Source organism: Myotis daubentonii, chromosome 15 (genome assembly GCF_963259705.1).
Source record: "Myotis daubentonii chromosome 15, mMyoDau2.1, whole genome shotgun sequence".
Taxonomy (NCBI): Eukaryota; Metazoa; Chordata; class Mammalia; order Chiroptera; family Vespertilionidae; genus Myotis; species Myotis daubentonii.
In genome coordinates, this window is record NC_081854.1 from 56,508,452 (window position 1) to 56,751,607 (window position 243,156).

Consider the following 243,156-nt stretch of genomic DNA (forward strand, 5'->3'; position numbering starts at 1 on the left):
AACCTAAAACGGCTCGGGGGGAAAAAAATAAAGTCTTTTTAAAAAGTTAAACTTTAAATGGGGAGATATCGTCTATAGATGCATTTATTCTTGTAAATAGTGGCAGCGAACACTGTTATGTGCTCCCAAGGGCCAGCCACAGTGTTAGCGCAGTGAATTCTCACCACAACTCTGTGGGGTGAGTCTTTTCTGATCCCCTTCCCTAAAGGGGAAACGGGGGCTCGAGAGGCACAGAATCCCGCGTGGAGCAGTCAGAGAGGGTTTGAGTCCAGGCGGCCTGGCCCCCGAGTCTGTACTCCCGGCCACCAGGCCACGTGGGCGGCCCTGGAAGGTGCCCGGAAGGGAGTCAGAGAGGCCGAAAGCAGGTCCTTTTCACGACACAGCTTTTTGGATCCTTTGGTCTTTTATCTGTACGCGCCACTATTTCTCAAAGTGATTTTTAAATAAGTCCCAGTGACCAAGAAATAGACGCCTGACAGCCGTGGGGCTGGGGCGGGCACCGTGGGACCTCCTCACAGAGGCTGAAGAGCCGCCCCACGGCCACCAGGCCACAGAGATGCTCCCTGCGCGGACCATTGTTCGTTGCCACGGTTGCAGCAATTCTGGGCCGGGCACCAGGAGCTCCTGTCTGCTCAGCATCCTTCCCCTCCTTCCTGGCACAGGCCCCGCCCCCTTGCCACAGGTTGGCCATGTGACCCCAGTGGGCTACGCTGATTGGTCCAGGGTTGGTACAGGCTCTGGGCCCAGCCAATCAGAATATTCTCCTGGGATTCGCCTGGTGCAGTGGTCGGCAAACTCATTAGTCAACAGAGCCAAATATCAACAGGACAACGATTGAAATTTCTTTTGAGAGCCAAATCTTTTAAACTTAAACTATATAGGTAGGTACATTGTTATTAGCTTAATTAGGGGACTCCTAAGGCTTAGGAAGAGCCACACTCAAGGGGCCAAAGAGCCGCATGTGGCTCGCAAGCCGCAGTTTGCCGACCACGGGCCTAGTGTAAGATCCTTTCCCACTTGGTTGGAGGTCCAGAGAGCTGGCAGCACCCACACCGTGACAAAGCACCTTGGGGGGGGGGGGGACTCCCTCCTCCCTCCCCCCTCCCCCCTGCCTTCCCTGCTTTGGTTACATTCCCATCAGTTTGTGTTGGACACTGACTGTCAGAGGCCCAGACGCAGTGGTTCAGGGACGGCGGGGAAGACTAGAAGTCCAGCTCTGCCACCTGCTGTGTGATCTCAGGTGAGTTACTCAACCTCTCTGAGCTCCAGCTCCCCGAGCTGCCACTGGCTGCCTCCGAGGGTTGTCCTGAGGATGAACTGTATTAATCCATTCCCAGGCGCACCGGCACTAACCCAATCATTTGGTGACAACCAAGCCCAGTATTTTCAAAAAGAACCCCTTTCCGACCACATTGAATCCAAACCAGAGGCTCTGGGAAAGGGGGTGGCAGCTGGGAGACCAAGCAGCAGACAGGCGGGCAGCTGGGCTCACTCTCCACTCTCTTCTCTGCCCGGGAAGGACACCTGCCCACCTGCAGGGGGACCCCCATTAGCAGCTCCCCCGCCCTCCAGCTCCCCATGGCTTCAGCACAACAGGACGCAGGGCGGGCAGGAGAGGGAGGCCGGGATGCCAGGTCCCTGCAGGGTCCCCACAGGCTGGCGGCATCGCTCACCTTCTCCACCCCCTGCAGGCCTGGGAGTGACACCCCAGAGCTGGCCTGGATCCTGCACTCCTGCTGGCTTTGCCCGCACGGTGTGGCTCTCTCCTTTATTAAACTCTCCTCAACCAGCGCCACGTGAGTGTCCCGACGGGTGGAGAGCGGTCCTTTTCCGGCCCCTCCAGGCCCCCATCAGACAAAAGCTTGCTCCTGGGGCCAGCTCTGGCCACTGTCCCCGCCACACACACACCCCAGCTCCTGGGCCCCAGCAGGCCTGTCCAAACCTGTCAGACCCTGAACCACAGAAGAGACCCCCAAGGACAGATGAGCGGCTGTTCGCATCCGATGGACCCGTGGCCCCAGCAGGAGGCACGCAGGGCCACGTCTGGGCTCAGAGGGGTCTAGGGAAGTGAAGCAGGGACTCGGGCACACGGGGAAGGTACCTGAGAGTGTATATTTATAGAAAGATACATCGACATGGACAGGTGGCGTCTAGCTATAGATACAGAGCCGCCGGGGAACCGCGTCGGGCCGCGTGGATTTTTGCCGAGGGTCGAACTCGAGGTTCCCGCATCGTCCCCCGCTGCCCGGCCTGGGGAAGCCATGATGGCTGATGTGGCCCGTTCCCTCTCGGAGGTTTCCAGAACGAGGAGTCTGGTTTCGGGGCAGTCTTTAACTGTGTGCGTATCTTTCTAAAGAAGCGAGGAGGAGGAGGGAGCGGAGACGCGTGTCTTCGGGCTGTGCGGGCAGAGAAGACGGCCGCGTTCCGGGCGGGCGAGGCGTGACCGCACTGGGAGCGATCCCGCGGGAAGGACAGCGAAGGCTCTGGGCGGGGACACACACACAACAGCCGGAGGCAGCCCGGCGGCCCGCTGTCCGCGGAGAACCTCGGGCGCGTTACCATCAGTCCAGGGCAGAAGGAAACGGGAATAATACTAAGAGGTAGCAGCTGTGTATCTTCTCGGAGAGATTTCGAGGGTCTCTGGGAGCCGGCGGAAAGGGTGCCCTCCTGGGAGCCATGGGGGCGCGGCAGGGCTCCGGGGGAGGGGCAGGGGGCTGGGAAGGGCGTGGGCCTGCGAGAAACCACAGCTGGGAACCCGAGGGAGCCTGGAGCCCCGTCTCGGGTGAGTGACGCAGTCCCCACGGCATATAAATAAGGTTTAGTCCTGTGTGTCCATACATCTTCTACACGGAGGCTAGCTGAATATTAGTGGAGTAACAATAATTATTAATAACAATAGTCATCATAACAATAATTAATAGAATAAGAAGGCCGGGGGGGGGGTCTTGGCGTGGCAGCAGCCGGGGCCTATGTCTGGTAGAAGTGGTGGTAATGGTGGTGGTGCTCGTGGTGGTGGTGGTGCTCGTGTCTCTGGACCGCCTGGCCGGCCTGGCCGTCGTGCGCCACCGCGGCCGGCGCGGGCAGCTCCCGCAGGTGGTCCCGGCCCGGGCCCGAGCCGCCCGCCAGCGGGGCGTGCAGGGCCCGGCACCCGTGCTGGCCCTCCCTGGCTCGGTGCCTGTGCTTCCTGTGCCCGAGGGGTGCCAGGGTGGGGGGGAGGCCCGGGCTGGCGGCCAGGTGGGCGGACGGGGACACCGCGGGGACGGCGGGTCCCACGGGGGGTTTGCTTCTTGCCCCTCTGGCCGCGTGGCCCACGCCCACGTTCCTGCCCTGGGCCTTGGGGGACCTCACAAAGTGCTTGCTCCCGTCCTGGGCGCCCCGGAGCCGCTGCTGGGCCTCCGGGACCTTGGCGAACGGGGTGTCAAGGCCGTGGGAGGAGCCTGGGTCTGCGCCTGGGGGCTTTCGGTGGGGCGCGTGGACGGCTTCGGGCTCGTGGGAGCGAGACCGCGTGGGGTTGGAGGTGCGGGGGGGCAGTTCTGACTTCTGGGCCGCGGACGGGGAGCCTAGGAAGCAATGCAACAGGTATTTCATGAGCACCTACTGTGCGCGGCGCTGCACTGCCCCCCACAAATCACCTCAAGCCCGGTTCGCCCAGACTGAGGAAGGCCGGCTGTTCTTTATCAGAGTCCCGTCCTCCCCGCCTCCTCCTGGCCTCGGGGACAGCGCTCTGCAGTGGAGCCCTGCCATCTGCTCAGTGGGAAGAACTGTGTCTGTGTGGGGTCTTTAAACGGAATTCCCCTCTCTAGGGAGAGCTGCGAACGAGAGGGAGGCAGAGAGGGTGCCCATCTGGGGTCGTGGGGCGTGAAGGAGACCTGCAGGCCTGTTCCTCAACTTCCAAGGTAACCCCAGAAAACCAGCATGGAGGGGGCGGGGTGAAGTTACCTGAGCTCCGTTCTCATTGGTCTCAGCGAGAGCTGGGACGAGAGCTGATACAGACAGAGCTAGGGAAGTGGGGTCCTCCCTGGGCGGAGAGGGGCACAGGGCAGGAGGGCAGGGTGGGTGTGGGACGACTGGTCTTCACTGTGTTATAAGCCCTCAGCTACTCTCTGATTTGGTTCGCTTTGTGCACGTGTTAATTATTTTTTTAAATATATTTTTATTGATTTTTAGAGAGAGAGGAAGGGAGAGGGAGAGAGAGATAGAAACATCGAGAGAGAACCATGGACCGGCTGCCTCCTGCACAATCGGGGATCAAACCCACAACCTGGGCATGTGCCCTGGCCGGGAATGGAACCAGCGACCCCTTGGTTCATGAGTCAATGCTCAGCCACCGAGCCACGCCAGCTAGGCACTCCTTTACTTTGTTTTAAGGTTTTTAATGCCACTGCCTCCAATAACATCTGGAACTTGTCCCATCCAAGCCATACCTTCCCCCAGTGCAGGGGGGATGGTGACCACGACCTGCCTGACGCACCTGCCGGCCTGGCCACGCCCCCCTCAGCCCGCCTTACCAGGCCCGAACTGGGACGTGTAGTTCTCTATCCCAGCGAGGTCTAAATAGTGGTTTCTCCTCTCAATGTTCTCATCCACGCAATGGTGGTAGCAGCCCGGCTGCTCCAGACGGCTGTCCCCCTGGAACCTGTCACAGGAAGGCAAGTGAGTGATGGGTGCTGGCCCGGGGCGCTGGGGTGGGGGCGGGCAGGGGGGGGGGACAGCCCCACAGCCTCCTGGGAAGGCACGGGACAAATCCTCCTGGACCCTTTGCTGATTTCCCTCTGGTCCTGGGGAGGGTGTGAGGGAGGGAGTGGTCCATGGAGACAGCCCCGGCCTGGCCTCCCTGGGCTTTCTTGGAGGAACAGGCCCAAAGCAGGGGTCAGGGGTTACTGGTCGACACGTAAGGATGCCCCAAAGCCAGACTTCAAGCCCCGTGTGCCTGCCGCACACCCCAGACAGGTGGCCTAGCTCCCGCCTGCTCCCCAGGGGGTGTGGGCGGCAGAAGCCCCCCAGCCGGGGGACTTGAGGCTGGCACCTGCCCCAGAGCCCAGGGCCCCGAGCGGGCCTTCCCTGTGTGTGCATGGAAGGGCGGGGCGAGAGGCGCCGCCGGAGGCCACCTTCCTCCCACAGGGCCTCGGTGATCTGCACGTCCCCCCTCCCGGCCCCCTCTCTCCAGCAGAGCCCCCCACCTGCAGCCAGCCCAGGTACCTGTGATCGTCAGCCCCTGCCCACACACGCTGAGCCCCCTGCGTCCCCCTTCTCTCTGTTCCCTGTGCTGCTGCTTCTCAAAGTCCAGAACTTTCCTTCCATGTTCACTTAGGAATCAGCATACCTCCTGTCTCAGACAGCCCTGCGCTTCACTGCCCTGTGCTCCATGCTTCCTAAACAGCCCCTTTCCCCTCCCACCTCTCCTCCTTCCCTCCTGGCAGTTAAAGAACCAGCACCGGGGAAAGGGAATGCAGCCTGTTAGGGCCTCGTGCGTAGTCCCGAAGCCCCAGTGCCTGAAAGCAAGGGCTTCTCCTAACCCCCGGGCAGCCACGCCGGCCCTAAGCGAGGAGAGGGCAGCCATGGTCTTTATGCCACCTGGTGTGGGTACTCATACGTCTGCCCGCAGAAACACCAACGTGCAAAACCCCAAGGTGCCGCTCAGACCCCAAAATCACACTTAAGGAATACACTGTGAGCGCCTGTGCAAACCAGCAAACGCCAAATGCCAAACGTCTCTGGCCTAAAGCGTTTGGAGAAAGCAATGTAGACCTATACTCAGTTATTTTTTAATTAAAAAAAATCTTTTTATTGATTTCAGAGAGGAAGGGAGAGAGAGAGAGAGAGAAACATCAGTGATGAGAGAGAATCATGGATCAGCTGCCTCCTGCATGCACCCCACTGGGGATGGAGCTCACAACCCGGGCCTGTGCCCTGACGGGGAATCAACTTCGACCTCCTGGTTCGGAGGTTGACACTCAACCACTGAGCCCCGCCGGTCTGGCAATACTCAGTTATTTTTAAAAATCAAACTTTGTGAGCCTGTCGCCTGAAATCACTGCCCCTGAAGAGAGTGCAGAGGGAAGCCTCCTGCTTGGGATCCCTCAGACGCAGTACACAGCTGGTGCTTAACCGTGCTCAGGTGCCCTGGGCTGCCTGGCCCGCCCCTGCCCGCCCGCCGTACCTGAGGGGGGCTCGCTGCTTCTTGTCCCAGCTTCGCAGCTCCTCCGCCGGCTTGGTCTCCGCCCGGGGCCTGGTGCTCTGCAGGTCTGAGTCCCGCCCAAGACACAGCCCGGTGAGCAGCTCCATCCTGTCCCCGCCGGCCTCCAGGTCCTGCCCAGGTTTTCCAAGCTGCTGGCCCCAGCAGCTGCCCAATGGCTCCGTGGCCAGGCTTCTCAGAGCCAGGGCCAGACTGAGGGGTCTCACAGCCACCCGTCCTGCTCAGCTCCTCCCCACACTGCAGGGCTGGGCTCCACAGCCGGCCCACCCATCACAACACAACACAACACAACACAACACAACACAACACAACACAACACAACACAGCCTCTGCGCTGGCTGCCGGCCGCACACCTGCCCAGCCGCGCTGTGCTCCCTCGGGGCTGTGCTCCCTCGGGCCTTCCACCTGGAATCCTCTCTCCACCCAAACCCCACCCCCTCAGGACCTGCCACAACCCCACCTGCCCGCAGGCTAGCTCCCAGCGCCCGCCCCTCACCGGGGTGGTTGAGAAGGATGCTCTTCTTGCCCTGGCTGCCGTCGGGGGCCACGGTGAGCTTCACCCGCAGCGTCTTGCTGGACGTGGGGGAGTGGTTGACGGAGGAGTCCACCACCTCGTAGATGGTGTGCAGCAGGCTGGTGATGTCCTGGCGGCGGGAGGGAGGCAGAAACCGCTCGGCCTTAGCCCCAGCGCGTCTGCAGCGGGGATGTGCGCTCTCCGGGCCACGGCCTCGGGTGGGCAATGCCCTGCCCAGCGACCCTGCCCGGACACAGACAGACTGGGCCGTCCCGTCACCCCCACCCGCAAGCACTGCCCTGGCCAGGCAGGTGTGTGAGGGCCACGCAGGCTGAGAGCATCTCCAAGGAGCCAGGTCCAGCCTCCTGTTAAATCTCCAGAACCTCTGATACTGGCAACTCATTTTTCTTCTCAATTCCCCACCCCCCTCTCCCCCCTGCCCCTGGCAACCTGCATTCTACATTGTCTATGTGTCTGACTCCTGTGGGCAACTCTTATGAGCAGAATCACACGGCATCTGTCCGTCAGTGGCTGGCTCATTGCACTTGGCATGATGTCCTCGAGGATCAGCCAGCCGGTCCAGGATCCCCTCCCTTTTTCAAGGCTGAGTAATACTCCACGGCAGGTGCAGCCCACCGTGGGTTGATCCTGATCGGCCGACGGGCACTTGGCTTGCGTCCACCCTGGGGCTGTTGTGGCTGATGCGGCTATGAACGTGGATGTCCAGGCATCTATCTCTTCAGGACCACTCTTTTCAATGTCGGGGGACACGTACTGAGAAGTGGGGGGCTGGGTCCCATGGGGGTTCTGTGTGTCATGTTTTGAGGACCCTCGTGCTGCTTCTCTCAGCAGCTGCGCCATTTCACACCCAGCAACAGTGCCCAGGGTTCCAAGTTTGCCACCTGCCCGGCAACACTTACTTTATTTTCTCTCTTAATAAAATATATATATATATATATATATATATATAATTATTGATTTCAGAGAGGAAGGGAAAGGGAGAGAGAAACATCCACGATGAGAGAGAATCATGGATCGGCTGCCTCCTGCACGCCCCCCAATGCGGATGGAGTCTGCAACCCGGGCACAGGCCCTGACTGGGAATCGAACCGTGATCTCCTGGTTCCTAGGCTGACGCTCAACCACGGAGCCACGCCAGCCGGGCAACACTTGCTGTTTTCTGTTTGTCAGTAGAGCAGCCATCCTCGAGGTGTGAGGTGGGGTCTCGTGGTGGTTTCGACGTGCATTTCCCTGATGATCGGTGACGCTGAGCAGCTTTTCATGTGCGGATTGGCCATTGGTACATATTCTCTGGAGAAAAGTCTATGCAGGTCCTTTGCCCATTTTTGATAGAATTACTTCATTTCCTATGTGACATTTTAGGGTTCTCCATACACAGTATTCTGGCTGTTATCCCCGTCTCAGACAGAGGATCTGCAAATGTTTCCTGCACCCCGCAGGCCCTGTCCTCGGGGCACCGCGTTTACATTCTGATGGACTCCCCTTGATCCACTTCCACTTTTCCTGCCTGCGCTCATCTAACTCTTACCCAAGCCCTCTGGGGGCTGGGCCGGAACATCCGGGGCTGGACCAGCACTGTGGGAGCTGCCTGCTGGAGACAAGCCGCTTCCCAGCAGGCCTCGGGGCTCAGCACCTGCCTAGCCTCCTTCCCACCACACCCGCTCCCTGCACCCTCCTGCTTCAGTTCACCTGCAGGGACAGGCCCTGCCTTCGCAGGGGGGACGGGCAGTCACCTGGCACAGAACTGGCACCCCTGTGCCCCAGGGCACGGCCCATGGCCAGTGGTCGGGCGGGCACACTCACCTCGCGGGTGACCTTCCCGTTGTTGTCAAAGTCATACAGGGTGAAGGTCCACTCCTGCCGGCTGTCCTCCTCCACGGACACGTCGCACTGCAGCTCCTGGACAGACGGACAGACAGCACACGGCGCGCTGTCACCCCGCGGCTGGAACACCTGGAGGCCAGGTCACGGGGCTGCCCCTCCCGCTGCAGAGTAATGACCCAGATGTGACCGGCCCGGCAGAGCAGCCAGGCTGGGCAGGAAGGCTTGGCCTGAGGAGAGATGCCCGCAGGGGTGCCAGACAGGCTCTGGGTCCTCACAGGCTAAGGGACACCGGGGGAGGGTCTGAGAGAGGGCTCTGTGGCCTTGGGAAGACTGAGCTTGGACCCAGGGCTAGAAGCTACCCTGCCCACATGCCTACACACACACATGCATACACACACACATACATGTCTGCATGTGCTCACACCTGCACACGTGCATGCGCCTACACTCATGCACACCTATGCACATGTGCAGCCCTTGCACACCTGTACCTGCTTGCACGCACATGCACACGCGCGCACACGGCACAGTAACTTGGGAAGCCGTGTTGCGGCTCCCAGGGTGGCCACCTGACTGGAAGGCAGGAGAAGGGTGGGCACAAAGAACTAAAGGCCCAGCCAACTTCAGGTGGCAGCCCGCGTGGCCCTCCACAGCTGTGTGCCCTCCGCCTGGGCACGGCTTCCCTGCCTCAGTTTCCCTGTGTAAGTTACGGAAGCGACGGTGTCGCCCTCATAGCCTTGTCGGGAGGAGTCACTGGCCTGCCCCTCCGCCCTCGGTGCTCATCATAGCTGTGGGAGACAGGTCCCGACCGCCCACCTCCAGCCCCTGGCTTCTGTGTCGAGGACAGCCGGAAGGAAAAGCCAGGGACGGCGTGCCCAGGGTGGGGGGCGAGTGGTGGATGGTACCCCAGCCTCCACGCCCCTCCAGAGGACAAATCTGAGGGCACCTGCGGGACTGAGCCTCACCTGCCCTTAACCTTCGTCGGCTCCCCTCCTTCCTGCTCCCGGGGATCACCCCCGGACCCTTGTCTCGGGGTCTGCTTTGGGGGAGCTGGAAACAAGTGTGGAAACTGGTTGGCACACAGCAAAGCCCGATGAATGCTAGTAGCTGCTCCTCTTTGTAATGATTCCTAATACAGTGACGTCGTGTTATCTCTCCCACCCGAGGTGTTTCAGCACGGGGACCCTGAGCTGGCGTGGGAGCTCTGCCGCTGGGGGAAGCGTGCGGGGCCGGCTGACCACCAGGGCGTTCTAGGAAGGACGCTGACTGGGAGAGGGAGTCCGGAAAGGGCCTTTCCTATCCACGAGGTTCTCTGAAAAGAACCAGAGAGGCCCAGACCACCCTGTTCCTCGTCCTGCCCCGGCTGGCGGGGCGTGCGGACAGGCTCAGCCCCACGCGGGTGGCACTGGCCCCCCAGCCGCTGGAAGAAAGCGTGGCCAGGCGCCGCGCCCTGCCCCCAGCCTCTGCCGCGCACAGCCAGCTCCTCCCGCCGCTCTGGCAGCCACGCTGAGCTCAAAGCCGCTCTTCCCTCAGTTGTGACATGTCCGTCTGATACCTGCCAAGTGCCCGCTCTGCTCTGAGGAACTGCTTCAGGCGGCACAGCCCTCACCCCGCACACACGCACTCACACATGCACACCTAGACAGGCATGCACACACCTGCACACACATACATGCATGCCCACACAAATGCACACCTGCACACATGTGCACACATGCACACACACAAACACATGCGCACACACCTGCATATACACATGCACGTGCTCACATATACACACCTGCACATGTGTGCACACACACACATGCCCACGCACTCATGCATGCACACATAGAGTTTAACTGACTCCCCCTCCCTGGTCCCTCTGATTAGCTCCACAGGAAGCCCGGGTTTGAAGTTCAGAGACAGGTTGAGCAGCTATTGCCACCCCCCACCTCCAGGTGAGCCCTCTCCAGGGACCACAAACAGTCCGGGCAGGCAGCTGCCCCTCCAGAAACAGGCCCCCTCGGGCTCCCAAGGATGCGGGACGTCCAGGCCTGGGCCTTCCCTCTCCTGTCCACGCAGGAGGTGAGCGGCCTCCACATCGGGCCAGGCCTCAGCTTCCTCCTCAAAAAGCACCACCGAGCCTAGCCAGTGTGGCTCAGCAGATAGAGCGCCGGCCTGCGGCCTGAATGGTCCCAGGTTCAATTCCAGTCAAGAGCACATGCCCAGGTTGCAGGCTTGATCCCCAGTGTGGGGCGTGCAGGAGGCAGCCGATCCATGATTCTCTCTCATCATGGATGTTTCTATCTCTCTCTCCCTCTCCCTTCCTCTCTGAAATCAATAGAAATATATTTTAAGGAAGAAGAAGACGAAGACGAAGAAGAGGAAGAGGAGGAGGAGGAGGAGGAGGAGGAACACCGAGGAGAGAAAACCCTTCTCTCCAGGCCCAGCGCCAGGAAGGAAACTTACTTCCAGTTTCAGCTGCTTCTTGGAGCCCGGGCAGGACTCGCTCAGCCTCTCCATCCTCTTCTCATCTCCACTGGCCAGCCCGTCGGTCTTCTCGGGGGGCAGGGCCACTGTGGGGGAGGCAGGGGAGGACGCGTGAGGCTTCGGGCTGGGGCCCCTCCCTCCCCCCTGCCCACCTGCTGGAGTCAATGCTGCTTTGCCCTCTAGGGCTGTCCAGCTGCTCCAGGGGGCCCCTTCCAGGGCACACCCACGCTCTGCCCACGGGGGACACGCTATCATGACCTGCAACATCCTTTATTCACCCCCCCCTCCCCCGACACACACACACACACCGCTCCAGAGGGCGGGGTGGGGGCTGCAGAGAAGAAAAAGGAAAGGAAGAAAGAGAAACAGAGGCCAGCTCCATCTTCAAAGCCGCTGCCTCCTGCGCGGAGGTCCTGGCTGGAGATGTAAGCCGGCCAGGCTTATCGGAACCAAACTTCAAGTTCAAAGGGAAGTTATCAGAAAACCACCTTCAGGTTCAATGTTGCCTTTCAAGTTCCACTTGATAAAACCCAAAGAAAAGAAACCTCTGTCCCGCTCTCTCCTCTGGAGCCCCCTCCTCCCCTCCGAGCAGAAACAGCCTGTCCTCCGTCAGGTCCTCCCCTGCCGCTCCTCCTTCCCCTCTCCCGGGCGGGCGACGTCCCTCCCACCCCTCCCCCACTGCGCGTCTTCTCTGCAGATCAGGGTGGCCTGGCTTGTCCTCCCTTCACCAGCAGGGCCTCATCCCATCCTGGCTCAGAAAACCACCCAGACACCCCTGGAGGGGGTCCTTCCCAGCAGGGCCGGGCACACAGGGTAGGAGGACTGGGAGCCATCCTGCCCTGGGCCCTGGGGGCCAGGAACAGGACAGTCAGCGCCCCCTTGCCCCACCAAAGATGGCCGCTCACCCTCTCACTGCCCCCTACCCAATGGCTAGAGGAGGCGGGTGTCACAGAACCCACCGATCAAAGCCTTGCAGACCCCAAGGCCAGGGTCAGGGGCAGGACTCAGGGGTCATGCTTCTACTTCCACATGGACCCTCTGGAACCAAACGAGGCCAAACCAGCACCCACCCCAACCATCCCTGTGCAGAACAAATCGCCCTCCACCCACCTACCCATCTATCCATCCATCCATCCTTCCTTCATCTATATCCATCCATCCACTCATCCATCCATCCATCCACCCACCATCCATCATCCATTCTTCATCTATATCTAGCCATCCATACACTCATCTACCATCCATCTATCCACCATCCATTCTTCATCTATATCTAGCCATCCATCCACTCATCCATCCATCTATCCATCCACCCACCATCCATCTACCATCCATCCATCCTTCCATCCATCCATCCACCATCCATCTACCCATCCATCCATCCTTCCATCCATCCATCCACCATCCATCTACCATCCATCCACCATCTATCTGCCATCCATGCATCCACCACCCATCATTTGGCTCACGGGTGGCCTGGAGAAGGGAGAATGGTGCCTACCACAGGCTGCCAGGGTCCAACCTCAGTGAACAAAACTAGCCTGGAGATAGGCTTTGGCACCAGGCTCTGAGCCCATTCTCTGCCTCTTGCTCCTTGTGCAGCTCAGGGACATGTTTTCCCAGAGATGATCTCTTGGGGGGCATCACTTCAGGGGGGGTCTGATCACGCTTCAATTGCAAGGCACAGCCGCAACAGGAGATACTGCTCATGTGAAAGAGGAGGAAGTAGGAGGGAAAGGAAGGAAAGGGACAGAGCAGGAGAAAAGCAAAGCCTGTCTTGCCTCTGGATTCCCCTGGGTGACGGAGCGCAGGACTGGCAAACCACGCCCCCATGAGCCAAAACCTGCCGCCTCCTGTCGGCATAAATGAAGTTTTATTGGGACACAGTCGCTCGGACACACACTGTGTATGGCTGCTTCCCTCCACAATGGCAGAGTCCAGTAGTTGCCACAGAGACGGTCTGGTCCACGGAGCCAAAAATGCGTACTCTCCCGGCCCTTTCCAGAGAAGTCTGCGACCCGCGCTGCAGGCGAACGCAGCTTTCACCCGCACCGGGTACCCGGATCCACCTGCTGCTCACCTGCTCCGCCGGGAACCCTGGTGCACGCACCGCCTGCCCAGCCATGCATGGCAGCCACGGACAGAAATGTCTGCGCTGCCTCCTTCAAACCCGCCCTCGCTCAGAGGAGTCTGGTGCGGTGGGTGAGGCTCCTTTTCTTTTTCTAAATATTTTAAATATATTTTTATTGACTTCAGAGAGAGGAAGGGAGAGGGGGAGAGAGAGAGAAACATCTATGAGAGAGAAGCATCATAGATCGGCTGCCTCCTGCACGCCCCCTACACTGGGGATCGAGCCCGAAACCCGGGCCTGTGCCCTGACCGGGAATCGAACCGTGACCTCCTGGTTCCTAGGTCGACGCTCAGCCACTGAGCCACGCCGCCCTTTTCTTCCGAAACGGCTCCCCGTCCCTCCTCATTCGGTCCCTCCTCACTCCCGGCCGCGAGGAGCGGAGCCGGAGCCGAGCGGCTGTGTTTACCAGATGATGCTTCCCCACACTCCCTCCTGCAGCCTGGCATCGCTCCACCCCCAGCAACTGCCAGATTAAATGCGTTACTTGACCATCCTCACCCGCTCCCTTTGATGTTCCCTTCTCAGGCTTCAGAATACCTTTTGGAGGGAGATCAGACAGCATTAAACAGAATTACTAATTAATTAAGCAAAGTTAAATTTTAAACACTGTTTGTTGTGTTAGCCAAAAGCCTGAACAGAACAGACTTTTTTCCTCCACGGAGATCAAAGACAGCCTCTTCCCTCTCCCCTCCCCCCATTTAAAAAAGGGAGGGGCTGGGGAGGCAGAGCGAGAGAGGGGTGCTGGGGACACTGGGGACAGAGAGGACGGTGGCTACTCTGACCCGGTTTAAAGGTTTAAACACCCATCGGGCACCCCACCCGTGGGCCCCAGGAAAGGAGGCCCGGGCTCATTGGGGAAGGCGGGCTGGGGGAGCCACGGCCACTTTCCGGGGACTGTTTACCCTGGCAAACAGCGGCGGCCCGGGGAGCAGGATGGTGCGGAGTGGCACGGCCGACCCAGCACCAGGTGCTGACAGCTGGCGCCACCCCATAGCATGGGAAGAGGGAGGCTGTGAAGTGAGAGAGACCGGCCGCACCCCACCCTCCTCTGCAGGACGAGCACCTCTGGGCTCTTCCTCCCTCGCCTCGCTCGGGGGCAGTCTTCTGGGGGCATCGGGAGCCTGGCTGTGCCAAGCAGGCCGTGCACGGTACCGCTCTAGGAGCGCATGCCCGTGCTGGGCGGCGTACATCTGTGGGTGGCGAGGACATTTTTGGAACAGATGGCGAAGGTGTCGTGAGGAGGGTGAGGAGGGGCCCCTGCTCCTGATTTGCATGAACGCTATTTGTCCCTAGCAGGATACTGTCCAAACGCATCCCGTCTAGCCGGGCTGGCGTGGCTCAGTGGGTGAGCGTCGACCTATGAACCAGGAGGTCACAGTTGGATTCCCGGTCAGGGCACATGCCTGGGTTGCGGGCTCCATCCCCAGGAGAGAGCGTGCAGGAGGCAGTTGATCAATGATTCTCTCTCATCATTGATGTTTCTATCTCCTTCTCCCTTCCTCTCTGAAATCAATAAAAAAATATATATATATATATACTAGTATATATATTTAAATCTAGACCCTGAATGGTACAGCAAAGGCCGGCTTACTGTAACAATCCAGAAAGGCCTGGTTGACATTAAACTTTGCAAGAAGATGACTACATCAGCCCCAGCGAAGACCAGAAATGCCCGGGTCACTGCGAGGCGTGGCGGGCACCTCTCGGGGCCCAGTCGCCTGGCGTGCGCTCAGCACGATGTCAGATTTAACACAGGCACGGCCTCCTCGCTGGACTCCGCACCCTCGCCCGAGCGCACCCACCGCCCCTTCTTAATGGTCCTCGCAAAGATTACCGGCCACAAATATTTCCATCTCGGGGTGGATTGCCGGGATGTTTCTGACTCCCCAGCCCCCCGACAGCAGCTGTTGGAGGGGAGGCAGATGAGCTTTAATATTAGCCGATGCCAAATATAATTAGGCAGCTAATCTGCTGCGTGTAAAAAGAGAAAGGGATCGTGTGTGCATTCCGGGCCAAATGGTTTCTTGCGTTCTGGGCAGGAGGCTCTCCCCGGGGAGCGAGGGTCCCCGAGACGCAGGGATCTGCCCGGCCGAGGGCTGTACCCGGGCCCCGGTGAAGTGAGTGGGAACACACACTATTCCCCCGGCTCCCCTCACTAACGCCATGCAGGATGTGTCGCTGCTCACGTTTCACAAAGGGAGAGACTGAGCTTAAAGAGCAAACTCGAGCCCGGCCGGTGTGGCTCAGTGGTTGAGCGCTGACCTATGACCCAGGAGGTCAGGGTTTGATTCCCGGTGGGGGCACATGCCCTAGTTGCGGGCTCCATCCCCGGGGGGGGGGGGGGGCGTGCAGGAGGCAGCCGATCCATGATTCTCTCTCATCATGGATGTTTCTCTCTCCCTCTCCCTTCCTCTCTCTCTGAAATCAATAAAAACATCTTTTAAAAGCAACTTGGCCAAGCCATTTCCCTTCTAAAAAGGAACGCCTGCCCATGACTGCCTCTCAGCGCATCCCTCCCTGGAACTGCTCTGCATCTCCTGACCCTGCCCCACCCTCACACTGTGACCCCTGCCCCGAACACTCTCTCTGTCTCTCCGATTCCTGCTCATCCTTCGGGTCCTTGGCTTGGGCCTCCCCACGCCTCCATGCCCCCCGGAACGAGGTTAGGGTTCCTGCCCAGGGAGCCCGTATCACACCGTGGTAGCCGTTACTCAGCTAACTGGCCCCTCCTTCAGGGGTGGGTGCCCCGATGTATAGCACAGAGCCTGTGGCACTATCCAGCGCTCGTCATCATCACCAACGGGAAACGAGAGCAGCAGGCCAGCGTGGCCCAGTGACTGAGCACCAACCCATGACCCAGGAGGCTGCTGGTTCGAGTCCCGGGTTGCGGGTTTGATCCCCAGTAGGGGGGCGCGCAGAAGGCAGCCGATCAATGATTCTCCAGTCATTGATGTTGCTGAATCTCTCTCCCTCGCCCTTCCTCTCTGAAATCAATAAAAATATAAATTTAAGAGGAAAAAGCGGGGGGGAAACCCTCCCAACCAAAGCTCTCTGGCCTTTTTCTCTCCTTGCAGCATCAGGTGCATGGCCTCTGGCCGTGACGTTCAAATCGGACTGAGAAGGGACATCTGTTCAGGGAGGGAGGGGGCCACGCCGGGGCAGGGACAGAGAGAGAGGGGGGGGGGGAGCCTTCTTTGGGCTAAAAATATCATGTCCCTTTCCCGCTCCCCCACCCCCACCCAAGTTGGAACCGGTGATGAAATTCAGCATTTCAAACCTGACCCCAGGCCACCTGAAACTAGGGACGCCTCCCGGGATGTGACGGCGGCAGTCTCTGTGGTGCAGGCGGGGCTGCAGGAAGAGGGGACCTGAGGGGAGCTGCCGTGGGGCCGAACCCGGGCCTCCCGGGCCTGCGGGGTGCAGGGGGCGATGGCTCTGAGCTGCGGGAGAGGAGCCAGCGCCCGGCCCACCTGCCCCCTCCGTCGGGGGACAGTGGGAGTCCCTGCTGCTCTCCAGTGAGTGCCTCCCTGTCTCAGACTCCAGGGCCCCCACCCGCCTCAGGTGCTCAGTTGGTACCGGAATGAAGACGCCGCGGCTGGAGCTCAGTCCTCGGTCGGCTGTGTGGCCCTGACAGGTTCCACCCCTCTCCATCCTCAGCTTTCCAGCTCCACGTGAGGGGACCAGAGGCCTGCCCAGGGCTGTGCAGCGCGATGGATGGCTGAGCCCTCCCCTCTGGGCATCTGGGTGGACTGGCCCGGGGCCGGAGGGGAACATACACCCCGCCTGGTGGCTGAAGGAGAGGATCACCTGACTGGCAGAGGCTTTGAAAAGAGGCTTTGCCTGAACTGGACAGGAAATGACCAAACCGCCGTGGGTCCGTCATCAAGAAAGGTGGACCTGAGCTGGCCGGTGGGCTCAGTGGTTAGAGAATCACCCCCCTGCGCCCCATTTGAGCCGTGTGCCGCCCCTGCCACACCGCACCGGCTGGGGCTTGGGTTCGATGTGGACTTTGTTCTCCCCACAGTTCAAAAGGAACTCCGCAGCCTGGCCCTCGCACCGGCCCGGCCTTAATCTCCCACCCCATGTGCGTGCTCCCAGCTGGCCGGTTAAGGCGGCTAAGACGCTGGATTAGGGCCGGCTTTACATAACAACGCGGGAGCGAAAGCCAGCCTCTCCCGGGATGGCTAAAGGCTTCTTTTCATCTTCCTGCCTCAGATGGCCTTTTCTTCCTCCCGTGCGCAGCCCTCCAGCCCGCCAAGAGGCAGTGAACTTGGCCAACAGGAAGACAAAGGAGAGATTCAGGATTCCGTGAGCTCTCCCTGGCCGGCGCACAGAGGGACACCCACAGCCTCCCACCCCCACCCGCTCCGGGCCAGGTGGGTGCGTCCCCGCGGCCAGAAACCACAGCACCTGCCTGCTGTGCGGTGGCCTGCAGGTCACAGCCGGTCCCCTGCCCTGGGGCGGGCGCCTGAGGGCCACAGCCTCAGTCTCCCTCGGGCAGCAGCCAGAGCAGCCACTCTCCCGGCTTTACGTACTTCTGTGTCCCCCGTTTAACGCTGTCTTTCGCCCTTCGTTTCCCAAGGAATCTGGGGCGGCATTCTCGTAAAAGTTAACGCGCGGGTCACAGCTAACGCCACGGTCCCCTGCACCCCTCTCTCCCACGTGAGGGTCCTCCTCCCGCGCCCGGGAGCGGCTGCTCTGGTCTGTCTAGGCCTCTAGCCACACGGCAGCACACACATGAGCATCCACACGTGTGCACAGGGATGTACAGAGCGGTGCCCGGCCGGCGGCCTTGCTCCGTCAAGGTTAACGTGCTTTCTCGACGTGACGGGTGTCTGCGCCCGCTCTCGCCGCTTTTCGGCCCGGGCTCCTGTGTGAGCCTTCGTTCGAAGGAAGGGGCCGAACAACTTGACCACCGACAGCCCCGTCCGACCCCTCCTCTAGGTCCTAGTTCTTCCTTCAACGCAGCGCTTCCCCTTGAGGAAAGGAGGCGTGACAGCGGAGAGGCGGGAGGGGAGGGGAGGCAGGAGGGGGTGCCCACACGCGTGTGCTCCAGGTGAGTGGACGAGCGGAGAAGGGGGACCAGCACAGCTCCGGGAGGGAGCGCTCACTGCAGCCTGACGCTGTGGGTGGGGCCCGTGAGGAGCCACTGCGCTCACTCCCTCCAGGGCAGCTGCGGTCGAACAGCCCATCCGAGGCCCCACAGCGGCCACACGGCAGGGCTGGACGGGGACCCACGTGGCCCGGCTCCACTCTGGGCCTGGACTGTGGGAGCCACACTTCCCCCTTGCTCCTCAGCCCTCCCCCCCAGAGTCCTGCCCTCCGCCTGGACCACAGGTTTCTGGAGGGTGTGCCGGGCATGTGGTAGACCAGACGGCCCATCCCCTCCGCCCTGCCCGCTGGGAAGAAAGCAATGCAGTCCAGTACCTTCCAGTCGAAAGTCTTCCTCCTCCTCCTCGCTGAGCGTTTCTCTGAAAACCTCGCCCACCAGCTCCTAGAGGAAGGGAAGGCAGGGAGATGAAGGATGCCCCGGGGTCAGGTGGCACCTGGCATCGGGGCGGAAGGCGTGGCGCCGTGAGCATGTGGCTGCCTGGTCGCAAGGAAGCTGGGGCCCTGCTCTGATTGTCCGATGGGAATGTGGGCCAATGAGGCAGGTCCCATCCCACCTGAAAAGCTGGTCATCGGCCCGGCCAGTGTGGCTCAGTGGTTGAGCGTCAACCTATGAACCAGGAGGTCACAATTCAATTCCCAGTCAGGGCACATGCCCGGGCTGTGGGCTCCATCCCCAGTGGTGGCGGGGGGGGGGGGGGGCATGCAGGAGGCAGCCGATCCATGATTCTCTCTCATCATTGATGTTTCTCTCTCTCTCTCTCTCTCTCTCTCCTTCCTCTCTGACATCAATAAACGTATATGTATTTTTAAAAAGTTGATGGTCACACTGCGATGTAGGTGTTAAGTTTTCTCAGCCTGCAGACACCACAAAACACAACATGGGACCACACTTCTCCCTCAGAAAGAGAGTCCCCCCCACCTCAGCAAAAGGCAAAGAGAGGATCATAAAATGCCCCATCTCCCCCGAAGGGGGACAGCAAGAAGAGACCTCAGACTGGACCCTCCTCCCACAGCGGGTCCCGGAGGTTTGTAGCGGGGGGTGTGGTCTGGGGGGGCTCCGACCGCCCTTCCCGTAAACCAGACGCTTCAGCACATGTTGGACCTCCCTGCTCTGGCTTCCATACGCCTCCCTCAGCTCCCCAACACACACACCAGCCGGTCACCAGCCGATCCCTGCACGCGCCTTGCCTGGTCCCCTCCCGTGGGGTAAAGATGTCTGGTAGCCCGCCCTGGCAGGTGTGCTCAATGGTTAGAACGTCAGCCCATGAACCGAAGGGTCTCGGGTTCAATTCCTGGTCAAGGGCACGTACCTGGGTTGCAGGTTCAAGCCCTGGCCCTGGTCAGGGCACATGTGGGAGGCAACCAATCGATGTGCCTCTCTCACATCAATGTGTTTTTTTTTCTCTCTCTAAAAATCAATGGGAAAGAATTTCCTCAGGTGAGGATTAACAAAAAAACAACGATGCCTGGTAGCTCATCCCCGAGGGCAGAGGCTGGTAGCTCATCCCCGAGGGCAGAGGCTGGTAGCTCATCCTCGAGGGCAGAGCGGTCGCCTCAGCCGGTTGCGAGGGGCTGTGGGGTTGGCGGGGATGTGGGGGGGGCCTGGTCAGTCCTCAGGCCGGGACATTTCTGGGATATCCACAGAGGTCCCACCTCTCTGCCCCCTGCCCAGCAGGATGACTCCAGACGAAAGGCTAAGACGAGTTGTCAAACTGTCTTCTGTATTCATTGGTTTTCTGCCAAGAAGAGTTCTGGGATCAAAAAAGATTATTTTAAACGAAGTTAAACAACGTCCCTTCCTGCAGGACTTACTATGGCAACGGACACCGTGAGTCACCGTATAACATGGTCCTCACGTGGCATCCCTCGAACCCCATCAGACCACGGAGTTTGATTTCTCAGAAACACGCCGTGGGATCTGTGTTCCAAGGAACCCACTTTGAGAAACGCTCCTCTTTGCCGGGAGAGAAGAGTTTGGGGGAACCACAGTGCCTGAGCTCTCCCGGGGCCCACAGTGACACGGCGGCAGCGCCTCTGCGACCACAAAATGACAAGCGATAACAAGGGCCCACACTCAGCAGCTGTCCCCGCTTCCCTTTTCGAGAAAAATGAAAAGGAACAGGAAAGCACCCTCTCCCAGAAAAGTCCGGGGGAAGTCCTGCCTCTCAGATGCTCGACAGGAAAGCCAGTGCTCCTCCCGATGAACAAAAACATTAACTAAACGTTTAAAACTGCTTTGTGGGGTCCATCCAGCTTGTGCACTGGACTCAGCCGGGGGCCACTCTCCGTTTTCTGTGCTGTTGGGAGGATACACAGCTAGCGTTTTAGGGTCGGGCTTGGCCTTCTGTTCCCTTCCTTCAAACCCTCCGGGGGCACTGCCTTCTCTTCCTTAGAGGTGGCCACAAGCTGGCCATTCAGACTCGGTGCCCCTGACCCAGCACCAGGCCCCCTCCCCCCTGGCCATCCTGAGCCATGACCGAAACCCAGAACATCTCCTGGGCTGGTAGACTGGCTGCTTGTGTTCACAGAGCCGGAGCTGACAGGGGAGCTGGGAGATGTGACAGGAAAGGGACACACTCAGGTGGCATCATTAGGCAGCAGGGAGGCCCCAGCAGCCAATTAGGGCCGATCTTTCATGCCAGGGGAAGGCGATGGGCTGGCAGGCGGCACTTTCTCGCAGGAGCCGGGGACTGTCCTCAAGGGCACCGCGGACCCCTGCGAGCTGAGGTTCGTCTCCCGGAGCGCGGGTCTCTGTGCTGACCCAGCCACCACCACCCCGGACGCTCCCGGCCCGGCCGATGGCGTCTGCGAGACAAAGGCCCCGGAGTCCGCGTGTCTACAGGCACTCGGAGTTGAAAGACTCCAGATGTCACCACCAACAAAGCGTCTGTCCGGGGCCGTAAGGATGCCTCGCGGGCGCGTCACGCACCCACAGCCTCCTCTGACGGCGGCTTCGGGGCTCTCCGAGAAGAACTGTCTGCTGGGAGGACCTCGCTCTCTGATGAATGAAAGCAGAGTTCTGGCAAGTCCTGGGGCCGGCCTCTTCCGGCTAAGCCCTGCTCAGCTCTGCAGGACGCTTCGAAAGCCCCTCAGCGCCACGGTCCGCTGACAGATACTCAACCATGGGGCCCGTTCATCTCAGCCACGGAGCCCGGCGCCCAGGGCCGGGCAGCGCCGTGTCCCGGTCCTCAGGCTCTGATCGCTAGGCCAGAGGCAACATGGGATAGCTCCCGGCTCCATCACCTCCCTCGCACCTGGACCTGGAGCCACTGCCTTCTCGGAACCTCGGTCTGCCTACCCCTTAAATGGGCACAGTGAGAAACCACAGCAACACCAACACGGCAGCTGACACTTCCGGTGCATTTCTTACGTGCCGGACGCCGTGCCAGGCACCTTATATAAAGAGTGAGTCCTTTAAGCGACACGACGGCCCTGCTCTTTCCATCCCTCGAGGGATAAATGCCCATAAAAACGATTTGCAAATTGCAAAGCGACAGGTATGATTGTTATTAGGTTTCTTGCCTACAAAGAAAATGCCCTCAACCCCCAGGGGCCATGTGAGACGGGAAAATAATGCCAAGACAGCCACTCACATCCCGTACCAAGTGCTCATGGTCCCCCGAGCAGAGCCACCATAGAAAGGGGGTCCCACTAGCCCGTGTTTAAATGAGGAGGAGGCTCCAAGAGCCCAGGTGCCTGGTGCTGGAGCACCAGCCGATGAGGGGCAGGGCCCCGATTCCAGTCAGCTCCTTCGATGCCCGCCTGAGCTTGGACAGTGGCATCAGGGCTCCTGTGGGCACAGGGGCAGAGGTGGCCCAGGGACTTGGCACTGGCCAGGGACCAAGGATCACGCTTAAGGAAGTACAAGACAACCAGCCTGGCCAGCAGCTCTTGTGGGTCAGTGGCCCAGCAGGCCCAGCTGTGGTCTCAAAGGTGCCCACAGCCCTGACCCACGAAGCGTGGGACTTGGCAGAGCCCCGGGCGGGAGCCCTGCAGGCAAGGTCCCGGGCCCGGTCCTCGGGGCCACCACGCAGGAGGCACTCGGGCCTCTAGACAGCCAGGAGCCCCACTGGGAGCCCCGGTGCAGGGGTGCAGGGGTGCGGGGCATGGAGTTGGTGAGACCGCAGTTCAGATCCCAGCTCTGCCTCACACAAGCGGGGTCACCCGGGGAAGGAACTTCATCCCCAGTGTGTGCACAGGGCGGGGGGCCCTCACGCTGTCTCGGGTGCGTGTGAGGATCAAGTAAACCACTGGATAGCAAGTGCTTAGCATTCTGCCTGAGACCACGCCTGGAGCCCAAGAGATCAGTGGCTAGTATTCCTTCTACTCTTTTTTTTTTTTTTTTAATCCTCACCCGAGGATATTTTCCCATTGATTTTTTTAGAGCAGCGGTTCTCAACTTGTGGGTCGCGACCCCTTTGGGGGTCGAACGACCCTTTCACAGGGGTCGCCTAAGACCATCGGTAAACACATATATAATTACATACTGTTTTTGTGATGAATGACTATGCTTTCATGATGTTCAATTTGTCACAATGAAAATACACCCTGCATATCAGATATTTACGTGACGACTCATAACAGGAGCAACATTACAGTGATGAAGTAGCAACGAAAATAATTTTATGGTTGGGGGTCACCACACCATGAGGAACTGTGTTAAAGGGTCGCGGCGTTAGGAAGGTTGAGAACCACTGTTTTAGAGAGAGTGGAGGGGAGGGAGAGGGACACAGAGAGAGAAGCATCGATGTAAGAGAGGCCCACGGATTGGCTGCCTCCCACACTCGCCCCAACGGAGGCCAGGGATTGAGCCTGCAACCGAAATACATGCCCTTGAACAGGAATCGAACCCGAGACCCTTCAGTCCACGGGCCGACGCTCTAACTACTGAATCAAACTGGCCAGGGCATTACTTCTACTCTCGTTGTCAGATGGCCACAGATCACTCCTGGGGGAGGTGGGAAGGCTCCCACAGACATCTAGACACACGCCCCCAGCCTGGCACGCCCTTCCTCCTGCTCTGCATTCAGTCTTCACCGCAATCCTTGGAGTGGTACCGTTCCTGCCCCCACTTTACAGATGAGAAAACTGAGGCACAGACATGAACGACTTGTCCAAGGTCACTCAGCTCGTGGCAGAGCCAGGCCTGAAGGCAGGCGGTGTGGTTCCAGCGCCCATGCCCTTCACCCCCGCCCTGTGAGAAGCCATCCCCTGCCATCCCCCCACCGCTCCTGCCAGGCCCGCTCTCCTCTGGCCTCCAGCACGGAGCGTCAGCCTCTGCTCCAAGTTCTCATCAGACGCCTCCTCCGGGATCCCCAGGCCCCCGAGCCCCTCCCCAGACTCTCTGCCCCCCCCTCACCCCCCACCCTGATGCCAGGCTGCCTCCTGCCCAGTGGCTGGGCTTGGGGGCCTCTCCGGCCACAGGGCCCGGACCTGCCTCCCTCCCACATCCCAGCAGTGCCCTCCTCTGCCCCACACGGGCCCCAGGAAGAGGCCAGCTCCTCGGGCGCTGGGTGTGCAGCCAGCTCCAGCCTGAGCCCAGAAGCGCAGGCTCGATGCCTTATAAGGCCTCGGGGGACGGGAACCACATCAAAGCGGGGCCTTGGGGAGCGGACTGGAGTTCAGCTGGGCTTTTTCCTCTTTGTCTCCGGACTGACTCCGTGCTCCTGAGCGGAATCTCTCCCCCCGCCGCCTTCCCCCAGTGCTTTGTCAACCTTCCTGTGCGCTAAGAGCTAACAGATGTCGGTGCCCCGGGTTTCAAAAAAAACTCCTGGTACCCACAGAACCCAGACGGCTCAGAGGTCCCAGGAATGCGCGGGGCTGGGCCGGGCCAGTGGGAGGCGGAGGCTGGAGGCAGGGCCTGGCCACCCTGAAACCCTTCCCTCCGAGCAGTCTGCCCTGGAGCCGCCCCAGGACATTCCTGGCCAGCTCTCCCCTCCCGGCTGGGCAGCCGGCTGAGTCCTGGGGAGCCCGCGCCTCAGCGGCTGCCTCGCTGAGCTGCTCCCCGCACCCTGGGGGTCCAGCCCCACTTGTTCTCTGGACTCCAGGGTCTGCCTGTCAGGAGGGTGGACCTGGGTGGGTGGTGGGACGGCAGAGCTTGGCAGGAAGGCTTCCACCCTAAGGCCACAGGCAGCCCGGCCACCAAAGTCTACTTCCTGGGCGTCCCCCCAAGCGGTCGGCATCCACACACCTCCCCCCAACTCCCCCAGAACCGGGTCCCATCTGGGCTGCCACAGTTGTCTGTACATCGGTTCTCTCTCTCTCTCTCTCTCTCCCCTCCCCTCTCTAAAATCTACTCTTGCCATAAGCAATAAGATCAGGGAAATCATAGGTGTGTGAGGTCCTAGTGGTTTTTTTTTAAATAACGCATAGCCTGACCAGCATGGACGGAGCATCGGCCTGTGCACTGAAGGGTCCCAGGTTTGATTCCTGGTCAAGGACACGTATCTGGGTTTCAGGTTCGATCCCAGCCCAGGTCGGGGTGCGTGCAGGAGCAACCAATGGATGTATCTCTCTCACATCGATGTTTCTCTCTCCTCCTCCTCCTCCTCCTTCCTCCCCTCCACTCTCTAAAAAAAACAATCAGCGGAAACATCCTTAGGTGAGAATTACAGATACACACCCTGTCCACCATTCCCCCACGCCAGTGTCCTGTGGAATGTGGGTCATGCTTTGGGAACCAGACACTTTAAAGAGTCCTGCACGGCCCTAGCCAGTTTGGCTCAGTGGATAGAGCGTCGGCCTGTGGACTGAAGGGTCCCAGGTTCGATTCCGGCCAAGGGCACATGCCCGGGTTGTGGGCTGGGTCCCTTGTGGGGGGCGTGCAGGAGGCAGCCAATCAATGACTCTCATCATTGATGTTTCCATCTCTCTCTCCCTCTCCCTTCCTCTCTGAAAGCAATAAAAATATATTAAAAAAAAAAAAAAGTCCAGCAGGGAGGTCCCCTTCCCCCACCCCTACCCCGAGCCACCGGGCTGGTTCCAACAGGAGGGAAGGGGTGGGGGAGGGGGCACCAAGGGGGGCAGCACCTGGTGACGATGGGGCAATGGCTCTCGCAGCCCAGCGGACGCTCCCCGCACCCGACCGCAGGCCCTCCTGGGAGGCTCCGGTTCTAGAATGTGATTGCTGGGCCTGGAGAAAACTGGCTAATGCCAAAGGGAAACGGCCAGGTTGGGCATTACCCAGAATCCTCCAGCCTGTGGGGTTTCTGAGCTGGGATGACCCACCGCCAGGCAGACTGTGCAGGACCGGAGGCCCTGTCACCGGGGCTGCCCTCCCGGTGCTCGGAGGAGCTGCTCCGGTGGAAAGCGGGGTCCGACGGGCTTGTGGCAGTGACTGAGTCATGAACACAAACCACCCAGAGACAAGAACCACCTGCATTTCTTCAGCGAGGGCCTGGCCCATGCCCAGAGCTCTGCTCAGCCGGGAGGTCGTGGCTGACCTCTCCGACGACCCTGGGAGCCGGTGCTCCACCCCGAGGAAACCGAGGCCTCGAGAAGGGAGGTGACTGGCTCTCGGGTCTGATGTTCAGCCCTGGCTCCTGCCCTAGTCCCCGACCCACCCAGCACCCACCCTGCCCAGACCCTGCCCGCCACACAGCCAGCCGCCACCCGCGGACCTCCACCGCCGCCTCCCGCTCCGCACCGCCGCGCTGACACCGGGAGGGACCGCAGGGCTGTGACGGGCTCCGATCTCCGAGCAGCTGGCACTGCCCCGGCCAGCGCTCCTGGCCCGGGCACAGGCCTGGCGCTGCTGCCAGGGTCCAGCGCGTGTGCCCTGCTGAGCAGAGTGGCCGTGAGCCAGGCTGCTAGGACAGACAGCGCTGTCATCCGCCCCCAAAGGACGGGGTCCCCACAGACAGAGCCACCTGCGGGGGGAGGGTGTGCACCCCTGCCGGGCACAGGGCCGGGCATCCTGCGCCTCCTTATTGCACAGGGGATGGGGTCCTCTCCTCTCCACGCCCCAGGAGCCCTCACTTTCAGGAGAGGACGCAGAACAACGCCTGGGCCGGACGCTGTGCGCCTCCTGCTGGGCGCACACACACAGCACACATCACACACAGGTACACACACTCTCACACTCACACAAACTCACACACACTCTCACTGTCACGCACACCTCACACAACACACACCTGCCACACACCTCAGTCAGGAATAACAGCAGAGTGCGCTGGAGAAGACACCCGAGCGAAGGGAAAGCGGCCGTCGGCGGGAAGGGACGCATCCTGGCGGTGAGCTTGGCAGCTGGCCAGTAAAACAGGCGATCTTCTGATCCCAGCTGGGCAGGATGGGGGTGGGGGGGGGCAACGGCTCCTCTGTCCCCAGGCCCCACCCCCCACTCCCACAGTCACGCCACACACGGACCAAGACGAGACCACGGCCTCTCCCCGCTCCCGGCTGTCTGTGCACGCGTGGGACGCTGGGGGCTGGCAACCCCTCTCTGTGGCCATGCGATGCAGGCAGGCCTTGATCTCAGAAACAGCATGAGGCCAGCTGAGCATGTCCAACAGGCTGTCCCTGGGGGCAGAGTGGGGGGCAGCTCTCTCCTCCCCACACCCCCCCCACGGCGGCGCACCAACTCCAACTGTTCCCACTCTCAGGCAAGCAAAGATCTAAAACCAGATTTTATTATTATTTTTTAATCCTCATCCGAGGGTATTTTCCCATTGATTTTTAGAGAGTGGAAGAGGGAGGGAAGGACAGAAACATCGATGTGAGAGAAACACATCGATTGGTTGCCTCCTGCACGCACCCTGACCAGGGCCCAGGCTGAGGAGGAGCCTGCAACCGAGGTACATGCCCTTGACCGGCACCGAACCCGGGACCCTTCAGTCCTCAGGCGGACACTCCATCCACTGAGCCAAACCGGCGAGGGATAAAAACACACTTTTTTAAAGGGACTCTGTCACCACCGAGTGGTCCCCTGGGAAGTCATGGAGGTCATGGTACGACCTTGACCTTCCTTGGAGAGCCACCGGCCTGAAACATGCTAGACCTCACAAATAAACACGCAGGACACGCGATCGCATTTGCATCTTAGACTCAATCATGTCTAGTAGACATACGTCCCACGCAGTATTGGGGATATGAATATTGTTACTTACCTGAAGTTCCTGTATTTTATCTGAGAACCCCGCCCCTCGGCACTTTCATCCGTGAGGTGTGGACAGGGCTGATCTCTCCCCCTAACCACAGGGTGGATGCATGTCCCAGGCCTGACCCCTGGGGACTCTGCACATCCCTGGCCACGAGGCTGGGCACGAGGCCCAGGCCAGGTCAGAGAGATGCAACTCCAAGACAACTGCTCTCTTCTGCTGACATGAACGAGATGAGATCTGGCACTGAGGGGAACATCTTACCTCCTTACCTCTTTGTCTAAAAAAAAAGAGCCAACACAGAGAGAAAAGCAGATCCAAAAGAGGAAGCGATAGAAAATGGGTCCTGACCACACTGTCCGAGCACCTGGATCCAACCATACCTGACGCTCGTATTCCCCTGGGCCTTTCAAGGAAATGAACCGCTCCCTCGCCCCCTTTGCTTGAACCATGAACTTCTTTTCTGTTACGAACCGAATCGCTGAAGGCGTCCTGCCCAACCCCGCCTCCTCTCACCCACCCCCCCCGGGCACCACGCTGGGCACAGAGTCCGTGTCCGGAGAACAGTTACATTGCCTCTACCCATAATTTTACAATGCACTGTGGACCGCAGCGAGGGACTATGGCAAAGGCTGGGCTGTGAGGTCAGACAGGCTCCATTCCCACCCCAGCTCCGCCCCACCCTCCCCTCATTCCAGTGTCCTACACAACGAACTCGAGTCTCTGTGAGCCTCAGTGTCCTCGTGGGTAAAACAAAGACACTAGCCCCTGGGTCTGGGTGTCCATATAATTTTACTGCCCAAACTGGGACCCTTTGGAGAGTGAAAGGGACGCTATAACCAGGCGTGGCTCAGTGGTGAGGGTCGACCTCTGAATCAGGAGGTCACGGTTCAATTCCCGGTTGGGGCACATGCCTGGGTTGCAGGCTCGATCCTCAGTGTGGGATATGTAGGAGGCAGCCCATCAATGATTCTCTCTCATCATGTTTTTATCTCTCTCTCTCTCTCTCTCCCTTCCTCTCTGAAATCAATAAAAATATATATTTTAAAAAATAACCAGGCCAGGACAACAGGAGTGACTGGGACTGTCATGGGTCAATGGGCCCCCGGTAGCCCTGCCTACAACCTGCCCAACCCCACTTTCCCCACGGTCAACTCCTTCCATCCTGTCTCCCCTCCCCTCTCCCCACCCCTGCCCTCTGTCCAAGATGCTCCCCATTCTCTCCTATCTACTTCCTCATTCCTACTCCAGTCTCAGCTGTGATGTCCCCCCTGGGCCCCCAGACTCAGTATGGCCCCCCGACCGCCTGTGATGGTCACGGTCACCCCAGCGCTCTGCCTCATTGTCACTTGTGGATCGCCAGTCTCCCCGACGTGGGTAGAGAAACTCACCGAGAACAGGGGCCAGACAGCCTCCCTCATCACGGAAGGCCCTGCTGGGCTGCCACAGTGTCTAACACAGACGCAGCCAAACCCAAACCACCCCCCCTTCCCTCCTCCCGCAGGTCCTGTGTTCTCTCTGTGGATGAAAACACCCGGGGTGAGCTGTCCAGCAGGGGCCTGACCGGAGTGGGGACGGTGGGCAGGGGGCTGAGTCGGGTAGGACCGGCCCTGGGAGACCAGGACATGCTGATAACGTTCTCCGAGCTGCTGACTCTGGGGACAGCAACCCCGCGAGGCCCCGCCCAGCTCGGCAGCCGTGCGCTGGCCCTGTGATGGCTTCCACTGATCTGGGGCCAACACGACTGGCCCCGGGCCGGTCATCTGTTCCAGAATCCAGCCCTGGCTCCGGCTCAAAACACAGGCCCGGCGACCTCACCAGCTCTGCCCGCGGCCGCGGCCGAGTCACTGCCCAGAAAGCAGACTGGACAGGTGCAGAGGCCTCTCCAACCCGAGGCCCCGGCCGGGATGTGCCACACGCAGACCAGGCTGCTGCGCCCCTGAGCAGATGGCGGCCTCTCGGGTCCCTGGGCCCCGTCCCACGCAGCTCCCTGGCCTCCCAGGGCAGCCTCCCGCCTGATTTCTTGGTTCAGCCAGGCCCGCGGCCTGAGGTTGGCTACCTGAGGAACGCTTTGCCACCCCGGCCCCTCGGCTCACGCCCATCCCACTCCTTTATTTTCACAGGGTCCCTCCCTGCTCTGCAGCCCTCACTGGCTCCCTATTTCCAACCAACTCAATCCCCTCTGTGGTCTTGCCCTACCTTCCCAGGCCGGCTCATGGGAGTCGAGTGGTGATGGTGAGGGAAAAGGCCAGCCCAGGAGCCTCGCGCTGTGCCTCAGTTCCCCCATTGGGCAAAAGGGAGGAGGCAAGGCAAGGAGGTGTCTCCCAAGGCTTTTCTGCTCCGACAGTCCATGATTCCAGGGGCTCGTGATGGGGCCAATCAGCCAGGCCCTGACCTCCGTCTTCTGCTGTCTCAGGCCACCCAGAGCGAGGGCCCCCGCCCATGCACAGGACCAGGGCCAGGCTCCCGGACCGCCGGCCTCAGGAGCGGAAGTGCTGTGGGGAGCAGGGAGGTCATCTGTGGATCTGAATGTGTCCCCCAACCAGACTGGATCAGCCCTGCACCTGGCTCTCGGGCGCCCGCGCCCAGCCCCAGGGCGCTGCCGTGACCACACAGAGACGCGCAGCTCCAACTCAGGAACTGCAAAGCTACACCTGCGTGGAGTGAAGGGCGGACACACAGCTGCATGAAGCACCCAGGAAGGACCCCACGGCCTTAACCGCACAGTAGGTTGAGTGCTAACGGCCCTGAGCGCACAGTGGGGCCACAGGGAGCCAGCAGCATCGCCAAGGGGCATGGGGCCCATCGTCTGCCCCTGGCTGCCTGGGGTTTGGGTCTTGGCTCTATCACCGACCAGCTGTGTGATGCTGGGCAAGGTGTTCCCCTCCGCCCTGCCTCAGTTTCCTCCCCTGCAAAATAGACCAACAATATCCACCTCATGGAGCTAGCAGGATGGTGACCTAGGTGACATCTGCACCGCACTCAGGACAGGGCCTGGCTCGTCGGAAGCGCTCTGGAAATGTGTGCGCGATAAATGAAAACAAAGGTTCGCGTAAAGTACATGGAGATTAACAGAAAAGGAGGATGACCCCCCCACACCCCAAAGGGGATGACCGCTCGTGAACGCCTTCAGCGTGTGCAGGTCTGGCATGCAGGAGGCATGAACGTGTGGGCGTTCCTGCTTCTCCCCTGGGGCGCCTGCCCAGCCTGCCCGAGGGGCGCTGTGTCCTGGAGCCTGACCGTGAGCGGCGATCGCAGCTCCGCGCGTGAACTGACCCCTGGCGTGAGGACAGCGACCGCCCCCCAGAGCCAGGCACACAGCGGGCACCGCATCCGGTAAACGCACAGTGGGCAAAGGCGCCCTCACCACACAGAGGAGCGGAGAGCCTCCTGGGCATGCGCGTTAAGCAGCCGAAGACGCAAGGAAACCTGAACGTCACGGCTCCGCTCGTCTGGGGCGCAGGGGTAAACGGCCGCCGTTACTGCTGCTCTGGCTGCTCTTGTTTTTACTCTTATAGGTTCTCATTGGAGAGAAGAGAGAGAAATCGAGGCAGATGATTTCCCGATGCAGCCCTCGGGGAGGAGAGGAGGGAGGCTGAGGCACAGAGAGAGGGATGAGGGATGGGCGCCTGCAGTGGGGGGAGAGGGGGGCGCTGGGAGGAGGGAGGCCTGGCCTGAGCAGGCGCTTGGCGGCGGGTCTTGGAGGCAGGAGGCCTCTGGAGAGCCAGCCCGGCCTCAGAAGTCAGGCCAGCCTGCAGTTCCCGGCATCCCGGCCCCAAGTCCCCACTCGGCCGGCTGCCCAGGGTGCTCAGGCCCTTCCAGGGCCCGGGATGTGCGTCCAACGCAGCTTCATCTCAGACTCGGGCCCAGAATTCCTTGGCCGCGGGGACCACGTCTCCAAGAGGCTGATAGAGGCAGCTGCTGGGCGCCTTCTCCCGCTCTCCCGCCCCGGGCCCCGGCCAGCCTCAGCCGGCTCCCGAGCAGAGGAGCCTGAAACTGCCGGTGTCCCAGCCCCGGTCCCAGGCGCCGATTCGGTACAAATGCCAGCGAGGGCCTTGGCCCCTCGGCGTCCGAATGGTGGCAGGCACCACGTGGTCCAAATCTGAATCGAATGACAGGTCTGCCCACCCTGGAACGAAATCTCCGGAAAGGCCACGTTTTGAAGGATAAGGAACAACAACGACAAAAAGAAAACGAACCCTCTCTGTTCCCCAGAGCAGCACCTCCTGAAGGTCACAGCATGCCTGACCCTTCAGGGGAGCCAGGGAAGAGGCCCCCCAATCTGGAAGGCGTGAGGCCGCCACGCTCTTTGCAAAGACGTGGGTCTGGAAATGGCCACCTGTAAGATCTGGCCTCCCTCGGGCCCGGGAGGGAGCAGGGCTCTCCCAGCACAGAGAAGAGCCTCATCTTGGCGGGAGCTCCAGGCAGAGGCCCAAGGGGCTGCTGCAGGGAGAGCAGCGCTGGGAGGGCCCTTAATCGTTTAACGGAAATCACATTCAGGCCTAATTAGCAGACAGCTCCACATTGGCGATCTGAGGCCCATCGGCGCTCACGGACTAATTAGCTGAGACATCGTAGGGGGGGGGGGGGGGGATGCACGCTGGCCTCCTCAGAAGCATCCCAGGGAGCCCCGCAGATCAAGGCTGGCATCTGGTCCAGACACGGCCTCACTCTGGCCGGGCAAAGAGGCAGAAGCATTGCTGGGCAGGAAACGCACCTTCCCACACGCTCAGCTCAGGGCGACCGAGCTGGCAACCTCCCTCTGCACGCACGATCCCACCCCCGCCCCCCAGACCCCACTCCTCGAGCCCTGGAGGCTCACAGCCACTGAGGGGTGTTGCAAAATAGACCAACAGCATCCCGGATCAGAAAAACAAGCCACCGGCTCTGTGGGAGCCCACAAGTACCCGGAGCCACAAACAGACCACAGAGAGTGGGCACTGGCTGCGCCGCCAGCTCTCCCAACCCAGTTGCTTCTGAGCAAGTGGGCGGGGGGTGTGGGGGGGGGGGGCGGCCTCACACAGCAAGGAGGACTCGAAATCTCCGCGAGGAGTTCGCAGAAGACAAAACCTTTGCAAAGGCAGAGGGTGCATCTTTGAGAGGCCCTCAGGCATCTGGCAGGAGCAGGTGCACGCATCAGTGTGGTTCCCGTGCGGAGTGAGCGCACCAAACCCAGGACTCACCTTAGGGCTGGGGCAGTGTCAGATATCTGCGCCAAACACTCTCCCCCTTCCACGTGTGGGTTGTCAGGGGAGGTGGCTGCCCAGGTGGGACTACATTTCCCAGCACCCCTTGCATCATGGGGCCATGTGATTACGTGCTATGCGCCACTTCGCACCCAGGGATCACATGAAGTGGGTAGTTTTTCCATTCTCTCATTCCCCTTTCATCAGCTGGAAGCAGAGAACTCAGAAGCCCTGGCAGATGAATGAGCCAAAAGATGGAAGGAGCCTGGGCCACTAAATCAGTACCTGGGTGACAGTCACCTTCCAACCAAGATACCTGTTTCAGACAGGTATGTGATGATAAATATAATTCTAGTGTATTAAGCCACTGTATTATCAAGATTTATTTGCTCCTAGAGGCCCGATGCACAAAATTCGTGCAAGAGTAGGCCTTCCTTCCCCGGCTGCCGGCACCCCCCTGGCACCCGGGACCCGGGCTTCCCTCACAGCCCCGGCTTTGTCTGGAAGGATGTCTGGCCTAATTAGCATATTATGCTTTTATTAATTTAGGTAACAATGAGGGTTACCCAATCCAAATCAGGAGAAGAAAGGAAAAAAAATGCCATGAGTCCAGAAACCAAATCCTCACCAGGTGGGCAGCTCAAGGCAAAAGCAATGCAGGAAAAACTCACCTTGCTACGCCAGACCAGCCACTGCCTCCTACATGCAGCCCACCAGAGAGTCTCCAAGTACAGGTCAACTTTACGACCCCTGGGTGCTCAGTTATGCCTACTACCTTGATCAGGAATAAGTTACAAAAACTTATTTTGGAAAAAACAGTTATTCACCAAATGTATTCTGCCCACCCACCCAACGAGGGGGGGGTGGGGAGAATTGGTCTCAACCTTGAACAAAAGGCAGGAATAAGCCAGGGACCTATCAACCAATCTTGGGAACTCAGAATCTTCCAGAAGCCAGGAGTGGGTTTGGAAAGCTCTGAAGCCAAGGGGAACCCACCTACCTTGGCACTATTGCTGTCGTCCTAACCAAGACTGTCTCCCGCGTGCCGGTGCCCCTGCTCCCATGGAGCAGCCCTGCTCTTCAGGGCGCCCCCTAGTGGCCATGCCCACATATAGGCCCGGTGTTTCCAGATCTCCCATCCTCTCATATCTGGACTTTTCTGTAAAATGTCCGATTTTTAAATGCTGGCAACTAATGGATGAAAAATAATTGTTTTATCCTGTAAGAGCCAAAACCACAGTGCAGGTCACCAGCTGAGCCTCTGCTACATCCAGGGGGGAAACGAGACAGGGCAGGGCCCCCTCCCCGGCACGGGAGCCCCTGAGCACCCTGAAGGCTGAACTCGGCCCCACAGGCCTGGGAAGGAGCCCGCAGACCTGAGACACACACCAAGGCAGAGACGATGAGGAATCCGAGTTAGTTCTGGGGGGAAACTGAGCACTCGGGCTGACCGACCCAACGTCCCCACCCCCATCAGCCTCGGCTCCCCCAAATCCAAGCACCTCCCCGCTGCAGTGCCCAAGGCCCCAGCCCAGAGGCTCTGGTCTACGAAGCAAATGCTCCTGAGCCCAGACTCTGGGCGCCACGGAATCTTTTATTTTTAATTTATTTTATTAATTTTTAAAAAATATTTTTTCATTGATTTCAGAGAGGAAGGGAGAGAAACATCAATGATGAGAGAGAATCATGGACCAGCTGCCTCCGGTACGCCCCCCCACTGGGGATGGAGCCCGCAACCCGGGCCTGTGCCCTTGACTGGGAATGGAACCGTGACCTCCTGGTTCCTAGGTGGATGCTCAGCCACGGAGCCACGCCGGCCACGCCACCGCTGCATCTTTCAGAGCTGATGTTCGCCCAGGACTGGTGCCCCTGTCTCCGAGCCCCTACTTAAAGGACTTGTTCTGAGCCAGCTCCCTTCACTTCCAGCGAAAACTGGGTTACTAGGGGGAGGGCAGTGGAGGACCTAATAAATCTTAGACTATACTTCTTGGCTACAGGGGGAAAAAACACACCCTACTTACCGGTGTCATGAAAGGACTCTCCGCGACTCTGTGAAGAGCGCGGGTTCAGAAGTTACTATTGTATTCAAGCTGTATTAAATCAAGCTGTGAGCAGCGCCGGGTTATGCTTTTAAAGAATGCCCTGAGCCAATTCTGCCGTTTAAAGGGAAAGGGGAAAGTTTCCAAGCCTTCCATAAATTCCGACAAGAGGAAGTTTCAGACCTGGGTGTTCGGTGCGGGGCCCCCGCGTGGAAACAGCTTGGTTTCATGTATTTGCTTTTACTGTTCAAACTTGAGGGTCTTTTAACTTTTTATTTTTACAGGGCTCAGAAGAAAGGGGAGAGAGAGCCATTTGCTCACCGGGTGCCAAAGAAAACCCCCGGGCCTCCGTCAGAGGGCCCCTGCCTGGGCGGCGGGGAGGGGCCCCCCGGCTGCGGCACCCCCCAGTGCGGGCCCTCCCCCGCCCCCCACACCAGGCCTGTGCACCCGGCTGCTGATGAACTGGGCCGGATCGATTCAGGCCGAGCGTGTGCGTGGAGCCCAGGCAGGACAGTCCCCTGGCCGGGCCTGAGCTCCGGCTGCGGCAGCGGGAGGAACAGAATGGAGTCTTTCCAGAAACAGGCCACCAGCCGAGGAATATCCTAAATATAGCCCCCGGGGGAGGCTGTGTCAGCTCAGCCCGGCACCAGAGAGGCCCAGCATCGCGCGGAAATGTCAACCAAAGCAAGCAGGCCCTCCCAGGACACCTCAGCCCCAAGCCCTGCCTTCAGGGAGTCACCCCAGTTTCCAATGCCCGGCTCCACTTGCCAAGCGCTGTCCGCCCAGGAGGTGGTCCAGGCCAGTGCCATGTACCCATCTGACAGGCAGGAAAACTGAGTCCCAGGAGAGGACGTAGGAAGCGGAGGGAGCACAGGCGGTCCTGAGTGAGGATCCAATATCAAGATCCAGCGCTCGAGCCCGGGCAGGGTGGCTCAGTGGTTGAGTGTCAATCTCTGAACCGGAAGGTAGCAGTTCAGTTCCCAGTCAGGGCACATGCCCAGGTTGTGGGCTTGATCCCCAGTAGGGGGCGTGCAGGAGGCAGCCGATCCACGATTCTCTCTCATCATTGATGTTTCCAACTCTCTTTCTCCCTCTCCCTTCCTTTCTGAAATCAATAAAAATAGATGTAAAAGAAAAACAAAGATCCAGCACTTGACACCCATGACCTGGAAGAAGGGACCTTGTCCCTCAGGGCCTCACTTTTACCTTCTGTAAAATGGGAGTGAGGGTGTTTACTTCAAAAAGCTGGGATAAGATAAGGCACAAATAAAATTTAGAAATGTATAGGTATGAATACACACGCAACACTCACATATACATGTGTAAACATACATGTGTACATATGTACTCATATATGTATGTGTGTGTGTTAAAAGGAGACTCCTGGGCCGCACCCCAGATATAGATAGTTAACAGCTGTCGCTGGTGCAGCTGGGCACCCCGCCCCCATCTGTGGCATCACACCCTGATCCTCCTCAGGCCGCCACCCCCCCCCGCCACCCCCCGTCCCCGTGGCTGAGGCGGGCCTGACCCATTTCCGTAAGGGACACAGGCACTACTGAGTCAGAGTCGCCCCGGGTGGAGAAGCCCCCACGTCACTCCGCTGCCAGAGGCGGTGTGGGCACAGCCGCCAGCTGTCTCAGGAGGGCTCAGCTGCGCTCAGAGAGGGTCAATCCCAGTCTCAGATCCCAAAGGGCTGCAGGGCAGACCCTCTCCCAGCCCCGACCAGGAGGACAGCCCACGCGGGAGGTCCATGCGGAGGGTTCTGCTCTGGCCCAGGGAAGCACTGGCTGGCTCCCAGGGCAGCTCGAGGGGGGATGGGGGCCCAGACTCCAAACGGAGCCTCCCGTGTCCCCTTAGCCCTTGACCGTAGCCCCTGGGGGTGGGAGGGGAGGGTGGTACCAGGACATCCACCCACCCACAGGCAAATGCAGCGTAAGGAAGTCTCCATAGCAACCCTCCACCTGGAGAAACTAAGGAGTTACCTGATGACCACACGGGTGCAGGAGGACAGTGGAGGGACGGGGAGAGGGTGGGCTGAAGGCAGGGGGGTTCCAGAAGGAAGGAAACCACAGAGACCTTTCCACAGCGGCGAAGGGAAGGGGGGTGGGGGGGGGAAGATTCCAGAAAGACTTCTATCTCGTTCCCCCTCACAAGAACAGTATCATTAATTGTAACAGAGCAGCCGTACTGAGCACCTCGCTACACCAGGGGGGCTCATGGGCGGGTCTACTGGCCTCACACTCCAGCCCCAAGAGGGAGGGTCAACTCTAGTCCCATCTTACAGATGGGGAGACTGAGGCCTCAGAGGTTAGGAAAGCTGCTTAAGGTCACGTGAGTGGGAGGTGGCAGCATCCAAACTCTCCCAGCCCAGAACCCAGTGTCCCCCTCTCCTGCCCGAGGTCCGCACCCTCTGCCTCTGCAGCCCTACCCAGGTCAGCCTGACGCAGGCTCACTCGAGCCCCAGCGCCATGCTGCGCCCACGCTGGTGGATAAGAGGGACCTTCGGGGTGCTGAGCACCCACATTTAGGGAAGGACCAGTGGGTGCACAGAGGATTTCGTTTTTTCTAATAAATATTTTTATTGATTTCAGAGAGTAAGGGGGGGAGGGGGAGAGAGAGAGATATCAATGATGAGAGAGAATCATGGACCGGCTGCCTCCTGCCCACCCCACAGTGGGGATCAAGCCCACAACCCGGGCCTGTGCCCTGACCGGGAATCAAAGCCTGACCTCCTGGTTCCTGGGTAGATGCTCACCCTCTGAGCCACAGCAGCCAGGCCCCAGAAGATTTCTAATTCCCGGGGCCCCACAGCAGACCCCCAACCCTGCCCAGCCAGAACACAAAGGGAGCGGGTGGGCACGTGACCCTGCAACACCCAACCTTCCAAGTAACCCATGGGCCCAAGACCAAGCCCAGGGTAATTCCCAGAAAAGTCCAAGATGGGAGCAACTGGGAAGTGCCTGGGTCCTGCCACCCCCCATCCACACACAGCATGGTTGCAGCCAAGAGAGCGGAGGGGCCTCGTCCACAGTGTACAGCAGAGCAACTTCCTTCTGCACGAATTCCTGGGCACGTGCCCCCCAGCGTGCCAGGCCCCAGGGCTCTGGGGTAACCGGCCCACCCCACAGGGCGGATGCACCTGCGGGCAGTGAGCTGTCACCAGTCACCACATGAATAAATCACTGATGAGCGCTGGTGAGAAGGACGAGGACCAGGACAAGGACGATGTGGCAGGAGCAGAGCAATGGCGAGGAAGGAAACTGGTTCTGAGCAGGGCCTCCGGGAAGCCTGCTCAGAGGTGGGGATGTGGAAGTTGAGTCCTGACGGGTGAGCAGGGGAGAACCGGGCCAAGAGTCCCGGGAAGAGCATCTCAAGCAGAAGGAACAGCATGTGCAAAGGCCCTGGGGTGGGGGTGTGCCCAAAAAGGAACCCGAATGGTGAGGAGGAGGCTGCAGGGATGAGAGGTGGGAAGGTCTCGTAGACTGTGGGAAGGCCCCTCACCACCCCTGAAGGTCGCGGGAGGTCACTGTAGGGATTTACGTAGGAATACGACGCTGTAAAATCCTATTTGCGCTGTAGGGCAGCCTGGCTGAAACACAGCAGATCAACCCGAGGCTGTTGGAATCCTCCAAGTGGGTTCGGATGGGGGCTCAGACCGGGTTGGGGGCAGCCGCGAGCAGGGGACAAACTTGCGACTCACTGAGTCACAGAATTGGCTCTTCAGCAGAAGGAGGGGAGATGGCCCCCTCCAGGCCCCGAGCTGAGCAACACGTACAGGGAGGGGCGGTCACTGAGCCTGGACCGCGATGCTGGCGGTTCCACAGGGAGATGCAGAGGGAGGTACAGGCCGGTTATGTTGGGAGCCTGTGAGTGACACCAACAGGGTATCAAGCAGAAGGGACAGGCTCCAGGCGCCTGAAACTCCCAGGACGCCCAGCCAACCGCCAAGGCCGCCACTCGCACCAACCCTGGCGCTCCGGGCAGTCCACCAGCTACGCTGCCCACCGGCCTCACCATCGTCATCGCCTCCTCCCCCAGGAAGACCGTGGGAGTGTCTCACACTGTGATCTCTGCAGAGGGAATTTGGTTTTGTACTGGAAGGCGGCTGTGTGCAGTTCCCATGCCCCCGACAATTTCCAAGTCCTTGAAGGTCTCCTTTAATCCAATTGTCTGACAGCTGGACGCCCGCATGGCCGGGAGGGTCTGCCATGACCCAGCGAAGGCCACCAGGACCCGCTCTCGGTGCAGAAACCCCCAGAACCGGCCCGGGGCCTCCAGCCACATCCACGCTCAGCACACAGCGCTGCGCAGGTCTTACATCCATCCCAGCAACCCATTGTCCAGATGGAAAAACTGAGGCTCTCAGACACTCCGGTCACTCTGTAAATTCCGGGGGAGAAGCCCTGCCCTGTTTGGCTTCCAGATGCTGGACATCAATTACATTCACATTAACTGCTTCGGGGGCGGGGGTGGTGAATGAAGGTTGGGGGCTGCAGGAGAAGGAAGAAAAGGGGCCCCGAGGATAATGGGGGGCAGGTGTATTTGCAGGGAGTGAGGCAGTCCTATGCCTGGATTCTCAGGGGCGGGGGCCCTGACGAGGCGGGAATCCTGGGCGTTGTATGAGCAGAGTCCAAGTTCAGCCATCTAGTCCCGGAAAAGCGCCCACCGCCCAGCCCGTGGGCCCTGAAGCCGGCGGAATCCAACTTCCCAAAATATTTACCCGAAGGCTCCGGGCACCAGGCTCCGTTCTGTAAACTTGGACGCCGTTCCCAAGCCGGAACGACAGATCTCCCGCGGAACAAGATAAACTCTGCCTCGCATTCGATAGAGCGCAGGGCGGCGAGGAAGGGGACGGGATAAGTCCAGCCTCCCGGCGGCCCCACTTGAAAGGGACCGTGGTCAGAGGCAAGAAGCGGGCAAGGATGGGCCTCCTTATCAGGCTCAGGGCTGCTCCAGACACAAACAGAAGCCCTGGCAGGCATCCTTCCTCTGCCACGAGGGGGCGGGGGGAAGGGAGGGGGCAAAACCTTCATCCGCAAAGGTCAACCCCCTCCCCGAGCACCATGGAGCCAGCACGTCTTCCCCCAACTTCCCGGGGAGAACGGTCCACGGAGGGAAGTCAGACAGAAGTCTTCGCTCGGGACTCAGGAGACAGCGCCCTGCAGCCGAGGGCTCCAGCCCAGGCAGCCGCAGGACAGGCCGGAGCTGGGATGAGGATGGAGGGAGGCCCGTCGGCCGCCTCCCACCGTCACCAGCACGCGTGGCGTCAACAGCACCGTAAGCGCATGACACGGACGGTCTCGTTTAACACCGACGACACGCGACGGGATGGAGAGCTGTTATCCCGGATGCACACATGGGAAACTGAGGCTCGGAGGGGTGGGGACCCAGTCACACTGGCAAATGGCAGAGCCCTGCTGTCTCCCCAGTGGGGGGCCTCACACACTGGGGGACCCCCTCCTCTTCTCCCGTTTCTCCCCCTCTCCACCCTGCATGCCCAGCTCACAGCCCAGCTCTGACCTCTTCATTCACTGCCCTGCACCCGAAGGCTTCTCTACCTGCGCCAGTTCCCCGGGGAGGGTTCGGAGAAAGGGCTGCACCCTCGGGGTCCCCGGGGCCCCCGCACCATCTCACGTCCCCCGCTCCCCACTCCAGAAAGGCGGCCGGGCCCGGCCTCTCCAACAGCCGGTCCCAGAAGCGGGCCCCCCAGCATAATACTTTCCCCCCACGGAACGCGGGAAGAAAGGGCTCTTTGCTTGTCTCCTGAAATAACTGGCCTTCGCCGTAAAGCAATCTCCTGCCCAGGAAAAATATTGCTGTAACGCTGGGTAACTCTATCTGTGGCTCCTTTTCTGAAAGTCAGAAATCTTGGAGAGCGGAACATGGCAGGGCCGACTGCAGGGCAGCCCATGAGGTCATGTCTGCCCACAGTCCCTCCTCAGCGCTCTGATTAACTGGCCGCGAACCACAGGGACTTTGTGTCTTAATACTCTCAGAGCAAAGTACCGGTTCGGATTTCTACAGAACAATACCCCACCCTGGGTTTGGGGTCCCGCCAGGCGGGCCGGGGACCCACTGGCTGGGGCTCAGGGGCCGGAAGGAGGAGCCCCATCGGGCAGCCATCAGCCACAGGTGAGCTGTCACCTGTGGCCGGTCCTTGTCCAGGCAGGAGGCCCCGATGAGAAGTGAGGGGCGCCCTCCAACCAGAGCGTAAAGCCACTCACAACTAACCCCTGGGTAAGTCGCTGAGAGCTCCCCGGCCTCAGTTTCCCCATCTGGAAGCGAAAGAGATCCATCACATGGCAACTCCTGAGCGAAGAGGTGGTCTCTCTTCACCCGGCGCGTAGCACCCGAGCGTGGCCAGGGGCCGAGCTGGACCCGGACAGAGTGCGTTTACCGGGAACCGTGCAGACATCCCGGCAGCTCCGGCAGCTGCTGGGGGCGCTACGGCCGCCACAAACCGCTCTGCGCACCCTTTCATTTAACCCTTGAAATGACTCCAGGAGGTGGGTAGTCTTCCCCCATTTCACAGATGGGGAAACTGAGGCCCCACACCAACACGAAGAAACCAGACCTGAAGCCCAGGTTCAAAGCTCTGTGCCCCTGGCACTGGGAGGAGACCCACATGAGGGAGAAAGTTAATAAAATCAGGTTTGAAAAACTAGCCATATCAACTAAGACAGGCGTTGTTAACCTTGGGGCTGTGGCTGCCCTGAAATTGGAGTGAAAGGTGCAGGAGCATTCATTTGAGGGGGACGCCGTGAGATTTAGCGGGCTCCCCAAAGGGTTGGTTTCCCACCCGCTGAGGGTTGAGAATCTCTGATCCTCAAGGAGCTTCAAAGTAAGGCTGTGATCCATGTGGGCTGCATGGAGGAGGTGGCAAGCCACTTGGGCTCTTCCAAGATCCGCTGTCAAGTAGCGGATTCCGCTGTCAAGGAGCGGTTCTCCCGGGATGGTCAGCTGCCTTGTTCCCACCCTGCTGGCCAGCTGCTGACCGGAGCTGCGGGCAGCGAGCCCCGCGCCTGGGGCCAGGCTGTGCAGATAGATGTTCATTCCATCCACCCAGCGGGCACTCCACAGCCTTCTCCTCACCGGTGGTTTTTCTTTGGAACCACCCACCCTCTACCTCCCTTGTCCTTGAGGTTTGAGGGCGCTAATCCCAGCCCCCACTCCATGAGGCCATGTGCCCCAGGACCGTCAGAGGCACGGAGATCGGTTATGGAACAGGCATGTGGCCCATCTAAACAATGAAGGCCCGGCTTCATTGGGCTTCAGCTGGGACCCTCTCTTCCAGCCGGAGGTGGGAGCCCACGCTGGTGGGGGCACACTACCACCGCCCGGGACTCTGTCTGAGAATGGAGCCGACCCAAAAGAACCAGAGCTGAAGGCACAGACCAGGGCCCTGGGACAGAGCCAGGGCCTGAGGATCCAGCGGTACCTGAATCCAATCCCCCGTGAACTTCCCCGTCACACGAGCCAATAACGTGCCTTCGTGTAAAACAGTTGAGAAAGACCACGCTCAACCGCAAATTCCTCCACAGCCGCTTCCCTCCCGGGTTTTGAAGACAAAACCTGGGGGAGAGTGGGCTTTGCCGGGAAGGTAGTAAAGCCACCCACGGTGATGACATCACGGTGTGCGGTGTGTGAGTGGCGGGGGGTGGGAGGGTGGAGTGGGGAGGGAGTGGGGTGCAGAAGCACAGCCACAGAAACCCACACCATGGATCTAACGCGGCCCACTGACCGGGGCCCGTGTCATGAAGCGCGGTCCAGCCTCACATGGGAGGCCTGAGAGTACAGGGCAGTGAGATTATATGCGCGGATGTGGGAGGATTTCCAAGAGACTCTGTGAAGTTAAAAGAGCCAGGTGCAGAACCAGATGATAGCATGCAGCGTGCGTTAAAATGCGTAAGGCCTCAATCGCTTTTTTACGGTTCTTCATCTTCAGTGAGCTTTTCAGTAAACCTACCAACACCAACCCTTCCCCGTCTTGCGGGCTGCGAGGGCTCCCGCGGTCAGTGCCGGGCACGGCGAGCAAAACTCAGACCATGGGCACCTGGGAGGGGGCACTGGGAGGCCGGTGGACCCGGTGGACGGAGGGGCTTCCTCTTCTTGCATCCCCTTTAGGGTTGATTTGAACTTGCTTCCCTGTTGCTTTTTGCCAGGACATGACTTCCTTTATTTCCCGCAAGAGAAGAGCTCAGGGGAGAAGCAAGCAGGGTGCTCTCCCACGGCCCAGAGCAGCAGGAATCTGAGAGAAGCATCAGGGATGTGGGGGGCCAGGCCCCAAGTCCCTGCCCCCTCTGAGGCTCTGAGCCCCCCCAACCAAGCTGCCAGGCCCCTCTGAGACCCACTCATTCACCTGCCAAACGTCCTCTGAGCCTGTGCCCCGGGCCTCACAGTGCAAAAAGCCTGAGGATACGGCAGGAGCCACACACAACCTGCCCCATGGACCTCGGACCTCAGACCTCGCAGCCTGCGTTTCCCCAGGGACTGACAAGAGATCCGGTTTCTGCAAATAGCGACTGCCCGACAAGCCACCGTGAGGAAGACTCCGCCAACCACAAAGCTCCGCGTGCACTCCAGCTCCCGCCCCTGGAGAAAGCAGGCCCTGTCCGGCGCTGTTCCCGCCCCAGCCGGGGGCTTTGCCGGCAGCACCCAGACCACAGCCAAGGGGAGAGCCCTCACCCAGCACCCAGCACCCAGCGCCCAGAGGCAGGTGCCAGGCAGCACCTCCAAGGTCAGGAGGCCCCGACTGATGACACCGGGAGAAGGTGCTCCAACCCGCCCCCCGGAAGGAGCCCCACGACCCTTCCCATCATTGACATGTTGGTGACCAGCCAGGGCTGCCTCCTTCCACGCGGGAGCAGAGCCATGGCTCCCAGGGGCTGGGAAGCACCCAAGAGGTTTCACCAGGGCTTCTGGGGGCGGAGCTTTCTTCCCACCACCACCTGCTGCAAGCAACTCCTTGGATGGCCACAGGACGGGGGTTCGCTGCGCTGTGGTTACAGTTAGGGTGTGGGTTGGGTTAGGATTAGGGTTAGGGTTACAGTAGGATCAGGGTTAGCCAGCTGCATTGCGGTGCCAAGGTCTTCTCCATCGATCCAGAGCTGTGCTATTTAAATTGACAGTTAAACTGATCCAAATAAAATATATTTACATTCAGCTCCTGGCCGCAGTAGCCGCATCCCAAGCGCTCAGAGCCTCGGGTGGCTAACAGCTCCCAGCCAGGGCGGAGCAGACGGGGAATTCCCACCATCACAGGAAGTTCTGGGGGCGCGCGCAGTGCAGAGGGCCTGTCACAGCCCCTTCCTCCCTGGGAGAGGGGCCGGGGGGCCATGACTGTCAGGAACGCGCTGAGGCTACTTGTAGGTTTAAGGAGCCACAGCCATGGGGAAGGGCATAGGAGGAGACGGACGTGGACTGAGAGCTTGGCACAGCCAGGAACTGTGCCAGCTTCTCCACAGGGCCACGCGCTGGATCCGCAGTCTACACGTGGGGAGTGCCATCCCCGCCCGAGCCCTGCCCACAGCCTGTACCCCCGCCCCCCAGCTTTCCTACGGGATCCCCAGCAGCTGGTACAGAGAGGCTCTAACTCAGAGGGCTTCAGGGACAGGGCTCAGTGGTTGAGCGTTGACCTATGAACCAGGAGGTCTCGATTCGATTCCCGGTCAGGGCACATGCTTGGCATGTGGGCTCAAGCCCCAGTAGGGGGCGTGCAGGAGGCAGGCTGTTTGGTGGTCTGCCACATGCTGCCAAGGCCCTGGTCTTGAGTACAGAGCTGGGACCTGGAGAGAACAGACGGAGCGGAAAGGGCCCCATTGAGCAGGATGGGCCCGTCTACCCTCAGGCCGCAGGGGAGGGCGGGGAAGACCACAGCCCCGACGACGATGTTTTTCTAACTCCAGAAAGCCATGTGGGCTGGCCCCTTGCACAGAAGCGATGGCTCAAGGCGGCTCCATGGAGCGGGCTTAGGGGAGCTGGTTAGGGGTGCCCCTCCATGTCTGGCTTCCAGAGGGAGCCTGGTCTGGGGTGGTTTGACCTTGACCCTGTTGCTTTCCCCTCCTTAGAGGTCAAGAGCAAAAAGGAAACTACTACAAACCAGGGGCAGAGCTCCAATCAGCCTCTCAGATGTCCAGCTGCCTTCCCCATGCGCCGCCAGTCCACCCAGCAGACACTCAGCGTGCTCTTCCACGTCCCCGCCCCTGGCCTTGCTCACCACCGCTCTGCCCCCGTTCACCTTTGGACTTGAATCCCAGCTCCTTCGAGACCACCTCTGACCCTAGACCAGTGGCCACTTGCTGCCATGGACCCTCAGTGTCCCCAGAGCACCCTCTGGTCGTCCCTTAACATGGCCTTCACTGCTCCATATCCATCTTTCCAAACTATGAGCCAAACAATCTAACATGAGTTTCCATACAAAACTCCTACATAACATATAAGCGGATCAAACAGAGAAACACTGTAAAACAGCAATCGATCGTGACGAGGACTTAGGAGTGCAGACAGCTGCGCGCTAGGAAATCTAGCGATGCCCATCACGCACACAGATCATACGTTCGGGAAGAATGGCGACCTCCATCAACGCCCCAGCAGCAGTTCAATAATCATTCCCGCTTTTACAAAAACTCTTAGCAAGCCATGTGTTGAAGAAAGCTCTCTTAGGTGGATCAGCAGTGAGCATCATTAACGGTTACTAAGCAGTGCAGGAGATGGTAACCAACGCAATAAGATAAGAAAAATCAATGCGAGGCAAAGACGAACGTTTAGTCCCTCTGAACGCTAAGTTCTCTGAGGCAGGAACTATGTCCTGTTCCTCATAGTTTCCACAACACCCTGAGCACCCTCAGAGATCTGGGGAGTGAACAGCCACCCAATTAGGTCTGGTCCCCATTACATGTTCTCAACGCACCCAGCTCTCCTCCTCTGAGGCACATATATCCCAACTTAGACTGTGAAATTTGTTTTTAAAAATACTTCCCACTGGAGTGTAAGCTCCAGGAGAACGAGGACCACCCTCGACTGAGAGAGCGAATGTGTACCTGGCCGAAAGCGGGTCCCCGGTGTCCTGCACCGACGCGCAGATGACTCGAATAGAGTGCATTCAATAGGTAGTTGCTGGACTAGACTAAGTGCCTTCTCCTGCTCCTCAGCTGGAAAACCCAAACCAAAGAAGGGAGGGCCCCTCCAGCGGATGCCACCCCACTGGGAAGCCCACCCGCTCCCGGGGGTCCTCTGAAAGGCGTCGGCCACACACACACACACACAAGGCCACACACACGGGCCGCAGCCCACGTGGCTCGCCGAGTAAGGAAAGCAAAGCCCGGACCAACTGCACGGTGCCCTCTAAGCAAACACACGCCGGGGCCAGCCCTGGCGAGAGCCCGCGGTGCCACCTTTCTGGGGCCGAGGATGACTTCAGCGGCGGCACCTGAGGCTTCGCTGCGAGCCCCGGGCAGGGGCCCAGGCGGATAAACAGCCCCCTCCGCGTTCCCGGGAAGTTATCAAAGAATCACTTATGTCTCTGGGCACGCTTGTTTGGAAAAGGCCCTCCACCCCACCTGGGCTTGGCAGGAGCGGCGGCCTCGCTGGGCCTGGCCTAGGGGACTGAGCCGGCTTTCCCTCCGCCCTGAAGGAGCCCGCCGGCCGCTCGTCGCGGGGAGAGGCTGCAGCCAGCCATAAAGGAGCAGGCAGCGTCCCAGCATAAACGGAGCACGGCGACATCAAAGGGCGCCTTCCAGATGAAACAACCGAGGCCTTCAGCTCGCGCTGGCGCGTCTTCCCGGGGACGCTGGGCTCCTGCCTCAGTTCTCCCGCACATGGAATGGCAGATAGTTTGTTTGTGCGAGTCTGAAGTTTTTCCTTCCTCGGGGAGAGCGGAGGGGGGGTGGCCGGGAGGGGGAGAGTGAGAGCGAGAGGAAGAGAAAGAATGTCTGTGAGAGACAAGAGCCACAAAAAGAACATGTGTGAGTGAAAAAAAAAGAGAGAGAGGGAAGCCGGGGAGGCAGCCAGAAGTGCCTGCTTTGGAATCCAACAAGTGGCCTAAAAATTCCAAAAGTTCCTAAACCAAAGCACATTGGGAACCCACAGCCGGAGAGCGAGGCTGCAAGAAGCCCCGGACTAGGAGGCTGTGGGGTCCTGACACCAGAGCCAGCAGCTCGCAGATGGCGGCGCTGCCCACGGGCCTGCGGGTCGCCCTGAGCTCCCCTTCCTGGGACACATCTGGTAAACCGAGGCAAGGCCGCCCTTCCCTTGGGCTCCCGGCAGTGCCAGCAGGGTGAGCTCGCTCTGGGGTTGTCTTGTCACTCCTCTAGGCTCCTGGCCCTCGGCCAGCCAATCCCAGCCCCTCAGGCCCCCCACCTCCCCCTCCCGCTTCGACTCCCCCTCTCCCACCCACAGGGCAGCGGGGGTCACCGGTCCATCTGAACAGCTGGAGGAATGTCCCCACGCACGTGACACTCCCCAGTAACCAGCTCCGAGGCGCCTGCTGGTGGCTGGGGCGGCGCGCTGACTGGCCACCTGCTCGATCCCGCACACCTGTCCCGGGGAACAGCGCAACCTGCCGAGAGCCACGAAGGCACAGGGCTTTCCAGAAAGACCGCGCACCAGGAGAGAGGTCCAGTCCCCGCAGGCTCGGAGACAGGTGGCACCCACTTCCCCTCTGGATGCCCAGCCCGACCGCCACCCGTTCCCACGGAGGAGAGCGCCAGGGCCCCTCCCTGCACACGTGCCACCCTCTGCCCACCCCTGCCGCCACGGCTTTCAGGTCTGGGCTGAAACGCCGCCTCACAGCGTCTCATGCGTGGTGGCCGGTCAACGTGCCGCTTTCTTGCCTCTTTTTTTAGACCGGAAGCCGCAGGAGGCCAGGGGCCACGCCTCTCCTACTCGATACCGTATCTCAATGCTCGGCCGGGCGAGGGAATTCACAGTGAATGACAGTTCATTGTGGCTAGTGATTAAGAGCTGAGTGCCTGAAGGAGAAGGCCTAACCCACTGACTCCTCCATCCACTGCCATCGGGCAGGGGAAGGGGCTGGGGGAGGAGGAGGCAGGGATGGTGACCTAATCTCTCCTCCGTCCGTTCGTTCGTTCATTCATTCATTCCCTCGTTCATTCAGCAAGCAGTGTGTGAGTGCCCACTATGTGCCCTGGGGCTCCCACAGGGCAGACGTGTTACCCAGAAAGCCACTCTGTCCTCGCTGACGGTTCGGCCTTGCTTTTTTAAGCTCACAAGCGGACAGCTCAGTCCCTGAGCGTGGAGCCTGAGCCTCCCGGTACAGAGGAACACCTTCTGTCCATCCGTCACCCACCTTCTCCCCTCACTGTCGTCCCCACTGGGAGAGGAGCTCGCCCAACACGCAGCAGTTGTCTCGGGTTCAGCTTGTCCCCGGTTTATCACAGTTTGTACAGAACGCAAATGCATGCCCTGCCCGGATGGCTCCGTGGTTGAGCGTCTGCCTAGGCACCAGGAGGTCAGGGTTCGAGTCCCGGTCAGGGCACAGCCCCGGGTGGTGGGCTCGATCCCCAGTGTGGGGCGTGCAGGAGGCAGCCGATCCATGACTCTCTCTCATCATGGATGTTTCTCTCTCTCTCCCTCCCTCTCCGTTTCCCTCTGAAACCAATAAAAACATATTTTTTTAAAAAATGCAAAAGCAGGGGACTGTTCCCGAGTCCAGGAGACTGAAATACGCACAGGGCGGGTCTCAGGGAGCAGGCCTCCTTCTCAAAGGAGAGTTTCCAGGGGAGGACGGGACACCCCTCCAGGCCTAACGCTCTCCGAGGGGGACGGCGCCACACGCAGCATCCTGAGGGGCGCAGGCTGCTGGAAACCAGAAGCCACCCTGGCACGGTGCCCAGCCCGGGCTGCCCGGCCCTCCTCCCGACTCCCTGGGGGCAGGGGGGAAGAAAGCTCCCGGGCGGGGCTGCGACGCTGGCCTGGGTGCCATGGCCAGGGGAGACCCTCGGGGAGCACTCGAGATGCCAGCGAGCGGAGGCCCACATGCCTCCGCCAGCCTCAAAGCAAATCATCTTTTAATTCCAAAACACCAAATATTTAATTTATGCTTTACCTCAAATGTCAAGTCCACCTCCCGGCACATAGCTTTGAAACCACGTAAGGAGGCCTAACACTTTCCATATGCTGAAGACATGGGGCCTTTTAATTGTGCCAACTGGTATCATTCAAGGGTAATTCCCCGGGAATCCATCGCTCCGGCGGCAGCTGGGCCCGCCTCCAACCTCAGCGCCCAGCCCCACGGGGACCTGCGGGCCGCAACCCGGCCTGTGCCCTCCGATCTCCCCCAAAAAGCAAAACGCACTGGGTGTCCCCTCATCACAGCCCCGCACGGCCTGGCAGCACCTCTGCTCCAGGCAGCCCCGCCGGCACCGGACTCGGCTTCCTGCACAGAAGAACAGAAGGGCCACACGGGGTGGGGGGCGGCCCACTTCAATCCGTGCGCACACGCGAGCACACGTGCGCACACGGGAGCGTGCACACAGGCGCACCCGCCCTGCTACTCAGGGCTGTCCCAGCGACGTCGCCACGTTGCTAAGCTCTCTTCTTTCACCCATTACGGCTTCCAGACCCCAAAGGTGCACTGGTTTTCCTCCGCAGCCGCCTGTGGCTGCCTCCTGCCTCCAGGACCATCCTGTCACCCCTTCCTGTGCTTATTTCAGTTCTCGTCGCTGAGCACACTGCTGGGGGGCACACAACTGCTCGCCTTATGGCTATTCTCTCGTCGGACTTGTGCACCTCCCCTTCATTATTTCTCTCCCCTGAGCTCATGTTCCCTGGGAGTTGACCTTGAACCCACGGAGAGGAGAGAAGCCACAGCCTTAGCTGGTGTCCCTCCAAGTGAGTCTACAGTGTTAGGGGCGGGGTGGGGGGGGACTCTGCTCTCATAATCTGGGCCCCCCCATCTCCACCGCTCCCCGTGTCTCAGTGACCCTCCGGTTTTGAAGCGTCATCTGCCGTAACCCAACCAGGGATGAGGATGTTCTTATACCCATTTTGCAGATGAGCCCATTGAGGTGTAGGACGGTGACATGGCTCGTCCAAGGTGAGCAGCTCTTGTGGCAGAGCCTGGCCTCGTCCACTTTTGCATTCGGGAAGATGGGTTTGGGCTGGGGCCAGCAGGGCTCCCCTCCGGCACCCCAGGGCCTTGCCTGTGACTCGGACCTACCCTGAACACTTACTAAGCTACTCAGGCCCCGTCAGGGAGGACGAGGGCAAGCAGGGGCCCCTCCTGCTTCTGTGTACCCCAAAACGTGCCTCACCCCAAAGCACTCGCAGCGGGCAGGCTGCCACCTCTCTGGGAGGCAGCAAGTGCAGCGCCCTCTGGGCAGATGCTCGGCTCAGGGCTCGGCCACACGTGGCTCCCCACGTCCTAGAAAGCGCTCCAGAAAGGGGCAGAGTCCCCACCAGCTGGCTGCCACCCCCACAGGTTATGGGGAGGATGAAGAGAATGTAGGCCAAGTGCCTGACACATACAGACACTTAATAAGTAGTAGTTATCATTGCCATACGAAGAATTGATGAGCCACCAACGTGTCCTCAGCAACTTTGGTGAAAGGCCCGTGAAGGGGGTGAGACAGAGGCCAACCCCAAGGCAGGCCTGGGGCGGGTGGGGGCACCCCTGCCAGCCCTCGGAGCCGCAGACATTGGAGCCCACACCTGCCACGTCCTGATGACATAACGGGAGAGCCTGCCGCCCCCTCCCCCTGCCTCTGGGAGTCACGGAGAGAAACTAGACTGAGGGCTGCCCACCCCCCCCCCCCCACATCCCGTTCCTGTCTCCCAGACTTTGGGCATTCCGTTCCCACAGTCGCCATTTTGACCCCTGGCACTTCATTCCTTTTCTGGGAGTCACCTTTAGACTCTCCCTTTCAGCTTCATCCTAAGCAAGGATGTCCGTGACACCACGGTTTGATGTCCTAGTTCTTTTGCTTGGGATAAAAGGAAAGCGGACTGTCAGGATGAAACATATCCCTCCAGGTACCACCTGAAATCACCGTGCAGGCCCCCACCTCGGGCTCACGTGACCTCTCCCCGGGTGCACGCGCCACGCCCCCTCTGCAGGCTCAGCAGCTGGGCCTGGGCCGGTGCGAAGCCAGGTGTCTGGATCCCAGTCACAAAGCACAACTCTAAGGAGCAGAGGTCCCCTCCCCTTAATATCTTGAGGGCAGAGCCCACCCCCCACCCCCACCCCCCACCCCCCACCCTCCACCCACCACCCAACATATGTCACGCTCATGGTTCGATGTCTCACATCTTCAAAAGTGCTTTGAACAAACAGTAATGACCCCTCAGTGTTTCTCTGAGACGAGGGGGGGAGGGAGGAGAAGGGGGGCGTTGCGGAAGGGAGGGGCAGGCCGTCCCGTGCTGTCCTCAGCTGGGGGAAGAAACCAGGCAGCACAATTCCGTGACTTCACCAAAGCCACCGACTTAAGCCGGGGCCCCTCCCGCCCTCCCTCACTTCCCCCCATGGCAACTTTTACTGGCTCGCATTCCTTTTGCTGGGAACACCACTATTTAATTAAAAACGACAGACTTTTGTTTTTCTCTCCTTCCTTCCTCCTCCCTCCCATCCTCCAGGACTGGATGCCAAGGAGACCCACCAAAAACATGCGGGGAACATTTGTTACGGCTTTGAAGATAAAAGTCGGTTGAAGTAAGCCCGCGATGTATTTCAAGTTTCCCCTAAAGCATGGAGCAAGCTGCCTGGCAGTTTAGGAAAAGGGGGGAATGGGAGGGGGGGAGGGGAGGGCCTACCCAAAAAAAATGTCATTCTGCAGGAATACTTTGTAAAAATAAACAGGCGGAAGAAACCCCTAACTTGATTAATGGAAATCCACTCAGTCGGCCTCTGTCTTGGGCCACAAATGGGTTTGTTCATGTGGCTCGATCGGATCGTTTTCATGGGGCTTTAAAACAAAGATGTAGATCATAAACTAGCGACGCTGGGGGGAGGCGGGGAAGCTTGCAGGTCTGCTTTTAAAGGGCCCTAGCGACAGAGCCCCACCCACCACGTTCTGACCTGGACCAGGGGACAGACAGCAGCTCTAGTCCCAGCCCAGCCTCGGGATGCAGAGACAGGCGGACGAGAAAGGCCCAGCTCAGGAAGCGGAGGTGGCGGAGGGGCAGATGGGAGCTTCTCCCAGAATCACAGGTGATTCCAGACGTGGCCTCACTTCCCAACACTGGTCCCTGCCACCGAGCGGCACCCAGCCCAGGTCCGGCCGCTCAAACACACACACACACACACACACACACACACACACACACACACACACGCATCTGAGAACTCCACTGGCCCCTCCCCAGCCGGTGGACAAGACCAACCAGACCAGAGACTCAGCCTGTTCCCCTCAAAGTTAAAAAAAAAAATTAAATGTCACATCAAAAAGTGGATCCATGCTTTGATCTGGGCTCGCCGGAGTTCCACGCAGACCATCTGAGAGCCCGTGCAGCGCTCGGAGCTCCGAGGGCCTCTGTGAACGCCAGTCCCAGGCCGGGCGCTGCGCTGGACTCACTCCCTGTCACATCTACCGCTTCCCAGGGACTATCCCACCGCGGGGACCTCAAGAGGGGGCCCCGGCTGGAGCCGAATGAGGCGCACTCTCTCTCTCCTCCTCCTGGGCCAAGCTGGGGGGTCCACCGGCTCTCAGTGGCCCCCAAGCTCTGCCACCCAGATGGCAGCCTGACCTACAGGCTCCCGGGCAGATGGGACTGATGGATGCAGACACACGGAACATATTTGGAAGCCAGCACCGTCCCCGACACCCCTCCATACCTGCTCTCTCCCCAGCCCCACCACTCAGTCCACCTTTGAATGCTGGCCACAGAGGGAGTCAGAGCAGGGCCCCAAGTCTCCCAGCTCAGCTGGACCTGCACCACCTCCTCACCTAGGACCCGTCCCCAACCAGACAGGACTGCCACCCCTGTCACCGCTAAAGTTCCTGCAGGCCTGGGGCAAGGGGGCATGTTGGGGGCCAGGGGCAGCTGAGAAGGGATTCTGGGCTTAGCTGTGCCAACAGGGTGCTAAACGTTGGGGTGGGTGGGTATGGAGACCCATCTCCGAGGTTGAAAAAGGGGTGTGTGGGGATCGTACCCGGGTTCCTCTGCCGACAGTGCCCGCCGCCCGCAGCTGTCGGGGTCCGGAGCCGCCCGGGCAGCGCTGCCTCCCGATCCACTCCTCAATGCCCTTCCGGGCCCAGGCAGCGCTCACGGCGAAGCTGTCACCTGGGCGGGAGGACACAAGCCCCTGAGTCCGGCCTCTGGGCCCAAAGTTACCGGAGAGAGGGGGGACTGGTGGGCGCTGCCGAGCAGGGGAGTGGGAGGGGGCTGAGAGACCCACCCAGGCAATCAGGAGAAGGGGGAGCAGTACCCTCCCAAGGAGGAAGGGTGTGGGGAACAGAAGAGCGAGCCCCCCGGAGGACAGGACCACTGAGGAGAGGGGGGAGGGTCTGAAGGCGGTGCATGAACATGGGACCAGGCGAACTGAGGGTCAGGGGAAGGAGCGCAGGGGGCGCAGGAGCCACGACCTCGGGAGAGGGGGCTGGGGGCCTGGAAGAGAGGGGACAGGGGCTTGGAGGTCTGAAGAGAGGGCGCAGGGAGCGTGGAGGGCGGGGACCGCGAGAGGAGGGGTTGAGGCTCCGAAGAGGGAGCGCAGGACCGCGGGGAGGGGTGGGTGGGACAGAGACGGGGCGCGAAGGCTGCTCCAGGAGCGGGTTTGCGGGGCTGGTGGCCAGAGCTGGGGTGGGGGTGGCCCTGGTAATGAGATCCCGCGGGCTGGGCCATTCCATCCATTCCCCCGTCCGTGCCCCGAGCGCCCCTACCTTCCGGGCTCTCCCTGCGCTTGCACACGGCGGCTGCAGGCACATCGCGCGCGGCGGCGGCGGCGGGAGCCGGAAAGAAAGGAGAGGCAGAGAGTTAGCGGTCGCGGAGGCGAGGGCGGCGGGGGCCCGGGGGCGGCGCGCGGCGGGGGCACTGACCCGGCTTGGAGTGAAGTTTCCCCATGCTGGGCGCGCGGCGGGCGGGGGCGTCCTAAGCCATGCGCCCGGCCCGCGGGCCCCGCGGCTCGCCGCCCCTCGCCTGGCTCTCCTCCTCCTCCGGGAGCAGCGCCCGAGCCGAGCGGAGCCCGAGGCGGCGCCGGGACCAGCTCCTGCCGCCGTCGCCGCGGCCCGACTGACGCCCGGGCGCGCCGAGCCCCCAGCCCGCCGCCGCGGCCCGCGCCTCCCCGCGCGCCCATTGGCCAGGCGCGGCGCATCAAAGGCGAGGCGGGCCGCCGAGGGGGCGGGACGTGGGCGTGGTCAGCAGCGGTGGGGGCGTGGTCAGCGGGCTGGGGGCGGGGCGCGGCCAGACGCTGCGAGCCTGCCACAGCGCCCCCTCCAGGCGGCGGTGCAGGTCCCCCAGCCGGGTGCCGGGGGCTAGGGACGCGGGCTGGGACCTGGGTGGAGGCTCCGGCCAGCAGGCTCCTGGGGACACACGCCCTCGCCCTCCGAGGTCCTGCGCTCCTGTCGCTCCCAGTCCAGTGCCTCCCTCCGCTCTGCTCCCTGGAAGCGGCTGGGCGAGACTCGGAGGCTCCGGTTTGCAGGTGATGAGACTGAGATGGGCGCCGGCGCCTGCTGCACGCCGCTGGCTGCAATGCCCCTTCCCAGTCTAACCACGACCTGCCTGCGCGCGCTTCCTACTCGCGCACGCCCCGGTGTCACCTCTAGGTCTTGATGTGAGAGTCCAGGCGAAGCTCCCACCGCGCCCACAGCCAGTTGTGCACCCAGCCCACTCCTGGCAGCGACAAGTGTCCGGGAGACGAGCGTTGCTGCCGATCGCTCGGATCCCGCAGCCGGGAGGCCTGTGGGTGCCCGCCTGGGGTCAGGGCGCGCCGCCAGCTGCGCGGCCCGGAAGGGGGTAACCGCCGGGTCTTTGATCTTCCTTGGTTTCCGCTCCCTGCTGCAGTTCGCCAGAACCAGGGGCTTGTTTGTTTTGTCTGGGGAGGTCTCCGCGAGGGGAGGGCGACATCCAGGGGTTCCACCCCACCTTTGTGGCTCCCTGAGAGAATGCCCGCTCTGCTGGGGGGACATCGGAGGCCTGTGGTTAGGCTCGTCCTGGAACAGGGCAGCCTGGGTGTGGGGGAAAGAAACCCACTCTGCCCTGGGACTGCATTCTCTGTGAGAGCCTCAGTTTCAGCATCTGTGAAATGGAGACTCCGTCTTCCCTTTCTGCCCACGCCTTAGAGTGGCCCTGTCCATTTTTTAAATTTTTTTTTAGTTAAAAGAGTCCGGCCGGTTTGGCTCAGTGGTTGAGCTTGGACCCATGAACCAAGAGGTCACTGGTTCCATTCCCTGCCAGGGCCCAGTTGCAGGCTGGATCCCCAGTAGGAGGCGTGCAGGAGGCCGCTGATCCATGATGTTTCTCTCTCATGGATGTTTCTCTCTCTCCCTCTCCCTTTCTCTCTCTAAAAATCAATTTTAAAAAATAAAAATTTTAATGTGGTGGCCAATGGATGTGTCTCTCTCATTGATGTTTCTGTCTCTCTATTGCTCCACCTTCCTCTCTGTCTCAAATCAATTTAAAAAATATTAAAAAGAAATTAACCAGCCAGTGTTGTTCAGTGGCTGAGCCAGCAGGTCACGGTTCAATTCCCTGTCAGGGAGGAATATTAAAAAGTTAAAAGAAACAGAGGAAATTAATTGTAATACTATATTTTACTTAGTCTACTATAGTCTACTATGTTGCAGTTTCAACATATAATGAGAGATTTTACATTCTTTGTTTTGTGCTACGTGTTGGCAATCCGGTGTGTGTCCTACACTTAGAATACATCGTAACCCAGGCTAACCACATTGCAAGCGACCGACGGCCACACGTGGCTGGTGGCCACGGTATTGAACAGCTCAGCTCTGGAGCATCTGCGTGTCCCTGAAGGGCGTTGGGAGCTGCATGGCCGTCCGGAGTCATAAGTAACCTTCACCCGACAGTGGCTCAGTGCCATCCCCCACACTTCCTTTTTTTTACACACCCTTTTTTGGTGGAAATGAAGGCCAATCTGATGAGCAGGCACATCGTTGTCCATTTTATATTGCAATTCTTCATCCAGTACCTGCCACATGCCAGCCATTGTCTAAGTCGGCGATTTTCGACGGGTGTGCCACAAGAATCTTTAAAACCTGCAATACCTGACTAGTCAGGGCACTGACCTCTTTTCCCTTAGATTGTCAAATTAAAAAATGATATCACAATAGCCATCTGGTGTGAATGAATCAAAATGATACCTTTTTTTGGCAATTGGCAAAAGATATATTTTTTGGTGTGCCGCAGAATTTTAGTGATTCGTTTATGTGTGCCGTGAGATGAAAAGGGTTGGAAATCATTGGTCTAAGTCATGTGTAGCCCTCACAACTAACCACTCTCTGATGCAGGCTTGTCTTTGGTCTCCAAAGGAGGGAACCTACTAGGCTCAGAGAGGTGAAGTCACTTGTCCAACGTCACACAGCAGCCGGCGACCAGGTCAGGAAAGAACCCCGAGCCTCTGGATCCCACTGCCGTGCTGTTCTCCTACCTCAGGCCGCCTAACACAGGCCGAACTTCACTTTCCGCCCTTGGAGAGAGTCCCCGGTCTAGGAACAAAGCCGGATTTGGTGCCCGCTACGCGACAAGCACTGCTTTAGGCACTTACGGTACATCCGTGAACAAACTAGACAATCCCCACTCTCAGGCCACCCTCTGCTGGGAGGAAGGCAGACAAGAGACAGCCAATGTCCAGTGTCCCATGATCTCACTCATAAGCGGAATCTAAGTAACAGAATAAACGGACGCACAGAGCGGATCCAGGTCACAGAAGCGTGGAACAGAGAGCGGAATCTCGGAGGGAAGGCGGGGAGGGTGGGTGGGTGGGAAGTAATCAACCAGAACCTCGTGTGCATCGATGCACGGCCCATGGCCACAGACGATGGGGCCGTGAGGGCCTGAGGCGGAGGCGGGCTGGAGGGGGCCCATGGGAGGGGGACATAGGTAATACTTTCAACAGTGAATTATTTTTTAAAAAAGAAACAGTCAATGTGATGCACAGGCAATAGAGTGGTACGTTAGAAGGCAACACCAGCTATAGCCACGGTTCTCAACCACGGACAATCTGCACACACACACACACACACATACATGCACACACACATGCATGCACGCACAGGCGTACATGGGGACATTGGGCGATGTCTGAAGGCATCTGGCAAGAAGCAGCCAAGGCTGCTGCTAAGCACCCCACAGTGCATAAGACGGCGCCCCGAAAGAAGGCAGCACCCAGCCCCAAGTGTCCGCAGTGCCCGCATGAGCAGCCCTGGGCTCTCGCAAGAGGCCAGAGCAGGATGGCAGGTGCGGGGCGGGGGGAGGGGGGCCCGAGTGTCTGGATCAGACCCCCCTTCGGTGGGAACGGCCTTCGGGGGGGGTTGCCGTCTGTCTCTCTCGCCCCCACCCCACCCGCCACCCCCCACCGGTGCCGGGGCGCGTGGAAATCAAAGGCCAACCCGGCGTGTTCTTTCTCACAGCGCTCAGAGTCGGCTACTTCCTTAAACCGGCCGCGGCTTTCTTCTTTCCTGAGGAAAAGTAGGCCCCCTGCCCCGGGGAGTCTCTTTCTGCAGTTCAAACAGAGATAAAGGCGACAGCTAAAACTCGCAGTTACCCGTCTGAGTCTTGGGGCAGTAAATCCCCAATGTCCAGCCCAGACACAAAGGCCCCTCCACCCTCAGCCCGGCCCTCCCCAGCCCGCAGGCGCCCGGGGCCCGGCTGTCTTGGAACCGGGACCCCCGCCTGGCCCGGGGCAGGGAACACGCGGAAACCTTAGCCTGGTTAGGGCTCTGAGGAGGGGCTCCCCACCGCCACCAGCCCACCACCCACCTGGGGCGGCTCTGTGGTCTCGGCCGGCTTCCCGAGCCACGACTCACAGTCCTTTTATGTTTTAATAATTTATCTGGCCCACTTCTTGGGCTGTATACTTACAGTGACACATCTTTTTCTTTGAAGATTTCCCATCCTTGGGGGGAGGAGAATGGGGAAGGAAGGCAAAGGAGAGATAAGAGAGACAGATTATAGCAGAAACGGTTTCACGGGGCTTGAGATTTGGCAAGGCTGGGTGAGGTGAAGTGTGTCAGACGCGGAGCTGGAGGCTGGGGGGGGGGCGGGGACACCACCCCCACACTTGTCCCCGGGTTCAACCATCTGATCTGGCCCCCTTCAGACCCTCCTCCCATAGGAAGCCCTCCTGGACCTAGGAGCTCCGACCACTCTGAATAGACTAGGTCCCTTCTCCTCTTTCTCCACTTGCTGCTCCTTCTGGGGTCTTGCCTGACCTGCATCTCTCGATGCAGTACCCAGCCCTGCCCATAGGGGGTGCTCTATGTAGAACAAGAGAAACCCACCCAACCTACCTCTGTCCTTGGGTGTGTAGCAATCAAGAGAGTGGGACGGACGGCTGCCAAGAATATGATCTGGGGGTCTGGCTGGTGTGGCTCAGCGGTTGAGCATTGACCCAGGAACCAAGAGGTCACTGGTTCGATTCCCAGTCGGTAAGGGCGCATGCCCGGGTTGCGGGCTCGATCCCCAGTAGGGTGCATGCAGGAGCAGCCATGATGTTCCTCTCATCCATGTTTCTATCTCTCCCTTCCTCTCTCTCTAAAAATCAATAAAATCATATTGGAGGAGGAGGAGGAGGAGGAGGAGGAGGAGGAGGAGGAGGAGGAGGAGGAGGAGAAGGAGAAGATGACGGCCTGGAATATACTAATGAAAAATGTACTCTCCAAGCATGCTGGGCCCTTCCGGTCCCTGGAGCGCTTCTCCCCACAGCCCCCAGCGACTGTAGGCGCGGCTCAGTGGCCTGGTTGGGGTGAGGGGCGAGTGAAACTGCCCTGCATGCGAAGGGCACGGGGATTCTGGAGATGGCGACCAGGAAAGGGCAATAGAGTGTGAGAAGAGAGAAAGAGAAACGGGCAATCAAATACCTCCTACACGGGAGGGCCCTATGGGTCGGGCACTTCTTAAAGCCACAGCTCGAGGCGTGAGGAAGAGCAGCCACGGGAGCGACGCTAGCAGTCCATGTGCCTGCCTCGCCTGCCTTCCTTAGGAGCTTACCTTCCTCTCCCCCTCCCCCCACCTTACAGAGCACAGCCGCAGGGTGGCCTGGCTACCTTGCTGGGACCACAGGACCCCTTTACTCCTTGGCCACCGCTGATGGGACGCCGGACCCAGAAGCCTGACCAATCAGCATCTCTCTGCAGAATTGGAATAGAGAGGCCCAGGGCCTGGGTCCACCCCTGGGGGTCAGGGCAGCTGACGGGCTCCCAGTCCCAGCGCTGGAGCAGCCGACGGAGTCCACGTGGGCTGACGAACCAACAGAGCAGAAGCAGGAGCGGAGAGCAGGAGCGCTAGGAAACCAGGAGGAGAGAGGCCGACGCACAGGCAAGCTTGGCCCCTGTCACAGCCGATTCCCAGGTCCAAACCTTGTGAGGCCTGCCTGTATGTTCTGGCTCTGGGTTCCTGGGGGACCCTTGTCCCCCTTTCTTGCCTGGGGTCAAACGGCCTAGATTAGGGCTGCTTGGGATTTAGTGCGGCTCCCCTGCTGAAGGCGGTCCGGGAGGGACCTGGGAACCAGCATTCCTAGCAAGCTCCTGGTGAGACTGTGCTGCTGGTCTGCAGATCGCACTCAGAGGCTCTAGAACAGCGGTTCTCAACCTGTGGGTCGCGACCCCTTTGGGGGTCAAACGACCCTTTCACAGGGGTCGCCTAAGACCATCGGAAAACACATATCTAATTACATATTGTTTTTGTGATTCATCACTATGCTTTAATTATGTTCAATTTGTAACAGTGAAATTGGGGGTCACCACAACATGAGGAACTGTATTAAAGGGTCGCGGCATTAGGAAGGTTGAGAACCGCTGCTCTAGAAAGTTCGGGTTTCTCCGCAGCGGCCAGGGTGACATAACGAGCCTCTTCATTGGGTAGGTCATGGTTCTGGGGAGAAGGGGCAGAGTCAGGGAGGAGGGCCCCAAGAAATAGAGGCCTTTCGCTTTCAGGAGTGAAGTCACTCGGCAAAGACCTGTTGGGGGCCTAATGTATATCCAGCTCTTATGTTATCTTTGTCTCTTAGACAGAAGCAAATCAGTGAGGTGTAGGGTGTGTCCATGGGGGGGAAAAATCAAGTCGGAAAGAGGGAGAAGAAGTGCCAGGGGAGGGGTCGCCATTTTCGGTGGAGGGTCAGCGTGAGGGCTTGCAAATGAGGAAGACACCAGGGGAACGCGGGTCCAGGCAGAGAGAACAGCAAGTGCCAAGGTCCTGGGGTGGGCACATGTGTGACTATCTGGGGAACAAGGAGGCCAGCGGCTCCGAAGCCGAGGGGGGAGAGGGGCTTTCAAGGAGGAGGAAGAGGTGAGGTTGGAAGGTGGCAAGGTTCAGTCGTGACAGCCTCAAAGGCCTCAGCGAGGGCTGCAGCTTTCCCGGAGGGAGACGATTGGGCCGCCGTGTTGGGAGCTGAGTGTGAATTAGAGAGTGGTGGCCGGAGACCAGGCAGAAGCAAGGAGACGGGCGGAGAGGTGACTGTGACCGTGGCTCAGGCCTGGGTGACAGCCTGGAGGAGGTGAGAAGGCCGATGCCGAATGTATTCGGAACTTAGAGCGAATACATTGGAAGGTGGAGTGGGAGAGGAAGAGGGAGCTAAGGAAGATACCCAGGTTGCTGGCCTGAGCGCCCGGAAGGAGGGAGCGGCCATTCACGGAGCCGAGGCTACCTGCGGTGGGGCTGGTCTGCGGGGCAGGCTAGCGCCTCCGGTTTGCACACGTCAGAGAGGCCTGTTGAATATCGGAGCAGCGAGACCAGTGGGCGGTGGGATCTATGAGCCTGGAGTTCAGGAGCGAGTGTGGGTGGAGAGATGTGCCCGGGACTCATGGCACATAGAGGGCACTTCAAGGCTGACATTGGATGGGACCCCCGGGAAGTGAGTGTGGACAGTTTCATGGACAGAGGCGGAGGGGTCAGCAAGAGTCTGCCCACCTGCTCCAAGTCCACAATGACCTCTTGACCTCCATTCAGTCCTCAGGGGTTCCCTCTTAGGGAACCCCCTTCTCAGTAAATCCTTCTCATACCTGCTCACCACCCCACCCCCCTCCCCCCCAAGCAGGCAGGATTCCTGGCACAGCAGCTAAACTCTCAAAGCACTTCTTTGTTCAAAGCAGCCCTGGAGATACACGAGACAATGTGTGTGAGACGCTTCGGGCGTCCGGTCCAGCCGCAGGCCCCGGGGTGCCGCTGGCCCCAGAGGGGCTGGCACAGCAGAGCACCCTGCCCGCTCCGACCCCGAGTTGGGCGTGCTTGTACCCACCTCGCACCACTCGGTGCCTGGCACACAGGAGGGACTTTAGAAACGTTAGCTGTCGGCAGGCATGGCTGAGCAAAGGGGCCACCTGACCAGAGGCGACGCTGTCCCCCACGACGTGTGCGGCCTTCCCCGGGCCCATGCCATGTTTGTTTCCTCCGCCTCTGTGCCCACGGGCAGGTCCCTGCCACCCTAGGACTCCACACAGCTCTTGCCCATATCACACGCACCCAGGGCAGAGGAGGCCGCTGCGGGGAACCCAGCACCGCTGTCCCTTCCGCCGACGCCACACACAGGGCCTGTGTCTCTTGAGAATCTGACGGGCAACTTCCAGCAGCGAGTGGGGGGCGTCCTCCACCTGGCGCCGCTTTTACATCATCGTCTGCAGGCCTCTCTGGGGGACAAGTATCTTCGTACGGCGCCCCCCTCCCGGCCCCTCCTCTCTGCCCGGGTCCCACCTCCTCGCAGGCTTCCGTCTGCACAAAGGAACCATTGAGAGGCGGCCGTGGGGCGCAGCCTTTGATCTGGGGTTCCAATAACGTGTGTATGTTTGCGTCCCAAAACAATGCCCAGCCTGGCAGGAGGCAGGGGAGGAAGAGAAGGTGGGCAGGAGGGTGCCATGGAGGCCCGGCCCTGAGCACCGCCGTGGGTTCCCTCTGGTGAGAACACGCCCCCCACACACCAAAGCCCTGACTTGCCAAATTGAGACCTGAACGGTCACCAGGACTGCCCATGGGCTCCTCCATGAAATCAGGAGCTACCACCTCGCCAGGTGGGGGAGCAAGAAAGAGAGAGGGGGGCTGGGACCAGATAGATCTGGGGGCGCACACCCAGCCAAAAGGGACAGTGACAGCTCAGTGACCGCCGGAGGGCTCGGAGCTGCTGGATCCTTTGATTTTTCAAGAGTAGCTGGAAATAGAGGTTTCCAGGTGAAACCGCCAAATTTTACTATTGGCCACCAGTTTAAAAAAATTTTAAGTCATGGTGTGGGCCAGATAAAATGTGCTCCCTGCTGGAACCCAGCCTGTGGCCACCAGTTCCACCCTCCGCGTCCCAAGTGAAATGTACCCTGGAGGCAGGGAAAGGGTGTGAGGGCACAATCGGACTGGGCTCCCGCCCACAGGGAAAAAGACCGCCCTGGCTGGTGTGCTTAATGGTTAGAGCATCAGCCTAGGGCATTAGGGTTAAGGCTTCAATTCCCGGTCAAGGGCACGTACCCGGGTTGTGGGTTCACTCCCCGTCCCTGGTAGGGGTGTGAGCAGGAAGCAATCAATTGATGTGTCTCTCTCACATCGATGTCTCTCTCTCTCCCTCTCTCTCTCTCTCTCTCTCTCTCTCTCTCTCTCTCTCTCTCTCTTCCTCAATCTCTCTCTCTCTCCTCCCCCCCTTCTACTCTCTGAATAAGCAATGGAAAAAATATTCTCATGTGAGGCTCAACAAAAATAGTGATGGAACAGCCACACAGCCAGGCACCCCCCTTTTCCAGGCTCCCTTGCAGCTACGTGTGGCCGTGTGTGGACGGGAGGTGAGCAGAGACCTGTGCTGGCCCTTCGCCTCGTCCTTCCTCCTTTGCACGGTGCAGAGGTCCAGGTTCAACTGTGGGGACGGGCAGAGAATGAGCTGGAAGTCGCCTGGGCCCTGAGCCACTTCCTCGGCCCAATCGCACCCCACTCCCAGACTACCTCTTAACTTGGAGTCTTACACAAGAGAAAAAACTTCTATGTCATTTAAGTTGCTGTGCTTAGAGGAACTGTTAGCAGTTCACCCTGTGCCCTAGCTATCCCTCCTCCCCCAGCTTCTGCTGAATTCTCAGAGCTTGCCAGCCAGGACGCTGCAGCTAATCCCCACCGAGAAGAGGGGAGAGATGGGGGGAGATGGGGAGAGATGGGGAGGGGAGGGGTGGACAGCGCTGATCGGACGCTCACTCTGGCCCAGGCATGCATCGCCACTGTTCTGAAAGCTTGAATGCTATCATCGGCCGTAAATAGCCTCCATTCTTTTCCTCGCGGTGCCAGGCACACTTCAGGCCTTTTCAAGAAAATGTCTGTCGAGTCCGAATAACCATCCTTTCTCTCCAAGTACAAATGTGTTCAGCGCGCGAGTCAGACAATGGCGCAGGCACTTTCCCTGAGATAACGGTTGTATCTCGGCGTGCCGGAGACATGCTGCATGCATGGCACTGGTCACACACAACGCGAAGACAGCTGTATGCAAGGACGGAGAAATTAGCAAATCAATCCATGTTCCCGCTTTCAGGACATTCTTTTTTTTTTTTAATCCTCACCTGAGGATATTTTTTCCTTTTTTTTTTTTTTTTAGAGAGAGGGGAGGGGAGGGAAGAAGGAGAGAGAGAGAGAGAGAGATTGATGTGAGAGAGACACATCAATTGGTTGCCTCTCATTCGCACTCCGACCGGAGCTGAGGATCAAGCCTGCAACCAAGGTATGGGCCCTTGACTGGGAATCAAACCCATGACCCTTTGGTCCATAGGCCGGTGTTCTAACCACTGAGCAACACCGGCCAGGGCCATGGCATTCTTAAGTGATGCCATCTCTTTTTCTGGTTTTCAACCAGCACATGCATGACAACCTCGCCTGTATGTGCCAGCTCCTGCACACCCAGCTCCTGCACCCCCGGTTCCTGCACCCCCACCTCCTGTACCCCTGGCTCCTGCACCCCCAGCTTTTGCACCCCCACCTCCTGCGCCCCCACCTCCTGCACCTCCGGCTCCTGCACCGCTGGCTCCTGCACCCCCACCTCCTGCACCTCCGGCTCCTGCACTGCCGGCTCCTGCACCACCAGCTCCTGCACCCCCGGCTCCTGCACCCCCACCTCCTGCACCCCCGGCTCCTGCACCATCAGGGCAAATGTCCACACAGCAAAACGGACACAGGACGTCTCAGTGTCATTAGGAAACTCGCTCTGACCTTGCCAACCCCCTGAAAGGGTCTGGGGGACCCAGGCCTTCTCAGACCACACTAAGCTTCTCTTCAGCATTTCCTTCCATAAGTATACGAACATGCACACACACACACGCACACACACACATGCACACGCTCTCACGCACACGCACACGCACACACGGCCTCTAGCATTTGAATTTGTTAAAGGCATTTGAATACCAAACAGAAGGATGTCACGGCAGCAGAAAGGCCGGCCCGCTGAACCGCGGGCACTGAGGCTCGCGAACAAGTGGTGGCATTGTCTCTCCTCCCGGGTCTCGCCAAGGCCAGGGGGCAGCGGTGGGCACGGGAGACGGTGTTCGGAGGCCGCCCCCAGCCTGCCACAGCCCTTCCTGCACAGATGGCAGAAGTCCTCACCCGATGGGCCGCGCACGAGCAGGGCACACAGCTCGAGGCGGTCAGCAGAGCTGGGCCCTGGGGTTGCCTGGCGCCAAGGGGCAGGGGGACCCTGGGCAAGCTCTTACCCCGCCCCCACCCACCCAGGAGAGCTGGGGCAGAACAGCCACCGCAGTCCCCCACCCCGCCCCGGTGTGCATGGACTCGCTTATGTCTGGAGGGGGTGGGCCTCTCGCTCCCCTAGGAGGGCCCCAGAGAAGCGTGTTTGTTTAAAAATATATTTTTATTGATTTCAGAGATAAAGGGAGAGAGAGGGAGATAGAAACATCAATGATGAGAGAGAATCATCGATCGGCTGCCTCCTGCATGCCCCACACTGGGGATTGAGCCCGCAACCCAGACCTGTGCCCTGACCAGGAATCGAACTGTAACCTCCTGGTTCATAGGTCGATGCTCAACCACTGAGCCACACCGGCCGGGCGAGAAGCAGTTTTTTTCTTTACCACCTCTGCTTGGCCCCTGCCCAACTCCCATACCCCCACCCCCCATTCAGCATCCCCTGCCTGGGGTCATCCTGTAGGAGCCACACATGCCCACTCATGTGCACAGCACGCACACATCTATCACACGCACACATACTCCCCCTCCCATCACGTAACCTGCATGCGGACTCCCCATCACGCTCGCAGCCCCCTCCTCACTCTGCTCCTGGGGACACAGGACGCCCAGGGCCCGAGGGCGGGGCAGCCACTTCAGACAAGTCCCTCTCCTCTCCCGGCCTCAGCTTCCCAGCTGTAGGGGGCGGGGGCTGGAGAGGGCGCCTGTCTCTAGAGACCCCGCCAGCCCAGCACCCTGGGCATCTGAGACAAAGGGAGAGCATTTGAGGGCCATCCCAGCAGCCACTGCGGGATGGACAGAGAGTGGGCGCTGGGAGGCAGGAGGGGACAGGGCGTCCACCCTGAGGTGCAGGCAGCTGGGACCACCCAGGACTGGGCCGGAGGTGGGGGGGTGAAGGGGGAATTTGGAGGCAGTGGATGTGACGTGTGGGTGAGCACAACTCACAGGTGTGTTGGGTGCAATGAGGGGTGGTTATTGGCAAGGATGGGGTACAGTCAGTTCATCCCGGGAAAGTGCTACCGTGGCCCCCAGAGCGACAGGTGGCTTTCTGTGTGCACAGAGCGTTCCCCGGCAAGGCCAAGCCCATGGCCTAGGACACAGCCCTTCTCCCCTTCACGGACATGGCTTCCGGGGCAGGTGGTGATGGTGAACTTACGGGTCAACCGGACTCGGCCACGGGGGTGCCAGCCACTGGCTCATGCATCATCTTGGGTGTGATGGGGGGGGGGGCGCCTCAGGATGAGAGTGGACATTTGAACCTGTCCACTGGGTGAAGCAGAGACCTCCCTAGGCTGGGGGGCGAGCCCACTGAAATTCACCGACAAAGAAGCCGTCGGCACCCAGCACGCCGGGAAGGCAGGGGCCCTCTGCACTGCACTCCGGGCCCCTGTTGGGCTTACACACAGCAACGTGGGTGGCCTGTTAGTGGACAGAGGTAGGGCTTCAGGAACCTAACTTGAAAGTTGGATGGATTTCAAACATCTGCGACCAGTGAGAAGGAAAAAAAAAAACCACAGGTGTCTCTACAGCCGCCTCCAGGGTGGCCTCCTGGATTTCCCCGTCCGGGCACTGGCTCAACCTCCCAGGCTCAGGGATCGGCCACTGTTCCAAGAGCTAAATCAGAGTCGCCTCTCCGGAACCCCGTTTCTGGGACCCTCCCCCTCTTCCACCACCAGAGGATGGGAGACTGCCGCCTCCTCAGAGTCACCCTGTCTTCTTACAGGCGCTTCTCCTGTCACTGGGGAGACAGCAACAAGACTTATACCCCCATTACAGCGACTCGCTGGTAACTCAGAAGCAAGGGATGTCAAGTCATACAAATTAGCTGACGCTCATGGTTAGAAAAAAGAGAAGAAAAGCTGAAGGAATTCCACGTCAAGGGAAGGACTGCCCCCCTAGTCACACGTAACAGATAAACCCAGACGGAACTCGGTTTCCCGGGAGCAGGACCCCATGCAGGGAGAGAGGGGGTGGAATTTCTCTTGCCCCCTCCACACGGAGCCCCGAGAGCTGGCTGGGTGACTTGGGTCCCCATTACCCCAGGAAGTGTCTGCTCAGAGGTCCCTGCCTGCCAGGAAGTGACAAAGATCGTCTGGGACAGAACGCACCTGGGCTTTCTCAGGGGAAGGAATCACCAGCTAAAAGGGGGGAAGCCCTGGCAGGTGGGGCTCAGTGGCTGAGCATCGACCTAGGAACCAGGAGGTCACGGCTCCATTCCCGGTCAGGGCACAGGCCCGGGTTGCAGGCGGGATCCCCAGTAGGGGGTGTGCAGGAGGCAGCGGATGGATGATTCTCTCTCATCCTCTCCCTTCCTCTCTGAATCAATAAAAATATATTTTTTAATGGATTTATGGAAGGAGTCACACCCTAAGCCAGTGATGGCGAGCCTATGACACGCGTGTCAGAGGTGACACGTGAACTCATTTTTTTGGTTGATTTTTCTTTGTTAAATGGCATTTAAATATATAAAACAAATATCAAAAATATAAGTCTTTGTTTTACTATGGTTGCCAAGATCAAAAGATTTCTATATGTGACACGGCACCAGAGTTAAGTTAGGGTTTTTCAAAATGCTGACACACCGAGCTCAAAAGGTTCGCCATCACTGCCGTAGGCCGTCGTGGCGCCACGGGGTGCGGTGCACTTTCGGAGCAGCGTGCGCGGCAGCCCCGGTGACGGACATAACGCAGTTGGCACGTTGGAGATGCCAGGCTGTCCCTCCTTCCGCAGAAGCTGACACATCACCCATGGACCTGGCTCAGCCTCTCCCCGGCCCCTTCCTCCACGCCGAGTGCGTGTGGGCGCTGGGGAGACCTGCCATCCAGGGCACGAGGGTCCCGGCCTCCAAGGAAGCAGGGTTTCCGCAGGAGGGAGCCCAGGCTCTGCTGTGAAGCGAGAGCGGGCACCCCCAGCAGGGTGATGGGGACGGGCAGGGGCAGTAGGGGCGACTCCCACGGGAGGGCACGGGGAAGGTGCATCGAGTGAGGGACAGCGGTCACTCCTGGAGGAAGGGGCGCTGTCCGCTAAGGTGAGCAGGGGCCTGCTTCAGGGAACGGGCACCCAGGCTGAGGGTGGCGGCCCCTCGGTTAATCCACTTCAATGGGCCAGCTCCCACTTCAATGGGAGGGACCTCGTTTTTCTGTTCCCCTTCGTTACCGCCACTTAGAGCTTTTATTTTATTACAAACATTCTTTGGCCCAGTCCCGGGCCGGTCTCCTAATGGGAGCTGCTGCCCCCACCCCCGCCCGGATCAAAGCCGCCCTGTTTGTTTGTGGAGGACAGAGGATGAACCGTCTTGCTGGCCTTTGAACATGAAGGCCCCTTTGTCTTCCCGCTGAAGTCATCCCTGGCACCAGGCGGGAGGCACGGGGTGGGGGAGGGCTCTGCAGCCTGGAGGAGGCTGGACCGGAGCCAGAGGGGGGGGGGGCGGCTCTCAGAGGAAGACCCCAAACCTCCCCGCCAGCCCCAGGGGGGGCGTGTCTCAAACGGGCGGGCCCTCGGTAGGTCTTATTTGACCCCTGTGATGATGTTTTACTTAAATACTAATGCAAATATTAAAAGACTTAAAAATATATCAGGTCTTGCCCCGGCTGGTTTGGCTCAGTGAATAGGGCATCGGCCTTTGGACTGAAGGGTCCCAGGTTCGATGCTGGTCAAGGGCTCATGCCCAGGTTGCAGGCTCAATCCCCAGTAGGGGGCATGCAGGAGGCAGCCGGTCAATAATTCTCTCTCATCATTGATGTTTCTATCTCTCTCTCCCTTCCTCTGAAATCAATAAAAATATATTTTATATATATATATATATATATATATATATATATATATATATATATATATAATCAGCTCTTAAATATTTCATAAAGAAATAGAATATTTTATTTCTAATTTCTCTTTAAATATCTGGCAATCCTGGGCCTCAGTGGAGGGAATGAAGTAACCAGTTTTCTGAACTTTTTTTTTTTTTTCATGATCTTCAGGGCATTTGAGTTTTCAGTCTATTCAGTACCTTTGTTTCTTTTTAACAAAGCCTGTAAACGGCTGTTTTTCTTGAAGTTCCTGATTTTCTATCCCCGGGCCCAGCAGAACCTCACCTCTGCACTGGAAGAGGTAGTGGTTAGTGGGGAGACGATTGTGCCCATGTTACAGATGGAAAAACTGAGGCCCTGTGGCATTTAAATAACCAGCCCAAGGTCACAAAGAGGTTAATGGTAGACTCAAGAAATAAGACTTAGAAGACAAAGGGAGTTAACATGGATTTACCGCTTTCATTTTAATATTATGGTCCCTGTGGCTATTTGTAAAAAAAAGAAGGAACCCAGGGGAAGATGGGGGGGAAAATAGTGCAAAATCTGAACTCAGCCCTAGGGGGCGCTGTCAGTGTGCACAGCACATCACATCACGGGTGGACCAGGGAAGAAGGCGTGATTCAGAGGGTCTCCAACTCACATGCCTACGAGGCTGGCCTGTCAGAGGCCGAGGCGGGAGGACGCCGTCACTGCTGCCACGCGGGCTGCTGGGCTCACCCTGCCAGACTTTCCATAAAAAACTTTAACCCAGAAATCCAACTTTTCTTTGAAATCTCTTTAAATATTATAAACAGATTCTAATTAAACACACACACACACACACACGAAACACTTTGCATTGTATCCAGGAGATATAAATTACTTTCAAAGCCTAATTAAAAACAAACTACATTAAAACCACAGGCAGATAACACTCGGCTCCGATGAGAATGGCTACATTGTTTAAAATTTGACAGTATCAAGTGCTGACAAGCACAGAGAGACTGGAACTCCCTTACATTGCTGGGGGCCCCGGGAAGCGGAATGGAGGAAGGGGGAGGAGAGAGGAGGTTGGGAAGGGCCTAGCATAGGGGTGGGGAAGCTTTGCTATCTCCCAAGGCCCATTTGGATATCTGTGGGCCTTGGCGTCATTCGTGGTCCGTACAAAATTACCAACTTAAAAAGCAGCCTGCTCGAGGCGGTCAAACATGTCATTCACTCGCCCCTCATGCCTTGGCAGGGCCGGACCAAATGATCTCGTGGGCCTTACACGGCCCCCGGGCCAGACATCCCCCACCCCTGCTGTAGGGGATTCAAGGCCTAAGGGATGGGCTACTGTGCTGAGCCAAGCTGGAAGGCATGCGTTCTCGCCTCTCTCTGGGCCTCAGTTTCCCCATTTGCCTAGTATTCTTCTTGCTCCAAGATTTTGAGTCCCCTTCGCCTCTTTTTCGGTGACAGACAGCTTTGTCCCGATGGTCACCTTCCCACATCCCAGACCTAGCTGGTTGTTCAAAACTGTCTCCGCCGGGATAGACGGACAGAGTGACAACCTGGGAGGAGGGGCCGAGAGGATGCCACAGAGGAGGCCGAGCTAGAAAGGGAGGTGAAAATCGAGGGCCAGGCCGGACCTCTGGGGGAGGTCTCTGTGGTCTAGAAAAGGCCGAGGTGTAGAAGGGGCAGTGAGAACAGACGCAGCGGCGCAGTCGTTTTCCGGGTGGTGTTTGGTCCGTCAGCCAGTCAGCGGGGTAATTCACAGGAGGCCCGCTCGGACCCTCCAGCTCGCCCTGCCCCCCAGCACCCCACTTCTCCGGGATTCCATGGGCCACGCTCTACAGCCCCCACCTGAGTCCTGTCCTCCTGGGGCTGAGGGCTCTATAGGAGCCCATGACGGGGAGCAGAGAAGACTCCAGCACCCCCTAGTCCCTCCAGCACCCGCAGGCCTACCCACGCCCCCACCCCCCGCCCAGGCTCTCCCCGCCTGATTCACACAATTACGGGGAGCGATCGGTGGCGGATGTCGGGGCTCAGGCGGGTTTGGATCGCCTCGTTCAGCCATTCCTCGCCGCACAGAGGGGAAACTGAGGCTGGCGGCGTGAGGCCATCCTGTGTCAACGAGTTAGCGGCTGAGCTGAATCAATAACCATCATTCGATCAAGAATGATAATGAGAATAATTAACGTTTGTGGAGTTCCGTCTCCTCTCCCTCACCCCAGGATTGAAGCCCGGGGAGGGGGTGTCGGAGCTGAGGGGATCTCAGAAGCTCGCCCTGAGGAGCCTCCGGGGCCTCGCGGGTCATCCACGGGGGCACCGGCGTCTCCTAGCGAAGCCTGCGGCTGCGGGCGGCCTGAGTGGGTCCCAACGTGGACATTTTTAAGTGGATTTCTCTCCTCACCCCCACCCCGCCCCTCCCGGCAAATGGGTCACAGGAAACAGCCCGGCTCCTTCACTGTCTTTCATCTTCCCCTCCCGGGCAAACTGCGAAATCAAACGCTAACTGTCCGGGCGATCTCATTATTATCAACAAAAGCCAAGCCTTGAAGTCCGAGTCCTCTGAAACGCTGACACATTAAACACAAGAGGAAACGGCGCACATGTCATTCCATAAATAAATACGGGGGGGGGGGGGGGGCGCTGGGCAGCCGGCACAGGGAGGGCAGGGAGGGACCGGCCGTCAGAGACGCGGGAGGACAAAGCGACTGAGCAGGCGACTGGGGGCCGCACCTTCGGAAAAGCCTGGGTCCAGGGGGCTGACGGCCGTCCTTCCTGTTTGTATCAGCGCGGGTCGGGCAGGAAACAGATGGCATCTTCCAGGGGGTGGCTGAGGGGAGTTTATGATGACGGGGCGTTTATAGGGGAAGGGAACCAGAGGGGGTGGGCACCATGGGGAGCCTGGGAGGAGCAGGTACCTGGACCAGGGAGGGTGGTGTCTGGCGGCCACCAGCTGGGAGAGAGAGGGGAGCCAGCAGCCTGACTGCTCTCTCCCGCGCCTTCCGATCCCCCATTGGCCAAACCCCAGCCAAAGCTGGAGGCCACGGGGTGTGGGAGACGCAGAAGGAGAGATCAAGCTCCCCGAGTGCGGGGCAAGACCTGGAGGGGCCTCCGGTCCACCTGGGACACCCTGCAGCCTCTGCACCCGCCCAGCTCAGCCTGCGCTCGCCCAGGGACAGGACACACACCCTCCTCCACCTGCGAGCCGCCTGCCCACGGCTGAATGCTCCAAACCTCAGTTCCTGGCAAAACCAAGCTCAGGGCCCGGCTGGTGTGGCTCAGTGGCTGAGCGTCGACGTATGAACCAGGAGGTCACAGTTCGAGTCCCGGTCAGGGCACAGGCCCGGGTGGCAGGCTCGATCCCCAGTGTGGGGCGTGCAGGAGGCGGCCGGTCCATGATTCTCTCTCATCGTGGATGTTCCTATCGCTCTCTTCCTCTCCCTTCCTCTCCGAAGTCAATAAAATATAATTTAAAAAATAAAACAAGTTCTGGGTTTGGGGAGCAGGTCCCGTGCATAGGGAGGAGCAGGCTGTGGTTCCCTGTTGGGAGGGCTGGCTGGGAGGCCAGCTGCCCGGGGCCGGTGAACACAGAAAACCAGGTGTCCCCGCCGCGTGCCCCTGCCTCTTGATCCCTCTGACAGCGCTGAGAGCTCTCACAGGCGCCATGACCACCCACTGTTGATCCCCGATGGGAAATGGGGCTGCGAGGTGTGGCCGGGATGTCACCGCCGGGCTCTGTGCCCACAGACTTCCCTTTCTCTCCGCGCCCGAGACGGCTGTGCGGGCGGTCGATGCGGGACAGGGCCTCAGGGCACCGACGTGTCGCCTGCCTCGGCCACTTCCTGTTGCGTGGCCCTGAGCAATCGCTCTGGGCCTCAGTTTCCCCATCTGACAAGGAGAGGAGACTTGGACCCTGATCTTAGGCAGCCCAAGGCCCTAACACGGAGAGCATTCCCCTCTTCACTCTGCAGACCCCCTCCCCAAGCCCCTTCCATTCAAAAGAGGCCAGTGGCTGCTTCGACACCGACAAGTTACAAAATTCAAGTTTTTTCATTGCAAGAGACTCCCGTGAGCACCTGGATGTCTGCCAAGAGCCTGTCCGGGGTGTTGGTTCGTTTGGTACGTTGCCGACAACGCCCTCTGTTCTGCCTGCTCAGCCATAATGTGAGCAGAAGGAATGAGGGAGGCCCGGGCATCCCTGACCCTCTCCTCAGGCCAACACCCACCTACCCCTCCCCGGCCCCACCCTCCTTACGCCTTGGCTACGTGGCTTCGGCAGGAGAGTTCAGGGCTCTGAGCCGCGGTCTCCTCACCGGTAAGATCAGGGTGCTAATCACCACGCGAGTGACAGCACACAGGGCATTTGGCGCGTGGTGGGTCCTCCTTCCCATCCACAAAGAACCGCTGAAGGGCCAGCCCCACCTCCTGGCCTCCCTGGGGGCGGGTGCAGGTCCCTCTGCAGAGTCAGATGGCTCTGGCACCCGCCTGTCCAGCCACCAGGCCGGTCCCCAGCAGTTTATTCCTGTCCTCCCTCTGTTCCCACGCCAGGGGCAGCATCTTCCCCAGGAGACGATGGAAACGAGGTCGAGGAAGCCTCTACAGGATGCAAAGGACCGCCTGCCCCGAGGGATTAAGAAAATACGTCTATCTTTCCACCTCTATGTGCCTTGTCGACAATAAAGGCAGAAGTAATGTTTATTGAACACAGTGGGAGACATGACAAGGGCTCCCCAATACCTGGCCCCCTTTTCCTTCCTGGACATAGAGAAAGCTATACATCCCAACACCCCGGCTGCTAGATGGAGCCACGTGAGCATTCTGGCCAAAAATGGAGAGCAAGAGTGTCCTGCCCAATTCTTTAGCTGATCTCTTCCTCCGCCGCCGTGAATAAGGAGGCCTCTTGTTGACATGGCAGAACCAGATGAGGATCTTCTGGATCACGTGTCCCATGCGGGCGAAACACAACCCTGAGCTGTGCACCAGACCTACGGCCAAGTCTGTAAGAGCGTAAAAGAAAACTTCTGTGGCGGTACACCACTGAGCTCGTGGGGATGTTTGTTACTGCAGCATAGCCTCACCTGGACTGACAGATACAAACACTAGAACGTGCAAGGATTCCCACCTGCGCCATTATCTCGCCTGGTTCTCACCACGACTCTGGAGGTGGGTGTGAATGTTACCTCCACTGTCCAGGTGAGGAAACACACTCCAGTGTGTTAGGTAAGTGGCCCAGAGTCCATAAGAGAGAGACCTCAAGAGAGAGGCAGGTCCACCTCCCTCCTCAGCTCCGAATCGTAACAAGTAGGTGGGTGCCACCACCCAGGAAGGGAGGTTTGGGAGCCGGGCATGGAAATGCCGAAATGCCCTGAGCCGGTTTGGGATCTTTGTGGAGTAAACCTTCGTCCTTCCAATGTGGCCTTCGAGCGTCTGGGAGGAATGTTCCCAGCTAAAAGTAGCTACAGCCGAGGGTCCCAGCCAAGGTCCAGCTCCAGGCTGGCAGGCTGCGCGGACGGCCTGGAATTCCTGCTGGCCGGGGCTCCACTGGCATGGCCGTGTTTACGCTCGCCTCGAATGAGTTCTCCCACGCCTTCCCCAGCCCCGGCCCATATTTGGGATGGAAAAGGGCCCACGATTCCCCGTGGGGGTTCGAAAGCATCAGGAAAATGCTGCAGGGGCTGCAGCCTCTCTCCACGTGGGCCGGGGCTCTGAGCAGTCCCATCCTCGGTCCCTGGCACCTGGACCCTGTGCCCAGCAGGGCAGCCAGGCCAGAGGACCCGAACCCCCTGGCGCACTAATTCAGAAGGAAGGCGTTTCTAGAAGGATTCCAGGAGGTCCGGTGCATCTCCGTGGCCAAATGAAACCCCAAAATGAGAAAGACAAAAGGACCCCACTTTGTTTCTTCTCTGTGGAAAATGGGCTTCGGTTTCTCCCCCAAGAAATTAGGGGACTCAGTGATGGCGAACCTATGACACATATGTCAGAGGTGACACACGAACTCATTTTTTTTGGTTGATTTTTCCTTGTTAAATGGCATTTAAACATATAAAATAAATATCAAAAATACAAGTCTTTGTTTTACTATGGTTGCAAATATCAAAAAATTTCTATATGTGACACAGCACCAGAGTTAAGTTAGGGTTTTTCAAAATGCTGACACGTCGAGCTCACAAGGTTCGCCATCAGTGCATTAGGTGATTAGGTTGCCTTCAGCCGTGCGGAGCAGAAACCCCAAATCACAGCGTCTTCCCGGGAAGGAAAACTCCCAGGAGACCATGCAGCGTGCGCCCTTTTCACAGGCAGGACTGCAGACACACAGCCGCGCTTCATCAGAAGATTCCTTAAAGTCAAAAGGCTTGAAAGCTCCCATTTTGCAGTCCTGACCATTGATCCCCGTGGCGGCTCGATGGCAATTCATCCAGGAGCTTTGTGGGCTCCTGCCTCTCTCGTCAGTCCTCTTCTGACTTCCGGCTTCTTTCCAGCCCAAGCCCTCCGAGACTGCCTACCTTCAGGGCCTGTCTCAGAGCATCCCTCCGACCTCTGGGTAGAACGGCCCAAACTTGGCAAAGGTACCACCACGCCCCCTCCAGTGCCCGTGGTAGGCATCACTAATCGATCAGGAGTCTGTTCCCTACTGAGCGAGATAAAGGCCTCAGATCGTATCCGTCAACCATCCACTCATTCGGCACCGGCCCCCGAGGTAGCATCCACCTGCCTCCTGTCATCCGTACCAATCTACAGTCACATCCTTGGTCCCTCACACCTGGACGCTGGCATCTTGGGAAGATCACTTCTCCCGTGGCCTCATCTTCTTCGCATAGAGCATGGAGCGATTTTTATGTCCCCACCGGCTCTGTGACCCAATGAATTCTATGATAGTGGACTGAACCGTTCTACGCTGTGGGCAGTAGAGGGAAATTCTATGGTGTTTTTAATCTATTGTTGGCAGTGGATCTGCCCTCCCTGATTTATTTCCATCACGGGGACATGGAGCCAGGCATCGGGCGCTGAGTGTCCTCCCGGCCGGCCATGTCACCGGGCCATCTGGAGGCCGTTGCCCCCTTCCTGGAAGGCCCCGGAGCCCAGAGCGGCCTCACATTTTCCTTCCAACTGGGATACTGCCACCCCACCCACCCCCTCCCAGGCGAGCGAGCCAAGATTAACATGACTACCCCTCACGCGGACCCCGCCTGTCCAGTGCCCTGTCCTGGGAGGGCAGCTGTGCCTGTCCCTCCACTGGGGCCTAGCCAGCCTCTCTCACCCGCCTGCCCGCCCGCCAGGCTGCCCTCTCCACCGGCCCTCCCTCCGCCAGCCAGATGGGAGGCATCAGAGGGAGGGGAGAGGACCGGGCCGCCCCCTGGCCACCGCGCACTATAAAAGAGAGAGCATTAAATCTTGGCCCCCACAGGGAGCTGCCTTAATTAGGGTGGCGCCGAGCAGGACGCCATAATTAACTGCGTGTCTGTGTTTCCATCCCAAACACGCATTTCCAGAGTTTTGTGATCCAGCTTTCTACGAGGAGCCCAGCCAGGAGCTCAGCACGGGCAGCCCGGAGGGGAAGGGAGGGACGGCCGGGTTTCTCCCGCTCCTTCCTCCCAAAGGCCCACTCGGGGTGAGTCTCTGCAGGTGGGTGCTGTGGGCTGTTCCTCTGGGGGTGTTACTTACGGGCTCGGTGCTACTGGCTCTGCCTGGTCCCCAAAGCCAGGGAACCCCAAAGGCATGGTGTCAGGGCGCCTCTTCGTTTTCCTTGGACAACACCCATTATTCCGGTAACTCTCATTTCCTTTGCGGAAACAGCCGCCGCCACCTGTAGCTGCAGGGCCAGCCAATCAGAGGGCTCCGCTCCTGGCCACCGGGATTGGGTTCAGCGGGGGTCATGTGATGGGTGGTGGGCCAATGAGAGTCCGGGTGGCAGACTGGGACGTGGGTACTGGCTTTCCACTGGCTGGGATGCTAAGCTGGTAGGATGTCAGCCCAGAGCTGTGGAGACCACTTTTGCCACCTCTTGGGGGGAGTCTGCCGAAGAATGAGGCTAAATTGAAGAAAGCATTAAAAAAAGGTGGCTCAGTGGTTGAGCATCGACCTATGAACCAGGAGGTCACGGTTCGATTCCCCGGTCAGGGCACATGCCAGGCTGGCAGGCTCCATCCCCAGTGTGGGGCGAGCAGGGGGCAGGCGATCCATGATTCTCTCTCATCATTGATGTTTCCATCTCTCTCTCCCTCTCCCTGCCTCTCTGAAATCAATAAAAATATATATATTTTTAAAGTGGCAGGTGCCAGAGAGAGAGAGACCTGTAAGCGAATGAATGCAGCCAGACCTGAAGCGAGGTGCCCCCAGTGGCTCTGCTTATAGGAGAGGCGTGCATTCCCGTGTGTGAGTGTGTGTGTGTGTGTGTGTGTGTGTGTTGATGTGAACTGTGTGCGCTGTCATGGCAACGTGGGGATGGAGGGTCCATGGAGACAGGCCACCTGGCTGTCACTCGCCAGGTGGTTCAGCCCCAGCCCGATGTGAGCCCAGCCGAGCCCCATGAGCCCCAGACCCTGGTGCCTTAGTGCCTGCCACAGCCCGCCCACCCCGGGCCTGCCCCTTCCTCCCGGGACGATGTCATATCAGAGGCCTCCCGCAGCCTCCCGGGCACCAGTCTTGCTTGGAGGCCACCCCTGTCCACTTTGACAAGTTTTAGTAACTTTGAATGTCAGGAAGGTGGTCCTCCCAGGAAATACCAGAGTGTTTTACAAAATTTCCCATGCTTTTCACATTAGCCTTCAAGTTCTGCATGGTCTCTCGCTGAAATACTGTAAAGTTCTCCTCACTAGCCACACACACACACATACACACACATATATACATACACACATGCACACACATATACATACATACACACACACACACAGGTTAGGCATGACTCAGATTCTGGACTGTTGCTTTGCACCTATCTGCTGTGCAACCTTGAGCATGTAGCTTAGCCACTCTATGCTTTTGTTTTCTTTCTTTCTTTTTATTGATTGATTTGAGAGAGATAAATAGGGGGGAGAGAGAGAGAGAGAGGTGTTCCCACTTGTTTATGCATTCATTGGCTGATTCTTGTGCATGCCCTGGCAGGGGCTGAACCAGCAACCTTGTCATCTGGGGCTGACATGCCAACCACCTGAGCTACCTGGCCAGGGAGCTTCCTTATTTCTAAGAGGAGAGCATGATGCCTCTGTGTGGGCACCGACGAGGATTAAATGAGATGATGCGTATAAAGCCCTTCATCGTCAAGACTCAGAAACCGTCGCCTGTCCCGTGACCGCCGCGTCTCAGCTTCCACGCGGTGTTTCATTTTTACCACCGGAGGTCCGCGCCGCCCGGGAAGGCAGCAGCAACGGAGGGCCAAAGAGGCCAGGGAATTGGCCCAGGTTACAGGGGCAACGCATGGCAGTTCTGGTGGATGGGCGCCCGGTCCCAAGCTCAGGGCCCCTCCAGGGTCCTGCTCCTCCCAACCTTCACCCGTGCGAGCCAGATACCCAGCTACCCTCTGGGCTGAGCCCTTGTCCTCATGGGGCCGGGGGAGCAGGGTGGCTGCAAACACCCAGGAGAAGGGAGGGGTATTTCCAGGTCAGGGCCCATGAAACGACAGCAACTTCTTAAAGGACCCCCAGGGAGGAGAGACCTTCTAAAGTGCAAACCCAGAATACAGAGTCTAAAAAGACAGACGCACTTGACCACACAAAAACGTTACTCTCTGGCCAGGTAAGAGACACCATAAGCAAAGTTAACAGACAAACAATAAACTCGGAAAAGATGTTTGTGAGGCCGAAGGCAGAGGATTAGCATCTCTAATATACAAAGGGCTCTTACAAATTGAAGAGAAAAGGGCAAACAACCCCAAAGAAATGATGGCAAAGGACATGAATAGGCAATTCACAAAAGAACGAAAGGCAAATGGCCACAAACAAATGAAAAGATGCTCGCACTCATTAGTGGTCCGGGAAAATGCAAATTAAACTGACAATGAGATATCACAGAGGAAAATGTAAAAGAACAATCACGCCATTGCGGGCAGGGACTTAGGGAAAGGCTACATTCATGTGCGGTTGCCGAGAATGTAAATTATTACAATCTTTTTGAGACGAAGTCTGGCAGCACCAATTAAAACTTCAGGAGTGACATGAAAACTCTGCATTTAAAAACATGGATAGAGTTTCTTTGACCCAGCAATCCTAACCCTCAAAATCTGATAGAAAGTAAACTACCCTAGCCTAAGGACAAATGACCAAAAAAAAAAAAGCTATTGAGTTATTATTCACTAGAGGCCCGGTGCACGAATTCGTGCATGGGTGGGGTCCAGCCAGCCCGCCCCAATTGGGGAGTTGGACGGCCAGCCCCGCCCCCTGGTCTAACTCCTATTTGAGGGGACAATTTGCATATTAGGCTTTTATTATATAGGATAATGGGGGGGGGGAAAACAAGGCGTGGCAGAGACTGCCTGATAGGGAAGAGACCACGTGACTGGGTTCTGGCTAATGGGCTGGGGAAGAAGGGATGTGCGGTCATGAATCCCACTGCGTGGCCCTCTTCCTGTCTTTCCCTTGAAGGAGCTGGCAGGACCCCGCTCCCCGAGCCCCTGTTGGGAGAATCATCACCGAGGCTGCCTGGCCACACGGCACTGGGCAGGAACAAGAGGTAAACGCTTGTGTGAACATGGTCCAATTTCAGGTCATCCTCGGGGCACAGCACAGCCTAGCTCACACCCGAGTGCTCACAGCATTGCACACCTAGTTGGCACTCGGCCTGTACAAGGACTTAGAGACTGAGCAAGAGCTTCCACGGCATCAGAGGAGAGGAGTGAAATGCAGAGAAACATCCACCATGTCTCACTTGGGTAATATACTCCATGGCCTCAAGACTCTGGCAGTACACGTGTTCTGTGTCTAGGCGTGTGTGCATCTATGGTTGTGTGGGAAAGAATGGGGACGTAAAGGATCTACCAGCTTGCAAGCATGCCTGGGGAGGGGGGAGGGGGGAGGAGAAAGAAGAGAAGGTAGGGAGCACCACACAATACAGTGGAAAAAGCACAGCGACACACATTGTTGACCTGAGCACATTTTTGCACTTGTGAGTGTGCAGGTGTCAACATAAAGCAGTTCACTACTAGAGGGTAAAGCCTTTCTTCTTTAGCGCACGAGGCAAAGGCACCCACACAGCCTGTGCATGCAAGAGGGAGGGGCGGCAGGGGCGGTCGGATCCCATCAAGCCTTTCTGTCTGGCTGAGTCTGGTCAGGACGTCTCCCCAGTTGAGATGTGGGTACAACACAGGGAAAGGAAGGGAACCAGGCTCATGACCATACTGGTTTGGGGGCTGGAGCCAGCAGGTGGGACTGCTTCCCAGTCTCCTGAGAAAATGGGGAGCCTTCAGCCAACAGCTCAGGAGCTACGCTAGCAGGTTGGGGAGACTCTACCAAGACAGAAGGGCCCTTAGGAGTCACCAGGGTCAAAGGCCACAAACCGGGAGCCGAGAGGCCAAATCCAATCCTTGCACAGTGATGTCTCAAAAAATTCAAATTGGTTGCCAATGTATTCAAATTGGCAGATTTCATAAACACATACACACACACTCTCTCCAAATTTAATGTCTCCAGCTTATAGTGAAACCACTGAACTGTGCATTTTAAAATGGTGAAAATGGCAAATTTTAAGTTATGTATATCTTACCACAATTTTTTTAAAAAAAGATTTGAAAACAAGAGGAAAAAATATTCCCATCACAATAATAACAACACAGAAGGCACCTTGGAATAAGCCCAACCAGAAGTCCACAGGACTCTGGAGAAAAGAGTAAAACTTTACAAGGAGATGTAAGCAATGTGAATAAGAGAAGATATACCATGTTCATAGAGAGAAGATATACCATGTTCATGGAGGGAAAGAACCAATGCTGTCAAGAGGGCAAATCCTCCCAGATTCATCTATACTAATAAAAGGGTAATAGGCTAATTAGACCAGACATCTTCCAGAAATCCTTCTGGACAAAGCCACGGTAGCAGGGGCGAGGCAGAGGCAGTTAGGGGCGATCAGACCAGCGGGGGAAAGCAGTTAGGAGCGATCAGGCTGGCAGGCAGAGTGGTTAGGGGCAATCAGGCAGGCAGGCAGGCAAACAGTTAGGAGCCAGCAGTCCTGGATTGCGAGCAGGATGTCTGACTGTGGGATCGGGCCTAAACAGGCAGTCGGACATCCCCCGAGGGGTCCAGGATTGGAGAGGGTGCAGGCCGGGCTGAGCGACCCCCCTCCCATGCACGAATTTCATGCACCGGGCCTTTAGTCTATAATACAATGCAATTCTAAGCCAGACCTCAACAGTATTTTTCATTGAACTCAATAGGCTAAAAATCCTTGAAGAACCATAATACAAAATTAGCAATATGCTCAGAAAAAATACACAAATTAGCAGTGCACAGCTCAATGAAGTTTTACGCAGTGACCATACCCAGAAGCCCTCTGTAACCCCTGCAGTCACCACCACCTTTGGGGGTAACCACCCTCCTGGTCTCTATCTTGATCAACCAGCTTTGCCTGTTTTTGAACTTTCTGTACATGGAATCGAACCACCGGTCCTCTTTTGTCCTCTGGCTTCTTTCCCTCAACATCATAGCTGCGCAGGGCATCCACATTGTTGCCTGGGTTGTCGATGGCGTATTCTCGTGTCTTTATTCTCAATAACCCAGCGTAGGAGCGTCTCGGCATAGATTCATCCCTTCTACCATGCACAGGCATCTGGGTGTTTTCCAGCTTGGAGACGTTACAGATAGCTTTCTGGTCCTGGTCCTTTGATCCGCATTTATGCACAAATTTGTCGTGCATGTTCCTAAGAGTGCAACTACTGGGTCATCAAAAAACAATTTTTTTTTTTTTAAAGAACAGAGGATGTTTGTGTGGTGGGTGGGAATGGGGCAGGCTTGCCTGACTGCAGATCAAAATGAATGATAAAGCTGTCGTAATTAAAAGGCACGTATATTAGCACATCCCCAAATCTACACACACATCCACACGAGCATACACGGACATGCACATGGTCCTTGTGCACACACACATCCACACACAGGCGTGTCCTCCCGCCCCATGCACTCCACCAGGCAGCACAGGCAACTCCCGGCCGGACTTCCCAGACCCGACAGATAACTGAGAGTCGCGGTCCCTTTCAAGTGGTATCAGAGCGCAGGCTTGCGAGTATCCAGGAGACGGCTGGTGGAGAGGGGGAAGGCGAGAGAGAGCCCCCCCACACCCGCCCACTGGCTTTAAAGGGAGAACAAAGTGAGCGGGATCAGAGGGTGCGAGGTGACGGCAGCAATGCCGAAGCCATTTATCACGGCTCCGTGGGTGAGGATCCAGGCTGCAGGGCATGCTGGGAGTGCCACAGGGGCACCTGGCCCCCAGACACAGAGAGAAATAACCTGGCCAGTGGGCAAGGGACCGAGGCAGGGCTGCAGGGCCCTCGTCTTGACAAAATGACAATGTGCTCTCTTTTCTGTCCAGCACAGAAGGGGCGGGGGGGCGTGCCGAGGCAGCAACAGCGTAATGAAGGGCTGTCAGTCAAAGCTCTAAAAATACCCTCCCGCCACCAGCGGGCTCACTCCGGTGCCCGCCCTCGGGCTTACTGCCGCCTGAATGGTCCCTTGGTGACACACAAGGACAAATGTTTGCCCAGAGGGGCCTGGTGTCAGGCAGGACACACGGCCCCACTATGGCATCTGCCCTCACCCCCGCCCCAGACCCCCAGTCCGTGCCCTGCCAGGACCCTCTCACTGGCACACCCTGGGCCAGGAAGCAGGTCAGAGGGCCCCCGAGTGAGGGCCCCTTGCACCCTGGGATTCTCCATGCTCCGGGGGAACAGACACCAGACATCTCTCCTCGCAGGGGGCGCCTGGCCCCAGAGAGCCAAGTGCCCATCAGAGGAGGCAGGCATCACACCCTGAAGGCAAACCTGGGGCCCAGAGCTATCTCTGCTTCCCTAAGTGCCTGGTTCAGCGGGGAGGACCAATGCCTGGGCTTGGGACACATCCCAGTCTGCGGGGGCAGCACAGTCCCCGGCCACGGCTCAGCTCTCGCCTTGAGCAGCTCCCGGTCTGATGAGGGCGGGACAGCTCCAAAGGCAGGTTCCCGCACAGCGCCCACAGCAGGCCGGGAGCCGAAAGGCCCTACGGCCCAGTGCTCCCCACACCGTAAGGCACCGGGAGCTTTTAAAACACAGATTTCGTCCTGCAGGCCCGGCGGTTCCGCACCTGGAGCCATATCCCCTGGGACGCCCCCCCCCCCACCCCCCATCCTGGTACCTGGTGGCAGAGGAGACGGATGGAGGGCAGACAACCAAGCTCTGTTGGCCACTGAACTGATGCAAAGCGCCCGGCCGGGGGACAGCGCTTCGGAGGAAGTGGAGCAGGACCTGACAGGCAGAGAGAGGACCCTGTCGCACACCTGGCACAGTGGGGGGGCTCGCGGGGGGGGGGGGGCGCCAGCTACTGCTTCTATAATAAACGACAACCACAGCTGGGCCCGCTTTAGGCCCAGCCCCAGACCGAGGCGGAAGGCGGCTGCCCCTTAAGGCAGCGATGTAGGGAGGCCTGGAGGTACTGGGCAAGGCCTTGCCCTTTCTGAGCCTCAGTTTGCTCACCTGTGAAATGGGGGTGGGGCGTAGCAGTGCCTGCCTCTGGAGCTACAGCGAGAGGTCAGGAGATCATGCAACAGCTGCGGAGCGCACCGTCTGGCACACAGAGGCACTCGGGGTGGGGGCTGGGGGACTGCGGTGCAAGGGGGAAGGGACCCCACGGCCTGGGGACCCGGCTGAGTGCAGGAAGCCAGCACGCCCACCCCGCCCCCCAGCCACCCCGAGGCCAGGCCGAGGCCTCCTTTGAGCCTGCGCTGCGCTTTGAAGTCCCAGATGGGCCCGGAGGAAAGAGGATCCCCGCGCCCAGCCCCCAGCCCGCACCTGGATAAACACGCGCCGCCAGCCGGGCCGCCAGCCCCGGACCGACGCGCTGGCGGCAGGGACGGCCGGCCGCCTGGCCGGAGAGGCTGGGCAGCGGCTCACTTCAAAGCGCCCGCGGCTGCCGGCGGGAGGGGCCCTAATCAGGCCCGGCTGCCGCCGCCCCGCCATCTGCTCCGCGTTAGCGCACCGTGGGGGCGGGGCGGCGGGATGGAGGGGCACCGTCACCTCCCCTGCCCCTCCAGGACATCACCCCTTCATTCCTTCGCCCCTGCATGCCTGCTCGGTGCCAAGCCCTATGCCCGGCGGAGGAACACCCTTCATTCTTCCGCTCCTTTGCTTAACAAATATTTATTGAGCTCCCACCGCTATAAGGGGAAGACCCTGGGATACAAGTCATTCATTCATTCATCCAATAAACATGTTTTTTTAAATGTATTTGTATTGATTTCAGAGAGAGAGAGAGAGAGAGAGAGAGAGAGAGAGACATCAAAGATAACAGAGGATCATGGATCTCCAGGCTGCCTCCTGCACGCCCCCTACTGGAGACCCGGGCATGTGCCCTGACTGGGAACCAAACCATGACCGCCTGGTTCATAGGCCGGTGCTCAACCACTGAGCCACACTGGCCAGGCTTGATGTCCACTTTGATCACAGTATATGAAGATACAGATTCCTCAGGAAGACCCTTCATAGTTACTGAGCCATCCTGCCGGGGGCACCCCATACAGGGGCACAGGTTGCACCCTGCACAGCTCCAGCGGGCGCCAGGACCAAACCAGAGTCTGCCTGGCACCTCCTGGGCCCGGGCTCCACCTGCCCATGGCCTGGCACAGCCCTGAGCCCCAAGGGCGGGCCCCTGACGCAGGCCGTGCTGATGCCGACCTCCACCTCCAGGATGCCGCAGTATCTGTACACACACACACACACACACACACACACGCACGCACACACACACGTACACGCACACGCACACGCACACAGGAACCGCACTAGTCATAGTGAAGCATTTCGAAGGGAACCGCACAGGCAAGACAGCAACCGAGGGGTCAATGGGGGAGATGGGGACATCTGTAAGACTTTCAACAGTAAAGATACATTAAAAAATAAAAATCAAAAAGGGAAAGAAAGCACGTAGCCCGTCCCTGGCACGCACCGCACTCGCCAAGCAGTGCTGTCCATTTGGTTTTGCCTCCAGCATGTCTCTGCCCAAGCACCAGTGCTAGAGTGGATTTCAGCTCTGAGAGTCCCAGCTCCAGCTTCGGGGGGGCCCCTAGGAGACCCCCAGTCCCCACCTGGCCCCCAGCTCCCACCCGCCTCGCCCCTGTGCCGCGCCCCCAGCCTGCTGCCCGGAAACCCTGGGGCGAGAAAGGGTTGTTTCGCGGTGTCCCTTCTCCGCTCAGGTTCAAAGCTACCGCCAGCCCCCACGTGTCCGACTCGATTTGTTTCTTATTTTTAAATTTCTTCTTTTGATGGAGCGGATCCCCTCCGGTTACTTTCCCCGCAGCATCTTACAGCATCTTTGGAGCGGACGACAAAAGCATTCTTTTTGGAGCGGCGGGGGGCCAGGGCACAACCACTTCAAAGGGAATGCGAACGGCTGCGGTGTCCCTGCCATTGTCCTCCCTGCGTGCCTGTCCCCCATCGTCCCCAGGCTGCCCTGAATAGGCCGCACAAAGGCCGCCGTTCAAAGCGGCACCACGCGTCCCTCAGAAGGCCGGCCTCTGCCTCTGCTCAGTCCCCTTCATCCTCGCGCACGTGGGTTCCCGCCTGCGGGGGGAGCTGGCCTTGAAGTGGGCTCTCCCTCTCTCTTTCTCTCTCGCCCTCTCTCTCCGGCCTCCTGAACCACACTTATGGTTTTATTGTCAAGCAGCCTCTGGCTGGCCACCCTTCCCTCTTTCTTTTTTGTTTTTTAATATGTTTTTATTGGTTTCAGAGAGGAAGGGACAGGGAGGGAGGGAGAGAGAAACATCAATGATGAGAGAGAATCATTGATCGGCTGCCTCCTGCACGCCCCCTACTGGGGATCGAGCCCGCAACCCGGGCATGTGCCCTGACCGGGCATCGAACCCGGGACGCTTTAGTCTGCAGGCCGATGCTCTATCCACTGAGCCACACTGGCTAGGGCTGCAGAAAGAAACGGGGACTTGCGATGGGCTTCCGGGGCCTTCGCTCGTGGGCAGTGCCACCTCGGTGTTGAGGCACACAGCTCTGCCTCAGCTCGTTCCCAAGACACAGCAGCCCAGGGACACCGCCTCTTTCTAGAAAGACATCGCCGCGAAGAGGAAGGGCTGAGCGTGAGCACAGTTGTAGCTGCGCCTGTTTAGACACCATTGACTTTCAAATCAGCTTGCTCTGCAGCCTGCGTGGCAGAGAGAGAGTCCGCATGCAAATGCGGCCTAAACGGCTCTATAATAAATGCTCATTCAACATTTATTCTTCCTCAAATCATCTCTTAAAGCCCTTTCATGCTAATGTGTAGAAGATGTGACATTAGGAAAATTGCTTTGACATGCTAAGGGGCTCCAAGATTAACAAAACAAAAAAAAACAAAAAAAGAAAGGACAAGATAAAGCTCGGAAGACCGATTTCAGAGGAATGATTCCTGCCTTTGAAAGCGTTCCAAGGTTGCTGTGCATTTCGGCTTGTTGGCATACATGCAAATGAAGTGCGACCCAAGTCCTCGGCTCCGTGCCACGCCGATGAGAGCTCCCAGGCGCTCGGGGGCCGGGAGGGAGGCCAGACTTGGGGATGAGCCCTGAGCGGGGCTGGCCGGGGGCTTTCTCGTCCTGAAGGCGGACGGGGCAGGCTCCAGCCCGAGCCAGGGACGCCAAGGTCAGGGTCCAGCATGGTTAGTGGGCCACGTCGAAGAAGCAACGTCTGCATCTTTTTTAAAATATATATATTTTTTAATTGATTTCAGAAAGAAGGGGGAGGGAGAGAGAGAGAAACGTCAATGATGAGAAAGAATCATGGACTGGCTGCCTCCTGCACGCCCCACACTGGGGACTGAGCCTGCAACCCGGGCCTGTGCCCTGACTGGGAATGGAACTGTGAACTCCTGGTTCCTAGGTCGACGCTCACTGAGCCACGCCGGCTGGGCCAGGCTGCATCTTTTATCAAACACATCATCTGACCCACCCCCTCCGCTGGCCTGACTTTGCATCCTGGTCTTCGCCTTGAGTGTGAGCTGAGTGAGGATTCTGACCTCCCTGGGCCTTCCCAGTGGAGATAACAAGAGAGCCCACTCAGAGAGGAGTCGGTGACAGTGATGGGGACACCGCTGGTGGAGAGAGGGCTTGGCAAAGTGTCTGACACTTAGCTAGTGCTTGAGAAGTGGCTTGTGCTGGGACGTGGTCTCTTCAAGGCCAAGGTCAGAGGCAGGAGAGAGAAGGAGAGAGACGGGGATGTCCCGGTAACGTCACCAAGACCAGAGCATCTCCGTGAAGACCGTCCCAGGGTCCCCCAGCTACAGCCACCAACGGGGTCATGACCGAGTCCACTGTGTGGCCCATCTCGCTACCCATCCCCCACACCCAGCTTGGGCTCGGCCTTCCCGAGTGGCTCTCACACTCGTCACATTTCATCTCGTGGGGTCCTGTGCTGTCTGCGGCAGGAGAACCTAAGGAAGTGACCGGACCAAACCCGTTGGTCCCCAGGCAGGCTGGCTGGGTATAAACATCCTCCCCTCCTGACTTAGGGTCCCCCACCTCGTCCGCTCTCCCCTCGGCTACTCCTCCAGCAGTTCCGCTCTGGCCCCAAACTTGCACCTCTAGTTGTACCCCCAAACCCTAAAGTTAATAGAGCTGTCCACCTTCAGAGGCAACTTGGGGACCACCCTTGTTACTCAGGTGTGCTTCCAAGGGGCTCACCTCCGACCCCACGTGGCTTACCAAGGAATTTCTTCTGGCCACACCCAGGACTGCCCTGATGGTGAGGAACAGCACATACAACTTCCTCTGTCTGTTTCGTTTCCAGTGATCACCCCACCCACCCTCCCATCTCTTCCTCAGCCCTTTAGAATCACCTCGTCTCCGTTTTGTAGCAGCAGAATCAAAGACTCAGAGAGGTGAAGTGACTTGTCTAAGGCCACACAGCAGGCTCGAGGCAGGGCCAGGCCTCGCCTCTCCACCCAGTACTCCTACCAGAGAACCCACAGGATCCCCTCCGCTGGCTGGGACGGCAGTGCCCCCCGGGCCCAAGAGCCAGCTGTCCGGAGCTCGGGCGGAGGAGACCGAGGCTGGGTGCTGATTCCGAGGCCGGGACTCCCACGGCCGTCCCGAGCAGTCTGGCCCACCCGCCTCCAACCCCCTGATACATATTTTATGGGGCCCTTCTCCCTTCCTCGCAGACGGTGTCATTAATCTGCTCCCTGGCTGTGCGGAATGACATCCCTGAAGAACGGGCTGCTTTCTGAATATTTCATCATTCCTCCTCCCCAGACCGCTATACATTTCCGCAGCCTCCCTCCTGCAGGACAGCTCTATGGTCTCTCTCAGCGCCCGAGAGCTTAGACACGGAATCGCGCAGAAGTAAAAAAACACAAACACAAACACATGCCTTGCGATTGATGTTGAAAGCGAGGACCAATCACTTACCAAGCTGTGAGGACGCCAAGAGGAAGATGTGCATATGGTGGGGACGGGGTGGGGGTGGGGTGGGGGCGGGGGAAGAAGAAGAAAATGAAGGAAAACCAGAGTCCTGCCCAGGAGAGGAGGCGGCAGATAGCACCGGCCTCTCTCTAAAGGGAACCTCCGTCCCTACCATCCCTGCCCCACTCGGCAAGTCTCTGCATTGGGCAGAGCAAAGGGCTGTTTTGTCTGCAAAGTCAGAAACTCCTGCGCAGAGACCCGGGGCGAAAAGCCACCGTGCCGCCCAAGTCTGACGGCGCCTTCTCGTCACCGGGGCGATGCATTACAGGGAGGATTCGCACCTGTGCGTGGCCCTTAGTTTCCTGTGCTGATGCCATTGTTTTCATCTCCCCCCCCCCCTCAAAAAAATAACAAGCTTGTGAGGTGGAAAGGCAGAGAGGGTGACCCCATTTACAAATGAGGGGAGACTGATCCAGGGAGGGCAATGCCCATGCTGGGCACGCAGGCAAAGGGGTGAAAAGAAAGACACATACAGCCCAGCTGGTGTGGCTCAGGGGTTGAGCATCAGCCTAGGAACCAGAAGGTCACAGTTCGATCCCCTGTCAGGCCACATGCCTGGGTTACGGGCTCGATCCCTAGTCAGCCCTTGTCAGTCTGTGATTTGAACAACAGTCGTCGCTGCTTGCCAGGGTACCTGTCAATGTCCCGTCTCCCCCAGAGCACTGACCACTTGGGTCTCAATCCCTCAACCCAGCAGGGGCCTCAGCGACACAGCAAGTGCAAGCCTTGTGCCTCGGGGTCTGTGGGGAACCCTGCACAGCCCCGGTGTTCTCCTGATTAACCAGGCCCCCCAAACCCTCGCCACGGTGCCCTTGTTAGGCATTCTTTCTGCACCAGGCTGTAGGCACCCCCAGCTCACCCTCACGGCGAGAATTCAGTGAACGAGGCAGGTACCATCCTTGTCCCCACCTTATGAATAAAGAGGCTCAGAGAGGTCGACCAGTTGCCCAAAGTCACAGAGCCGGGCAGAACCCCCCTGCCTGCCTGCTGCTCTCTCTGAGTTATAAACGCTCCCTGGCTGTTCTCCCGCAAGAGCCCAGTGGACGTGGGTTGGGCTCAACTGGCCTGAAGCCTTGTCCTTCTGCTAGGGACGGTCTCGGTCACCTCTCCAGGCAAATCCATGCCAGAGGGGTCCCGGCGAAGGGCAGACAGGAGGACCAAGGAGGGAGCAGGTCCCAGCAGTCTGGACTGGCTTCCTTCTTGCACCGATGAGGTCAGCAAGAAGAGGCTGATGCAAGGAGGAGGGGGAGGGGGAGGGGGAGGAGGAGGGGGAGGAGGAGGAGGAGAGGGAGGAAGATGACAAAGAGGAGGAGGAAGAGGAGGAAGGGGAGGAGGGGGAGGAAGAGGAGGAGGAAAATAGAGAAGGAAAAAAGGGAGGAGGAGGAGGAAGAAAGAGAAAGAAAAGAAGAAGGAGGAAGAGAGAAGGAAAAGGAGGAGGAGGAGGAGGAGGAAGCCTGCAGATCCTGTGGGGCGTGGCTACCACCCCAGACGGCCTGTGTGTCCCAGGGTGTGGGGGCGTCCTTCACACGCCGTCTGAGTTACCCGGGAGCTCTGTGATGTCGGGGCGCTGGCCCCTAGGTGGACCGAAAGAGAAAAGCATTTCGTTCCGCCTGCTCATCTCCTAACCTTATAAACTCGGGATTAGCAGATCAAAGGGGGATTTGGCACAGCTGAGGGGCGACGGTGGCTTCAGAGAACAGCGTGGACTCTGTCCTTCATGATCAAATGAGCTGAAGTCATCGATAAGTAAATGGCGTGTTGAATTCCTCTAATTGGGCATGTGGGTCACGCCTGAGCCCCCCAGCCGGCCATCCATCCGGGCAGAGTTAATGAGCTAAAGAGCGAGCGTCAAGTGGGGATCCGAGCACTGACCACGAGAAGGGCGCCAGGGAGCGCCCCGGACCGGGGACGGGCCCCAGGATGCCCTCCGCAGCAGGCCCGGGAGTTAAGGCAGGGTGGGCTCAAACCCCCAGCACAGCCCCCAACAGGTTAAGTGACCCAGGTGGCCCTGTCACCTGTCTGTGTCTCCATTTCCTTAGCGGTGACCTTGAGGGGTCAAGGCCACAAGGTCAGAGCACGAGGTCAGGGTCAAAGCCCGGTCTCCCAGTCCCTGGGCGGAGACACTTCCTTCTCTGTGCCTCAGCCTCCTTCTAGGTCAGCGGTTCTCAACCTGTGGGTCGCGACCCCTTTGGCGGTCGAACGACCCTTTCACAGGGGTCGCCTGAGACCATCCTGCACATCAGATATTTACATGACGATTCATCACAGTAGCAACATGACAGTGATGACGTAGCCACGAAAATAATTTTATGGTCGGGTCACAACATGAGGAGCTGTATTTAAAGGGCCAGAAGGTGGAGAACCACTGCTCTAGGTAAAAGTGTCCGCCTGGGTGAGAAGGAGTTCCCGCCAGCACCTGACCAGCCTCAGTGCTGGGTCCCTTGTGCCAGTCACTGCCCGGTGATCCCAGGTCCCATCCTTGCCTTCCTCCTGCTCGGCTCCATGTCACAGGAACTACATTTCCCAGACTCCTTTGCCACCTGGCTTCTGGGTTGGTCTGACCAATAGGAGGCACTGCAGAGAAACAGGTGTGAAAAGCCAAGGTAGTCTCCCCTCACCCTCCTCTCTGTGTTCCCTGTGGTGTCTCCAACAGAGGCTGTGCCTAGTCTCTGGTCCCCGGCCACCCCCTCGCCCCCAGAAGGCATCCCCCTCCCCGATTCTAGCTCCTGCCCCAGCTCCCAGGCTCTGGTAACTCCTTCTCCACTGTGTGCCCGGCCCTGGGGGTGGTAGCAGCTTCCCGCTGTTGCTAGGCGCCCGCTGTCCCTTCCTCTGCTTGGCTGCTCAGCTCTTACTTCTCTTATGTCATCAATGCCCTCTATTGAATTCTCTGGCGGAAAGTCCTGGAGAGATTTCTGAGTGGCCGCACCGGGGTCACCTGGGTGGCATTTCCCGTTTGGTGGCCATTCGGCATCCGCTCTTAGCAGGCGCGGAGCAACAGAGACGTTGGCAATGGAGGCCCTGGCGCTCAGGCCGATGCCTCCTCCAGGGGTGACCAGCTGGTCTGGGACCAACCTGCTCACTTGGGCTGAGGCAACGGGCAATCGGCCCATCTGTCCACCAAGCACTTTCCCGTGGCCACAGCTTGGGGGCCGGGCGTATGGCTGGACAGAGAGGCAGACCGGGACCCAGGGAGTGAGGCGACAGGAAATCTCAGGCTGGAGCAGAGCCCTGGAACAGGACCGGCACCCAGGGGCCTGCCCCTGGGGCACCACAGGACCTCTCTCTGGGCCTCAGTTTCTCCATCTGAGAAATGAACAGCCGGGAAGAGGTGGCCTCCATGGTTCCGTCTATTTTCACATGTTATAGCTTCTCAATATTCACCCGAAGGAGGGAACGTAGAAAGAACCCCTCTGAGCTGTTTGGCTCTTAACCTAACGTTGCCAGGTCCGCCCGGGGGGTGTGCAGAGAGCACCCCTGTGGGTCAGGCGGGCTTGGGTCTGCGTCCCTGCTCTGCCCAAACTCCCCATGTGGCCTCAAGCACTCTCCTCTCCGAGCCTCAGTTTCCCATAAGACAAAGGAGGCACCGAGCAGTGCCTGCCCCTATAGGGTTGTGAGGATTTAGAAAAGAAAGTATGTGAAAAACCGCTAAGCGCAGAGTAGGTGCTCAATAAATGCTGGTGCACACAGTAGGTGCTCAATAAATGCTAGCCACACTGCCACTGGCACTTAGTTAGAAGCAAGGCAGGAGGACCAGGGGAGGGAGGAGCATGGAAATTTGACAGAAAAAGATGCTAACTACCTCGGGTTTGCCGACAATCTACCCTGAAATGGACACGACCTGCTGGGGACATGGACCAGGAGGAAGCCAGGAGTGAGGATTAGGGTTTGCAGCAGCAGAGGCGTTTCAAAGGGCTGACAAAGGTGACACCCTCTCACACGGAGTCTCTCAAACTCGTCCCCCTCCCCTAGGGTTAGCCTTGCCCAGAGCCAGCACCTGCGGAGGGAGGGAGGGGGCTCCCGCGGGAGGTGGCCACACAGGTGTCAGTGGTGGCCAGCTGCTGTAGTTGGCGGCACAACAGACAGCCTGGATAGATGAGACCCCTCGCCCCCAGCGGAGGCCTGGCTCGGGCCAGCACCCCCCGTGCTGGGCACAGATTGTGCTAACAGTGCTGATGGCCACCCAGCCGGGGAGGGGGGTCCTTGGGTGAGGGGTGGCTTCTTTCAAGCCCCCAGCTCACTCGCAGGCTCTGGCTAAAAATAATCCCTCCATGGGAGACCTGCCGCTCCTGGCACGGCTGGGCATGCATTAAACATGGGCGGTCGGGTTTCCTCCTCTGAATGGCTTCATTCAGAGGACGCAGGGGTGAAAGGGTTGTGGGAGGGATCACTTGGCTTCCTGGGGGGGACGGGGAGGACTGCTCAGCCCCGGCCTCTGCCAGGGCCCCCAGTCTCCGCGCTCTGAGCCACAGAGGGCTCCCGGGCAGGGGCTGGCTGGGAGCAGCTCCCACCCCCTTCTCAAGGCCTTTATCTGGGCCTCCTTAGGGGAGAGAGAAGAACTACCCCTGCAGAAGGCAGACAGCACCAGGTTTGACCCTGCTTCTCCCACAGTCCTCACCTCGCAGGTAAGGAAATGGGCTCAGAGAGGGTGAGGAAGTTGCACAAAGACACACAGCCAGCTGTCTGGTTCATTCACTGCTGCCCTTCAGTCACGGTCCACGGGCAGAGTGGTTTAGGGAATGGATCACAGAGGAACGCAATATTCAAGAGAAGCTCATCTGAACCAGGATTCCTGGTTAGTAGCAACTGGCAGGACCTGGACCCAAACCTGGGTTGTCTGCCTCCAAAACCAGGTCTACAACCACAGCCCTGCCCAGCCAGCATGGCTCAGTTGGTTGTGTGTTGACCTATGAACCAGGAGGTCACGGTTGGATTCCCGGTCAGGGCACAGGCCCGGGTGGCGGGCTCCATCCCCAGTGTGGGGCGTGCAGGAGGCAGCCGGTCCATGATTCTCTCTCATCATTGATGTTTCTCTCTCTCTCTCCCTCTCCCTGCCTCTCTGAAATTAAGGAAAATATATATTTAAAAAAATATTTAAGAACCACTGCCCCGAACCACTGAGGACAGGGTGAGCCCTGAGCGGGGAGAAGAGAGGGACCCAGTGCCCAGGAGGGACCAGCCATGGGCCCATCCTGGGGAGACGATCTGATGCGCCCTCAGCATCCCGAGAGGCCGTGGGGGCCGGGGAAGGACTGTGTCCAGCTCAGAGCTCTGTGGGCTTTTGAGGAGAAAGAGTCAGGGCAGGTGACAACCTCCTGTCATAGACCCGGCTCCAATGTCACATTTGCTCACATCACCATCACCCCACTGCACCCCTCGCCCCCTGGGCTGGGAGCCCCACAGGGCGGGGAGGACAGCTGCCCTACTCATCCACGTGCCCCCGGCAGGGGCTGGAGGCCCCCCTAAGAGACGGGCTAGTCAATGTCTGACTTTCAGGGAACATCTACCGGGTAGAACTCTAGCACCCGGGGTGCACCGGCTTTGGCCTCCCTATGACATCATCCCCATGTAGTTCCGTTGTAACATTGTAACATTGGTGAGCTGCCCTGGGACTTCACTCTTGCTTGTATCCATTAGCCAATGGTTGCAATGTTTCATCATGTGACTGATTAGCCAATGGTTACAATGTTTCATCATGCGACCAATTAGCCGATGGTTACAATGTTTCATTATGCAACCGATTAGGTGATGGTTACAATGTTTCATCATGTCACTGATTGGCCAATGGTTACAATGTTTCATTATGCGACCGATTAGGCGATGGTTACAATGTTTCATCATGTCACTGATTGGCCAATGGTTACAATGTTTCATTATGCGACCAATTAGCCGATGGTTACAATGTTTCATTATGCAACCATTCACCATTCGCCATTCACCGCTCTCCATTCACGCGGTCCAAGAACCTACGGCCACACGAAGGGCCCACTGTTCATCCGCCGCATCGTCCCAGGTGAAGCATTATCATCGCCATCCCCGCTGAGGCACACCGAGGTTGTCACCAGCCCCAAGGTCACACGCTACGTGTGCCGAGGGGAGGGACAGCAGCGGAATCGGGGAGATGTGGCTTCAGAGCCCTGCCCCAGCCACCGGCTCGGTGGTCGCCCACACAGAAGGCGGACGTCAGCTCAGGGGTCCATGCCAGTGACTGGCAACCCCAGTGCCACACAGCTCCAGCCGGCCAGTGACCGGAGTCAGGTGACCGGTGGTTCTGAGGACGTGACTGTGGGGCCGGGGGAGGTGGGGAGGGGGAGCTGCGACCCCCCAGGAAAGGCCCACACAGGGGCCCAGCCCTTGTTTGCTTTGTATCTGGTTCCCGCCGGGCAGCGCCGGCCAGGGTGTGCTTTTTCCACCGAATGGTTAAAATTCTTAGAAGCGTTATTCTCTGCTTTGCTTGGCAGCGCGGAGCATACCTCTGATGCAGCAGGTAACTGGATAGGGTCTCGGGCGCAGCAATTTGCTGAACACGGGGTTTTGTGCACAGAAACACATGACGGACTCGGGCTGTCACTCAGGTACACCGGGGCCAGCCGGGGTCGGGTGGTGTGTATCGGAGCGGAGGGATCGGGGTGGGGGGCCCAGAAGAGGGAGGCTTGCCTGGGGGGGTGGGAGCCCTGAAGTGCACACAGCAAAGGGGACCCCAGGCCTCACCCCAACAGTCACACTCAGCCTGGGCCCGAGGGTGAGAACACAAGCTTGATGTCAGATGGGCCGGGGGTTAGGTCCAACCTCGCTGTCCTGGCTGTGTGACCTCATGACAGACCATGAGCCTCTCTGAGCCTCAGTTTCTAAAATGAATGAAATCAGAGGACTCACCTCCTGCGGCTTCTGCAAAATCCATGGGGGGTGAGCATTGTGCCTGGTCCTCCTGTAGCCTCCAGGCCTACTGTGTGGCACGCAGTAGGGACTCGGTAGATGTTCGTAGCGTAGACTTGTCCGAGGCCATCCCTCCAGTATGCAAAGCGTGCAGTAGGTGCTAAAGCAGCGGTTCTCAACCTGTGGGCCGCGGCCCCTTTGGCAGCCGAACGGCCCTTTCACAGGGGCCGCCTAGGACCATCCTGCAGATCAGATATTTACAGGACGGTTCATCACAGTAGCGACATCACCGTTAGGAAGTAGCAACGAAAATAATGTTATGGTTGGGTCACAACATGAGGAACTGTATTTAAAGGTTGAGAACCACTGTGCTAAAGGCCTATTTGTTGAATCGGCTTAATTGTTCACAGCTGCGCCCCAACGTGGAGCCAGCACGTGGCATGGAGTCCGCACTCAAAGCGTGATCTTTGAGCAAATGTAAGGCGTTTGGCGCAGGACACGGGGTTCGGAGCCTCATTTATGTTGGCGACTGTGCTCTGTTCCTTCAACAGGACTCCGTCCAGGGGGCCTTTCTCTGACTCCAACGGGGTGTCCAAGCATTCAGTTCCATCCGGACCCTCACCACCTGGAGTGCGATCAGACCCCCCGGCTTAGGGCTCCGGCCCACCAGACGGCCATCGCTGCGGATGCCAGCCGCAAATGGGGTCCCCGGGTGGCCCATGCGTCTGCCCCAGCAGCTCCAAGTTCAGGGGCTCCCGCAACACCCTCCGGAGGCGCCATCGCTCGCGGGAACGACCCACAGAGCGCGAGAGACGCTCTTATGAAGACCGGCTTGTTCTAAAGGAGACAGCACGGGAGGGGGCGGGGGGGAGGCCCCGGGCGAGGAGGGAGGACCGGGGAGAGCTGTGTGCCAGGCGCCCTGGGAAGGGCAGTGGGAGAGGCACCTGAGAGTGGTCGGCAGCGTGGAGACTTCTGTTGCTCATGTCATCTCCCATTAGAGAGCGTCTGCCATAGAACAATCTAGCAGACAGAGCAAGCCCCCCATGTCAGCCAGTCCCAGTTGCTGGCCACCCAATGCTGGTAAAATGCGTTCATGAGCCCGGCCAGTGTGGCTCAGTGGTTGAGCGCTGACCTATGAACCAGGAGGTCATGGGTCGATTCCCGGTCAGGGCACAGGCCTGGGTTGCGGGCTCCATCCCCGGCAGGGGGCGTGCAGGAGGCAGCCGGTCCATGGTTCTTGCTCATCTTGGATGTTTCTGTCTCCCTCTTCCCCCTTCCTTTCCCTCTAAAAGAGTCAATGAAAACATATTTAAAAATGGAATGGGTTCATGGAGGAGGAGCCACAGGGACAGGGGCGGAGGCGGTGCGTGAGCCAGGAGCCCAGGAGCCGCACTCACAGGCGGACCGCGCTGCTGCCTCCGCAGGGCGTCCCACGGGCAGCAACGGGGACCCACGCCGAGCCCTCGGCACCACACGCCACGCGAAAAGGCCAACCAGCCACTTGGTGGCAAGTTGCCTGGGCCGGACCCCTTCCATCCCGAACCTGAGCCTCGGTCTCCTCGTCTGTGAACTGCGGAGACAATAGGCCTGCCTGCGGGGTGGCGGGGAGAGGCAGGTGGGGGGGGTGGTTCTGGCATCGTGTTCAGCACGTGCCTGGCACGGAGTAAGCCCTCCCACCTCCCAGTCACCTGCCCCCCCCCCCCCCGCCAGGGCCTCCTGCCAGGCGCCTTCCCAAGAAAAAGTCGCTGCTCCCTGGGAACGAGTGAGAAAGGGGCCCTTTCGCGAGAAGTCCCAGCCTCCTCACTCCTCCCTGGAGGGGATGAGGGCTCCTTAACTGGCAGCTCGAAGGCTCCTGCGCAGGGAGGGAAACAGCTTCTAAATTAAAGGCAGACCCTCCGCAGGGCGGCCAGCTGGTCTGGAGTCGGGGCCCAGCTGCCAGCCTCACTCCAGGAGGCAGGTCAGGGCGGAGGGAGCCATGTCTGGGAGAAGGTGACCGCACCCCGTGTCCCTGTTGGTCATCTGATGGGCACCTCCTCTGGGCGGTGCCGGCGGCGCTCAGCCGTATCTGCAGCCGCAGCTCGGCCCGGCTGGTCCATTGTGACGGGGCCCAGCGGGCAAGACAGGCTCCAGGAGGCCCCCCCACACACACACCCCTGGCAGCGGGCAGAGCTCTGCCGCCGGACGTTCGGATGGTGCCGTTTCTTCGGGCCCCGGTGGAGAAAGCAGAACTGGGGGGTCCGCCTGTCCCCACCCCGACCCGGGAGTCAGTCTCGCACAACCGACAGGAGGGCAGCCAGAAACCCCGCGGGACACCCTCTGAAGCCCTCAGCATCTCCCAGACGCTCCAGCCAAAGAGGGCCCATCGAACGGCAGATTGACTTCCAGGTCACGGCCCGTAAAGGGGACAGAGGGACAAGCTAAACGGTGGCAAGAGGAAGCCACCACGCTGGTCCAGGCAGCGGCCCAGGCTCCTCAACCAGCCGCGGTGCCGGGCGCTGTGCTAGCGGGAAGGCAGCCGGGGGACTGAGCCCACAGGCACGGCCAGGTGCTGGCCAACCAGCTGAGGATAGACACCGCTTCCCTCGCTGAATACGGCCCGGGTGTCAGATGATGTTTACAAGTGAGTATTTCTTCTGTGAAGTGGGATCATGCTGTTTTAGCTTGACCAGAAATGCTTTTTTTTAAATCCTCACCCGAGGACATTTTTTTCATTGATTTTTAGAGAGGATGGAAGGGAGAGGGAGAGAGAGAAACATGGATGTGAGAGAGACACAGTGATTGGTTGCCTCCCACACGCCCCCGACCAGGGCCGGGAGTCTGCAACCAAGGGACCTGCCCTTGACAGGAATAGAACCCGGGACCCTTCAGTCTGCAGGCTGATGCTCTCTATTCGCTGAGCCAAACCCGCTAGGGCTCTTTTTTTATTTTTATTTTTTTAAGATACACACTTGAATAAGGAAACTCCAGAATGTTGCTTGCAGTCGACAGAATTCCAAGGTGGCTCCAGACTCCCAGCCGCTGGTGTCCGTGCCCCGAGTGTGGACGTGACAGGATAGCACTCTTGTGAAGTGGCAAAGGTGCAGGGACTCTGGCTGTCCCTAATCAGCTGACTTCAAATTAACCAAGGGGAGCTATCCAGCGGGTCTGACCTGACCGGGTGAGCCCTATACAAGAGGGCCTGGAGGTCGGAGATGGGAGAAGCCGGAGAGATTGGAAGCAGCGGCAGATGTGCTCTTGCTGGCCTTGCAGAAGCAAACTGCCGTGTGGAGGAGAGCCGCGTGGCAGGGAACAGAAGGTCAGCTCTGAGAGCGAGGGCTTCAGTCCTACAGCCACAAGGAACCGACCTTCACCAACAATTCCACACACTTCGTCCTGGACCCGAGAGTCCAGATGCGAGGAAAGCCCTGAGCAACACCTTGATTTCAGCCTGGCGCGACCCCTCGAAGGGCTACCCGGACACGTACCCCACGGAAACTGGGAAATGACACAATTGCGTTGTTTTAAGCCACTAAGTTTATGGCCATTTGAAACAGCCACTGAAAACGAATACACTTCTTCATTCATAAGAGCCAAAAGCCAGACACAACCCAAGTGTCCAACCCACGTAACCAGAGAACGGATGAACCAAGGTGGTACCTCCGCCCAGCGGAACCATCCTCAGCAATACAGCGAACGGACGCCTGGTACGTGTTACAACTTGGACGAACCTCGGAAACAGTAGCTGAGCAAAAGAAGCCGGACACAGGAGTCCCGTCTGTGTTCCTCTCCCGTCGTTTCACTCACGGGCGTTCAGAGCAGGCAGAAGCCACCCGTGGCGACAGACAGCAGGACCAGGTTGCCTGTGTGTGGGAGGAGGAGGATTCGCTGGGAGCAGCAGGAACGGATGGGTTGCATGCCTTCTACTCATTTGTAAAAACGCATCAAAATCATATCGTTAGGATCGGTGCATTTCCCTGCCTACAGCCGATCCCTCAATGTGAACATAAAGATTCTACCCTAGGCTCGGAGGTCGGCAGAAGGTTCTCTCCGTGTTTGGGGGCCAAGACACAATGGCTGGAGGGGACGATTCTTCAGTGCACTCACGTTCGCACACACACATGCGCGCGCACACACATGCACACACACAGATGGCGGCATTTCAGGCCAAGTGCGCCTCCCCTTTGGCCTTCGCCTCGTTTAATGTGGAGAAGGCAGCTGCCTCCCAGCTCCCAGGTCACGGCTCTGTGTCCGCCTGTCAAGATAAGAAGGCAGAGGCAGATGCTGCTAATTACCTGGCCTTTCAAGTGGTCCCCAGCCTCACATCTGGCTCCCTCTCCAACCTCCAGCTTGAGCCAATAAAAGCCAAATAAAATCACAAAGAGCTAATTTGGTGGTCGGGGCCCTGACAGGCGGCACATGAGGAGGTGTGGGGGCAGGACAAAGACGGGACTGGGAGCAGGGGCCGGAGGGAGGGCCGCTGGCCACCGGCCCCGTGCCAGCCTAACAGAGGCGGCGAGAACGCCGCCCCCGCCTCCGGGGACACGGCGTCGGCTCTGGCCAAGCCCCGAGCAGGTCCTGGATGGACCTTGGCAGCTTGGACTTCTTTTACCCACGGAGGGAGCACCCCTCCCATGGCGGCTGGAGCCGGAGCCATCTGGGCATTTCCTGCTGGACCTGCAGGTGCGGAAAAGCCCAACGTGAGCCCCAGGGTTCTGGTGGTCCAGGTTCTCAGGGGGCCCTGCTTGTGGGAGAAGGGGGGCCGCTCGCGAATACTGCTGGGGAGACCGACCCGGAAACGCCGGGGGCTGGGCAGAGCGGACCGTCACCTGGCACTTGGAGGGCCTCCGAGAGGGCCTCGCCCGCACCGTCCCTTTGCCTGAAAGCTCACCCCTGCAGAGCAGCACATCTTCGCGTTGTGAAGGCTTCTGGGTCTGCCACACACACGCCAGTCCTGCCCGGCCGGCGGGGCTCCGAGCTTGAGTGTCAACCTATGAACCAGGGGGTCACGGTTCCATTATCAGTCAAGGTACAGGCACGGGTTGTGGGCTCGATCCCCAGTGTGGGGCGTGCAGGAGGCAGCCGATCCATGATTCTCTCTCATCATGGATGTTTCTGTCTCACTCTCCCTTCCTCTATTAAAAAATAAATAAGCAAGTGCTGGGGGAACGTCACATCCTGAGAGTGTCACTCTTAAGTCTTACATCTCGGAGGAGAGAGGCAGTCGACGAGACCTCCGGGTGATGGGCCTCAGTTTCCCCACCTGCAAAGTGGTGCCATGGACGGGACGGCCTCTCCGGTGAGAGGGCAGAGGTGAGGGCCCGCCCACTCCTTATCTCTGCCCCTGGCTCGGAGACCGGCGGCGACGTTCCGCCAGCAGACATGTTTGCTTTGGCCTGTGGAGTGTTTGAATAGAATCGGGCCAACACCGAAACGCGGACAGATTTCGCATTGTACAAACGCCAAGTGCTGCTCCTTTAGAAGAGTGGGAAGCTCCAAGGACACGGGGCCCCCATTCCCGCACGGCAGCAGCTGTCCCTCGCCCAGGCCGGCAGCCCCAGGGAGAGGGGCATGCAGTGCCCGCTTTGCCTCAGTCCCCACCGCTCCTTACTGTCCCCCAACCCTGGCTCACTTGGCCCATTTCCTGTATCTGCCTGACCCGTGCAGGCCTCTGAGTCAGAGAGCTCATTCTGGATGGTGCTCGCTGGCAGCCCTTCACAGCACTGAGGGCCAGAGACCCCGGACCCCTCACCCCCGCCCTGGGGCTCCCAGGCACTTTCAGCTCCTCCTTGGAAACCCGGGATGGAACCCAGGGGCCATGATGCCGTGAGATGGTTTTGCTAAACATAAAAACCCAAAGGCCTCGGGACCACGGATGTGTTTTTGCAAATGCCAGCAAATTAAAAAAATGTGTGCGTGCGCAGAATGCAATCGGGGGCCAGGGCCTGGCTTTCGTGAAAGAATAAACTCTTGGCCAAGACCAAGCAGCAGATTAGCGTTTACAGCATATGTTTCTTCTGGGCTGCGGCTCCCACGGCAGGGCAGGCTCCTTGTGCCGGTGAGCGGACACAGCCTTTCTCGGCAGCCGAGGGAGTCGGGGAGCCACGGGGCCAGCGCAAGCCTGTGGTGGGACTTTAAATGGCTCCGCAGCAAATGTCAGGCTGTTTGATCTGCTTTTAGAAAGTCACCTTTCAGGGCTCCGGGAGACACTCGACACTCGGCAAAGAGATTAGACACTTTCCGGCTGACGTGGAAGAAGAGTCTGGGCAGGCATGATTCCCATGGGCGTGGACGCAGGAGAGGACCCCAGCGGTGCCCAGGTCAGCCAGCCCAACGCCAGCGGTTTTGCTTCAAAGGGCAGGGCCACCACTGAGCCACACTGGCCAGGCGTTTTCGCGGCTCTGACGCCTCCCTGTCACCTGCTCAGCAAAAATCCCGGCATGCCAACGCCCACCGTCTTTCCCTGACGGTAGTGACGATGCCGTGTGGCTACTAGACCTGTGTCGAGTGGTCGATATGGTTTAACCAACTTACCACAACCTCTTCCTTATTGGCCTCATTTTACAGCTGAGAAAATCGAGGCCTGAGGAGACGAACGGGCTTACCTTCAGTCACAGAGCTAGGAGGCGGGACTCAGAAGTGAGCCTCCCTGACCCGAGGCCACGCACAGAACCATCAGACCGGACGCATGCTCTCTCTTCTATAAAACGATGCCAGGAAGGCCCCGTCTCCCCAAACTGGCAAAGGTCGGCGACATCTCTGCAGCGGGCTGCACCCCCACACTCTGAGCAGACGATCTCCGCACTGAATGCATCTGCACGATGCCAGGAAGTGATGCTTTTCAAATGCAGGCCAATCGTAGGATTTCGGGCCCGGGAACAGTGAGTGGGCTGACAGAGAGCTGCTCCGGGACAAAGGATCCTTCTGGCCACATCAGGAGCCCCGCGCAAGGTCGGCCTCCTTCGGAAAGCTGCCCGCGCTGTCAGAAGCCAGTGAGAAGGACTCGAGGGCCAGAGTTAGGGAGGCGAGTTCCATCCCTGTTTCTAAAGCTAAATTAGCTGTAAGACATTGGGAAGCTCCTGGGGCTCCATTTCCCTGTGTGTAGAATGGAATTACATGACGAACCATTTGTCAGTATCCTGCTTTCCTAGTCAGGATCGGCGAGGTGATGCTGCAGTAACAAAGACGCCTGAAATCTGCCACAGTAAGGGTGTACGTCTCGTACACGTTACATGTGCAACGGAGGTCAGCAGAGAACTGTGCTCTATCGTCGTAGTCATTCCTCAGGGACTCAGGGCGACAAAAGCTTCCCAATTCATACCCTACGAGGACAGCATGACTCCGATGCCAAAGCCAGACAGCGAGACAGAAGAAAACGACAGGCCAGTATCTTCTAAAAATGTCGATTCAAAATCCTAAACCAAATACTAAGGAAATGGAATTCAGCAGCACATTCAAAGATCTACCCATCAAAAAAAGGTGGGTTCAACATAAGGAAATCTATCAGGGTGATACAGCACATTAATAGAGCGAGGGGAGGGGGACATATTATCCTCTCAACTGAGGCCGGAAAAGCATTTATAAAATTCAATAACCTTTCATGATAAAAGCATTCAATGAAGTGGGAATAGGGCAGAACTTCCCTGACATGATCAAGGCTGGCCCACGAGAAACCCACAGTTAGCACCGATTCCGTAGTGAAAACCTGGAAGCTTCCTTCTAAGATCAGGAACAAGAGGAATGCTTGCTTTGATCACTTTTGTTCCACATAAGGCTGCAAGTTCTAGCCAGAGCAGTTGGGACAGAAAAGAAATGAAAAGGCGCCGGATTTGGAGGGGAAGAAATAAGATGATCCCTGTTCACATATGGCATGATCGTCTATGTAGAATCCACACCCCAAAAACAACAACAACAAAACAATTGTCGGAGCTAGTGAATTCAGCAAAGTTGCAGGATATAAGATCAACACACACACATCAGTTGTGCTCTAGCTGGTTTGGCTCAGTGGATAGGGCATTCACCTGTGGACTGAAGGGTCCTGGGTTCGATTCCAGTCAAGGGTGCAAACCTCAATGCAGACTCAGTCTCTGGCCCTGGTCGGGGTGTGTGCATGAGGCAACCAATCGATGTGTCTCTCTCACATCGATGTTTCTCTTTCTGTCTCTCCCCCTTCCTTCCACTCTCTCTAAGCATCAATGGAAAAATATCCTTGGGTAATGATTAACACACACACACACACACACACACACACACACACACCAGTTGTATTTCTATACACTAGCAACGAACAATCCCAAAAGGAAATTAATAAAACAATTCCATTTACAACAGCAGCTGAAAAATAAAATACTTGGGGATACATTTACCCAAGGAAGTGAGAGATGTCTACACCAGAAACTACAAAACACTGTCGAGAGAATAAAGATGACATAATGGAACAAAAGCCATCCTGTGTTCACAGGTGGGAAGGCTGAAGATTGTAAAGATGACAATATTTACAGTCCATGCCATCCCTATGAAAACCCCAATAGTGTTTTTTGAAGAAACAGAAGAACCTATCCTAAAATTCAGAGCAATTTCAAGGCACACCAGTCAAAACAACCTTGAAGAAGAACAAAGTTAGAGGGCTCACTCTTGCCAATTCCAAAACTTGCTATAGCGACAGTAATCAAAACAGTGGTAGGGCTAGACCTAGATCAATGGAACCGAATGAAGAGCCCAGAAGTAAATCCTCTCCTATGTGGTCAACTGCCTTATGACAAGGGTGCCGCGCCGATTCATGGGGGGAAGGACAATCTTTTCAACAAACGGTGCTGGGGAAACTGGATAGCCACAAGCCGAAGGATGAAGCGGGACCAGTACCTTAAACATATGCAAAAATGGACCAAAGGCCTACATTTAAGAGCTAAAACGATAAAACTGTTTGACGTAAAATCTTCATGACCTTGAATTTTACAATGGTCTCTTAAGCAGGACACTAAAAGTGGCCACAAAAGGAAAAAAAAATTAATAAAATGGATTTCATCAAAATTAAAACTTATGCGCCTCAAAAGACACTATCCAGAGAGTAAAAAGAACCCACACCTCAACAGCAAGAAAGCAAATAACCAAGTTCAAAGATGGGCAAAGGACCTGCCAATTCTCCAAAGACGACGGGCAAGTGACCACTACGCACGTGGTAAGATGCTCAACGTGCTGGCCGTCGGGGAAATGCACCCAAAGCCATTGCACACACGCCGGATGGCTGTGTTCCAAACCAGAACGTCAGTGAGGACGTGGAGAAACGGGGGCCCTCACGCTTAGCAGGTGGGGATGTAAACGGGTTCGGCCGCTGTGGAAAACGGTACGGCAGCGCTTCACAAAGCTGACCACCGTGACCCATTTCACTCCTAGATACATACGCAAAAGGATCGAAAACAGGACGCACACAAGTACCTGTACGTGCGTGACCATCGCAACGTCATTCACAACAGCCGAAGGGCGGAAACAACCAAATGTCTGCGGACGGACGAAAGGATAAGCAAACCGTGGTGCATCCATACAATAGTCCTCAGCCACGAATTCAGCCACGAACAGGAATGACACGGGCCACAACGTGGGCGAACCTTGACAACATGATGTCAAAGCGACAGAAGCCAGACATAAAGGTCACATATTGAATCATTCCGTTGATTTGAAATATCCCCAGTAGGTACCTTCATAGAGACAAAAAGGTGATGGGTGGTTTCCAGGGACTGGGGAGTGGGGGAATGGCGAGATTTTATGTAAGGAATATGGAATTTCCATTCAGAAAGCTCTGCAGTATAACATTGTGAATGTTCTAAATACTGCTGAGCCCTAGCCAGTTAGCTCAGTGGCTAGAGCGTCGGCCTGCAGACTGAAGGGTACCAGGTTCGATTCCGGTCAAGGGATCCCTTCCTCTCTGAAATCAATAAAAATATTTTTTTAAAAAATACATACTGCTGTATGTATATTAAAAAATAAATACATCCTTTGTAATGGTTAGTTTGTTTTGTGTATTACACACACACATACCTGAGAAACAGATGTTATCATTCTCTATTTACTGATGAGAAACTGAAACTTGTTCAAGGTCACCCAGGGCTTTCTTAGCAGCCAAGGTCAAGCGTCCCAGCTCCGGAATCGAAGGGAAAGCTACGATCGGCCTCAGCCTCAGGGGAGGTGACAGCAAATCAGGAGGATGGGGGAGAGGTGAGACACGCATTGTAGATTCCACACGGAATTTAGAGGCCTGGTAGGTTGTTTGGTTTAAAAAAAATTTGTTTTTTTTCCCGAGGGCACACTCACCTTTTGAGGGCATGCATGTACTTCTTGTGCAGGTGCCACAGGCCTGAATGGATTCCGTAAGCCCGACCATAAACCCGGCAATGGCCCCCGCGGGAGCTGGCGGCCACCAGCACGGGGGTCTCACACGCTGCGGTAGTCACCACCGGCCACACCCAGAGCCCACCACCCACCGCTCCCGCAGGTAACTGTAGCGCGGGGACCGTAAAGGCAGCAGTTCATAGCAGTCCCACTGCTTTTTCTACCTCAGTCACGCCCCTCTATTTTTGCCGTGTGTGACCAGATTCTGAAGAGATTGAGAGGTTTTCCCAGGCACTGGAATAGCTTTCAGTTTTTTTACAGACATAGTTGACGTATACTAAGAAATAGGCGAGAAAAATGAAAATCGAGATTTGACATTTATTTCATCTATATATGCATTTAATTTTTTTAACTTTTGCTAAACCGTTTGTAAATGAACCTCAGGACAGGAATGCTCCAGCATGCATTTGTCAAAAAACTAGCATGGGTACTTTTCCATAATACCATTATCTTCTCTAACAAAATCAACACTCATCTCCCAATAGCATCGAATAATTAGTTCGCATTTAAATCCTCTGAAAATGTTCTAAACATCTTTTAATTAAGTTTTAAAGAGAGAGGAAGGGAGAGGGAAAGGGAGAGAGAAACATCCACTGGCTGCCTCCTGCTCGCTCCCTACCAGGGATCAAGCCCGCAATCCCAGCGTGTGCCCCAACCCAGAATCAAACCAGAGACCGCTCGGTGCACAAGATGACGCCCAACCCACTGGGCCAACTGGTCGGGGTTAAAATCTCTTTCAAAGAAGCTTAAACCAGGGCCCAGTAACGGACCACACCTTGCATTTGGCTGTTCTGCCCCCTGTCTCCCTTTTAGCAGAGAACAAGCCCCTCGATCTTGTCTTACTTTTTATTTTATTTTTTAAAATATTTTTTATTGATTTCAGAAAGGAAGGGAGAAGGAGAGAGAGAGATAGAAACATCAATGATGAGAGAAAATTATCGATCGCTGCCTCCCGCACGCCCCACACTGGGGATCCAACTCGAAATCCAGGCATGTGCCCTGACCAGGAATCAAACGAACCTTGACTTCCTGGTTCACCAGTCGATGCTCAACCCCTGAGCCACACTGGCCAAGCTTGTCTTACGTTTTACACTTCAGATCCTTTCCAGGCCATTTTGGCTGCCCAATGACTTTACCATGCTGCCATAAGTTTTTAAATTTGTCTCTGATGCTAAGTGAAATGCCCCAAACGAATTTAGTCCAAATGAACATTTTCATCGCTAACTCTGGTTGCACCCTGTGGGGATTTTTTTTATTTTTTTTACAACGTTCTAAAACAGGGGTGGGCAAACTTTTTGACTCGAGGGCCACAATGGGTTCTTAAACTGGACCGGAGGGCCGGAACAAAAGCATGGATGGAGTGTTTGTGTGAACTAATATAAATTCAAAGTAAACATCATTACATAAAAGGGTACGGTCTTTTTTTTTTTTTTTTAGTTTTATTCATTTCAAACGGGCCGGATCCGGCCCGCGGGCCGTAGTTTGCCCACGGCTGGTCTAAAACATACTTCAAGGACTCCTGTCGGCAATCTAGTTCTGCATTTCAAACTCTCAATGCCCTTCCAGCCAGCACTGCTTGCGTTCTATCTTCAGCGACGCCTCTCACGCTGTTACTGCATTCTGACTTTGGACGTAAGTCGTTTTCATAAAGAAAAACAGCACTTCCAAGGGTGGCAGGGTCACGCACGATTTCTTTTACTGACTATTCCTGAAAACCACGTTGAGATTTTACATGTTATCTTAAGATCGGAATGTGAAATAAAAGAGGTGAGACGTCATTACCCAAATCATTTCTGGAGCCGGCGTTTCAGGCGTCAGGGCGTGGCCGTGGTCCCCCGTGGGTGATCCTCTGTGGGACGGTGCCGTGACTTCAGTTGGACAAATCGTGGTCGGGAGAGTGCCGAGCCCTTCGTCATGTGGCCAGTCTCTGTTTCAGGCAGCAACGTCACTATCATGAAAAAAATAACTGGCCCTCGCTGGTCTGGCCCAGTGGATAGAGCGCCGGCCTGCGGACTGAAGGGTCCCAGGTTCGATTCCGGTCAAGGGCACGTACCTCGGTTGCAGGCTCCTCCCCAGTCTGGGCGAGTATGGGAGGCAACCAGTCGATGCGTGTGTCTCTCTCATGTCGATGTTTCTCTCTCTGTGTCTCTCCCCCTCCCATTCTCTCTAAACATCAATGGAAAAACAGCCTCGGGTGAGGATTAAAAAAATAAAAATCACGCAAGGAGTGAACTTACTAAGAGGACCTGGCGGAGGGGAGGGCAGGTCCTACAGCAGCTTCCGGGCCCTCATTCACACACCCACTTCCTGCGGGGGATGGGGGCAGCCCCACCCAAGGGAGGCCAGGAGTGTGGCCCAGACCTGCACCAGTGGCCTGGGGACCATGACACACAGAGGGCAGCGGCCTGAGAGGACCGTGAGGGCGTGGCTTCCTGGGGGGCCCAGGCGAGGCGAAGTGGTGGCCCAGAGACGGAGCACAGGACTGGGCCAGCAGACAGTTAGATAAGGAGTAAGGAAGAGGCGCTGAGCCGGCCGGCGTAGCCAAGTGGTTGAGCGTGGATCTATAAACCATGGTGCGATGCCCAGTCAGGGCACATGCCCCGGGTTGTGGGTTTGATCCCGGTGTGGGGCGTGCAGGAGGCAGCCGATCCGTGATTCTCTCTCATCATTGATGTTTCTCTCTCTCTCTCCTTGCTCTTCCTCTCTGACATCAATAAAAATATTTTAAAAATGAAAAAGAGACGCTGAAGCCAGACTCCATGGGGTTTGGTATCAGCGCTGCCACTTACCAGCTGCGTCTCCCTGGACAAGTCACGTGCCCTCTCTGTGCCTCAGTTTCCTCCTCTGGAAAACGGGATGGTGTTAAGTGCACCTACATCAAAGGGCTGTTGTGGGGATTGTTGCTACCGTGTAGACGGCAACATTAGGTATTTAACCCAACACGCGGGCACATTGGAAGGGGCCTCCGTGCTGGTGGAAGGGGGGAGGGATGAGCTGGGGGGAGACGGAAAACAGACAAAGAGAGTCGCCTGTACGAGCCGAGCGGGCGGATACACTCCACCCCGGGCACCTAAGATCCATAATTTCTTCAGCTTTTCCATTTTTAAAGAGAATTCTAGCTGTTCAAGTCCCACACGGCTCCAGTCAGAGGCTGCAGCCGGCGCTGGCTGGTCCCACCTCCTCGCCCTCTCCCCGGCCCAGCGGCTCCGGCATGCAGGCTTGAGGGGCTGGCACAGTGGGCAGGACGGGCCACCGCAGGCCGCTGCCTAATCGCGCCGGGCAGAACGAACAGCGTGGGGCCTGACACGGGCCCGCCCCATGGCCACCGCGGGGCGGCCGGCTTTTTTCCTGACCATCTTTGAGCCTGAGATCAGACACAGGGAAAGATTAAAACAAATATGAATTTAATCAAGGGATTCTGCTGTCCTGGGGTGAAACAGGAGCCCGCTGACACACAGAGGCCGGAGCACTGGGGAGCCAGAGTCGAATCAAAGCCGCCTGCTTCCCACTAACCGCTCGGATGATCCTATCATCACAACAAGAAAGGAAAACAATTATTTATTCTTTTTGATGTTGCAGCTCAGCAGCGACTTGCTTTCTGAAGAGCAAGGTCAAAACCAAGTTATTGTTTCTGCCTGAAACTTTGACGGGGACGCGGAGTTCTTCCCTGTGACCTACTTCCGTGCGAGGTGCGGGCAGTGGGAGAGGCTGCTGGCTCCTGGGCCGCGGGCGGTACTTTCTCCCGCCTCCGCCTCTCATCCCTCTTCCCCGCTCCTCCCATGAAAGACCCGAGTGCGAAGTCGTGGGGAACAGAGGCTGCGAGCAGTGTGTCTGTCCCGGGGGAGAGCCAGGAGCCCAGTTCTCTGGACTGACACCCCCACAGGCCCCAGGCATGAGGCTCAAGGCCCAGCATACACCCACGAACACCTCAGCAGACCTACTATTTTCACGCGCGTGGGCCCAACTTGCAATGTCCAGCCCCTGTGTATCTTCCTCTGCTACCCAGAGCCCTGACCAGAAGGCCAGTGAGTTCCCTCCCCCTCCCGCCCCCCGGCCCTGGGGGGCAGCCTGAGCCGATGATGGTTGGGGCGTTGGTGGGCAGGTGCCCGGGCCCTCTGCCTCGAAGGGGTGACTCAGGGGCATCTGTTCCACACACTCCCAGCCGTGCCCAGCGGCGTTGGGCTCTGGCGGCTCACGGTGACACTGGCTTGATTTTGCACGTTTTGCCAGCGCCTTCCTTCTCTGCGCAGCTTGCAGCCCCACGGCTCACACCAGCTCACGGGAGCCCGGCCCGCACATCTCTGTCCAGCTCTTCACCCAGCTGTGGCATGCCGGGAGCTGGAAGTCAACCACGTGCGAGCATTTACACCAGGGCAATTGGCAGACGCTACCACCCAGGGATTATTTATTTACTTATTTATTTCAGAAAACCAGTTCACCTTCACATCACTGCTCATTGTCCGGCTCCCTCCTCGGTGTGTCTTGGCATCACTTCCCAAAGGAACTTGCACACATGCCCTTCCTCAGGGTTGGCTCCTGGGGAAACAAAAATTCACACAGCTCCCCTGAGTCTGGAGACCAAGAACGGTCAGCTCGCTCATGGGAGACGGGAGGCCCTGTTCCAGGCTTGTCCTCTGCTGCCGGCCCTCCGTCCTACCGCCCCCCCCCACTCCCCCCACACACACACACATGCACACCCTGCACAGCCCGTCTGTCCCCGACCCTCCCCACACCCTCTGGGGACACCCACGGCTTACACTCACCAGCACCCTCTCTGCTCCCGCTGGCGGTGCCACCTGGCCTCTTCAGGGAGGTGCGAAGGGGTCTGAGTGGTCCCCCTGCTCCCCCTCCTGCACACCTAACCCTTCACCACGGGGAGCGAGTTTTTCTCACTGAAGACGCAAAGCTGAGGACGGTGGCCCTTGGATCTGGTCCGAGCCCTGTGACCTGCTGTGAGCGGGCAACGAGGCTGAAGTGACGGGGCGCCCAGTCTGGGCCCGGCCTGGCAAGGGCGTCACTGTTTCTTATCTGTGACGTTGACCCAGGCGCTGTGCTGGGGGGAGGGGGGTCAGGTCCCCGTGTACCTTCCTCGGGCAACCAGAGCCCTGACCAGTGGGCGCCACAGGACGAGCTGTAGGCTCCGCACCCCTCTGACTCCCCCAGCATAGGGCTGATCTCTGAAAACAAGAGCATGTGCGGGGGGTGTAGGGGGTACAGGGGGGTGGAATGGCCGGTCGGTAAACCCCTCCCCAGCTCCCAAGAGACAGACCTTCGAACCTTAAAGGAGGCGAGTGGGACGGGAAGGGGACCCAGGGCGCAGCCGCCTCCTTCGCGGGGATGGCAGGCGTGGGCAGCCGCCTGGGGCCTTCACGTGAGGAGGCCACGCACGGCACCACGTGGCCACGACCCGCACCTAAGGTCAGCCGGGCGTGGCGCAGCGCCCCTCCCAACCCCCCCGAAAGGCCCAGGCGCCCTTGCCCTTCCCGAGGGGAAGGAGGGGGGCGCCTCGGCATTAATAGCGCTGGCGGCAAGGTAAGGCCGCCCGCCCGCCCACTCCTCGCCCTCGCCCGCAATTATGCCAGCGAGGCTTTCATCCCCACGCGCGCTCGCGGGCAGGTGATTGTTGTGTGCCGGCCTTTTCCAGTCTCCTCTGCCTTTCATGCCGGGACCGTGCCGCGGGGTCAACGCGCCTCCCCCGGCCCCTCTCCCGGCTCCGGTCCCTTTAGAAAAACACCCAAAGCCATAATTTGTCTTAGAATTTCTTTTGAAACAGCTACAAGAAAGACTAACGACTGCTCTTTTCCCTCTGTTTCTGATCCCAGCCACCCCTTTATCTGGCTTTCATTAGAGCCTCGGCCGCGCCTCTTTTGTGGGGGAGACTTGAGAGCGCGAGGCAGTTTCCCAGCCGCTGTGATGTTGCTAAAGATTAAAAAGGAGCTTTGAAGCCGCACCAGTTCCATGCGCGCCCCCTCGGTCCCGGACCTCAGCAAGACCCACGCCATCTGGCAAACCTGCCATGAAGACAAAATAAAGTGATTGAAACAGTCTCTTCAAAGCCATGGCGGCAGATTTGTTGATTCGAGCGTTATCTCTCCTGCGAGGCCCTCAGAAGTCACCAGAACACCTCGGCAATCTCAGGCAGGCCTCGGTGGAGCGGTGGCTGGGCCTGGCCAGAGGGGCTGGGCCTGGCGGGGCCGAGGGATGGGCTGCAGGCCGCTGGCTCGCGGGACGCTGGACGCGGGCCCGGGACACGCAACAGTTGGAGGCAGCGCCGGCCCTAATGACGGCTGGCAGAGAGGCCTCCCCCGGCTCCCGCCTGGGGTCCCCCCGCAGCGGGGGCGCCTGACACCCACCAGACGGACAGGACGGGAAGCCGCCTGCTGCGGGGCTGCCGAGCAGAAGGGGGCGGCGGGGAGATGAAAGCCTGCTGCCCTAATTGCAACCGACAGCCCATTAGTAACGCCCTGGCAGCTTCCATATCAGGCTCTGCTTCTCACGGCTCCCGGCTGGGCAAGGCCTGGGCAGATGGCTGTCTGCGGGGCCCATGGGAGGGTCTCCTGTGGCGGGCTGAGCCCGGGACGAGCGAAGATCCCGAAGGGGCAGAACCAAAGCCCGTCCTCCATTAACGCCGCCCAACACCGCGTGACCCCGAGCCCAGCCCTCTCTGGCCTCAGACTGCGCTCCTGCAAAAGCGGCAGAGCCCGGCCGGCGTGGCTCAGTGGTTGAGCGTCGACCTATGAACCAGGAGGTCAGGGTTTGATTCCTGGGCAGGGCACAGGCCCGGGTTGGGGGCTCCATCCCCAGTAGGGGGCGTGCGGGAGGCAGCCGATCAGTGATTCTCTCTCATCATTGATGCTTTTATCTCTCTCCCTCTCCCTTCCTCTCTGAAATCAATAAAAATATTTTTTAAAGGGCAGAGTCTACCCCCGTGGGCAGAGTTCCTCTCGTCCTGTTGGGTAGCACTGCCCCGAGGCCAGAGCCTGGGTCATGGGCGCGCTGCTGGCCCGGATGGAGAACCTGGAGGAGACACCATCAGAGCCAGGACCGCAGCTGAGCAGAGGCCCCCGACACATGGAGCTGCAGCCCAGGAGTTGGGAGGGCACCGCCCCCCACACCCCTGCAGACATGAGGACGCACAGTCATGCTCCTCTCAGTCACTCGGCGGTCCTCGCGCTACAAGTTGGGAGTCGGGGTGCACTATTCAGGCGCTGGGGAAAATTGGGGCCCGTGAACAGTCCTGAGAGGGCCAAGGCGAGGTCAAGAGGGAGTGGGTGGTCCTCTGGGTCCCCCTCCTCCCTCCGGCGAGCTTCTCGGCTTGTATCTGTGACACACCGTGGGCTTCGGGTAAAACCTCCGGCTTGTTTGAAGGTTCTGCCGATTTCAACACAAATACGATGTGACCGCTGCAGGTCTACCAGCCCCTGCTCCTTCCTTCTAGCACCCCAGGTTCCAGGAGGTCGGTCAGACCCCGCTGAGCACAACTAAGAGCTCAACCCCGTTCTACCCAGTTTCAGCGAAACGATGGACTTACAGAGTCTGACCCGGATCAGCCGGGATCTACCGAAGGCCGACTCCGCACTCCCCCTGGGAGAATGTAACCCCTGCCGCTCCCCCCAGGAAAGCTACCTGTGGATGTCCACACCGGCAGAGGATGGGATAAATCGCATTCTGCTCCTAAACCAGCAGGAGGACCACTGGTCACAGACTGGGGGGACCACTCACCCATCCCTCTCCCTTCGCCCCCTCCCGCTGGCCCTGGCAGGACCAGGCAGGGTTCCAGCTCCTCCTTCGCTGCCCTGAACCTTTCGGGGGCCCAGAGAGGGAGCTCCTCGTCACAGCTGGCCCCACCACCCTGCCTTCCTCCTAGAAGCACAGCTGGCCCAGGGTGGGAGGCCCACCGCGGAGACCTCCTGGCATCTCGGCAGGGATGTGCCAGCATGAGGTTAGGCCTCCCGCTGTGCATCCTCCCTGCGGGGGGGGGCAGGAAGTCCGGCTCCCAGAGAGGCAGGGCCACAGAGCAGCACATGGGAGCTGCAGCTGCTCACCAACCGTCCTTTTCTAACCATTTTCTCTGCCTGGTGAACTCCTACTCATCCTGCAAAACCCATCTCCAAGTCACCCCTTTAAAACATTTCTAACTTCCCTTCTCCCTCGGTTCGCATGCCACATCAGACACACCTGCCTTGGGTAGGTCTGAAATTAAATGACAATAATTTTTCCAGGAAGAGTAAACATCTGGAAATCAAAGGACCTCAGTGCAAATCCCTGCTCCCTTATTCACCAGCTGTGAGACCTTGGACATGTCATTTTGTTCTCTCTGAGCCCCCAGTTCCCCATCAATAAACTTGGGGGGGGGGAGAAACTTATAAGGTAATATACATCAGGAGCCTACCGAATTTCACTCCTTCCCTAACAGAATGTGAGCTTCTCAAGGGCAGGAACCAGCTTTTCATTCATTCATTCATTCATTCATTCAGCCATCATCACTGAGCTACTGTTCAGGAGCTACGCCTGAGTCAGAAGCCGGGTTCTACAGCAGGTCCAGGTGCCCCTAAATCTCTGGTTGCTCTTCCTCGCCCGTGGACCTCCAGCACCTGCTGTGGCTGACACTGTCCACACCCGTGCCAGGCAGGTGAGCCAAGGGCAGGTCTGCAAAGTTCAAGTGCAAGTGGCCTGACCCCAGGAACTCCAAGTCTGAGAGCAGAGGGCAGAGCTGCATTCCCCCCCCCCCCCCGCCCCCCATACTGTTGACTCTTAGTCTGATGGGAAAGACACATGTACCGCTGGCCGTAGAATTCCCTGTCTGATGGGGGAGACACGTGGCTCCTGCGCGTGGCCCAGCCTGTCACTGATGGGGTGAGATTGTTCCTGTCACAGGAGGGCACCGCCTCTGACGGGCGAGGCCGTCTGTGCCCACAGATAGCTCGCGCGTCAGATAAAACAACACGGATGGAAAAAAGAGATCAATCCCGGGGCCCTTTGAAAACCTCGCCGCGCAGTGTCTGTCTGCAGACGCGGAAGCGATATCCCTGGCTCTGCAGACGCACCGCAGGGCTGGACACAAATGACACAGCATCCGAGCATCCGAGCCTCCGAGCCTCCGGCCCGGCCCCCTCGCCAGAGGATCCAAGCCAGCGCTGGCCCGAGGCCCCCCGTCCCTGGCATCGCCTGCCAGCCTTGCCAGGGGAGGGAGGCTTTCTCATGATCAGGGACATCTGGGCTGGCCGAGATCCCAGAGGCCACCGACATGAAAAGCGAGGGGCCCGGCGGAAACACCATCTGCACATCATAACGCAGCTCGGTTCCCGGAGGCCGCCTGCAGCTGCGGCCGGGCTGCCCGGGGACACGCAGAGGAAGAGACCAAGCGGCCGGGAGGGGGACAGAGGGCAGAGCCAGACTGGAGTCGTTCCCACTGACATTCCACGCACTTTGGAGATGAAAGCCACTGGGTTTGTCTCCCTGTCGCTGCTGGGTCCACAGGCTGCACCAGCCCCGAAGCTGACTGGGGGGCACGAACAGTACACAGCTGTGCTCATGGGCTCAGATTCTAGAGCTGCGCTGCCTGGGTTCGAATCCCGGTCCCCTCCTTCGAGGAGCGGGTGGACTTCGCTGAGCCGGTTTTCAGACCTGAGCATTGGACACGGTAAGAATCCTATCCCCTACCATGGGGTTGCTGTGAGAATTCAAAGAAGTAATACACGCCTTGAGGCCTACACTTAAGACTTTTGCACGTGTTATATACGTCGCTAACATTTCATTATAAAAGAGGGCGCCCTAGCCGGTTTGGCTCAGTGGATAGAGCATCAGCCTGCGGACTGAAGGGTCCCAGGTTCGATTCCAGTCAAGGGCACATGCCTGGATTGTGGGCTCGATCCCCAGTAGGGGGCGTGCAGGAGGCAGCCAATCAATGATTCGCTCTCATCATTGATGTTTCTCTCTCTCTCTCCCTCTCCCTTCCTCTCTGAAATCAATAAAAATATATATATTTTTTAAAAAGCCCTAACCGGTTTGGCTCAGTGGATAGAGAGTCGGCCTGCAGACTGAAAGGTCCCAGGTTCAATTCCAGTCAAGGGCATGTACCTTGGTTGTGGGCACATCCCCAGTAGGGGGTGTGCAGGAGGCAGCTGGTCGATGTTTCTCTCTCATCGATGTTTCTAACTCTCTATCCCTCTCCCTTCCACCCTGTAAAAATCAATAAAAAAATATATGAAAAAGAAAAAGAGGGCATGTGTGTCCCCCACCTGATTTAAAGAGGTGCTCAGTCACTGTTGGCTCTTATCATCTTTGTTATCTCCCCTCCTAGACGTCATCCTTCCTGAGGCTCTAGGAGCTGGCACCTGCAGCGGGTAGAGCTATTGGGGATATTTCATGGGCCATCCTCTGCAAGGCCCCGCCCCCTGTACCAAGGCCACAGCTGATTGGACAAGGCGTAGGACATGTATGGCCAAAGCAAGCTCATGTATGGCGGTTGAGTAGACTGTGGACTATGGATTGGTGATCACATTGAGCCATGTAGAGCAAAGGAAGGAGGAGGAGGAGGAAAAAGAGACGGGCAGAGAGGAAAAAGACACAGGGTTCCCAAGACAGAGAGAGAGGGGGTAGGGGAGAGGGAGAGAGAGATGAGGGAGGGAGCGGAGACCTCCGATCCCAGGCTTTTTCTTTCCTAGTAGACGAGGCTGAACGGTATCTCCTGACCTTGGAGCCTATGAGATGAGTCCTGCCAAGAAGCAGGACACGCATGCACATGTGCACACATACCACACAGCACATCACCTGCATCCTACCAACATCCACGCGCTCACTCCTTTTCACTTTCTCTTTACAATTCCTCTCCCACATCTGAACACCTGTGCCTAGCACAGTGCCTGGCACAAGATAGGCACTCAACAAAACGGATGGAGGACAAAGCTGATGGAGGGAGGCAGGGAGGGAGGCAGGGAGGGAGGGAGGGAGGCAGTCCTTGTGCTTCCCTTTGCCCATCGGATCGAGGACTACAGGTTTATCTTTATCTCGGCAGAATCTGAGTCCCAGCGACTTCTGAGGGTGTCAGCAGTGGGCACTGTGCTGGACTCGCTGCCCTCCAGCAAGCAGCGCCGAGGCCAGGAGGGCAGAGGCAGCCCAGACCCACACATGGACAGCGGCCATCTGCTGCCTTTTGCTCACGCAGAGGCAGGCGGCTGGGGCAGCTCCCCCTGCGACCAACCGTGAGCAACCCTGGAAGCTGCCTTGTCAACAGGCTGTCACAGCGAATCGCCTCGGGCCGCTGCATCCCCAGAGCTGCCCAGGGAGCCAGCCTCGGCCCCCAGCACACACACACGCTGGCGCCAGGTTGGCCGGTCCATGCTGCCAGACTGGGGCACCTGTTACAGCTACCAGGGCCTGGGCTCTGGAAATGCCACCTCTCCCCCCCTCCCGCCCCGCCCCGCCCCCCGGGGACACAGGGCAGGCACCCCAGAGTACCCTCTCCCACCCCCTCCTGCTCCTTCACACTCCACTCCTCCCTTCCCTGGCCCTCGCACCGACCACACAGGCCGCGCAGGGCTGGTTGTGCCCATTCCCCAGAGGGGAAAACTGAGGTTCAGACAAAGACAAGAAGAAAGTCTCCCAAGAAAAACTCGCCTTGGGGGTGCCTTGCCCAGTGGGGCTCTGAGGAGCCCAGAAGGGCAGAGGTGAGCGTCTCGGGCCCCTGATGTTCACGGCCTTTAGTCTGCCTGGGTCACGGGGTCAGGAAGTCTCTTCCCTCTGTCAGCCATGAGGGGATAGCTGTGAGGGGTCCCCGCCGGGCTCCCCCAGAACTGCCCCGTCGGCCAGGTGCCCAGCACATCAGCGGTGCTGCGAGCTCCTCCATTGGGGCGCTGAGGTCCGCAGGCGCAGCGGTGCTGGGAGCTTGGCTCAGGGTCAGGAGTCTGGCCGGCCCCTGCCTCGGCCCGGGCCTCTCCTGAGAGGCCTGGGCCTGAGAGAGCGGCCAGAGGCCATTTCCTGGGAGCGCCACACACCCCAGGGTGGTGGGGGGGAGCCTTCCCCAGCGGCTCTCTCTTCCACCTCCTCCTCCTCCTCTGACTCTTCAGGAGGCCACCTGTCACTTCCTGTCTCCGTCCTCAACCAAAAAGACCCTCAGGAGAGAAGGAATCCTTAACAAAACAGTAGCAATTATTCATTCCTTCACCCAACACGTACTTCCAAGCGACTGCTGAGGCCAGCGTGGCTGGAGGCTGCCCAGTTCCGTGCGAACTGCACCACCGCAGCCGCAAGCCAAGAGGGCGACAGAGGTGGCTAGCAAGACAGAAGTCGCACTCTCGGGTAACCGAACCCCAAAAGTGACAGCTCCTCACCTTTGCCATGTTCTGTTGGTAGGAGCAGGTCTCTAGCACATAAACCCCAGGAGGCAGGAACCCGGGGGGTCCTTGTAGTCGGACCCACACGGCGGGGTCCGGTTCAGTTGGCACGCTGCGTGCCTGTGATGTGCCGGGCACGGTCCTGGAGCTGGGAATAGAACGTGAGACGAGGTAGGGTTTCTATCTCCCAGGAACTTTTTCTGCGAAGTGTTTTCCACTTCCTGCTCTTACTCAGTTTCCTGGGCTGTGAGCCCTGGGGGGGGGGGGGGGGCCCTATACAGGACCGGGGGAGGGGGAGGGAATTACTCCCTCTGCGGTGTGACTGTGTTAACCAGACCCTCTTCCTCCATCCCAGGGTCATGGGAGGGAAGAAAAGGCACAGAGAGTAAGCTAGCGCCAGGGGCACAGCGCCAGGGGCACATCCACTGTGTGGGCTGTGGATGCCAAGGGAGCAAGACCAGACCCTGCCCTGGGGAACAGACAGGTACCCTCACGGGTTTGGCCTGGAGCAAGGCGTGTCACCGCGGAGGCCAGACCCACGGGGGGTAGCGGGTCTCCTTAGAGCAGCCGTTCTCAACCTGTGGGTCGCGACCCCTTTGGCGGTCGAACGACCCTTTCACAGGGGTCGCCTGAGACCATCCTGCATCTCAGATATTTACATGACGATTCATCACAGTAGCAACATGACAGTGATGACATAGCAACGAAAATAATTTTATGGTCGGGTCACAACATGAGGAGCTGTATTTAAAGGGCCGGAAGGTTGAGAACCACTGCCTTAGAGCAAAAAGGGTTAAAGCCAATGGTGGAAACCAAGCTTCACCCCATACTTGGAGGCCTTTCCATATCAGCACCTGCGATTTTTACTATTAGAATTGCTAGGTCGCCCAAGGAGGGACGCACGAGGCCAGAGTGGTGAGGGATTACGAATTTATTCGATCATCCGCACACCAGGTGGCTGAGCCTGGATGGCTCCAGCACCCGGTGAGGGGAGTCAGCGGCTTTTAAAGGACGTTTGGCGGGATTTTTTTCTGGGCGGAGACTCCTTCATGCAGACCTGGAGGGGAGAGAACGGAATGTAGTCACCACAAGTGAAAAGTGGTCTCAGCAAAGGAATGTCCATAGTGAAACGACCTGAGAAGCCAGTTCTCCGGGGAAGGCTATCAACTCAATTGCTCCATCAAACTTAACAAGAGTCCCTCGGTTACCAGTGAGCTGGCTGTGCTGGGTCTGGCATCAGTACAGGGCTCCATAAACATTGTTCAATGGGGACAGAAATAAGGGGAAGTGGGATGGGAGGGAAGAAGGGCGATGAAAAGAAAAGGCTGAGGAAGGAAAAGGGGAGGGAGGGAGGAAAGAGAAAGGGGAAGGAAGGGAAGAGACAGGAGGCAAAAGAGAGAGAAAGGAAGGAAAATATGCAGCGAGGGAAAGAAAAAGACTGAGAAACAGAGATTTGGAGGGAGGGAGAGAAAGAGACAAGAGAGGGACAGAGAACGGAGAGAGGGGAGAGAGGAGAGAGGAGGGAGAGCGACTCAAGAAAGGGAAGATTCATTCGGGGCAGTGGCCCCGCCCCCAGCCCGGGCTCCGCCCCCCGGCCCGCAGGCTGCAGCGCCCCCTCCGGCCGCCAGGGGCCGCCACGCGCCGCCGGCCGCTCCCCGCGTGCGCCGCGGGCCCTCTCTCCCGCCTCCGCGCTGGCCGCTCGCCGACCCGCCGCCGCTCTCGCGCCGCGGCCGCGTCTCGTTCGCCGCGTCTCCGTGAGGGGCCTCGCGCCGCCGGCGCCCGCCGTCCCCCTGCCTCGCGGCGCTGGGTCTCGCGGGCCCCGCTCCCGCCCTCCGCTCGCCTGGCCCGGACCGGAAGCGGCGGCGCACGGCCTGGGCCTGGCGCGGGGGGCGGGCACCGGGGCCCGGGCGGACATGGGCAAGAAGCACAAGAAGCACAAGTCGGACAAACACCTCTACGAGGGTGAGGAGAGGGCCGCGGGGCGGGGGCCGGCGGGCCGCGGCCGCTCCGGCGGCTCTTCGCGCCTTCGACTCCCCGTCCCTCGAGCGCCCGAGGCGGCCGGGCCGCGCCTCTCCCCGGGCAGGCCCGGACCCGCGACGGGGGCGCGGCGCAGACCCGACGGGCGGGGGCGGGGCGGCCACGGGACCCCTGGCCCCGGCGGGGCGCGGAGGGCGGCGTTCGGGCACCCACGGGGCGAGCGCCCGTCATTCAACAGGTGCTTCGGGGGCGCCCCCTGCGGGCCCGGCGCCGCCCGCCCCTCGCCCCGCGGCCCCTGCACGGTGGGCCCTCCGTGAACCGGCCTCTCCCTCCCCGCCCCCCCAGAGTATGTGGAGAAGCCGCTGAAGCTGGTCCTCAAGGTGGGCGGCAGCGAGGTCACCGAGCTCTCCACCGGCAGCTCGGGGCACGACTCCAGCCTCTTCGAAGACAAGAGCGAGCACGACAAGCACCGCGACCGGAAGCGGAAGAAGCGGAAGAAGGGCGAGAAGCAGGGGCCCGGCGAGGAGAAGGGCCGGAAGCGCCGGCGCGTGAAGGTGAGTGCGGCCGCGCCCGCACCGGCCGTGCCCCCGCCGCCGCCTCCCGCCCCCGCCCCCGGGGGACCCGGCCTCTCCGCGCCCTGCGCCTCTTTTAAGGCCGCCCCGTGGCGAGGCGGCGCGGGGCCGAGTGGGAACACCGGCCGCCGCTCCGGGGATGGGTTAGGCTCCAGCTGCGCTCGCACCGGGTGAGGGAGCCGCCGGCCCACCTGCCGGGCCCGGGACCAGGCGGGCGGGACTCCGTTCGGCAGCGAATGGGATCCGCCCAGGTCCGCCCCTGTGGTTCCGAAATAAAAGTCCTCCCGAGGCCACGCGCGCTGAACGGGCGGCTCCCGCCCTTTGAAACAGCGTTTGCGTCTGTCGGAGAGAAAACTGGATCGAGATCTTTCGGGGACAGGACACCAGGAGTAGAAATAAGCATTTTCTTCACCGTTGGCGGTTAGTGGATGGAGAGGAAGCCCCTGCCACCTTGGGGTGCACGCTGAGCGAAATGGTGATCACGCCCCGTCCCTCCGGGACGCTCACCTGCCCGTCTCTTCCGCGTCTTCATCTCGCCTGCCGCGTCAATAAGCCGGAACGCAGTGGTCCGTCTCCCTGGAGCGGGCCTTGGGCTGTTTCTAATTTTCTTACTGTTTCGGCCAGAGCTGCAGTAAATATTCTTGTGGACATTGGCCCTTGAACAACACGGGTTAGGGGCGCTGACTCCCCCTCCCCCCCGTGCAGTCGAAAACCTGCATGCAGCCTGACTCCCCAGAAACTTGAGTTGTCCCCCAGTGTCCAGGAGGGATTGGTTCCAGGACGCCCAGGATACCGGCTTCCAAAGGCGCTCACATCCCCTGTGTAAAATGGCGTAGATCAGTGCATCCACTCAGCCCTCCCCACCCGGCTCCCGGCAGGAGGTGGGAAGCAGGAGGCATTTACGGAAGAAAGTCCACATAGGAGCGGCCCACTCCTGTGCTGTCAGGGCCGAGTGTACACTGTGAAGAGAAGTGTCTCCGGGGTGTGCGCCCCGGGCTGGGAGTTGGCTGAAGGCCTTCCCGTCCTCGGTCCTGTTCCCGGTTCAGCTGATGGCTGTACCCCTGTGCTCACCCATCCGCAAGGCATGAGCCCCATTTCTCTTCATGTTCATCAACACCTGCCATGTACAGACATCTTAGCTTTTGCTGAGGAGAGAGGTGGAATCCTTCTAGTTTTTACATGTGTCATTCCTAGAGGTCTAGGGAGCTTCGCTCATTTCCTGACACTTCGGGTTTCTTCTGGGAATTAGCTACGATGCTCTCCACCCATTTTCCGTTGGGTTTTTTGCCTTTTGTAGATGTTCTTCATGTAATCTGTGCTAAGACTTGGAGGTGTGTGTGTTGCAGGTACTTATCTCTGTCGGTGGCTGGCCTTTCAGCTTGTTTATGGGGAAGAAAAGTTTTTTCTACTCTTGAGTCATAAAGATTCTTTTCTCTGAAGTTTTAAAGGTTGGCTTTGTACATTTCAGTCTGCTATCCAGGGGTTTACTGTGGTGTCTGGTATGAGGTAGAGACTATATTCATTTTTCTTTTCCGTGCAGATGACTGGTTGTCCCAGCACTAACTCCCCGTAGTCTTTGTTCCCAGTGATGCCACCTCTGTGACACCCAGACTCGCTGTGCGCGTGGGTCTGTTTCTGGGCTCCGCAGTCTGTTCTCTTGGTCGGTTTGTCTGTCCCTATGTCAGACCACGTTGTCTTCATTACTGTCACTCTATACAGGTGCTGCGTACCTGGTCAGACTCTCTCATGGTCACCTTTTTCAGAACTGTTGTGACGGCTCTTGATTTTGACCTACAAGATAAGTTATACGCTTGGCTTGTCAGATTCCATGAAAAATCCCATCTTCCAGTTTGGATTGGCATTACATTTCATTTATAGATAACTGTGGAGAGAATTGATTGTCACGAACATGGTATATTTCCTTTATTCGGGTCTTCCACGTTGTCCTTTCAGTAATATTTCATACTTTTTCCCAAAATGTATTAGGTGTTTTTATTAGATTTATTCCTGGGTATGTTATCTTGCTTTTAGGACAGTGTTGTTTTCTAAGTGGTTATTTCTGGCCTATACTGTCAAATCATTTTCTTCCCTTTGTGAACATGTTATTTTCTCCTTTTCCAGTAGATGGCAGCAAAATACATGAAGATTTTTTAAAAGAATTTTCAGTGGCGTCTTATTTTTTTCCACTGAAATTAAGATGATTTAGTTTAAAGGTATTCTGAGATATTTCTGCATTACCTGCCTTTGTTCCGTTTAGGAGGAAAGAAAGAGGCGCGACCGGGACCGTGTGGAGAATGAGGCAGAAAAAGACCTCCAGTGCCAGGCGCCTGCGAGACTGGACCTGCCCCCTGAGAAGCCTCTCTCGAGCTCTGTAGCCAAACAGGAAGGTCAGAGTAACGGGGAACTGTCCTGAGTGACGAGGCTGACACAGCCAGGGGAACGCACTGGGTTTCTAGCTTTCAAGTTAAAGTTTGGAAGCCTTTTAATGGAATTTTTAAGTTTTCTTACCTCTCTGATGCATACGACCTTTAAACTAGCTGCAGTTTTGAATTCATACTTACTTATAAGGGAAATGGAGTTTCTGTGTGAGGTGTTTAATGATGGGTATGAATAAGTCATATAGAAAGGAAATAAGCTAAACAGTACTCCGTAGAATCTTCCTTTTTAAAGTGCTCTTTTCCTTTCTTCTTTGCTTTAGAAGTAGAACAGACGCCCCTTCAAGAAGCTTTGAATCAACTGATGAGACAGTTGCAGAGGTAAATGGGTTTTCCAGTCCTTTTGTAACGTGGACATTGAAAGGAAAAGATAGTATCCAAAACACTTTTCTATTTTTGATTATTTAAAGCCACATTGTGTGGCCTGCATCCAAACGTACTTGATTTTAAAGTGGATGATAAATATTTTGCCTGGCAGTGAAGCCCTCCGAGAGGCTGGCTTTTAGATGTTCTCTTTAGTTTGTTTGAACTGGCAGCTGGAAGAGTGTTACGTAATATTCTTAATGGCAGATTTCTTTTTAATCTGAAGTAACTTCTAATGTTCAAGCTTTAGACCAGGAATAAACAATACAGATATTTCCACTTGGTTTATAGATAAAAATACCTTCTGTGTATTTGTGCAGTGCTTATCATACTGTGAAAGTTCAGCGATTACTAAGCCTGGGGCAGAGGGCAGAATACTATAAATAGGATTAGTGCCACTTTTAAATGCAGGAATTGGTCCTGAAAATTTCAGTATCTAGATTAAGCCAATGTTAAGTCTGTAAAAGGGGAAAGAATAAGTCAGTCTTTATTAAAATGTCCTGATACTTCTCTATACTCAGAATTTCAGTTTTCAGCTGAAAGACATGTCCCTGGCAGAGGGTTCGCAGGTGCAGGGCATGCATTCTAAGAACACAGTTGACCAGTGTGGGAACACCACTTCTGTCGTGGCTCTGTATCAATGGCTGCTCTCGGGGTGGAGATGATGTTCTCTGAGAGGCCTCACAGACGGCGAATGTCGCTCACAGTAACCGCTGTGGGCAGCACCGTCCGCACGGGGAAGGTCCCGGCAGGGGTTTCTCCTTATTCTCGGGTGTTGGTCTGCTTGCTTGGGCATCGTGCTGGGAAGAGCAAAGGCAGAGTCACGCAGACCTGGTTCAGATGTTAACTCTCTGGTCAGACTCATGGCCTAGAACAAATGACTTGAGCCCTGAGTCTCTGTCCTCGTTCTAAGTGAGGGCACCGCTTCCTGATGGCTTTGTGAGGGTAGCTGTAAGGTACATCAATCTACCACCAGGCCGGTGACGTGGTCCATACATTTTAAAAGTCACTGCTGCTGTTAGTTCTTAAGCCGTTTTTTATTGTCATGATGATTTAGAATCAGAAAATTTTAGTATGCCAGATTTCCAGAGGAAAACCACTCTGATGACCTAAGTATATAAAACAATGGTTCTCAACCCTGTCAGTCCTGGAAATACCAATGCCAAATGCTTCAGTGCCGGTACCAGGACTCAACCTTAGAAACACCAGTGCCGACCCACCCTCCTTCCTCACGCAATTTTTTATTTTTAAATATATGTCTTTATTGATTTCAGAGAGGAAGGAAGAGGGAGAGAGAGATAAAAACATCAATGATGAGCGAGAATCATTGATCGGCTGCCTCTTACATGCCCCCCACTGGTAATTGAGCCCGCAACCCAGGCATGTGCCCTTGGCCGGAATCGAACCCAGGACCACTCAGTCCGCAGGCTGACGCTCTATCCACTGAGCCAAACAGGCTAGGGCCTCACGCGACTCTTAATGCCCTGGGTCTGAGGTAAGCCTCCCCTAGCCTGCTGGAGTTTTTATAAAGTTCCTCCAGTGAGAGTTGAGAGCCTGTGATAGAAAACACTGTCTCAAGTTTAGGGTATTACGAGGCCTTTTTAATGTCATTTTTTTAACACACCCCCACCTACACACACATACACAACACAACACACACAACACACGATAGCAGTCAAAATACATATTTTAAAAGACTCTCTACAAGAGTACAATTATTACGTACAACATCTTCACCTTGTTATTAAATAGCTATTAGTCTTTACAGTTATTCCTGTAGTGTTCGGTGGAAAACATGTTAGCATACTACTGATTCTTTCTACATCTGAACGGTTTCCTCTGACTCCTGCTCTTAGACCAGTAGATATGTTTGTAGTAGAAGTAAAATTGCCTATTTTATATTTTCACAGAAAAGACCCAAGTGCTTTCTTTTCATTTCCTGTGACTGATTTTATTGCTCCTGGCTACTCCATGATCATTAAACACCCAATGGATTTCAGTACCATGAAAGAAAAGATCAAGAACAACGACTACCAGTCCATAGAGGAACTGAAGGTAACGAGCTGTTTGTGTTGTGATGGGACAAATAACAGCTCTCATACAAAGTAACACATCTTCATTCATTCGGGAGGCAAGCTCTTGGATCCTGTAGATATACAATCCTGGTAGAAACCTTCATGGCTGGTATTTAGAATCGTTCTCATTGAGTTTTTATTTTGCAAAGAATTAAGTTTACTTTAAAATCCAAAAATCTTTGTGTATTTCTGTCTTTGAAAACATTTTTGAGCTTGGAGGTACAAAAGCAGATGAAATAAGCCATCTGCTATCTTTTGTTATTTGGGGGATTTTCATAAAATTTTGAATTTCATAATATTCCACAGTATATTTTCTCAACTGTTAAAATGAGAGGATATTGATTTTCAATTTCAGATCAGTACAGGTGAAGTTGATACTTTAATGAAATTGAATTTGAGTCGTTTCTTTTCCTAGACATCTAAGGTGTGCATGTCTTCTCACATAAAGAATAACTTGGCTGGTCCAGAAATACTAGTTTAATGAAAGTCACTTGCTCTCTCAGACCACTTTGGCCGTATTTGTTGATCATGTTTCCTTCAACTCTAAGAGGAAGGAAATTAAAAACTTGCAAGTAAAGAACCTACAAGCCACTAAAATGATGTACATGCCTAATGTTATAGTTGAAGTCTTTTCCATCTTTACATAGTCTTGGTATATGTTGATTTGAGAGGTGATACTTTTCTTTTTAATCTTCATCCGAAAAGGAACCATGTGTGTTTTAAATTAGCTTTGTACCAAACCACCACAGACTACACTGGTTTGGATATATATTTTGCCTTTATTTTTTCTGCATAAGCATCGTAGTGTGCATCTGACCTAATCAGCTATAAAAGGAAAATCCGGCAGTAAACTATATCTTTATTTTATTTTATTATTTTTTTTTATCCACATGTCAGTCAGCTGAGAGTTATGAATAACACCAGCATTGAATTCTGTCTTCCTACCATTTTGAATGGATAGATAATAAATACCCCCAGTACTCTGGAAAACTGGAATTGCATTCTTGTGTCTTTAGAGAAATGGAAACTTTCCCCAACTTTTCATCTGGTGAAAATTAGGCTAGAACTGTTTATTTCAGCATATTTCCGACTTGATTATTGCTTAATGGAAAAAATCTTAACAGTTCTGGTTTTTTTTCTTATAGTAAACAGTTTTCCTCTGATCTTTGTCTTGTGATGACAGGGAGAGCAGTGCCCCTAGGTGTTTTTGAGCAGATGCTTCAGGCTTATCATAATTAAAATGAACAAGTATTTTGAACTCTTTAGAGTTTTCTATATTACTACCTTTTTTCCCCCCAGCAACCCAAAGTACTATTTATTAGCTTATCCAGCTCATTAGGCTGTTCAGGATTTTTTTAATTATGTGAAAAGTATGCAGAAGGGTCACTCAGGTCTCAGATGACCCAGTGCCATGACACAGAGGTCCAGGAAAGCCCAGCACGTGGCAGTGCTGAAGGCCCATGGGACCCACAGGCCGCCTGTGCTCAGGAGGAGAACCCAGTGCCCTCGGGCCAGGGACCAGCCCAGTGTCATTTTGTGTGAATAATGGCCATGGTGTGTCTCCCCTCACCGGCTCTCCTTCCCCCAACTGAACACTTAATAGTTCTTAATGGAATGGAAGCTTTCCCGAATAGCTGTCCAAGGGTGCTTCACTTAGGGTCCCCTGGGTAGCCTTGGGGGGGACCGGGAACCCCCTAAAATTACATGAGAAGGTCTGCTCCGGTGTGCGCATGCACACGCACAGGCTGCAGGAACGAGTGGGCCCGTGGCTTTCATCACATTCCTGGAGGTGCAGGGTCCAGCAAAGGCCTGGCTGCTTAGAGACTGGGCCAGGGGCCGAGTCCACATGGACTTCGTCCACTTTGAATTTAATGCCATTTTATTATGACCCTAGGATCAGTCTCCTCATAACTGGTAAACAGTGCTCAGGACCTCTGTTTGTTCCATTTGACCGTTCTCAGCTGTCATCACTTTATTAAGTAGTGGCGTTCGAATGTTTTTTTGATTTGGAGGCCTTTGTTAGGGGGCATCAGATTCTTTTCTGTTGGATTTTTATCATTTTAGTTGAGTAAGGGCTTGACATAATTGCTCACATTTATGTGATGTAAAAAGTACCCGTGAGTTGCTTCTCTGGCATATCCGTGTGCTTCGAAATTTCAATCAGAAATGTAATTTGGGGTCATTTGGCTCCTCCATTTACATGTTTCAGCTGTTTGAGGTTGTATGGTTTATTTCGCATTGTCATGATTTTGCAACATTCTGCAAATTACGTTTAGCTTCTAATAGCATCCAAATAGGTAAAAGAAAATGTGTAAGCGTTGGAACATTTTTGCTCAGTTTGGATTTAGTAGGAAATAGCCCTGGTCCCTGTTTTCAGTCAAGATCTGAAATAAAATTTAATACATATATAGAAACTTAAGATTTTTTTAAACTAAGAATAACATTTCTAATTAGATTAACTACTCAGTTAAAATTATTAAATATGTGATAGAAGTATTTTCTTCAATTTCTTTTTTTCCCGTAAGATTAAAATTTTCATCTAGATATATAAAGTTTATATAGTTGTGAAATGTTTCAAAAATTTGGAAAAGAATGTAGGATATTTGAATTAGCAGTATTTGTGAGTTTTAAAATGTAATAAATTGCTATTAATGTTCTTCAGTAAACATGAAAGAAGAGGGCAGGATGTTGTTTTGTTTTCATGTTTCGAAGGCCTGTCTGATTTCAAATCAAGAAAGAAGCGCACTTCGTTTTGTTTGAATGCGTTTTCCCCCTTAACATTCTCTCTGCAGGATCACTTCAAGCTCATGTGCACTAACGCTATGATTTACAACAAACCAGAGACCATTTATTACAAAGCTGCCAAGAAGCTATTACACTCGGGAATGAAAATCCTTAGCCAGGTAAAGAAACTTCTTTGTCATAAATAAGAATTTTTATAAAGGTTGTATTCCTTTGTTTTTTGTCATAGTAATACAGGTCCGGTTCAGTACTGGTTTTATTGTTTAGGCAGATCATATGTAAGTTGAAATATTCAATACAACTTTTGAATAATATAGAGAAGAAAATGAAAGCAGGAAGATTCTCGTTTGGAATTGATACATATAAGTATTGGTGCTTACTTGTAATTACTTATACGAGGCTCTTGAATGGATACTCACCAGGTGGACTTGTACTTACAGTTTGAGAAACACCAGCCCAAGTTCCAGGGTGAGGCTGGTTAGGTGAGGGAGGAGCCGGGGGAGGAAGTGCTCCTCCCTTTGTCAGGACGGGATCTGAAGTGGCAGCACAGGAACTCCTGGGACAAGAAAGAGACACACATGAGCACTGAGGGCAACTGTCTCAAAGCCACCTGACGGGAGCTGTCCCCCCGTTTGGGACAGGCCTTCGAGGTGGCAGAAATGTGGGCAGGGGCCCAGGCACATCCTCAGCTGTGTGACCGAGACAGCGTAACCACACGGCCTGCAGAGCGGTGCTGCAGACAGCGGCAGGAAACCGTGGGTGTCGTCTGGGAGCCAGGGCTGATGACAGACCGTGAAGGGCGAATTGAGGCGATCACTGTGGGAGAGAAGGGGAGCTCCCAGGATGAGCCACCTCTCGGAGGTTTTACTCACGGCTCCGAGTGGGATGGGAAATGGGCGCCTCGCCACAGCAGGAGTGGGGGCGGGTCTGGTGGGAGCTCTTGCCGCGGACTCCTGGGCCCCAGGCAGGACCCGAGCCCCTGGGCGTCCGTGTCCTCATCTCCAGAGGGGGTTTGACCTGTGCCCTTCGAGACCATCGCCCGCAGCGAATGCGAGAGGAGGCCTGGCGTGGGGCGGGGACTGACCAAGAGCAGGAGAGGAGAGGGCTTTTTGCAAAGAAGAAATGTGTGGGTATAAGATAGCAAGGAGGAAAGCTGCAGCTCAGGCCCGGAGGAGTTAGGGACTGTAGGAGTGAGTCATGGCCGCACGTGTTTTCTCAGCTTTGATGGCGCATCTGTGTCAGTTCCACGTTGCAGAGCCGCCGTGGTGTGCACATGGCTGAGTGTCTGCTGGGCTCTGAAAGGTTCTTGGACCCACTTCACAAGGGAAAGAGAAACATTTGGGTTGACAATTAATCCTTGCACTCCTAATATTTAGACATCAGTCCCATCCTCTCCTAAAGACAGGAAACTGTGATGTCAGCCAGTTACCCATCTTTGGCAAAATTTGCAGAGGGAAGAGAATGTAAAGTGTTTATCCCAGTCTTGGCAGAAAGACTCAGAGGACAGAACTGAGCCATGTCCCAGGTTTAAAAACCCACGATGCTTATTGTTAACCCCATTTGAAGGAAAAGTGCTTCTGTCAGTTGCAGCCTTTACTGCAAACGAGGCACATGGATTTCTAGGAGAAAGTGTAACTCACAGGGCTAGCATATCCAAGGCGAGTGTATTCGTGTTGACTCACCACTGTGACCACCATTTAGTGTCGGTAAATGATGGAGTTAACATAACATGCGAAAGAGTCCAGTATCCCCTGGAGTTGACTGGGGTGAGTTGGTTGGAGCACAGAAAATAAAGTTTCTTCTCCCTTTCCCTTTTCTGTTACCTTCCTTTTTCTCAGACCTCTTCCTGTTGAGGAGCCCTGCCCATCCTGTGTGATAGCTTCCTGTTGACTTCTCTCCACCCCAGACGGGAGGGACCCTTACAACAGTGATTTTACATGATTAAATTTAGACCTGAGCAAACTCCTCACATAGCCGTGTTCCCAGGAGAGCCCAGCACACCCTCCCATGCATGGTGTCTTAAAAGATAATTGCTTAAATGTTCGGTGGAAAAAGATTGCAGAGCAGCCTTTCATTATTTTTTCAGTTACAAATGCGATTAGAAGGCGTTATTTTTATAAAGAATGGGCATACATAGAATAACTCTTGATCACCTAAATAAATATGAGGTGCTGCATACAGTACAAACAGTACTATTTGCAGCACAATAGAATCGGACTAATCAGGGCCTGTCCTGGCTCTGTGGCCTGCCCCTCTAAATCAGGGGTCCTCAAACTACGGCCCGCGGGCCACATGCAAATACAAATATTGTATTTGTTCCCGTTTTGTTTTTTTGCTTCAAAATAAGATATGTGCAGTGTGCATAGGAATTTGTTCCCAGTTTTTTTTTAAACTATAGTCCGGCCCTCCAACCGTCTGAGGGACAGTGAACTGGCCCCCTGTTTAAAAAGTTTGAGGACCCCTGCTCTAGATAATACATTAACGAGGCTTTTATTTTCTCTATTCACGTCTGTGTCTGCAGTACAATCTATTAGGTGAGTAGTTTTAAGATTACTTTAAAATGAAGTTGAGAAATGCAACAGGTCTGCTTTCCTGAGGCTTTTCCAGGCGGCACCTCTGGTACAGGCATGGGCAGCAGGAGGTCCGGTCTCGTCACTGGTTCTGTGCCCTTAGATGAGTCACTTCGTGTTTCTGGACTTCATTGTTCTTATTTGAATGACCTCGGTCCTTTCTAGTTCCTATTCTGTAAAGCCTTCCCTGCCGTGGCTCTGCGTCCCCCAGGAGGCGGCCCTCCACATTTCATCCAGTGACAGGCTCAGCGTTCAGAGGCAGAGGCACCACTAGGAACAGAGCTTCCAGAAACCTCAGGCCCCGAACCACAGCACAGACTTCACAGCGTGTCCGTGCAGTGGGAAAGTAAGCACGTTTAACGCAGGAGAAGCAGGATGTCTCACGTGAGAGGAACGTGACGCGCGCCGTGAAGGCAGCTGTGCTGTTTGCCAGGCCGCTGGGGACCGTCCTGACGCCACAGCACTCGGAGACGGCCTGTGCTCACGGCTGTCGGTCTTAAATACCTGAGCATTCGTAAACTGCAAGCCATAAGCCATTCTGCTCAATATAACATTTTAACATGCTGTTAAATTCCGCTTTTTAAATTCGATATGGCAAAGAAGTCTTACTCTTCTGTCCTTTCTGTGAACTATTTGGTGCTGCAGTAAAGTTACAGAGCATTCTCTTAGGTTGGAAGTGAAGTCTGAATGGAAGGATAGGCTGTTGTCCTGGGCCCTGAGTCTAATACTCGGTGCAGTTACATGGACTGTTCTTCTCCCAGGTTACTCGCGAGAGAAATGCAAGCTCTTGTGAGAAACCGCGCGTGGCTTTAACAGGGACTGACAGACGCGCACTGAGAATGCTCTTGCATGTCTTTAGGAGCGGATCCAGAGCCTGAAGCAGAGCATAGACTTCATGGCCGACTTGCAGAGGAGTCGGAAGCAGAAGGACAGGGCGGACCCTGCGCAGGGCGGGGAGGACAGCGGCCACTGGCCGGCGGAGAGGGAGGACACGGGCGAGACCGAAGCACAAGCCTTCAAGAGTCCCCACAAGGAAAACAAGAAGTAAGGAGCCTTAGCAGGTCACAATAAGCGGATGAGGGGGTGCTGCTGCGGCACCTGCCGGCGGGCGACTGGTGTGGGCATGCACGTCCATCTCGGGGTATGATACCTCCGTCCCCACCAGGCACCATGTGGACTTGCCCGCACAGTTCAGAAAACAGCTCTGAGTGCGTCTTCTTACGAGACTGGTTTTAAAGCCCACAAGTTCCCCTCAGGGGCTCGCTGTCAGTGCGTTTATTTAAGTAGGACTGTTTGTGGCGGGAAATGTCTTCGTGACTGTTCCAGAAAGGAGCTGAGACAGTGGGTAAGCCTCAGCACAGCTTAGCTGAAGCTGCTTCCTGAAGGGGGGCTGTCGTGTGGACCCGGGAGCAGTGACTCCCCAGGGCCGCGGCGGCAGGCCTGCCCCGCCCAGCCCCTCACTGCACCCCGGAAGAGGGTTTTCATTAGTAATTGGGGATTTCTGCTGTCACAAAATAAACTTATGACAAGTTTTAGTTCTGTTTCTATGATTTATAATTTTAAATGTTCATTATAAAAAAATCAATCTTTAAAAAAATATTTTCTCTCCCTTCAAAATATATTCTTGGTAGATTTCAGTTTTTGTGCATGTGCTGAGAAAAACGTTTAAGGCAAATAACACTGGGCCCAAACGAGGGAGCTCGCCCGGGTCTGGGGTTTGCCTTTCCTGCACACACAGGCCTCCCCGTCATTAATTAGGGGACAGCACGTCTCCACCTCAGCTGTCTTCATATTTGAAATTCCCTTTAATGCTTTCACCTTACCTTCTTTTTACTTACGTTCATGTGTTCTCAGGAAAGACAGAGATACGCTGGATGATAAAGTGAAGAGCCACAATTTAGAGAGAGAGCAGGAGCAGATCGACCGCATCGTGCGGGAGTCCGGGGGCAAGCTGACCCGGCGGCTGGTGAACAGTCAGGTGACGAGCTGGCCCCTCCTTGAAGTCGCTGACCCGGTGGTCTGCGCGTGCGTTTAAGTCCTGTGTGCTTTCAGTCCACACCTGCCTCAGGCCCAGCACCACTCAGAGCAGAGCAGTCCGTGGGTGTTTGTCAGTTACGGGATTAACCTTGCCCTTTGACTGGGTTTTTAACGTCTTCTAACATCAGGAAATAAGCCACTACTTTTATGTTTATGAAAACGTTTATACTGTGGTCTTTCGGAATCGTATTGTTTGGCGCATTGGTTTTAAACCAGATGGATTCGTATATGACTTTGGGAGGTCACCCCCCTCCTGGTCTTCAGTTCCTCTTATTTAATACGTGTCCTGCGCTCTACCGCCAGTCAACGTAAAACGTATAAGTAAAACGTGTAAGTACGTTTCCCGCATACAACGTGTTAAGCAGCAGAGGCAGAACCAGGTGGCCGTAAGGACCCTTTCACATAGCCTTTCAGTCTGTGTTTCCCCAACCATCCTTAGTCCAGCCTCAGCTCCTGTGCAGAGGAGACAGGTGTGCACGTCGGGGTCTGCGTGCTCCGTGATAGCTACCGGTACTGTGCGATACAGCAAGGCTTTCTGGTGTGGTACGTGTATGATACACACAGAACCGCTTATGCCGTGTGAACACTTTGGGTCATTACAGTGTGAATTTGAAAGAAGAAAGCCAGACGGAACGACGACGCTGGGACTGCTGCACCCTGTGGACCCCATTGTAGGAGGTGGGTTCACAGAATAGACCCGCAGAGCTTGCTGTGGGCAGAGAGCAGAACCTGGTGCCCTTATCCAGCCCCAGGCCTGAATGTTGACCCATCTAGCGTATCACTGTCTACAAAGAACTGGCTCCACATCTTGTTTTTCCTGTTAACAGCTGGCCCCTTTCCTTCATCCTAGAATATTATACAGATCGAGTTTTCTTTAAACCACTAAGCCCTAGGATATCAGACCCACCTTTAACACAGGCAGAATGTGAGGCAGTCACTGCTAGCCCTGCTTGGTAGAGCGGTCGGTGGCTCAGTGACTTCTCCAGGCTTCTCAGAACCCTCCGATTCTGACATCATAGCTCTGCTGTTGCAGTGAACAGAGGGAGTGCGGCCGTTGGCGGCTTTCCCTGGGCCGGTGGGAAGTTATAAAGGTCGAGAACCCGTTTTATAACCTCAGTCCTGTTTTATTTTATCAGATGATATTTTACTGGAAATCGTATAGGGAGTATTTTGAAATTTGATGAAAAAATATTTTGCCATTCATCTGAGGGGAAGTACGTGCTGTAATACGCAGTTGTGAGGATGTTAGTTTATTTGATAAATACCCGTTTTTACACTGCCACTGTGAGAGGTCATTGGGGTTCCCAAAATGAATACAACGGAACTCCTGTACTTCGGGAGGTGTCGCTGCTGCTCACTGTCCACCGTGGGCAGCACTGTCGTGGGAGCTGGGGTGGCCGGTGGGTAGTGGGGACAGAGGGGACCAGGCTCTCCCCTCCGCTCTGTGGGCGCGGAGGCGGCAGCTCGTCCCCGCGCTGTGCCGGCTCAGAGCAGGGGCGGCCTCCCCAGGGTCTCGGGTCAGAGGGCTTCCTTCGCCGGGTGATGTTCAGGTGGGTCCCAAGGGGGTGAGGGGGGAAGCACGGGAGACCCCTTCAGGCAGGGAGGGGAGAGGCACTTGCAGTCAGGGCGCGCCCGTCTCCATGGCGTGCTTTCTGCTGCGGAAGCTTCCCGTAGCCCTTCCCTCAGAGGGAGGACCCGGTGCTGCGTTTTCGAAGCAAAACTCATCTCCTTTCAGGTGAACGTTTGATGGTGGGAATTTATATGGTCTTGGTCCAGAGGCTCTTCTGAGGGTAGCTGTGGTGAAGCTGCCCCAGGAGGTGCAATTAGCGATGGAGGCGACACCGTGAGATCTGCCCCTTCCCTTCCCTGTAGCCAGGGGTCTGGTCTCCCCGTCAGGTCCCCCCGGTTTCCAGCCCCGTCGATATCTGCCAACTGGCCAGAGCTGGCGGCCCCTCCTGCTCACAGTGCCCCCGGGCCACTCCCTGGTTAGAGAGAAGATGCCCCTTCACTTCCCCTTTCATCTCCCTGTGGGGGGGCCGCACCCGGGGGGCACCGACGCAGGGCTGCCTCCTGAGGAGGAGAGGAGATGTGCTGTAGGCAGACGGGCTGCGCAGGACCTGCTACTGCAGGGCCGTCTCCGTACAAAGTCCAGGCGAGAGCGCCGGCCCCTGGGTGCGGCCTTCCCCAGCACCACCCTGCTCAGCCCTCTGCTCAGTCAGGTCCCGGAGTCCTGGCCTGGCTCCGGCATAACGGGCCGCGTCTGTGCAGGCTCGTCCCCGCTGTCTGTCTTCCTTCTGGGTTGCTTGCTTCCATCATAATCTTAAGGCCCAACTTCTCCATCTTTCTTTCCAGCATCACGCACCACGACTAAGAATTCCAGGAAGCTGTCGGGTGTGCTAGGAGGACCGGGTGTGGGTCCTGGCCGCCTGCCTGCCTTTCTAAGCTCAGGTTTTATGTTAAAATCGGAGGTAGTGAGGGCTCCCCATCTCTCCCAGTCACGCAGATGCACAGAGTGCCACTTGCCTGCCGCCACAGCCCCGCCTTACTGTGCCCGTCTTCTGTTTCAGAGCCCGGCTACTGCCCGGTGAGGCTGGGCATGACCACTGGGCGGCTTCAGTCTGGAGTGAATACTCTGCAGGGGTTCAAGGAGGATAAAAGGAACAAAGTAGCTCCGGGTAAGGCGCCCGCTCGGGACAGTCACCATTGCTGCCTTGGTCACACGCTCTTCGCTGGTATTTTTGCAACTTTAACTCGTTACTAACTTCAGAAGAGACTGAAAAATGGTGTATTAGTCTTCAGAGTGAGTTTTATTTATTTCCTCTCCCCTTTGTGGGAAAACACTCACTTGTGTTGCTACTTCCTAAGCGTCTGTTTGGGGGGAATGTCTGCCTTAGGTTTGGGTGCCAGTCGATGAAGTAGTAAAGTTAGAAGGGAGGGGTGCTGCTAAAGCAAGCACACGGCCCGCCATCCACGCCCCAGGGGAGCTGACGTCTCCTCCACCCGCAGTGCTCTACCTGAACTACGGGCCTTACAGCTCGTACGCCCCGCACTATGACTCCACGTTTGCCAACATCAGCAAGGACGACTCTGATCTCATCTACTCAGCCTACGGGGAAGACGACTGTGACATTCCCAGCGATTTCAGGCGAGTCTCCGGCTCGGGGTTCTGAAGGCCGCGTTCTCCTAAAGCTGATCTGAGGCGTGGGTCTGAAGGGTGGGGTCCGGCTTGAGGTGTGACTGAGGCTCACATGTGTGGAAGGCATGAGGGAGGCATTCACCCTTCACCCTGGTGAGCTAGGAGAGGGGCACGGAGCGCGCCGCTGAGCGAGGGCGTCCATCACTGAGCTGGGTTTGCATTTCATTTCACTGTGTTAGCGAGCGTTTCATTCTGTCGCGATGATGAATGGTCGTGGGTGAGTATGTAAACAGCGTTGACGAGGTGGTGAGTCTGGCACGTGGTGTGTCAGTGGGGCACCTGTGGGAACGGTTGGCTGTGACAGGAAGACTGAGCCCGTGGAGACGATTCTGTGGCAGTGACTCCCAGCATGCTCTCTTTCAGCATCCACGAGTTTTTGGCCACGTGCCAAGATTACCCATACGTCATGGCAGATAGTTTACTGGATGTTCTGACTAAAGGAGGGCATTCGAGAAGCCTGCAGGAGTCGGAGACGGTAAGAATACACCCAGAGAACGGTGATTTCTCATTGGTCCGGCATTAGTCATCGGTGTTATGAAACCATGGGCTTAACCAGTGTGACAGCGGAGAAAACGGCCCGGCCCGGGTGGGGACCACGGGCGGAGGACAATGAAGGGAAACGGTGATGCGGGCACCGGGATCCGAGGCAGAGGGTGGCATCTGGTCCTGCGCCTGCAGGATGAGGAGGGTTCACAGCAGAGCGGTCGCCGGTGCCGACACCTGACAAGGGAAGCCCTGCTCGCTGCTGGGAACCGCTGACTGAAATGGGAGGGCATGCCCTTCGCCACCTCCTCAGGGATAGAGCTGGTGGAGCCTCCAGCAACGAAGGAAGCCACGTCCTGGTCGCCCTCTCTCACTAACACTGTGAACTCCCAGGTCGGCTGGACAGAGTTCATGAGCTGGGACAACCTAGGGCTTGGCTCCGAGATGAGGACCAGCAAGCGTTCCTTCTGGGCCGAGTGAGCTGGTCTGCCGATGCCCTTTCTGTCGGCAAACAGCCTTGAGCTAAAATCGAATGGCCAAGGTGGCAGAGTTCTGATTTACAGTTTCTCTGCTCTTTGAGCCAACCGTTAGTATTCTCAGAATTTATTCTAGAAAGTAAGGGAAAGGCTATATATAAGGCACATTGTTCATAATCTTTTAAAATTGGTAATTAAATCACAACCTTTCAGGAAGATGACATCGTTACTGGTTTGAGTCCTGAGGCGTTTGTCTGTCTCTGTGGTTCTGAGAAGCAGGCTGTGCAGCTGACAGTCTCCAGCATGTATTCACAGCAGCTTCTGCTGAGAATCGCCTGCTACATAGGACAGCCCTGGCGCTCCTCCTAGTTTCTCACCAGGCTGACCTCCACTTAGACGCTGATGCTGTTCGCCACATCCCGTGGGCACGTGCCAGCTTTTGGATCAGGCCCAGAATTACCCGTCGCAAAGTCACTAGTGGGGGGTGCTCTTGACTCACAAATTCTCTCAAAATGCCAGTAACTATAGCTCATTCATTTTATTCCCCAAATCCACCTCCTTCCGTTTTCCTGTTGTGATACTTGCCTTTGCCTGCACCTTGGAATAGACAGTTGTTTGTCTCTGTCCTACAGTCATCACCTGAAGATGAAGGCCAGAGCAGGACCCTCGACGCAGCCAAGGAAACAGAGGTGATTCTGTTCTTTATGAAAAATGTTTAAATGGAGACTAAGCTGAGAGACCTAAGTGATAAAGCTTTGTTTGTAAAGAGTGTAAGTAAGCCCTTTCGCTGTGGGCAGACACCTGCAGGTGGAGATCGAGTAGAGGCAGAGGCAGGTGCGGGTGGTGTGCACACGTGTCCTTCCCGGGGAGGAGCCCAGCGAGGCCGTGTGTCAGAAGGACGTCCGGAATGGGAAGCAGTAAGGAGACTGATGGGCGTGAGGGCCACACCCGCAGCCCGTGTGCTGGTGGAGAAAGCAGGTGCTCAGGGGTTGAGCTTGGAGTGCGACACCACCATCTAACTGGAACCGTCGCCTCGGGTCACGTGTATCTGGTGACCTGTTCCTAATAGCAGCACCGAGGTTATAGAAACTGAGGCTTGTGAGTCCAGGATTAAACTCCACTCTTTCTGGGGTTTGTTTCTCCCATGCCATGCTGGCCCCTGGCTGTGGGGCCTGGAGGAGACCAGGAAGTACCTTATGTACAAGAGCTCCTGCAGGAGCATAGGTGGCCGGACCCGGGCTGGCGTGGCTCTGTCTTCACCACCTCGCAGTCCCAGGCAGTTGTCACTTTTATGCTTTGAGCGCTGGCGTGTGAAACAAATGATGCAGATTGCACACACACTCCGTTACCCTACCGAGCAGCGTGGGTGTGCGGACACTCTGTGCCAGGCTTGGGGAACGACATCAGATGACAGCTGCAGCGTGAGCAGGTGGAATAACTGGGCTGCAGATGGGCCATCTTCCTGGTTTCTCATTCCAGCACGGTGGGGCCTAGAAGCCCGTGTGATTCCTCCCTCTTTCTTCACAGCAGGCCTCAGAAGTGGAGCCAGCGGGGCGGGTGGGCTCCGGCAGCCAGGACAGGCTTGCGGCCCTGGAAGCGGTGGCGAACTTGGGCGCTCCCGTTGAAGTTTTTGACTCTGAAGGTGAGTGTCTGGGGTTGGGGGAGTTGATGGGAGCGCTGCCTGGCCCGGCAGTCAAGACTGGCGGTCCCCAGGGTACCACTAACGACCATCCACCACTGGGCAGGCCTCAGGGCAGCACTTCGTGGTGGGGGTCTTGTTTAAGGAGATTAATCAGTACTCCCCCCCCCCCCCCCCCCGAGCCTCAGAGCACGCGGCTCCGATTCCCGCTCAGGTGGAAGCCGGGGCGGCCTCTGCAGTGTGCGCTGTCCCCACAGAGGCCGAGGTGTTCCAGAGGAAGCTGGACGAGACCACCCGGCTGCTCCGGGAGCTGCAGGAAGCCCAGAACGAGCGCCTGAGCACCAGGCCCCCGCCCAACACCATCTGCCTCCTGGGCCCCTCGTACAGGGAGTTGCACCTCGGTAGGCCCCCTGGCGGGTGGGAGCTCCGGGGTGTCAGTTTTTGCGTTGATACACTTGTTCTTTAAAGAAACCACATTTCAGGACCTAGAACAGTTCTCGTTTTGTTTCGTTTTTTCTAGCTGAACAGGTGACCAATAACCTTAAAGAACTTGCACAGCAAGTAACTCCCGGCGACGTCGTCAGCACGTACGGGGTTCGGAAAGCGATGGGCATCTCCGTGCCCCGCCCTGGTGCGGGGAGCAGCCTGGTGGATCTAACAGGAGGTGCGTGCCCACGTCAGGGGGGCGTGGCCTTTGACAGGTGCTCCCTCTGGGAGTCGCTAGTGTGTGAAAGTACTTCGTTCTCTCCGTTTTACAAGTTGAAGGCTTGACACATTTGCAGAAGGAGCTGCAGTGATGGCCTAGTAACGCCCCGTCTCTACCCGGTGCCGTGGGAAGGCTTGCCAGCACCTCTGGCCGCTGCCTTTCCGTCACGTTCCTTTTTGCATCAAAAAAGGAAAATATGCTAAGTTAAGTGGCATTTTTTTCTTTCAGATTTTGAAGAAGCTAAAAAGACGGGTGTTGCCGAGTGTGGCCCTGATGGGAGTCAAAGCTGACCGGTATTTGATTATATATTATGTACATATTTTTTGATTCTTAATTTGGAAATGCTTTTCAGAAGATATTAAATATTTGTAAATTGTGTTTTTAATTAAACTTTGAAACAATTAATTTAATGTTCCAGAGACTGGCCTTCTGTTGGGTAAGAGCTGACCCCTGGGACTATGAACTGGACGGTGCATGTCAGCTCAGTGATCCCTGACCTTTCTGATAACGTGAGGGAGAAAACAGCCTCTTTCGTGACCATCCGTTAGGGGAAGCAAGCCCTCCAAATCCTTACAGCCCCTCAGTTCCCCGGTCCCTGTTAGAAACGAGAACCACATCCTTCCTACCTGATCAGGTGGCACCTGGCCATTTAAAGGGGCCTGTGAGGAAGGCACATGGCTCTGGCAACAGTCCTCGGGAGACCAGAGTCGGCTGGTCCTGCCCCGGTGCCGCGGGCAGCCGTCAGCCTGACCTGGGGCCCTGCCTTCACTAAGATCCGTTCCTGAGGCCAAGAAAGCGTCTGCAGTCAGGACATGCAGGCTCTCCGGACTGGTCATTTAATACACGAAAGGCTGAACAAGTAGCGACACGGGTACTTTATGAACATGAACATGACATTCTGAACAAACACTGCAGACCTGTACATACGCAGTGCACAGAACCCTCCCCTTGTTGCGTATTTCCACACGTTGACACACACCCATGCAGTGGGTGAGGGTGTTCCTCCCGTTGGGAAGTTTCTCACATTAACCTCGGGGGTGGGGGTTCCCTAGTCAGTGTTAGAAGAGGGACTGTCCCGTCTCAAACAGTGACATGTGTGAAGCAGTGATGTAATGAGAAAACCTTTATAAAACAATTGCAAGTGACTTTCCTGGTCAGTTATACCCTCCTGTCTGAACACCGAAAGCTCATCTCATCCGGGCACAGTGCTTTAATTGTAAACACAGACGTACATTCATGGTAACCAGGTATTTCTTAAGCTCCTGTAGCCGAATGTTTACGCTGCTCTAAGAGGATGGGCTGCAGCACAGGACTTACCTGAAACCAGCCCTTCACATGAAGAACTGGTGTGTAAAAGGGCCAGGTAAGGCTTATTCCCTTCCAGCATCGCTGCCACACAGCTCCTGGAGCCGACTCAGACCATTCCAGTTACATGCAACACAGCGCACCCACCAGCACCCTGTGCAAGTGGCCCTGCCTGCGACCCTGTCTCCTCTTCCTGAAGTCTCTGCAGTTCCCTAATCCCAGGGGTCTGTGGGTGACTAACCGATAGCCCTGCGGTAGTGACGTCACCTGCATTAGATGCAGGGGTCCCTGTGATAGTGAGTCGCCTGCATTAGATCCCGTGGTCCATGTGATAGTGACGTCACCTGCATTAGATCCGGGGGTCCATCTGATAGTGACGTCACCTGCGTTAGATCCGGGGGTCCCTGTGGTATTGAGTCGCCTGCATTAGATCCGGGGGTCCATGTGATAGTGACGTCACCTGCATTAGATCCGGGGGTCCATCTGATAGTGACGTCACCTGCATTAGATCCGGGGGTCCATCTGATAGTGACGTCACCCACATTAGATCCGGGGGTCCCTGCGGTCGTAAGTCGCCTGCGTTAGATCGGCAGCTCTGCCCAGGCGGCGGGCAGTGCAGAACGAGGAGCGGCGGGCTGGTTCTTGCCCCGTGGGGCCTGGCGGGACTTGGGGTTCTGTGAGTCGAAGCTCATAGATGCTTTGGCACTGGCCGTGGTTTATTCGGTCAGAACATCTCCGCAACCAGGTCAGGGACCTCTCCATGTGCCCCCGCTGGCTTGAAGCTCCTCAGCGTCAGTATGCGGACGAGAGGACAGGAGAGGGTCCCAGAGGTGCTGGGCGCCCCAGCCCCTCTCCTTCCTGCCGAAGCTTGCAGGGGACGGTGCCAACGTGCAGTAGGCGGCTGAGGTGGCTGGGCCTAACTTTGCAGGCTTTCTGCTGACTGAACCTAACCTCGAAAGGCTGGAGTCAAAGTGGGGGCCACCTTCCACAGAGCTGCGTCCCCACAGCCGGGGCGGCCCCGGAGCTGACCCTGGACGGGGGTCCTGCTGGCGTGCCGGTGGTTAAAAGGCAGAGACTACCCTGGAGGGAAGAGGCTTGTCTCGGATCTAAAGTCATTAAAAAGGACAAAACCTTCATTGATAACGCAGCCATTTAACACGTTAAGTGCCATGTCAGTCACTTAGTCCTCTCATGCAGGCTGGGGTCCAGCCCCCCAGTACCCCAAGCTGCTCTTCTATACTCAGCTCAGAGCCCTCTGACCCTGTGTCCAGCTGCTGCACCAACAGTTCCAGGGCCTGGCCAGACCTGAGGCCTGACAGCAAGCTCATGTCCCCGTCTGCACCAAGTACAAGGGAGGGTGACACTGCTTTCCGTCCGGACCGGTCAGTCACTGGTGCCGCCAGCATATCGGTGAAATCGGGTATTGCGGGCTAAACGGAAAGGAAGACAAAACAGGCCTGGCGCATAACATGTTAAAGAAACGTGCCAGAGACAGCAAGTAACCCACGTCCACTGGGGTTTTCTCCCCGCTGTTTGAAACCATCTATACATTTGAAACGCCCTTTCCAGCTCCATTCACCAGAACACCTGGGTGAGAAATATGGAAGCCGTAGCTGGTCGCTGGGGCGAAAGGCGTCCAGCCCATGCCAACTACTTGTCTCCGTCCTCCTGTGCCTGGAAAACAGGTAGCTGGGCAGCTCCCGGCCATGAGGGGGGTCGGTCAAGACCACAGCAGGCCAGCAGCAGAGGAACCTGAACAAGGAGCTGAAACTCCGGAGCCTTTTCCTGGGGCGGGGGTGCGTTCCCCACACCAGCACACGGGTTCCGACTGCCCAGCGTGGGGAGGTGAAGCTGGGGCTGGCACCGTGCCCCAGAAGTCCGCTCATGCAGGCTCCTGAGGCCCACACAAGCACCTGTCAGGAGCCGATGGCGGCCAGCCCTCGGACGGCCTTGGTGACTGTGGCTGCATCTTCCACGGGTTTGGCTGGCATCGGGGAGGTCCTGCCCCTCCCAGCAGCCCTCAGTTCAGCCCGGGCCCCTGGCACTTGGCCGTGTCTGTGCAGACAAAGTAGGTCCTCAGCTCCCCTTTGCCCTTGACGTTGATCAGGCCCCGGCATTCGCAGGAGTATCCGAGGCCCTGGAGGATGCTGCTCGTCTCCTCGGTCACCTGGGAGGGGAAGGAGCGAGCTGCAGAAGCAGGCGGGACGCCTGGGGGACTGCGGGCAGACCGGCCAGCAGCAGCGCGCCTGTTTCCCGAGGCCTCAGCGGCTGGGCTGGGCCCCAGTGAGCGGCCAGGTGCCCTCACCCGGGAGCGCTTTCCTCCTTGGTCCCTGGGGTCTGTACCTGGATCTTCCCCAGCTCTCCAGTGCTCTCCATTCTGCTGGCAACGTTGACCGTGTTTCCCCAGATGTCATACTGAGGCTTCCGCGCCCCGATCACTCCAGCGATCACAGGCCCGTGGTTTATGCCTGGAGAGGACGTTGGCAGTTGCAGGTCACTGAGGCTAGAGAACCCCCACCAACCACAGACAACCCCTCAGAACAGCCGAACAAGGCCTGAGCCAGAGGCCTGGATCGGTGCTTCCCAGGCACCCGCAGCGCCCGAGTGGGGCACTCCTGCACCTCTAACTCTTCCTAGCGGCTCTGAGCACCGCCTGTGGCTCACAGTGACATCAGGCCAGGAACCTGGTTCTCAGCGGCTGTCACAGCTGTTTACAGTGTGACCTGGGTTCCCCGCTGTCTGTAGGGATGTGTCATTTAAAAGGGAGTCATGTCTGTGGTATGCCAGCTGCTGGGGTCGGAAAGTCAGGGCCCTCCAGAACCCTTCCCAGGAGGCGGGCGAGGACGGGGCCTGCGGGGCCTCACCGACGCGGAGGCGGAAGGCGTTGAAGGAGTGCCGGTTGATGCCGTCCAGCTTGCTCATCAGGGCCATGCTGAACTCCACCATGATGCCGATGTGGGCGTGCTGTCGCTCCAGGTCCTGGGGACAGCGCCGTCAGGCCCGGCCACACCCCGTCTTCCCGCCTCGACGGGTAGATGGATGCGCCAGCCGCCCTGATCTGCACTGTGTGGGCATGAGGCCCACGGGAGGGGCCGTCGGCGGGCAGAGATGGGGCAGGGGCTTCAGCAGAGGGCCCTGGAGTTCCCCCTCACCACCCTCCCTCCTGGGTCAGGGCGTGGAGGTGCCCCCTTTAGGTGGCAGGTCTGGGCCTGGAATTTCATCTCGTGGGGCTGGGCCAGAGGCCACCAGACGCTGCATACCTGGTTCTCATGCCCAGAGGGCACGCTGAGCCCCGCAGCTGCCATGTAGGTGCTGCCAATGGTCTTGATCTTCTCCACGCTGCTGAACTTGGGCTTCAGCAGCAGCTGCGGACAGAGGGCAGGGCTGGGGCGGCTTTGGCGGCCTGTCCCAGATCTCAGGGCGGCTCCCACCCAACCCTGGCCCTTCTGACGGAGCCCTTTCTCACCCTGGGCTCGCCCGCCTGCTCGCCCGCCCCTATGGACCAGGGCGTTCTCTCCCTGCTCCTGTCTGTGCTTGTCTGGCCTCTGGTCTTGCTAAGGAGCCAGCTCTGCCACAGGGATGCTGGTTCTGTCCCCAGCTCCCAGGCAGGCCCGACCGACCCAGGCCAACCGCGGGGGCTGGCAGGGATTCCTCCACAGGGCCTGCTGCTAACCGGAGCCAGCTGCCGGCCAGAGAGGACCCAAACCCTTGAGTGCAGCGAGGAAAGGGCTGTGATGTGTCGTGTGCCCTCTCCAAGTGGTGGTACATTGTAGGTGGGCATGTGCCCCTGACGCCCGCCCTGGCGGGGCCCACCTCATCGAAGTCCGCGATGATCTCGTTGAGCAGGCGCAGGCACTCCAGCCCCTCCTTGTTGACGTCGCACTCCGTGTAGAACACTTTGAACTCGGGCACCGAGGCGAACATGACGCAGACGCAGTCGTAGGACTGATGGTACCAGTCCTGGGGGGAGAAGCGGGCCTGTGGCCACCTCCCGGCCCTTGGAGCCGGAGGAGCTGGACGCTGGCCTGATCCACAGTAGGGGGCTCTCCCTCCCCCTACCCCTCTCTCTAAAATCAGTACACAGATTTTTAAAAAATAAAAATGGGAGTTTCTGTCAGGTGGTCGGAAAGAGGCTCGGGCTGATTTTTGCTCTTAAATGCCCTGGGTCTGCAGAGCGGGGTCCCGAGCCCCCTGAGTAGCGGTCTCAGTCAGGAGACGCTCCATCTCTGACCGGGCGGCACGGACTGGTGGCACCGCGCTCATCACTGTCGGTTACACGCCACATCCTGCCTGGCAGGCTCCGTGGGCCACAGCCCGGGAGGGAGGCGCCCAGGTCGGCGCCCACGCCCCTGTCCCTGCGCGAGCAGCTCCCACCGTCCGCAGGCCCCACCGTGAGGCCAGGACCACAGGAAGCACGTGGTGGCTCTCAGCCCTCCCTCCGGGAGCGACGGCCGCCCGCCTCGGCCGCACCTCGTTCAGCTTGTCCCCGATGAAGTGGGCGGCCACGTGGGCCGGCAGCACGTTCTCCAGCAGCAGGCGGTTCACGCTCTCCATGGTCTCAAACTCCTCGCGCTCCTTCTTGAACTTCTTCTTCCACAGACAGTCCAGGCGGCAGTAATAGTCGATCTGCGGACGGGACGGAGTCCTGGCCCCGTGAGCGGGGACCTGCCACCCTGCAGCAGGGCCCACCCTGTGACCGTGGTGAACGCCTCACTCGTCCCCCCCAGGACCATCTGCCCCCAGTCTGAGGCGGCCCAGCCCGCCCGGCACTTCCCAAGGAGGGCAGGTCGGCGGCTGAGCTGGGAGGCAGCAGCGGCCGCCTGCTCACCTGTCGGGAGAGCAAGATGAGGGTGGCGTAGAACAGAACCAGGTAGAAGCTGATCATGGTCTTCAGATCCGACCAGGAGCAGGCGGAGGAGCTGAGGGAGTGAAGGGAGAGGCAGGGTCCCTTCCAGCTCTCACCCCCAAACATGGGCATGGGGCCCAGACTCCCCCAGTGCCACCCGGGAAGAGCCACCGAGACCGGTCGCCTGGCGCAGACCGTGGACAAAGGAGAAAAGGGGTGCAGGTCAGAGGTCGGCCTCCTGAGGGGGCATCTGAGCTCAGGCCCGGATGACAAGGAATGGCCACATTCGGTCTGAACAGGATGCCCGGGCGCAAGGGGGCAGGAGGCGCCAGCCCCGGAGGCCCGGTGGGGCGGACGTGGGCCCTGGCAGGTGTACAGGTGCCAGGCAACCCGCAGGGGCAGCCTGTCCTGGGCCCCCGGTCCCAGCCTCTAGCCCAAGGGGAGTCAGGCCCTCTTTCAATCCAATTAGGCCAGAGCCCCAGAACCACGCACACACCTGCCCCCTGGGCCACAGGTCACCACCTGTCAGGACCACGCACACACCTGCCCCCTGGGCCACAGGTCACCACCTGTCAGGACCACGCACACACCTGCCCCCTGGGCCACAGGTCACCACCTGTCAGGACCACGCACACACCTGCCCCCTGGGCCACAGGTCACCACCTGTCCGGACCACGCACACACCTGCCCCCTGGGCCATAGGTGCCACCCACCATCTGGGAGTAGGGCAGACACAGCGCTCTTTCTAGAACTCCAGCTGAAGCCTCTTCCCCACCCCAGACTAGCCTGCACACAGGACCTCCCAGGTGGCCCATGAGACCAGGGACGCTCCCCAGAGAACCGGCCAGCCAGTCACTCAGCTCGGAGCGCGCAGACCTGGAGCCCATGACTCCCTTCCTGTGAAGGAAACCACGCCGACCCCCGCAGGTGCCCACCCGACGGGCTCAGTGAAATGCCATGGAAACAATGGGCCACCGTCACCACGGGCAGTGGGCCGGGCCCCACCTGAGGGTGGCGTTGGTCTCGGTGCGGTTGCGCAGGCCAGGGCCGCAGCAGTCCCACTGCGCGCACAGGGAGAGGTGGAAGAGCAGCAGGTAGGCCACCAAGGCCGCCGTCAGCAGCACCACCTTCAGCTCCAGGCTCATCCTCAGGAAGACGGAGCAGGCCACCAAGGCCAGGATGCAGCTGCAGGTGTGATGCTGGGGGGACGGGGTGCTGGTCACCCACCGTCTCCGGTCCCTGAGAGACACCTGGCCCAGCCCTCACCCAGGGAGGGGCGTCTGGGGCCCCGTGGAGAGCCGCATGTCTCAGCACCGCCCTCGGCCGCCTGACTCCCTAACGAGGGGCAGGCCGAGGAGTCTACCTCCCTGTGCTGTCTTTACCGACCTTCACTTCCCCTGAGGGCAAGTGGGCTCAGGGAAACAACGCCATGGGAATGCTGCTGGTGTGGAGATGTGACGCGGGGCGGGGCGGGGCAGGGGGAAGGACAGGGCTGGGGCAGGGGTGGGGCAGGGGCGGGGGCGGGGCGCACACATGCCTGAACAGCCTCCCTGCCTTGAGTTTGGCCGTGAGCTTGTCCTTCCCAGTGCGTCTCTGCACCTCTCTCTCCTGCTCTAGGGCATGCTGTGGTTCCCCACTGCCCCCAGAACAAAGACCAAACCCTTCTCCCTGCAGTCAAGCCCCACCCTGAGCTGGATCAAACCCACCCACACTCTGGACCAAGTGCGCCCACACCCAGACTCCTGTGGTCTCCAGCTCCGCCCCCCGCGGCCCTCCCCACCTCTCCTTGGAGAGGCTGGGCTCCACTCGGCCGCACTCTGGGGACTCGGGGTGGCGAGGGCCGGTGCACTCACCGGGAGGAGTTCGCAGGGGGTCCAGGGGGTCCTCTCCCGGCTGCTCAAGCTGGTCTGGTTCCCAGCAGGCAGCCCCAAGGCTGGGGAGGGCAGCAAGGGCTGCAGAGAAGACGGCACCCGTGACAGGTGGTCAGGGCCTGGGACTCCAGGACCTGCCAGGCCGAGCAGGGCTGGGCCCAAGGCCTCCGGCAGCATCACAGGCACCTCCCGCCAGGCCCAGCTCTGTGTCAGAGTCTAGTGGGTCAGGGGCACGGAGGTGGGGACAGGGGCATGGAGTGGGGACGGGCATGGAGGTGGGGACAGGGGCATGGAGTGGGGACAGGCACGGAGGTGGGGACAGGGGCGTGGAGTGGGGACGGGCACAGAGGTGGGGACAGGGGCGTGGAGTGGGGATGGGCACGGAGGTGGGGACAGGGGCGTGGAGTGGGGAAGACCTGACTAGGTGTGACATGGATGTGGACACGGAGCCTGGCCCAAGAGGCAGGGGCCCCATGTCCTCCCAGCTTGAGCCCAGGACGGCCCCCAGTCTCCCCGAGGGTGAGACGGGCCTCCTCGGGGGGCCGGGAAGAAAGAACGGGGTGTCTGGGACACCGTGCTTCAGGACACCTCCTGTGGGGCTGGCCGCGCGAGCTCCCTGGGGCCCCAAACAGGAAAATGGGGGAGGAGCTCTCACCGCCACAGAACCCCCAGGAGGCCCAGCCACGGGGCTGTGCGGAGGGTTCCGCCACGGGTGGCTTTTAGGCAACAAAACTCTCGGGGCCCAGAATTGGGAGGTTCCCGGGCTCAGGCATGGCTCCCGCCACCGGGAGGCGGGCATAGGGTCCTCGCCAAGGCCCCGCCCCACCCGGCACCAGAACCCACCATGTTGACGATGGCGATGGTGAGCAGGCTGCCCACGGTGAGCACGGCCAGGGCCACGCGCAGCAGCGGGTGCGTCTCCACCCTCCCGGAGACGGCCCGGAGCCCCGTCCAGGCCGGGCAGCACCGCTGGAAACACAGGCTCACGTCACCCGCTCCCGCCCCGGGCAGGACAGCGGGGACCCTGCCTGAGGCTTTGTGGGGGACGGGGGCAGGGTGGGGTTCAGGGAGGGTAGCCCCAGGGCCCCGCAGCTGTGAGAGCCCGCGATCTCGCTCAGCTGGGGAGCATGGGCAGGTGCTGTGTCCGGAGCTCAGACACGTGCGGAGCCCAGACAGAGGGACGTGCCCCCCTCGGGGCTGTGGACAGCTACGGCTGCTTGGGGGCGCCTCTGGGGGAAGCGCCGGGGGGACGCGGTGACTGCCCTTGAGGCAGGAGGGTCAGGGGGCGGGCTCACACCTCCTCAGCCCCGACACCCGTGGGCCCCCACGGTGCTGGGTCAGGGCCTCCTCACTCACCAGCAACTCGTCGGCAAAGCACAGGCCCAGCACCAGCCCCAGCACGCAGGCCACCAGCCCGAAGGACACCCCCAGAGCCACCGTCCTGCAGAGGGACAGGCCTAAGTTCTGGGGGAGCGTCTGCTCAGGGCTAAGCCTCCGACACGCTCCCCCGTCTCCCAGCACCCCAGTCCTCAGGCGCACAGCAGCCTCCTGGCTGCACCGCCCCCCCCACCTCCAAGCTGCTCTTCTCTACTCAGCTCAGAGCCCTCTGACCCGTGTCCAGCTGCTGCGCCGACAGCTCCAGGGCCTGGCCAGACCTGAGGCCCGACGGCAAGCTCACGTCCCCGTCTGCACCAAGTACAAGGGAGGGAGGGAACGCAGGCGTAGCCCGTGGCTGAGCGTCAACCTGTGAGCCAGGAGGTCACGGCTGGACTCCTGGTCACGACACAGGCCCGGGTTGTGGGCTCGATCCCCAATAGGGGGCGTGCAGGAGGCAGCTCATCCATGATTCTCTCTCATCATTGATGCTTCTCTCTCTCTCCCTCTCCCTCTCCCTTCCTCTCTGAAATCAATACAAATATATTTTAAAAATGAGTGACTTGGCAGCGGGAGCCTCGGGCCTGGTCCAGAAGCTCCCTGTCTTGTCTCAGTGAGACAACACTGCGGCCTAACCGCCCTCCAACCAGCAAGGGGCTGACCTTCCTCCCTCCATGGCCTCACCCCCACCCGGCCCCGCACAGGGCGCTGGGGGCAGACGCAGCCTCTCGGCGGTGGGCACCGGAGAATGCATGACCCACGCCTCTGGGCCTCTGTGTCCCACAGCAGCAGCGGCTCTCAACCTTCCGGCCCTTTCAATACAGCTCCTCACGCTGTGACCCAACCATAACATTATTTTATTTTCGTGGCTACGTCATCACTGTCATGTTGCTACTGTTCTGAATCGTCATGTAACTATCTGATATGCAGGATGGTCTTAGGCGACCCCTGTGAAAGGGCCGTTCGACCGCCAAAGGGGTTGCGACCCACAGGCTGAGAACCGCTGGCTAAGAGGGAGGGAGGGAGGGCGCCAGGCAGGAGGCCCACCGGGAGATGCCCCCCACGTGCGGACGGCAGGCTTCCAGGGTGAGAGGCGTGTGGGAGCTGGGAGGCCTGTGGCTCAGGCTCCAGGGAGCAGCCGTTCAATGAAAGCAAAAGCTAAGGGCGGGAACTCCAGGGGTGGGGACGCCACGGAGGCCTCGTGGGCTCGTGACATCCGGCCCCCCGCGGGCCGCCGACCCCCGCCTGACCCCGGTGGGCTGACCGTCCTGCCCACCCCGACTGACCTGGGCATGAGCAGGACGTGGACCAGCAGGAGGCAGACGAAGACGAGGCCGGCGCAGGAGAAGTAGTGGCGGACCCGGGGGATGGGCGCCAGGCGGTACTGGGGGCAGGAGAGCGTGAGGGGCGGCCCGACCGCAGAGGCCCCCGCAGGGCCACGTGCCCTGACCCCTTCGGCCGACTCAAGCTAATCACCTTAAAGCACCTCACCCTCCTTGACAACCAACTCTCATTTGTCTCCATCTGGTGTCTAGAGGGGACCCTTGCCCTCCCCACCCCCCAGCTCCCCCGCTTTATCTCCACGTCCCTGAACGGCCAGGGCCCGAGGCCCCTCCCGGACGGCCAGGCGCTCACCTCTCGCTCGAAGCCCTTCTCCAGGAAGATGGGCCCGAAGGTGTAAAAGTCATCAGACTTGGAGCAGCAGGGCCTGGGGGCAGAAGGGCAGTGAGATGTGGGGAGTGGGAGGGCCCCCCGGGGAAAGGGATGGCCAGGGGGCAGGGCCCCCCTCTCAGGAGGCAGCACCAGGGAGGGGAAGGAGCTCCCAGGACATGACTGGAACTGGGCCACCTGGGGGCCCATTCGAGGGGGCAGGGCACACAGAGATCTAGGGCCCCTCACCTCGTGGAGCTGAGCCCCTCAATGGCTGACAGCATCTCGTCGTCATAGGCGTCGTCCTCCGACCGCCCCTTGGGGGACGCACTTCTGGAATTAGACACGCACCCAGCATCACCCCAGGGACCCGCGCAGCAGTCAGGGCAGCCTGCCTGGAGGAGGTGACTGGGACAGGGCTGGCGGGAAAGGCAGGCCATTGGGACGGGGAGGGGACAGCACACCTACCTGTCGGGGGTGCGGTGGCGCCGCAGCGGGATGGCCTGGAAGGAGGGGGAGAGACTGTGAGCCTCCAGAACGCGGGCGGAAGCCCATCCCGGTCTCGGCCTGTTGCCTCGGACACACGGGCAGGTGTGGGGGTGTGGGACCACCCCTGGACCAAACTGGACTTTGAGGGGCATCCGGGTCCCCAGCTCCCCGGGAGCACGGGTCCTACCTTCGGCCGCCGGCAGTTGGGGACAGGGGTCTCGCTGCTGCTCACGCTCTCGCGGTGGTTGAGGTGGGCGAAGGGCCGCTGGGCGCCCCAGGACTCGAGGTAGCGGGTCATGCGCAGGGAGGCCCGCATCTTCAGGGCCGCGTCCCCCTTGGGCTTGGGGAGGTGCTGGCTGGGTGGGGGCGGCTGCTGGCTCTGGGGGGACACAGAACCGCTCGCTTCCACTCTCACTGAGCACCTCGTGGCCCCTGCGCACCAGCAGGCTGCGGGGCGGGGGGCGGGGGGGCCGTACAGGGGAGCTGGAGAGGCTGGAGAGGCTCTCGGCAGTCGGGCCAGCCCGGAGGACGGCCAAGGCCAGGGTGAGGGAGCGCGAAGAGCCTGCGTGGCCGACATTCCTGAACGCGCCCCAAGGATGAGTCACCGGCAGCCGGGGGACAAGCTGGCCTCCCGGGCGGGGAGAACGGCCCGTGCGGGGGCGCGGGGCCGGCTGGGAGCGGCCCGAGGGCCCCCACCTCGGGGTCCTGATGAAAGTGGAGGCGTCGCTGACCAGGCCGGCTCCGCGGGGCAGAGTCCAGACACGGACACAGACACGTGGAGGCCGGCCCCGCCGCCCCCGGCTCCGCAGCCCCCGGCCATTCCCCGCTTTCCTGAGCCTCATCCAAAGCGCGGCTTTCAAACGTGCCTTTCGGAAATCCGGGCGATTAGCGCCGGCCGCAGGGAAAGCAAACGCCTAGTGACTGATTTCCCGGGTGCTCACCGTGCGCCCGGGGCTCTCCTCGGGGAAGGGATGTGGGGGGCCCTTGTTATCCCCATTTCATGGAGAAGGACGCTGAGGCCCAGGGAAGGCGTTACTTGGGGCCTGGACCACACCCAGTGATGGGGGGCTCCCTCCCACCCCAGCAGGCCTCTCGCCGCTCTCCCTCCAGGCACCTTCCCCGGGTGTGGGTGTCCCCCTGCCCCCCCCTGCATCGGAGCCGCGTACCCGGGGGTCGATGACTAGGTAGGTTTGGATGTTCATCTCCTTCAGGTAGGGGTCCCGCTGCTGCCCGTGCCCATCCTCCACCTCGTACGCCTTGTCCAGGTGGTTCAGGGTCGCCTCTGTGATATGCACCCGCCTGGGGAAGACCCAAGTCAGGGGGAGCAGCAGGGCCCAGAGAGGGCCGGCACCACCCAAGGGTGCTCAGCAGCCAGAGCCGGCAGCCCGGAGCCCAGCCGGCTCCCCCCCCGCCCCCCGCAAGCTCACTGATCCGTCCTGCCCCCCGCCTCAGCCCCCGTCCAGTGTCAGGAGCTCAGAGCTTCCTGGGGGCCTCACCCGGGGACTCCAGCCGCCTCCATCCTGTTGGCCAGGGACACGTCGTGCGACCACACGTCGTACTGCCACTTGCGCAGCCCGATGACACCGCACAGCACGTTCCCCGAGTGTATGCCCACACGCATGCTGATGTCCACGCCCGTGGCCTCCCGCACCTGCCTGGGGCAGAGCAGGAGGGTCACCTCACCTCACCCGAGGGCAGGCTCGGGGTCCCAGTTGGGGGTGTGGCCTGGGGGAGGGTGTAGGAACAGGGGAGGCGGGGCCCTGAGCGCCTCCTGCTGCCGAGCCTGCCCTCGGGGGAAGGGAGCCCAGCTGCCCACCCTCACGCCCCAGCTCTGAGCTCCCGACGCTCGGAGGCCCAGTGGGGGGACCCAAAACAGGCGGCTGAGGGATCGAGGCTCGCCACCTGCCCCCGAAACTCAGTTTCCTCATCTGAAAAATGGGGACGATGCCTGCCCCACCGTGCTCCGGGAGGCAGGGGGAGACCATCACAGGGACCGGCCCCGGGCCCCGGGTACCTACTTAATGGCCTCACACATGTCCAGCCCCATCTTCACACAGTTGCGGGCGTGGGTGGGCAGGGACACGGGCAGGCCCGACACGCAGTAGTAGCAGTCCCCCAGGATCTTGATGCGCATGCACTCGTTGGCCTGCGGGGCCAGGGGGAGGCGGGTCGGCGGGGGGCCCGGGTCGCACAGGCCGCAGGCCGTCGCCTCGCCCACACCCTCCGGACCCCCGTGGCCGAGGGGCGGCAGCGCCGGCTGGCGGGCTGACCTTGGCGATCTGGTCGAACTTCCCGAACAGCTCGTTCAGCATCACCACCAGCTCTTTGGGGGAGCAGTCGCTGGCCAGCCGCGTGAAGCCCACGATGTCGGCGTAGAGGATGCTGGGGGGCGGGGGCAGCGGAGGGTCAGAGGCAGCCGTGCCGGACAGGGCTGCAGGGACACGGGCCCTCCGGAGCCCCGCACCCCTGCACCCCGCAGTCCCCATAGGGATGGGAGAGATGCTCTGAGGCTTCACTTTAAAGCGAACCCCAAGTGTGCAGGGCCTCCCGACCCCCCCAGCCCAGCCCAGCCCAGCCTCCTGCAGTGAGCGATGGTGCTCCCGGCCGGTGCTCCGGCACTGGGCATGGCCTTCTCCTCGCCTACACCTGGCTTCCCGCCTTTGCAGACTTCAGAACCACAGGCCCCATTCGCTCCGCCTCACCCTACCCTCGCAGGATCCCATCCCCCAGATGAGCACACTGAGGCTCGGGGAGACAGAGACCGCCTGGGAGCCAGAGCCGCACGTGCACCAGACCTCCCAGCGGCAGTCTGAGCTCTGGGCCGCCCACAGCCCCGACGGGAGGCGGGAGGCAGGGAGCCTCCCCAGGAGACGCCACGCGCACAGGCCCGGCCGCTGCCCACCTGACGTTCTGGTGCCGCTTGACGTAGAGGCTGTGGAAGTTGTTGTCGGGCATGTAGCGGCGGTCCCCGCACTCCTTGAGCCGCTCGATGATGGTCAGCTTCATGCCCATGGAGATGTGGGCCGGGAGCACCGACAGCAGCAGGTTCTCCTGGACACGGGGGGCCGGGGGGATGGAGGGGGATGGGGGGTGGGACAGGCGGGAAGACGTCGGACCCAGGCTTTACCTACACGTCTCTCCTTTCTGCTCTGCCCATCACCCCTCCACCTCTGCTGGCCTGTGTCCTGCCACCAACCCAGCCGGGCACACATCCCCGCGTGTCCCCAGCAGCCCCTGGGGTGAGCCTGCAGGGGTGTCCGGCCACGCGGCCCCTGCACACACGGCTCTGGGAGCGCCTGCTGCCCACAGAGAAGGACGCTGGGCCTGGGGCCTGGGAGTCGGCCAGGCTGGGGCTTGGGCAGGAGGGGGGGCGGGCGCACCCACCTGCTGGCGCTTCTCGATGCGCAGCTTGCGGCGGATCTGGATGCACTTGACCGTGTAGGTGAAGAGCTCGAGGGCGGCGCCCTGCATGTGGTGCTTGTGGAAGGCGCCCGTGAGGTTCCCGCACAGGAAGACGATCGCGTTGGCCAGCAGCTGAGGTGGGCGCACACATGGCTCAGGTGTGGCCTGGCCCCTGCCCCCGGGGGACTGTGCCCCTTGCCGAGCTGGCGATGGCACCCCGCCCATTCCCTGACCACTGCACCCTTCCTGGGCAGACAGGGAAACTGAGGCCCAGGCAGGGGCTGGTCTCCTAGGGAGTCGCTATAACCACGGGGCCAGGGCTCAGGCCGGCTCGGCATCCGCCAGCCCCTCCCTGGTCCAGAAGGGCCGGACCCCGGAGACCGGGGGAGCCAGTTAGTTCTGGGAAATAGGACGGCCCGTCCCAGGGCCCAGGGCTCAGAGCCCGAGGGAAGCACCGGGGACTGTCCCCAAAGGCACAGCGCCCCCCCCGCCCCCCCCCAGCCGCCCAGAGCCCCCTCCACCACCCCTGGAGCCGGCACCAGGCCCAGCCAGGAGGAAACCACATGTCACAGCAGCCCCAAGTGTGACCAAGTTCACTCACTCAACACAGACACAGGACAGAAGCCCAGGGACGCCCCGGCCCTGCGGGCAACACCCCAGGAACAGGCCTCCCCAGGGCAGTGCCCGCACCCAGAACAGGGCCAGGACTTGGTGAGGAGCTGAGCCTCTGGGTACCACGGGCCAGGTGCCAGCCCAGGCGTCCGGCTTCCAGGGAGAGCCTGCCCTGAGGCCAGCGGGCTGCCAGTAGGGCTCCAGGCTTCAGGACCAACTCACCCCACGGGCCTGGCTGCCCTCAGCCCAAACCACAGCCCCACCCAGACCCCCGGAGCCCCTCACCTGCACCCCACCCAGACCCCCAGAGCCCCTCACCTACCCCACCCAGACCCCCAGAACTCCTACCTCCACCCCACCCAGACCCCCAGAACTCCTATCTCCACCCCACCCAGACCCCGAGAGCCCCTCACCTGCACCCCACCCAGACCCCCAGAGCCCCTCACCTGCACCCCACCCAGACCCCCAGAGCCCCTCACCTGCAGCCACCCAGACCCCCAGAGCCCCTCACCTGCAGCCACCCAGACCCCCAGAGCCCCTCACCTGCACCCCACCCAGACCCCCAGAGCCCCTCACCTGCACCCCACCCAGACCCCCAGAGCCCCTCACCTGCACCCCACCCAGACCCTCAGAGCCCCTCACCTGCACCCCACCCAGACCCCCAGAGCCCCTCACCTGCACCCCACCCAGACCCCCAGAGCCCCTCACCTGCACCCCACCCAGACCCCCAGAGCCCCTCACCTGCACCCCACCCAGACCCCCAGAGCCCCTCACCTGCAGCCACACCCAGACCCCCAGAGCCCCTCACCTGCACCCCACCCAGACCCTCAGAGCCCCTCACCTGCACCCCACCCAGACCCCCAGAGCCCCTCACCTGCACCCCACCCAGACCCCCAGAGCCCCTCACCTGCACCCCACCCAGACCCTCAGAGCCCCTCACCTGCACCCCACCCAGACCCCCAGAGCCCCTCACCTGCAGCCACACCCAGACCCCCAGAGCCCCTCACCTGCACCCCACCCAGACCCCCAGAGCCCCTCACCTGCAGCCACACCCAGACCCCCAGAGCCCCTCACCTGCACCCCACCCAGACCCCCAGAGCCCCTCACCTGCACCCCACCCAGACCCTCAGAGCCCCTTACCTGCACCCCACCCAGACCCCCAGAGCCCCTCACCTGCAGCCACACCCAGACCCCCAGAGCCCCTCACCTGCAGCCACCCAGACCCCCAGAGCCCCTCACCTGCAGCCACACCCAGACGCTGGGTGACGAGGAGACCCCCATCAGCGTACCAAGCACCAGGAGGTGGGACACACTGGAGACGACCCCGAGCGCGACGGCGCCCCGCATGGTGAAGGGCAGCAGCGTGTACACCACGAAGACGATGAACAGGAAGAAGGGCACCTGGCACAGGACACGGTGAGTGCAGGGCCGGCCGCCGCCCACCAGGACACAGCCCAGACCCCGCTGGTGGCCATCTCGGCCCGACCCGGGCACGGCCTGCCCGGGGGTGAAGGACACAGCGGAAGCAGAGCCCAGAGGAGTCGGGTATGGCCCCCTGCTGGGGCCCCGGGACCGACCCCTCAGCCTTTCCTGACACATGAGCCCGTCCGTGCCTTTTGCTTTTCTGAGCTGGACATGGGTTACCTACAACCCAGAAGAGCCCAGCCAGCCAGGCGGACGTGCCTCCCGCCTCCATCCGCCCCGTCGGGGTAGAGACTGAGGCCAAGGTCAGCCCAGGGCCCAAGTCACAGAAGCACAGCCCGGGAGCGGGAAGGGCCGGGGCCAACCCCCCACTGCTGGTCCATGCAGCCTCCACAGGGGCCTGGTGCCCAGAGACGGCACAGCGAGGAACGGCATCCAGCCCCCAGGGGCGCCGGGGCCCTGCCTCGTACCTGCTCCCACGCACAGGCCGCCTTCGTCCACGCGTTGAACACCAGCACGTAGCCCAGCGTCACCAGGCAGGCCCAGATGAGCAGCGCCGAGGTCCGGAGCCACCGTTGGACCAGGCACTCGACGTATACCAGCACGTACAGCACCACGAACACGGCGAGCGCCAGGAACGCCGTCGCCAGCACGGCCTGCCGTCCGGAGAGGTCCTGGGCGTGGAAAACACACCCGGACGTGTCACGGCTTCCCCAGTGGGCGCCGCCTCCTCCAGGAAGCCCGCCAGGCTAGCCAGTCCACCTGCCTCGCTCACCCCGTAGCTGAAAGTGATGACGATGAGGGCGATGCAAGCCACGATGACCACCAGCAGGAGCGTGAGCAGCAGCGGCCCGTGCTGGCTGGTGAGGCGGTACTTCTCGTACAGGGCATCGTGGTCCGGGCCCTCCTCGCCCTCATTGAGGAAGTAGCGCCCCTTGGCTGGCATGCTCTGCCCCTGGCACACCTGCTCGGGAAGCCCACTCAGGAGAGCCCAGGGCCTGGAGGGCATCTGTGTGCCGACACCCTCCCTGCGGGCCTAGGCCTCTGGCCGCTCCGAGCCCGGCAGGGGGGGTTGGGGAGGGGGCCCCTCGGCCTGCAGGTCCATGGGCACCGCGGTGCCTGCCGGCTCCACCCCAGGCCTCGGTCACTGCGCTTCTGGCATCTTCCTTGGCATCCAGGCCAGGCTGACCAGACTCACGGCTCCTCAGCTCTGCAGACACACAAAGCGACCCGATGTGAGCTGGGCGGCCGCGTCCGGGAGGGCTGGCATCGGGGCGGCAGGGCCAGGCCTCAGCCTGCGTCTGATCTCTCAGCCTCAACCTGTAAGTCCTGCTTGGGCTGTGCACACCCCAAGTCACAGAGCTTGTCCCCTGGGCTCCCTGGAACCGCGCTGTGGGGTGCAGCAGTCACCAGTCACACACGGCTCGAAAAATTGAAGTTGATTAAAATGAAATTAAATACTCAGCCCCGGCCTGGCCGGGGTGGTTCCGTGGTTGAGCAGAGAGCCGGAAGCTTCCCGCCGAGCTCTCCCCGGCAGCGGCAGCCCCAGACTGAACCGGCTGCCAGCTACACAGCGCCGCCCGCCCCTCGGGGATGCCAGGCTGAGCAACCCCAACCCCAACCCCAACCCCGACCCCGAGAAACGCTAACTCCCATGGCGGCTCCATCCCAGCAAACCACACACACTCACAGACACAGACACACACAGACACTCACACACAGACACAGACACAGACACTCACAGACACACACACACACACACACACACACACATACTGACACTCACACATACACAGACACACACTCACACATACACACACACACAGACACACAGAGACACACTCACAGACACACACTCAGACACACAGACACACATACACAGACACACACACACACACTCACAGACACTCACACACAGAGACACACACACAGAGACACACACACATACACTCAGACACAAACACAAACACACACACACACACTCAGACTCAAAACACAGACACACACACAGACACACAAACACACACACTCACAGACACAGAGATAGACACACACAAACACCATAGGCACACAGACACACAGAGACACAAATGCATGCACACATGCACACAGAGACAGAAGCGCACACATGCATGCACACAGACACACAAACACAGGCACATACTCAGACACTCACACATACACAGACACACACACACTCACACATACAGACATACACACACACACTCAGACACACATTCACACACAGACACAGATAGACACACAGACACACACACACTCATAAACACACAGAGACAGACACACACAAACACCATAGGCACACAGACACACAGAGACACACATGCATGCATGCACACAGACACACAAACACAGGCACAGACACACATGCACACACAGACGCGCAGGCACAAGGCCCCAGGCTGCCTTTCCCTCTCGGCCGCCGGCCGGCCCCTCCAGGCACAGGAAGCCCTCTGAGCCGGCCACGCAGCCAGGGGACCAGCTGCGAGGTGCGTGGGAACCGCCGGGGACACACTCCCCTCGGGGGCCTAAGTAGCCGCTTCCCGGGCAACGGCGGGGGGCCAGGCGGCACACGCTGCCCGCTGGCACAGCCCTCGGCCCGTCCAGGGGCCCGTCCAGCCCCCGAGCAGAGCGGAGCACCCTCACTCCTGAGAGAAGGCCCGGGACCCCATCACACCCCCAGGCCAGCTCCTCCCTGGGAGCCACCCCTAAACCAGACGCAGGGCCCCTTCCCTGGGCAAGGCCTCAGGCCCCGTCTAGTCGCAGGCCCGTCCCTTTGCTTTAGTAGGAAGTCCTCACGGCCCTTTGATGGGTCCAGAGTCGGGGGGGGCGGGGGTCCACTCAGGTCAGGGTGACGGGAACCTGCAGCTGCAACAGGTCCTCAGGGGCCCCTGGAAGGGGCTGAGCTGGGAAGGGAACCCTCTCACACCCACACCTGTCACTGTGTCCCAGACGCCACCGCCCCGGCCAGGCCGCGGGAGGCTGGGGGGCAGGGGGGTTTCCCGCTTTCTCTCTAGTGACCTCCTCCCAGGGAGGAATGAGGGGGCTCAGTGCACCCTCAGGTAGAAACGGGAGCCAGGAGCATCACCCCCCATGCGAGCCTGGCAGGAGGACTCCCTGCACCCCAGGCCTGAGAGGGGTGGAGGATCCACATCCAAAAGCCACTGAGCGCCCACTGTGTGCCCAACCCTCTCGCCCGCCCTGTAGGCAAGTAGGACTCCCGCTTCCATTGCGTGGGTGTGGGACTGAGGTCCGGCCATTTCCCTGAGGTCACAGAGCTGGTGAGAGAGCCGGGATTTGAACACAGGCCATCAGGGTCCACTCTCGTCCTGCCCGTCGCCCCCATGGTGCCTCCACCCACGGCGCCCATCACATCTCAAATGTCACCCCCTCCTGCCCCTCCCTGTGGAGGCCCAGGGCAAGGTCAGGCAGCCTCCTCAGCCAGCTGGGTCCAGGGCGGCCTCCTTTTCCAGGAAGCCCTCCGAGCTACGCCACACCCCATCGCTTCCCGTCCCACAAACGAGACGGGCCGCCCGGGCTCTCCTGGCCGGATGCCGCCCAGTGGGGTCCAGGTTCCGCAGCTGCTGGAAGCTGGGGGCCCGGGCCTCACATTACCACCCAGGACGGGGCCTCCAGGGCAGCTCGGGAAATCAGTCCCCTGTGCAGCTGGAGGACCCGGCAGCCACAGCCTACCACGCCCTGGGGACTTCGAGCCCACCCCCTCTACCCCCACCCCCTACCCCCCGCTTGCAGATGCGGGCCCCCACTTCCTCACCCAGGCCGAGCCGGCAGGAACCCCGGCCTCCAGGGCCTGGGCTGGTGGCCTCCGAAAGAGGAAGTGGGGGCGACAGGCCTGAGGAGAGGAGCCCGCTCAGTCTCCTCGCCACCCCTGCGCCCGCACCCCAAACCCACAGCGCCGGCTCGCCCCCTAGGCCGGCTGAGAGCTCGGGGGCTGGGTGCCGGGGCGGGGGGGGGGGGGCCTTTGCTGAGGGAGCTGTGGGGGAGCCCAGCGGCCGCTCTGCCCAGCACAGGCCTGGCACTTAGGGGAACCTCATGGGACCAAGGGATGCCCGCCGTTCAGGCACGCCAGCCCACCCACACTCCGGCCTCACTCTGCTCGTCTGTCGGCACACCCCCAAGTCGGGGGAGTGAGGCGCAGGCCACAGGGGCCGACTGGCCAGGTTCGCAGGACAACTGGCCAATGAGCCCAGAGAGAAGGCCCAGTCCCAGAGCCGGGAGGCCCATCCCTGGGGCAGAGGCACCCAGAGGCTGGGTCCCCAGGGCCCCTCCCTCCGGGGACAGCCCGCAAAGCCACCAGGCAGGGTGAAAGCTGAAGCAGGGACGTGAGCAGCCCCGCCCCTCTCTCTGCTCCCCCAAAACCCCTAGGCTGATGACCCCAGCCCCGGGGGCCACAGGCTGCCGTCCAGCCTTGGGGACCCGAGGCCTGAGCTCCAGCTCCGCCTCCAACCTGCTCCCCGGCCCTGGGCAGGTCTGTGCCCGACCTGGGCCCCGAGGTCCCCGCTTGCGAAGGGGTGACGTCAGACCGCCGAGGCCAGCTGTGGCTGCGTGCGGAGGACTGAGAGAAGCGGGCAGGAGACCCCTGGAGGCTGCCCCTGGCCCCCGGGCGGTTCTGGAGGAGGCGGGCATAGGTAGGGAATTATTCTTTGCACCCCAAATCCTCATTTCGGCTTTTCCGCTGTCCTCTTTAAAATGCAAATACCCCATGCATCCCTCACCCGCAAGGCACCAGCTGCCCAGGATCATCCATCCAGTCTGCCACCTCCTGTGCCACTTCTAATGACAGTTCATCCATTCATTCACCTTGAGAGAGAAGCATGCATTCATTCATTCATTCTCCAGATACGCACTAGAACCTTCCGGGTGCCAGGCCCCAGGTGAGGCGCCAAGAGGCAGGCACTCCAGGCACACGCTCCCAGAAGGCACAGACCTCATGCCCAGCCCCCGGGTGTCTGCAAGGGCGCTGCACACAGTGGGTGCTCAGGCAACCGCGTCTATTGGAAGAGCAGTGCCCCCCACGCCGCTTGCCTGAAATTTCACCCCTGGTGACTCACTCCTTTACGCACGGAGCTCCTCTTAGGAGGGAAACACCTTTCCGCCCGTGTTTAACACACTCCCATCCCTTCCTCTCGATAAGGAAAAAGGCAGAAAGGGGAGTGCAGCGGCCTTGGGGAGCCTCACACCGTGCGAGTCCCCCCCCCCCCCGCCCCGAACCACGGGACAGCGGGCTCCCACGGCCACCCGGACAGCAAGGCACGAGAGGGCCCAGCGGTGGGAGAGGAGATGTATCCACTAACCCGCAGACAGGAACCAGGGGAACCACTGCATGGGGGGGAGAGGTGGGGAGGAGGGTGTAAGTTCAAGGCTGGCTGCCAGTTTAAAGACGCAGCAGAGGCCAGAGGAGACAGCCAGGAGGGTTCATGTTCACACCGGACGGTGGCCAAGGGGAGCCAGAACCCACAAAAGAATTCTCTGTGATGCTATAGCGAACACATCCTAACGTCACACAAAAACCTACCAAAAGCAAAACCCACAGAGGAGCCATTAGGAAAACATTTGCAAGTCTTACCGCGAGGCATGAACCTCCCTCCCTATGTAAAGAGTTCCTACAAAAAAACAAAAAATAAATGAAAAGGCCATTAACCCAACAGAAACATGGGGGAAGGTATGGACAGGAAGTTCACAGGAAGGCAATGCAAATGGCTCTTAAACATTTGGAAAGAAGCTGACCACACACACACACACACACACACACACACACACGCACACACAGAGACACACACGCGTAATAAGAGAAATGCAGCCCTGACCGGTTTGACTCAGTGGATAGAGCATCGGCCTGCGGACTAAAGGGTCCCAGGTTCGATTCCGGTCAAGGGCATGTACCTTGGTTGCGGGCACATCCCCAGTGGGGAGTGTGCAGGAGGCAGCTGGTCGATGTTTCTCTCTCATCGATGTTTCTAACTCTCTATCCCTCTCCCTTCCTTTCTATAAAAAAAAAAAATATGTTAAAAAAAAGAGAGAAATGCAGATTAAATCTCCGAAGGAAAGCCATTTTTATTTATCCGACCGGCAAAGGTCAAAGCGCTTCACAGACCTGTGTTGGCCGGGCCGGGTAGAAGCAGGCACTCCCACTCACTCACACTCGCACTCGCTCACCCTGGCAGGAGTGAGGCTCAGCGCCACCCGGGAAAGGCAGTTAAGTCATATCTAACCAAGTCGCTAAGGTACACAGACCTTTGACCTAGCAAATCTACTTCAAGGAATTGGTCCTGCTCACACGGTCAGGTGTGTGAGGTGACATGTCCAAAGTATTCACTGCAACATTGTGTGTAACAGCCAAGACTGGGAACAGCGTGTCTGCCAGCCAGACGCTGGTGAAATAAATCTGGGCACATCCCCACGACGGAACACTATGCAGCTGTCAAAAAGGGGGCAGCAGCCGGAACAGTCGTGTCCCAGGGGATCCGCAAAAAATCCCCATGGCAACAGCAACGCCTGGGAGAGGGATGGAGCCAGGACACGAAAAACCAAAACTGCTGGTTGGACAGAGCGAACAAATCGTCCTTCCCTGCATCTGCGGTTTCTACTTCTACTGTCATAACGTAGCTCGTGCAGTCTTCTAAAAAGTCTTTAATAGGAAAACCTGGATCTACTGTATGCATCGTGTCCATAGTTAACAATGCTGCGCTGTAGACTTGAAAGTTTCTTCTAAGAGGGTAGGTGTTACGTGCTATCAGAAAAACAATAATAGACAGAGTAAAAGAAAACTTTCGGAGGTGACGAACGGTTGATGGCATAGATGCCGGTGATGGTTTCACGTGTGTACACTTATCTCCAAACTTATGAAGTTGTCTATGTTAAAAATGTACGGCCCGGCCGGTGTGGCTCAGTGGTTGATCGTCGACCCATGCACCAAGAGGTCACGGGTTCGAGACCCAGTCAGGGCAGTTTAAAAAAAAGGACAGCTTTGGGTATGTCAATCACATCGCAATAAAGTGGTTTTTGAAATAAATAAAGTAGATAACGACACTAGTAGAAAAATTCAAAGGACAATGTAAGGCGGTTGATGACTAAAGTGACTGTGGGTTTAGTATGTTGACTTGGAAAGATGTGCCCCTAGCACGTTAGTTGGTGTGTGGGGGCACATATACGCATGTGTGTGTGTAAACATAAAAATCCATTAGGTTATTTTAAAAAGGAAGCAAATCTTAGGCGCGTGGTGTCTAAGTGCGTGGCCCTGAGGAAGTTGCGGACCCCTCTGTGCCTCAGTTTCCCACTTGAAAACGGGAGAACGGCATTCTGACCACACAGGGCTTTGAGGGGGTGCGATGGGGCGATGTGGGCAGAGCCCCGGGCTGCACGTGGCACCCAGGACCCGGGTCAGAGGACAAGGATCATCAGGTTGGCAGAGAGCCCAGAACCTGCGCCTCCCGCCCCACCCGGGGCCTGCCTGAGCCACAGCACGGGGGTCCGGCAGCCCAGGCCCCCGCTCCACCCTGAGTGATCTGGCCTCTGGGGTGGAGACAGCTGTGGTCAGCACCTCGGGGTGCTGCCTGGGGCCATGAGGAGCAACACGGCTGACGCCCCCAGGTGGTGCCCGGTTAGGCCTCCAGGGAGCGGCTATCCACTGGGGCAGGGGTTTGTGGGGACATTGGTCCGAGGCAGCGAGAACTCCCAGGGGCATCTGGCCCCCACCCCAAGCCCTCGAGGTCTGCTGACAGGGGAGAAAGCATAACACCCAACCCTCCTGACCACCTCTGAGCCCACCCAGAAGCACAGGCAGAAAACCAGGCAGGCTGGGGTCCCCCACAGTCAGCCCTCGAGCACCTCCCGCCAAGTGAGCAGGGCTGGGAGCGGCCTGGGCAAGGTCCCGCCACCCTGACCCCCGGCCAGGGGAAGGCTCGAGGATCCTCACCTGCTCGGCCAAAGTCCCCAGCTGGGAAGCAGCAGGGCTGAGCCTCAAACCCAGACCTGCCCACTCCGAGGCCCAGGCTCTCTCTTCAGCCGCCGCCTCTGCGTTTCCCGAGACGGGCTCTGCCCAGGGCCGGGCGCGACAAGCGATGCACACATGGCCCCCTCACCGTTCCTGTCACAGGCAGCGCAGGTCCCCTCCTCCTCCCACGATCCCCGAGCACATCAGCAGAGCAAAGGCTCTGACAAGGCCTGCAGGAAAGGAACTTGTTGGATGAAAGGCAGCTGCACATTTCCGTCTCCCTGGCTCAAGGGGCTCTCTCTGCATGAAGTCCCGCAGGACTGGGAAATGCTGACTTCGGAGCCTCTGAGAGTCAGCTCGGAGCCCCCCCACAAGCAGACTTCCTGGGCAACCGTGGCCAGACAGGCCGCTCCCCTCCCCTCCCCTCCCCTCCTCTCCCCTCCCCTTCTCGGACAGTCTGGGAGCCCCACTCCCCCACACCCACCCGGCCCTGGGGTGGGCAGGATGGGCACACAGTGGGGGGGGCGGCCCTGAGCTTGGCCTCCGGGGTGGGGGTGAGAGAAGAAGACACAGGAGACGCCAGGGAGACACCCCTGCCCTCGGGGAGTTTTTAGTCGGGGAGACACCTGCCCCTGAGAAGAGGAGAAACGAGCTCTAAACACCAGCCAGGAAGAGGCCTCCTGTCCCACCTGCTGCCTCTCCCACGCAAGGCAGCGAGGGGGCCCTGCCCCCGCACCCCCACCTGCCACAGAGCCCCAGGCCGACCGCCAGGGGACCCTCTCAGCTCTGCCCCTCTCGCCCCCGGGCCTGATCCCTCCAGCGTCTCCTCAGACCAGCAATGGAGCGGACCACAGGGAGGGCAGGGGCCAGGGCACCCCGCCTGGAACCCGCAGGCCACGTTCGGGGCCTTGGCGGCCCCTGGCCATTCCCAGGGCCCAGGGAGGCATCACTGCGCCTGCAGCCGCTGCCGGGCCCCAAGGTCCCAGTCTGGCTCCTGCAGCGCCAGCCGCCATCCCAGGGGGACCCCATTCCCCCGCTTCCTGAGCACCTGGGCCGGGCCAGCACAGCCCGGAAGTGCCCTTCTGGAGGCAAGCAGCCCGGCCGACCACCCCAAACCACAGCCCGGCTTCCGGAGGGCACCCACATGGGGGCACCCACATGGAGCTCGGGGGCCCTCCATCGCCGGCCCTGGAGCCAGCCCCCCCATCCGGGCCACTCACTCCTCCCACAAACCTGTTCTCCGGAGCCAGGCTCGGCTGGGCACACAGTGCCTCAATGGAGTCTCAGGCCACAGCTTCCCCACCCCCGCCCCCCACAAACCCGAGCCTCCCTGGGGTAGTCCACCAGGCTCCCCGCACCTGCCCAGGACCCCAAAAACACCCAGCCCCGTCCTGCTCACCCCCCGGCCAGGAACCTCCAGCTGGGCTCCCCGAGGCCTCCTTCGGGGCTGCATGATTTGACTGATTTCGGTTCCCCAAACAAGCCCCGCCCTCCAGCCTCCTGCAGCCTGAAAGCACTGCCTCCTCCCCACCCCTGGCGCCCTCTGCCTGGCAGACTCCTGCCCGCCCTTCCATGCCCGTTCAGCTGCCACCTCCTCCAGGAGGGCCGCCGCGCCCACTTGATTTGGATGCACAGCCTGCCCTGCCCCGTCCAGCACAGGGCGCCTGGCCTGCCACTGCCCGGGAGGGACCCCTCTCCCCAGACAGGCCTGGCCACGCACTTCCAGCTCCCAGGGTGCAACCCCGCCAACACGCAGGCGACACTCAGACCCCAAACTCCACGGCCCCGGCCGAATACAGCCGCACCCACCCCTGCACCGGGTCCCGTGTGCTTGAGCTCTGGCGGGTCATGTCCCCCAGGACGCGGTTTCTCCCCCGAGCCACGGGGATGAAAACGCCCCCACGCCAGCCTGTTCCGGCGTGAAGTGACCTCGGGGCTATGAAAACCTCCTAAACGCGGGAGAAGGTCACCCAAGAGGAGCTGAGCCCACTCCGGCCAAGGCTCACCACCCGCCGCCACCACCGAGATGGGCGCGGGGACAGGGGCGTGGGCCCGGAAGCGGCTCCGCACCAGGTGTCGCCAGGGCTGGGCAAGGCCACGCCGTGACGCGGGCAGCTGAGAAATCCGTGGGCAGCGGTGGGTGGAGCCGGATGCCGATGGCTATCGGTGGGCACGCTGCCACCTCCTTGGGGGATGGGGATGGCAGGAGCCACAGGTGGGCCACTGGGCCCCACGGGCCGGCAGGAGGCCTCCGGCCACGGCCAGGGAAGCCATGGGGCCGGGCCTGCGGGTCTCAGATGCCTGGGACGTGCTTTTCATGCCTGTCACTCTCCCCGAAACCTGCCCGGGCACTGCCACTCCGCAGGGGAGGAAACTGAGGAATGAGGATCAGCCCAGGGCCCGAGGCCGGCCGGGCAGATGGAGCCGCACCCCAGCAGGACAGCCACGCAGCCGCCTCCCTGCTCAGCGGCTCCCGCCCAGGCCCAGCGCGGCACCTCCTCCCAGCACCGACCTGCGGGACCCACAGCACCCATTGCCCAGGTGCGAGCCGCCCAGCCCTGCTCCTCTCATGCGGCCGCTGCCCGGAGGGGGCCAGGGGGCCGGAGCCGCGGCTGCCACCAGTGTCACTGGCTCTGCCTGGAGGGGGCTGCACCCGGGACCCCCACACGACCCCGCTCCTCTGGCTGCTCAGATGCGGCATCTCATTCGCTCCCCTGACCCAGGCCACAGGAACTCCCAGCGCTCAGCTACGTACCTACGTCTCATTTTTTTATTTAAAATGTTTATTTTTTTATTGATTTCAGAGAGAGGAAGGGAGAGGGAAAGAGAGAGGAACATCCATGATGAGAGAGAATCATGGACTGGCTGCCTCCTGCACACCCCCCACTGGGGATCGAGCCTGCAACCCAGGCCTGTGCCCTGACCGGGAATCGAACCGAACCATGACCTCCTGGTTCTAAGTCGACGCTCAACCACTGAGCCACACCGGCCAGGCTACGTGGGACTTTTTAAGCAGAGTAAACGCTTCAAAGATCCTCCATCAGCACCTCCTCCCCCCCGAGACCCAACCCCCCCAAAGCCCCAACAGGGCTGTGACCACGCTGCCTGCTCCCAGAGGCCCTGAACTTCCCATTGTCGTCCAACTGGGCCAAGCTGCCACCACTCAGTGAGAGGGCCCCGCCCCTCCCTCCGGGACAGGAGGGGGAGGTGAGGGATGGGGGCGGCCACCAGACACCTCACCCTGACCCTGGGGTGGGGGATGAAAAGTCATGGAAAGTCCTGCCCGGCCGGCGAGGCTCAGTGGGTGAGCGTCGACCCGTGAACCAGGAGGTCACGGTTCCATTCCCGATCAAGGGCACACGCCCGGGTTGCGGGCTCCATCCCCAGTGTGGAGCGTGCAGGAGGCAGCTGATGGATGATTCTCATCATTGATGTGTCTACTCACTATCCCTCTCTCTTCTTCAATAAAAATCAATAAAAACATATTTTAAAAAATAAAAGTTACGGAAAATTCAAAGGGCCGGTCACCTACCTCCCAGCGGAGGCCGGACTTGCGACTCGCACGCAGGGCCCTGAGTCGGCCCCAGCCTCCTGGCACCCGGGGGGTTGGGGGGGACAGACCAGGGCCCAGCTCAAGCCCCCCACACCCCCCTGCACCGGCCTCACCACGGACAGGCACAGGGTCCTGCATGCAAACGTGACAGCTCCCGGGAGAGGTGGGGGGTGGGGGTGGACACCCCTGAAGCCCACTCACGGGGTGACCAGGACAGGACAGTGCCCCACTGGGCCTCGGTCTTCTCCCCTGTAAAGTGGGGACAGACGTCACCTACCACACTACAGGGCAGGGGGAGGCAGGGCTGGGTTAAAGCGATAGTTCCAGACTGTAAAGAGGGGCCCGCATCCCCAAAGCGACATCACGCCGGACCTCTGTCTCCTCTTAAAAGCACCCCCCAAGCCTGTGTGGAGGCCCCACTCCTGCCCCATCCCACAGCTCGCTGCCCCGGGGTCCTTCGAGCCCACCCCGCACCCGACACCCGGAAATGCCACTTCTCTCCCACAGAAAACCACTGCAGACCCCCTGCCCCCGCCCCGGCGTCCACACCTTCCCGCTCGGGCCGAGAATCCGGAACAATCGCGAGCCTCCCCTCCTCCACACCCGGGGCCACAGGAAAACCCCAGAAAGCCCAGGGCCCGGCGGGAGGCGGGCGGACCTGCAGCCCCCCCAGATGGCACCCCCAGACCCCGCACTTCCTGCTGGATCCCCTGGGCCCCCCACACTTCCTCTCTAGCCTCCTCGCGTGGCATCTCAGTATCTTCCTTAGCCTCGTCCAGGCAAAAGCACATCAGCGAAGTCACAGGATGGCTTCTTCCGAAACATACTCAATAGCTGACGACTGAACACGCTCATCCGCGGAGAGGCCGGGACCACCGAGGCCACAGCAGGTGCCCCCGAGAGAGGCCGGTCTGAGTCGCCCCTCACATCGCCCGGCTGTGCTCAGTGGCCGAGAGCCAGTGACAGCCCACGGTCACATGCCGTCCCAGGCGGAGCGGCCCGGACTCCGGCCGCCTGTCCAGGCCGTGGGCCAGGGGCCTGCGGCTCAGAGCCCAGCTGGCCCCCCGCCAGGGCTGGCCACAGAGGGAGCCCCCGGTGCCCGCTGTTCCCACCTCCCCGTGGCGACAGGGCAGAGGCGCTGCTCCCTGTGCGTGTCCATGTGCCCGTGTGCGGAGCGCGTGGGCGGAGAGTCCGGAAGGACCCATCGCCATGGTGCGCGCTGGCCCCGGGCCGGGCCGGGAGGCCGGACAGAGGGAGCTGGCCCGCTCTGCAGGCCTCCGCCGTCTCAGCACGCATCCCTCCCAGGCTGGGCGTTTGTTTATTTTCTCAGCCTAATAAAATAATCCCGTGTTCCTTCCTCGCACGTGTGCGGTCATTGAGCAAAGCAGGGTGTACGCGTCCGTGGAAAGTGACAGCCTGAGCGGAAGGCGGGCGAGTCTGTGGTTCACAGACTTCTCGGGGCGACGGGCCAGATGAACGACACCGCGGTGATACGGCACCGTCCCGTCGAGGCGAAGAGCCGGTGACAGGTTGTCTCTGGTCCTCTGTCGGGGGCCAGGCCACCCGGCTGTCTGCCCAGGAGGCCCGAGAGGCGCCTCCTCCCCCAGCCCAGACCCTGTCCATCCCCTGCCCGGCAGGCCCGCCTGCTGGGGCTGGTGTCTGGCGGTCCCCGTGGGCCCGGCCGTAGGACAGATGGCGCCCCGTCCCCACACCCCACGTTACCTGGCTCTCCTCCGGGGGCCCTGGGCAGCTGGGCCGGGGGCTGAGCCGGCTCGCGGGTGGCCGGGCCCTCGCCTGCCCCTGGCCGGCCGGCATCCAGGCTCCCACATGTGCAGGCTGCTTCCCCGACTACCTAATGCGGGTGAGTCACATCTGGGACCCACAACTTCCTGCTCGGCGGGGCCGCGGGGGCAGCGCAGCCTCAGCTCAGCGCCCCAGGGGTGCGTGGGGGCCCCCTCCCTCCCGCCGCCGAGCCCTCCGCAGGAGTGGGGGGAGCTGTCAGGCCCGGCTCCCGGCTCCAATGACTTCATGGAAATTGGAAGCTTTAAGCTGGAACAATTTTCAACAAGTGAAAATAAAACACGCACCAAAAACCTCCATTAGGAGCCCCGAGACCGCGGTCGGAGGCAGGGAGCAAATGGATCCTTAACGAGCAATTAGAGGCGCGCGCAGCCTGGCACGCAGCCTCGCCCTGGCCCCGCCGCTCACACCCTGGCCCTGGCCTCAGTTTCTCCACCCCCATCGTGGCGGGCCTCGTCCATCTCTGAGACTCCAAAGTCTCCAGCCCAGCCGGCTGCCTCTCCAATCCCAGCTGCTCCCCCGCCGCCCCCCCCAAGTGGGGCCAGGCCAGGGCCCATGCCTGGAGTCCCCACTCCAAACTGCCAGAGCCTCAGAGAGCCCCGGGCAGCCCTGGGCCCCCGGAGGCCAGGAGTCAAACCTCACTCCCCTTCTGCGTTGCCAGGCCTCAGTTTCCCCACTGGGCTCCTGGGGGACTCAGTGGTGAGGCAGCAGAGTAGGAGGGGCTGGGAAGCAGCGAGCAGAGGCCTCCTGAGAGAGGGAAGCCCTTCTGAGCATGTGCCTGGGTGCTAGGGTCGCTGTCCACCTTTTATCCTCAAGGAAACCCTTCTGCTTGGTCACCAAGTGGGGAACGGAGCCCGGTGTTCACAGCTGACACCTCCTGCCCTCGCCAGGCCCCCCTTCCGGCTCTTTGCCCAGAGGAGACAGTGGTCAGACTCTTTGCTGCCAACTGTGTGCACCCCCACCCCCCGCCCGGCCGCACCCCCCGCCCGGCCAGGCCTGGTACCAACTGGGCACAGGCTAACTGGTTCTGCGGTCAGCACGTAGGCACGGCCTCGTGTAACTCCCGTCGGCCCCACGGAGCGGGTCCTGCTCCCACCTTCCTTCTAGAGAAGAGGAGGCTGAGGGTCAGAGAGGACACAGCACCCAGGACAGGCAGAGCCAGGATCCCAACTCAGGTCTGTCTGACTCTCTGTCTGACACAGGCCACGACCCTCCTGGGAGCAAGGAAGGGCCTCCCTGGGGACCAGCTGCCTGGCATCCCACTCCGCCCTCGTCACAGGGAGTCCTGGGCCACTCTGTGCTCCCACACCTTCCGGACCAGCTTCCCCAAAGGAGGGGCGGCCTGAGGCTCTCCGAGCCCCGGACCGGGAAGACTGGTTTGGGCTCGCTCACGGTGCCAGGGCACAAAGCACAGGCCCGACCCTTCCCTGTCCCACTCGGCAGCACCCAGCCTCCTCCCTGTGGGCGGGACCCCCCGGGGTGCTGGGGACCGAAACGCGACTGGGACACGGCCCCTGAGATCCAAGCTCCCAGGTTGAGCCGTGGACCGATGGCACCGCACAGAGATCCGGCGAGGCCCCGTGAAGGCCAGACACAGCCCGGAGCTCAGGGGACAGACCCCCCACCCCCAGAGGAGGGGACCCAAGACGGGGTGTCCCAGGCCGAGAAGGGGGCCCGGACACTCCCTGGCTGGTGCATGGGAGCCGAGGCGGCAGAGAGTGCACAGTGGGCGGGAAGGACGAGAGCGCCAGCAGGAACAAGGCAGACAGGGTTGGCCGAGGGGCACCGCTGAGCAGGGAGCCAACAGCCTGGCCCCCTCGAGTGTCCGCCGAGTAATGGGGGTGTGACTCAGCCGTGAGGGAGACGCAACCCTGGAGCTTCTGTTTCAACTACGTGGGGAGATGCTCTCGGTCATCAGGCTGGGGCGACGGGGCTGGGGGCAGGCACTGTGGTGCTCAGGCTCCAGGCGGCCCCCGGTGGCCTGGCCTCCTGCTGCTCACGCTCCTGCACAGTCACACAATCTCACACACACACAACATAGTGCAGACACACTGTGGGGTTTCTGAGGTCACGCGAGACGTCGCGCCTCCCCTCGCTACCTCCTGGACCAGCCGGTGGGGGAAGCCGGCCTCCACGCGGCCTCCCGCCAAAGCCAGCACCAGCTCGCCACCCACGAAGGCGGGACCCCCGGCCCCGGTGCAGACTGGGCTGCCTCATTCTCACCGGCGTTGCCAGCTCAGAAGTGAGTGGGGGTCGCCTCTCCCCAAGACGCCCCCACGACATTCCTGCCAAACTGATCCGCACCCAGATTCTCACAGTGGAAACAGCCCACTCTGTGCGGCCAGCGGCCTGCGTCCCTGCGCTCAGCCCGCCCCGGGTGTGTGTGTGGGGGCGGGGGACCTCGCTGAGGCAGGCTCAGCCTTGGGGTCCCAGACCGATGTTTCACAGAGGGGGTGGGAGGTGATTCCCACACATCACCTCACCGCGGCCTTCAGGGCTGCGGGATGTGCTGGGCCCCTGTGGAGGTGCTCAGGGCCCCCCCTTCTCTCACAGGCAGGAAGCGGGGTGTCCAGAGCGGAGCAGCTAGACCCGGGGCCTCCGGGCTCCTCCCTGGGGGGGCTCAGGGTGGTGGGTTGAGCCGCAAAGCCACTGCGCATACGGGGTGCTAAGAAGTCAGCGCCGTGGCCTACGACCCCGCGCCCGGCGCCACGGCCCCTCCTGTTAGAAAGAGACCTACGTGAAGCTGCCTGTCCCGGTCCCAGGGCCGGGGAGGAGAGAGGAGAGAGGACAGCCCTACGGCGTGTTGGTGCAGCCGGCCGGGGGCAGGGGCCGGCTCCCAGGGCCCCCGGGGCCCCGCTCGGCCAAGCCCGGCGACGGGGCTGCGGCCAGGGAAGGGCAGCCCGGGTCAGGCCGTGTTGAGTCACAGCAGAGGCTCCTAGAGGAGCAGATGTGAAAGCAACTGCTCTGCCAGCCCCGGCCTTGTTTCCTTTGAAAACTTGGCAGCTGGGCGACACCCGCGGACGCCTGTCCGTCCCCCGCGATGGGAGCCCGGGGAGCGGAGGAAGGCCCGCCCGCCCGCCCGCCCTGCGGATTCTGGGACGGAAGGGCCGGGCCTGCGAACAGCAGCGGAGGGAAGGGCCCTCTCGCTTTCCTTCAACGTCACAGGCGTGTGTCTGAGTGTGTGTGTGTGTGTGTGAGAGTGTGTGTGAGTGTGTGTGTGTGTGCGCGTGTGTATGTGTATGCGTCTGTGAGAGTGTGTGCATGTGTGTGTGTGTGTGTGTGAGAGTGTGTGTGTGTGTGAGTGTGCGTGTCCACATGTATATTTGCATGCAAAAAACATCTGGAAGCTGGGCCAGTGTGGCTCAGTGGCTGAGTGTCGACCCATGAACCAAGGTCACGGGTTCAATTCCCCATCAGGGCACAGGCCCAGCTGTGGACTGGATCCCCAGTAGGGGGCAGTCTATCGATGATTCTCTCATCATTGACATTTATCTCTCCCTCTCCCTTCCTCGCTCTGAAATCAATAAAAACATATTTTTTAAAAAACACACACGGAGGGAGATGTTTAAACCATTGGCCATTTGGACACGGAAAGGACAGTTAGGAGGTAAGAGCAGTGTTTCAGGAGCCACGTCAGCAGGCTGGCGGGAGCCGGCGACCGCGGCGGCTGAGGGGGTGGGGTCACGCTCCCTGTCCCCCTGCGTGTGTGACTCCTCCACAGGCAGCGCTGAAGCCTGGTCGCCGAGAGACGCGGCACCTGTCGTCTCATCTGAGACGCCGCCCGCCCGCCCGGGGCCTTGCAGCCCCTTCCTCCGGGAGGACTGTGCGGCCCTGCAGGGAGGCGACGCCCCAGGTGTCACAGCTGGTAACACCGCCACAGGGTCAGCCTGCTCCCCAAGGGAATGGCGGGGGGAGCTTCCCATGCCCCATCCTCACCTGAACACCCATCACACTTGGCAGAGACAACCTCAGGCCCTGCCATCAACCTCCCAGCATGGAGCAGAGGCCTCCTCCTCCCCCTCTTTCCCTTCTTCCTCCTCCTCCTCTCTCTCTTCCTCCTCCCCCACTTCTCCTTCCCCTCCTCTCCTTCCTCCTCTTCCCCCTCCTCCCCTCTCCTCCCACCACCTACACAGGAGCTTAATGGCTCCCAGCACCCGCCAGGCAGGCAGGCTTCTCACCCGCTCTCCTGGGAGCCTCCCTGTCTCTCTCATCCTCTGACCACAAAGCAGTTCACCGAAGGGGGCGGGGAGTGGGGCGCGCTTGGTGCCTGGGACCTCCACGCCCCCAGACGCGGCCTGACCACAAACCCGCGTCCAGCCTGCGGGCCCAGGAAGTGGAGAGAAGGACCCGCCGTAGGCCCAGACCGAGCGGCCGGCTCCAGGCGCAGTGCTCCGCCGGCACAGATACGGAGACGCCCGAGCCACCAGCACAGGGGACAGGGCCCAGCCAGCGACCCAGGCACCACAACCCCCGCGGCTCCACTCACAGAGCACGGGCCGGCTTCCCTAGACGGCAGCGAGGAACACGGGTGCCCACGACGCTTCCTGATCACGTGTCTTAAAGAGCCAGCTGGAAAGGTGCGTCGTTACGGTAACGGCCGCTTCACAGAGACTCCGGGGTCCCCCGACGGCTTAGGCTTCCTGGCTTTTCAATACGGAACGGGAGCCATTTCTGTAACGAAGTGAAAGGCATTTCGAGAGAAGAAACCAGCTGTCTTTCTCCTCCTCCCCAGGAATGCCGCTCAGAGCCATGGCCCAGGAGGCAGGAGCTGCCTGGCTGTGGGGCCCCCGAGCTCACACTGCCTCCCGGAGCCTCAGTTCCCCCGATCTGTCAGACACCACACTCGCCACGCTGAGCTGCTCCCGCCGCCCTCGCGGTGAGGCCGGGACTAGCAGCCATGCCCACCAGGTCAGGTGAGGAGGCCTGGCCAGCCCGGCCCCGCCCCCACCACCTGTGCCCATCGGCTCAGTCCGTGTCCCCCTGGGCACCCACTGGCCCTGCGCCCAGGCTGGTGCGGAACTACGAGCACCCTGTCCTCCTCGCAGCCACGTGCAGAGCGCCCCCTGCTCAAGGCGGCCAGGCCACGCCGTCCTCCCTCCCACCACCCGGAGCACGGAGGTGTGTCCCCGTTCTACAAGGGAAGGAGCCCCCCCACCCACATACACCAAACCCAGGCGGAGACTGCGGCCTGGGCCCCTCCGTGGGCCCCTCCTCCCCAGCCGTCAGCACACCACCCAGCACCCCTTCCGAAGGGCCAGCTGCCCCGCTGAGGGCTGCGGGCGGGGTCCCGGGAGGACGGGGTGCATCCATCCTGAGATGTAAACAGTTATCAAGTCAGTTAATATTGACACAACACTCCGGCCGACAGTCCCCACCCAATGATGTCCTTCACCCCGAGTCCCACACTGCCTTCGGCCTCCTCGCATCTGGACCTGTTCCTTGGCCTCTGGCATAAGCATCCTCAGCGTCTCCGTTTCATACATGAGAAACGGAAGCTCAGAGAGGTTGACGCACTTGCCCGAAGTCACACAGCCAGGGAGCGCCCGGGGGTTCCCTCGGGAGCCCGAGTTCCGGTCCTCCAGACAGGAGGCCTCGCGAGTAATCGCCCCGTTAATGATTGCAGACAGCGCGCCCTCTGCAAACAGCTGGCCGCCAGGTGCTCACTAACCGCGGGAGTGCCTCCCGCACACGCCAGCTGGGCGGCCAGCTCCTGCACGGCCCGCGCCCACCCCCACCCACAGGGCCCCCACGAGCCCCTCTATACAGCCGGGGACAGGAGAGGACCCTGCAGGGCTGGGGCCAGCATCTCCTGCCTTTCTTTGTCCCCCTCTTCAAGTGACCATCCGGGCCCAAGTGCCCATGTCCGAAAGCAGAGAAAGGCACCTGCCCCAGAGCCATGTCCCTGACCACGGACCCCCGCGCTGAAGGGGACCCCTGAGGTCAGCTGCCCCAGGGTGGCTGAGCGTCCGGAGGCTCACTGCACCCCCCAGCGGAGGGAAGGGTTTACAGGAGGCAAGGCCTGGAGGGGGGAGGGGAGGGAGCACTCACCCGGAGACACAAAGGACTCGGGACTCTGGGGGTCCCACAGCTTACTGCAGAGAGGAGGAGAAGCCCGTCAGCTGATCCCCCAAACTCCACAGCGAGGGGGTCGGCCACTCCTCTCGGGACCCAGGCCAGGCACGCCAGCTTGGGAAGCCACCCTCTTTGTGGTTCCCAAATGGGGGTGCAGCAGAGCCTGGAGGCTCCCGCCAGCCTTGCCGCCATCACCCCCAGCCTGGCCCCCTCTGGAGAGGGGCCGCTATCACTCTGGCCCCCATCAACTCGCTCCCCGACGGCGGCCTCACGGCCAGATGCCAGCAGGCGCACAGGGAGAGAAGGTGGCCCGAGGTCCAGCCGCCTGCTCGGGTTGGAGGCTAATTGGTACCGAAATGCCTCAGAACCCTGGCCTCCCCCCCGGGCCACGTTAAAATCAGAAGTTCGCACAGCCTCCCGAGCCCCGGGCAAACCCAATGCCAAGTTTCTAACCAGCAGAGCTGCTCTTGAAACTTCTCCAGAACCAACAAAAGAGGAATAAAGTTTTGCTTTGCTTCCCGATCGCAGACAATTTTGAAAATACAGAAAGTGTAAACAAAGGAGTGATGTATCAACAAAGTCCACAAGGATATTTCCGCAGGGACGCCTGCAGCGCCCAGCACCCTGGGGGCCTCCCTCTACAGGTGTTTGGGGTCAGAGTGCAGCGCTCTGTGTCTCCCATTGGCCAGTGGGCGCAGGAGGCATGACTCGCCTCCCCAGTCCCGCCTCCCCCCAGGCCCAGGCCCCCGCCTGGGCCCACCACTCAGGCTCCCTTGCTGGACTCCACATAAGCCACTGTCACCCATCAGCAATCCCTTTGTGCCCAGCTACACAGAAAGGGGGCCTGAGAGGGGGGTCAGCCTCAAAGCCCAGAGCACCCCGGGTTGGGGCAGGACCAGGAGGAGCGGGGAGGTGGGCAGGGAGGTGGGCAGGCTGTGTGTTTTGCTCTTGTAGGATTTAACTTGAGACTCTGCCTGCCAAGGTAGGGTCAGCTCCCAATGGCTACTTAAACGGACCCCACCACCACCACCACCACCAGAACCCCGGGAGGCCAGGAGGCCGGGCTCTGGTCCCAGCTCCAGGCCTGACCTTTGACAACCTCAGCCTTCCCACCTGTTAACTGGGGCTCATCACTCCGGCCCTGACTCACAGGACCCCAGCATTCAAGGGGTGTCATGCCGTGGCTGTGTAAGCCACCTGCCTCGTACACTGGAGGGCGCCCCCTGCCCCCTCCCCCATAAGAGGCCAAGAGCACCCACTCTCAAAGCCGGAGGATCTGAGGAGAGAGGACCCCACGTCCAGGCTCCGTCACCACCTCTGCCCGTTTCCTTCATGCGAAAGGTTAGGTTTGGGGTCCCCCCAGTGAGGATCCAAGTCAGGGGCCAGAGCCTGCCCACTGCCCCATCTGCCCGCTCCCCCTCGCTGGTGAGAGGCCTGCCCACTGCCCCATCTGCCCCCTCCCCCTCACTGGCGAGGGGCCTGCCCACTGCTGGCTCTGGGTGGATGGCTTCCCACCCCAAGCCCGGGCTTGCCCTCCCGGAGGCTTCTCCTAGGGGCTGTTTTCACTTTAAACAGACACAGTGGACCCTTAAACAAGGGGGAGGGTGCTAGGGCTCCACCCCCACCCGGTGCGAACCCCACGGGTACCTCTGGCTCCCCCAGAACTTGACGACAGTTCCTGATCTCTGGCATCCGTGGGACGTTGGTTCCAGCCCCCCCCGCCCCCAATACCCAACCCCAGGTGCCCAGGTCCCTCCTATGAAGTGGCCTTGAGGGCCGTGGGAGCCGGAACAAAGCAGGCAGGCGGCTCCGCATGGGGATTCCCAGCCACAGGGTCGGAAGGACGCTCCCGTCTGCGCGGCAAAACCTGGGGAGGCCCTGGACTGCCCGTGTCTTCATTGAAAAAAAACCCGGACGTGAGTGGACCCTGTTGTCCAAGGGCCAGCCATATGCCGACACTGTCCGTCCATCTGTCCGTGTCTGGGACACGCACAAAGCTGCCCTCTGCCACCGTGAGCACAGGCCTCCCCACAGGAGGGAGCGGGTGCGGGCCTGGGGGGCAGCGGGGTGCCCCTCTCCCTGGTCTGCCCTGTGGTGGGGGCAGTGGCACTGGGCCCCTATTCCTGCCAGCCGGGCCCCTATCTGGGCACATTCTCCCTCCCCTTACCCCCCACCCCCACCCCACCCCCACAAGGGCCCTGGGTGGGGGACCGAGGGAGGGGACAGGGGGAGACCATCCCCAGGCCCCAGCAGACAGAGGCGTGGAGGGGAAGGGGGTTGGGGCTGGGGTCCCAGTGGGCTGGCATCCTCCCCCGCTGCCCCCCTCTCAGGCCTGGGAAGGCAGCCGGGGGAGGGGCCGGCTCAGCCCTCCACCCAGAGGAGCCCGCAGGCGCCCCGCACCCCACAGGCACCCCTATGGCGCAGGCTCGAGGGCCGGCGGGAGCATCCCGGCCCTTCCCCCACCCCGGGGCGCGCGCTCCAGCGCCGGCGGCACCCCCCCCCCGCGGCCCCCCGCGCTCACCTGCCCCGTGCACCTGCCCGCGCTCCTGCCCCGGCGCCGCCTGGTCCCCCGCCGCCCGAGCGTCAGCGCCCCGGCCGCGGGTGGACCAGCAGCGCGGGCTGGGACGGCGATGTGGCCGCAGGCGCCCCCCGCTGGCGATCGGGGTCCCGCCCGGCCCAGCCCAGCCGCAGGCGGCGAAGGGGGGCGCCCCGCTCGCTCCGCTCCGGCCCCCATTCCGCCGCGCCCGCCGGGTCAGCGTGGGGGGGCCCGGGCGCCCTGGAACCCGGGCAGGAAACGAGCCCTTTCGAACCTGCTCTCAGGGGCGCGCACGTGTCTGGATCGGGGCGCCGGGCGCTGTGGCCCCACCGGCAACACTTTCTAGCAAACTCCTCCCGGGCGCCCAGACCCGCCCCGCACCCCAGGAACGCCCCGTTTCTGGAAGGATCCCTCCTCCGCGGACTCGTGCCCTCCCGCCAGGGGAGGAAGCTGGGGTGGCCACCGGCGGCCTCGCTCGGGCCTTGAACTCCGAGGGGGTCCCGTGGTGGGATCGAAGCCCCCGCCCCGCCCCTGCACACAGTAGGTCCACCTTTATCCACCTGTCTGTGCCGGCACCAGGAAGCCAAAGCCCGCCTGAGAGAGCAGGTGCCCTCGCCCTGGCCGGTGTGCCTCAGTGGATAGAGTGTCAGCCTGCGGACTGAAGGGTCCTGGGTTCCATTCCCCGTCAGGGCACAGGCCTGGGTTGCTGGCTCCATCCCCAGCAGGGGGCGTGCAGGAGGCAGCTGATCCATGATTCTCTCTCATCATTGATGTTTCTCTCTCCCTTTCTCTCTGGAATAAATTTATATATATATATGGAAAGTAGGTGTCCTCACCCTGCCCGCGTGGCTGGAGGTTGCTGGTTGATTCCCAGTCAGGGCACACACCTGGTGGCAGGTTGGCGAGGCATCTGCAAGGGCAGCCGGTGGGTATTGCTCTGTTTCTCTGCCCCACCTTCGCTCTCTAAGGGTGTCCTCGGGGGAGGACTTAAAACAACAATAAATTAAAAAATAAAGTAGGTGTCACAACTCACCCCACTCGCTGCTTCCCACAAGCCAGGGCGGGCCCAGAGCGGGCGGCAAAAAAAAATCTGTCCCGTTCCCGCGGCACCCGGATGGGTGAGCAAGAGCCGCTCCGCTCCCCTGAGTCACGGCTGGGAGGGCCAGGACGGGGCTGAAGGGGCCTGCAGGGCCAGCGGGCGGGTAGGACACAGGCCTGCGGAGTGTCTCCCTTCCGCTGCCCCGAGCGCCCTGACGCCAGTGAGAACCCGGGTTCCCACTGTGCTGAGAGGGTCGCGGGCGCAGCTATTACGCCCATTTCTCAGGTCCAACCTCAGAGGCCCCGGCAGGAGCTCCCCGGGCAGATTCTGGGGGATCTACGGTTTAACAGGCACCCGGTGGTCCTATGACCGCAGGTTGATAAAACCCCGGTCCACTGGGAACCCCGTGGAGGAATCCGGAGCCAGGGCCCAGCTTACCTTAGCTTAGAGGGAACAGCCCCGCCGGGGCCCGGCTGAGGAACTGGGGTGGGGTGCTGGCAGGGGAAGATCTGCTTCCACTCCAGACGGCGGGACACGGGGTCCCAGAGCCTCCGGACGGGGGCGCGGGGCCCTCTGGGCTGGAGCCGCGCCACTTTCCTGGCAAGGTCACCGCTGCGTCTGAGGGCTCCCCCGGGAGATGTGAGCCGCGGGGACGCCGGGTTCCAGAACTGGGCGCGATGGGAGGCACACCTGATGCTCATCACAGCCACAGCCCACGCCCGCACGGGGCCTCGCCCACCCTCCTCCGAACCACCTGTGGCTCCTGCTGGTGTCCTGCGGCCCAGGCGCCCCTGGAGAGGAGGGGGCCCCGGCGGGGTGGGCCCTCTGGCCCCTCCAGAGTCCAGGAGCCCTCCCTCCCCCCTGCAGGGAGCAATGCTGCGGCTTCCACCCACGTGTCACCTTTCCCCAGAGCTCTGACCAGCTCTCCCAACAGCAGACGGGAAACAGCGGGGGGCGGGGGGGGTGCGTCCAACACGCCTCCGCTCACCCTCCACTGCCGGGCAGCCCACCTGCGGGGGCACCTCAGGGCGCGGCCTGGTGGCAGGCTCCGTCCTCAGTGACTGCGAAGGGCCGATGTCGGAATCGCCCAGAGGCCTCATGAAGAAAAACGCACAACAAACACACAGGCCGCGGGCCCCACCCTGCTTCTGGCTGAGCAGGTCTGGCGTGGCTCCCAAGAATTGTACCTCGTCCCAGCTCCCAGCCGGCACGGATGCTGCTGGTCCCCAGGCAGCTGGGCTCTGAGACTCTGCTGTCCAGGCAGGGTGGGGGTCCCGGTCCCAGAGGGCCTGGCCCCCAGGTCTGCGAGTTCTCGGGAAGGCCTCATCCAACACCCAGGTGAGCCCGGCCACGTGGCTCCGTGGCTGAGCCTGGACCTCTGAACCAGGAGGTCAGGGTTCCATTCCCAGTCCCGGGCACGTGCCCCGGGTGTGGGCTCCATCCCCAGTGTGGGGCGAGCAGGAGGCAGCCGATGGATGATTCTCTCCCATGAATGTTTCTATCTCTCTCTCCCTCTCTCTTCGTCTCTGAAATCAATTTTAAAAAACCCAGGTGAGCTCCGTTAGTGACCGGATGGGCCGGATGGGCCTTCCGGGGAGGGAGGAGTGGCTGCCCCAGGTGGTGCTGGGTGAATCGGCCGCCATTGGAGGAAAAGCTTTTGGATACCAGCTCCCACCGGACCACCACCACCACCACCACCACCAGCACCACCACCAGCCAACAGAGGAAAGAGCCTCTTGTTTGAAAAGAAAACTTACACAGGAAGGTGTTGTAGTGGTTCTGCTGGGAGAAGGCGGCAGAGGAGATCCAATCCACGCTGCAGGGCTGCCTGCCATTAAACGTGGACTGTCCCTCCCCAGGGGGAGGGGGCGTCTCCCAATGCCACAACCAGTGTGTTTGTCGCTCTCTTTTAAAAAATATCCTTGTTTTATTGATTTCAGAGAGGAAGGGAGAGAAATAGAAACATCAATGATGGGAGAGAATAGTTGATCGGCTGCCTCCCGCACGCCTCCTACAGGGGATGGAGCCCACAACCCAGGCATGTGGCCTTGACTGGAATCGAACCCGGGACCCTTCAGTCCGCAGGCCGACGCTCTATCCACTGAGCCACACCGGCCAGGGCCTGTTTGTTGCTTTCATTACCCACCGTGGTGACGGCCCCAGAGAACATGTGCCCATTCGCCCTCCCAGGGGCCGCACCCACCAGGAGGGCCAGCGCCCGCTCCCAGAGAGCAGTCAGCGTTTGCTGCCTGCCTGTGGCTCTCACACCCCACACCCTTCTCCCGGCAACCCAACCTGACGCAGGGCACACTGGCCGGAAGAGATGCTGGATGAACCCGCCATCTACTCCTGCTGCCTCCTCACACAGACTGTCAAAAAGAAAAGTCACGCCCTGGCTGGTGTGGCTCAGTGGATAGAGCATCTGCCTGCGGACTGAAGGGTCCCGGGTTCAATTCCAGTCAGGGCACAGGCCCAGGTTGTGGGCTCCATCCCCAGTGTGGGGCGTGCAGGAGGCAGCCGGTCCATGATTCTCTCTCATCATTGATGTTTCTCTCTCTCTCCTTCCCCCTTCCTCTCTGAAATCAATACAAATATTAAAAAGAACAGTCAGGATAGCTACCGGGCAGCTCAAGCACAGGCGTTCAGCGGGTGGGAAGGGAACACAGCTTCTAGCCCCTACAGATCAAGATGTTAGCAGACGCGTGTGACTCAGAGACATGGAGGTAAGTGAATGACACCCCCACACCCCCAAACCACCCACAGTTGGAAGTGGCGGCCTCGGGGGAGGGAGAAAGTGGGGAGCGGGTGGGAGACCAACTTTTGGAGCCATTTGGCTTTAAACGATGACAAACCTGCTCCTCGGCCCGTCCCCCTGCTCCTCCCTGTCTTGGCAGGGCCTCCCCCCTCCCTCCCCGACCCCACCCCACCCCTGGGCCTTCACGTTTCTATTTCCACAGGGGGTTGCCTTGTCCCCTCCCCTGCAGTCCTCCGGGGCGCCGCCTTGCCTGCCGTGTGAGAGCTGTTTTCCCGAAGTGGATTCTAGGAAAGTCCAGCGGAGTGATGGCACCACTTCCAACTGCCTTGAGTGCTTGTGCCAAAAAGTCACGCTGGGGACGCCGCCTGCTGAGCATCGAAGGACAGAAACTCGGTTTGCAGCCGGAAGGGGGCAGGAGCGCGTCTGAGAATGGACACACCAACAGGCCACTGGGCACCTTCAACAGCCCCTCCTTCCCTGTCCCCTGGATGTTGGCATTAAACATCGGCGTTTTAAAATCTCCAAGGGATCTCTCGTCGACAGCGTTTTAATCCCCTGTTTTCAAACAGGAGCTAGTTACTTGCTTTAGAAACATACACATCTATTCACAAACTAACGCTCTTTCCAGACGGATCCTGTGAGATCAGTCTGTTTGCGGTTTTAAAGGGGGGGGGGGGTGCGTGCATGCGTGTGTGTGTGTGTGTGTGTGTGTGTGTGTGTGTGTTGACAAGCAAGAAGTACAAAGCATTTTACTTACAAGGGGATAAATGGCCCCAATTTAAGTCAACGCCGTCGCACTCCTGAGCTCAGTGGGTAACACACAGGGCATCTCCTCACAGACTTCACTGGCCAAGCACAGAGGAAAGTCTACAACCATGTAGTGAGCGCCTCACGTAGTGATTTCAAAGAAAATATCTCCCCCCGCCCCCCAAAAATGGCTGCTAAGGCGTAGGGGGCTCGCTGTGTGAACTCTCCCCCGGCTGCCCCGCAGCCCTTTTCCAACAAAACTCTCCGGTGGATTTTTCCCAACAAAATCCCGGCAGCCCTGCGTTCTCGGACCCGGAGCTGCACCCAACTTCTCACCAGCTTCCTCTTTGCTCACCAGGCGGCCCCTCCTACTTTCAGACGGAGAATTATTTTTATTTTTTTGGGGGGGGGGGGACGATAACTTATTTTTAGAGAGAGTTTTAGATTTAGTTGCTGCCATTACTGAAGGGTCTTTAAGGGATCGAGTTTGAGGTTGCAGGTGGTGGGGAGCTATCCGTATAACTGGATTTTTTTCCATCTGTTTTGTCCAGGGCAGCGTTTTCTAAACACTGGAAATCGGGGAGAAGGGACCGGGTGGGTGGTTTCAGATGGCCACGGGGCCTTTATGATCCTTCGATCCTCGCACGTACCTCGCAAGATGAGGCTTCTCAAGCAGCTCCTGAAAATGCACCTAAAACAAGATAAACTGGAGCCGTTTCTGTTTAGATCACTGGGGTTGGAAGAAAAGGGCCACCACATGGCAATACTGTGTAACAGCCCCGCTCGGGGGGAGCTGGGCCGCACCGGGCAGCCACGAAGGGGCATCTGACGTGTTCGTGCAGCAAAGCTACTCGCAAGCCAAAGTGTGCACCACAGAATGCATGGTGGGGAGCAGCAGAATCCGGCAGGGACGCCTCCATGTAAAAGCAAAGACCCCCGCAAAGTACATATGTGCAGACATGTTTATGTCTGCCAACGCATTTTGTTATTTATTGATTTAAAAGAGAGAGAGAGAAATTTGTTCCATGTATTTACACATTCATTGGTTGATTCTTGCATGTGCCCTGACTGGGACTTGAACCCACAACCTTGGTGTATCGGAATGACACTCTAACCAACGGAGCTGCCCAGCCAGGGCTGTAAATGCGTTTTTTAAATCTGGGCTACGTCCCAAATCACCAAAGCGGCCGGCGTGCGGGAGCTCCGGGGGCCCAGGGGGCAGGGCAGCACACCCCTGACCCAGGTGCCCCCATGTTGCCTGTGATCCTTCCCCGTGGAACTCACACTCAGTTGCTGGGAAATGGAGGACATCCACTCTGGGGAGGTGGATCGCTCACGTGCCAACTCCCCACGGGAAAACGTATCTACCAGGATTATACTTTCTGCTTGTTTGTTCAGAGAGAATTGCCAGGGAATGTGTAAGAAGCGAGAACATACTTTCAACCATAAAGATGTTAAAAAATAATAATGAATGTGGGAGAAGCGAGCGGGCTGGAGCGGGCGGTTGTCTAGACTCCTGTTCACGCTAACTCAGCCCGGGACTCCGTGCGCTTCCCCTCCCGGGCGGTCCAGGCAGCCCCAGGGGCCCAGCCACGGCCACCAACTCCTCTGAGAGACGGTTTGGTGGCACGTGGCTACGGATCCTGCTTCCTCCGCTCTTGGGAGGAGCAAACCTTTTCGTGACTCTAACGGCCGTGCGGTGGCGCATCCCCGCGTCGCTCAGGACCCCTTGCATTAAAGCAAAGGAGAAAGCCGGGTGGGCCCGTGTGAACGGGAGGCCGCTGCCAGCCTGGCGGTGGCCGGGGCCAGGCCAACGCCTGCCTTCGCCCAGGACCTGAGTGGGCAGGAGGGCACAGCAGCGCCTGAAGGCACCCCACGCCACTCCCGGGGGCACGAGGATGAACGCCCGCAAACGGGCCCTCGCTGTCGATGAAAAGCTCTCCTGCCCACGCGGGGGCTGTCTTGGGAATGACAAGATGGATGAGGGAACAGCAGCCGTTCAGGCGTCACAGAAAGGCTCGGACCAGAGGCTGTGAAGGTGAAGGAGAGCAGAGCCTTTATTGAAGTGGGGTGATGAGGCGTGAGCCGGGGCGAGCCCTGGGGGGCAGCGGGGCGTAGAAATGCGATTTATAAAATTTTCAAGGCAAACGATGGGCATCTTTGAAGACATCGTCGTTAGCTTAAAAAAAAAAAAAAAAAAAAAAAAGCTCCCGGGATGCGATTCGCTCATAGTTTTGATCACCGGTGCCCGCGGTGACGGGACCTCGGGACGTGTGGAGATTTCGTAAATCGTTTGTATCAAATCTCTCTCTTTTTTTTTCTGGTAAACTCCTTCGCGCTTCGGCAGCGGTAACTAGACAAGACTGGGGAGCTCTCGAGATGACTCAAACCTCCAGCACCTCCCAGGAGTCGGCGCTTCTGAGCACAGAAGGCAACGCTGATCGGAGGAAATAAACAAGAAGGTTATTACACACAGACACGGGCTCGCCACGCCTCTAACGCAACGCATCTACGTCCAGAGTCCGCTAGGAAGCCTACCGCGCCTTCCGTCCGGGACCCTGGCCGCCCCCTCCCGCCCCGCCAGCAGGTGCGTGCGAGAGCCCGTGCTCTTACAGGGACCACGGAGGCCTGGGGCGGGCCTTTGGGTCCCTTGGGGCGACAGGGCTTGCAAAAGACTCAATGTTAACAAAGGACCCCTGGAGGCCCTCTGTGGAAATCAGAGAGGGGGTCTTGAACCTCGGGGCTCAGTGGAGGGACGAAGAGACGCCGCAGGCGAGCGTAACCAGAGGCACTACTCACGGGCCGTGGGAAAGCGTGTGGGTGGCACGGAACCCGGCCTGGACAGGGAAGGCAGCTACACGCAGGGAAGGCGCCGACCACCAAGCATCTCTCTCTCATCTCACAGGTGCCCCTGCCTCGTCCACGGGAGACAGGACTGAACAGCCTTCCCCAGGCCTCCCCGACCCGCACCCACCATCCAGGTAACGGCCAGTTTTACTCCACAGCCGCGCTTTACATCAGCACCGTTAGGATAAACCAAGACTCCAGCCCGGCCGGCGTGCCTCAGTGGTTGAGCATCGACCTATGAACCAGGAGGTCAGGGTTCAATTCCTGGTCAGGGCACAGGCCCAGGTTGTGGGCTCAATCCCCAGTGTGGGGCGTGCAGGAGGCAGCAGATCCATGATTCTCTCATCATTGATGTATCTCTCCCTCTCCCTTCCTCTCTGAAATCAATACAATTAAAAAAAAAAAAAAAGATAAACCAACACGCCTAATGAATTCACCAGACTGCCTGCCTGGCGGAGAACTTGCTGGCATCCGGCTGCTGTGGGAGAGGGAGCCATGGCCACAGGGAACTCACGGGCTTAAGTTAAACGAAAGAGGATGTGCAAATACCCAGCAACACTCGGCGAAACGCGCAGGTGGCGGCCACCTGACTCCCTTGCTGTCTATCATCTGCTCCTGCAACATCCCGGCATTTCTCCCATCAAACCAGGAGGCACCCACAGTCCATAACCAACACAGGGGTGCACCACCTCCACCCCCTGGGCACCCTCTCTCCGCAGCGCCATCTCCTTCCGCTGGTGGGCGATGGGCCAGGTTCAACCTGACAGCACAGACTTCAGCCACAAATGCAAAGGCCGAGAGCTTAAGAGAGAAAAAATCGTGCCAGGAAAGAGCAAGCCAAACACGAGCAACTTATCAACTCAGAACCGCGCTGGAGTAAATATTTGACTCTGGATAGCAAACAGGCCTGTTTCTAGGCAATTCTTCTGGTTAATAATTCTGTCAACATCCAAATCATTGAGCTCATTATCTCTGATGAAGAGAAGGGGCCTCAGGTGCAAAGTCAACACGCCTCACGAGGACACGGCCCATGAGGACACGCCTCACGAGGACACGGCCCATGAGGACACGCCTCACGAGGACACGGCCCATGAGGACACGCCTCATGAAGACACGGCCTATGAGGACACGCCTCATGAAGACACGGCCCACGAGGACACGCCTCATGAAGACATGGCTCATGAGGACACACCTCATGAAGACACGGCCCACGAGGACACGCCTCACGAGGACACGGCCCACGAGGACACGCCTCATGAAGACACGGCCCACGAGGACACGCCTCACGAGGACACGGCCGAGTTTCCACGCCACGTGAGTGATGTCGCAGTAGGACCTGGCTTGTCGTGCTGAGCACCAAGCAGCATGCTAACGTGTTCATAAATGTGAACATGGATTCTGCCCGCCATGTCCTGACAGAACACAGGGCCTTCGCCGTGCAGTGTCGAGGCCGGGAAGGCACCTGCGGGCACGCTCAGGCCTGTGGGTCTCCGCTGAACGCGGCTCCATTCTCTAAGCGTCTCCCCGTGAACCGCGCACGAGGGGGATCGGGAGGAAGTGTAGCTGTGACACGTAACGTTCCTCCTCGGGTAAGTGTCATCGAGCCGTTCAGCGGGCGCTTTGCTCACAAGGCGCCTCGGGGATAGGCTGCCCTCGGCCCCGGCGGACAGGTCAGTGGGCGCGGGAGCCGGCGGGAGGATCAGCTCTCCCGGCCGTCATCGTGGGCCGTCGGTGTCGTTTTCATACCCAGCATCTACCTTCTGAAAAGTTAACTGAGAGGCCATGCATTTCCCACCAACATTCCTGATAAGTGACTAACACACTGAGAAACCAACAGCGTGCCCTGCCGGTGTGGCTCGGTGGATACAGCTTCAGCCTGTGGACTGAAGGGTCCTGGGTTCGATTCCAGTCAAGGGCACATGCCCGGGTTGCGGGCTTGATCCCCAGTGTGGGGTGTGCAGGAGGCAGCTGATCAATGGTTCTCTCTGACCACAGATGGTTCTCTCTCTCTCCTTCTCCTTTCCTCTCTGAAATCATTAAAAAATATATTGAAAGAAACAGCTCTACCACTTAAAAAACCCCCAAAAAACAGCATGCTAGGATGGAAGGGACAAAACTCCAGATTACTATCAAAACTGACATGATGTCCTCATCACTGACAAAAATACTAGCAAAGCTCTAGCGAGTTTTACAGTGACCTTGACAGCCACACCCCCTCACGGGGGAGGTCATGGCCGTGAGCACGTCACAGCCATACGGCGTCCTGCCCGGCCAGTGTGGCTCAGCGGCTGAGCGTCAACCCATGAACCAGGTCACCAGTTTGATTCCCGGTCAGGGCACATGCCCAGGTTGCGGGCTCAACCCCGTGTGGGGCGTGCAGTAGGCGGCCGATCCATGATTCTCTCTCATCACTGATGTTTCTCTCTCACTCTCCCTCTCCCTTCCTCTCTGAAATCAATAAAAATGTTTTTTAACATTGGGTCCTGCCGCTCACAGCGGTCATACTCTCCTAACCTGCCCACAGTCTGGAAACCCCAAAGCCTTGTCCACAGGGCACGGCAAACACAGCTCACACGCAGCACTGCGTGGGGGAGGGGACGGGAAGAACACACGTGGGGATCGGAGGCGTCAAAGGGGGACTGTTAACACTTTCCCTGCCGCCCACGCTCTGTCTGAGCCCAAGCACAGAACCTAAATGTTAATGGAGGTTCCAGATGCGGGAACAGTAAGACACACTTGCGACAGGACGGACAGACAGCGGGATCCTTAATCCTGAAGACCGGACCGCACGGCGGCTACGTGTGACGCCAGCCGGTCCCTGGTCCAAGCGAGAGCTGGAAGCCACGGGCCACCTCTCCGAGCGAGACACACGCTGAGCCCAGCGCCTGCACGGACACCTCCAGCCGGGAGGGAGAACGCCCAACCTTTCTCATCAACACAGAACCGCCGGGTCTGGGCCGACGCCTCTGACCACGGCACCTCCAACAACCAGCATGTACATGTTTCTGATGATGCTTTAAGGAGCATCGACATGGACCGGGCACACACACATGCACACACATGGCCGCTGGCGGAATGGCCGGCAAAGGCAGGCCGTGGCTCGTGGATGCGGGCGGCTGTCTCCCTGAGGGATACGCACCTGGTGGGTCTGCCAAGTCTTTAGTATCAAGACTCGGAGGAGGGAAAAGGCGAGAGTCGCACGCACGGACGGGAGGCCGCAGAATAAATGAGCAGGCGAAGTGAGCGTCTTCAAAGTCTTTTACTTAGATTGAACAAGGAACAGCGCCGACGCCGTTCGCTGCAAGGTACACAGTATTCACGAGAACAGTGCTGGTCGTTGGAGGAAATGCACACGCCTCAGGTTCTCCTTCATGCTTTCTCTCTCTTTTAGAAAGACACTGTTTACCAAAAAGAAACATCAGCAGTCCAGGAAAAACGATTTTCCCAATAAATGTACGAAAACCTAAGATTCCCAATGGAATCAAGATTATCTTCCCGCGATCACCACCTTGCAAACAATCACATGCTTGTGGGGCGCGCCTGTCCGCACCCCAAGAGGACGTTCACGGTCGACAACGAGGGCGATTCTGTGAGAGAAACCAGTGCGGCCGACGGCACACGGGTCTCCGCAGGTACTGAGGGTCCGCAGTGGGCAGCTAACACTGAATTCCATTTATTGTATAAATAATTGTTCCCTTAGCGGTAAACCGGAGTCTACACATTCGCAACAGTCCTAGGAAATAAATACTGTGATTATGCACACGACAGGTCATGACAAAACTAGTTTCAAAGAACAAACAGCAGCTCGACACCCTTGTTAAAAAACCCTGATCGGAATCAAATGGGCACCTTCAAATTTAAAACATTGTCAAGGTAACATCACATCGAAAGTCACATGGTTCGCACGACGTTGGAGTCTCCAGTTCTGGAACACGTTTTTCGGTTGTGAATTAAAATAACGAACACGTTGGAAATGGTTGATTTCAGGGATGACATCGGTTCTGGTCTGACTTTCGCATTATTTTCTTTATAAAAAGTTGCACTCAGTGTCCATTCATGGTCTGATTGGTCTTCGGTATTTCATTAGTGCGAATAAAAGAAACTCCTAAAAACCGACAGTACTTCATACGTGTGCATATATGTATACATAAAACAATCTCATCTCAGACATGGCTGTCATGGACAGAGCCACACACACTGATTCTAGACATGAGCGCTTCCACCTACAGACAGCGATTTCAAAAATTCACTTACATTCATTTGATCACAGTAAATATTCCCAAACTCAACGTGTGACGCGTGACAGAATATACATCTTGTCTGCACCCGAAGCTGACCACCACCGACAGGTACAGTGTGATTGAAACAAGCCAATGTTTAAAAACGTTTTAATTCAAGATAACAATCCCATGGGAGGAGGCGGAAGACTGGGAGGACAAGAAGTATTTGGTCTTCGTGAGGCAATACAAAACAGACCATTATCAAAGACCATTTCGTTTGGAAAGATCGACAATACCAAAAGCATCAAGTGGATATAAGAAAATAGCTTTTGTCCGTGTGATTTACTTAAAGCTTTCAGGTAGGTGTTCCCTCCCATGGGAGCATGAGCTTTAAAAAAGAGATGAGAGACAGGCAGGCGCAGAGCCCGAGCGGGAGGCGCCGCGTGCAGAGTCCGCAGCCGGGGCTCGGGCGGCAGGTGGGGGACGGACATGTGGCCTCTCACCCGATCACAAGTTAAAAAAAAAACCGCAGAGGAAACAAACATGGAATCTCATACCTGCCCACTGCCCAGCCGACAGCACGATAGGGCGCGGGTGCCAGTTCACGTTCGGAGATGAGCGAGCTGTTCAGTGTTGACACGAAAGTACATAGTACGGATATATATTTGTTTGTACAAAATAAAATCAATGTCATTTGCCACCATAAGAACCTTTACTCGAGGGAGGAGACGTGCTCGCGGCGGCCGGTCCTGGGGGCCCCACTAGGTCATTCAACACAGAGAGTCGAGTGCGAGAGCGAGTCACGTCCCTACGCGTGGGTGTTAGGATGACAATTCAGATTATTTTGCAAACTAATCCTGAGAAAAATCTGTTTACAATTTAAACAGTAATGTTATGTAAAAAGTCTTAACAAATCCACTATTACAAATATCGATTTCCTATGTGGTCATCTATATATACACACAATAAAATGGTAAATATATGCAAAAATATTTAAAAAACACATGCACAGACCACTTCCCCCTGGGAATCTGGGCTTCCTATGAGGCCTGTTCTCCTCCCCCGCCCCCCGCCTGCTCCCTGGCTCTGCATGAAGCCGGAGAAACAGACCTACTTTACATTCAGGCTTGGGACCCGAAACGACCCTGTTGCAGCAAATGACTGATCGAACGAGCAGCCGCCCCGTTGGCGTGCGTTTGGCTTTTGCCGCCGTCAGTCTTCATGATCCGTCCGTGACGAGCCGGGAAAACACAGTCGCTCAATCAACACGTGGCCGGCGCCAGGCTCCTGAACGGTCCCGGGAGGCCCCGGGCCGCTGTCCGGGCGTGAGGTCACTGCACACACAGGCGTCCGTGGCCCCGCCGACTACCTACAGAGGTCGGCGAGGGGGGCGTCCCTCTTGTGCTTCCTCCGCTTGCCGTGGAAGCACTGGTTAGTGGGTTTGCCTGGATGCGGCTTGTTTGCCACCAGGACACCATGGCTGGTGGGAGCTGTACCTGGGAAGCCTTTGCTGGAAGAACGGAAGAGCCGGGCGGGTCCGTGCTGCGGGAAGGAAGCGGGCAGAGACGTCAGTACCATGAGGCGCCCGCACGGCTCACCCCACCCCCGGGAGCTCTCAAACCAGGGCTCCCCCCGAGCTCCGGAACCGGCGCTCTGTCCCTGGGGTGCCGAGCGCCAACCCTGCCCTCCCCCCAGAGCAGGTGGGCGCACTCCTCCCAGGAGCCTGCCAGCCCGGACGCCACAGAAGTGGCCCCGGGGCCCCGACACCAGGTGCGCGGGGCTGGCCGCCCTCCTGCCGTCACCTGCCACGTTCACTGCCCCTCGGGGTGATCCGATCGGGCCGGGGCCTGAGGCCAGGCCGGTGAAGGACCTGCAGGTCAGCGGGGACATGCGTAACAGGCACGCCCAGCGCGGGGAGAGGTGGGATGGCCTCAGGCCGGGCCGGGAGCAAATGGCTTCTCCCCCATCAGGTGCAGTGCCCGTGATGATACAACTTCAGGCAACAAAACAGCTTAAAATAGAGGCGCTCTGAGGCCTTTGTAAGTGAAAGCTGATGCCAAACACTGACCATCTCAGCCCAGGCACCGGCATCGGCCATGAACACATCCCAGGGCCTGCTATTCCCAGGTGTGCGCACGCGGCCACCAGTCACACAAGCTGCCCCTGCAGAGACTTAGGTGCAAGGAGACCCTTTACAGCCGCTGAGGCCTCTCTGCTGAGTCTGGGATGAGGGCGGTGGGCCCGGCATCGCACCAGGACCAGGACGGGACGCCCGGAGGTCTGTGTCCCGGGCCCTGTCACTAGAAGCCCGTCGTGCAGTGCAACCTCTTAGAACCAAGCAGGTTTGCTCTTTAACCTGAGTCACCTGCAAACCCACGCCGTACACATGTAACTGGCATGTAAGAAGCTGGACATGTGCTGCACTGAATGCTCAGTGATGCACATGTGTAACTGACATGTAAGGAATGACAATGATGCACACGTGTAACGGACATGTAAGGGACAACATACTCTGCACTGCCTGCTCACAGTGACACACACACATGTAACTGGCATGTAAGAAGCTGGACCTGTGCTGCACTAAATGCTCAGTGATGCACATGTGTAACTGACATGTGAGGAATGACAATGACGCAAACGTGTAACTGACAGGTAAGGGACATGCTCCGCACTGGCTGCTCAGTGAGAAGCGTGCTCACGCACCTGTGACTTGCTGGCGCTGCTGGGTGTGGCGGGGGCCGGGGCGCTCTGCACCTTCCCCCCCGCCGGCGAGGCCTCCACGGCCACCTCCTGCGACCCCACTCGGCTCCCGGCGGACGGACGACAGAGCAGCTGCTTCGGGGTTTTGCACGGCGTGGCGTCGGAGTCCTGACACAGGTTACAACGTGGCATGTGAATAACTTAGTCAACGTTCAAAAGGAAAACCATTTCTGCTAAGTGCTCCCGGGACCAATTTAAACATCTGGGAACTGAAGGACGCGCACAGAGGACTTTACGAAGAGCGGTGGTTAAGTTTTCGTCCGAACACTGGCTCATTTCCCCAGAGGGTGTCTGTTCGTTCCTCCCTCCCGGGCACGTCTGCCTACGCCCCTGCGTCTGAGTCGCCTCGCTCGGCGTGGTCCTCCCAGCACCCAGGTCAGCTCTGCCCGTGAGGCCTTAGCCGCCCCCCCGACGCCGTGCAGGCGCTGTTCACAGGGAAACGGCGTCCTTCCCGCATTCAAGCCCTCTGCCTCCCGCCTCCCCAGGCCAACATGCAGCACTGGGGGGCCGTCTCGGGTCTCAGTGCCGTAAACTCCATCAACCCGAGGGGAAGGGGAGCTGTGGGAGTGATCCCCCAAGTCCCCCAGAGAAAGGCGGAGAGCAGAGCAGGCTGCTGGGGGTGGGAGGGGACGCCAGGGCCGCTGACAGGTCTGCGTGGGTGATGGGACTGTGTCGGGATCAGCTGGTGACGGGATCCAGCACTGTGAGTGCACTGGAAGGAATCAGGCGTTCTCAATGTGAACCTGACGTTACAGCCCAGCCGGTTAACATCCCACCAGGAGGCTCCGAAGCGTCTGAGGGAGGGGCCTCGCAGGGCGACACACGCGCTCCACCTGCGGATGCCGACAGCGGCGGCCACTGCCTTAGACACCCCCGGGTGGGGTGGGGGTGGGACTGGCTGACGGCATCCCAGGGGACGCTCCCTCTCCCCCCTCTCGTGAGGGCTGGGTTCTCATGTGTACGCATTTGTAAAAACTCCGTGACTACGAGATTCCTTATGTGTCCATCTCATGTCAGAAGCAACACTGGGACCACCCTGTGCTCTGGCTAACGGGGGGCATGCAGCACCCGGGGCGCCCACTGACCTCCCCCGGGAGCCTGTCAGGGAAGCAGCAGGAATGGAGCCCCCCTTCGTACCCACTGCGTGCTGGAGGGGCAAGCGCCATGTGCGCGGTGGAGCCCGGGCAGGGTCGCTGACGTGCGTGCTCGTGTGCGGGGAGCTTGTCGATTGTAACGCGACAGCGAGAAGCGGCGTGAACGTCCGAGATTCCCCAGTAACAACGCAGTGAGCGAGCCCCCCGCCCGCGCCCCGTACTCACGACGTCGCTGGAGCTGGACTGCGTGGCGGACGACGAGGACACGGGGCCCGACGAGGAGTTGGAAGAGTGTTTGCTGAGCGGCTCCGAGGTCTTGCCCCTGCATTTCCCGAGGGCGTCGCTCTCGCCCGAGAGGCCCCTGTGACATTTCTCCAGCTGCGGGGGCTCCACCATCAGGGTGACACCGTTTCCTGAGAGGGGGCGGAGAGTGGGAAACGTGTCTTCCCGCGAGTCACGCCCCGTGGGGACAGCGGGTGGCGATGGCGCGGGACTCACCGTTGCATGAGGGCTCGGGCCTGCTCGGCAAGCCCCACTGCTTGGAGATCCAGTCCCGGTAGGTGGCCACCTCGTCCGTCACCCTGATGATCCTGCCCAGGATGCTGCGGGCGAGAGGAGAGGGGGTGAGCCTGAGGCTGGAACCGTCCGCTCGGGCGCCCGCCGAGGGGGGCGTTACCTCTCCGTCTCGTTGTTGGGGTAGTGCTTGGCGATGGGCGACACGGCGTGGCTCAGCACCACGTAGGCGTAGTCGAAGGCCTGCTTCACCTGCATGGCTCCGTACGAGCTCCTCCCGACGTCATTGCCTGGGGAGAGGGGCAGGTCAGAGGGGCCACCACCGCCCCTCGGGGCTCTGCCTGCCACGCGGGCGATCGGGGCCCCGCAGAGCTGCCCTGGGGCCCGGCGTGGACGTCCCGACTGAGCAGTTAGAGTGGGCGCTTGGGCCTCCACGTGCCCGGCCTGCCAGGCACCACCCCACAGGCTTCCTGCAAACAGGACCCGCCGGTTTCTCCTGCGAGAGCCCGGGCGACACGCTCCTGCCCTCCCAGCCTGTGAGCACCGCCCACGGGGTCAGGGGCCCCGCACAGCAAGGCCGTGGAGCCGACAGTCTTCCTGCAGAGCAGGTCCCATACACGGCTCCTCAAGGAGGAAACACACGGGACTGTTCAGTCACGAGACGCCCAGGCAGCCGGCAAAGGCCGAGGCCACAACTTCCCTCCCGTCCTCCCGCCTGTCAGAGCTCACGCCACGGCACAGGCGAGCGCCACGCCCGAGGTGACAGCGCAGGAGGGCGGAGCTTCAGCCACACCGGGAGGCCCCGCTGCCCAGGGACCCCGGAGACGACGAGCACGCGGCCCCGGGAGCACGGGGGGACCACCCTTCTTCCCTCCCCCCGCTCGACGATGGGGCGGCGCGCAGGCCACGCAGGACGGACGAGAGAGGGAGCTCAAGGAAGACCAGCCGCCTCTCTGAACCCCTCGCTCGCTCCGCTCGGAGTCTGTTACTGGGCCACCGCCCCGCGGACCCGAGGCCTTGCGCTGAAGCCCGGGGAGGGGGAGGCCGGAGCGGGTGAAGGGTGATCGGTGATGGAGGAGACGGCACCGGGGTGAACAGCGCCACGTGCAGTGACGGCCTGCAGAACTGTGCCCCCGAAACCCATGTAGCTGCTAACCATGTCACCGTCCATTAAACTAAAACATAGAAGCCCTGGTTGGCAACAGCCGGGAATTGGGTGATGAGGACACGAGACAGGAGACAGGTGGCTGTCAGAATGGAGAAACCCCCCCAGCCACACCCACTCCCACCCACACCACCCCCTCGCCCAGGGTCTGCAGCGTGTTTTCTGGGGTGTGTGTGTGTGTTCTTGTGTTTCCGCGGGTGTGTGCTGACTTCCATGTATCGGCACATGAGGTTTTCTGATGAACAGAGAATGTCCACGTTAGAAGCCGATCCTGAATGTTCTGTGGGAACAGTGCCAACCGCCACGCGGTGACCACGCCGCGCCCCTCCCCCGCCGGCCACGGATTCGCTGACTCAGTACCTGGCTGCAAAGGGTCCTCGATGTAGAGCATCGACGGCCTGTAGCCATCCAGCATGTTCTTCTGGACTTCATCTTTGGCCACATATGAGCCCCCATCCTTTATCCGGATGCCAGTCTTTAAATAATTGAAGTGCCGTCCATATAATTCAAAAAACTCTATTAAGAGAACACCATAGTTTGTGTTGGGGATGCAAGCATCTTCCCTGGGATGTAACTACAACCAGAAGGAGAAGAAAAGAAGTTACGTTGCACGTCCTCTGACTTCCCGGGGGGTGACACATGACATCTGACTTCTACCCCCAGCACTGCCCGCTTCTGGTCTCGCGGCTGCTACACAACACCCCGCCTCCCGGGCAGAGCGCGGGGCCACTGGGAGGCGGGGCGGACGGCGCCCCCAGGCTGGGCAGGGCTGGCCGACACGACGCCACGCCGAGCCCCGAGCAGGCCAGGCCGCTGGCAGCACTGGGCCCCATAAGCCCGCTCAGGGCAGCGGGACTTCCCCTCCCCTCGCCCCGCGGCAGGCCCAGCCCAGCGGGACTCAAGATGGGCGCTTGGAGGACATGGCTGTGCGGGGAGTTTCTACTGCTAGTCACCGTTACGGAAGCCACACCCCACCTTTAAAATGTGCAGTGAGAAATCTCAAAACAACAGAACACGCGGGATTGAAAACAAAGCCATGTTCTTTCCCAGGGACTTTGAAATACTTGCTAAATTGCAAAAAGGTGACAAGTGTGAGGGGAAGGTCGTCAGTGATCCGGGCGGCGGGCAGCGTCCCCCCGGGCCTCCCCGTGGTGTCCCCGTCGCGCACACGGGCCAGCGAGCCGGGCTCACCTGCAGGAAGCTGACGGCCATGAGGAAGAGGCTGTAGGAGCCGATGCCGCCCGTGAACACCTCGTTCAGGTCCCTCTGCAGCAGGAACTGCTTCAGCACCAGGACCAGGTACGGCAGCACCGGGTACTTCTGCAGGGGAGCGAGGCGTCAGCACGCGTCTGAGGCACGAACGGTCCCCCCCCACCCCCCACCGCTCCCAACGGGCCGGCACCCTTCCCGCCCCGTCTGAAGGGCGATTGTAAAAGCAGCCTCAGCCACGGGGGAGCACGAGACGCGCCCACGGCACACGGCACCAGAGCCCGCGCTGCGCCCATGGCACACGGCACCAGAGCCCGCGCTGCGCCCACGGCACACGGCACCAGAGCCCGCGCTGCGCCCACGGCACACGGCACCAGAGCCCGCGCTGCGCCCATGGCACACGGCACCAGAGCCCGCGCTGCGCCCACGGCACACGGCACCAGAGCCCGCGCTGCGCCCACGGCACACGGCACCAGAGCCCGCGCTGCGCCCACGGCCGGCAACACCAAGCGCGTCTGATGACGGTCACTCCGGCCGCCACCGAGAGATGCTCAGTGGCAAACAGGTAAGAGCAGCAGCGCAGGGCAGTCCCAGCGCCTCCAGCACCAAGTCAGCGGACGTCAGAGGGGCATTTCTCACGGGCAGCACCCCCAGGCAGACCAGGGGCCCCCAGGCCAGAGCGGCCGGCCTGCGGCTCCCGGGGCAGGCGAGCCTTCCCCACGCAGAGGACGAGACCTGAGCCGGCGCCAGGGCACTGCAGCCCGCGCCCCTCGGGCACAGCCTCACTCAGCGCTCCCAGGAGCCAGGCCCCAGCTGTTCTCAGGCCCCTGCGGGGGTGGGTCGCCAGGGATACCCAGTTCCTCCCTGGCGCTAAGAACTCGACGCTTCCGTGAGAAAGAAAGAAGTGTGGACTCCTGCAAGTCATGTCCGAGCAAGCAAGCAGGAGAAGGAACAAGTACAGAAAGCAGCACTGTTCAGCGAGACGGAGGAAGTCAGAAATAGTCTCTTTAAATGAAGGAAGCCTGTCTGTGTGGGTAGGAAAAAACCTCCAAAAATATTAAGTTAAAAAAAGATAAGGGCCGAAACCAGTTTGGCTCAGTGGATAGAGCGTCGGCCTGCGGACTGAAGGGTCCCAGGTTCGATTCCGGTCAAGAGCATGTACCTGGGTTGCGGGCACTTCCCCAGTGGGGGATGTGCAGGAGGCAGCTGATCGATGTTTCTCTCTCATCGATGTTTCTGGCTCTCTGTCTCTCTCCCTTCCTCTCTGTAAAAAATCAATAAAATATATTAAAAAAAAAAAAAAAAAAAAAAAAGATAAGGGTGGCTCAGTTGGTTAGAGCGTCGTCCCAACAGGCAAAGGTTGCAGGTTCAATCCCCGGGCAGGGCCATACAAGAACCAACCAATGAATGCAATTTAAATGGAACAACAAATCAATCTCTCTCTCTAAAAATCCATACAAAATTTTTTAAAATTGTGTTTTTTTTAAAGTATAAGATAATGAGCGTACAGGGTGCCATTCCTTTTGTTAAAAATCTAACAGGAGAATAAACAAGAAAAAAAAGTTGATGATATAAAGCCACTCTAAGCCTGTGGGGTGTAAGGTATCCTTTCACACCAGTAAATTTTTATTATTCCTATTAACTCAATTGGAAACATTTCTGGGAGAAGAAAATTTACGCACAGCCGGCACCTCCCACAGTGTGGGACTGGGGCTGGAATTCCTCTCTCTCTCTCTCCTATACTCCGAACGTGTACACAAGAATAAAGAAGTTAGCGTGCTGCTTATAAAACAGGGAAAGGCGAACCCGTAGAGCTGCTAAAAAAACTGTCAACGTCAGAAGAGATGTGGGCGTAACCACGGCAGCCTGACGCTTCTGCTCGGGGCGTCCTGAGGGCGAGCCCGCAAACTCTCCGGGAGAAAAATCTCCCCCAACAGAGGGAGGAGCCCGAGGGGCCACCTTCAGGCGCCGGGACGGAAACCCAGAGCAGTCGCCTGGGAGGGCCCCAGGCTGAACTCTTACGATCGGAGCCCGGCCCGGCGTGGCTCAGTGGTTGAGCGATGACCTACGACCCAGGTCACGGTTTGATTCCCGGTCGGGGCACAGGCCTGGGTTGTGGGCTCCATCCCCAGTAGGGGGCGTGCAGGAGGCAGCCGGTCCATGATTCTCTCCCATCACCCATGTTTCTCTCTCCCTCTCCCTCCCCCTTCCTCTCTGAAACCAGTAAAAATATATATTTAAAAGACGGACAGCTTCTGCCCCCAGCGTGGTTCCCGCCCTCCTCTCCCACAAGCAGAGCAGCTTTCTCAAGTGCGGCTCTCACTCGAGGCCACGTTGTAAGTGACTGATTCTTGGGGGGCTCCAGAGAGAAGCGCTCCCCGGCGATCGCATGCACCTCTCTCAGCGCCAGGATGGGCCCTCCCGCCACTCCCAGCGTGGCCGCCGCCCGGCGAGCGTGCGCCCTGACCTTGGTGAAGTCTTTGATCAGGTCCGCCGCCCGCACGCCGTTCTGCACGTTAAAGCTGATGTCCACCTTCACCTCCGTGAAGGAATCTGTTAACTTGATGATAGGCACCTGCGCGGGGAGAAAGGACGCGTTAAAACGCTCTACCCGAACCGGGGGCAAGATCGGGCGCAGGGTGAACGGCGTGAGGCCCCACCCCTCTCGGGACCCGAAACAGGAGGTCCTGAGGCCTGCGCGCCCCCCCCCCCGCCCCGCCTTCCAGAAACTTCCCTCTGCGCAGCTGGCGCTTCCCCTCACCCCGCATATCCTGTCGCCCCTATGGCTGAGTTTTGACACCCAGTGACAGAGCCCTTCCTGACGCCGCGTCTGGGGAAACAGCTTCCTATTCGCTGACCGCCAAGCAGCCAGAGGGGCCGCGAGGCTGAGTCACACACAGGCCCCTGCATCACGGTCAGTGTGGCCAGGAGCCCGAACAACCCAGCAGGAGGAGTGAAACGCAAGAATCATCCCCAAATGGAAAATGACAATTTTTACGAGACGTGTGGGATTCTTCATAAGAACAAGAAAAGCTCCGTGTGCACCACATGCGAGAAAACGCGGGCGGCACCCCGCAGTCCCAGCCGCCCGCCGCCAGGCTTCCCCGGGCTGCCCAGGCCGCTGTGCCAGGACATCGCGTGCAGACGCCCGCGGCAGCTCCCCGACGGCCAGGCCAGGCTGGTGAACACGGGGCCTGACTGATAGAGCGTGTTACGGCCCGTGTCCCAGACACAGACTCGGACGGAGCAGAGCAGCCCCGGCTGGGCCGCTGGGAACGCCCGACAGAGCCTGGGCTCGCTCTGCTCTCCATGAACAAATCCCTGCAGGCCCGCGGGCTGACCGGTGCCTCTGAAGGGAAGGTGTGACCGCAGGAGGCCATCTGTGTCACACACGCCGTGTGCCCGGCACGGTGCCCACCAACGGAGAGAAGGCGCCGAGGGCCAGGCCCTCCCGACCGACCCCACCCGGGCAGGCTGGGGCGTGAGGGCGGGGGGCGAGGGGGACTCACGGTGGCTTTGTCCAGGACTTTCACCGAATCCTCGTCGGCGACCTTGTGCTTCCGGAGAGCTTCCTCCAGGGTCCAGAGCGGGAGGTTCTCCCACTTCCCGAACACCACGAGGTCGATGTCACTGGGCAGAGCGAGAGGGGCCGTTCCCCTGAGCGCGAGGCCCGCCAGCCTGAGACCCTCACACCGCCCGCTCCCCCGGGCCCCGAGGAGGGCGCTGTGACTTTAACAGCCGCCTCCTGAGTCATTTCATTCAGGCCAGGCCCCGGGAGACAGGCGACTGTGAAAGCAGAACCTCAAAAAGACCCGCAATGGCTCCTGTTCGTCCAGACTCTGGGGCTAGAATCTGAGGACTCTGGCTGTGCTGAGAGCTGTGCGTCAGTGAGAGCAAGACAAGGTGCCGCCACCGTGTAAACAAGGAGACACCCGCACGCGCGCCCTCTCCCACGCTCGGCCCGACCGCCGTCCGGAAGGAGACGCCAGGACTGCCCAGCGCCCTCCCGGGACAGAGGCCGTCCAGCCCTTCCCTGGGGTTATGTCTGTGCCCTTTCAGCTCGGAATGAGGCGAAGGCACCAACCACTCACGAGTGCAATGACACTGTCAGAAGAGTGACTCGGGGTTCTGTGGGGCCCAGCCCCGAGACAGGGACGAGTGTTAGTGAACCCGAGTGGACGCTTACGGCCTTGGCTGGGGGGGAGGGGGGGGATGGAAATCGTCAGGACCCACCCACTGGGTCAGGTGCTGAACGCGGGGTCACGGTGCAGCTCCTAGTGAAACGGCCCCCAGCATACGCAGGTGCTTCGCCCAAAGGCCCCCCTGGCGTGTGAGTGGTTAGGGGGCGGGCTGAGGCCTGCGGGGCCAGCGATAGCCCCATTGCTGTGCGGCCAGAACCTTCCCCACCGCACAGAGGGCCTGAGCTGCGCCCGGACGGGCGCCCCGTCCACCCACCACGACAATGCAGGCAGGACCTGTGTGCCTGCTGACAGCGGTCGGAGACATCCACCCCGGGGAACCCACATGGCATGCAGGAATGTGAGTGTCTGCTTCATCATCCGCTTTGTTTCTACGCTTACAATCCAACAGGCAAAACATGCACCCAGGGACAGGCCCAGCCCCGAAGGCGCCGTGCACTCACCTGGTGGGTAAGTACAGGCCCGTTTTGAAGCTCCCAAATATCTGGACCTGAAACAGAAATGACAGTCGGTTCCACGCCATCAGCTGAGAGCCACCAGCCACGGAGAAAGGCCGGTGTCTGCTGCCCTCTGCTGGCGCCTCTGAGCATTGCAGCGGGTTCTCCCCCCCACGCTCCAGGGAGCACAGGCGGTCCCTGCCCCCCAGACACTGGAGGAAGCGTGGCCACAGGAGGAAGGCATGGAGCTCAGGTTGGGGTCGCGACCTCAGCATCCTGACGTGTGGAGGTCACTCTCAATAGGGGGGGCTGTCCTGGGCACTGTGGGGTGTGAGCAGCACCCCTGGTCTGCGCCCACCATCTGCCAGGAGCACTCACCAGTCATGAGAATGAAAACTGTGTCCCACCCACAATGCCAAATGCCTCCCGGGGGGCACATGTCCCCCGCCCCCCGCCCCCCCCCCCACGGAGAGCCACTGACTCAGGCCGACAGGAGAAGCCATGGGGCGGCAGCAGCTGCTCAGTGAAGTCTGCGTCCCCTCCCCTCCCCTCCCCTCCCCTCCCCTCTCCTCTCCCACCACCTACAGCCCCTCATCTGAAGTGTTTGTGTTTTACCAATCGGAAAAAAAACAAACAAAAAACAGGCCCCTTCGCCACCCAGGACAGAGCCTAAGAAAAGCTCCGTAACACAGGAACCGAGTCTAACGCGGGCCCTTGGGACACACGATCGTACAACAGACCCTCAAGGGAGCCCTGAAAGTGCAGCTGACTCAGTGCAGGAACAAAAACCGCAATAAGCAGAGGCAGCCTGGGCCCCCGCTGTGCGCACTGGGGGGGCTGTGCGGGGAGCCGGGTGGAAGTAGGAGCACAGAGAACAGCCTGTGGGGAGGGCGGGGAGACAGATGCCAGCATTGGCCTGAGAACATGACCCCCAGACGACAGGAGCCGTTCCTCTGCCCTCCTTCCCTCTAAACGACACTGTTCACCTGCAGGCTGGAGCCGCATGGCGCTGACACGCGCCTTGGGTAGCAGATCGCACAGGCGTGCCCTCCTCACACCGCCTCCTGCGCTGCCTCTGCCAGGCCCACCAGCCCGAGGGCCGGCCTGGAGCAGCCGACCCTGACTCGGGAGCCCCGTGCTAAAGGCTGAAGGAAACTCCTGGCTGCAGATGCGCGGCAGCTGCCCCGGAGGCCACGGTGACCGGCCCACACATCCCCCGCCCCCGCCGGACAGTGCTCACGTCAGCGCTGGGCCAGAGCTCCTTAATGACGCTCTCGATCCTGTTCACCACCTCCATCCGCATCTTCTCCTCCTCCGGCCTCGGCGACATGTACTCGTAGAAGTCGCTGATCTCCTCGTGCAGGCTGGGAAGAAAGGCAGACGGTCACACGGGCGGCCCAGCCTCAGGAGGCCATGGCCTTAAATAGCCTCATCTAATTAAGTCTGGTCACTCCGCTGATGACGTATCCTCAATTGCTACCTTAATTTTAACGCTGCAACTCATGCTGAGCTAAAATGGGAATGTATAGAACTTAATCAAAAATAGCAAAATAATTCCACAAATGACGAAAGTCCAAGGAGTCCCGCTGGCATGCTGACAGCGGCAGCCGGAGACCCTGAGCGACCACTGCAGGAACCCGGAGGTCGGCCGGGTGGCCCTGACCCTGGGGAGGTCGGCCGGGCGGCCCTGACCGGGACAGAGAGGGACCCAAGCCCCGGACAGGGCGTTCGGGACGCATGTGGCGGTTCTGCTCGCCCCGGGCCCGCCCTTCCTGGGGACGCACCGACGGGCTGTCTGGAAGCTCCAGGCGGCGTTCTGGAAGAGCACCTTAATCCGCCGGCACTTCCTCCGGGGGCCTGAGGCCGGAGTGCGGACTGGCCTCGTGTGCCGCCGGGCCCTTCTCGGATGCAGCCGGCCCGATGGTCGGGGCAGCACCGGCCCGGAGCGAGCCCAGTGCGCGTGAGTGACCTCTTCAGGAGGCCCTCCGCTGGGTTTTACAAGGAAACTGGCCCATGCACACGCACACATGCGCGCACGCACACGCACACGCACACACCTGCACTCCCGTGTTTCCTCTGCCAGGAGACCGCTCTGCTAGGTGCCACTCAAATGCAGTGAGTCCCATCGAAAGGCCACGTCTTCCTCCCAACCCCGTTCCTTCTCCGGGGGCTCCCCTCCCGGGGTCACTGTTTCCCCTACATAATCTGCAGCGTTTCCCTGCCGCATCCTTCCTCATTCTCTGGAGCTAAGGGGTCTCCAAATCCTATCCCCTCCCCCCACCCTCCAAAAACCCACTTCCAAACCAGGCCCTGCCCGCTTAGGGCTCCCATCCGCCTCCCTAGGCCAAGGCGGCAGCCCCACAGGGTCTCCGTGGGTGCCAATCTGGGCACCTGCCAACTCCCTCTCGGCATGCCTATCTGCGGCCTCCACCACAGCCCAGAGCAGTGCCCACGCCCCTGCAGCCCTGGGCCCGGAACCCCTTCCCACAAGCCTTCTGCTCACACGTCACCTCCCGGGTACGACTCCGATGTCCCCAGGGCTCCCGGCCACTCCGCTGGCCCTCCTCCTGCCTAGTGGTCAGCACAGCCCACCGCCCGCTCACTGGCCTCCCCACTCAGACGCCCCTCTCCTGGCTCAGCCCTGTCCCCAGCCCCAGCGCAGCCCAGGGACGCTCTCCCTCGTTCACCCGTGTGCCCACGCCCACGCCCACGTGGTCATACAGGAGACCGTCATACGTGTGCCTGGTCATACGGTGAGCTCTGCACCAGGGTCCAAGGAGATGGAGGCTCACACTGTGGGGGAACGACAGAACCGGAACAGAGGGCAGGGTGGCCCGAGGGCGACAGACGTCCTTGAAGGTGAGGACGCAACCCCACTTCTCAGAAACACGTCTCCCCATGCACAGCACCGTGTGCACATGGAACTGGTCCACAGCAGAGGGGTGCAGGCCTTCCCAGAACGCAATGCCTCCTGTCTGCCTGGTGAAGTCGGCACATGTGCCAACGTCCTACGGCACTGACCAGGAGCATCAAAGCTAAAAAGAAAAGAAACGTACTTACCCTGCCCCCCCCCCCCCCCCCGTTCTCACTCTATCTTAAGATGTAAAAAACAAGGGAGAGAGAAGATGCGGCTGGCAGTGTACAGTGACTGAATAGGGAAAGCAGCCTCCATATCCGACTCCCGCAGCTGTTGGGCACTGGCAACCGTGGTCACGGCTGAAGAACAAATGTCACACCATGTCCCCTCCTGGGTGCGGCCGGGCAGGAGGCACGGAGGACGAGTCCACGGGGTGAAGTTCTCCTTCCTTTCGCCTTTTAAGCGCGGCCCTCAGACCCGCTTTCCTGGAAATTAGAGCGTCCTTTACACGCCAGCGCCTCCATCCACGGACACGGATCCCTGGGTTTTGGGAGGACGGTTCTCGTTGGATTTCCGTCCCACCCCCTCTCCTGCTATGAGAGAGCGGAACCTGCTGGCTTCTTCCCCCCGCGTCCTCCTTCGCCCCCCGACCCCGCCACCACGTCTAAGCAACTGTGAGGTGACGGGAAAGAGAGAAGAGGCAAGAGGTTGTCCCTGGGAGCGCTTTCTCTAACTCCGTCATTAATGCTCTCCCTTCAGGAAGAACTCGAACTCCCCCAGCTCCCTGCGCGGATCTGACCAAATCTGGAAACAGTTGGGAATCTCAAGGAATAACTGACAGTATTCCCTGAGACCAGCTCTCTCCAGAGAAAAGCTGTTAACAAACTCAGCCCCCAAGGGGGAGCCCTCAAGCATTTGCAGAGGAAAAGCACAAATAAACACGGTGGCCCCTTTCCCGACCTCCAGGCCCAGGGCCACGGAGAAGGTTCATTCACAGGAGCCTGCTCCATGCTGAGCTCTAACAACGAAGGTGCCTGTGTCCCCCGCACAGTTGTAACACCAAATCTAACACCAAATAGTGTCCGTAACTTACGTTTCACCGACTTGTTTATCTCTGGCGGAGGCGGGGTTTAAGACCAGCGAGGCTCTGGACATACACAAGCCGCTAAACGCCTTCCCCGGCGGCCACCTGCTGGCGAAGGGGCCCAGAACCATCCGGCACCTCGCCTCCAGGCCCCCCCTGCCCCCCGGGGAAGCCAGGTCCCGCAGGTCAGAGGTGACTCTGCTTAATAACCATGCACATCGGGGAAGGCAAACTCCCGACATGCACTTAGCATCCCCGGAGGCGGGAACCAGGAGCAAGGCCAACGGGGAGAGAGCTGTTGAGATCTCCTGGGCAAGTGCTGGTGTTGGCTGTGGAATCTTTAAAGCTTCAGTGAAAAACGCAGGGACAGGCTGATTCACAACGAATTCACTTACAGATGCCACAAACATAACGTAAACAAACCTAGCAGACTTTACAAGGTCCTGTATCCCTTCAAAACTAACAACCACAAAACAAACTCCGAGAGAGATGGGAATCTGCAGCCGTTTGGAAAAGCGCGCAGGAAACAGAGCAACCGAACACACCAGTCACCTGAGGGCAGCGAGCAGCCGTGAGACCCCACGCCCACGCCTGGCTCCGCCGCTCCACCCCGAGGGCCCCTTCAATTAGCCACTGGGTGGAACTGACGCATAAAGCCTACTGGGAATTCATTTAAAAACATTTTAAAGTAAGTATTTTTTATTAAATTTATTGGATCAACATTGGTTAAGCTTTTATTCTTACTTTTTGTTGTGCTTGTTATTTTCTTTTTGGTTCACTGGCATTCTTTATATATTACTAGAGGCCTGGTGCCCGAATTCGTGCATAGGTGTGGTTCCCTAGGCCTGGCCAGCGACCAGGGCCGATCGGGGCCTGCTGGCCTGGGGGAGGGACAGGGGAAGGGACGGGGGAGGTTGGCCAGCTGGTGGGAGGGACTATGGGAGGTTGGCCAGCCAGCCGGGTGGGGGGCGGGGGAGCAGGAGGGCAGGGGGAGGGACCGCAGGAGATTGGCCGGCCATGGGAGGGACCAGAGGAGGTTGGCCGGCCATGGGAGGTTGGCTGTGGGAGCGCACTGACCACCAGGGGGCAGCTCCTACACTAAGCATCTGCTCCTGGTGGTCAGTGCGCGACATAGCAACTGGTCGACCAGTCATTCCGGTCATTCGGTCGTAAGGTTGCTTAGGGTTTTATATATAGAGATGGGTATTAGCCTTTTGTCATCGAGATGTATGGCAAATACCCTTTCCTGTTAGTCTTTCCATTCTGTGAGGTTTTTTCAATGTGTATAGGCTGTTTATTTGCGTGGACTTATGCCTATGACTCTTTGCGAAAAGGAACAGATGGCTGTGGTAAATGAATGTACTGGTGACAAGAAAGGGCAGCTCAGCTGCCCCTGCGGAGTGGGGATGCATTAGGGAGTGTGGGGGGCGGTAACCTGCAAGGCCACGCCCACCTACAGGAGGCGCTGCCACTTAATGCCACCTGTGTCGGAATGGGCGCCCTGTGCTGCATGCGCCCCCTTCCTCTTGTGGTATCATTTTTATTTTAAAATTCTGACATAAACTTCAAAAGATGAGCTGAACAAGATAAACAGTACAGCAAACCGTCCTGCGCAGCTCTGACCCAGTCGTTAGCCATCAGCCCGCGGTCTCTGCGTTAGGTCTCCCTTTTCCAGTTTCCAAGCTTTTCGCCTTGAGGTTAGGGAAGTATCTGACTGTCAGAGAATGAGGAGACAAGCCCCAGCCTCGAGAAACTACCTACAAAACCCACAACCTGATAAGGAACAGGTATAGAAATATCATCTCAACAAAACCACCCCAAAACTCCGCAAAAGACCTACACAGGCACCTAACACACACTCACCAAAACAGACGGCAAACAAGCACATGAAAACATGCCTGGCATCACGTGTCACCAGGGAACTGCAATTAAACCACGAGACACCACTGCACGCCTATCCCAACGGCCAAAACCCAGATCACTCCCTGACTGCCGGGAGCACGTGGAGCCGCAGGAGTCCACACACACACACACACACACAGCGCGCGGGAGGGCAGCGTGGGTAGCCACGCGGGAGGGCGGCTGGCGGCTTCTTACAAAACTGAGCACTCGTACCGTCCGGCCCAGCAACCACGCTCCTGGGTGCTGACGAGTGAGCTGGGACGTGTCCACACAGAACCCCGCCGAGGCGACCGCGGCTTTTCTCATCCTGCCAGGCCCTGAGCAGCCACGGGTCCTTCAGCAGGTGGGTCAACCGACAGCCCGGCAACACGGACCAGCCGGTGCTGAGAAGGATGAGGGACCAGAGCCGGGGAGCACGGAGGCGCCTCACCTGCGTGTTACTAAACACAGGAAGCTGACCGAAGAGGCTACATGGACGGTGCGACTCCAACTCATTCGGGAAAAGGCAAGACGATGCGGAGACGGTAAAGGGGTGAGTGTTCGCAGAGGTAAGGGGGGGAAGGGTGGCAGGGGCGCAGCGGGACTGTCCTGTACACACACAGGGGTGCGTCGTCACACATTATCCAACCCACGCGACGCACACCACCGGGAGCTCAGGACCCGGCAGCAAAGGTGGTCCCGTGGGAAGGGACGAGCCTCTCCACCTGCCACTCAACTTGCCGCGAACCTCAAACAGCTCAAAAACTAGAGTCTATTTACAAAATCCGACGTGTTTCTCTGGTGACTGTTCCTTTTATTGAACTATCACTCACTCGTAACTTTATTTTTCAAACAGCTGCTCAGTGTCCGGCGCCCTTTATTTTTTTTTGAAAAGACATTTTATTATTATTTTACTATATAACATAGTAGTGAATATATCTGATTGCATTTTCTCAAATGGCAAATGAGAACAGGACGGCATTTTACTGAAAACCTCATTATCACCTGTCTTTTGGAGGATGCCGTTTCCTACGACGTCTATGACACTGTCCATAAGGACACCAGCGGTGCGCAGTGGCAGAGAGCACTTGGCTAAGCTGTTCTATCGCGGGTCCCTGCTCCAAGTGTTCATCTTTCCTTCTAATCTGGTTCTCAGCATTTGATCCTGTTTCTTCATAATTATGCACAGGACCTGGCCGAGGGGCAGGCTTGGTGTGTTCATACGGAATATCCACAGAAGGATGGTAGCAAACTTTTGTCCTGCCTTCAGAGCTCAAAGCAAGTTCTACTTTCCAATTACCATCATCTGGAAGAGAAGAGTATGTGGATTTATGACAAAGCTCCATTCTGGATTGGAAATAAATGTTTCAAAATGGTTCTGTTTGATATCGCCCATTTCACTGCTAATACGGCCATGGTGAATCAAGATGCTTTATCAGGTGGAATGGAAAAATACTTGAAGAGAAAATGCTTTTAAAATTTGCCTCTAGGCATACCTATTTTCACCCCTGACGTCTGCTCACCGCGAGCCCGCCATCTTGCCTCCCAGCGCCCTTTACTGATGGAGAAAAGGACGCTCCAGCCTGTCCCGTGGCCTGGCCCCTGGCCCTCGCCCAGCAACTCCGTGGGGAGCCAGCCCTGTCCCTGCCGTCCGTCCGTCCGGTCCGTCCGGTGAGGTTCCGGGGAGGCTGCGGTTCTGGATGGAGCAGGCGTGGGACACCCCGTCGGTGTCACCCCATGGCCATGGCCCAGGGCGGGCACATGGCCCGCAGCCCGCGGGGCGGCTTCCTGAGGACTGCGCACCGACACTCCGCAAGGTCGTTCTCTTCCTTGGCCTCGAGCTGTGCAAACAGAAGCGCGGGGTCTCCACAGCCGCCCCCCATTTCCTCCAGCTGCAGGAGGGAAGCCCTGGCCACAGGGGGGGAGGGAGCCGGCCCGGGGAACGCGGCACGTCCAGGAGCCCCGGGTGCTGAGCCGCCCGGGAGCCGCCGCCCAGGAGCCGCTGCGCGACGGGCACCCCGGGCACCGGGCACCATAAAGGCCTTCGCCTGGGTTTTGCTTACACCAAGAGGATTTCCTTCCTCCTGCCCTTCAAAGCCCCGATTCACACGCAGCCTCGGTGCCGCATTCAACTCGGGCCGTGGGTCTGTCGCGGGCTTTCTTTTCGGATCTGCTGCCGTTCTGAATATTCTAGGGCTCAGGTCACCCGGCGAAATTCTTGTGTAAATCGATAAGCAGCTGATCATACAAAACCAGTCCTCCCCCGAACTCATCTCGAGCTTGTTTTCAAAAACGTCCTTGGCTGCTCCTGCCTGCTGACGCCTCTCCTCAGAAGCAGGCTCACTGGTTTGTGAGGACGGCATTCCCACGCTGCTCCAGTCTTCCGTGCTCCCGGTGGCTTTCCTTCCTCTTCCCACGTCTGGCTTGGTTTTCCATCATTTGGGGGTTTTGATGCTCCAGTGAGTGAAACCCTGTTCCCTTCTTACACGTGTTCTGTCACGTAGAAAAGCTGGGGACGTTTGTGTGTTTTATAACCAACCAGACAGGCCTCCAGCCCAACCACGACCAGGCCGACCAGCCGGCGCGCAGCCACGTCCCGCCCGACGGGCACCGGGCGCTGCCAGCTTCGCGGTGCCCCGTGCACACTGGATGGCCGGCCATGCTTCATCAGGCGATGGGCGGGTCTGCACGGTCCTCGCCCGCTAGAGGCGGACACTAACAGACAAATGTCTGTAGGCTTGTCTCAGTCAAGTCACTGTCACCAGCATCTGTTCTGCTTTCGCCAGGACAGGGAACAGGGTGGTTTCTTCCTTCCGTGGCGACGATGAGGACGAGGATGAGTATTAAAATAAAAGCAACAACTCAGAGGATGTGGCCCCGTCTCCAGCTCCCACAAACAAGCCACGAAGTTCATGGTGACAACAGAAAGGACGAAAGCCAAAGAGCAGACCACCTTCATGTTAATCAACCCCCCCTCCCCCCGCCGGTTCCAAACTGGAGCTTTCCTCACAAACCACGAAGCAGAAACCACGCCTGACGCTTCCACTGGGCAGCCACCCTGACCACAGAAAGACAGAGCACTTAGAGCATGGATTACACAACCCCCGGCCGCACATGTATGTTGTGTAAGCCTCACACCAGATCCATTTAGTAGTAAATGCCCGGCGCACCTGCCACTACCTTTCCCGTCTGCATGCGCTGCATGGAGGAGCCTCTGCCGACCCCCACGCGGGCGCCTGGCCTGGCTGCTCTTTCTAATGGGCTCCCACGCAGGCAGCCCCTGCTCACTCACCGACCGCTGCCGGCTCCACGCATTCAGCCCCAGCCCTGAGGCCAGGGAAAGCTGTGAAGTCCCAGGGACACACTAGGAGATCAGACAGCCCCCCAAATTAGTGTACACACACACACACACTCACCCGGGAGCACCCCAGCCACCCCTTCTCCTCCGGCTGCGGGGGGAAGCCATGGCAGTGAGATGCAGGCTACAGATCAGCACTGAGGACGCCTGAGGCCTGTGCCCAGGGGAGCAGCGTGGGAAGGCAGATGGCCGCACCCCATGGAGGCGCCACAGGAAGGGGAAGGAGAAGCCCGTGGGCTCGCTGGCGCGGCGTGGCCGTCCAGGGCACCGAGGGCTGCCGGTCAGATCGCCGGTTACACAGCCGGTCACACGGCCGGTTACACAGCCGGTGGGGGCACAAGAGACGGCCAGTCTGTGTTCTGCTTGCACACTGGTGTTCCTCTCTCTCCCTCTCTCTCTCTCTCTCTCCCTCCCTCTCTCCATCTCCCTTCCTCTATCTCTAAAAATCAATAAAAATTATTTTTTTTAAAAGGAAAAACAAGCTCCTCCCCCCGAAACTGGAATGTCAGCATCTCCTTCTAATTGTTCCAACTGGATATCACAGGAACCAAGTCATGTGAGTCACACATGGAGCCGGGTCTCAGCGAAGTGGCGGACACATCCCAGCCCATCGTTCCCTGTGGGGACCTTCACATTGTGCTTTCATTTCAGTATCACCCCGAAAACACCCGCAGAAGCCTGCCCTGCTCACCCCGTGCCTCCCCGGGAAGGGAGCCGCCCGGGATTCCCGGCCCCCGTGTCTGTTCCCACCACACCACCGCCAACCGGGACCGGGACGGGTCTGCACTCGTCAGGAGCAGTCAGCCCTGACAGGTGCACAGCGCACACCCGCAAGTTCGGAGGGTTTCCGAGTGGAGGAGGTGGGGAGAGAACTGAGTGGGCACGTGGCGGAGCAAGAAAGGCACTTGGAATGCGCTCGCGACACCACGGCTGGCATAGCGAGCTCACACTGGCAGCGATTTGACTGGACTGAGTCATCTGTCCCATAACACTCATTTCCACTTTTATTGGTTTCGTCATTTTATATGAATTTAACTTGTTAGTTCGTTTTGTTTTTATAGTCTTTGAGGATAAGCATGTTATACTTGTGTGCATTCTCACGTTGTAATAACAATTTCAGCGACGGTGCTGAGAGCAGCCAAAGGGGAAGGACAGCCTTGGACCAATGGGGCCGGGGAAACTGGACATCCACACACAGAGCAATGACCCGGGACCCCTACCTCACACCACATACAGGACCCCTACCTCACACTACATACAGGACCCCTACCTCACACCACACACAGAAGTCAACCCAGGATGGAGCAAAGACCCAACCTTACCAACTAAAGCTGAAAACACGAAAAGAAACGTGGCGGAGTCGGCAGGGAACTTGGCATTTGGCAGGGCCGGATATGATATCACAAGCACAGGCAATAGCAACAAAAAAAGGTAGCTTGGACTTTGTCAAAATTGAAAACTTTCATATACCAAAGGACACTATCAATAAAGGGAAGATGAAACCAACAGAGTGGGAGAAAATACTTGCAAATCACATATCTGATAAAGGGTTACTATCCAAAATATCTGAAGAGCTATTACAATTTAACAACAACAACAAAATACACCACACAAAAATGGGCAAAAGAATTGACATTTCTCCAAAGAAGATACACAGATAACCAATATGTACAAGAAAAGATAGTCAACCTCGTTAGGCATCAGAGAAATGCCCATCAAAACCACGAGATGCCATTTCAACCCATTAGGACGGCTATGATTTAAAAAAAAAGTGCTGGTGAGGATGCAGAAGGGCCAGCGCCCCCTGCCTCGGTGAGGGGATGTCAGATGATGTGGCCACAGCGGAACAGCTGGGCAGCCCTACAAAGGTTAAACAGTGTCACCATCTGACCCAGCAATGCCACCCCGAGGTGTAAACTCAAATTGCAACCAGAAATGCAGACACCTCTACACCAACACTCACAGCATTATTCACAACAGCCAGAAGGTGGCTACAACCCAAACTCCATCAGCAGGTAACTGTTGCCACCACAAAGCACAGTGAGAGGAGCAGGGGGGTCTGTAAGTCAGTCACAGGAAGACTGTGCAGCCAGGAAATGAACGACTTAGAAAAACCTGAACAAAGCAACTCGACACTTTAGTCATTTAGCACGTGGAGCAAGCTAACAAGCAAGTTGTTACCCTTTTAGAAAGACTGAAAACAGCCTTACCGGTGTAGTTCAATGGATAGAGCGTTGGCCTGAGGACTGAAGGGTCCCGGGTTCTGGTCAAGGGCACATGCCCTAGTGGCGGGCTCAATAACCACTAGGGGGCGTGCAAGAGACAGTTGATCAATGATTCTCTCTCATCATTGATGTTTCTATCCCTCCCTCTCCTTTCCCCTCTGAAATCAATAAAATATACTTTTTTAAAAAAGAAATATTAAAACACTTATAGACCACATTCTGTTAGGACCCAAAGGGGACCTAGGAATCAAGGGTCACCACAACCTAGTCCGACAGTCCCAGTAGCTTCTCACATGTCACCAGGGGGTAAAATCTGCACAGCCCGTCCCAGCTCCCCCCCCTACCCTCCCCCCCGGGCCCCGCTGGCTTCACAGGATGGTCTCCCAGCAGCCACAGGAGGTCACACACAAGCCCTTCCGCCATCAACTTCCTCACCAGTGGGCACACGTGACCTGCCCTTCAGCTGCCCTTTGCCGAGGCCCTGCCTCACTGCACAGCGGCACAGTCTGCACAGCGGCGGGGCCTCCTCCGAGAAAACAGCCTCCCACTCGGCCGGCCGGCTGTGCACCTCACCTTGCTGCTGGGCACGTGACTGACCCCCTGGCCAAGGACAAACACCAATGTCCTCACTCAATGTCACCAAGTCCACCGTTACCTCACCTTCAGATAAGGAAGTGATAAGCAGGAGAAGAGTTAGACACCAGCGCAGCAGTGCAGCTCACAGGAGGACGTTATGACTGACACATTTACACACCCTCCGCACACACAGACACGCACCAACACACCCTCCACACACACAGCACACGCACCAACACACCCAGGGGACACACAGACACGCACCAACACACCCTCCACACACACAGACACGCACCAACACACCCTCCACACACACAGCACACGCACCAACACACCCAGGGGCACACACAGACACGCGCCAACACACCCTCCACACATAGAAACGCACCAACACACCCTCCACACACACAGCACATGCACCAACACACCCTCCACACACACAGCACACGCACCAACACACCCTCCACACACAGACACGCACCAACACACCCTTCACACACACAGCACACGCACCAACACACCCTCCACACACAGACACGCACCAACACACCCTCCACACACAGAGACACGCACCAACACACCCAGGGGCAAACCTCACAGCCACTGCACCGAGACAACCATACGCACGGCGGTCAGACCTAAGCTGCTCGGGGGAGGAGAGAGGAGCGGAGAAGCCCTCAGCGAAGTTCCCCGCGTTCAGTGGTGACCATCAGGGTCTTTCCGGGACCTGGAAGAAGGGACCCCGCAATCCGGCTGGAAGGCCGCGCGGCCTGCTCCCGGCACTGGGTGCACAACAGAAACAGAAAGCCCCTCGGAGGCCCAGCGCAGGCAGCGCCACGCAGGCCCTGGTGTTGGATGGGGAGAAGCGTATCTGCCCCTCCGATTGCTGCGCTTACCGGCCAGGCAGACCCGGGGAAAAGGCCGTGCAGAGCGGCAGAAGCAGTGAGACCGCCCACGTGGATGGAAATTATTGTTTAATGGGTCTTTTACGAAGACACAGACAAGAGTTGAGAGACTAAGAAATAGCTGGCAGCTCATAATAAAGGGCTTCTCTGAAATGGCATGTTTGTTGTTATTTTGTAGTCAACTTGATCAAAATTATAAGGAAAATGATTAAATGCCCGACCTAAAGTTTCTAACACGATGACAGTAGGCAAGCACCAAGGAAATGCAGGACACATCACATTCTCTTGCTGTTTCTTGCTGTTTTGACACAATTATTCTGGCAACCATTATCTGTTAATCATCCTCACATCACAAACCTAATTCAGCATTTCTGGCGAATGCGGCCCCGTCAGCACCCAGCACAGTGGCGCTGGGCAGGCAGGCATTCAGGGGGCAAACCCAGAGCGGGCCTCGTCGCTGTGACGGTGACAAACAAAACACGGGCATGCGCTCTGCGATGCTGTGTTCCCACTCAATCACGTGCAAGTCCAGCGAATTCTCCCGAGCCCCCCTCCAGCCACCACAGCTCGGAGGGGGTAACCTGGCATCCAACCCCACCCCGTGCCAGCACTCACTGGGCCTGCGCACAGGAGGCACGTGCGAGCGCCCGCGCGGTGCTGAGCAGGCAACACTGGAAACACCTTTGGGGTCTCTGATGGGAAATGGCTTTAAAAATGATGGTACGGCGCTGGCCGGTGTGGCTCCGTGGATAGAGCGACGGCCTGCAGTGATTCTCTCATCATTGATGTTTCTCTCCCCCTCTCTCCTCCTTTCTAAAATCAATGAAAATACATATTAATCTTTTTTTATTCTCCTCTTAGGAGGAAATAAATTCATGCCTTATTTACATAATTAAAATGAAGAAAAATGTCTGCATTGTAAACTGCATGTGACTCACCTCATGTGCCATTAAGGAAGGTCAAGTCCACACGATCACAGGAATCTCACTGATGAAGGCCCGAAGACACACGGTCCTCGCGTTTAAACACAAACACCCTTCCCTCTCCAACAATACAAACACCCCTCCTTGTTTACCAACAACCAGATCCCTCACCACCCAAAACACAGCAAACAAAAAAAGCACGTTCGGCACCAGACCACATTTCTAAAAAGTCTTAGACAAATCTCAAATTTCTTAATAAGCATTTTTACTTTTAATCTGCGCAGCTAGGGGATTCTGAACCTCTGCTTGAAAAGACCCTTTGAGCAGCACTTCTCAACCTGTGCTGCCTACGATTTTAAAAATATGATATGAGTGCCCCCCTCCCCCCCAGACCTATAAGCCAGGATCTCAGGAGCAGCCGGGCTCCGGTCACTGGAGACTGCTTTTCACTCCCTCAGACGGAGACCCTGTTTGAAGTAATGGGCTGGAGAGCTACCTGCCCAGCTCGCTAAGCAGAACACCACGACCTGCAGGGCTGTGGGGAGCAGGGCAGGCTGGGGGGGCTGTGGGGAGCAGAGCAGGCTGGGGGGCTGTGGGGAGCAGGGCAGGCTGGGGGGTGTGGGGAACAGGGCAGGCTGGGGGGTCTGTGGGGAGCAGGGCAGGCTGGGGGGCTGTGGGGAGCAGGGCAGGCTGGGGGGGCTGTGGGGAGCGGGGCAGGCTGGGGGGGCTGTGGGGAGCAGGGCAGGCTGGGGGGGCTGTGGGGAGCGGGGCAGGCTGGGGGGGGGGAGCAGGGCAGGCTGGGGTGGGATGGACACCAGCCCTGGGGTATCTGACATCCCAGGTGAGGCTGGCAGGTACACAGACCTGTGAGAGACGAGCGCTAAGAACCTGCTTCCAGGTAAAGACAAAGTCACTTCACCAGCCGTGACACGTGGTAAAGTCACTGAACCTGAGGTTCAAATTATCGATTAAAACAAAATGTCACGCCGCGTAGAGTCCCCAGAACTGACTTATGCTGCACAACTGGAGCTTGGCTCCACAACTTCGCAATTCTCCCCAAATGAAGCTCGCGCCCCCCTAAACACTCCCATTCTCTAACCCTCCCCACCCCCACCCCACCCCCGCCCAGCCCCTGGCAACCACCAGTCTACTTCCTGTCTCTATGGCTTGGACTACTTCCGGGGACTCTCAGAAATACAGTCATTCCACAGCTGTCTTTTGTGACTGGCTGTTTTTAACTCAGCAAGTCCTTAAGGTTTGTTCATGTTGTAGCATGTGTCGAATTTCCTTCCTTTTTAAGGCTGACTAATATTTCACTAGGTGTAGACACCGCATGGGTTGCTTCGTTCTGATTTTTTTAACCATATGTTATTTGGAAGTCACATACAAGAGAGATATGTTTAAAAAAACACACCACACCACCCAGGCTGTGGCAGAGGCTTTTGCATATGAATGCCCTGGCCCTTTGCAATCTACAATTACCTAACAAACTGCAGCTGGGTCAGAGAGACCCAGAACATCCAAAAGAAGGCCCAAGGCCCCACAACAGCTTGCATTGCTTCACAGCTGGGCCTCATCTGGGCACCTCCAAATTCCAAACAAAGAAGAGGAATCTGCAGATCTCTCCGTAGCTCCTGCTGGGTAGCCTCAGGCAGAGGCTAAATTAGTACCTCCTTAGAGATCCAAGTGCCAGTGTACCCAGTGGTCAGAGTGGGACCATCCAGATTACAACTCCTCAGATCCATAAGGGACACACTCATGGGGCAGACTCAGTGAGCACCAAAGCCCCACTGAAGCAAGTCTTGCCCCAGAAGGGTGTCTCCAGCACAGAAGTTCTCCCACTTCAGACACAGCTGATTCTCACAGTCAACTGGCCTGGAGGTCAATTCCTCCCAGTGATCCTACAACAATCAAGGCTTAACTACAACAAGACTGTGCACAAAGCCCACAAAGGGGTGCACCTAGAGTGTCCACCTCAGGTAACTGGGGAGGCTGAGCCACTGGGCCCTGCAGGACACCTAGCACACAAAGCCACTCTACCAACACAGGGAAGCATAAAAAATGCGGAGACAAAGAAACAGGTCACAAATGACAGAAACGGAGGAAAGCAAACGACTGGATACAGAGTTCAAAACCACAGTTATAAGGTTTCTCAAGAATTTTCTAGAAACCACCGATAAATTTAGTGAGACCCTCAATAAGTCTAGTGAGACCCTCGAGGATATGAAAAAGGACCAACTAGAAATTAAGCACACACTGACTGAAATAAAGAATATTATACAGAGATCCAACAGCAGACTAGAGGATCGCAAGAATCAAGTCAGCCCCAGCTGGTTTGGCTCACTGGATAGAGCATCGGCCTGGGGACTGAAGGGTCCCAGGTTTGATTCCAGTCAAGGGCATGTACCTTGGTTGCAGGCTCATCCCCAGTAAGGGGTGTGCAGGAGGCAGCTGATCGGCGCTTCTCTCTCATCGATGTTTCTAACTCTCTATCCCTCTCCCTTCCTCTCTGTAAAAAATCAATAAATATATTTTTTAAAAAAGAATCAAGTCAAAGATTTGAAGTACGAAGAAGTAAGAAACACCCAACGGGAAAAGCAAAAAGAAAAAAGAATCCAAAAATATGAAGATAGTGTAAGGAGCCTATGGGACAACTTCAAGCGTACCAACATCTGAATTATGGGGGTGCCAGAAGGAGAGAGAGAGCAAGATATTGAAAACCTATTTGAAGAAATAACGACAGAAAACGTCCCCTACCTGGTAAAAGAAATAGACTTATAAGTCCAGGACGCGCAGAGAACCCCAAACAAAAGGAATCCAAAGAGGACCACACCAAGACACATCATAATTAAAATGCCAAGAGCAAAAGACAAAGAGAGAATCCTAAAAGCAGCAAGAGAAAGACAGTCAGTTACCTACAAGGGAGTACCCATACGACTGTCAGCTGATTTCTCAACTTTGCAGGCCAGAAGGGAGTGGCAAGAAATATTCAAAGTGATGAATGCCAAGAACCTACAACCAAGATTACTTTATCCAGCAAAGCTATCATTCAGAACTGAAGGCCAGATAAAGAGCTTCACAGATAAGGAAAAGCTAAAGGAGTTCATCACCACCAAACCAGTATTATATGAAATGCTGAAAGGTATCCTTTAAGAAGAGGAAGAAGAAGAAAAAGGTAAAGATACAAATTATGAACAACAAATACACATCTACCAACAAGTGAATCTAAAAATCAAGTGAATAAATAATCTGATGAACAGAATAAACTGGTGATTATAATAGAATCAGGGGCATAGAAAGGGAGTGGACTGACTATTCTTGGGGGGAAAGGGGTGTGGGGGATGCGGGAAGAGACTGGACAATAATCATGCACCTATGGATGAGAACGGTGGGGGGTGGGGGAGTGAGCGCTGAGGGGGGGGGGGGGGGAACCGGGTGGAGGGGAGCTTTGGGGGGAAAAAAGAGGAACAACTGTAATAATCTGAGCAATAAAGATTTAATTTAAAAAAAATAAAGAAAGGGAGTGGACTGACTATTCTTGGGGGGAAAGGGGTATGGGGGATGTGGGAAGAGACTGGACAAAAATCGTACACCTATGGATAAGGACAGTTGGGGGGAGGGGGGAGGGCAGAGGGGGGGTGGGAACCCGGTGGAGGGGAGCTATGGGGGGGAAAAAGAGGAACTGTAATAATCTGAACAATAAAGATTTTAAAAAACAAAAAAGAAATCACATAAGCAGATTACAGTTCTACACCCTAACAAGACTACACCTTAACAAATTTAAAAGGACAGAAACTATACAAAGTATGCTCTCAGACCACAATAAGATTAAACTAGAAATTAGTAACAAAAAAGATAGCCAGGAAATCCCAAAATACAATATTTGGAGATTAATCACACAATACTTGGAGATTAAATAAAACATGGGCCCTAAATGAAGTCTCAAGAGATATTTCTAACTATATGAAAATGAAAATACAACTTATCAAAACTTAGGGGACACAGAGAAAGCAGAGGAAAATTTATAGTACTGAATGCAAACATTAGAAAAGAGAAGCCGAAGAAATCAACTATCGCCCTAGCCCAGTGGTTGGCAAACTCATTAGTCAATAGACCCACTATCAACAGTACAACGATTAAAATTTCTTTTGAAAGCCAAATTTTTTAAACTTAAACTAGTGGTCGGCAAATCGCGGCTCTTTGGCCCCTTGAGTGTGGCTCTTCCACAAAATACCACGTGTGGACGCTCATACAGTGCAATTGAAACTTCGTGGCCCACGCACAGAAGTCGGTTTTCGGCCTGGGCGAGTCTATTTTGAAGAAGTGGCGTTAGAAGTGGGGGTGCGGGAGACTCGCACAGGCAGCCGCGGGCCACGCAGCGTGGGGGAGGCACTCCCGATTCACGCATGAATGAAGATGGGAGAGTTGGAAGGGGTCGACCTCAGCGAACATACCTCAATCAGATTTAGGACGTTTGTAGCAAAGGCCAGCTTAGGAGTACCCTAATTAAGTTAATAACAACGTACCTACCTATATAGTTTAAATCAGTGATTGGCAAACCGAGGCTCGCGAGCCACATGCGGCTCTTTGGCCCCTTGAGTGTGGCTCTTCCACAAAATACCACGTGCGGGCGCGCATACAGTGCAATTGAAACTTCGTGGCCCATTGCACAGAAGTCGGTATTTTGTGGAAGAGCCACACTCAAGGGGCCAAAGAGCCGCATGTGGCTCGCGAGCCGCAGTTTGCCAACCACTGCCCTAGCCGGTTTGGCTTAGTGCAGCAGGTCTCAACCTGTGGGTCGCGACCCCTTTGGCGGTCGAACGGCCCTTTCACAGGGGTCGCCTAAGACCATCCTGCAGATCAGATATTTACATGACGATTCATAACAGCAGCAACATGACAGTTATGAAGTAGCCACGAAAATAATTTTATGGTTGGGGGTCACCACAACACGAGGAACTGTGTTTAAAGGGCCAGAAGGTTGAGAACCATTGGCCTAGTGGATGGAGCATTAGCCTGTGGACTGAAGGGCCCAGGGTTCGATTCTGGTCAAGGGCACATGCCTGGGTTGCAGGCTCAGTCTCCAGTAAGGGGCATGCAGGAGGCAGCTGATCAATGATTCTCTCTCATCATTGGTATTTCTACCTCTCCCTCTCCCTTCCTCTCTGAAATCAATAAAAAAAATATGTTTTAAAAAAATCAATTATCTAAGTTTCTACCTTAGGAAACTAAAAAAAGATGAACAAATTAAATTTAAAGTAGGACAAGTAAATAATTAAAATGAGAACAGAAATCAGTGAAAAGAAGAAATCAATAGAGAAAAATCAATGGAATTAAAAGCTGATTCCTTGAAAAGATCAATAAAATTGACAAACCTCTAGCCAGATGAACTAAGAAAAAAAGGAAGGAGACACAAATTACTAATCTCAGAATGAAAGAAGGGCCATCACTCCTGAGCCCATGGACAGTCAGAGGCCAATAAAGGCATATACGGACGATTCTGTATGCCCACACAAACACCTGCTCACACATCGATGGCAGCTTTAGTCATCATTGTCCAAACTTAGAACAGTCAGGTCCTTCCGGAGGTGATGGGCTCATCCTTACACAGTACTCTCAGCATTTAGAAAAGCCCCTACGAAGCCAGGAAAGGTACGAAGGAACCCTAAATGCAGATTGCTAAGTGAAAGCAGACAGTCTAAAAGGCCACATGAACATTCTGGAAAATGCAGATGCTGGGACAGCTAGTTATTCACAAGCAAAAGAATGAAGATGGACGCCTACCTCACACCACACACAAAAATGAACTCAAAATGGGTCAATGATCGAATGTAAGAGCTAAAACTATAAAACTCTTAGAGGCAAACATGTGGATTAATTTCCGGGATCTTAGATTAGGCTATGGTATCTATGACATGACAGCTAAGGCACAAGCAACAGAAAAAAATAATAGGTGAACTGGAATCCGCTTATAGGAACTGCAGTTTAGAGGAAAACAAGCAAGCCTTTGTGCTCCAAAGGACACGCTCAGGAAAGTGGGGTGGAATGGGAGGAAATGTCTGCAAACCATCCATCTGGTAAGGGGAGCATCATAGAAAGAACTCCTATAATTCAACAACAAAACTTTTAAAATGGTCCACGGATTCCAATAGGTATTTCTCCAATGATATACGTTTGCCCCATACGCACAGGAAGATGGGCCGCCATCATGAACGTCATGAGCCATAGGAAGATGCAGACAAAACCACACGGAGACTCCACTTCTCACCCACGAGGGTGACTGTCACCCAGAAGGCGGACAGTGAAAAGTGCTGGAAGGGCGTGGAGGACCTGGAGCCCTCGTCCACGGCGGGGAGGGGAGAAAAGTGTTACAGCCGCTGTATATGACCCAGCAATCCCACCCTCGGTATTCGCCCAACAGACATGGAAACACATGTCTACACAAAAACTTGCACACGAATGTGTGAAGCAGCATCAAGAGCCAAAACATAGAAACCCAAATGCCCATCACCTGTAAGTGGATAAACGAAATGTGAGATATTCCTACAATGGAGTATCCGGCCAGAAGGAGGATTAAGTACTGACACACGCTACCACATGCATGGACTTTGAAACGTTAAGTGAAAGAACTAGGCACAAAGGCTGTATATTGTATGACTCAATGTATATGAAATGTCCAGAACAGCACATCTACAGAGACAACAAGTCTTTATGAGGCTGCCAAGGGCTAGGGAGTTGGGGCGGGGGGGTGATGAAACTGTTCTAGAATGAGATAGCGGTGATGGTCACACAACCTTCTAAAACCACTTTAAAAAGGTGAATTGCAGCCCGGCCGGTGAACCAGGAGGTCACAGTTCAATTCCAGGTCAGGGCACATGCCCGGGTTGCATGCCTCAGTTGGTCAGAGTTTGGTCCTGATACGCCAAGGCTGTGGGTTGGATCTCTGGTCAGGGCACACACAAGAACCAACCAATAAATGCATCAATAAGTGAAACAACAAATCAGTGTTTCTCTATCTCTTTCTAAATTCAATAAACTTTTTTAAAGTTTTTAATTCTTTCATCTTTTTTTAATTATTTAAGTTATTTTTTAATGGAGGTATAACTGACGTATATCAGCTTCAGGTATATAACATATGGTTCCGTATTTGTCGATAGTGTATTTTTCCATATGAACAACTGTAAACCCACTCTTGCCCAGCCCTGCACTAGGAAAAGATCCCCACAATAACTCCAGTGAACATCTGTCACCTACAGAGAGATTTCTTTTTCTTCTCATGAGAAATTTTAAGATTAACTCCCTTAGCCACTTTCAAATATGCAACAGAGTATGAGGTGCGGTCCCACGCTGTGCCCCACACCTCCAGGACTCATAACCAGGAGTCTGTACCTTTGGACCCCCTTCACCCATTTCACCCCCCAACTCCCACCACGCCCCACCCCTGGCAACCACTAATCTGCTATCCGCATCTATACGGCACGCTGTTTGTGCTTAGATACCACATGAGTGAGGTCATGCAGGACTGACTCACTGCCCTGAGCATCACGCCCTCGAGGCCACCAGGCTGTCACTCTCTGTGGCTGGGCACCCTCCACTGCGTACGGATTCACCACACTCTCCACTCACTCCCGAGGCCCTCGCTGCTCCCATGTCTCAGCCACAATCAGCCGTATGCGGTGAACATGGGGGTGCAGATGCCTTCCAGTTAGTGTTTTCCTTTTCTTCAGATAAATACCCACGCGTGGGACTTGCTAAATAATATGGAAGTTTTATTTTTAAATTCTTGAGGACTCTCCATGCTGTTTTCCACAGTGGGAACACCAATCTACATTCCGGCCAACATGCACAAGCGTTCCGTACTCTCCACAGCCTCACCCATACTTGCCATTTCTTGTCTTTTTTTATAATAGCCATTCCAACATGTGCGCGGTGGTATTTTAAAAAATTACTTAGCCTGGCCAGCGTGGCTCAGTGGTTGAGCATCAACCTTGGAACCAGGAGGTCATGGTTTGATTCCTGGTCAGGGCACAGGCCCGGGGTTGTGGGCTGGATCCCCATTAGAGGGCGTGCGGGAGGCATCTGATCCATGATTCTCTCTCATCGTTAATGTTTCTATCTCTCCCTCTCTTCCTCTCTGAAGTGAATAAAAATACATTTAAAAAAACATTGTAAGTATGCCCACAGTAGGAGTCCATATTGGTGAGAAGAACAAAGGATATAATGTATACATACATTGAAAAGTCTAAAAATACTGATACCAAAATGTTAATGGTAGTTATATCCTGGCCGTGGTATTATAGGGCCTATTTTTTCTTCCTTTGGTTTAGCTGTATTTTCTGGTTTCTGACAATGAGCATTTATTAGCGGCATGCAAGATACACGCTGACTTTAAAAACAAGCATATTCTAAGAAGCAGTGATTTCACACACAGAAGAAAACGAAAGGTGAAGAGCGAACTCCCGGGACTGGACATGCAAACCCGAAGGTCCCCGCAGACCGAGCGCGGTGCTAAAGCCAAGCGACCGGAAAGGAGCTCTTACAGCTCCTCCACCCCAGCCCCAACGGGCTCTCAGGCTCGTTTAAGCAGAAATTTGCAACACGCGACAGTGCCAAGCACTGTGTTATTTTGACAAAATCCAAGCAAGAGCCCAGGGTCCATCCCGGTGCAGAGCGCGCTCCCAGTGAAGTTTGTTCTAGGACCGACCTGAAGACAGAAGCGTGTGCTCCACACGGTCTGGAAGCCTCGCTCAGATATAAACGTACAGAAAAGAGAACTCCCGCCGCCGAAAGCCACACGCACCCCGGAGTCCACCCCCGAACAGAGGCGAGCCAGCAGACGGCGAAGTCTGCTCCGAGCGCCGGAGGACGGGCCCTCTGAAAGCAGCTCTGCAGTCCCCGCTCACGTTTCCACTGACAGCCACGCTCCGTTCACACCAGCCGCTGAAAAAGCGCCACGCAGAGGAAACACTGTAAAATGCTTCACGGAAAAGAGAAAGAGTTAAAATGACTGTTAAGAATCAAACCGAAATTTGGCCCTTTAAGTCCTGAGTTACACACACAACACAAATGAGTGCTTATAAAACTGGTGCAGTCGGGGTAAGGCTGTGGGTTGTAATGATGCCGATTTCCTGGTTCTGATATCAAACTGCAGTTATGTGAGATGTCACCATGGCACTAGGGGAGGGGAACATGGAATCTTGCTGTATATGTTTTATAAATTTGTGTGACTGTGTTTCAAAATAAAATGTAGCCCTGGCTGGTTTGGCTCAGTGGATAGAGCATCGGCCTGCAGACCAAAAGGTCCCTGGTTCAGTTCTGGTCAAGGGCACATACCTCGGTTGCAGGCTCCTTCCCGGCCTGGGCCCTGGTTGGGGCTCGTGCAGGAGACAGCCAATCAATGTGTCTCTCTCACATCGATGTTTCTCTCTCTTTCCCTCTCTCGTCCACTCTCTCTAAAAATCAGTGGAAAACTATCCTTGAGTGAGGATAAAAGTAAATAAGTAAATAAACAAACAAACAAAATAAAATGTAAAAAATAAAACATGTTGCCCTAACCGGTTTGGCTCAGTGGATAGGGCATCAGCCTGCAGACTCAAGGGTCCCGGGTTTGATTCCGGTCAAGGGCAAGTACCTTGGTTGCGGGCACATCCCCAGTAGGGGGTGTGCAGGAGGCAGCTGATCGATGTTTCTCTCTCATCGATGTTTCTAACTCTCTATCCTTCTCCCTTCCTCTCTGTAAAAAAATCAATAAAATGTATTTTTTTTAAAAAAATAAATAAAAAAATAATAAAACATGTAGTGAGCTATGCCTGAGAATGTGACTGTAACAACAGGGGAGGTTTGCCGGCGTGGAGCCTGATAAAGGGGCGACATGGACACCCTGATTCGAGCGCGCGCAGTTTGAGAACACAGGTGTCTGCACACGGTTCCGGCTGCTTCCGCGGGCAGCAGGGCGCGAGTGGCGCCGAGGGAAGTTGCCAGAGCGGCATGACGTCTCCCACGCGCACGCGGCCACAACTGCTTCAGGCTTGAACGGGCAGGGTTTTCTTCAAAATCTTTACCTCCGATTTCCCTACGGCCTGCAGCCCCTTATGTCATCCGGGAACTTAGAGCATGGAAACAGATGAATGAAAGCCTCGCTCAGAAGGCGCCCTCAATGTTAATCACTATTATCCCGGGAATGCATGATCCCGGGCCGCTTGTAAGACGGTGCTGTGGCTGCAGCAGCTGGGCCCCTCGCACGCATTCTGAGGGCGGGCGGAACCTTCTGCTCTGCTCCCGGGGCCGCGGTCCGGCCCGCTCTGCGGAAGGAGCAGACGGGATGCTCAGACGAGCGGCCGGGACCTGGGCCGAATGCTGCAAATCACCGTCCTCATTGGCCGATAGCCCTTTCAAGATGACTCCACACCTATGTGCGCGTCAGTGATTCACACACACATCCCTGGCACCGTGGGTGTGATCCTGAAATAGCTGCCTCCACTCACTGCTACTCTAATGGATCCGACAGACGGGAGGACAGAAAGCTGAGTGAAATCACATACAACAGCTTGTTTTTCTATTTTCCATTAAAAAAAATGGCTCACACTTTTCTCTCCGCTCCAGCAGGTGTAAGAACATCTGATCGATCCAATACCAGCAAAGGCGCCTGGAGTTTTCCTCCCGGGGGCCCTGTGGCCTCCTAACACCAGGGTTCACTGGAAGCTGGGATCCAAGGCCACCGCACACCCCGGACCAGAACTGTTCTCTCACATGCGCCCCCTCCCAGACCTAGACCCTCTAGTACCCCCTTTCTCATCCCTCCGTCCCTGCAATACACTAAACCTTCTGGCCCGGCCAGCGTGGCTCAGTGGTTGAGCATCGACCCATGAACCAGGAGGCCAGGGTTCGATTCCCAGTCAGGGCACAGGCCGGGGTTACGGGCTCAGTCCCCAGTGGTGGGTGTGCAGGAGGCAGCCGATCGATGATTCTCTCTCATCGTTGATCTCTCTCTCTCTCTCTCTCTCTCTCTCTCTCTCTCTCTCTCTCTCTCCCCTCTATCAAATCAATAAAAAAATAATGAAAATACACGTGCTACACCTTCTGTGTGAGCACAGGGTAGATGCCAACATCTAAACTTAAAAACGGGGCTGGAAGATCCCACGGCTGAAATGCCACTGATCCTGCCCCGACGGTGCTCGCCAGTCACGGATTTGGGTGGAAGATGAGCCGTGGCGGGAGTGCCACTCAGCTGAACACCGGCCACTGGGTGCTGGGAAGCCCCGGGGCTGAGTGCCACGTCCTGTGGACTCTGCCCTGCAGAACACCGAGTGGAGTGTCGTCTCGAAAGCACATTCCAGCGCCCGATGCTACAGATCTCAATGACCCGGAGGTTCTAGCCACGGGAGCCACCGGGGCTCCCTCTGCACGCACCCAGAAGTGATAAAATCATTCTGTGGGGAGCAAGCACGCGGGACAAGGCCTCCGAGGTCCTCATCCCCAACCCGTGTGAGGCCGCCTGCCTGCCCGCCGTGGAGCCCAGCACTGACACCGAGCACTCACCGTGCTGGGCAGCTGGGCAGCAGGGCAGGCGGCGGCCATGTCGCCAGTGCTGAAGAACAGCGGCCGCACCGTGGACTGTGACCGACGGAACACGGGCCCTGGGAAAGACACGGCCCCACTGCGCAAGGACCCCGACATCGCAGCCCCCAAATTTCCACTCCCTGCTGGACAGCTCCACCTCCGCATCACCCTCTTTTGCTCCAAATCAACAAGAAGACCAACATTTCCCCAGTCCCTCAAGGTCAAGACGGTAGCTGTTGATTAAGTCCACATGGGTCCAAATCCTCTCCCTCCTCACCCTGAAGTACCGCTCGCATTTCTTTGCTCTTCCTCCCGTTCCCACCCATCACCCCGTCCCAGAGGTCAGTCCTTACACCGAGGATTCCCACGGGGTCTTCTCAATGTCCCGCGGCCACATGTGCGCTCCAGAACATGGTGTTAGTCACCCAACCCTTGGAAAAAATCTCTCCGGTCCTGGCAGTGCGGCCAACTCAAACTTTGTATTGACTGATTTTTATTTTTACTGATCTTAGAGAGGAAGGGAGAGGGAGAAATAGAAACATCAATGAGAGAGAATCATGGATCGCCTGCCTCCTGCACCGCCCCTACCGGGAATCGAGCCCACGACCCAGGCCTGTGCCCTGACCCGGAACTGAACTGCGACCTCCTGGTTCACAGGTAGACGCGCAGCCACTGAGCCAGGCCTTTTCCAATGGGCGGGAACGAGCATCAGGCACCTGACACAGGACGTTCCCGGGTATGGGGGCTCAGCCCAAGGACCCTGACTCCATAGGTTTCCTGTATTTGCACATTTCGTCCTCCCTTCTTTCTCCAGGGTGATCAACAATTAAATCTTTGACAAGAAAAGGGCTCATGGCTCTTTTTCATGGACAATCAGAGGAGCAGGTGGACTGCTTCCCACGCCACGGCGAGCCTGGGAGGGACAGGAACCCCCAGGAAAAAAAACAAGTGAGAGCAACTTTCAAATGAAGACAAGACGCCCGGCTGGTGTGGCTCGGGGGGCTGACGTGGCATCCCCTAGACCCGCAGTTCTCAACCTTCCGGATGCCGCGACCCTCTACCACAGCTCCTCATGCTGTGGTGACCCCCGATTTCATTGTTACAGATTGGACATCATTAACGCATAGTGACTCATCACAAAAACAATACGTAATTATAGATGTGTTTTCCGATGGTCTTAGGCGACCCCTGCGAAAGGGTCATTCGACCCCCAAAGGGGCTGCAACCCACAGGTTGAGAACCGCTGCCCTAGACGGGAAGTTTGTAGGTTTGATCCGCAGCTGGGGCACGTATGGCGGTCCATCGGTCAATGTTTCCACAGACCTATCCTCAGGTGAGGATTGAAAAAACAATTTTTTTTTAAAGAAAAAGGAAGTGCACACACTCCCTGGGCCTGTGGGGACACAGGGAGGGCTGTGGTGAGCCGGGCAAACGTAACTGTTTGAAGCAGGACTATGAGAGCTTCAGGATGAAGCCTAAGTAACTTGCTCTACATTTAAGAAATGCCCATTCTAGCTAGTGGCCTAGCGGGTGAGGAGGCACATACACATCAAAAAAAAAGTAGACAGGCGAGCTCTACCCTCAGCACGAAGCAAGTGCTTCAGGAGGTCAAGAGGGAACCAAAAGAATCCAGAGTGGGGCGACGGGCCAGCCGGGATTTGAACCGGCCACAGAGGGTGCGGGCAGGAAGTCTACCCGCTCGGCTGAGGCAGAGAACGCTGAGACGGAGATGTGAGAGCGGCACCCAGCTGCCCCACAGCCCCAGCCCCTGCCCTGTGCTCGGCTCTCCTGTCCCTCCCACGGAGGCCGGGGCCGCCACAACCGGCTCACCTATTAGCTCAACGTCAGCCATGTGCCAGGGCTCCGAATGCTGGTAACAGTTTTACTATATTTAATCTCAGAACAGCCTAACAATGCGCTCTGAACTCAGATGTTTTAAACATCTGCATTCAAAACAGCAAAACTCCCCCAACCGTCAAGAACTAGGATCCATAAATCAAACAAGAATCTTTAAGCAGACACTCTTACAAAAACACTCTTAAATAAAAAAATTTAAAAAATGTGTTAAACTGCTGACGTCCTCTCAAAGGAGGAAACAAACAAAGGGAAAGTCTGATAAAGTGATAAGTAGTGTTAAAACAGGTTCATAACCAGTTTTAAACAGTAATCCCTCCGGGAAATAGACGTTCCTCTCCGTAATCCCTGTGAGGACAACCTGCTATCTGAACAAGGCCAGCCTGCCTGCCTCAAGTTCAAATGCGACCCTCTCATAGCACCTTCAACCATCAATGGCCAGGAGAGGACAGGACAAGGCCTCCTCCTCATCAGGAGGAGGCAGCCAGCATTCTGCATGTCTAAGGGATCTTTGCTAGACACATACATAGAAGCTCCAGGAAATCAGAATTAGGGAACTTCAAGTTTTTCGTTGACTAGGATAACTTCACTGGCGCTTATTCCTGAACCGGCACCAAGAGAAGAAACCCCCAGAACCCCTCGGGTCCATGAGCTCGTCACGGAGCCGCAGGTGGACGCTCCGCCCGGCGACACTCGCAGGATGGAACCAGGGGCCTTTGAGGAGAGCAGTGGAGAGCGCCCGTGGAGCTCAGCAACGGAGTCAACCCCCAAAGGGCTCCCCTGGGGAGGGGCAGTGAGGACAGGTCTGACTGCTCCCCAGCGCCAGCCCTGAAACGCTCGCTCGGCCGCATTTCCCTAAAAGGTGTGAGTGTAACAGTAGCGCCTGGCAGAGCCGGCCCACCAGAAGCAGACGGAACCCACCACCTCATTTCTCCAGGCCCGGCACACCCGCACGTCTGCCCAGGCCTGAACGGGTGAATCTAAGCGCAGGCTCCACCGGGAGGGCTAACGGTGCTTCCACTTGCCTGCTGCAGCCCCATAAGGCAGGACATCCTCCCCAGAGGGAAAGCAATCTGAAAGCTCATTCTCCACACTCAAGGTAAATTCACGCGCGCGCACATACATACACACACACACACACTCTCACACACACACTCTCCGTGACCTGTCCTACCCCAGCAGAGGGCTTTTCCAGAAGGGAACCTAGCTGAAAACTTTCCCTGCGCCTGTACATAATTTCACTAGGGGTCAGGGAAAGACTGCATTTTGTAACGTTTTGTAACCAGCTGAACTTTAAACAGACTGTCATTAGTGGTGCAACATTCCCTCATTAGCATACAGTTACCCCTCGAATGAGCAGCCCTGGCAGGCCCTGGCCATGCCAGCCAGGAGCTGGGGCCAGAGGCCATGAACTCCTAGAAAGTTCTATGGGCCGCAGCAGAAGAGCTCCCCATCCCCACCAGCCTAAACTTAGCCCTCACCCCATTCCTCACTCCCCACAGCATCTGGCATCGCTAAGATGATACATTTTGAAAATTAAAAAAAAAAAAAAATTAACCGATGGAGCAAAAGGCCAATAGCAGGCAAAGCCGCACTGGGCTGGCGATTCCTGTTTGGGATTGGGGGAGGGGGAGGAGCTTTCTGGATGATTCTATTCTTGGCAAGGAAATTAGCTCCGGGTCCTGTTCCACCAGAAGGTCCCAACGCAGGACCGTTCTGGGGGAATGAATGCTCTCCCCGTGCCAAGCGGCCTCACCCTGGGGAGTGAGGATGGGAGCCAGGTGGGGAGGGCTGCAGGGGGGAGTCGGGGAAGGTGTGTGTCACTGTTTGGGGGGGGGGCGCCACGGGGAGGGGCGCTGTGAGGACAGAATGAATGGATAAGGTCGGAGAAGATGTGGACAGTCTAGACTAGAGGGAGCGTGTGGATGACTAAGGGCGGTGCAGGGAGGGCGTGGATGGCTGAGGGGGAGAGGGGAGTGGTGCGGACCGCTAAGGAGGGTTAGGGGAAGGTGAGCATGGTGGACAGATGAAGGGACGTCCATCAGGCCCCTGGGAGGCGGCGGTGAAAAAGGCCCAGCGGGGTGGCCTCGCCCGGGCTCCCCCCACCCCCCTCTGTGGGCGTGTGCCCCGCTGCGCGTGTGCAAGGGCCGGGCCGCCAGGCCGCAGGGCCACCACTCACCCCACGACTCCCTGGTTGTAGTTCCTCCGCTTCCAGGGGGTCCCGCTGTACGCGCCCCCGCCGCCGTCTGCCCGGCCGCCCCCCGCGGGCCGCGCTCCGCTGGGCTGCAGCAGGCTGTAGTTGAGTCCGTAGGTGCTGGCCTTGTTGTCACGCTTCCGCTTGTTGCTGCTGCCCGAGGCCGGGTCCGTGGGCTCCGCGGCGGGGACGGCGGCCGAGTGCGGGGCCGGGGACGCCGACGGGGCCGGGGACGCCGAGGGACCCGCGGCTGCCCGGCGGGCCCAGGCCGCGGGCTGGTGGTGGTTGTTGTTGTTGTTGGTCGTCTCCAGGGGCAGGAAGTCCCGCTGCTCCGCGGGCAGCGCGGGGCCGCCCAGCAGGCGCTCCCCGGAACGGTACATGCCGGCCGGGGCCGGGGCCGGGGCCGGGGCCGCGCCGCCGGGGCTGCCGCTGCCGCCGGTGGCCGTGCCGCCGCCGCCGCTCGCGCCGCCGCTGCTGTGACAGTGGTGGTTGAAGTAGAGGTTGCGCAGCCCCTGGGTCGTCTCCCAGATCTGCATCCACAGACTGTTGGACGGTCCGAGCTGCTCTGGCTGGAACCAGGCGATCCTCGGATCCATCAAACGGCGGCGGCCTCGGCCCCCGCCCCTCCCGGCCTCCCGCACGGCCGCCCGCCGCCGACGCGCCTCGGGCGCACGCCCGGCCTCGGCTGCTGCTGCCGCCGCCGCTGCTGCTGCTCCCGCTGCTCCCGCTGCTCCCGCTGCTGCCCGGGCTGCCGGCGGCGACGCGCCCGCCCTCGGGGACTCCGCGGGCCCTCCCCCCTCCCTCCGCCCCTCCGCTGAGCCTGTCACCGAGGTCCCCGTGCAAATGGCGGCCGCGGCGGCGGCTCCGGAGAAGGGTGAGCGGCGGCGGCGGCGGTGGCAGTGGCGGCGGCGGCGGCGGGATGCGCCTGCTCCGTAGCGTCCTCGCTTCTCCGGCCCCAGGGCGGGGCCTCGGCGGCTCCGCCCCGCTCGCTCCGCCCCTCCAGGCCCCGCCCCCTCCCGGCCCCGCCCCCGCGCCGCCCGTCCGCCCGGAGGCCGCGCCGTGCGTCACAGAGGCCGCGGCGCCGAGCGGTGCCCGCAACCGCCCGGCCCAACCGTCCCGGCGCCGGCTGGGCACCGAGCCGCACGTACCTGGGCGTCCGGGTGCCCTTCGCGCGCGCGCCGCCGCCGCCGCCGGTCTCGGTTTCCGCGTCCCGGAGCCTGGAGGAGGCCGGACGGAAGTCGGCGTCAGCTCCGCGGGGCAGGGGCGGTGGGAGGCGCCGCCCCGCCCACGGGCCCTCCCCCGCCCGCCTCCCGGATGTCCTTGGTGTCCGACCCCTCCCGAGGCCCCGGCTCCGAGCACACCTGCCTCGGGGAGGAAGTGCCCGGCCCCGCGCACGTGCGCTCGGCGACCCCGGACGCGGCTGCGCTGGTGCCCGCGCCACCGCCCCGCGCGCCCCGCGCCCTCCCTGCGCCCGCCCAGCCGCGCCCTGGCCCCCGCGGAGGGCCCCAGCCCCCCTGCGCGGCTGCACGTGCAGGATCGTTGCGTGTGTTAGCCGTGGGCCCAAACCCACCCTGCGCGGCCACGCACACGGGTGCACACGCGCGGGTGCCCAGGCGCGGAGATGGACACGCGCTGCTGGGCTGTCAGGACACCTCGCCCGCCCCGAGGTGCACCGCCCTCTTGCAAAGGCCTTGGTTCAGGATGAACGGAAAGCCCCAGACCTTTCAGACGCACGTGGGGACCAGATACTGTTGGCATCGGTAGAGGTTTCCCACGAGGTGGTGGTTTGCATACCTTCCCGATCCCTGTGGCTAAGACACGGACAGGGAATGTGAAGCATTTCAAATCATCAGGAGAAAAAAAAAGAGAGAATGGGCACATCTCCGGTGTGGCTCTAAGGTGGGTCCCAAGTCCACCAGTCCCAGCACCAGATGTGGGCCTTCTGTTTGGGGAGCTCCAGATCCTGGAAAGTTTTTTTGGCAAATGATGAAAAAACCATCAAATAAGGAAGCATTGTTCTCCCTTCTTTCTTGCTGAGAGAATAACGTGGCTGTAAATACGGAAAACCTACAGAAAGCCCTATAGAATTTTGGCCCCTTGGGTGTGTCCTGAGAAAATCCCCTCGCCTGGAAAAGGAGGAGGAGTGTTTTTATGCTGTTCACCCTGACAAGCGAAACAAAAATAAAGCATTGCATAGAGATTGGTTTCTTTTGAGGACTTCAAGGTTGTTTTAAAAATTCGAAAGGGAAAAATAGAAAGCCGAACAAAGTAAACATGAAAAAAGCTCCCTCCATCTAGAAACCACCACCATGAAGACTGTGACACAGTCTTCCAGAAACCTCTCCAAGCGCACGTGCACGTCAAGGGACCAAAATCCTAGAGGCTTTTTCCATTTTCACTTACCTGACTTTAAATGTGACTCGGGCTTTGAAAATATGTTTCCAAATGCCCAGGAACACATTGAATGCCGCCGATATCTAAGCCCCACCCCCAAAACAGTCCCCACGTGCAGCCCACGCCAGAAATGAACATCCGTTGTACTGAGTGTTCATTTCCAAAGGCAGACCTTAAGAACGACGGCAGCACTGGCAAAACGACCAAATGAGCTCCGAGACGTGAAAGCACTTCGCACGGTGCGGGCTGAGCGGTAAGACGGCCCTGTTCTTGTCCACCCGCAGGGAATGCTGACCTGTTAGCCTGGTAGCACACTCACGTTTCAGCGCCTTCACTCAGAACATCCAAGCACAACGGAGCTAATTGCTGCAGAGAAGATAAGCACCCAGGGCCTTTGGCTGCCCGCCATGAATTTGCTGTCTGGTTACGGAGGCGAAGGTGGTAAGTATTTAAAGTCACATGGCAATTTATTCAGTTAATTCAACAACTATGTCTCGAGCAGAGATTATGTACCAGAATACGGTGATACAGCAGTGACCTATACTGGCGAAGTCCCCGTCTTCACGGACCTCACATTCCAGCGGTAAGGCAAGCGTGTCAGGTCAGACCGTGGTTGAGTGCTCCCAAGAAAAAGAAAGTAGGCTAAAGGGATAGTGGCTGGGCTATTTTTAGACGGGCTGGTCAGGGAGGGGTGCTCTGAGGAAGTGGTATTTGAGCAGGGACTTGAGTGAGGCAGTGGGTCGTGTCCGTCTAGGGAATGATCCGTCAGGACCCAGGCACGAGCCAGTGCAAAGGCCCTGGGCAGGAATAGCCTTTGTGGACCAGATGATGAGGCCGTGTTGTTGAGTGTGGGATGTGGTGCCATGACTTAGAACCACAAAGTATCTCTTGTGGAGATGTCCTCAAAAACCATCCAGTCTCCAGTCAAACAGCAGGGAACTGGACACACACAAAAATGGGTTCACTTTCTCCGACAGATCCGCAGTGTCTGTCTCCAAGGAGCCGGCTGCATCCGAAGGACAGACTAATTTCAGTTGTACATTTTGATGACTCAACCTTTTCATTTTGCTTTTTAGAACAAGAGAGTCGCCATGACAGTCTTCAAAACTCTCTGCATTATATTGATGAGCAAAAACAACACAGCTGTCACACACCCAGACATTTTCATGCACTCAGAGGGGTGGGGGGCCCCCTCAGCCTGGCCTGCGCCCTCTTGCAGTCCAGAGAGCCCTGGGGGGGGGGGGATGTCTGTCAGCTTAGGCCTGCTCCCCGCTTAGCATCCTTAGCGCTGTGTTCACCAGCTGTGAGCCCGGCTTCTGGCTGAGCGGTGCTCCCCCTGTGGGAGCACACTGACCACCAGGAGGTGCAGCTCCTGCGTTGAGCGTCTGCCCCCTGGTGGTCAGTGCACGTCGTAGCGACCGGTCGGTCCGCGGTTCAGTCAATTTGCATATTAGCCTTTTATTATATAGGATGTCCTGTTCATTCTCAGGATTCTTGGTCTTAGAACATGCTGAGGTGTTGGTCTCAACTTGAAAGATTGACTAAGGTTCTGCAGGTCTAATGAGAAATGAGAAGAAAGCAAATTACCAAAGAACCCGGCAGATTTAAGTAGGATTTTTATTGGCGTATTAACTCGCACGAAACAGGAGGGGCACTGCACGTGCACTCCTACGGGGTGTGATTAGTGACTGGCCTGGGAGTGAAGGCAGGGGCGGTGTACCCCTGTATTGCCGCCCTCCGGAGTCACACAGTAGGGTTACACGTGTACCTCCGGGACTCAGCTTATGAAGCACTCCTCCCCGGCATTAGTAGCCTAGGGCTTAGGCCCCATTTAGAACTGTCCCTCCTTTGCACACAGTATCTACATTATTATGTTGTAGGTTTTTTCTCCTCCTTCATGAGGGGAAAACATAGCAGACTCTAAGTAGGGAGATCTTTTTCAATGAGACGGCAGGATGACAGGCAGTGGGAAGGACAGTCCCAACTCCTCCTGGCGCTGTTTTTAGAAACACGTTGCTCAATGGAGTGCCATTCTAGGATCTCTGGAGTGAGTGAGTGCGTGCGTGAGTGCGTGCGTGTGTACGTGGGTGTATAACTTTATAGTATAACGCATACACTGTAAAATTTGTTGGTTTTAAGTGTGAAATTTTTTTTGGTAAAGTCAGGAGTTGTGCAGCCATCACCACCATCCAATTTTGGAATATTTCCTATCACCCCCCTCCCCCCCCAAATCTCTAGGGCTCATTGGCAGTCAATCTCTTTTCCCAACCCCCGCCCTGGGCAACTACTAACCTTCTTTCTGCCTCTAGAGACTTGGCTTCGCGGGTAACCTCTGATTGGAGTGGTGTTTCCATAGAAGTTGACCTTGTGGCTGTAAAGCCCCCACAGTGAATTGCTTGCCTTGCCTACTGACGGTGGGAAAGAGACACAACTGTTCAAGTTTCCGCGAGGCTATTAAGGCAGCTCTTTCTTTTTTTCTTTTTAATATTTAATAAAAAAATATTTCCTTTTATTTATTTGCATATTTGAGAGAGAAAGGGAGAGAGAAACATCACTGATGAGACAGAATCCTCCACCCGCTGCCTCCTGCACGCCCCACACTGGGGATCGAGCCCGCAACCCGGGTCTGTGCCCTGACCAGGTTGAACCCTGACCTCCTGGTTCATAGGTCGATGCTCAACCACTGAGCCACACCGGCCGGGCCCCTTTGGGCATCTTGATGGTCAGCTTTGGCTCTCACTTGCAGCACCCAGTGTTTCTCTGCCCGTGCCCCGCGGTCGGTCGGCCCCACGGAATGAAGCTCCATGACAGCAGGGGCCCGGTGGGGGGCAGACGGACTCTGGATGATCCCCCCATGACCCCCAGTTCCCGGGTTCCCCTCTTTGTGTAACCACTCCCCTTCCCTGAGGGTGTGACCTACCGCCTGTCTCTGGCCAGCAGAACGTGGAGAAGGGACAGCAGACTCTGGCCTCCAGGGCTCACATGGGAGCAGGCGCCCGGGGGGGGGGCGGGCGGGGGGACTGACCTCTGACCCACAGCGTAACCCAGCGAGCAGACGGGCGCCTCCCACCGCAGGCTGAGCCCGAAGCAGACTCTCCTCACGCCGGGCCTCCCGGGGAGGACCCAGCCCGAGCAGAGCCCGAGCAGAGCCATCCGTGCCCAGGCGCCCAACCCCGGGACTGACGGCCACTACACGCCTGTCCTTCCAGCTGCCGAACTCGTGGTCGCCTGTTACTCAGCAACAGCAAAGGAGCGCCGTTTGCTTGGTCCCCTGCTCTCTCCTCAGTCGTTAGGACAGGACCCAGTGCGCAGGAATGACCTGGTGGGTGAACACATTGCCACGGAAAAGCAGAGCCGAGCCACCGAGTGGACAGCGGAGCCACGACCCGCCCCTGTGCGGTCTGCGTGTGCCCATGCGTCCCGGGAGGGTGCACTTGAACTTGCCTGCCTCACCGGCTTTCAGACGTGCGAGAGCCAGGCCACGGGGCCTTTTCTAAGGTAACATGCCAGCCAAAGGGTTCCAAGCCTTTCCCTTATTATTACTGTGCATCCGCCCTAAAAGGCATCTCATTCAAGAAAATGTTGAGTAAGTGACAGAGTTAGGCTGGAGTCTTGGGGTGGTTTAATAACAGGCTTTGAAAAGTGCAGCCAAAATAACAGGGGAGCGGAAGTCTGCAGGCTGGGGACACACGGAGAGAACCCATTCCATTGCGAGGAAGACTGAGTCAGAGGGCAGCACGGAGCTCTGAGAGGCCCCTCCGCGAGCCACGAGCAAGCTGCCGGGTCACCACTCGCGAGAGATGGAACCGTGTCACGCTTGTAACCCCTGACCTGTTCTGAAACTAGCCTAGGTCCCCGGGTCCCCTGGGTGCCTCTCCTAGGGCTCGAGAGAATGTCGGAGGCAGATATTCCCTCCCAGTAACTAGTGAGGGACAATGGCCGCAGCAACACACGGTGGGTGACCTTTGTTCAGAGTTCCAAAACAGCACCTGAAAACACGACCCAACGAATACTCGGCGATGAGTCGGCATCGGAGAACGGCTGGCTGCAGAGGGTGTTACAGCACTTACCGACCTCCTTACGGTAAATCGTAAGTAGTTTTGTGTGAGCGCATCTGTGTGCGACGTTTCCATTCCTCACAGGTGACGCGAAGGCCATATCAGCTCGATTGTTCCATCTACTCAAGCTGCCCGTCTCGCCAATGTGGCCACAAGGTCATGACTTTGAATCCTATGAAGGTCAAAAGCTGTAGCCGGCCTCTTGCCCAACATCACATGCTTCCCAAGAAACGTGAATACTTAACCAGTGTCCTTATCATTTGTTCGTTCGTTCGTTCGTTCATTCATTCATTCATTCATTCATTCATTCATTCATTCTACCAATGCTGAACATGGGCACACAGAGACAAGCCCTGTGGTCCTCCGGTGAGTGGTGTGTCTCCGCTCAGGATGTGTCGTCATAGCCAAATCCGTGTTCAGTTGGCGGGAATGCCAGCCCTGGAGGACAGGTATGGAGGCGGCAGCAAACGGGGCACCTGGCGCCCGGAGCAGGGATGTGGCCGGATGACCCATCCTCGGGCTGCCAAGTGGTGAGGAGGAGGAGCAAAGAAGGACCGGGAAGAATCCAGCTCCACCTCTTCCAAGGACAAAGCCTGCCCATCCCTCCCTGCCCACCTCTAACCGGCCGGCTGTGGGCCCATGTCATCCCCAGTTCTGTTCGGAGGTCGTTCAGATCCGCTTCCCCTGTGCTCAGGCCGCTGAAAACATTTCACTCCGGGGGCGCCTAGTTCGTCACTAATGTTACAGGACCTCTAGTTCATCTCCCCAATCCCTGCGGCTTCAGTCTCTCACCCACAACAATGTCCCCTCACCTTTATTTCTTTACACGCATTTCAACCCATGAAAGATGAAAGGAGCAAGAGGACACGAGAGGGCATGAGGACGTTACTTGAAACGTCCCTGTGGAGTGGACATGCCTTCACGTCACGCATACCACCTCCTGGGCTGCCAGGGGTGGGGAGGGAGGGTAAAGCATTCACTTCTTAGCCCGGCCAGCGTGGCTCAGTGGTTGAGCTTTGACCTATGAACCAGGAGGTCGAGGTTCGATTCCCGGTCAGGGCACATGCCTGGGTTGTGGGCTCGATCCCCAGTGTGGGGTGTGCAGGAGGCAGCCAATAGATGATTCTCATCATTGATGTTTCTCTCTCTCCCTCTCCCTTCCTCTCTGAAATCAATAAAAAAAATATTGCCTGTCGTAGCCAAAAATGATAATGAACCTAACCATCCACCAGGTGGGGGCTAGTTAAACAGATTAAGCACAGCCCGTCCATAAAACACTAGTGTGCAACTGTGCGTGCGAATGAATGAGTCAGCACCAAACAGGTTGGCCAGGAGAACCCACTCAGACGTGGGAAACTCAAGGCACAGAACAGTGTGCAGAGTACCATCAATTTTCATTAAAATCAAAAAGTACACGCACTGATACTTTCCGGACAGATTTACAAGAAACCACTGGCCGTCATTCCCACCGAGGCCTGGGCGTGCGCACGGGGAGAAGGATTCGCCCTCTCTCAGCTGTACTGTTTGCACTGCCCGCCTCACTGCTCCTGGAGATGCAGGACTTTTTAAAATCGAAGCAAAACCATCTTAACAATTCGGTGGCACCTGTACACTCATCATGTCGGGCAGCCATCACCTCTACCTAGCTCCCCACGTTCCCATCCCCCTGAACGGGCGGTCGCTAATCTGTTTCCATTTCTACGAATTTGCCTACTTTGAATATATGTTCATATCAGTGGAATCATATAATATGTGGCCTTTGTCATCCACTTGGTAGCATGGATCAACACTTCATTCCTTTTTTTTTTTTTTAACTTGCATTTTATTATTATTATTATTTTAAATACTCACCCGAGGATATTTTCCCATTGCTTTTTAGAGAGAATGGGAGAGGGAAAGACGGAAACATCGATATGAGAGAAACACATTGATTGGTTGCCTCCTGCACATGCCCCGGCCACGTGTCCGGGGAGGAGCCTGCAACCGAGGTACATGCCCTTGACCGGAATCAAACCCGGGACCCTTCGGTCCACAGGCTGATGCCCTATCCACTGAGCCACACCAGCCAGGGTACTTCATTCCTTTTTATGGCTGAATAATATTCCATTGCGTGACTGTACTCTGTTTAGTTTTACCATTGATCTGTCAATGAGCATTCGGGCTGTTTGCAACTCTTGACTGTTGTGAATAGTTCTGTTATAAAGATTCACGTACAAGGTGTTATTCGAATACCTGTTTTCAGTTCTTTTGGGTACATACCTGGGAGTGGAATCCCTGGGTCATATGGAAATTCTGTGTTTAATTTTGATTTTTTAAAAATATTTAATTATGCTGAAACCGGTTTGGCTCAGTGGATAGACGTCGGCCTGCAGACTGAAGGGTCCCGGGTTCGGATCCGGTCAAGGGCATGGACCTGGGTTGCGGGCACATCCCCAGTAGGAGGTGTGCAGGAGGCAGCTGATCGATGTTTCTCTCTCATCGATGTTTCTAACTCTCTATCTCTCTCCCTTCCTCTCTGTAAAAAATCAATAAAAAAAAAATATTTAATTACATGCCCCACATGAGACTGTATAGAGCAAGATCTTAAGTACAGTCTCTCTTTGACAAAGGACACCGTTTATCTTAATTAGGGCAGTAATTGGGTTTAACTGTCGTTTGTCTCAGGGCCTGTTAGATGTCGTCTGTGAGACAGACACGCCAATGTTCTTGCTGTTGAGCTCAGTCTGTCTCAAAAGGATAAGAAGCCCTGGCCGGTGTGGCTCAGTGGATAGAGCGTCGGTCTGCGGACTAAAGGGTCCCAGGTTCGATTCCGGTCAAGGGCACATGCCCAGGTTGTGGGCTCGGTCCCCAGTAGAGGGCATGCAGGAGGCAGCCAACCAGTGATTCTCTCTCATCATTGATGGTTCTCTCTCTCCCTCTCTCTTCCTCTCTGAAATCAATAAAAATTTATTTTTTTAAAAAAGGATATAAGTACTCTTCTGATGATACTACTATCCTTAAATAAAATATAATGCAATTGATAGTAATTATTCCAATTTTAAGACATTGATGGTTTATTTAAAAGATAACTATTGACCCTTCACACCCATTAGGATGACTGTTATCACAGAAAACAATAAATGTTGGCGAGGATGTGCAGAAATCGCAGCCCCTGAGAACTGTTGGTGGGATGTAAAATGCGCTGCTTGCTGTGGGAAATAGGGCAGTTCCTTGGGGGGGGGGGGAACCTAGCATATAATGCACCAATTCCACCCAAAACAACTGAAACCTGAGATCTAAGCAGATATGCAGGGTGTCCGCGAAAAGAAGTATACACACACTGTCTGTATTCTGTTACATTTTGAAAATGGAATGTATTTAAATAAACACTGCATTTACAAGTATTCAAGGTAGGTACATTTTTAGAAACATGCTATACTAACCCGAACCCTAATGCTAACGCTTGCCCTAGCCCTAACCATGCTAACCCTAGCCATTACCCTAAGCTTGTGCCCTAGCCCAAGCACTAGTGCTAGCCCTAGCCCTAGCCCTAACCCTAGCCAGTGGTCGGTAAACTGTGGCTCGGCAAACCGCGGCTCGCCAGCCACATGCGGCTCTTTCGCCCCTTGAGTGTGGCTCTTCCACAGAATACCGACTTCTGCGCGTGGGCTACGAAGTTTCAATCGCACTGTACGTGCACGCCCACACGTGGTATTTTGTGGAAGAGCCACACTCAAGGGGCCAAAGAGCTGCGTGTGGCTCGAGAGCCTCGGTTTGCCGACCACGGCCCTAGCCCTAACCCTAGTCCTAGCCCTAACCATAACCGTAGCCCTAACCATAACCCTAGCCCTAATCCAAGCCCTAACTATACACCCATGTTCATAGCGGCATTATTCACAATAGCCCATAGCTAGGAAGCGGAAGCCACCCCAGTGCCCATCAACAGGTGAATGGATACACGGCATGTGGATGGAGTAGCATTCGGCCTTGAATGGAATACGATCCGGCCCTAAAAAGGAAACCGATTCATTCTACGACATGGATGAACCTTGAAGACATAATGTTAAGTGAAATAAGCCCATCACAAGTCAGCAAATATATTACGATTCCACCCACATGCGGTGCCCAGAGTAGTCAAGTTCAGAGACGCAAAGCGGAATGACGGCTGATGGCCTGGCTGCTGGGGGGAGGTAATGTTTAACGGGATTGTCTCGGCTGGGGACACGGAAACACATTCTGGAGAGGGATGCTGGGACGGTTGCACAACAATGTGAACGTCCTGAGAGCCACTGAACTGTGCACTGAACAAAGCTTAAAACGGTAAGCGTGTGCATGTTTTATCACACACACACACACACACACACACACACACAGGAACACAGAAATGTAACTAAAAAGAACTTCGGAGCTGCTACTAAGGATGAAGAAGGTACAGCCGTGAACAAAACAGTAAACGTAGTCCCTGCCTGTATAGAGCTTACTGTTTAGTGGGGAGAAAAACAATCAAAACTAAGAATTTAATACACACACGCTCTAAGGCACACACCTTTATAAAAACACAGAGTATCTTTTAAAAATACAGATGTGGCCCGGCAGGCGTGGCTCAGTGGTTGAGCGTCGACTTATGAACCAGGAGATCACGGTTTGACTCCCGGTCAGGGCACAGGCCTGGGTGGCGGGCTCCAAACCCAGTGTGGGGCGTGGAGGCAGCCGATCCATGATTCTCTCTCATCATTGATGTTTCTCTCTCTCTCTCTCTCTCTCTCTCTCTCTCTCCCTTCCTCTCTGAAATCAATAAAATACCTATTTTTGAAAAACCAATAAAATACGGATGTGCATTTTGTTCTGTGATTTTCTTTTCACTCAGTGCTAGAGATCTCTCAACGGTAGTTCAGGTCTACTTTCCTCCTTTTTTAACACCCTACGAATCCCACTGGAAGACGACACAGGAGTGATTTAGCCACCTCGACGGATGGGCGTTTAGAGAGTTTGCTACTATAAACACTCAGAAGCCCATGCCGTCTCCTTCTTAAAAGCAGGTATTTTAGCCGTAACCGGTTTGGCTCAGTGGATAGAGTGTCGGCCTGCGGACTGAAAGGTCCCAGGTTCAATTCCGGTCAAGGGCATGTACCTAGGTTGCAGGCACATCCCCAGTGGAAGATGTGCAGGGGGCGGCTGATCGATGTTTCTCTCTCATCGATGTTTCTAACTCTCTATCTCTCTCCCTTCCTCTCTGTAAAAAATCAATAAAATATACATATTTTTAAAAAGCAGGTATTTTAATAACAACTTTATTTTTAAAATTCACCCCCAGACCCACCCAAGCAATCCAGGCGTCCTCTTTGACGGCTGCGGAAAGGGAGGCCCCGTTCAGGCGAGCTGGTTCCCTACACTGTTCGTACCTGTTGTCTACCCTGAGATTTCCCAACCAGAGTGCATTGCTCTGACTTTCCAGTTATTTTATGTCATCCCTGTGGGACAAGAACTTACCCACTGTCTTTTCAAGGGCAATCTCACAGATGGTTCAGCAGTATTTCCATCCCTCCCCCCGCCCCACACACCCACACAGACTGGGTTTCAAAACTTAGCCTTGCAGGCAGTGGCTTGGACCTCTGCACCCACCAGCCATTTTTTGCGTTTTAGGGCAAAAGATTTCCCTCTCACATCTGCTGCCCAGGTAACTGGCCATGACTTGGCAAGCGTGGGGGGGCGCCTTCCTATTTTTCCATGAGCATTTTTTTAGTACCTTTTTTTTTTTTAACTGTTCAAACAGCTATATTGTTCTGATTTTATTAAGTGGATCTTAATCCATCAAGTTAATTCCTATTAACTACAGATTTGGACTGACTGAAGCAATTTTTATATCTGCAGGAGGAACTTAGTTTGATAAATGGGCATGAGAATTACCTTCTATCCCAGGCAAGAAATCTAAGATACTCGCCCTGAACATCGACTGGCTCTCCTCCCTGGGCGCAGCTCATGCAAAAACTCTTACACACCCCAACTGTAGATGGATGGACTTGCTCATCACACACACACACACACACACACACACACACACACACACGCACTTCCTCCTACAACACAAGTATGTCTTGCGTTGCTTGGGCTACTCCCAGAAGCAGACACGGCGCCAAGGTTTCGAATGCAAGCAGTTTCCGTGGGAGGCGATTCCAGGAAACACCCGTGGCGAGAGGGATGTCAGAGGGGGAGGCAGGCAGCAGCAGAGGCTTGGCTTGCAAGCGGGGCCGCTGTAACGAACACGGAATCCGGCTGCGGAACTCTGGGGCCTGGCTCAGGGGATAGTGTCGGCCTGTGGACGGAAGGGTCCTGGCTTGGTTTCTGGTCAAGAGCCTGTACCTCGGTTGCAGGCTCAGTTCCTGGCCCTGGTTGGGGCGCAACCAATCGTTGTGTCTCTCACACATCGATGTTTCTCTGTCTCTCCTCCTCCCTTTCACTTTCATAAAAAAATAAATGGAAAAATACCCTCAGCTGAGGATTAACAAAACCACCAGAAAGGAAATGTAACTTATGCCAATAGAACGATGGAACATGCCACCTTCTGAGTTGCAGAACTTCTATTACCCTGTAATTCCAGATGAGAGTGAGGACCAAAGGGGAGCACTTCCCTCTTTCATTTGGATTTAGTGTTTTGTTTTGTTTTGGTAGTTGATTGTGTTATTTTATCAAATTGTGAGCTGCACGAATTCGTGTAAATTTTTTTTTTTTACATTTTATTGATTTTTTTACAGAGAGGAAGGGAGAGAGATAGAGAGTTAGAAACATCGATGAGAGAGAAACATCGATCAGCTGCCTCCTGCACATCT

General features: G+C 58.0%; 5 protein-coding genes, 1 long non-coding RNA gene and 1 pseudogene across 27 annotated transcripts; 2 read left to right on the forward strand and 5 right to left on the reverse strand.

The window, feature by feature from the left end:
- Nucleotides 1-2,093: 2,093 nt before the first annotated feature.
- NKD1 (NKD inhibitor of WNT signaling pathway 1) lies at nt 2,094-53,804 on the reverse strand. Its single transcript, XM_059668091.1, has 10 exons — nt 53,586-53,804; nt 53,430-53,462; nt 52,703-52,833; nt 18,586-18,652; nt 11,007-11,113; nt 8,535-8,630; nt 6,693-6,840; nt 6,161-6,245; nt 4,509-4,636; nt 2,094-3,560 (listed from the first exon to the last, which is right to left on the reverse strand). The coding sequence occupies exons 1-10, from the start codon at nt 53,608-53,610 to the stop codon at nt 2,968-2,970; spliced, it is 1,413 nt and encodes a 470-aa protein (XP_059524074.1). The 5' UTR covers nt 53,611-53,804; the 3' UTR covers nt 2,094-2,967.
- A 53,478-nt stretch (nt 53,805-107,282) lies between these two features.
- On the reverse strand, nt 107,283-118,932 carry LOC132217605 (uncharacterized). Of its 4 annotated transcripts, none has more exons than XR_009448926.1 (4): nt 117,320-117,848; nt 109,427-109,523; nt 109,184-109,325; nt 107,283-108,513 (listed from the first exon to the last, which is right to left on the reverse strand). It is a non-coding gene; the product is annotated as an uncharacterized LOC132217605 (long non-coding RNA). The 4 variants fall into 4 exon arrangements; XR_009448925.1 differs by lacking the exon at nt 107,283-108,513 and adding an exon at nt 118,177-118,932 and having other exon boundaries at nt 108,530-109,325; nt 117,320-117,470; XR_009448927.1 differs by lacking the exon at nt 107,283-108,513 and adding an exon at nt 110,939-110,998 and having other exon boundaries at nt 108,530-109,325.
- Nucleotides 118,933-119,049: 117 nt separating this feature from the next.
- On the forward strand, nt 119,050-139,003 carry BRD7 (bromodomain containing 7). 2 transcript variants are annotated; one of them, XM_059668089.1, is made up of 17 exons: nt 119,050-119,284; nt 119,645-119,853; nt 122,129-122,258; nt 122,570-122,627; nt 124,580-124,724; nt 127,537-127,647; nt 130,916-131,100; nt 131,911-132,034; nt 132,696-132,771; nt 134,661-134,768; nt 135,100-135,238; nt 135,653-135,764; nt 136,881-136,937; nt 137,776-137,890; nt 138,145-138,288; nt 138,408-138,551; nt 138,822-139,003. In XM_059668089.1, the coding sequence occupies exons 1-17, from the start codon at nt 119,236-119,238 to the stop codon at nt 138,881-138,883; spliced, it is 1,968 nt and encodes a 655-aa protein (XP_059524072.1). In that variant the 5' UTR covers nt 119,050-119,235; the 3' UTR covers nt 138,884-139,003. The 2 variants fall into 2 exon arrangements, with proteins under 2 accessions (XP_059524072.1, XP_059524073.1); XM_059668090.1 differs by having other exon boundaries at nt 137,779-137,890.
- A 706-nt stretch (nt 139,004-139,709) lies between these two features.
- Nucleotides 139,710-179,182, reverse strand: ADCY7 (adenylate cyclase 7). Of its 17 annotated transcripts, XR_009448919.1 has the most exons (28): nt 168,812-168,968; nt 156,340-156,774; nt 156,035-156,238; nt 155,382-155,543; nt 153,513-153,662; nt 153,031-153,179; nt 152,399-152,510; nt 152,147-152,274; nt 151,625-151,783; nt 151,295-151,427; nt 150,316-150,507; nt 150,108-150,142; nt 149,889-149,972; nt 149,625-149,697; nt 149,276-149,373; nt 147,972-148,056; nt 147,459-147,584; nt 146,598-146,696; nt 145,750-145,943; nt 144,727-144,928; nt 144,369-144,524; nt 143,712-143,858; nt 143,159-143,263; nt 142,763-142,877; nt 142,242-142,366; nt 140,437-142,065; nt 140,282-140,358; nt 139,710-140,242 (listed from the first exon to the last, which is right to left on the reverse strand). XR_009448919.1 is itself a non-coding variant. In XM_059668072.1 (26 exons), exons 2-26 carry the CDS (start codon nt 156,571-156,573, stop codon nt 141,919-141,921), a joined length of 3,414 nt encoding a protein of 1,137 aa, XP_059524055.1. In that variant the 5' UTR covers nt 156,574-156,774; nt 178,975-179,182; the 3' UTR covers nt 139,710-141,918. The 17 variants fall into 17 exon arrangements, 9 of the variants coding, with proteins under 9 accessions (XP_059524055.1, XP_059524050.1, XP_059524052.1 ...); XR_009448920.1 differs by lacking the exon at nt 140,282-140,358; XR_009448914.1 differs by having other exon boundaries at nt 139,710-140,358.
- LOC132216287 (uncharacterized) lies at nt 165,669-167,825 on the forward strand. The gene is made up of 2 exons (XM_059665453.1): nt 165,669-166,287; nt 167,597-167,825. The coding sequence occupies exons 1-2, from the start codon at nt 165,809-165,811 to the stop codon at nt 167,823-167,825; spliced, it is 708 nt and encodes a 235-aa protein (XP_059521436.1). The 5' UTR covers nt 165,669-165,808.
- An 8,943-nt stretch (nt 179,183-188,125) lies between the features above and the next one.
- TENT4B (terminal nucleotidyltransferase 4B) lies at nt 188,126-231,148 on the reverse strand. 2 transcript variants are annotated; one of them, XM_059668085.1, is made up of 13 exons: nt 231,047-231,148; nt 229,884-230,467; nt 201,723-201,846; nt 200,489-200,535; nt 199,356-199,476; nt 198,314-198,421; nt 195,829-195,957; nt 194,998-195,211; nt 193,636-193,762; nt 193,458-193,561; nt 193,185-193,372; nt 191,809-191,973; nt 188,126-190,647 (listed from the first exon to the last, which is right to left on the reverse strand). In XM_059668085.1, the coding sequence occupies exons 2-13, from the start codon at nt 230,432-230,434 to the stop codon at nt 190,471-190,473; spliced, it is 2,055 nt and encodes a 684-aa protein (XP_059524068.1). In that variant the 5' UTR covers nt 230,435-230,467; nt 231,047-231,148; the 3' UTR covers nt 188,126-190,470. The 2 variants fall into 2 exon arrangements, with proteins under 2 accessions (XP_059524068.1, XP_059524067.1); XM_059668084.1 differs by lacking the exon at nt 231,047-231,148 and having other exon boundaries at nt 229,884-230,869.
- LOC132217602 (large ribosomal subunit protein mL42-like) lies at nt 206,779-207,889 on the reverse strand (annotated as a pseudogene).
- Nucleotides 231,149-243,156: the final 12,008 nt, after the last annotated feature.

Excerpts from the sequence above, each read along its gene's own strand:
- NKD1 (XM_059668091.1), bottom strand. The coding sequence starts at position 53,610 with ATGGGGAAACTTCACTCCAAGCCGG. Across the intron at positions 52,834-53,429 it reads GCGCAGGGAGAGCCCGGAAG|GTGACAGCTTCGCCGTGAGC; the intron begins GTAGGGGCGCTC and ends CCTCCCGCCCAG. Across the intron at positions 8,631-11,006 it reads AGAAGCAGCTGAAACTGGAA|GAGCTGCAGTGCGACGTGTC; the intron begins GTAAGTTTCCTT and ends CCGTCTGTCCAG.
- BRD7 (XM_059668089.1), top strand. The coding sequence starts at position 119,236 with ATGGGCAAGAAGCACAAGAAGCACAAGTCGGACAAACACCTCTACGAG. Across the intron at positions 137,891-138,144 it reads TGAAGTTTTTGACTCTGAAG|AGGCCGAGGTGTTCCAGAGG; the intron begins GTGAGTGTCTGG and ends CTGTCCCCACAG. Across the intron at positions 138,552-138,821 it reads CCTGGTGGATCTAACAGGAG|ATTTTGAAGAAGCTAAAAAG; the intron begins GTGCGTGCCCAC and ends TTTTTCTTTCAG.
- ADCY7 (XM_059668072.1), bottom strand. The coding sequence starts at position 156,573 with ATGCCCTCCAGGCCCTGGGCTCTCCTGAGTGGGCTTCCCGAGCAGGTG. Across the intron at positions 150,508-151,294 it reads ACCTAGTCATCGACCCCCGG|AGCCAGCAGCCGCCCCCACC; the intron begins GTACGCGGCTCC and ends GTGTCCCCCCAG. Across the intron at positions 149,374-149,624 it reads AGAAGGGCTTCGAGCGAGAG|TACCGCCTGGCGCCCATCCC; the intron begins GTGAGCGCCTGG and ends TCCTGCCCCCAG.
- LOC132216287 (XM_059665453.1), top strand. The coding sequence starts at position 165,809 with ATGGGGCCGGGCCTGCGGGTCTCAGATGCCTGGGACGTGCTTTTCATG. Across the intron at positions 166,288-167,596 it reads AACTCCCAGCGCTCAGCTAC|AAAACCACTGCAGACCCCCT; the intron begins GTACCTACGTCT and ends TCTCTCCCACAG.
- TENT4B (XM_059668084.1), bottom strand. The coding sequence starts at position 230,494 with ATGGATCCGAGGATCGCCTGGTTCCAGCCAGAGCAGCTCGGACCGTCC. Across the intron at positions 195,958-198,313 it reads TGATCAAAGACTTCACCAAG|AAGTACCCGGTGCTGCCGTA; the intron begins GTCAGGGCGCAC and ends GCTCCCCTGCAG. Across the intron at positions 193,562-193,635 it reads CCCAACAACGAGACGGAGAG|CATCCTGGGCAGGATCATCA; the intron begins GTAACGCCCCCC and ends TCTCGCCCGCAG.